We start from the raw sequence: 242549 nt of genomic DNA, 5'->3' as shown, positions 1-242549 counted from the left end.
TACAGGTCTAATGGAAAAATGCTTAATTGTTATATGTGTGTCAAATAATTTTTGTAAAGATCATTTTCCTCGCAGAACCATGTCATTGTTAAACTGAAGCATGCATGAGATATCTTTGTTTAACCAACATTAATACCTGATTTGATTTTCATTTTTGATATTTTGGGATCTTCAAAACAGCAGACATAAAATGCTCAGAAAACTATCTTTTTCATTTAAAACAGTGATATTGCATATGTGGGAATATGGTGAACTGAAGAGAGATCCACAAAAGCAGAGCAACTGCTTTATAAGTGTAATAAAAATAATAATAAGTTGGAAGGGACCTTGGAAGTCATCTAGTCCAAACCCCCGCTCCAAACCCTATACCATTTCAGACAAATGGCTGTCCAGTCTCTTCTTAAAAACGCCCAGTGTTGGAGCATTCACCACTTCTGGAGGCAGGTTGTTCCACTGGTTAATTGTTTTAACTGTCAGGAAGTTTCTCCTTAGTTCTAGGTTGCTTCTCTCCTTGACTAGTTTCCATCCGTTGCTTCTTGTCCTGCCTTTGGGTGCTTTGCAGAATAGCTTGACTCCCTCTTCTTTGTGGCAGCCCCTGAGATATTGGAACACTGCTATCATGCCACCTCTCGCCCTTCTCTTTGTTAAACTACACATACCCAATTCCAGCAACTGTTCCCTATATGTTTTAGCCTCCAGTCCCCCAATCATCTTTGTTGCTCTTCTCTGTACCCTTTCTAGAGTCTCGACATCTTTTTTACATCGTGGTGACCAAAACTGGATGCAGTATTCCAGGTGTGGCCTTACCAAAGCATTGTAAAGTGGTATTAGTACTTCACTTGATCTTGATTCTATCCCTCTGTTAATGCAGCCTAGCACTGTGTTGGCTTTTTTGGCAGGTGCAGCACACTGCTGGCTCATATTTAAGTGATTGTCCACTCCGAGATCCCTCTCATAGTTACTACTATTGAGCAAGGTACCACCTATACTATACCTGTGCATTTGATTTTTTCCTGCCTAAATGTAAAACCTTACTTTTTTCACCATTGACTTCCATTTTGTTAGCTAGCGCCCAGTGTTCAAGTCTGTCCAGATCATCCTGTATCTTAAGCCTATCTTCTGGAGTATTGGCTATTCCTTCCAGCTTGGTGTTGTCTGCAAATTTGATGAGTTCCCCATCTATCCCCTCATCCAAATCATTGATGAAGATGTTGAAGAGCACTGGACCCTGAACAGAGCCCTGAGGCACCCCACTACACACTTCCTTCCATGTAGATGCAGTTCCATTGAGGACCACACGCTGAGTACAGCCTGTCAGCCAGCTACGAATCCATCTGGTGGTGATGCTATCTAACCCACATTTTTCTATCTTATCAAGTAGTAGGTTGTGATCTACTTTATCAATTATATCTACAGCATTCCTCTGGTCCACTAATTTGTCACTTGATCAAAGAATGCAATAAGATTTGTCTGGCATGATCTGTTTTTGACAAACCCATGTTGGTTTTTAGTGATAACTTTGTTTGCATCAAGGTGTTCACTGATTTGTTGTTTGATTATCTTTTCCAGAATCTTCCCAGGTATTGAGGTCAGACTGATAGGTCTGTAGTTTCCTGGATCTATTTTTTTCCCTTTTTTGAAGATGGGAACTACATCAGCTCTCTTCCAGTCCTCTGGCAGTTCCCCAGTGCTCCAGAATCTTTGAAAAATATAGTTCAGTGGTTCTGAGATCACGTCTGCCAGTTCCTTTAGGACCTTGGGGTATAATCCATCTGGTCCTGATGATCTGAACTCATCTAGGCTGGACAGGTGCTCACTTACCATTTTCTTACCTATCTTAACTTGCGTTTCTATTCTGTTTTTTATGGCACTGTTTTTGGTAGGTTGGACTGTTTTTTCCCTTTGTGTAAAGACAGATGCAAAAAACGAGTTAAATAGTTCTGCTTTCTCCCTGTTGCTTGTCACCTTCTTGCCACTTTCCCCCACTAATGGACCAATCATTTCCTTAATATTTTTCTTGTTTTTTATATGTTGAAAGAAGGGTTTTTTTTTGTTATTTTTGACTTTGGTCACTGTTAAGGTTGGGTTCCGGAATCAGAGATGATACAGGTTCAGGAGCTAAGTTGTTTTATTGAGGAACATGGCCAAACTGGGGAACAAAGGTTTTCAGCCCTCATTTATACCTGGCCAGGTAACTGCCTGGCCAATGGGTTAAAATCCAAGCATCCTGCCGGCTGGCCAGCCAATCCCTTTAAATCCAGCTCTCCCACCGAACTCTGTCTCTTTGTTCTGGCTTCCCGCCGAATGCTGTTCCTGCTTGCTGTTCCTGCACGGAGCTGTCCAGCTCCACGCCTCCTTAATTCACTGACCCACACGTGTATGCAAAACCTGCATACACTACAGTCACAAACCTTAGTTCATTTTGAGCCTTAGCTTCCCTCACTTCATCTTTGCAGGCATGGGCTGTTTGCTGATATTCTGCCTTAGTTATGTGCCCCTCTTTCCACTTCTTATATTTGTCCTTTTTATCTTTCAATTTATCAGAGAGTTCTTTATGCAGCTATGCTGGTTTCTTTTGAGAGCTGTTATTTTTCTGCTTTGTTGGTATTGTGTTAAACTGGGTCTTTATTATCTCACTTTTCAAAATTTCCCAAGCTTCTTGAGTTGTTTTCCCCTTTAGGATTCTCATCCATGGAATTCTTCCCATGATCTCTGTAAGTTTATTGAAATTAGCTCTTTTAAAGTCCAAGACTCTAGTTTGACTGTGTTCTTTCTATTACTTATGCTTCCAGAATGTTGAACTCCAATATTGCATGATCACTTCCACCCAAGGTTCCTGTGGCTTCGACACCTTCTATCATTTCATCTCTGTTAGTGAGAATTAAATCCAATATGGCTAATCCCCTAGTTCCCTTCTCTACTTTTTGGGAGAGAAAGTTGTCTGCTAGGTTTGTCAGGAATCTGTTAGATCTTCCACTTGTGCAGAGTTTTTCTCCCAGTTGATATCAGGGTATTTAAAGTCCCCCATTACTATTGTGATGCGCTTCCTACATACCTTAGTTAGCTGACTAGCAAAAAGTTCATCTATTTCCTCTGCTTGGTTGGGCGGCCTATAGTATACACCTATGGCAATGTCATTTCCCCCCCCCCTTTTATATTGTAATAATTTAAAGAATCTGAAATAAACAGGAAACTATTTTGTTCTGATAAAGGAATACATAGGCTAAGGGTCCAGATAAAATTGGAATATTGAAACTTTTAGAATAAGATTATGGAATTACAAAATGCAAACAGTTTCTCATGGAAAATTGATTCCGTTTAGGTTTTTACCAACACATAGGTAAAGAATTTTATGATTTGAAAAACTGGACACTAAGGGAGACTAAAGATTTTAGGTAGAAGAAAGATATGCAAGATGGTGCAAATTGTAATGACAATAAAACTACTAGAAGAGACTTTTGAAGAATTGAATCAAACAATAATACCCATAATATCAACAAAGAATAATGGTGTCTTCTTCATGGATACGCTATATTTAAAATATATCATTGAAGAAAAGTCAGATGTAGAACAAAAGTTATATGACAAGATAGAGATGATATTGAAAGTAGATATATACCTCATAGGCCAAGATAATGATTTTAAAAAGGATATTTCACTGGGTCTAGAATAAAAATTGCTTTTGGATTTACAAAAGAGGCTTGTTTAGAAGATTATGCAATGGGACAAAGAAGAATTGAAGTCCAATCTTAAAGCAATATTTGAATAAACTAAAAATTAAGACTATTAGAAATAAAAGGAAGCAATATAAAGTTGGTACATCTGATCAAGGATAAAATATGTTGTTACTTTTAGCAACCCTTATAAATAAAAGGAAGGAATATAAAGTTGGTATACAGAGCAAGGATAAAATAAGATATGTTGTTACTTCTAGCAACTCTTTATGAATCTATAAAGGGTTGCTAGAAATAACAAGATATTTTATTTTATCCTTGAGATAGACCAGGACTAAAAGGACGATGCTTTATGGATTTATTTATAGAAAAGTTGGACTTTGAGATGAAGAGATAAATGTAACTTTGGAGAGAGAGAAGAATTTATACTTGTCAAAATAAAGGTTGCAAGTCACTTTTTAATATATTTCTTTAGTATATTACCTTTCTTTTTCTTCTTTCTTCTTTTTCCTTTATTTTTTACTCCTACCTGTTTTCTTTTCTTTCTTTAAGTTTAGTTTGTATTAGATTTTAATATTATAATGACTATAGCATTTCAGATAATATATGTTCTCTGTCATGTTTTATGCAATACGTTTTTATCAAGGTAGGATTCTCTTTGTGGAAGACAAATTGACGCATGTTTTGCTTTTCATTCAAACTATATTTCAGTGTATCCATCATAATATATAGTCCTTTTTGTTTTCCCCATTTTTCAATGTAATATCTTTGTTTCTATATTTTTATGGGGGGAAATTCTTTATACTATAAGTTTATATACAGAGGAATACAGTATATGATATGTCCATAGTATACCATAGGTAAAGGTAAAGGTTCCCCCGCACATGCGTGCTAGTCGTTTCCGACGCTAGGGGCTGGTGCTCATCTCCGTTTCAAAGCTGAAGAGCCAGCGCTTGTCTGAGGACATCTCCGTGGTCATGTGGCCGGCATGACTAGATGCCAAAGGTGCACGGAACGCTGTTACCTTCCCACTGGAGTGGTCCCTATTTTTCTACTTGCATTTTTACGTGCTTTTGAACTGCTAGGTTGGCAGAAGCTGGGACGAGTAACAGGCGCTCACTCTGCTACGCGGCACTCGGGATTTGACCCGCCAAACTGCCGACCTTCTGATCGACAAGCTCAGCGTCCTAACCCACTGAGCCACCGCGTACCTTATAGTATACCATACAATTATTTATACATTTATTTTTTATTTATTACGTTCCTATGCTGCCTGTCTCACTGATACAGTGATTCGGGGTGGCTTATAATATAATTACAAGTAAAAAAAAAGTACTAGAAAATAAAATAAAAATTAAATCAAAAGGCTAAAAACCAAGATGATGGACCTTCTGAAGACGGAGATTTTTACCTGGTTAACCACATCAGAAAAGGCTCTTCTCCTGGACCCCACCAGCTAGAACTCTTTGGTCTATGGCAGAGGTAGGCAACCTTGGCTCTTTTATGACTCATGGACTTCAACTCCCAGAATTCCTGAGCCAGCTATGCTGGCTCAGGAATTCTGGGAGTTGAAGTCCATGAGTCATAAAAAAGCCGAGGTTGCCTACCCCTGGTCTATGGGATTCAAAATAGGCCCTTTCTGCTGGCATGAGTGGAGTAGGTTAGCCACATTGGAGTGAGATGGTCCTCAGATACCTTCAACCCACGCCATAAAGGGCTTTAAAGTTGCTGAGAGGTCAAAAAGATCAAGGATGAATGCACTACCCCAACCTGTTACCACCAAAGAGATCATCCACAAGTACGACCAATGCCATCTGTGTCCCATAACTGGGCCTAGAACCTGACTGAAAGGGGTCCAGATAATCTGTTTCATCCAGGGCCCTCTGCAACTGCAACACAACCACTTTTCCTCCACCTTCCCTGAAACTGGATGGAAATGGTCCAGGCAGGTGGGATCCAGTGAAGATTTCTTAAGGAGGGGACAGACCAAGGATTCCTAAAATGGTCCTGGAAATATTCCCTCTTGCAGTGATATATTAATTACTGCCTGGACCCACCTGCAAGTCCTGGTGGTTTTAGCAACCAGGTGGGGCAATGATCTAATAAACAAGTAGTTGCAATAACAGCCCAAAGGACCCTGTCCACTTCCTCAGATCCAACCGAGTCAAATTGCTCCCAGATAACTGGGTAAATCTGTTCCCTGGGCACCTCTAATGGACCCACTCCACACTTGGATTCCAGGCCGAGACAAAGATGGATACAAGTAAACAGAGTCCATACAGTAGTTCTAATTGGGAGTGGACTGTGATACATTCAATCCTTTGCATTAATAAACATACTAGACTGTGATGTGCTGTTCTTGATGAAAAAGTGTTGTGTGTCTGTCTCTTTAGGAACTCTGCATAATCTTGTAGTAATAACAAAATCATTGTGAATCAAATCAACTTTGGAACTACGATTGTACTGTAAGTCACAGAACTGGCAGATATTACAGATGGTTAACATCAAAGATGATTGTTCCCCCCCCCAAAGCCCATGGATGAGTGGCCAAATGCATTTTAAATCTGAAAGTAATTAAATTAAGAACGTCTTAGTTATAGAGTTTAAACCTTCAGATAATGCACTTACATGTTAATATTGTTTTTAAATCCGAAAGGGGCAACACTTGGTTTTTAGCTTTTCTATTTAATTCCTCTAATTTTAATTGTCTTGTAGGACTTTTTTTTAAAAACTTTTTATCATATTGTAAGATGCTGCATCAATGAGATGAGCAGCACAAAAATTAAATAAATAAAACAAAATAAAATAAAACACTCTGTAAGAGCCACTAGGACTTGATGAAATTGCTCACGCAGGGTCCGCAGTTGTCAAGATATAGTCTAATCAAATTTCAAAGTCTTTTTTAAAAACTAATTTGAAGCATGTACTGGTCTGAGTGAATATTCTGCCTGTTTGTTTTTAAAAATGTTGTATAATAAATCACAGCTCCGACTTTCCAGGTTGCCAACAATTAGATGATGCTACAGCTACTGTTAACTGAATGAACTTGAACATGACTTGGTGAGGTGGTTCTCTCTCTCTCTCTCTTTGTGTATGTGTGTATTCGTGTATTTCAAATATACTTTATTTCTGGGAAAGGGACAAATCTAATCTGACCTCAGCAGCAACATGGGGACACTGTGCTAGGGTGGATTTTACATTTTGATTCTAAAAAAAGTAAAATCTATTTGAATTAATAACTCAGCGTTTCTGAACAGCCTGTTTTCCATGGAAGACTTGATATTCCTTCTATAGAGACCAATTAACTGAGGCACTGTTTTCCTCTAATAGCCAATTATATTAATTACCAATAAAACAATGTGTTTGCTTTGCTTGAATCCAACCAGTTGGCTTTGTCAAATGCTTTGCATTTCAAACTATGAAAGTCTACAGTAACAACTATCTAGAATCAGCAAATGAAACAAAATTCCCCTGTGAATGTAAAGGGTCATATGCTGGCACTGGATCAGGCAATTAAAATAGCTTTTTCCTCTTGCTGCTTCCCTTGTTCTATTTCTAGTCCTCATTAATTTCTTACACTTGAGTGGACCTGTTAATGGAGATGCATTGCACAGAGATAGATTCTTTCTTTCTTTCTTTCTTTCTTTCTTTCTTTCTTTCTTTCTTTCTTTCTTTCTTTCTTTCTTTTTTTCTTTCTTTCTTTCTTTCTTTCTTTCTTTCTTTCTTTCTTTCTTTCTTTCTTTCTTTCTTTCTTTCTTTCTCTTTCTTTCTTTCTTTCTCTTTCTTTCTTTCTTTCTTTCTTTCCTTCTCTTTCTTTCTTCTTTTTCTTCCTTCCTTCCTTCCTCCCTCCCTCCCTCCCTCCCTCCCTCCCTCCCTCCCTCCCTCCCTCTCTCCCTCCCTCTCTGGCTCCCACACTTTTGCCAGCTAATAGGCACCAACCCAACAAGTGAATCCTGCTGCAGTGACTTTATGTTCTGAAAAGCTGAATCTGTTGCATTTTTTATACCTAAGCAAGATATGAAAAACATGAATTTACTCAAGCAAATATAAACTGGGCTGCAATTAGTATCTTTCTTCACTCAGAGATAGTCTATATTTTTAACAGTAGCAATCATTGAGAAATTCTCTCGGGGAGAACTATAGCATGGAAAATTGCATCTTTTAAACTACCTACCAGTCACCTTCAACATCTAGCCAAAAACGTTGGTGCCTGATGCAGTTTGTTGTGGAAGAGAGTTGATATATAAACAGAAAAGAGAAATGGACTTTAATAAGATCTTTATTTTCCTCTTTAGTAAGGAAACGGGCCTTTTTCTTCAAGCCCAACAACCTCTTGGTGCATTTCTTCCAGCAATAAAACCTTATGATGGAGATGCTTGTATGGCACTGGCTCTAATTATACTCTCTAGCCCCATTTCACTGGCATGTTGCATTCACATACTGATTTGCACCAAATCTGATCAGTAGCGGACTCTGCCATTAAGTGGCCAAGGAAGGCTGTTGTAGACAGCCGAGATGAAAAGGGAGCAGGTGTTTGTAGGCAGAACAATGTCAACTAAATGCCCTGACTAGCCTGGAGAACAGTTTCTCATAGCTAATGTCAAAATCAGATTTAAGTGCCTGTCCATTCAGCTTCAATCCACCCTTGTCCTCTTTTGGTCAGACCCATTCTGCTTAAAATGTATGCAGAGAACTCTCTTATTTTGATGGACTCTCCTTGTCTTCCCTCTGTGAAATATAAGATCAGGTTTCTCACCCGTACTCTATAGAGAATTGTCAACACTCCCTACACACCTTCACTTTGTTTTCCATTGATGTGTCTTCCTCACTACTATTCTGGCATCTCAGATGGTTCTCCCCGACCCGCAGCTGTCAATGAATTCATGGCTGCTCCCTGGCTCCCTTCTGCAGAATCTGCTCATTATGGTGAAATAGGAAAGATCAGAGTTCACGTTCAGCCTTCTGTATCGCGTGTAGGGGTGTCTTAATTGTGCTTCTTGTGTTCAGTGATGCTTAACAGGCAAAAAAAAGAAGCTCAGAGAAAAGGAGAATATGAGAAGGATGAACTTGCAATAAAAAAAATCCCCCAAAAGATATCCCTTTCCTATCCCCCTCAAAAAAGTTTCTAATATAACAGTTAGTTATATTAGTCTGCTACAGCAAAACAGCAGAGAGATTTGATTATGACGCATTTTTTACAGCTCTTAAAGAATAAATCTTAAGAATAAAGTGTTGGGGGAAGAAAAGGGTGGAATAAAGGTTAGAAACTGACATCTATTGTCTCTTACAGCCAAACAGACCTATGGTATAACAAAGAGAATCTTACATTCATCTGTTTAACAAAGGTAGGAAATCTTACTGCCTTTCTGGTTATCAGAGTTAACTATATCAATATAAGGAGTCCACAGATAACTTCTGGTGGTGTCATTGATTCTGTATTGTCATTGACCTAGGTCTGATGTAATCCATGATATTATTATATTTCAGCTCTAATCCATTATTTTGCTGAAGAATAGTTTTACAAAGGGATGAGAATATCTTTTGACACTGATTTGTGGCCTTGTTGGCTTGTGTCTACTGTTTTGAAAGCTCTAATCATGTGAACAGATAATAACATTCCCTGTACTGAATATTCTGTTTTGGACCATTCTCAGTACAAAATGTTGCACATCTGGACAAGTGGTTTATGATTCACAACATGTATTGTTGCCCCAATAAGCTTTAATCTTGAGGGTTTCATGGTTTTCATTATATTTTTCATTGCAGTGCAACCCCTCAATGGAGCATGTAAACTGTCCATTGAGTGAGTGATGGGATGGGATTCCCAGCCTAGTGTATTTTTCAAGGCTGACTATGAAGACATTTTAAAACTTTGCATTGTATTAACCTCTGGATTCTGAGACACTTAAGCATTTGGTACAGCTCATGAGTTTAACTGCTAGCCTGCAGTTTGTGTAGCTTATAAAACAGTGATACGAATTGTTTAATTTCTGAATCTAAACATTTATATCTATATTAATCTCCACAGCACATAAAACTTGGAGGAAACAATTTTTTTTTTATGTTTAGCTTGTTTATTTGCAAAGCCAACAATCCCCTGGGACCTGGATCATAGTCTTGTCATATCTCTGCTTGAGTGCATATGTATAAGCGTTGTCACCTAGAACAGCAAAAATATTGCCAAAAATGGTTTTCCTCTTAGGAGCACTAGGTGGCACTGTGGAGCAGTATTTCTGTCAGCAGGACAGCCTTGAGCTTCCAGCCTTTCACACTTTTCTGCAACTGTATTCTGAAGAGACACATGCACAGTCATCCTCTTTCATTTGGTGTCATTATTGCAAAATTTTCTGCGACAAAATTACCTTTTGGGATGCTTAAACCTGATTGCTCCTTTGCTAGGTTGCTGGCGAAGGCAGTTTGCATTTGATCCAAATCCATAAATACAGGCAATCTTCGTTTACCAATTGCCTTATTTAATGATTGTTTGCAGTTACTATGGCGATAAATTGTGATCAGCTCTTGCATTTGCAACCTTTGCAGGTTTGAAAAGCAGAGGAAAGCTGAAGGAAGGTCATAAGCATAGCCATGGTTTCAATTAGTGATTGCTTTGCTTTACAACCAAGTTGCACGTCTCAGTTGTGGTCACTAAGTGAGGATTACATATAGCTTTTTTTTAAAAAAAAATAGTAACCTTGGGTTTCATTTCATCATGGTTGCCCTTTTCACTACTAAGATAAACATCTACTCCTACACCCAAATATACACATAGACATGTGGACATTTTTCATCAGAATGTATTTCTGGTGGTTTTACACATTTTCCTCTTCATATCTTCTTCTTTTCATATGAGAAATTGATCAGTTTCCAAAATGTGTAGGTCTACTTATGGAAAGGAGGATAAAATTCCCAAATGGTATCAGATGCTTTGCTTATTGTCTTCTGAACTACATTAAGGTTCTACACGTGGGCAGCTTTAGGAAATGACTAGCTTCTTGATATATAGGGACACGGTGGCTCAGTGGGTTAGGACGCTGAGCTTGTCAATCAGGTCGGCAGTTTGGCGGGTTGAATCCCGAGTGCCGCGTAACAGACTGAGTGCCTGTTACTCGTCCCTGCTTCTGCCAACCTAGCAGTTCGAAAGCATGCAAAAATGCAAGTAGAAAAATAGGGACCACTACGGTGGGAAGGTAACAGCGTTCCGTGTGCCTTTGGCGTCTAGTCATGCCGGCCACATGACCACGGAGTCGTCCTCGGACAAGCGCTGGCTCTTTCGGCTTTGAAACGGAGATGAGCACCTGCCCCTAGAGTTGGAAACGACTAGCACGCATGTGAGGGGGAAGCTTTACCTTTAGCTTCTTGATAGTGAAAGAAACTGATTTAAAATCTGACTGCATCTCACTGTAGCCTTGGAACAATATGATTGGACAACATTCAAGAAAAGCTATAAAGATCCGGTACTTTGAATTGCATCCCTCTCGGAGTTACACTGTATCTACAAACTCTATTAATCATTCAAGAGAACACTAAAAAAATGAATAAACTAGCCACACCAAACAGAGAAAAAGAAAATAAGCTCCGACATCGGATATTAATCAGTTAACAATTTTGAACAGTGCCACATTAAGCTGCATTGGCACTGTAGTTTTAATTCAAAGTGTTTGTAACAAATTATCTATTTTTTAAAAGACATTCTGGCTGATTTTTGGGGGGTGGGGTGGGTGTTTCGACATAGATTAAGCAAAAGAGACTCAGGGAAGATATAAAGAACATCATTAAATTAGAAGTGCAGGTGATTGCTGACAGCAGTGGTTTCTCAATCTCAACAACTTTTAAGACTTGCGGACATCAATTCCCAGAATTCTGGGAGTTGAAGTCCACAACTCTTAAATTTGTGGAGGTTGAAGAACCTTGATCCAGAGCTTTGGAAGAGATTCTGCGGAGCCACCTCAGCTGATGGATGAGATTGACGGATGCAGAGGTGAAAAGGAAAACGAGCAATCCTACAGGAAGCGTGGAGCGATAAATTTCTCTCCTACCATGAAAGAAAGAAAGTGTAATTTTTCCACCACGGGGAGTCCTAAGATGGCGATTTCTCACAGGGTAACAATTATTTCCCCCTCCTTTCTTCGTGCTTACTAGAGAAAATATATATCAGACCCACTAATTACTTTTACTGGCACTGAATACAGCACATTCCTGGGTGAGCAGCCCCTCTCCTAAATTCTGCAACTTAGCTGATTTATGTTTCCTCGCCTTCTTTAAATTACTGGAATAGGGGGGAAAAATGGTGAAGGAGTAATTTACGGGGGAAGCATTAGCTAACGGTAAATAAACAAGCCAGCATAAGGCTCTGTGCTGTAATGTACAATGCCTGGGAACCGTGGCGACAGAGGAAGAATTGTTGCTGCCAATTGGTGGAGATTCCTCACTGCAGGTAGATGGTTCTTGCTGTCAGCCACTGTCTTCGAAGCTGCCACTGTTGCTGCAGGAAGGAAATCTCAGGGTACTCATGGGATCCGACACGTAACCTGTGGAAAACAAAAAGAAGCTCAGGTGCTTGTCGCAAATGTCGTTCAGCCTAGCTGCTGCACCTTGTCTCTCTTCTTCCTACGTTTGCCAAGCCTCTGTGTACAGAAAGCAAGCACAGAGGGCTTCCCTCGTAGCAGAAATGCACAGATTTGCTGCCCAATAATAATAATAAAAAAGATGCTGCTGCTTTGGCTACATCTTTTATGGCCCGAAATAAGCGCATTCAAAGTAATTTCTTTTCAGGAAAAAATGACAGAGGGTGGGATCTAACAGGCAGACGGGATGCAGTTCGTGTTCACAGTCTCCTTAGCCATTTAAGATGATGGCCGATAGGAAAGTGGGAAATGCGAATATCCTCTCACGCTTCTGTTTGATTTTTAAATATACATATCTTGACCCTGAATGGAAGATTCAGTGGTTAACAATAAGCTGTCTGCCAGAAATAATTATGTCCTTAATCCTGCATTATTACTGTTAACAATAGCTTATTCTACAAGCACCTGTTTGCTTGTCAGAGTATTTATCATCTGGGCCATTGGTTAAATGTCATTACTTCAATTCTTCCTTTTGGGGAATATATGCCAGTTTAACCTAGTCACGAAATCTCTGAACTAAGACCATCATGGGTGAAGATCACTTATAATATAAACGTGTGTTTGTGTGTGTGTGTGTGTGTGTGTGTGTGTGTGTGTGAGAGAGAGAGAGAGAGAGAGAGAGAGAGAGAGAGAAATATGGAGGGAGGGAGGAGGGGAGAGGAAGCCCAGTAACCAAAAAAACCCCCAAACTCTCCCTAATGGCATAAGGCAAGAGCCCAATTCTCACATCAGGGTAGAATTAATAGTCACTTCAGTATCATATACCATTCAATATCACATCCAACAACCCCCCCCCAAAAAAAAACCACAAGCATCGTTTATTACAGTGGATATTTTCATTTTATTTCTTTACATTTTAACCCCTTCTTTTTGTTTTAATTTTGTACCCTCAGGATCATGTCTGTAATCTTTCAAAACAAAGAATGAAAAAGAAATGCTGAAATAAGTGGACATGCTGATAGGTCTAAGTTTTCAAGTTGTGATAACAATCCTGGCAATATTCTGAAAGGATCTCACACAACTTTCCTGAATTTTTGGAACTTACTATAACCTTTCCAGACAGGATCAGTAGTAGAACCTGGGCCTGTGGTGTCATTTGGTAGATTCAACTTGGCTCTGATCACTGAAAGGATCCGCTATGAAGTGTGCCTTGTTGATTTGATAAAGTAAGGGATTCCTCTCGCTTTATCCAAACAAGACAGGCCACTCCATTTCTTCTGGCCCCTTTATCTAAAACCCTGGTGGAAGGGTCTCGTTTGTGTATGGACCCAGCATGCAAAGACCTTCAAGTAGGTTTGCCACAAGCTCCATATGCAAGAAATATTTGAACAAATATAGTGGTTAATTATTAAAAATGCTACTTTTTTTCTTGCTTAATACCAGAAATATCACTCGTTTAATTCATGAGGACAGTGCCTTACTTTGGAACTGATTCCTTTGACAACTAGCAGTGCTGTGTCAAGCCTCTGATAAGTCCTGGGCATTAGTCTGCAGAGCGGCCTCAGAGGTGTACAGGCCTACTTGTTTAGCGACTGCCTCAGATAGTGACCATTCACAATTATGACTGGTGAAAAAGTAACCTTATTTAGCATAACAAAAGACTTTAAGTGAAACTGATCAAGGTCTGTTGGCCAGAAGGTTCTAATCAACTAATTAAGGTCACAGAGCTGACCTTGCAGTTAGCACTTTCTAGGTAAGTACTACACTGCAGAGAAAAGCAGGTCAGGAGAAGATCACTTATTAAAGGAATCTCTCTGGTCTGCAAAGAGGAGAAAAAAACAACAACAGATGAGGCACAGGACACTGTAGGAAAGAACTTTACTTGAATGATATCGTGGTCTTTGCAATCCCCCCCCCCCCGTGTCACAGGTTCACTTAGCGATAGTGTCATTTACCAACGATTCCACAGAAACTAATTTAATCACTAAATGAGAATTACCTGTACTTAGTTTGACCTTAATTAAAGTTAAGCCACTTGAAGGTCTTGCACAGCTCAAGGAGAAACATCTGAGCCATGATAACACAGTGGTTAGAATGCAATATTGCAGGCTAATTCAGCTCACTGCCAGGAGTTCGATCCTCGGTGGCTCAAGGTTGACTCAGCCTTCCATCCTTCCGAGGCTGATAAAATGAGGACCTCAATTCTTAGGGGCAATGTGCTGACTTTGTAAACTGCTTAGAGAGGGCTGTAAATATTGTGAAGCGGTATATAAGTCTAAGTGCTATTGTTATTGCTACAGTATCTCCTATTACCAAGGTTGCTGATTTTTTATTTCTGGGTGCTATAAATTTGGAGGATCAATTTTATTACAAACTAAACATTATCAGTCCATGCATACAGTTCATTATTATTGAAGAGGATCTGTATTTTACCATTTTGGTCAATAGGTGGGCATTGAAAATTTCTTCTCATCTCTTCCAAAGAAAGGCCTTGAGAAGAGTGCTGACCAGCGCTGTAAATGGTAGAAGAGAGAAATGGTGAACAAGAGTACTTTTTCAAAACTTGCTCCAAAACCACTATGATTTAAAAATAATCTACCCTCATTCAAAATATAGAAATGCCTTTTACAATGGAAGAACTACACTGGAATAAGAGGAGGAGGAAGAGGAGGAGGACGAGGAGGACGAGGAGATGGATATACAGAGAAACATTTCTGGAATAGCTTGTTTCTGATCTTGAGCTTTGCCTCAAAGTCTGGACTACTTTCAACATTATTAGCAATCTGAGGTGACAGATCCAGCACACTATAAATATTTTATTTACATCTGTACTATCAGGTTTGTGCATGCTAATTTCTTTGCTAAACAGAACATTCCTCTTTGGAAGCAAATCCCAATATTATTCCCTGTAAATACATTCCTTTATTCTTGGAAGTGTTCAGACAGCGCCAGCCTTTGCCAGCTGCTCTCATTTGAAGGGCAACTATCATTATCAAGTATTCCGTCTGAATGAAAAAAAAGCTGCCCAACTGGCCATTAATAGCCGGGTAATTTGTACAACACATCTGCGCTAGCCCAAAGTGAGGAATTATTTGAAGTAATTTCAAAGAACAGTGTTTTCAAAGAACCTTTTGTGAAGTTGTGGCTGAAAGAACAAAGATTCAAGATTATTTCCAGCCATGCCTCATCCGTGGTGATTTTGATCACGATAACTTCACATTGATGGCCGGTAAGACTTCTGTAACTTCAATGGCTAGTTTCACACTATCGGATACATTTCTTAATTGTTTATTCTAAAGATACTTTTCTGGAAATAAGTCCCATTGAAACAGAAGGGACTTAATAACAAATAAACCATAGATATCTGTAGGAACCTTTACACTTTATAAGGCTATTTTTCATAAGATTCATATTGCTCTTCTTCTTGCTAAAATGTGCCTGCTTTCCAGAAATGAAAATATAAGGTAGCTTAATAATACATCTCTGCTTAATAACAAGTTCCATGTAAGTCTCATTGAAACAGATTTCTTTGCAACTCAGTTTGTGTTGCCTTGGTGTTAATATTTCCAATTATTGGTCTGTATATAATTTTTCTCTTACATATTGTTTATCTCTCTGTCCATCCATACAGATGTCTCTTTTCTGATAATAATACCAGTGCTGAAAAATAAAGGATGAATAATTGTTTACTCTCATACCATATTTAATTAGGCTCAGATGCCAAGGCTAAACTTGTTGTTTATAAAGAATTCTATCCATCCTGTGGAAATATTTGAAAACTTTTGGTAAATGTTCTTGAGAGTATTAAAAACTACTTGCTGACTTGCAAAAGGGACTCTGCTCTTTCTTTTCTTGTTGGAACCAAAATATGAAGCTCTCTTGAGCTCAGCAGGTCACGTAGTTTTTAGCTTTGCCTGATCTACTTTTTTTTTGTTATACGGGTGGATTTTAAATTTATTATATTGAGCATATTTGAACTTTTTTGTTTGTTTACCACCCGGTATTTTAGAATGAAATATAGGCTAAATCACCTTTAATACTTGAATATGCAAATAACACACGAACCTTTAGTATAATATTAAAACCAATTTAATAATATTTGCTAATAAATATTCAGCCATTTCAGAGTAAAGACTATCCTGAAAGAAGTAATTCTTCTTAATACCACCATTGTCCAGATTAGCTATACTGTTTCAATATCAATCTTTATTGTGCTAAAACTAAATATGCATACAATGGAATATGACTCATTAGTTGAAGCCCATCCATATACTGAATTTCTTGCACTTCTACTCTGTGGGTAGTAGAAGAATGAATTCATGTCATTAGCATTGCAAGGTCTCTACCGAATTGAAATGGTTTGTTCATTTATTTACTTAATTCAATCTATTTATTCTTTCTTGCTATTAGAGAAGCCATACTTTGTCTATGTCACTAATCTGACTTCACATTTACCTAAATTAAAACTAATGTATAGTTACGAAAGTGTGCCCAGGCAACAGAATCTAATGAGTGTCAAGGTCAAATGCAAAACTCAGAGTCACAAATATTACTCAAAATAGCTCTCACAGAGTTGACATTGCCTTGGACTCTAAAAACACACTTTCCACAACTTTCAGAGAAGACTATTTCTTAGAGGAGAGATATTATTTGATAACCTAACTTGAGTCATCAGCTTAGATTTTTTTTTTTTAATCAAAAGAGAAGATAAGACTTGGCTTCAGAAAAATGGTTCAAATCCATGGCCCAGGTTAGTTACTCAGTTATAGATGTACTAACACATCTATGGTATGGTAGTCTGGAAAACGTTTTGGTGTTCTCTAAGCTTGGTTGTTGTTGGGTTTTTTTAATTTTTTTATTTTTTTGCAGACGTTTCATTATCAAACTAGGTAACATCTATCACATACAATGCACATATATTCAGACAAGTAAATAAGCTTGCATCTTAGCATTTCTAAAATACATTATGAACAAGTCATAATCCCAGTGCAATTGCTCACTGCCAGATATTTCAGCCTTAAGAAGGCAAATATGTTCTCAGAGTTATGCAACTTCATCAAGGTGTTTGGTTAACGTATTGGGAATATTACTGAGGGAAATGCAAATAATTTGTTCAGAACATGTTCAGTAACAAAAGGTGGAAGATTGGAATGTGTTCAGGAATAAGAGGGTGATGTTGGCTTCTTTTGAAATGAGACTTCTGGACATATTCGATCTAATTAGGCTAAATAAATAAATTGGAATGTATTGATTTGGGTTCCTGATGATATTGTCAGAGCATTATGTAACAAGAGCCAATTCATATTTCAGAAGTGGGAAAAACAAGTATGAAATAAAACCGTCATTGCCTTGGTGTTTTTACTTTATTTATCAAAGGTGGATTCCATTTAGTAAACATCTGAACAGAATTTGTCATTTCCAGATTCTGGAAGTCAAGTATTTCTCCTTTAGCTAGTAGACCCCCCACTTAAGCTACTTCTATCCCCTTTAAAATATTTTGCTTCAGAATTATTAAAAATGGTGTCTTAGTTTCCAATAAGAGAGGCCATAAAACCATGTAATTAGTTACCAATCTTTTTAATCAAAACCAATGAAGCCCTTCATATCAAAGCCTCAATAACTGAAATAGCTTTATAAAATATTTCTTTTAAGACCTGTAATCAGAATTAGACTCCTTCATTCAAAAGTTATCAAATTGTATTGTCAATCATACTGGAAAAAAATCTACAGAGGCATATTACTAGATGCTGACTGTTGCCTTTCAAACACATTTTCCTATGGAAAGTTTTATAAATTACAACTGCTATAAAAACCTTCCATATCATGGTGGATGGATGACATAAAGAAGGACAGATGTTACTGCTCTAAGAATATTGGAGATTGGGCTTTTTAAATAATTATTTCTCCTGAACAAATATTAACAGTCATATGATATTCATTTAATTAAAAAGAAATTAACTACATAAATAATATTTTTCATTTTTCTTCTCTCTATCATGTCATAAAGTAATCAAAGAAAACCATGTAAGAATTGCACTTTTGGAAAGCAAAACAATGCATAAACATCTGTCAGGCTTGAAATAGCAGTTCATGTGTGAAGGTTCAATTTAACTGATTCATTGCTAAAAGCCTATGCACAGGAATGTTCTCAATTAAAGATCAGTACTGGTTAAAATTAGATAAGGGTCAGTGACAATCAACGGGGGCTGGACTAGTTCCTTTGTGGTTACATAAAGATTCTAAACTGAATCCTCTTTTTAGTCCACTCCCTGGCTTTGCCATTCCTCCTCCTACACTGTCTGAAGACTTGTGTGGTAGCTCATAGGACTATCAGAAAGTCACTGTAGCCTTCTGGTTTTGCATCGTGGTAAGACAAGACAAAGAAAGGCAGAGCTCTGCCTTCTGTGCCCGATTTCGCCCTGCTGGGGCTCCTGAAAAAGGCCTAAAGTCACTCCAAAGAGGCGATGAAGAAGGAGGGGTGCCTTGTTGATCAAGGAGAGCCAGAAATCTCTCCGTTCAATCCAAGGAAAGCCCTCTAAACTGGCAGGGGAAAGACCAGCCACACCTCTATGGCCAACCATTAGCTACTGACAACTGAAGAAGAAAAGCTTTAATTAGCACACCATAAACAGCATGTTTATTGTTATTGTTACTTCTATAATATTAGTGAAATATGATGAAGATGTTTATACCTAATTTTGTATATATCAATAGTATTAAGAATTGTAATTGTTTAATGAGGGGAAAAGGGAAAAAATATGGGGAAGAAAGGAAGATCAAGGAAGAAATACTGGATTGTGCAGTACTGAATAGATTTATATTGAAGAAGTTAATGTTAAATAGCGTTGTTTACCAAGCTTTAAAGATTGTAATTTTTAAAAATTAATAAATCCTATAAAAAAAAGCAAGAAAGTCACTGTAGATCAGCTTTTCCCAAATTGGCAGCTTCTAAAAGTACATCCAGAGAAGACAGTAAGTCTCGAAATTCTCAAGATAGCCAAAATGAGTTCTTCCAATTACATTTTACTAAAACATTTTTCCAAACATCTTTATGAAAAAGAAGTTCCTCAAAATTATTTCAAAGAAGAACAGAACTTTAAAAGATTTTGATGAAGTCATTCTAACTGATGTTCAGGCCTTTAGGTAGTTATGAAATGCTGAGAGGTAAAAATACATGTTCTGACTTTCAATGTACTGCCATCCCTCCACCAATATGCAGCTCGCTGCTTTCCCATGTTTCATTAACCCCCCACCCCCAAAATATCCTACACAAAGTTTCCATTGACATGTATGTATATATGCACAGTATGTATGTATGCACACTACTATTTATTGCCAACAAGGGAGATCACAGAAAATTTCTTCCTCTTTTAGAGAAGAGCCTTGGTGGAGCAGTGGGCTAATGCCTCCTTAAGTAACACCAGCTGCCTGCAATTATTGCAGGTTCGCATCCCACCAGGCTCAAGGTTGACTCAGCCTTCCATCCTTCCGAGGTAGGTAAAATGAGGACCCAGATTGTTGGGGGCAATAAGCTGACTTTGTAATAATGCCGCTTGGGGGGGGGAAAGCCCTAATAAGCAGGCATATACATAGAATGAAGGCTATTGCTAAGCACATTTGATTTGTGCTTAGATTGTAAGCCGCCCTGAGTCTACGGAGAAGGGCGGGATATAAATGGGATTAAAATAAATAAATAAATTAAATAAATCCAAATAAACAATTCATCCAATTTCTCTGGATGAATTGAGTGGACAAAGTCATAGACACAGTCAAATTCAAGATTATTTAGGAGAGAAAGGAAACTAAAAGTACGTAGGACATTAAAAAACATGTTAGTGTTGCATCTATACTATGCACAAATATTATGTGAACATTCAAGATATGAGTTAATGTGAAGTAATATATAAAGAATTCAAACCACTGCATGTAGATTGTGACCTAACATTTATTTATGATAAAAACATCTGCTATTACATTACCCAGTGCTTTTTTTGTAAAAGAAAAAGGTGCCAGAACTCACACATGTCATACAACCCACCTTGCCTACCCTACAAGGTTCCATTCAAAAAAGGTGCCGGAACTCCGTTCTGAGCGTTCTATGAGAAAAAAAAAGCCCTGACATTACCAGTTCTATTCTAGAGCTACTGCAACTCTCTGTTGTTCCTCTTTGTGTTTTGTTTGGAAAAGACAATGGACTAGAACATTCTAGTTATCTTTTCGTGCACATTGTTTTATAAGCTGTGCAAAAGTAAAGAAATACAGTACTTGCTGAGTGGTAAAACTGTATTTAACATTGAAAAAACTGGACCCAAACTCAAAACATTTCAGGGAAAAAGTTCACACCTGCATATCCATCTGGAAAAGATGCTGAGATGCATATCTTGGGGGATTAATTAATGATCTCAACTCAAGGCTAAACCTGGTTCTACAATCTTTTTACTCTCAAGCATTAAAGGTCTAGTCATTTCCCCCCCCCCCCCATTCACTGGGATTGAAAATGACAGATCACATTCACTTTATATAAAGTTTATGCAATTTTATCATCGTTATTCAGTCAAAACTGTTAGGAAAGTATATTCATTCCCTAGACCAGGAATGGGGAACTAGGGCAGTTTTATCAGTTGTGGACTTCAACTCCGAGAGTTCCTGAGCCAGCATGGAACTTCCAATTCTGGAAGTTGAAGTCCACAAATCATAAAGGTGCCATAGTTCTCTACCTCTGCCATATATGACAAGGTCATCTTAGAATTGAGAAATGGGGATTTCCATGTGGAAGCACCTAAATGCAATCCCTGTTATGCTTCTTCAAAAGGAATAGATCGCAGGTGCTGTGAAAAGCTTTGTTGGAAATCCAGGACAATAAACAGAAATTCCCAAGACAATAAGCAGATTAAAAAGTCCTTCCTGATATTGGTCATGCATATTTTATGTCTTATCCTTACACCAAAAATAGAAGACTGCCTAGTTCTCTATGTTATTTGGTTTTTCATATGTTGAGGCCTATGCGTGATAAGACCTACATGTAGGTCCTGCTGTTTGACTGAAGCATTGGCAAGGGAGCATCAGCATAATGTCTCCAGAACCTCTAATCCATTGATTCTCAACCTTTTTTTTTCACCATGGACCCCCTTTAAATACCTTTTGTGGCCATGGACCACCAAGACTTAACTCATGTTTTAAGCCACAACATTTCTTCAAGCCTTTGGGGCCCTCTGTGATGACATCGCACTCCCCCCCAAGGGGTCCATGGACCACAGATTGAGAATCACTGCATCTATGTCCATGTCTGTAGACAGGAAATCATAAGGTCACAAAAGATGCTGCATTGGATATACAGAGGAAACCAGCTGATGTATTCTCTATTGAGAATTTGATAACAGATTGGGGTAAACAGTCTACAATCACCCCCTTCCTATTCTATGCTTCAATAATGCAATAGGTGAGTTCTGGCATATGCAAATAACAAGTCAAAAGAGTGAACTAGATAACTTTCCTACTCTGGACTTACAAAAGAGATTTGTTAAACCTTGGAAGAATTCTATGAGAAGAGACAAAGAGAAAATAGAAGGAAATCAAGTTCCAGGACATTGTTTGGATGGATTAAAGATCAAGATAGTTAAAAGTAAAGGGAAGGGATATAAAGATTTATTTGATCAAGGTTAAAATAGATTTGTTATCTGTGTTACCCCTTAATGGACTTTTGTTGATCAGGAATTGAATAGCTTTGAGGATTTATTTATAGATAAGAAGAACAGATCATTTGTTTTATTTTTAAGAGGGGGTCATAAGTTACTAAACATTAATTTATACTTGTGATGAAGGGGAGGGGGGTCATTTCTTCATATATTTTTCTTTTTCTTTCCTATATATTCTTATGTCTTCTTTGTTTCTTATTTTTATTTCTCTTTTTTTCCTTTTCTGAATTTTCTATTTTTTTTTCTTTTTGTCCTTTTTTGTTAGTTTATATTAAGTTTTTACCCTTTTAATGATAATTTTTTAAAATAAAATTATTAAATTAAAAAAGGAAATAATAAAGCCACAGTGTAGGTATAGTTAGAAAAATACAATTCAGTCTCCGGTGTTCTCAAAGTACACCCTAAAGTGTAGGTGAAATATAACTGAAAGGAAACTCTAGCTGGGGAATAGGTAATCCAATATGCCAAAGGGTTCCCATAGGAACGTCGCATCTTTTATTTATATCTGCTTGGAAGAGCTGCCTCATTTGGAGACTGACTTGTTCAATGTGCAGGCGGCATCTCCTGAAGTGGGGCTGCTGGAAACTTGTCTCCTGCTGCTAAACTACTACTTGGTGCTCTGAGCCTACTGTCATTCAGTGGTTACTGGCTTCTCATGGTTCATTACAAACCTTCATGCAACATTTTTAAGGCTCGACATAAAAAAGCATCTGCTGAGAAACATACTTCCCTGCCTCTAGTCCTTGTAAAGCTACAGACAAGTGCCTCGGTTGACTTGAAGGAATGGCAGGGTTGCTGCAAAACCCAGAAATGCTGCCTTTCTAAATATTGTACCTTCCTGTCAAGGTTTCTGGGCTCGGAGTCAGAAACGTAATGATGTGACCATTCCCAGATTATTCTCATGAGAGTGGAGCCATTGGGCGTGATCCCTAGATTTGAAGGATCAAGAGGGTTAGTGATCTTGTCATGTTTTCCCCTGGGGAAGCCAGGTGAGAGAGGCCTGGTTTGCTTTTCTAAAGTCTACCTGTGCAAATTTCGGAGAACATCTTTCAGCCCCACTCTTTGGTTTAAGGCATTGCCGTTTGAAGGACACAACAAATGCAACACACACACACACACAATGTATCATGCACTTACTGAATGTTTAATGCTTTTGCAAGAATTGGAAATTGGAAGATGCATCCAATTTGAAGAAAGCATCTTGGGTCCCACCTCCTCCAGAATGATTCCACAATCTGGAAACACTTATCAAATTTCTTGTACAACAAGCTTGTTTTATGAAAAATATTGATGTCTGTACATATGACAGCATAGAACAACTCGTAGAATCATGAGCTTGGAGACCATTCAGCCATGAGAAGAGGTCAGGCAAGAAGAAACAGGGACAGGTTATCAAAATGGAGAGGAAAGCATGAATCATGAGCTGCAGCCTATAGGGAAGGCTTATCACCCTCTATTTGGGGGAAGAGAAGTACAGTAACCCCATTTCATATTTCTGACATCTGAATAACTTTGGCAAACCATTACATCAAATGTCAGTGTTTTTAGTGTTGAGTCGCTTAAGTTGCAAACTTACAGTTTCCTGGAATTGAGCCCTATTGAATTCAATGGGGTTCATTCTAGAGCATAGACTGCCCGAGTTAAGAATAAGATGCAGGTGCTAAAAAGGTGAATGACATTTTAGTCTGTACTAATAGAATAATCCTTTGCAAAGCACAAGGAAATAAATTCTGCAGTAGGCAAAATTACAGCAGGCATAATTTAAATTCTGTATCTAGCTGTGAATACTTTGAATGTAAACAAATTGGAATGACCCATACAAGAAGAGGTACAGAATGGAGGCAGGACAGCTGATCTGTGGGGTGGGAAAGGAGAAAGAAAAAGTTGGAAGAGCAGGATCACTGAAGAAAACATTCGGATAAACATTTTAATCATCTGAATTTAATCATCTTGACGGCCAGTAGATTGGTATCTTCAAAAGAATCTGGATAGTACCTATTGAGAATTTGATAACAGATTGGGGTAAGCAGCCTACAACCCACCCACCCGCTTCCTAATCTAGGATTCAATCATGCAATAGGCGAGTTCAGATTTTACTTCTCTGTGTAAAGCTTAGATGGTGAGTCAGTTGCTTGTATTGTAACCATCTATAGTGGATTATTCTGATTCTTAGCAATATGTAAAATGTCCTTTCATATAATATAAATTTTCACCTAATAATTTATTCCATGAAAATAAAACTATAAACAGGAACTGACATTATTCATGTCTCTGTGTATATGTGTTTATGTGCATATCCTTCCCCCTTTACTCACAGCCTGCCTGTAAGTCAAGTGACAGCTCACAACTTACTTTCTTCCTTAAATATCAGTAAGTTCACAAACCTGGCAGAATATTTCTTCTTGTGCTTGAACTCCTCAAAAGCATTAATGCCAAGCTACATTTATTAGACCAAAGTGGGTACTTAATGGACAGGATAAAAAATGGTTGTTGGATTTTCAATGTTTCAGAAAAATCTCAGTTGAGTTCTGTAACTCAGAAAACATTTTTTTCCTCATTTAGTTTACCTTCAGTAAATTGGTTTGTATAAACGTTGAAATGTTAGATTAAAAAAACCCTTTCATTATTAGCTAATGACTGATACTCTTTTTAAAAAAAGGTGCATTAGTGAACATAACTTTACGGAAAATTAAGTAATTATTGTGTATATTATTTCCTCCCTGTTTCCTATTTCCCTATTTCCTCTGGAGAAAACAATGGATTTTCACCAATGCAGATACAGTAAATCCTATAGATGCATTTTACTGTTGCTAGGGTCATTTTTTTAATTAGAAAAATACTCTCAAGATCTTTTTGGGGTGGAACTTGACAGGATAATAGAATTAGATTTGTTGAATTCCACTAAACTGTAAAGTAACGCATCATCAGCTTCACTTACTTTTCAAATATTTCTCTGTAGTGGAGCTCATCCATCTACCTCTGCTCGCACATAAAACCATGAAAGCAAAAGGCCAAGTCAATCAATCATCTAAGAGACAGAATGTTATGCATTTAGCAACGATTACAGACTATGGCCAGTTCTTCTGGGTGGAACGCAGACTGTCTGGGCAAAGGACCATGTTCCCCCCACCAATCTGGGTCTAAATATTATTCCAAGATTCTTTTATGCCTGCTAACCTGACAAGGTTCCATTTAAAGCAGTAATGCCCAACACGAACAAATTTCCCATTCCGCTCCCATTCTGCTTGGGTGAAGCCAGTTCCACCAATCTGCACCCACAAGCTCTCTTTTGAAGACCTTTGCATTTACAATAATGTTTTCTTCAACAGCATTAATCCACCATTCCTGAGTGCCCAGGAGTCTCATCTTTCCCCTCTTCTAAACACATCCATATGCTAAAACCAAACAGCGAAGTTGCCAGATGTGCCACTTTCTCAGCTGATGGGTTCTTGTGGGGGCTGGGAAATTAGAGGAATCTGGATGGTTGCACTGGACTAGACAATCTTTGTGTGTTCTATCTTGCCCCTTTCAAAAAAAGAGAGGCCAATTGTAGAATCTTTCAGATTGGTGCTGGGATCTCTTTTTCACCTGTGTCTCTTATTCTGGAATTGTCACTTGTTTACAGTCATTTAGAAAGTGTTCGAAGTTACATCAGCACTGAAAAAAGCGATGGCCATTTTTCACACTTACAATTGTGGCAGCGTCCCCCTGGTCACATGATCAAGATTCAGACACTTGGCAACTGGCATGTATTTACGACAGTTGCAGTGTCCCGGGGGCATGTGATCACCTTTTGCGACCTTCTGACAGGTAAAGCCAATGGGCAAGCCAGATTCACTTAACGACCATGTTATTAACTTAACAGCTGCACTGATTAACTTAACAGCTGACTCAAGAAAGGTTGTAAAATGGGGCAAAATTCACTTAACAACTGTCTCACTTTGCAACAGAATTTTGGCCTCAACTGTGGACGTAAATTGACAACCTGTACTGATGAGGCAGCACAGCAGGAAGAAAAGGACTTCTGAAGTCACATGCAGAGAAAGAGGCAAGATTGCAACCAGATTGTCAGCAAGCTTCCTCAGGAGAAGGAACCAAGGCCCACTAAGTTCAAATTATGGTTCGGATAAATATCCCTAGAATTTCAATCCAAGTAAGGGAGCATTACCATTCCTACATGACAGCCCTCACTTCAAACAGATAGCTTCTTCCCCCTTCTCTCATTCTCTGGCCTTTTATTCTGGAGGCTTGAAAGAAATCGTCTTATCCACTACAAAAGCCCCAATCATTATTGCCTCTTTAAAAGTCCAAATGTATCATCTGGACATCTTCCCACCAAACCTACTTTTGGGAATGTAAATCCTTCCTATCTACTTCTAACCAAATGAACAGGCCAAGGATCAAAACAAGAGATTTTCTCAGAAGCATAAGGACAGGGACTGGTGGGTTTCTTCACCTTTGTCCCTCACCTCCCACCAAATGTCTACAACTGGCAGGAAGACAGCTACAATCGTCCCTCTTAAACTGGCCTGAGCTGGGGAGAGAAGCAAAGTTTGACAGACATCTTAACAGGCAGATAACTGGGACACTGTTGATGTTACCTAGTTCGGTAGTGAGACGTCTGCAAGAAAACTATCAACCTCAAGAGAACCAGGGACTCTAGATATTAACAATCTGTCCAGGCTTGTTCTGGTTTGGGGCTAGTGTTTTTATTTTTATTTATCAAATTTAGACACCACACATCTCCCTCACAAAGCGACTTTGGGTGGTATACAGATAAATTATTAAAAGCATAAAAATGAATAAAAAATTTAAAATAGAGGCTGGATAGTTAAAATAGTTTTACCCAAGGGCCTTCAAAAAACAATGTTATTTTGGAATAGTGTAATCCCAGTAACAGTACTATTAGTACTGTTACTATTAGTAGTACTAATAATACACTAATAATAATAATAGTGCTAATAGAACAGTACTATTCCAGTAATAGTATTAGTCTTATCACTGTTAATACTAATAATGTACTACTATTACTAATACTACTAATATTATTAGTGTACTATAGTAGTACTAATAGTAGTATTCCAGAATGGCACCATTCCAGAATAATGTCTAAGAAAGGTCTCCTGATTAGCTGATATCAGCTGATTGTTGGGCAGTTTTTGAACTCAACCATGCAACGCATTTGTACCATACTTGAGCAAGAGTTTAGAGCTTTCCTGAAGAGCACTAACTTAATGTTCAAAAACAGCCCAAACCACTTTGAAGTAACAGAGAGAAAGCCAGCTTTTTATATTCCAGCGTGCAACGTCCTGCAGCCATCACTGGACTTATCTCGTTCAGGCTGCCTAGGTCTCCAAGCCAAGGATAAGCTTAGAGATCTGGCTGGAACAAGAAAGAGCCTTGACCCTGGAAGCAGAACAGAAAAGGGGAGAGGGAAAAGGCTGCACTACTCTAAAGCAACCTACAGATGGCAGGCTGATCCCACTCCCTAAGGACCACCTGTTGTTACACCAACTCAGTGGCCCTTGAAACACATTGGATTGCACCCATGGCAAAACTGTTGTGGCTTGTGGGCCTGCTTAAACCCAAAACTCTATTTGGACAGAGATTGATATTAATCTGCATCAGTTGTGTATTGGGGTAAGATGAAGGCAACGTCTGGGAAAGAAATATATATATATCCAACAGCGTCGTCCACACACTGCCCAACTCTCAAGGCTGGAGTAGTATTAATAACATCATCATAAAATTGGGATATGTGGATAAGTGTATATGGACATGTGTCCTAGTACATTTGACAGAAAGATACAAACTGGGATGCATTTGCATTTTGCATATGCTCAGTCTATCAGTCAATTTCTCTCTTGCCACATCCCAAGGAGAGGCTCACGTGCTACTGGGCCACTGTAACTTTGCTAATAAAATGGACCATATTTACAGAAGGATGAAGTAAGTAATTTCACACCTCCTTAACTCTGTATGTGGGTTTTAGGCACACAGCTCGGCAAACATCCTTCGTCATTGTGTGCAGCCTTGTAGTTTGTGCAGCTCAGATGAGCTCGGAGAGGCAAAGGCTGTAACAATGTACTGCAATAGTTGTGAGCACACAGCACTGAGTCACTCCTGCTCCCAATTTGTATGTTTTTTAAAAATTAAAGCCTCGAGAAACCATTGTCATTCGAAAGCTAGGTCATTAATCTTCTCAGTATGTCGTATAATTGGGGGAGGGGAAACCCACTGAATCGGCAGAAACCATCTTCATTTTAGTTTATATTTTGCCTCTGGGTAACTCTTTCAATGTTTTATTTTATAGGACTGGAGTTAGTTAATTTGTATTGCATAGAATTTGAAGGGGGAAGTCTTCTGCAACCCTTTGGGTTCTGCAGGAACCCATTTCAACCAGCTAATAAGCTTGGGTGGCGTACTGTTGTGAACATTAAATTACAGTAGCAGGGAAGCTGCTGTGATAACTACTTTCTTCACCCTCTTGGGCATCTGTAGTATAACCTAAATGTGTCACTTGCTTATTCTTTCATGCAAATCTATTACATGCTGCAGCATGAAAGGGGAATTAATATAAAATCCTCTAATACGCCCTGAATCTTGTTGCTTTCCTCACAAATTCGTTGTTGTTCCAGCCCCTTGCAAGTTATCTAAAAGAGATCCTCCCGCCAACCTGCATTTCTTCACATATGGATCATGGTTTTGGATTTGTTTAAAATCAAATATTATGCAATGATATTTTTAGATATCGACGTCTGTCTCAAGCTCGTTTTGACACTGTAGTACTAGCACATGGATTAAGTGAATGAAATGGTTTGGGCTCATCTCCGGAAAAAGGATGGGAGATGATTCCTTCAAGAAGACTAAATTAGATGTCTACCTGGGATCTTCATTGCTAGGTACTCCAATAGTATCAATACAGTACTTATGGGCTACAGAAACTCCCTTGTTGCCATGTTGAGACTCTAGAAAGGGTACAGAGAAGAGCAACAAAGATGATTAGGGGACTGGAGGCTAAAACATATAAGGAACGGTCGCTGGAATTGGGTATGTGTAGTTTAACGAAGAGAAGGGTGAGGGGTGACATGATAGCAGTGTTCCAATATCTCAGGGGCTGCCACAAAGAAGAGGGAGTCAAGCTATTCTCCAAAGCACCTGAAGGCAGGACAAGAAGCAACGGATGGAAACTAGTCAAGGAGAGAAGCAACCTAGAACTAAGGAGAAACTTCCTGACAGTTAGAACAATTAACCAGTGGAACAACCTGCCTCCAGAAGTGGTAAATACTCCAACACTGGAAGTTTTTAAGAAGAGACTGGACAGCCATTTGTCTGAAATGGAATAGGGTTTCCTGCCTGAGCAGGGGGTTGGACTAGATGACCTCCAAGGTCCCTTCCAACTTTATTATTATTATTATTATTATTATTATTATTATTATTATTATTATTATTAACAACAACAACAACAACAACAACAACAATAATAATAATAATAATAATAATAATAATAATAATAATAATAATAATAATAATAATAATATCACTATCACTTTCTTCTAGCCCAGGAAATGAAAATTATGGCATTAACATCTCCCAAAGTCCACAATGTTATGCAACAAGATGTTTCAGCAGTTAGAATCTCTGAAGCACAGTGATATTCCTCCCTGCTTTTACTCAATTCAGATTGAGCTAAATATTGGTTTGTCTAGATCAGGGGTGGGGAACGATGGCCCTTTTGTAACTTGTGGACTGCTGGCTCAGGAATTCTGGGAACTGAAGAAGTGCACAGGTCACAAAGGGGGCATCTTTCGCCACCTCTGGTCTAGAGTGATGTGAGACACAAAAGCCCATCCGTTCCTTTTCTAATGCAAGTTAGAAATGTTATATAGAATTCTGTAGTCATTCCTCTCCATGGCCACTACATAGCAGGCCTTCTAGATCTAACATGGAAAAAAGTAGATTAGTTCCACTGCTGTTGTGATATCAAACCTAAAAGCACAGTTACATTTTTTTAAAGAACTTTAAAGAACTGCTTTCAGGAATAGATTGAGGCCATTGGAATTGGTGGGGCAAAAGCAGGATGATAAATGGCAAGTGAAGCTAGAAATTATTTTCCTATTTGAGACTTAGCGTTTTCTAGAGTCATTCAACTATTGAGGCTTCAAAGTAACGAGAGAAAAGAGTAATGAGAAAAAGCTTTGTATCATTCCAGCAAGAGAAGGATGACGCTATGAAGATGCTTTTAATTCACTATTGGGAAAATGCCCAGTCTATGGTAGGTATAGCATCTTAATTCTGGTTGTGCCTTTCAGCCTTTTCTTCAGACACAAAGAATACTTAGTAAACAGCTTTAGCAAGTTATAACAATGGGACATAATAATAATAATAATAATAATAATAATAATAATAATAATAATAATAATAATAATAATAATAATAATAATAATAATAATAATAGGAAGAAGAAGAAGAAGAAGAAGAAGAAGAAGAAGAAGAAGAAGAAGAAGAAGAAGAAGAAGAAGAAGAAGTAGAAGTAGAAATTGGAAGGGACCTTGGAGGTCATCTAGTCCAACCCCCTGCTAAGGCAGGAAACCATATACCATTTCAGACAAATGGCTGGCCAGTCTCTTCTTAAAAACTTCCAGTGTTGGAGCATTCACCACTTCTGGAGGCAGGTTGTTCCACTGGTTAATTGTTCTAACTGTCAGGAAGTTTCTCCTTAGTTCTAGGTTGCTTCTCTCCTTGATTAGTTTCCATCCGTTGCTTCTTGTCCTGCCTTCAGGTGCTTTGGAGAATAGCTTGGCTCCCTCTTCTTTGTGGCAGCCCCTGAGATATTGGAACACTGCTATCATGTCACCCCTCACCCTTCTCTTCCTTAAAGTACACATACCCAATTCCAGCAACCATTCCCTATATGTTTTAGCCTCCAGTCCCCCAATCATCTTTGTTGCTCTTCTCTGTACTCTTTCTAGAGTCCCGACATCTTTTTTACATCGTGGTGACTAAACAAAGGTTAACATCATATGAAAGCCAGTTTGGTGTAATAGTTAAGGTGCTGACCTAGAAACCAGGAGACTGTGAATTCTAGTTCTGCTTTAGGCTTGAAAAACCAGCTGTATGACTTCAGGCCAGTCACTTGCTGTTAGCACAACTTACCTCACAGGGTTATTGTTGTGGGGAAAATATGAGGAGGAGGGAATATTATTCATGTTCACTCTTAGAGTTATTTATAAAAAAAGTAACGGCGGGATAAAAATCTAATAAATGGTTATTTATTAGATTTTTATCCCGCCGTTACTTAACTACTACACCAAACTATACAAAACTCTGCACTGATCTATCTGAAACCGCCTCTTCAAAGAGGTAAAGCAACAATTATTAGCAAATTCTCCAGTTCTGCCAAAAAGTAAAAGAAGTTACCAGCTTTCCTTAAAAAAAAAGTAAATAAAGCCTACTTGCTTTGCCCACTAAATTCCCTGAAAACTGATTCCTGTCCTCAATGATGATGGCAAATTTCAAATAATACAATCTCTCTCCCAAAAACTTATATTGTACTAATTTCTTGATTTCTGGAGTTAATTCTTCCATTTTCTCAACCACTTTCTATTTCAGGTCCTATTCAGCTGCGTGATTTGATTTTCAGTGAGTTTCCTTCCTTTTGCTATAGCTTTCTCCCTACTTCCTGCCAGCCCCTTTCCTTGACTTTCCAGAAAAAAGGAAGAGCGATTTCTTATACAGAGTTGGGGAAGCAAGAGAAAAATGAAATGTTGTGCATACAATTGAATTATGGGAATGCCAAAACAAGCAAGTATATAAGAACTGACTGCTTATGCAGAAGACCTGGGAAGGAAGTCTGAACAGAGAAACCAAGGTGGCATTTAGAAGTTCTCCAAATTTAAGCTGGTTTGTTGATAGATTTTTTTTTGACCTTCTAGTTTACAAAGAAAAACTAGTATTGTGCGTGTTGATTCTGTGGCCCTTTCAAACATTTTATTCTTTAATGAGGTGCTAAGAGCAATTTGAATAGTCAAGAATAGGTCAGGCAGTTCTTTGAATCCTACAGGTTAAGGAAGGTATCCATGTGGTCTTTGTGCTTACCTTTGGGACCATGTCCCATGAGCTCTTGAATTCAAGGCGTATTCCAGTTCAAAACGAGTACGCAAAGCAGCAACATGGCTGCGTCCGGGGCATCCCCGAGGGACTAGGCAGTCTGATGAGGAGGATGGTGACAAGGAACCACTGCTGTTGCTGGAGGCTGGTGACATCAGCTGGAGATAAAAAAGAGGACATTATCAGTATCTATTTATGACAACCCAAAAGTCTTATTAGAAAGGCCGATATCCCTCCTGTGTGTCACAAATGCTTTTGATAATGTCCACAGTTATTTCCACTTATGGTGTCGTGCTAGTTTTTGATTGTCCTATGGAGGAGAGCCATGGTAATCTATGGCTGTGGAAAACTTTTTGCTGCATTTTTTTTTGTCCAAGGATTTAAGTCCTTTCTCTTATTACAGATATAGAGTGTAAATCAGTCTTCTTTCATTGGCTATTAAAAATGTATAGTTTCTTTATGATGGATCTAACAGTATTGCCATATTTATTACTGCAATGAGATCATTTTCTATATCATCTTACAGCAATATATTTAAAAACAATGTCTTCCATTTGTTGTATAGTTGGAAAGTGTATGGTGTTTGCATCACAGAATAGGCAATACCAAATGTGGGTAAATAAGTAAAATAATAGAGCTGCAACTTTCTAATGCTCAAGGCTAATAGTAGCATATCATGTGAAGTTTTTTTCTGTTGGAATGAGAAAATGTAATTATTTTTTTAAAAAATTCTGCAATCTACCAACTCAATTTCATGTAAAGTTAATCAGAGATGAAAGAAACTCTCAATTTAACAGAATAATGGAATGGGTGTCTGTTAAATCTAAATGTACGATAAATTGGAAGGGAACTAGTTCTATGTGTAAAATGGTGTTAATGCATGGTAAAGTGTGAAATGGGATTTTATACAAGGATAAAATGGCTTTATGTATGTAGAAAGTAGCAAATGGAATTTTATGCATGTATAAAACAACATTCGACATGTGCATTACCCCTGAGAAAAGCAATTCTCTAGATAGTATAGTACTAAAGTGAGGAAGGTGTGAATATGGGTGTGCATAACATTTACTTATTACTCATATCTTAAAGAATAAGAAGGAAAAAGAGCACACAAAAGGGAAAACACGGTTAATATAGAAATTCAATATCAACAAGTAGATTAAGAAATTAATGAGATTGTATAGTTAGAGCTCAGTAATGATTGATGAGAAATTAACAACCCCCCCAAAGTATATTAAATTATTTTAACAATGTGTGAAAGGGTTTGTATCTCTGAGTTGAGTTCCAAAATCTCTACTCTTTGTTATTTAAAATGTAGAAAGAAAGAAAGAAAGAACTAAAACATTATAAACATTAGTTTCCAAATTCCCCTTTGCTATAGTCTGACAGGAGAAAGGAATTAATTGCATAGAATATGCCCTGCATAGTTTCCCCACTTTCAGCCAGATAATTAGTAGACAGGAGAGATTAGAATGCTTCTGTGCTGCACAACAGCCTAGTTTAAGAGAGCCAAGGTTATAGTCACCATTAAATAAGAGGAATCAAAGTAATTTTATTGAATGTTATTTTACTGATTGATCTTATTTCTTCATTACTTTTTATTTATTATATATTATTTATTATATAAATTCTTATAAATAAGAATTCATTTTTTATTATTTATTTATAATAATAAGGTGGTGCAGTGGATAGAATGCAGTATTGAAGGCTAACTCTGCTCACAGCCTGGTGTTCGATCCTAATAGGCTCAAGATTGACTTGTTTTCCATCCTTCCAAGGTTGGTAAATCAAAGACCCAGATTCTTGGGGACAATATGCTGATTCTGTAAACCACTCACACAGAACTAGAAAGCACTATGGGGCGGTATATATAGCTAAGTGCTATTTATTGGATGTTATTTGGCTGGTTGTTTGAAGACCTATAGTACTTTGGAATGTGAGTTGTTCCTAGGCAAGATGCATCCTCTGTAGAGCACTTGAAGGAATCTCATGCTGATACATGGAAGCAAGATGTCGTAATATTAATTATACAAATTGTATGTGATCCCAAACCATACTTCTTGATTACAATCACTATTTACAAGACATGATTGCCCATCTAACACATGCAGATTTTGGGATAGCTGTTCATTGTTTGTTCTGGAACTATATTTTGCTTCCTGTTCACTCCAAAACCAGTCATTTCCACCTCCCATTGATGGGATTTAAGGAGATATTTAAGTGAATACAAGGCAACCTGTAACCCTTTGGGTCTTCCTTTGAGAGATATTTCCTTACTTTATCAGAGAAACCAAATGACCATGGGGAAAAAATGCAGCAAAGAACCATGGGGGAAAAAGGGGGGGAGTGGGTGACTTTTCACTTCCAGCTTATGTTGCTCTGGGAAGCTGATGCGGAGTATCAGAAATCCGTCCTTCTTTTTGGCTGAGCCACAGAACTGCCTGCCACTTTGTTGGGGGTGTGGGGACAGTCAGGGACTGCAAGTAAAACAGTACCCCGACTCCCCATCCTGGCATGTCTCCAAGAGGAGGATGTAGGGAGGTTGCTGTACAAGTTGTGAAGGGTGCACAGAATGCATGAGAGATGTCACATGGTTCAAGGAGGGCACATGGGGTGCAGCATGGGTTGGGAAGGTGGGCAGGCAGTGGTGGGATTCAGCCAGTTTGCACCAGTTCGGCAGAACCGGTAGCTAATTTTTTTGTTGCCCAGGATGGACTTCCGGAAGCAGCATCCAACTAGAAAACCGGTTGTTCACATATTTGAATCCCACCACTGTGGGCAGGGTATGCCTATGTGAGCAAGAGCTGTCAGAAAGATCGGGAAGGATGTACAGGTCAGGAAGAATGCATGGGGTATACCTAGGCATATGAAAGGTGCTCAGCTGGTTGGGGAGGATGTGTGTGTGGGGGGGTGGCATGGGTCGGTGAGAGCTTAGAGGTTTACGGCATTGGTCAGGAATGGTGTGCAGGGGTATGTAAGTGGCTGGTATGGCACGAGCACAGAGGGGATGGGGGATGTTGCACAGGTGGAGGGAGCCTTACCTGACCAACTTGATAGTTTCTCTGATGTCTTCCCCTTTGCCGACACTCCCTGCTAGCTTTCCACAAGGAAGCTAGCTTCCCCACTGACTTGTGGGAAGCTGGCAGAGAGTGTTGGAAATGATGATCATGTGACTGTGGCTGACTATGGCAGTGCTGAAGTAGCAACAGCATAGTGGCAACGAACAGCTTTCCTAAGTGTTATTACCATGGGAGTAACATGTGCCCCTGAATTCTCTAAGTTAGTTCATTTAAACTACCTTGGTTCAAACATTGTTGCCTTATGATGCACTGTTTCACCTAATTGAAGGTTACAGACAGATAGACAAAACAGTTTTAGTTGTATATTGATTTAGTCTAGATAACACATACTTGATTATAAATGTCCAGATAATTACACTACAGCATGAGTAGAGCAATTTTCTCTTCATTGGATCTGATATCATTTACTATCCCATCCACTGGGCAGAGTTGAGAATTTGTACATCTTATTAAACGGATCATTTCTTAGTGAAAACCTGTTTATTTATTTTTATTCTACTTAATGCAGGGGTGTCAAACTCAATTTCATTGAGGGCCGCATCAGCATTGCGGTTGCCCTCAGGGGGCCGGGTGGGCGTGGCCTGGGTGGGCGTGGACTACTGGGTGGGCGTGGCCAGCTCTACATCATTCGCATCAAGGGTGCCTATGGGGGCCTGGGCAGGAGTGGGACAGATCTGAGGGTCTCTGGCAGGAGGAGGGTCTCTGGGCCAGGGCCAAGGCAGTGGGGGCCATTCCCTCACTGTTTCCAGGATGGCTTCGTGGGCCGCATGAAACCACTTCGCGGGCCGGATCTGGCCCCCAGGCCTTGTGTTTGACATGTCTGACTTAATGTGAAAGACACCACTCCCTAAGTAAGAAAATCATTGAATGTAGCCTCTTTCCTACATTAATAAACAGATTCTGTAAAGCGGCAATAATGGATAATTTAATTTTTTATGCTTGTATATCAGAAGGAACTTTTTCAGACAACAAACATGTCCAAGAAGTAACATAAAACTGCTACGCTATGACACAGCATTTCTTTTTTTCTTTCTTTTTTTTTAGAACCAATATCAAAAAGCACATTTCATTTCCGGAAAAGAAAAGGGAGGCACAAATCCAAAGAATCTTCATGCCTCAGTCCACATGACTGACTAAGATTCTGCTTAACACTCCCCTTATGTGACATTGGAACTCCATCTTGCATTCTTTTGTTAACATAATGCCTGGCTAGCTAAATATTGCTCTTCTATTGCTTTGAAATGTATACAAGTTCCCCTCCTGGATTGGAATTCAGATGAATGGTTGTCAGCGTATTAGAATAGCGAGCTCTTTTTTTTATTTTATTGAAAAGTTTTAAAAATACAGTTTTCCTTTAAAAAACCCCCTTCCCCCTCCCTCCTCCCCTCCCTACCTCCCCCCTTCCCCCCCTCCCCCCCTCCCTCCTCCCCCCCCACCTCCCCCCAACCCCCCTCCCCCCCGGACTTCCCAGAGCTAAATACAAGGTATATATATATAAAAAAGCAATCATAAACAACCATATACTAACAACTATAAATTCTAAAATCCATCACTCTCTAACTTATATAGGATCAAACAAAACTTAGCATTATTAAATATATATAGAAGACAAAATAGAAAAAGAAAAAAGAAAACGAAAGAAGACTTATTCAAATGCTAGATAAAACTTCTTGACCCTATACTTGTTCTGGATAAACTCAATCCATTTTCTCCATTCCATAATATAATGTTCTTGCGAGTAATCTTTCAAATAGGCCGAAATCTTCGCCATCTCTGCCAAGTCGGAAACCTTTAAAATCCACTCTTGTATAGTCGGCAGTTCCTCTTTCTTCCAATATTGACCTATCAAAAGTCTTGCTGCCGTAACTAAATTCAACATCAACTTAGAGTCCACAACTGTAGCGTCAACAATTATTCCCAACAAAAAAAATTGCGGACAAAACTTTATCCTCCGTTTAAAAATCTTCTGCATATTCCACCAGACTTTTATCCAAAAAGCCTTGAACTTTTTACATGTCCACCATATGTGAAAATATGTTGCCTCTTCATCACCACACCTCCAACATTTAGGCTGATAATTCGGATACATACTTGCAAGCTTTTTAGGATCTAGATGCCATCTATAAAACATTTTATAAAAGTTCTCTCTTAGACTTTGAGCTTGAGTGAATTTTACATTCCTCACCCAGATCTTTTCCCACGTGTCCATTGTAATAACTTCCTGAATGTTTTGGGCCCATTTTATCATACAATCCTTAACAAGCTCTGTTTCTGAATCGATCTCTATCAATGCAAGATATATCCGTTTAATATGTGCTGGTCCTTGATTTCTAATTTGCTTTATCAAATTTTCATCAGTCGTTGCAAATCCATTTTTTTGGTCTTCTTTCCACCTGGCCTGTAACTGAATATATTGAAACCAAGTCTGAACAACCTTCTCTTCTCGCAAGAAGCTATATGATTTCAAGCACCAAATATTCCTTTCCAAACTTAAAATTTCCTTGTAAGTAGTCTCATCATGTTTGAAACCAGCATGTATATTTTCTATTGCGTGTTTTGGGATTGCCCACAATGGTATCTTGCTGCTTAACTTATGTCTATACTTCTTCCAGACTCTCAGCAGTGCCTGTCTTAAAATATGCATCCTAAACACAGTATCTACCTTCTTATCATACAACAAATATGCATGCCAGCCAAACAACAAATCATGGCCCTCAAGATTTAATAACCTCGATTGTGTCAAATTAATCCAATCATTTATTCCTACTAGTGCAGCAGCTTCATAATATAATTTAAAATTAGGCATTTTAAGGCCACCTCTCTCACGAGTATCCTGCATAATCTTAAGTTTAACTCGTGGCTTTTTCCCTGCCCAGACAAATTTATTGATACCACGCTGCCATTCCTCCAAGTTAGAGTCTTTCTTAAGAATCAGTATCATTTGAAATAAGAATAAAAATTTGGGCAGGACATTCATTTTCACTGCTGCAATCCGTCCCAACAAAGACAATTGCAATTTTTCCCAACTCTCCAGTTCTTTTTGAATTTCCCCCCATAACTTTTCATAATTATTTTTATATAGCTTTGTATTAGAGGGCGACAAAATCACCCCCAAATATTTAACCCTTTTAACAATCTCAAATCCAGTTAATCCTTCTAGGAGAGCCTTCTGCGAAACTGTCATATTTCTAGCCAAAATTTTAGTTTTCTGTATATTTACTTTAAATCCAGAAACCTTCCCATATTGTGTTATTATCTCCATCAGGTCCACAACAGCGTTCTCTGACTGGGTCACTGTAACAACCAGATCATCTGCAAATGCTCTCAATCTGTAATCCTGATCTCCAACTTGTATCCCCTTAATTTTTTCCGAATTCCGAATCTTAACCAATAATATCTCTAATGTTAACACAAATAACAAGGGCGATAGCGGACACCCTTGCCTTGTGCCCTTCTCAATATTACATACTGTTGTCAAACTATTGTTAACTATAATTCGTGCAGTTTGTTTTTGGTATAATGCCCTAATCGGTTGTAAAAATTTTCCCCCAAAATCCATTTTGTCTAAAACTTTCAACAAAAATTGCCAGTTCAATTGATCAAAAGCCTTTTCAGCATCTAAAAAGATTAGCACAGCAGAGATCTGGTTGTGCCTTTCCAAAAACTCTAACACATCAACTATATGTCTCACATTAGTTTTCATTTGTCTTCCACTAATAAACCCCGTTTGGTCCCCATGAATCACCTGTTGCAGAACCCTCATCAGTCTATTAGCCAAAACCTTAGCAAATATCTTATAATCTGTATTTAAAAGCGATATCGGTCTGTAATTTTTAACTAAAGTAGCATCCTGGTCTTCCTTCGGAATCAAAGAGATAAAAGCTGTTCTCCAAGACGGGGGCACCTTTCCCCCCCTCTGGATTGTCTGGAACAGTTCCTTTAACGGTTTTATCATCTCTAATTGTAAGTTTTTATAATAGGCCGCAGTCAAGCCATCAGTGCCTGGTGCTTTATCCACCTTCAGTTCCTTAATAGCTGTAAAAATTTCTTCTTCTGTAATCAGTTGGTTAATCCCCTCTTTTTGTACTTGCGTAAGAACCGGGATGCTAGCCTTCTCCAAATACGTATCAATATCTTTTGCATTAATGTCCTCTTTAGTATATAATTTCGAGTAAAAATCCACAAAGGCATCCTTAATAAGATTCTGTTGATACACAACCCTTCCTTTATACTCAATCTTATCTATATTAGATGCCCTTTGTTTTTTCCTCAGTCTATAAGCTAACCATCTGCCTGGTTTATTAGCATTGCAAAAAGTATTATGCCTAGCAAACCGCAGATTGGTCGCCACTTGATCAGCCATTAATTTATCAAATTGTCCTCTTAACAGTCTAATAGCCTCCTTGATCTTCACCTCCTCTGGGTTCAAAATCAAAGCCTTTTCTTTTTCCTTTATTTCATTCTCCAGTTCTTTCCTTCTAGTTTCCACTGCACGTCTATGTCTATTATTCATATATATCAACACCCCTCTCATATAGGCCTTGCTAGCATCCCAAACCATATCCATAGAGGTACCCTTATTCATATTCATCTCAAAAAAATCCTTTATCCGCTGTTTGCATTCTTCCACATTTCTCTGATTTCTAAACAAATTCTCATTTACGCGCCATGAGCGTCTATCTCCTCTTTCCTTATCAATCTCCAACCACACTGGACTGTGATCAGAGATAGTTCTTGCGCAGATTTTCACCTTTTTAGTTCTCAAAAGAAAATCATTAGTCAACAAAATAAAATCAATCCTAGAAAAAGATTGGTGTCTATCAGAATAAAATGTATAATCCTTCTCCTGCAAATGTCTCTCACGCCAAATATCTCGCAATTCCAGGTCATCCTTCATTTCAAAAAAAGATTTAGGCAGTCTAGCGTGACTTGGAATGCGCTTAAAGGCTCCAGCCTTATCCAACTGTACATCCATAACTCCATTCCAGTCCCCCATAAAAATAAAGGATTTATAATCCAACTGGGTAAGCTTTATATGAAGTAAACTAAAAAAGTCAGCTTGTTGTTGATTTGGTGCATATAATCCAACTAAAAGCGTCTTTTTACCTTCAAACAACAACTCGATCATAACATATCTTCCATGCTTATCTGCTTCAATTAGGTCCGCTGTTAAGGCACTTTTAACATAAACAACCACTCCATTTTTCTTATTCTCTGCAGAAGCAACAAATTGCGTACCCAGCCTCGAGTTCAATAAGTACTTTTGATCCAAAACTCTAATATGCGTTTCTTGCAGGCATATAACATCTATCTTAAATTGTTTTAAATATTGAAAAACTTTCTTCCTCTTCTGCGGTGAGTTTAGTCCATTAACATTCCAGGTTAAAAATTTAGTTGCCATGTATATCCCCGAAAAGCTCTTGGACCACAGCTTTGATAGGACTGGTTACTTTAGGCCGTGCTCCTCCCACAGCTTGGCTATGAATGCGTTGTGAAGAATCTGAAGACTTTTGCTGATCTTGTTCTTTTATTTTCTTTGCTCGTTTTAAAGCAGCACGCCTCACTCTTTGCTCTCTAGGATCATCCAAAGAGATTGTAGCTTGATCTCCTCCAGCACCATTTTCCTCTGTTTCCTCCTCTTGTTGTTCTTCTCCAGATCCCTTTCCAGCTTCCAGGAGCGTTAATGGGGTTGCTTTTAAGACATTATTGTAGAAATCACGTGCTTGTTTCACAGTAATCAGCCTATACCTTTTACCTTCATACATCACCATCAGCCCATCTGGAATCTCCCATCTGAACCTTATATCTCTTTGCTTGAGCTCTTGCACAAGAAATGTATAGTCCTTTCTTCCCCTTAAAATCCTTGGAGGAATTTCTTTTAAAACCAAGACTTCTTGTTCAGCAATCACAACCTTAGCATCATAGGCAGCTTGTATAACTTGATCTCTAATTTCTCTTTTTGCAAAATAAACCACCACATCTCTAGGCAACTTTCTCTGTCTGGCAATCCATGAATTCACCCGAAACACTTTATCCATAGCTGCTCTTATTTCAGATGCTGGCTGGTTCAATACCCCTTCGAGAGCCTCAGAGATCAGCTGCTTTAAATCTTCTTTAACATTCTCTTTTAAGCCTCTAATTCTGACAGCAAACTGCATCTGGTAATATTGGGCAAGGCTTAACTCCCTTTCCAACTTGCCTCTTACAATTTCATTCTCCCGTGCTTTTACTTCTAGTATAGCATTCCTTTGAGCCAAATCATCCACTTTTTCATCTAAATCTTCCACACATTCCGCCACTTTATGCACTGAAGTCAAAATGTCTACCTTCATCACGCTGTACTTCTGTTCCATCCTCTCTTCCATTCTTTCCTCAAATTTCTCCAATTTCTCCTCCATCTGTGCAAATTTATCAGCAATTGATTGATTAATTGATTCCAAAAGTACCTGGGCATGTTTATCCAGGGCATCTCGCAAATCCTTCGATGTCAGCACTTCAGGAGGGTGCAATGCCTGTAGTGATGATTGTTGCACCGGCGAGGATCCTCCACTCCGAAGAGTTTTAGAGGGAGGTTTAGCCGCCATCTTTTAATCCTCAATTATGACGCACTTTCAATTAAAGTTTAAAAAGTCCAACAAGTTCGAGAGTATAGTAAAATAGTCCTCTTCACCTTTTCCTCTTGTACCGCTCTGCCTGCTCCTTTAAATCATAGTCCTTTCTTCAGGCAGGGATGGTTCGCAGACGCCTGGCTCTGCTCCAGGAAGTTCGGAGCAGAGACGACGGCCAGCTGGGAGCAACCCAGGCTTCGGGGGAGTTCGATCCTTCAGCCGCCCAAGCTCCAAGCTCAGGCGGCCTCGGAGAACTCTACCCCTACCTGGGGCCTCACCCCCTCCTCTTCTCCCGAGGAGGGGGCTTCAATTTCGCCCGAACAGCTGATCGGCGCTGTTTCGGGCGAAAAAACAAACAGCTGAGCCGCGGGCAGCCAGGGGAGGCTGTCTTCGGCGCGGCGCCGCCACCGGAAGTCAGAATAGCGAGCTCTTTTTGAGATGGCAGTTAAAAGCGAAATATTGCTTCACTTTGCTGCATCCAAGAAATATGCATAGTGAGTCCTCTCAAAAGTATTTCCAACCTCACATAATATGACCTGGGCATTTTACAGTATCCAGACCGCATCTGGCCCTTTGGCTATCTCTGTCCAGCCCATGTGAGGTCAGTTAGATATCAAAAGTAAATTAATGTACTGCAGGAGCAGGAGAAGAAGCCAAGTTAGGTCTAGCTTTGTGTTGTTGCCAACTGCTCTTTCAGTTGGCTGGTGGCCACAGGACGGTGAGGAAAGAAAGTGCTTTTCTGTACCCACACAGTGCTGGCTTCTCATCTGGAGCAGCAGGAGAAGATAAAAGCATGTGAGGGGACCTGGGCTTGGCTTGGCTTGGCTTCGGTCAAAGCAGGGCCTTGCAGGTGAGCCCAGCCAGGAGCTATGAGTTCAGTCCTCCACAAAAGTCCTAGTAGCTCATGTGGTTCCTTGAGAAAATTAATTGTCTACCCCTGTATTATCACCTGCTGCTGCTGGAACCTGGAAAGTAAAATAGATGATGGGAGCCAGCACCCTGACCCTTCCACTTAAGGGTGGTGAAATACCTTGGAAGCTTTCCTAATACACATACACAGGTGGTATTTCTAGGAACTGGTTGCTAAAATCGAACATACTTACAATGTACCAATATTTATCATCCATACAGTGAAGTTAAGCTTGGCCAGCTCAACCATTTATTTTAGAAAATACTTGATCCATTTTTTTCCTTCCCTTTGCCCTGGTGAAAGTTATCCTTTTCCCCAATGAAACATGAAAGCTTGGGTCAAACTAGGGCTTAGTTCTAGAACCTGTTTTCAAAATCAAGAATAATAGTAATAGCGCTTAGGCTTATATATGACTTTGCAGTGCTTTACAGTCCTCTCTAAATGGTTTACAGAGTCAGCATATTGTCCCCAACGGTCTGGGTTCTCATTTTATCGACCTTGGAAAGAGGGAAGGCTGAGTCAACCGTGAGCTGGTGAGAATTGAACTGCTGGCAGTCAGCAGAATTAGCCTACAATACTGCATTCTAACCACTGGGCCACCATGAAGCTATTGTAAGGCCTTGGAAGGGAGCAAATTTGGTGTAGTGGTTAAAGGCACCAGGATATAAATGGGAAGGTCATGAATTCTAGCCTTGACTTACGCAAGAAGATATGGTCTCAGTTTTATATATCTGAAACTAAGAAGTTAGGGAGCTGATGTCAGGCTCCAAAAAGCAAGAAAGATACACATAGTTAATTTTGAGCCATTTCTTTTATTGTTCCTCACCCATAGACAGAAATCTTGTCCAACGAAAGCAACAATTGTTAAAGACATACTCTGAGAATTCTAGAGAGGAGCTAACTTGACCCTCTTTCTCCCAACCAAACCATCTAAACTTTGCTGTCTCTTGCTCCTCTGGAATGCAACCCCTCTGCCCTGGGAATCCAGATTACATTCAACCACACCCTAGATCAGGGGTGTCAAACTCAATTTCATTGAGGGCCGCATCAGCATTGCGGTTGCCCTCAGGGGGCCGGGTGGGCGTGGCCTGGGTGGGCGTGGCCTACTGGGTGGGCGTGGCCAGCTCTACATCATTCGCATCAAGGGTGCCTATGGGGGCCTGGGCAGGAGTGGGACAGATCTGAGGGTCTCTGGCAGGAGGAGGGTCTCTGGGCCAGGGCCAAGGCAGTGGGGGCCATTCCCTCACTGTTTCCAGGATGGCTTCGTGGGCCGCATGAAACCACTTCGCAGGCCGGATCTGGCCCCCGGGCCTTGTGTTTGACATGTCTGCCCTAGATAGAACATTAAACATACAGAACTTTCAAATACAGCAGGTGTTTTTTTAAGCTTACTGTGCTTCTTATATCATTAAGTGATATAGTAAGTAACTTTTGCTACTTCCATGCTTAAAAAAGGTAAAGGTTCCCCTGCACATGCGTGCTAGTCGTTTCCGACTCTAGGGGCCGGTGCTCATCTCCGTTTCAAAGCCAAAGAGCCAGCGCTTGTCCGAGGATGTCTCCGTGGTCATGTGGCCGGCATGACTAGACGCCAAAGGCACACGGAACGCTGTTACCTTCCCACCGTAGTGGTCCCTATTTTTCTATTTGCATTTTTACATGCTTTCGAACTGCTAGGTTGACAGAAGCTGGGACGAGTAACAGGCGCTCACTCTTCCATGCTTAGGACTTCTCCTTTATGATCTGCAATTCTGATAATATTCCAGTGGTGTGGAAGAAGTGACTGTGGCACCACAGTGCATGGCACTTTGATGGTATTGCTGATTATTTCTAGTTCATTAACTCTAATATTTGGATTCTTTCATAGTATAACCCTGAAAGCAACATAATTAAGATACTGCAAACAATATTTTAAAAACTGAAATACTTTGAATTAAATTGCCTGTAAGCTCTCCTAAAGAGATGCAAATATACCTTGCTTGTGCTAATTAAATTACATTAATCACATTTGTTTAATTTGCTTATTTAGCAAGGAGCTTTGCTTATATATCAAGGAGCTTTGGTGTGGAAAAACCTTTTGCTCATGTACTCATGTCCACGCTGCAATATTAATCCAAACCTCTATCTCTTGGATCACTTTAGTGGTTATAAGGATGAAGACTGAGGTAAATGTTTTGACATCATGTTGTAGCATAAATTATATATTTGTCTATTCTATTTCTTGAGACTTCAGTATAGAATGATTTTCTACAGAAAGTTGAAGTCAAAGGAGAAATTTGATCTTTACTTGGTCTAATTATTTTAATATGCTTCTCCTGTAAAGTTGTTGTTGAAGAGAGGGGAGAAACGTAAATACGTATAAGATGCATGAGTTAGATATTTTTCTTACCGTGTTTCCACCCAAATAAGACTGGATCTTATATTACTTTTTGCTCCAAAAGACACATTAGGGCTTATTTTCTGGTTAGGCCTTATTTTCAGGGAAATACAGTGCTAAATGTGTCTATCTGGCTGAAGATCTTAACTGGGGCTTATTTTGGGGGTGGAGCTACATTATGAGTGTCCTGAAAAATCATGCTAGAGCTTATTTTCTGGTTGAGTCTTATTTTCGGGGAAACACAGAGGTAGATTATAGCTAGATTTTATTACATCAGTCTTGGGACAGTTATCATTACTCTGGCTGCCTGTTGATTTTTTGGGATGTCACCAGAAAGGGGGTTCTGTCCATTTGTTGAGCATTTTGAGGCTCATAGAGAACCTCCTTACTATATCTGGTCTTCCATGTTTGCTTCTCTTTTCCTATGTTGCTGTCACTAGGTTTTTTTTTGTTGTTGTTTTTGCTAATAGGGAACATTCATTTGCAGCAGCAAGTGACACAACAGGACTGATGGCATTGTATAATATGACTATTATGACTATTATACAATGGAGACAAAGATTCAGCTTCTCTCACCTGGTCTTCCCGTCTGATGGCTGTGACAGACTGAGTGAAGAGGCATTCGGTAAATAAAGAATTGTCTTGTCTTATAGAGATATGGCACAAAATGGATAAATAAGACTCCAATTTGCTTTTTTTAAAAAGCTTGTTTTGGTGGGGAAAACTTTTTTTTAAGTAAAATTGAAGAGTGCACTGCTGGCCAGTAGCTGATCACTTATTGGCCAGATCAGCAGAAAAATCAAATATTGGCCAAGAAGAGTTCATTCTAGTTGGCTGTTTTTTCCCCCAGGTTAAAAAACAATATTGTTATAGTCAGCGGGGAAAATATACAATATAGATGCCTGGGGTGTATGCACTCATTTTCCTAATTGTTGCAGTTAAAAAGTTATATAGGTTTTAACCATGCTTCAGAAACCTGAAAGAAATGTTTATACAAAAGTGACAAAGGGATTTTAAAAATAAGATTGTTGTTTACACTAGAGAAAATGATTTTTTTCCAAACCACCTTCAATTTTCAGAGTTACTCCTTGTTTTCAGCCAAGAAAAATAATGAGGGTTTTAGACATTTCCAATTATAATGGCCTAGCTTTTTTCCTTTGTTATAACATTTATTATACTTTTTTCATCAAATTGCTTAGTTTGCAAAGAAAACAAATAGCTTAGGTTCTAAAGAAAACAGAGTAGAATTTCTCAAAAGATAGCTGATTTTTTTCAATAAGTAATCAATTAATCATTGCTTATTGTTCAAAATTAGCCATCCATATTTAATAAGAAACAGATTTTGTTCTTACCTCTATGTTGCACAGACATTCTTCTAATTTGGACACTACTTCAGAAAACTCGGGTCTTCCCTATAAATGCAGCAAGACAATAACAATATGAATGTTGTGACAATGCCTTTCACATTTTGCAAGCAGATATGGAGAAAAGGAAGGCTTTACCAGTGGCGTAGCGTGGGGGGTACAGGGGGGCCTGGCCGCACCGGGCGCAACATCTGGGGGGGTGCGCTCGCACTGAGCTGCTCAGGGAGCCCCAAGGGCTGCACAGAGTCGGCTTGGCTCCGCTCTCGAGCTGCTCTTTCTTGCAAAGCAAAACGAGTCCGGCAGGTGAGATGGGCAGCCACATAAACTGAATAAAATAAATAGAAGCGCCCAACTCTTCGCCCAGGCTCAGGCCAACCGCAAGCACCCTGCAGGCGCCCCGGCAGGCTTGGCCGAGCGAAGATGGACCCGCCGGCTGGCCGGCCTAGCTTCATGCGCATGCATGGCTTTATTTAGCGGGGCTCACGTGCAAGCTTGAATGCAGCGGCTCTTGCAGGTCGGAGCCCCGCCCAGCCGCCCTCGAGAGGGACCCGGAAGCATCCCGCATGCGCGCGGCTCTTCTTGGAAAGTCTACGCCACTGCGGGGCGCGTCTTTTCAGCGGTGCCGTGACGTCACTTGCCTTGCCCTGGGTGCTGACAACCCGCGCTACGCCACTGGGCTTTACATCTGGGCAGGAAAAAACAAAGCTATAAGTGCAGATTAGGAGAAATCTGGCTCGAAAACAGTAATTGTGAGAGGGATCTTGGAGTCCTAGTGGATAATCACTTAAACAAGAGTCAGCAGTGTGCAGCCGCCGCCAAAAAAGCTAATGCAATTCTTGGTTGTATAAACAGAGGCATGTAATCAAAATCATGTGAAATATTAGTACCACTTTATAAAGCCTTAGTAAGACCACACCTAGAATACTGCATCCAGTTTTAGTCACCACATTACAAAAAAAGATGTTGAGACTTTGGAAAAAGTACAGAGAAAAGCACCTAAGATGATTAAAGGCCTGGAGACTAAAACATATTAAGAACAACAGTTGCAGGATTTGGGTTTGGCTAGTCTAGAGAAAAGAAGGACTACGATGACATGATAGCAGTATTCCAGTAGTTGAGAGGTCACCGCAAAGAGGAGGGGGTCAACCTATTTAGCAAAGCACCTGTAGGCAGGACAAGAAACAATGGATGGAAACTAATCAAGGAGAGAAGCAACCTGGAATTAAGGAGAAACCTCCTAATAGTGAGGACAATTAACCAGTGGAACAGCTTGCCTTCAGCCATTGTTGATGCTTCTTCATCACTGGATATTTTAAAGAAGAGACTGAATAGTCAGTTGTACAAAATGGTATAGGGCAGGGGTGTCAAACTGCTGACCCATGGGCCGGACATGTCATCAGGAAACCGCACCCACTCCATTGCCAGAAATGGAGAAAAAGCTCTGATAAGTTGCACAATGTCACATGATGTCGCAAGTTTGACATGGCTGGTATAGGGTCTCCTGCTTGAGCAGGGGGTTGGATTGGAAGACCTCCAGGGTCCCTTCCAGCTCCATTCTGATTCTGATTATAGTTTGAAGACTACTTGCTTGGATTATCTATAAAGAAAGATTAAAGTGTTATGTTTGAAAATTCAACAATTACTTTTGAGATAGGGATAGGAAAAAGGGTTAAAAATTATGTATTGTATGAAAAAAGGATGGAGAAATTGTGTCCCTGCTTTTATAATACTAACATTGGGCATCGTCTAATAAAATGGACTGGTAGTAGGTTCGGGGAAGACAAAACAAAACAGTTGTATATATTTTTGTATGTGGATTTCATAAACATAACATGATTGTTGGCGTAATTGATTTTAAAACAAAACAGACAAGTACCATTTGGCCAAATAGATAGAGAAGCTTTCAGTATGTGACGTAGAAGTCCTACAGTAGCTGTAGGTTTTGCCTTCACCCTAAACTAGTCTCAGTTTTTGAGAAGCAGCTATATTTAAGGAAAAGAAGTTGGAATAAATAAACCCATGGGCTTATCAAACAGTTTTTTCCCTTATGTTCTTAGCTATTTGCTCAGTTTTTCAAAGGTCTGCTTGAATCTGTGCATAATATTCCTCCTTTATGAATAAATAGGATTTTTTTCATTGTTTAAATTATTTTTCAGTCTAAAATTTGATAGCACCTTAAAGAATGTTAAAACCACCTAGAATCACTTGGACATGAGATAAGCGGCATAGAAATTCATTAAATAAAAATAATTTAAATAAAATATGCTTTATTAAATCCTTTTTTTCAGCTCCTGAAGCGTATGTTAGCTATCATATTGCTTCTCTTAATGCCAAATAGGTGCATATCCAACAATAAGGGAAAGAACGTTTCACATATTCATAGTTCAAAGCTCACATAAATGGAAATCTGATAGGTTCATGTCTAGAATTTGACTCCATTTTCTATTGTTTAATCTGGTTGTCATTTAAGATACCCCAAATGGGTAAAAAAAATGTTGTGATTAATTTTCTTCATAGTAGAGCTGCAGCGATATAATGATCAGAATGATGAAGATGTCAGCGCCACAATATTTTTATATGATCTTTCTGTTTCCTTTCTAGGTGCCCTGCTCATTCTACTTGCTATGCTGATTCACTTAATAGCGCCATGCCCCTCTTCATGCATGGTATGCTCTGAAGAAGTTACTCTGTGCCAAGGGTTAACATATATACTAGGTAACCAAGTCAGACACTTTGAAGAGAACTCATATTTATTCTGTACTGTAAGTTCACCCAGCCCAGCTGTAATTGTATTGACTGCTTCTTATGCCTGCTGCTGAGAGGTAAATTTTCAGAGAGCTAGCCTTTCACATTTTGACTGAAGAGTGATAGCATTGTTTCATTTCTCTTTGCCTTGGGGCCTTATCCAAACTATTCCAAGCCCTTCAGAGGTAATTGAAAACCTTTGTTACCGAGAACAGTCATTTCACTCAGCCAAACGCTTTAAGAAAAACAAAATAGATCATTTTAATAAGTTTTGTCCACATTTTGTGCAAAGTTCAAGCTGTCCGCTGGCTGAATGAGCTATCAATTGCCTTATAACCCTGCCAAGGAATCTTTCAGCATTAGCAAGATTAAGTGATGTAGCACTGATACAGATTAGCATCATAAAGTGCATTATAATTCTGAAAGAATGTCTTTCTCCTCTCCTCCCACCTCTTGATGCTAAATGATCTGTAGAAATGCTAACAAGATACAGTGGCTGTGTTCATTACTACTGCTTGCCTAAGTCAACAATTTAATCAGACACCTGATTAACAAATTTAAAGTAGGGCTTAGTTTGCTAGTGATTCTTAGGGAAAAAATAGCAGTAAAAATGTCACTTAATAATGGCTAAAATAGTAGTTAATTTAATAATGCCTGTCTCTTATTGCCTGCCATTATGTATTTATTTTTATGGTTTAGATTTCTCCCACTCTCCCCACAAAGCATTCAGGGAGATCATAGAGCTCTCTTTTTGCCTATAATGTTAAATATAAACGTAGTAATACCAATGAAGGAGAATATTTGTACCATGTTTTCCCCCAAAATAAGACCCACTTTCTTTTCTTGCCTCCAAAAGATGCACCAGGTCTTATTTTTTGGGTGTGTGTGTGTGTCTTTTCCATTCACCTTGAGGCAGCAGCATCGACAGCTCCACCCAGCCAGCCCACTTCTTCAGGGGCTGAAGGAGCAACTTCTTTCTGCAACTGAGAATGGAGCTCCGGCCTGCATTTTGCAGTCAGAGGCCTTTCTGGAAGGCCTCTACAACCGAAAACCGTGCTATGGATTGAATCTATAACTCAGTTCTTAGCTGTAGAGGCCTTCCGGAAAGGCCTTTGAGACTGTGAAATGCAGGGGATGCAGAAGAAGTGGGCTGGCAAGGAGAGGCAGGTGTTGATTCATGGGAGGCCTGGTAAGTAGGTGCGGGGCACATGGGGCAACTCCACTCCCCACCCTTGCCCTAGCTTGATTTTTAGGCATGTGCCTCCCCCAAAAAAACTAGGGCTTATTTTTGAGGTAGGGTTTATATTAAGGTAAAGGTAAAGGTTCCCCCGCACATGCGCGCTAGTCGTTTCCGACTCTAGGGGCCGGTGCTCATCTCCGTTTCAAAGCCGAAGAGCCAGCGCTTGTCCGAGGACGTCTCCGTGGTCATGTGGCCGGCATGACTAGACGCCAAAGGCGCACGGAACGCTGTTACCTTCCCACCGGAGTGGTCCCTATTTTTCTACTTGCATTTTTACGTGCTTTCGAACTGCTAGGTGGGCAGAAGCTGGGACGAGTAACAGGCGCTCACTCTGCTACGTGGCACTCGGGATTCGACCCGCCAAACTGCCGACCTTCTGATCGACAAGCTCAGCGTCCTAACCCACTGAGCCACCGTGTCCCTTAGGGCTTATATTAGGCCCGCCCCCCCAAAAAATCAAGCTAGGGCTTATTTTCGGGGTAGGTCTTACTTTCGGGGAAACACAGTAGCTCAGGCTTGAAATGAGGGGTCCTTGGTGCTCTCTGAGCTTGCTTGTTTTCTTGCAGACATTTCATTACCCTAACTAGGTAACATCATCACTGCCAGTATGGGAATGCTGTTTGCTGTCAGTTTATATTCCGGTGTCTTGCCTGCCTGGGTGGGTGGGGGCTGTCTTAGGGTTTCTTTGGTTGGGCTGTTTACTAATGGCTCTTTGGCAGTTTCTTGATTGGGGTATTGCTTACCTGATCGGTGGTCTGAAGTTGACCTTGAAAGTGGATCAGTTAATCTATGCTGATCTGAGTGCTGTATACTGATTAAACTTAGTAATAGACGGAATTCTGAAATGCTCTATTTGGTCTCTCCTTTTCATTATAAAGTTGCCAGTGAAATCCCGACAAGCAATTCATGGCAAAAGGACAAAACAGAAATATTCCATTAGATTTGCTCCTCAGCATCCTGATTTTTGCTTTTATTTTGATCAGCTGTTTTCCTCAGGGTTTGCTGTTACCATATATCCATATTGTCTTAGTTTTTTGTTCACAGGTCTATTCCAGATGTTTTGTTTTGGAGCTCCCACTTCATTCAGAAAGATCAGGTATTTGACCCAAGATCCAATTATTGAAATAGCACTGTAAAGTGATCTTAAAGAAAAGCATCGAAAAGATAGCACTGCATCTTTGTATGCAAAAGTGCTTCTCAATAAATTTGTATGCAAGAAAAAAAAAGCTACATTATAAATTAGGCATGTGAGATGTGGGCTACAAAAATCTGGATGTCCACTAGATCGCAGCAAGCATATACAGAGGATTAATTCTTTGTTCCACTATTAACAGTTTAACAACCACCTCATAAAATATACCATAGAAAATATAAGCAAGATCCTGGACATGGCAATGATAGGATCTGCATATCATTAGATTTTCATCATCATCATGATCATCATGATCAACAACAACAACAACAACATCTTTGAGATTAGGTTCTCTCCTAAGAAGAGGAAATTACCATGTAAAGACTAGCCTTTAGGAAAAATGTCCTCTTTTCAAATGGAAACGAAATGGCAAAGCTTTCAGGATAAACAGGGAAAAGGGGAGATCCTGCCCTAGAAACATCAAAATAAAATCATAACTGAGTATTGGAGAAGTGCTGTTTATGTTCTGTAGATTGGAACAATGGGGATGTTGTGACAAACCTCCAACAGCAAAACTGAATTCATTGTAGAAAGGGAATTGATGCAGAAAGTCAACTACTGAAGTTTTTGTATATGGGATCTATTAGAATCAAATGTTGTCCAGAAGGAATCTAAGTTGTCTGTAACACTTACATAATTAATTTAAGGTATATATGGCATTCAGGTCATGTTGACATCTGAGAGGCAGAAAGATGAAAGAATCGGGCATATCGATTATAAAAAACATTCTCTGTTAATGGGCAATCCTTATAAATGATTCAATAAGCCAAGGCAACATTGCTGGACAGGTATAATTTACATTCTTTAGGTCCTCCATGCAGAGCGCATAGGTGTACAATTTGTACAAAATATATTCAATATGTGTCCTTTAAGATGGAATCCATTAAAAAGGATTATTTCACTAGAAAAGCACTAAGAGAGAAAAAAAATGCAGGTTTCCATGCCAGTCTGAGAATTGATCAGAATAACTGAGGTCTTGTACAGAAAGCCTCTTTTATTAAAAATTTATTATACAACTGATTTGTTTTATATCTAACATATGATGACAAATGTCTAATACTAGGGCCACAAAGAAGCAGAAACAGTTCTTGTGTCTGTAAAGATTTACCTGCTATATAAGATCATGTTTTCTACTTGAGTCATTCTATACATCTGTAGAATTAGCATGGCAGTAATCAATGGCGTAGGGGGCCATTGGCGTGTTAATTTCTTGAAATAGAAACAAATCTCCTTTAAGCATGTTGAGCATTCAAGGAACACTTATAGAAGACAAGGCCTTACCCATGGCCACCATTGTGTTTGCTTTAGTCTTAATGAAAAGCTAATTTGGCTGTGAAGATGGAAGGACCCAATGATTTTAAGCACTAATCAAAATCAATACAAATTAAATTTCCACTTTCTAAGATGAATTCCCTGACTTTGAGAGTTGTACGTGGAAGAATTGATACCAGTTTAATTAAACCACACTGTAATTGAAAGCTGTGTGAAAGTCACTGGTTTCCAGGGAATAATGTAAAAATTTTCTGTACCTGCTCTTAACACTTGTGAGTTCTCATTCAAGATTGTGCTTGAAAGGCAATTCAAAGCAACGTTAAAAGTATTCTATATCATTTTGATTGGTCATGCCAAGAAGCATGCAAAATTGTTATTGCTTTTTTCCCCCTCCAGGATTGCTACATAAAATCAGAGATTTCTAGAAAACTTTCTGAGTATGGATGAGAATAACTTCTAGACTACACTCAATAGCTAAATAGTACAGCCAATTTGTTCTAATAGTTAAAGCACCCAGCTAGAAACTGGAACAGCATGAATTCTTAAGTAACACCAGCTGCCTGCAATTAGTGCAGGTTCGCATCCCACCAGGCTCAAGGTTGACTCAGCCTTCCATCCTTCCGAGGTAGGTAAAATGAGGACCCAGATTGTTGGGGGCAATTAAGCTGACTTTGTAATAATGCCGCTTGGGGGGTGTATGAAAGCCCTAATAAGCAGGCATATACATAGAATGAAGGCTACTGCTAAGCTTGTAAGCCGCCCTGAGTCTTCGGAGAAGGGCGGGATATAAATGGAATTAAAATAAAAAATAAATAAATTCTAGTCCCCTCAAAGGCACAAAAACCAGCTGAGTGACCAGTCACACACATACTCTCTTTCTCTCAGCCCTAAGAAGCAGACAATGGCAAACCATTGCAAAAAATATTGTCAAGAAAACTATAGGGACATGTCTAGGCTATTACTGGAGTCAACATTAACATGAATTGACATCCCTAACCCCCCAACAATTGTGTGCACCTTTCACAGCAGAACATATATATGTCTGCAAAAGTGAACAGCATCTTGTACAACTGTGCTGAACAAAATATTAGATTTAGAAATATGGTTCAAGACTAAGAACAATTGCAAGATGGAAAATGCTATTGTGACCACAGAGCAAGGCTAGGTCAGAATGAAAGGTGAGACATTAAATAGAATAGATAACAATAAAATATGAAACAGACGTACCAGATAATATGAAAGGAAGACATGGCAAAAGGGAGAAGAATATGCTGTAAGAGGAGTGATTCATTCCACTTTAAAAAAAACACCAACACTATAACAAATAGGTGTATATGCACAAAATGTAAACAGACTCTACACTCCCAGCCCTGCCAACTTAGTTTCTTAGTTTTCTTTATCCCATCTTTAATAACACACACACACACACACACACACACACACACACTATCCCATCTTTAATAAAGGTAAAGGTTCCCCCACACATGCGTGCTAGTCGTTTCCAACTCTAGGGGCCGGTGCTCAACTCCGTTTCAAAGCCAAAGAGCCAGCGTTTGTCCGAGGACGTCTCCGTGGTCATGTGGCCGGCATGACTAGATGCCAAAGGCGCACAGAACGCTGTTACCTTCCCACCGTAGTGGTCCCTATTTTTCTACTTGCATTTTTACGTGCTTTCGAACTGCTAGGGTGGCAGAAGCTGGGATGAGTAACAGGCGCTCACTCTGTTACGCGGCACTCAGGATTCGATCCGCCAAACTGCCAGTCATCTGATCGACAAGCTCAGCATCCTAACCCACTGAGCCACCGAGTCCCTTCCCATCTTTAATTAAGGACTTTAATATCCCATCTTTAACCCAGGACTTTTGGCTTCTTGTTAGAATTGTTTCATTTCACCAGCATGCAATCTCCTTGGAGGCTTTGCTCCTGTGTGTCCTTTTACTACTTCCAAGTTCTGTTTCACAAGTTGTTGGATGGGTAGGTGTATTATACTTGGCCGCAAAAGAATTCATATAATCACTAGATCAGGGGTGTCAAACTATCACGTCATGAGGAAACTGCGCCCACCTCATTGCCGGTAATGGGGAAACAGTTCCGATATGTCATGCAATGTCATGTGCGTCACGTGTTTGACATGTCTGCACTAGATCAAGAGGGTGGTGAGCTACAGATGGCCTTGGATGAAATGGATTATCTGGACCATTTTTTAATCAGGATTCAGGCCAGACTATAGTACTGAGACAGTATTTGTCACATTTGTGGATAATTTTGGAGGGCTTGTTTAAATGAACAACCAGCTGTATTGTGTAGCTTGGTTTCTTATGTAGTCTGATTTCTTATACAATGCTTTTGTCACAAATAATAGTTAACTAGTAATAACTCATCACCATCATTTTAGCCATTGTCTATCCACTGCAAGATGAAGGCCTCTTCTTCATGTTTCCAACCGATACAGTAATAACTAATAGCTGTTAGTTAATTAGTCTTTTTTCTAAAGGCTTTGCTTCAAGCTTTAGGGCTGGACTGTATATTATATTAGGTAACACCACTCATCTAACAAATACTGTAATCAAATGTTGCAGCCTAATTCATCAACATGCTGGAATTCAAGGCCTTGCATCAGCAATCAATCAAATTATTTTCATTTTCAGGTGGGCCAGGTATTCTGCTAATACTTCTATAGTATTAAAGAATTCTGTTTCTTTAAATCCTGTAATACTTGGATTGTGGAAAAGAGGATCACCTTATCTGTTCTAAGAAACAATTGGCAGTTGTAAGAGAGGCTTAGTTTTACTCCAAGTTTCCTTCATGCTTCTGTAGATTTTAGAGTCCAAACTTGGTTGTATGATAAAGGGACATCACAAAAAACAGTGCTGTTAACTCACTGTAAAAACCACTGTTCGGCTTGCTAAAATGGTTACTCATTCAACAGTAGCACTCTAGTCATCCATCCATCATGCTTGCGCTTGCGTGATACGCAGGCTAAAACTCGGCTAATCTATCCTCCAGAGGACATGATTGAAAGCAATACACATCCCAGCAAGTAACCATTCTCTAATGCATTAATGAGAAACCCAGGGGAAATCCTTCAAGGCATCAATAAGCAAACAGCATGCCTCGCCCTCCGTCAAGTTTATTACTTTTTACCTGAGATAAATAAAATCCACATTGTGAAGGGGAAAACAGCACATGGCCTCCCAGCACAGATAAACATTAGCAGCAGTGAATTGGTGGGGGAGCTCAAATGCCATTTCTACACAGGAGAGGAGGCTCTGGGAATACTTGAGAGCTTTAGGTCAGGATCGAGATGGGGGTCATCAAACAGCATGTGGGAAGCTTGTATGGTGCCTGCTTGTCCTCTGCTTGAATGAAAGCACCAATGGTTTCTCACATCCACAAGAAAAGGGGGATTTTTAAAAAAATAGTGGGGCCTGTCACCCCCTCCACCAAATGATTGTAATAAACAATGAAATAAATTGTGATGCCTGGTGGAACAGATGGCTTTCTGTTTTCTGAACAAATAGGTCAAGTCGAAATGCAGTGAAAAAAATTATGAATACATGGCTAAAGAATGAATGTTGCATGAAGGTTTTGATGAATCTAAGGCAGGGTCTGAACAACTAGGAAGCCGAAAGAGGACTGGTGGTGGCTCAATCCTGAAAGGAAAGGAGATTGATCGTGTTATTCAGCCTAGAGAGGTCAAATGAAGAGTTGCCATTGGTATAGAAGAGTGAGACCACACTGATTAAGAAATTGGTCTATTCTAGCCATCATATTTGTCTGCCCTGGATGTTTTATGGTAATGTTGAGGGCTATTTTATTACAACATTCTCCCATGGGTATGAAAATATATCTTCCTGCATGAAGGCGTTATTATCCCAGATAGCTATGCTCTTTTTGGGCCTGCCATTTATTTATAGGAAAGTCTAGAACTGTGTAATCAACTCATGAAGGCAACAAAGGCCTTAGCCAAATTTGTTCCACAGCCAAACTGAAAGATCATAAGACATTCTAGATATTATGTCCATAATACCTTTCTGCTTGTAATAGGTTGTATAAACCAAAGATACAAGAAAGAATAAAAGTCATCACTTACCCCTTTCTATAAAATACTGTAAGGTCAATTATAATCCCACCTTAAGGGGAAATGGGAAACTCATAATGGATATCCATCCAGAATATGTTCTCAAATGCTCTGCCAGTAATGTTAGATGCACAGTAAAATCATTAACAAGAAATACGCCTGTACAATATCCTGATTTTAGACATCTGTCTCAATAACTGGATAGTGGAAACATTATTTATGAAAAGAAAATCCACTTTTCTAACATCTACACATCAGAACTCTCATTCCTGATGCAAACATATTTTGGTATGAGGCTGTAAAACTGAAAATATATTCTAATTTCAACTAGTTCTATGCCAGCACTTCTTAACATAGATTAAAACACTGCTTTTCTGCAAATAGTTGAAATTCAAATGGCAATTCCAAACACACTGAATATAAAATTTTATTATTTAGCAAGGCTCTTACTTTGTGATCAAGGCCCCTCTATAATGTCATTTCATCAGTATTATTTATTTCAGTAATGTCCTTTCAAATATTCACTGAAACCTATTGTTCCTTCTTGTTGATTTGGGTACATTATAAATAATCTTTCATTCATCATTTGAACAGCTTTCATAGTTGTCTCAATGTCATTTTTTCTACCCATGAGTTGAGGATAACTAAAAATTACCTTGCATTTTTCCTTTTTAAAATAATGTGAAAAGGAGTTATAAAATGGTTATTTGATTTGAAAAATTTATTATTTATGTAATCTATTTTACTGTGTTTTATTGGCCTCCATAAACTGTTCAGATTACATAGCAAATACAAATTTTGGACTTCATTTTATTAATCCTTTAATTCTGGGTACTTTTTACATTTTTATACTACATTTCCAAAAAGGTATAAGGCCTAGAAATACCATGTTCTAAAACACACAGCATTTTTATAATTATGGCATACTAGCATGCTGAATGTTGATAGTAACATATTTGACTATTTTGCTCGTTTGTATATGGTAAAGTAGGTATTTACTCATAAGTTATTCCAAACCTGACCTAAATCTCAAATTCCATATTTCTTTACTTCTCAGTTCTGCTATTACCATTTCCTTGACTTCCTTTAACTTGCAAGAAATGACTAGTATTAAAGCAGAGGATGTGAATTACAAATGTGTAGATATATAGAAATATAACTATGCTTCTCTTCTTTTGTCGCAGCTGCTCCTGTATCTACTCAGGCTTTGATTATTACTGATGGAAGTATCAGTTCAGTAGAAGGGTTTAACCTCTCCTTCCTACTTAACACAACTTTCCTAAGCCTCAGTACTAATGGGATTAAAGCAATTAATGATGATGCCTTCCTTGGACTTAGAACACTGGAGACTTTATTGCTTGACCAGAACCAAATACCAAGCTTTTCTATCACATACAGCACATTTCATGAACTTCAGAAGCTTCAGGTGCTGGTGCTAAGCAACAATGTTTTAAGTACCATTCATGGCACCTGGTTCAAGAACACGAAGGCTCTTATTAGACTCCATTTAAATGGAAATCAGCTTACCAGCATCAATGCTGACAGCTTTGAGATGGCAAATCTTGGCAACCTCAGAATCCTGGATTTATCAAGCAATTTCATTAATTCTATTGAAAAGAGAGCCTTCCATGGCCTGCCTCAACTGATAGAAATAGACCTTTCTAAAAACAGGCTAGCTCTTATCCCTGACACATTTTCTCCACTTGGTCAATTAAAACTTCTTAGCTTGGACCAGAATTGGTGGAACTGCACATGCAAACTTTATGATTTAGCTTCCTTTCTAAGACAATATGTGAATTCATCAAAAATACTCAGAAATCCTGAAAACATGAACTGCACAGCTTCTGAAAACCCATCAGTAACAAATATGCTTCAACTCACAAAGATCAACTGCAAGTCTTCACTGAAACAACCATCCAGAATTGTTAAAAAAGGAAGAAAGAAATATGGACGAGACGTTGTATTGGTAGCGCTCTTCTCCTTTGTAGGTAATGAATCTCTTAATAAGGTGTTGCTTGGTCAGTCCCTAGTTTGTTTTATGTTTATATTGGCATTCCTCACTGTTTATGAAATAAAGTTACAGAGAGAGACATAGAATCTGAGTCATACAGTATGACATAACAACAATCATGATCAATCATCCCTAACCTGATTTTCATCCAGATGTGTTGTGACCACAACTGCCAAAAGCCAAAGCAACCTTTGCACAATCTTTTTCTATTTACGGCAGGCATGTCAAACTCGTGACGTTACGTGACGTCGTGTGATGTATCGCGACTTTTCCCCCATTGCCGTCAATGGGGTGGGCCTGGTTTCGGCATGGTGCATCCAGCTTGCGGGCCGGCAGTTTGACATGCCTGATGTAGGGAATTTTGATGAGAGGACTTGCCCATTCCGGAAATGGTGGTTCAGGGTTGGAGGGAATAATTAATCTCGTAACATGAATTTGCAAGGAAACTACCTGCCATTTCTAGAGTTCCCTTTCCCACACAGTGTTCTAAATTATGTTTGTTTTTTTGTGGACGTGTAGAGATACTTGTAAAAAAAGCACCCTGCTGCAACTGGCTATAATTGTATTGTCCAAGAAAACCTAGGAGGCCCATAGGGAGATAGCTTTTGCCTTTGACTGCAAAGGCAGCCTTGCTATTTTGACATTTTGGAGACCTTCCCCCTCCCCCTAGTCACTGCTGCTGAGGCTACAAGCTGTCTGCAGCCAGTATTGGTTTATTCTGTGTAGTTTCTCTCCCATCCAATATTTCTGTGTTCCCTTTGTAAGGAGTATTTATGTCCTACTAGTGCAGTTTAATTTAAGAGGTTTCCAAATGTCCACTGAAAAAGCTCCATGCAAATTAATTATTCTTAAAGTTTTGTCGGGAGCCCATATATATGTATATGTATATGTATATGTATATATGTATGTATGTATGTATATATGTATATATGTATATATGTATGTATGTATATATGTATATATGATGTATATATGTATATATGTATATATGTATATATGTATATATATATGTATATGTATGTATATGTGTTTAAATATATATATACATATATATGTATATATGTATGTATATATGTGTGTGTGTGTGTGTTATTTGATGAAGTCAACCCAGTGCATTTGTTCTGCTGCTCTTCTGAGTTACAATTTCTCATTTCATAAGCTGAACAGGAGAGTTCACACTCTGATCTTGTGTTACGCTGTTCACATTACAGTATTCATGTAGCCTACTTGCCTGAACAAGATATTTGCAACTGTTGGTTTCCAACATGCTACACAGGAACCGACTCTCATATGCTTATTGAGCAGTGCCCTCTCCTGTACCTGATATAGGATATATTTCCTTCTTTTCGAATGGTGGATAAGTTGCTTCTTTGATATGACCCTCAGCACTGCTCAGCTGACAATACAACAATCTCTGTCCTTAAAAAAAAACTTCTAAAAAATATCTATATTTTGGAATTGAAATGCTTGCCTGAAGCTATATCATTGCCTGAAGCCATACCATCTTAGGCTCTGATCTTATTTCATTTCACAAACTAAGAAATATTAAGCACACGTCATGTGTGGAAGAGAGATGGCCAAGATAAAAAAAATGCTCTGAGGATGCTGAATGAATTAATAAATGATATTTTTCTCCCTTCTGGAGTCAAATAAAATTGATCGTTTAGTAGCTCTATTTAAAATAACAAACCATCTAAATTCATAAAAAACCTGAAGTTCCATAGACATTTAAATTCATCCTGGGTTTTTCTCTTTTTTTGCTTACATTATTTACTTCACAATCTTACTTGTACATTATTGGAACCTATAGATGAGTTCAAATTAATTGGAATGCTTAAAAAAAGTTGTATAAAATTAGCAGGGTGGGGGACTGTTCCCTTGCCAAGTAGTTTATAGATTTCATTTAATTCTTGAAAAATATTCTATGCAAAATCATTGACATATATAGAAGTAAAAATATGATGGGATTTAATTGGCTTCCTATGCAACTCTCCTCTTCTGCTACATACAATAATCTCATATTGCAGGATAATCAAATTAGTTATGTTGTTTTATTACAGCTGTATTTCAATGTCTATTGAGAACATTTTTACTTATCTTACTGTAAAACTTTGATAAACTTTCCATTTGTTACAGGAGGTGCTGGTCTCACTTGGCTAGCTTTAGCCTTCTTTAACAGGAAACTTCAGCCTGGCAAAGCAAATGGACACCCATCAGAAAATTGCTGTTGTCGAGTCCTAGATGGATCTCATTGTGATCATGAGCCAAGAAATTACCTCACTAAGGGACACTGTAACTGCCACTTAACTTGGGAAAATGAAATAAAAGTTATGTCGAGGTTGGGTGCTGCTGAGGAAATGCCACATTTACGGAAAAATAGTTATCAAGAAACAATAAAGCCAGAGTGTAAGTGCACAGGCCTAAAAATCCCATTTGGAAGCATTCAAAGTAAGAGTGAACTAATGAAAAACAAGCATTTCTTATGCTATAAATGTAAACTGCTTCAATCTTTTCCTCAAAAAGCTTCCCAGAATATAGAAGTACCTAATAAAACAGAGTTACCACTCCAAAAATATTTCCGAAGAACTCAACATTCAGAAAACTCTGGGCAAATTGTGGAAGATTCATTAAACGCAAGATTAAAAGATGATTCAAATTTCAATCAAGGTAAGTAGTCTTCCAGAGGGAGAAAATGAAACAAAACAAAACAAAACTCTTCACTGAATATTGTTCTAGTTGATATCCTAGACATAACATATAGTAACATAGAAATGAAAGTGGAGTCTATGGATCCTGGATCCAAGAATATTTGAACAAGAGAACAAGAGAAGTTAATCGGAAAAGTAATTAACTCCCATGCCAATATACCCTACATGCAACAGAACAATGATTTTGATGTGTGGGACTAAATACATGGTTAGTAGCTACACAGATATAAAATGAAGTTTACTACAGAGATGAGGAATATAGTAAAAACATATAATGTACCAATTCAGCCATTTACTTTGAGTTTGGATCTCTGATAACAATACCACAAAGGTAGTGATAGTTTGATGAAGAGGGTGGATTCCTGGCATAGAAAGTTTGAGATGAGATCAGAGGAAGAAAGAAAGGCACATTCAGTTGCAGTAATAGCTCTCAGTCACACCAATGAAGGTGATGATTGATAATTGAATTGCTTTGCGATGAAATGGGTGGCAAACAAATTTAATAAAATAAATAAATAATGACTGAATGGGAAGGACAAAACCCAATAAATCACTGGCAGTAATTGGTGTAAGAAGGGAACAGTGAAAAATTGGACATGGTTGATTGAAGTAAGAAAGAGAGAGGGAGGGAAAATGCTCGGATATATACAAGAGAAGCAAAATATATGATGGGTAGGAGAATGGAGTGGAGAACAGAGAGTTCAGATGCTTGTTTGACTTTGGCCATCATAATACTCAATGAATAACAACGAACAAGGTACATCTTTCATATCCAGAAGTTACCATATTGTTATCTTACATAACCTATACATCAGAGTTCCCCAACCTTTTCAGCTTTGCGGACAGGCAGGAGGGGGAGAGGGGATGGTTCCGCACACATGGGGGGCAAGCATGTGCAAGTGTGCACAGCTCCATTTGTTTGAGTGGTGGGGACCTCGCTTGCTGCTCATGCAAATAAAGCACATGTGCCCTCGTTGCCTGTTGCTCGCACAAGTGGGGATGTGTGTATGAGTGGGATGTGCATGAGTGCACACATTTGGCTGCCACTTCTGCGGCCCAGTTCCAAAAGGCTCAAGGTTTAGTAGTGGGCTGTGGGCTGGGGTTGGGGAACCCTGCTATACATGTTAATTACTTCTGGTCAAGGTCAATTTTTTTAAAAAATTCCAAGCATTCACTTCAGATGTTAAAGAACTGTTCCCTTTGAATGAATGTGTAAGACAGCACTTTTTGAGATGACTATATTTTGCAGAGGAAGAGAGAAATGAGCCAGTTGTTCCAGAGAAGATATTTTTGTGGGGGGCGGGCATCATTGGCGAAGGTGTTCCAAACATCTGCTTAACCAGTGTATGAAAACTCCCTCTACATGTGTTAAGTTTCAACATTTGCTATTTAGCAGGAATCAGAAGTGACAAACAGCAAGGAGGACGTTCAAGGCCTGTCTGTGCTTTGGTACAGGAGAAGCTCGGGGAACATTTAGCAAATGAATTGTGTCAGTCTCTTTCTCAAACTGAGTATGATGACTGCTTCAAGCCTTACAAACAAAGGCATCTAATTACGGCCTTGTCACCAGCAACAGATACACTAGAAGAGTCCAAGGAACACTGTGTGCGAGCAGCATTAGAACACCATCCATCACAATATGAATTCTTAGCAAAGAGCAGAAACATTTCTCCCCAGCTCGACCACTTCCTTATCTCTAAACACATACACTGTGATAAAAATCAAGATTGCCCAAAAGTAACGGAAGAGAACCACGGCAAAATCCTAAGATTGGAGGCAGAGCAGAGTGAAGATAAGGGCACAAGATCAGCTGGCTGCTGTATGAATATTGGAAATATACCATTATCACCAGCAGTCAAGAAAACTAAGAAGCCCAAGCGGGTTAGTTTTTACATACCTGAACTCGCAACCGTAAAGAGGGCAAATGTGACAACCGGTGGTTTAAGTGGAAAAAGATTTCCTCAGAACAAACAATGGCACGAGCAGATTCAAGGAAACCAATCTCCTACTTGGGCAAAATTGCTTGGTGATTCAGAAGCAGAAATTAAAGAAAGGCAACTATCTTCTTCCCCTCTTGTGGGTCCTCCTAGGGAAAAAGAGAATGAACTGATTCAAAGGTATAAAATAAACACGAAAAGCCCAAATTCATTAACTGTACAATTAAATTTACATCTTTTTAGGAAAGGGAAAATCCAGCCGAAAGAACTTCTTCATCAAAAAAGCTTAGAGCAACCCTCAACCTCTCAACCTTTGAGATTGCTACCTACTTCCCAGATGGAAGAGAAGAAGAAGAAGAAGAAAAGAAAAAAGAGTTCAGAATATTCAGCTCAAGAGAGGTTAGAAAATGGCAAAGATGGCATTGACAATAAAGCAGGAGTGGAGGAAGTGCCTGAAGAAAATGGCAAGGATGGAGAAATAGCCACTTCTGCTTCTTCTCACAGTATACCTGCCTTGAATATTGGCAAGGCTTCCTCATCAAACAAGCATTTAAAACCTCCAACTACTTCACCTACATTCTCAGCAAATAGAACTTCAAGAAGGACAGTTCCCATTATCTCCCCTCCATCTGGCCACTCACCAAATATTGCACCAAATAAAACAAATCATATTTCTACATCATTGAGTTCTAAAAAGCTTAAGAGGGGCACTTCAGATGCTGAAGTCTTGTCCTTTCATCAGAATATTCCACAAAAGAAATCAAAAGAAAAACACTATTGCCTTTCTTCAGCTCCTTTTAGCCAAGCAGACGGCCTTGACGTTCAGAAACCCAGCAATGGAGATTACATGCACTCTCAGCAAATAATGGAAAATAAAATGCATAGTGTGAGTACAGATCAATTCAGAGACGAACTTTTAAAAGGGCAGAATGGAAATTTCACCAAGAAAGATGAACTGGAAGGGCAGGAAAAGGTTAGTCAATCTGAATTTGTGCAAGAAAATCTATCCAGTACCGAGTCTCAAAATGTAGTGGAAATACCACCATCGAATGAACACCAAATTATCTCAAAAAAGAAAACAGATAGACTCATCTCGCCAGTTCATTTGAGTAGTATGTTGCCTGACTGTCAAACCCTGAAAGAAGAGCTACAAATTAACACCGGAGAGGAAGATGAAACCTTAACACAACAACTGAGGCCAGATTTTAAAACAGAAAGCAACAGTGAGTTGATTCCAAATGTACCATTGGACTCACCAGGTCTGAAAGAGGAAGCAGCACAATCTGGGGATGAATGGGACAATAACAAATCCAATGCACTGCATAAAAATATTGTCAAGGTGGCCATTATCTCTAATACATCCAGCATTCCAAGTTCTTCTGAAAATGGAAGCTTATATCTAAATAGAAACGTGGATCCTCAAAAGAACCATAATGTGCATGTGGATAATGACCACAATTTGCAAAAAAATCTGGATAATCCATTTGATGAAGACAGCACAAAACATAAAGAAGGTAAAATGCCACTAGCTACACATCAAGAGCCTCTTTTGTTAGCGGAGTTTAAAGACGTCAATTATGAGCAACGAAATGAGACATCTTCACTATCTTGCAATATAAATAAAGCAGAAATCTCAGTTCCCATGCCTACACTGTCTCCCACATCTATTGATTATAAAGAAGAATTTCCTTTGCAAGTGGAACAAAGCAAAGCAAATCTTTCATAACACTTGCATTCTTCCTTAGTCCTCTTCAAAGACAAAACCACCTTTCAGTATGAAAATCCATACTTACTGGATCAGAAATTTCAAATGTTAGTGCAATATTTTATGGAAAACAAAGAGCTGGTAAAAGATCAGAACTGAAAATGAAGTGATATGCAGTAAGTTTTAGAACTGTGGCCATAAATTAGGGATGATAAGACACAAAATATTTATTTTTAAATTTTCATGTCATCAAATAATATATGATCAAGTTATATATAAGAGATATAGGACTGACAGAGGTAACTGAATGTTAACTGATCTTTATTTAAAGTAGGATGTTGAAAATTAATGGAGGTCTAGTCCAACACATACAAAAAAGGGAAAGTTATTCAGACTTGGGAACTCAAATTCTCTGCTTTCTCCAAGGAAACATTGCTGTTGGAGAGTTTAGATTGTTTCCAAATGCTATACCTGAAGAAAATGTTAGAAATTCTCTTTTTCCCCTCATCAACCCACCCACAGATTCATAGCAAAATTTCCCTGAAAAAGAATCTGTTAAGAAGACTTTTATACATCCTGTTTTGAGATACTATATTTCTCCATCAAACATTCCAAACATTAAAAAATATTCTGCAGAATGAAGGAAGCTGCATGGTTCCTCTTAATAATATATATGATTGTATGTACACTATACAATAGTGAAGGCCTCTGTATTGAAGTTGGCTGTCTTCTTCCTTTTCTTTGAAAAAGGTTATCATCTGTTAACTCAGGTATCTGCCGAATTTAGAGGATCATTGCATTGTTTTCTGCACTGTTCTATTTTCCCCCAACTCAGTTGTGATTGTATTGCTCTGTAACACACACTTGACACACACTATGTTATGCTGAATTTTTTAAAAAAAAGCCGCCAAGAGGCAAGTTTTCAGGGGGAAAAAAGTATAATGAAATGCTTAGAACATTTTCACTGATGAATCTCAGGGTACTGCTACAATCTTGGAGGCATTTAACTGTGGTTCCAGGGAACATGGAGACTTGGCCAAATAGCAACCTTCAACCTTCTTCTTCTCTGACAGAACAGGGGAGAAAAGGAAGTCTATCTGCCACTTTGAACGTAGGCTGGTTGGTCAATACCATGAAGAAGTGGAATAAGTATAAGAATAAGGGAAGCCGTATCTTCTCCAGTTGCATAGAATGGTGATGGGAAGAAAGTGAATAGTTTCTTAGCTTGCCTTCCATTGTGGATGTGAAAGTTCAGCTATGCTTTTGAAACCAACTTAGCTGAATTTAGGAAGGTAGAGATCCTGTAGAGCCCGTGTCTTTAGGACACATCAGAGACATCCTGTTTCTTTTCTTTCCTTCATTAAGGACAAACAACATTTGGAGCAACGAAAACCAGAGCAGCTTATAATTTCAGGAACTGCATACACTGCTACACACAACACAGAGAGATCTGTACAGTCCAAAATCTCATGCACCGCATGTTAAATATTCGGTTCTTGAGGCATTAAGCGAGATGAAGTGTTGAAACAGCAACAAGTTTATTTTAACTCAGAACAGAAGCAGCCCTAATGGCTGCTGCACAGCTATTTATAAGGTTTGCCTCTAGGTAGCAACCAATAGGTTTAAAATAAAATTTTCCTGCCCAAAAACTAATTATCAGCCTGGAGACAGCAAGTCTGGCTCAGTAACAGCAACCGTTACATAACAGAAATCTAGGTCAGAGATTCCAGCAAGTGATCAGACATTAAGCAAGTGATTAACAGCAATTGTGGCCAATACATTACACCGCACATCCCTCTGTGTTGTAGATATATTATTCAAAATAAACACATCCTCAGTTCAATCCAATAGGCTCTTCTATTGGGAAGATTTTTAACACCCACCCCCGCCACCGTTATGCACCATTAGTTGTTTCAGTTTTAAATTAGACATTTCCACCTTTCTTGACACAAAGGTTGGCTTGCATAAAATCTATGTCACCTCATGCATAATCTGATGATGACAATGAAGTTGAGGTCTGCTACCTGCTGAACTTGTATTGGCAGCTCACCTCCCCTCTCCTCCAGTCACTCAACACTGCTTTTCATGGCTGAAGGAGAAATTGGACACCTTGTTTGTGTGGATGCATCAGCCCATGTAACACTTCACAAGGCATAATTCAGGCAATGCTGAGACTTCTGATAAACACTGTACAAACACTGGTATTGTAGTATTCTGGAAGATCATAAGGTCTAATATTCAACACGTTGTTCAGTAGACAAGTAAACCATGTATAAAGGGAAGGGAGGATAATGGTGGTGATGGGACACTACCAATCAATTTAAAGGGGGAAAGAAATGTATTTCATGTATTGCTGGTTCTTAAACCCAACTTAATGCATTAAAGATGTTGTGCTGCTTCTGCTACAAAGATTTTTGTATGGCTTCTCTTTCTATTGTTTTATTACTTTAAGCAATATCATTTTGTCCACTCTATTGCCATTTTATTTATTTATTTATTTATTTATTTATTTTATTTTATTTAATTAAATTTTTATACCGCCCTATTCCCGAAGGACTCAGGGCGGTTTACAGGGCAGCATAAAATATAATATAAAAATAGTATAAATTAAAATAGATTAAATTACATAAGCCCAACAATTAAAACAATATTAAAAGCTAAAACCCTTTCAGTCCAGGCCTGATAGATCAAAAAACCAGGTTTTCAGATCCCAGCGAAATGAACGCAGATCGGGGGCGGTCCAAAGTTCCACCGGTAAATCATTCCAAAGGGCAGGCGCGCCCACAGAGAATGCCCTCCCCCTGGGGATCACCCGCCGGCATTCCTTAACCGCCGGCACCCTGAGAAGGTCCTCCCTGTGGGAGTGCACAGGACGATGGGAAGTTGATGCCGGCAGCAGGTGTTCCCTTAGATAATCCGGACCCAAGCCATTTAAAGCTTTATAGGTCATTACCAGCACCTTGAATCTCACCCGGAGGGCAACCAGAAGCCAATGCAGCTCACGGAGAAGAGGTGTTACACGGGAGTATCGGGAAACTCCCATAACAACTCACGCAGCTGCATTCTGCACCAGTTGAAGCCTCTGCGTGGTCCTCAAGGGCAGCCCCATGTAGAGAGCGTTGCAGTAGTCTAGCTGGGAGGTCACGAGCGCATGGGTGACTGTGCGTAGGGCATCTCGGTCCAGATAGGGCCGCAACTGGCGCACCAGATGAAGCTGGGCAAAAGCCCCCCTGGTCACGGCTCCTATATGGTCTTCAAAATTGAGCCGTGAATCCAAGAGGACGCCCAAGTTGCGAGCCCTATCGACGGGGGGTAACACCTCACCCCCCATCATTAGTGATGGAACAACCTGGTTAACCCGAGATGCCAGTATGTACAGCCACTCAGTCTTGGCAGGATTGAGATGAAGCCTGTTTCTCCCCATCCAAACCCGGACCACCTCCAGGCAACGGGACATCACGTCGAGTGCATCACTGGGTTGGTTCGGGCATATAGTATGGATTACTTGTAGATGCTGCTGTCTGCAAATACTCATTATCAGAATTTATCTAGTCTGGGATATTTGGGAGTTGGGAGCAGACTGAGAAATGTTTATTTATTAATTTATTATTTATTTATTAATTTAATTTATATACCGCCCTTCTCTCAAGAGACTCAGGGCGGTGAACAGGGCAATACATAAAAGTTAAATACAAAAATTAAAATTAAAATTATTAAAACATGATTAAACAATGCCCATAAATGATACAAATTTAAAATGGAAGTTATTAATAAAAATCCCAACCCGTCCCATCAGGCCAGGCCCGCTTGTTTAAAAAGATGGGTTTTAAGGTCGCGCCGGAAGGAGCGGAGATCGGGCGCCATCCGGAGCTCAACCGGAAGATGGTTCCATAAATCCGGTGCACCCACAGAGAATGCTCTCCCCCTGGGGGCCACCAGTCGGCATTCTTTGACCGGCGGCACCCTGAGGAGGCCCTCTCTGTGGGAGCGTACTGGGCGGAGGGAAGTTGACGCCGGCTGCAGGTGCTCCCCAAGGTATTCTGGACCCATGCCATGAAGGGCTTTGTAGGTCATTACCAACACCTTGAACCTCACCCGGAAGACAACTGGTAACCAATGCAGCTCGCGGAGCAAAGGTGTAACACGGGAGTATCGGGAAACTCCCAATACAACTCTCGCGGCTGCATTCTGTACCAGTTGGAGCCTCCGAGTGGTCTTCAAGGGTAGCCCCATGTAGAGAGCGTTGCAGTAATCAAGACGAGAGGTCACGAGCGCATGAGTGACCATGCGCAAGGCATCCCGGTCTAGATAGGGCCGCAACTGGCGCACCAGGCGAACCTGGGCGAACGCCCCCCTAGTCACAGCTACAATATGATCTTCTAAGGAGAGTTGTGAATCTAGGAGGACTCCCAAGTTGTGAGCCCTATCTACAGGAGATGACTCACCCCCCATAATGAGGGGTGGGATATCCTGAATGTCCCGAGATGCCGGTATGCACAGCCACTCCGTCTTGTCAGGGTTGAGACGAAGCCTGTTCCTCCCCATCCAGACCCGGACCGCCTCCAGGCACCAGGACATCACGTCGAGGGCATCACTGGGGTGGTTTGGGGTCGAAATGAATAGTTGGGTATCATCAGCATACTGATGATACCCAACTCCAAAACCACGAATGATCTCACCCAGCGGTTTCATGTAGATGTTAAACAGAAGGGGCGAGAGGACCGACCCCTGAGGGACTCCACAAGCGAGAGGCCTCGCGGTCGACCTCTGCCCCCCTGCCAACACCGACTGCGAGCGTCCCAGGAGATAGGAGGAGAACCACTGAAAAACCGTGCCTCCCACTCCCAATCCCCTGAGACGCCGCAGCAAGATACCATGGTCGATGGTATCGAAAGCCGCTGAGAGGTCTAATAGGACTAGAACAGAGGAGTATCCTCTGTCCCGAGCCCTCCAGAGATCATTCACCAGCGCGACCAATGCCGTCTCCGTGCTGTACCCGGGTCTGAAGCCCGATTGGTACGGGTCTAGATAATCCGCTTCATCCAGGACCAGAGGGAGCTGATGTGCCACCACACTCTCAACAACCTTCGCAAGAAAGCGAAGGTTGGAGACCGGACGAAAGTTATTCAAAACAGCCGGGTCCAAGGCAGGCTTCTTGAGGAGAGGTCTCACCACCGCCTTTTTCAAGGCGGCGGGAAAACTACCCTCACTCAAAGAAGCAGCTATAACCGCCTGGAACCAGCCTCGTGTCCCCTCCCGGGCTGCATAAACCAGCCAGGAAGGGCACGGGTCCAATAAACATGTGGTGGAGCTCAGCCTCCCCATGATCCTGTCCACTTCCTCCAGAGTCACAGGATCGAACTCCTCCCAGGTGACACTGACAAGATCGCTCGTGTCCTGATCGTCCGATACTGCCCAGTCGGAGTCCAAACCGGTCCGAATCCGAGCGATTTTGTCCGACAGATGTTGACTAAATTCCTCGGCACGCCCCTACAAGGGTTCCTCACTAACCTCCTGGTTAAGGAGGGAGCGGGTCACCCTAAACAGGGCGGCCGGGCGATTATCTGCGGACGCGATGAGGGCAGCGTAATAGTTAGATCTCGCTACCCTCATCGCTGCGAGATAAGACCTAATATGGGTTCTTAGTCGCAATCGGTCAGATTCAGATCGGCTGGACCTCCAAACGCTCTCTAGGCCCCGTCTCCGACGCTTCATCTCCCGGAGCTCCGCGGAGAACCATGGAGCCCATTGGGATCTGCGCCGGGTCAGGGGCCACAGGGGTACAACTCGGTCAAGTGCCTCCGTGGCCGTCCTTTCCCAGGCTTCCACTAAGGCATCTGCCGAGCTGTGAGCTGAGGAGGCAGGTGGGGACCCCAGCGCTGCCTGAAACCTCTCAGGGTCCATTAAGCGCCTGGGGCGGAACCATCTAATTGGCTCAGCAACCCCACGGTGGGGAGTGGCAAAACGGAAGACCGGAAGAAGAGGAAGTTCATCCAGCTTCCTCTTCTAGCCCAAGCAACTGGAAAACCAACAAACCTCTCAAACTTGGCACCAATCCCAGTAAATCTCTATGCAAAAATATCTCAGGATAGGTGGGAAAAGATAGGAGGGTGGCTTGAGATGAAGGAGCCCATTGAATGCACCTTGAGAGTTTTTCATGTTTCCTCTTGCATTGTTCCTCTGTCCACTGACCATCCAGCTGGGCTTTTTGGAACAGAGGTCTATTGGTCTTCTAGAAGAGGAGTAGACCCATATTCAGGATACCTCATGTGACAAGTCATTTGGTGACCAGGCCATTTGACAAGTAGCTGAAGCCTCCAATCTCGGCATCTGACCGCACTTGCCCAAGTCTGCCCATCACATTTTAAGGAAACAAGGTGTAATTGTTTTTTTTCCCCCTGGCAGCTGACATTAGGTGAGATGGGAATATAAGCACTGCCCTTAAATTGTCATGCAATGAGTTATTTTTTAAAATTTAGCTTTTAGATTTTTTTTGTCCTACCTTCTTTACTTTATAAATACTTCCAGATGGTGAACATACCTAATATTCCTTCCTTCTCCTATTTGCCCAACAACAACAAAACAACAACAACAACAACAACAACAACAACCTTGCACTGGCATTCATGCCTAAGGTGGAACTAGAAGTCACATCTCCTGGTTTCTTGCTTAGTGCCTTAAGCACAGCCTGGGCTCTTAAGCACAACCATGCTGGCTCAGGAATTCTGGGAGTTGAAGTCCACAGGTCACAAAAGAGCCAAGGTTGCCTACCCCTGCACTAGACCAAACTGGTTTGTTGTTAGGGCAGGGTAGATTACAGCTTGGCGATTGGGGTGCTGCAAATTTTGTTAGCATATTTTTCTGCTGACCCAAGGGCTGGAAAAATGTACAAGAACATGGCTGAGAGAAAAGGACCCTAAGATTCAAATTTGGTTTGTGGAATATATTAAAAGGCAAACTGAAGGAGCAAAGTATCTTGGACTAGTTCTGTTGCCTGTTTCTAGATGTGATGAATTGACTTCTCATGGATAGTTTATCATTTCTATTATTAAAATTGTTATAAAGGAAGCATGAAAATGCAAGATGGAGGAAACAGAGAAGAATATGCCTCATTATGTAGTGTTTTGTAGAGAAACTGTAAAAAAATTAACCAGTAGATGGCGCTATCTATTCTTGTCCCTCATAATCTGAAAATATTTAACCGAAGTATTGAAATAATTTCTCACAAGTGAAGGCTTTAAACTAACTTAAGGTTTTGAGAAATAAATATTATACTATCAGTTTAACAACATCGGATCTCTTGAGCAACACCAGATATAACATGGGTTTAGCCTTCCTTCCTTCCTTCCTTCCTTCCTTCCTTCCTTCCTTCCTTCCTTCCTTCCTTCCTTCCTTCCTTCCTTCCTTCCTTCCTTCCCTCTGTCCTGAGATGAAGCAATAGGAAGGATATGACTGTAGTATTTCCAGAATATAAAGAAAAGAAAATCAAATTGGCAATTTTCTTAATCTTCCTGATTTCCTGCTAAGCATTCAAGGAGGTTAGGGGGTATGAGGAACAGTGACTCCTTATGCATTTTATACACAGATGCAGAAATTTAGCTATAAAGCTTTTCCTTATATCATACAAAGAAAACTCCACTTAGTGTTAAATGCAGCTTTTGAAGGGCATAGAAGGAGAAAGGCCCCCAAACAATAACAGGTTCCTATTGTCTTTTTCAGTAAATATTATCAGTATGAATTGTCAGATTTTAAAAAATCTCTATTTTTTCATTGTTTAATTCTCTTTAAAAGCTGGGATTTCCTTGGGCCACCCACTACTTCCTTCTTGTATAACGAAGCTGATTTTACTGTAAAAAGATCAACTCTTGGTGAATTTGCTATTTCTATTCAGACATCAATTCTGAAATATAATGCTAAACTTATTGTTCTAACCAATTAAAAATGTATGCAACTTTGAAACATGTTGTATATTCACTTATTAATGTCTTAAAGGAAACGAAGAGGCAATTTCCAGCTATCTTTCTCAGTTTTTCATTCCTGAAAGCTTTTTCTTCACACCATGTTATTCAGAGTGAGGTTGGATGGCCACCCAAGGCTATTACAGGCCAGTGAAGTAGTAGGAGTTTTGACTGTATTTTATGTAGGAAAAAACGCCAATTAACCTCTATCAGCATAGGGAAAAATCTGTTGCAGATTATAGCCCTACATTTTCCCCCCCTTCCATTCAATTGTGTCTGATTCTCAGAGACTGTCTGGACAGGTCTCTGCAGTTACATTGGGAAGGTTTATCAGAAGTGATTCGCCATTGCCTCCTTCCTAGGGCAGTGGTCACCCAGCTGGCTTTATGCCTAAGGCGGGATTAGAACTCAGTCCTCGGTTTTCTCTCCTCATGCCTTAATGCAGTGATAGTGAACCTAGGTCATGTGTGTCAAAGGTGACCCGCCATGATGTTTTGAGTGACACACCAGCATTGAACAACACTCAACAACAACTAATATTCAAAGCATGCCCAGTTCTCCTGCAATATTTGGAGGTTGTGGAAGCCGTGTGAGAATGGGGTGTGCTCTTCTGTGGCTGCTGGACCCTTTGGAGGTTGCGCAAGAGGTCCCTGCTCTTCTGTGGCCTCCTTAGACTCCAAAAATTGCAGGAGAACAGGGCATGCTTTCACGAGGCTGCAGAGGCCGCACAAGAGCTTTCTCTGAAATGGCTTCAGGAATGAAGATCTTGTATGAGTCGGAGAAGCCTCCGGTAGGTCGCAGGGTCTGTCAACAGAGAGAGGACAGCAGCTGAAGGTTAGTGGTATGCAGCAGATCCTGGGAAACACTGGGCCACAGGGGCAATTGTGCCCCTCCCCAAGGGTTACGTTCCTTGGGGAAATGCTGGGGGCAGCCATTTTGAATGGCAGCTGTGGCAGCATGGATAAATGTAAGGCTCAGGCTGTTGCTGATTGCCACTGTTCAGGGTGGCCTAGAGATAGAAAATTGTTTCTCTTTTGTTTGGGGAGGGAGGGGACGGAGGGTGTGTGTGTGGAGGGGGGGGAGACATGCCAGCAGACTCAAATTAGGCATTTTTCAAATGTTTGAAACGCTGAGCCATTACTGTCTTAGCCACTACACTAAGCTGGCTCTCCAACTTTAATCAAGAGATGGAAAAATCTGCTGCTGCAGATTGTAGCCTCACATCGTACAATATGGTTGTCACAAAGGCCGAGCTCAAGAGAAGTAAGCAGACAGACTCATTTAGTACACAGATGAGAGACTATCAGGAAATTGTCACTGCATTAACACCATTCACTATTCTTCTTCCTAGCTTTTCTCCTTGCCAACAATCCTTGCTTCCACTACATCTAATAACCACTTTATACATTTCCCTTTGTTTATTTAAATTTCTCACCTTGATTTTTGAATGAACTCATTCATTCTATCCAACCATTATTTTCTCCCTCTCCCTGCCTCTGAATACATTTGTTCTTCTATCATATATTTGTTTTGCTCTTCAAGCCTTATTCACTCACTGTGCATGATGAAACCATTCCAGATACTTCTTTTTTTTACTAGTCGCTCACTTTTGCATTCAATTCACATTCATTCAGCATCCATAATCCATGCTTGACTCCATCGCTCTTTGACATACCGGATGCATTTTCTAAGTATTCCAGTGCACTTTCTACATTTTTCTTGATGCAGGAAAGAGTAACAACATTCTTCCAATTATCAGGTGCAGATGCAGTCTTCACACACAAATTAAGCAAGATGTACAGCAATTGCACAAGGAAACCATATGAATGTTTTTAACATTTCTCAACTTATGTACTCTATACCTCCCAGCCTTAGTATTTTTCAATACTCTGACAACATTCATGATTTTCTTTCCATTCATTTTTTGTCTTAAACATTAACATTTTTTGTCTTAGACATTAACATTGTCTTAGACATGAACATTAACAGAATAGAGTTTATTTCAATTGCATTATTTGACAGTCTCTCTCATTCCCATGCAAACCTTTACAATTCTCTTTCCAGTCTCCCATCCTTTTATGCTAGTTTCCTCCAGTTTGTTACTTTTATTTTTAATCCATTCTGTCAAAGGATCTTTATTCAGATTTTTCTTCCAGTTTGAAAACAATATTTTATTTCTATTAAAATTGCACTGCAATTTCTGTGGTTCCTTTAATCCTAATTGGCATTTACTCTTTTTCTCTGCATAAACATTCTACAATATCTTTCTATCATTCTCATTTTTGCATCATTTTGCACCATTCTCACCTTTGTAGTGTTAATACCACTTTATAATGCCTTGATAAGACCACACTTGGAATATTGTATCCAGTTTTGGTCTCCATCATATATAAAAGATGTTGAGACTTTAGAAAGAGAAGAGCAACAAAGATGACTAAGGGACTGGAGGCTAAAACATATGAAGAATGGTTGCAGGAATTAGGAATGTCTAATTTAATGAAAAGGAGAATTAGGGGTGTCATTATAGCAATGTTCCAATATCTATGGGGCTGCCACAAAGAAGAGAGGGTCAACCTATTCTTCAAAGCAGCTGAAGGCAGAACAAGAAGCAATGGATGGAAACTAATCAAAGAGACAGCCAACCAAGAAACAAGAAAAAAATTCCTGACAGAACAATTAGTCAGTGGAATGGCTTGTGTTCAGAAGTTGCGGGTGCTTTATCAGTGGAGATTTTAAAGAAAAGATTGGGAAAAAAACATGTGTTTGAAATGGTGTAGGGAGGTTGGACTAGAAGACCTCCAAAGTCCCTTCCAACTCTATTATTCTGTTATTTTGTATTGATGGTTATATTATTTCTTACTTCATTCTTTAGCATATCTTCTTTCAATACATTTCTTTTGCATTTCAATTTTTAAACTTCCTTGCACCATGATCATCACCAGACAGACCAATAAATATTTACTTCTGCTACCAATCATGACTATGATCAGTTGGGACTTTCACACAATAGTTTAAAAATTATTTTAATAAGATAGAGGAGGTTACCAGCACATCAATGCCACATGCAGCATTCGCTGTTAACAGTAAGGCAAATAAGGTCTACTTCACATATTTTGGATATTATGTCACAAGAATCATCAAAACTCAGTTTAACTCCCAATGTGCTCATACTGTTTTAATTAATCTAGGGTCTAGAGAATATATCACAAACTAAGATAACTGTTGCCTGCATCCCAGCAAATAGGAAGTACATGTAGAGCAGGGGTCTTCAAATTTGGCCCTTTTATGACTTGTGGACTTCAACTCCCAGAATTCCTCAGCCAGTGTGCCTGGCTGAGGAATTCTGGGAGTTGAATCCAGAAGTCATAAAAGGGCCAAGTTTGAAGACCCCTGATGTAGAGTATTGGTCCATGCTGAAATACAAGCAACAGATTCATTGATCTGCCATTTCTCCTCCAGAGAGAAACTATGGCCATGACTTGGAGGGGACCTACTTACCTCAGGACATGCATTCCAGCCCCTCATTAGTAAAGAGGAGATTGGCTTGGGAATTGAATAGCCGATTGGAGGTCTGATGTGATGATAGGCCATATCAGCTGCTGCAGCGGCTGTAAATAAGAACATGATGAGGCTGAACTATTGATTATCCCCAAAAGCAGACTCAGGATGCGAAGCCAACTTTTAAAGGTTAGTGAACTGAAATTATTTTAGCCTTCCAAAGGTTTAATATACCCAACCAGTCTCTGTTTTGTGTTGAGAATTTGGATAGAGTATAATAGTGAACGGTCTGTTTCTCTTTCATTAGGGATATTCCTTTTTACAATTCTTAATATTTCAGAATAAAAGTCTTTTCTAAGATAGAATCACAAATCAAATTAATTAGGAGGCGAGAGAATGACATGATGAAATAATGCCCTGACCATATTCATAGAATGGTTTTCTATCCTGGGATATTTATTCTAATGATTCATGACTTTTATAATGTAATCTTTGCTCATTTGGGAATAAATAGCATTATATGATTTCAGTGGGACTTACTCCCTTGAAATAATTAGAGATGATCCCTAACAATTTTTATACTGGATCTCCAACTCAATACAATACGTCTTCAAGACAAAGAAAATCCAGTTGCCTTTTGAAAAAGCACCTTTGGGACAACCATGACCTGGATGACTGAGAATCTCCATAGATATTTAACACAATAGAGTTCTGAATATAAAAGCTGTAATACCATTAAAATTGTTTGTAATCTGATGATTGTCATAGGAAGAGTAAATAATACAATTGGATGCTACATGACTTGCATTTACTGTAGATGGATCAACTTGTATATGTTCAGAAATCTATACTTTTTTTTTACATATGATACTCAAAGCATAAGAGCAATGGTAGTGCAGTGGTTAGAATTCAGTATTGCAGGCTAATTCTGCTGACTGCAGTTTGAATCTCACCGGCTCCAGGTTGTTTCAGCCTTCCATCCTTCTGAGGTTGGTAAAATGAGGACCCAGATTCTTGGGGGCCATATGCTGACTCTGTAAACTGCTTAGAAAGGGCTGCAAAGCACTGTGAAGCGGTATATAGGTATAAATCCTATTGCTATAAAGATATATAAAGTGTCATGCATGCAGGCCATATTCCCAAACCCTTCCTGGGCTGGATTTTAAAGACATGACTTATTAAAGATGTGTTATTATAAATAACTGAAGCAAAGCTTTATATGTATCCTGTAATGTGCAATCAGTGCAATTGTTAAGTTTTACCATTTTTAAAAAACCAGAGTCTTTACTGTTAAAATTAAGTAGGTTGTCATCTTTTCTTAAAATTAATACAAAAATGGGAGGTGTTAAATGTAGGTAGTTCGAGCTAATATACGATTTATATTCTAATTGAGAAATGGAAGGAGATACCATTATACTATGTCTTTTTCTTTCACCATCCTCCCATTATAATATATTCCACTTACAGTGGTTTGTGCTATATTTAATGTGGGAGAACTGCCTTCTGTCCCCATGTTATGATAGAAGTGTATAGGCTGTAGTTTAGTCTCTGGTCATTTCTTAATTAATCATGGTGAATTGCAACAAGTCAGCCTTAATGGGTAAATTTGCAACGGCCTAGAAATAAATTTCACAATTACCTTCTGGGGTTGAATAAAGACCCTGAACATTAATTGATGTACAAATCTGAGCAGCAGAATTGTCTCCTGAAACTGAACTCCACCTTCAATTTCAATTGGAATCCATTTTTATTAATCTTCATACGCCTGCTCCTCTCATTAATACCCCAGTGGCTTTTCCTAAGCAACCACTGCAGATAATGTTGTGTTGTGTTGTGTATACTTCAAAGGTTTAGGAACAACAGTAGTTATGAGGTAAAACCGCTGACAGTGCTCTGACAGATCGGACGCACATGCGGCAACCTGACAGCTGTCAGCTATCAAAGCTGCCGCCAGCTGATCACACACGCGCGGCAGCCAGTTGACAGCTCGGAGCTGTCAAGAGCCGCCGACAGCCGATTGGTCAGAGTTTCTGCGGCGGGAGAATATGCCGCAGGGATTGGTCAAGGGTTTGACAGCTCATGTATAAAAGGGCGACTATAACCCACTGTCACCGCCGGGATTCCCTCCAGAATAAACATCTCTTCAACTAAGTGCCAGCTGTCTCTCGTGGTCCTTAACCAGCCGATATAATACAGACAATATAACAAAATGAGACAAAGATCTCCATATTTGCATACCCAGAGCAACATAGTTTATGCTTCTCTGGACTTGACTCAGTATGACCTCTTATACACACATAGTAAAAGGAAGCTACTACAACAGCCCTAAATGGTTTATTCAGTGTAATTCTTCTTCACAAGGACCTTTTGCTCAACATCCCAGCCTAATTGATAAACACCATTGCAGAAGGTTTAATTGGTTGGCAGTTATGGCCTATGTAATGGCTTGTTACCTTTCTATTTTTATTATGCTTGTATTATAAAGCCGAAGCAGTTTTTCCACACACTGCCAATCTTTCATTCTTTTTAAAATGCTTGCCTCCCACCTTTCTGTATGATTCCCTGTATTATTTAGCCTTATTTTAAAACTCATCATAGATTAATAGTCAGCCAATTGCCTGGCTTTCCCAAAAAGAGTTAAAAGACTGGGGTCAGAAAGTGTTCAGTAAGCAGTGTTTGTGTTTTGTCATCTCTTTTTTCCTAACAAAGAGGAAAACACATTTCTTCCTTGCTTCTAGAAATCTTTGTAAGGGACGTGACCCTAGTGGAGAATATGGAATAGCTTGCAAGCTTTTAACAACTAGAATTATACCTCTTAGAAAAAGAGAGTTCCAAAGAAGACAGCCAAATGGAAATAAAGAGCTGAAGGGAAAGTTATGTATTAATGGCCACATGAAATAAAAGTTCCTTTTCTGAGTGTTATCCACTTGATTCTTACTATTTACAGAGCTTGGACTTAGTCAGCGGTCATTCTGACTTTGGCACAGTAATGCATGTGTCTCAAAATATCCTGGGCTGGGACAAAGACCTACTTTTCTTAATCTGAATGCTTTGTTTCTTGCATTCTCCATCTACTATGACTAGATTATTCCTAGGGAGTTATGAAATCCATTGAAGCACTTGTTCCAATGTAGTGAATTGAGCTAATAGGACTGAGCCAGCCTTTATTAATATAGACTCTAACCTCAGTTCTGTCATAATGACTGAAGAGTCACTCTGGATAATTAGATGGGTAGCTTATAAATCTAATAAATAAATGTTTTATAAATAAGACAGCATTGAAGGGAACTTCCTTTCTCACTGAAATATATGACACTGCATAACATATCAATCTGACAACACTATTGATGGGAGGACCGAAAGCCACACAGATCCTTACTAAAATTAGCTGCGTTCACATAACATGTGTCACTAAGGCAGAGATGCCTATCAAATGCATTTGTATCAAATGCATTTGTACAGCAGGATCAATTCTGATTAGTGTTAACATTGTTTAGGTCTTCTTTACCTTGATATATGTTTCACACAACACATTTAACCTGAATTAATCCATTTTTCTGGGTTCATAACATGCTAAACCATAGACTAATGTGGCTAGGGTTGGGGCTGGGGTTAGCCTATGGTTTAGCATATTGTGAACTCAGAATTAGGATACAGGTTAAATATGTTGTGTGAAACCAGCCAACATGTTCGGAAATATATTAGATCAAACTGGGGAAATAATTTTATTTATATTTTGTGGCAGAATCTGAATGATAATATGTACTAACTTAACTTTAAGAAAGACACAAACTTAGTTGTATGGAGAATTAAGAAAACCTTGTGAGATCCAAAATGGACCAAAGCAAGAATATCCTTTATCTCTGCTTTTATTCATTCTAGCTCTTGAAGTATTGAGGCAGGATGAGAGAATTGTGAAGAAAAGGACATATGAGTGAAAGAAAAGGCAATATGCTGATGGTATGGTGATAATTCTGAAAGAATTCACTGAATAGAGATTTTAATGGAAAAATTAAAAATATTTTGATATGCTAGCTGGTTTTAAAATTAATAGTCAAAAGATAAAATGTTTGTTGTTGTTAGTTGTGAAGTCGTGTCCAACCCATCGCAACCCCATGGACAACGTTCCTCCAGTCCTTCCTGTCCTCTACCATCTTCTGGAGTCCATTTAGGCTCATGCCTACTGCTTCAGTGACTCCATCCAGCCATCTCATTCTCTGTCGTCCCCTTCTTCTCTTGCCCTCAACCTTTCCCAGCATTAGGCTCTTCTCCAGTGAGTCCTTCCTTCTCATAAGATGGCCAAAGTATTTGAGTTTCAACTTCAGGATCTGGCCTTCTAAAGAGCAGTCAGGGTTGATCTCCTCTAGGACTGACCGGTTTGATCACCTTGCAGTCCAAGGGACTCACAGGAGTCTTCTCCAGCACCATAGTTCAAAGGCCTCAATTCTTTGGCGTTCGGCCTTTCTTATGGTCCAACTTTCACAGCCATACATTGCAACTGGGAAGAACATAGCCTTGACTATACGCACTTTTGTTGGCATGGTGATGTCTCTGCTTTTTAGTGTGCTGTCTAGGTTTGCCATGGCTTTCCTCCCCAGGAGCAAACGTCTTTTAATTTCTTGGCTGCACTCCCCATTTGTGGTGATCTTGGAGCCCAGGAAAATAAAATCTATCACTATCTCCATTTCTTCCCCATCTATTTGCCAGGAATTGAGAGGGCCGGATGCCATGATCTTGGTTTTCTTAATGTTTCGTTTCAACCCAAGTTTTGCACTCTCCTTCTTCACTTGTAACAAGAGGCTCTTTAGTTCCTCTTCACTTTCTGCCATTAGAGTGGTATCATCTGCATATCTTAGGTTGTTCATATTTCTTCCGGAAATCTTAATTCCAACTTTTGATTCATCTAGCCCTGCCTTTCTCATGATGTGCTCTGCATATAAGTTAAATAGGAAAGGTGACAGTATACAGCCTTGCCGGATTCCTTTCCCAATTTTGAACCAGTCAGTGGTTCCGTGTCCAGTTCTCACTGTTGCTTCTTGACCCGCATATAGGTTTCTTAAGAGACAAATAAGATGGTCTGGTACTCCCATCTCTTTAAGAACTGCCACAGTTTGTTGTAATCCACACAATCAAATGCTTTAGCATAGTCAATGAAGCCGAAGTAGATGTTTTTCTGGAACTCCCTAGCTTTCTCCATGATCCAGCATATGTTGGCAATTTGATCTCTAGTTCCTCTGCCTCTTCGAAATCCTGCCTGTACTTCTGGTAGTTCTCAGTCCACATAGTGCTGGAGCCTAGCTTGTAGGATTTTAAGCATAACTTTACTAGCATGTGAAATGAGTGCAATGGTGCAATATTTTATTTATTTTTACTTTATTTTATTAGACTTATATACCACCCTTCTCCCGTAGGACTCAGGATGGTTAACAAGGTTTTTTAAAAACAATACAACAAATTACAAAAATTAACAATAATTAAAATGATTACATTAACCTTGAAATAAAACCCCAATTACAATTAAAATACAATTAAAACCCCAGTTAATACTCTCAGTCCAGGCCAGAAAGCTCGAAGAGCCAGGGCTTCAAAATACAAAGTTAAAAGAGAATTAAAAGATTAAATTATCCCTGAAAATAAAACCCCAGTTAAAATTCTCAGCCTGGGTCAGAGAGCTCAAAGAGCCAAGTCTTCAGGTCCCGGTGGAATGAGCGTAGGTCAGGGGCAGTCCTGAGCTCTACGGGCAGCTGGTTCCAGAGGGCAGGCGCACCCACAGAAAAGGCCGTCTCCCTGGGTGTTATCCACCGGCAATCTTTTACTGGCGGCACCCTGAGAAGACCGTCCCTCTGCGAGCGCACAGGACGAAGGGAGCTTGATGCCGGCAGCAGGTGTTCCCTCAGATATCCCGGACCCAAGCCATTTAGGGCTTTATAGGTCATCACCAGCACCTTGAATCTCACCTGGAGGGCAACCGGAAGCCAATGCAGCTCGCAGAGTAGAGGTGTTACATGGGAGTATCGGGCAAAGATACTGGATTGCCATTTCCTTCTCCAGTGGATCATGTTTTGTCAGAACTCTCTGCTATGACCTGTCCACCTTGGGTGGCCCTGCATGGCATAGCTCATAGCTTCATTGAATTACGCAAGCTCCTTCACCACATCAAGGCAGTAATCCATGAAGGGGGATAAAATGTCAACCCCCTCCAAAAAAAGTAGCAAATGGCAGACCAAATATAATGGATGGAAAAAACTGGTTTTAATATTGGAAAAAAGGGGAAAAGGATTCGACTGTTAGAAAGAGTAAAATATGAAAAGAAAACACCATGATGTATCTTGAAAGAGAGAGAATAAAATATAAATACATTTATGAATGCTATAAAGAATCCTGGAAACCACTTCTTTCTTTCTTTTCTTTCTTGTTTATTACTTTTCTTTTACTTTACTTTTATATTCCCTTCTCTTTAATTTCATATTGTTTTTATTCTGTTAAACAATTTCTTTAATAAAACTTTATTTAAAAGAGTAAACCTAGTTGGAAAGCTACTTCAATGGCTCTCCATACTCTACATCAAAACCTCATTCCTTTACTTGAGTAGATTTAACAAATTAATACCAGCAAAGCCATCAATTAAAAAATAATAATTTGTTTTGCTGAAAAAGGAAAAGAGAGAAGGAGAAAAAAAGAAGAAGAATAGACTAAGGATAATAATAATTCCATAAAAGTCAGAAGAAATGTAAATCTGGACTTCATAAGCTCTCAGAAGGAGGAGTAATAAAGGAATCTTCTTCAGTTTTCACCAACAAAATATAAGAACAGAAGTTCAATAAATATGTAACTCTAAATGCTTTTGAGGAATAATGGTGCTGAAAAGCTCAGCAATGGAGAAATGGGATGGAGAGCTTTTATACAAGACAAGTGAAGCTAATTAGTGAGAAAACACACATGTTAAAACAGGAAGATTCAGGGGAATTCTTCAAACTGCAAAGCTTCTTGGTTTTTACTATGAAAGCATTTGGCTGTTAATAGCCATAAGGAGAAACCTGGAAAAAAATCAGTGGGAAGAGGCCTGTCTATGACAATTCACCGTGGCTAACTTGCCACAGCCAACTCACTGCAGGACAAGAGTTACACTAATATCTAAGAAACAGTGGAATAGAATTCTTAAAGAAAGGATGCAAAAGGAGGTACAGAACGAAATGTGAGTGGCAAAAATTAACATTTTTTTAAAAAAATTATTTCAAATAATTAAATAGAATTGTTAAATTATCCAGCACCAAGTTGGCCGTGGTGAGTTGGCTACAGCGAGTTGGCTGTGGCAAGTTGTCCCATTCCGGGGAGAGGCAGCTGGGAAGAAGGAAAGAGAAGACATTGCTGTTTTTCCACAGAGATGGTCCTTTTTGTGCCCCATCCTTTTTTTGTTCTTATACTTCTTAAATCACATAACCTATTTACAGTATAGATCTTCTTTGGTTACCACAGTAAACTGACTTCTTCAGAAACCTCTTCAGTTTAAGCTGTGTTTGGTATCAGCCACCAGTATTTGGATCCAAATGAAGTTAGTGAAATGCACATGGTTTCCTTTTATCTCTATTTTTTTAAAAAAAGAATTAGGTTCCACCAAATCCATAGGAGATCACTGAACATTCTCCTTCCACCCCCAAATCTTGAAAAGAAAATTCAAATATCTTCTTGAATTGGCAAACGTTATGCATCCAGATATAAATCCTGAGGTGAAGAGGAGTCAGCTAGAATGATTTCCAAGGTCCCTTTGAAACTACACAATGCTAAAATGCAATAATTGACACTAGATTAATTCATTTAATGCACAGTTTTAGCTTTCAGGTTTCCCCAGCACATGTGTCTGGCTGTGATGCAGGTACTTTTCTGCTTCTGTTTTATAGTATCTTTTCATCAACATATGATTATCTTTTAGGCACCAATCCCTGTAGCAAAAGAATATAAAATTCTAGTAAGCCTGAGCCAAGCATCTGATAAGAACAGTTTGGAGGAAGTACCTAAGGGCTAAATGTTATTATCAGCTCTTCAGTTGCCTATATGATTCTTTTCTTTTTTCTTTTCTTTTCTTTTTTTTAAAAAAATGAGGTTCTGATTTCAATGAGTACTGTGGCTTGATTGCAATACCCTGGCTCTACAACTTTTATGTAAAACCTGAAACCTCATAATATTAAACAGAACAAATAAATAAGCAAGCATTCCTCTAAAACCTCTAAAACTATTCACATGCAGAACATTGTTTTATTGTGCAACATGCCTGATGTTAAACTGGCTCAGAGTCTTACCTGGCTTCAGGTGAGCAAATGGAATTTCTCCTGTTAACAGTTCCCAGAGACACAAGGCATAGCTGAAAACATCAGCTTTTATGGTGTACCGTGTACACTGTGTGAATACTTCAGGGGCCATCCAGCGCAGATTCTATATATCAAGACAACATCAATAATGCAATAACTGTATGTTTTCTTTCTTCACAAGGGAGCCCATCTCTTCTCTATTTTATTTCTGTTTGCTTTCTGGCACTATGCTAACAAAATAATTCCATGAATGAAAGAATAGCGATTGGGTTGTTTCCATATTAAAACTAATTCATGCAGCAAAGACATTATAGATTGCATTATGAGATTCACGGCCTGCAAAACACCAGAATAATTTTCCTTGTACATGTTTCCATTCTGAAATACAATTTTACTGAAGACTGTCTGAAATCAGTTTTGCAATATGTCTGTGTACAGGAGGAGCAAGATGTATCCTGCGACAAATGTAGCGTACTAATAAATGCTAATTTAAGCTGTTGCAGCGTCCCCATGGACGTGGGATAAAAATTTGGGTGCTTGGCAGTCTTCCACATTTATGACCATAGCGTGCCTCCAACTCTCACCACCCACCTTTCTCCTGCTCATCTGTGCTTTTTTTTTTTTGGCTGCCTTGCACTCCACCACCATCTCTGTCACAAAACCCAACTGACTTTGCCATCTTCTTTGTCCTATGCTGATGAGGCATGCCCAGACAAGGCAGCTACTGGTGTTTTGGGATATATTCAGGAGGCCTCTATGAGACTATGGAAGGCTGTGCAAGGGCCTTGTGAAGGACCAGTGGCTGCCTCAGTTGGGTAGCCCTCAGCAGCAGTAGGAGAAAAGGATAGCAGACATCAGCTGTAGGCAGCTAGGAGCTGGGATTGGTGCGGGTGGAAGAATGCACAGTGGCCAAAACAGCATAGATTGAGAGGGAAAGGTGAAGGGGAGGTGAGCATGGCAGGTCAGGAGAAGCATGAAGTGGTCACCTAGCAATGGCATGGTCCTGGCCAAATGATCACAATCTGGACTTCTGAAACTGCTATCAATAAGCAGTGATGTGATGTGATGTTTTGCCTAATGACAGGCTTCACTTAGTGACCAAAACTCGAGTCCAGTTAAGATCACCTGTAATGGCGAAGATTATAATTCTTCAGATTTGAAAAAAGACCTACTAAGATATTTATATAGTGATAGAAATAAGGAAAGTTTAGAGAGTTATGGTTTAGTGAATTGGGCTAGAACATTCTGGAAGTAATGCCCATAGTGGCAATCAGGATGCTTAGGGACATCTTCACTAAGGTTAATCTGTGGGATTCTACCAGCTACAACTCAGCTCTCCCCTCTTGGACAATTGTTTCCCACTCTGCTTTGCAAAGACAATTTGAGAAAAGGGACTTTCTAAAACTGGCACCAAATCTGCAAGCTCTCCTTGAGAATTCTCAGTACATAACTCAACTTTTGACTCAGTAGTTTTTTTTCATGAAAGCTTGGAAAGGATAAAACAATTAGGATGTAAGTAGGAGTGGGCGGAAATCTAGTCCACCAACAGTTACAATTTCATTCTGAACTAAAGTTGCTAATATAAGCTAATATTAGGCTACTTACTGAAGCAGACTAGAGCCCATTGCTGCATGCAAAGCAGAAAGAACATTTTTTTTGCTCAATAATCTTTGTCCTCTTGAGCAATTTACCGAAATTAATGTGGACAAGAAACAATGGAACACACTATCAATATACTGTAACACACACACACACACACACACACACACACACACACACACACACAGTATATATATATATACAGTATATATATATATACAGTATATACATATACAGTATATATATATATATATAGAACACACACACACACACAAATCTTCAAGAGAAAAAAAGGCAAACCCCAGGTTGCTTTGTCATATTGTCTTCATCCAGAGACTGCAAAAATCTTGATTCTAAGATTTAAAATTAAAACAAAAACAAAAGGAGGAGGGTATTTAAATCGACATCACTTAGTTCAGATAAGCAAGTGGGAAAAAGAGAAAGCAGGTATATGAAAACAAAACAGAAATGCAGTAATATCATAGCTGAGTATCCAAGTGATCGGTTTTGTGAAGCATAACAATAATTTTCATTGAATATTTTAGCAATGAAGACTTCAGCATGCTGCCAAAGACTAAAAATAGGTGCTTCAATCCAAATTCCTTAACAATGCTGCATATGGTAACTTCTAATGCACAAAATCCTGTACAGGCTCTTCTTAGTTTTGCATTTTTAGAGGCTTTTTACTTTAAGCGCAGTGCCCTTTTACACAAACACCTACAATTAAGAGTTGCTAGATGGAAATATTGTATGTTTGCAATCATGAGCCAACCACTGGACAAAGAAGCGGTGACATTTTGCAGACCTGGCTTTTGCAGAAATAACATTTGTTCCAACCTGTCTTGTAACCAGACTGGACGTCAAGGGTTGGAGGTACATAAGGGTGGATGCTTCTGCAAAATATGTCCTGCTGTTCAAATGAGAACCCCCTGCTTCCAATCAAAAAATATTAAAGTCCAGAACAGAGTACCTGAGTACTTTTTTAATGTGTGTATTTCAACTCCCAGAATAGTTGTTAATAGCTACTTGTCTTCTTGGACCTGCAATATTAAGAATATGTGTGGAACGGTAAAATATAACTGAAAACTCTAGGCTTGCCAAAAAAAAAAAGGCGCTCTGTGCAGTTTTCACATATGTGCATATAATCTTGAAAACAGCATGGAGTCATGTAATGCCTTAGAAATTAAAGATAAAAATCATTATCAGGTTTTCTACTGAAAGAATCGTGCTTTTTCTTTTTCAATAGAACCCAAAGCAGGGCAGTTCCTCTTCCTTACTGCAACCCTCTTTTACACATCTACATTACTGTTGGAGGGTGGGAAGTTTTTTCCAGCAATGGAGCAACAATGGGTTTGATGAGGTAAGAGAATGACAATTTTGACAATCATATACAAATTGCGCAGTGAGAATTCTGGGGGCTGAAACCCACATATTTAGGAAATGCCAAAGCTAAAAGCCATCTTGAAGCTGCTGGCGGGCTTGTCAAATACAAAAATATCTTACAAATAGTTTTTATGCATGTTTCTAGAAATAATAAAACTTTGTGTGATGAAAATGGGATCTGTGTCAGATTGAGGCGGGCATCTGGATCATATAAAGCAGAGTTCTCCCACCTTTTCAGCTTTGAGGAATGATGGGGGGGAGAGGAGATGGTACTACGCAAGCAGTGGGCAAGTATGCACGCACATCTCCATTTGCGTGAGCAGCAGGCATGCTCACCCATTACTTGCGCAAATAGAGCGTGTATGCTTGCCCATTGCTTGTGCAAGTGGGGATGCCCGCCTGCTCGCCTTCTACTTCTGCAGCCCAGTTCCAAACAGCTCAAGGCCCATTTGTGGGCCATGGGCCGGAGGTTGGGAACCCCTGATGTAAGCTATTCCATGGGATCTACAAGTCTTCCCAACACTGAAGAACCCTCACTTCTCCAGCTGATTGGTGCTGGAAACAGCCAAGGATGAGTACATTATGTAGACCTGTATTTGGCAATTTGAAGGTTTTCGCGGGTGTTTGTATGTGGATCTTTGGTTATTCGGGTTTTTCCCCGCGTAGAACTAAAGGTGTAGGGGCGACGTTTCGACGGAATCCCATCCGTCATCATCAGGCTGGTGGCTTCTGCTTCCTTCTTCTGGGAGAAAGGAAGAAGAAGGAAGCAGAAGCCCAGAAGAAGGAAGCAGAAGCCACCAGCCTGATGATGACGGATGGGATTCCGTCGAAACGTCGCCCCTACACCTTTAGTTCTACGTGGGAAAAAACCCGAATAACCAAAGATTCATATATATATATATATATATATATATATATATATATATATATATATATATATATATATATATATGGTTTTCGCGGGTGTTTGTGTGTGGATCTTTGGTCATTCGGGTTTTTCCCCGCGTAGAATTGAAGGTGTAGGAGCAACGTTTCGACGGAATCCCATCTTCTCCCAGAAGAAGGAAGCTGAAGCCACCAGCCTGAGGATGACGGATTAGCCCAGGTTCGAATCTCAGAAGGGTATAGCTGGCTGAGGACGACTAAGGAGTCAGAAATGCATCTCAGTTTCCCTTTAATTCTTTGTTAGTAATTTACACACACACACACACACACACACACACACACACACACACACACACACACACACATATATATATATATATATATATATATATATATATATATATATATATATATACATGTATGTATATATGTATATATATATATGTAAATATTACCATTAAGTGTGAGAACATGTTTTTCTATTTTTGATCTAGATTATTTTGCATGTGCATCATAAATAAAAAAATATGCAGAAATACAGAGTATCTTGAAAATATTTTCCTATAGGTAATTTTAACTAAGTCTTTCTTTAAAAGATAACTTGAATAATAGAGCCGGCAAAATGGAGGCTATTTGTTTCATGGACCTACTTGGAACCCCATTTATGATCTCCAGCATCCCCCAAGAAATCTGCTGAATCACAAAATGTAGCATGGAAGAGAGTTTTCATGTTTCATGAAGGGAACATGTTCTGAGGTCCACAGTGAGGGGGTCCCTCTTGGTACTTGCCACAGTCACCTTGAATAGCAAGAAGTGTTCTGAGATAGCTGTAAAAAAAACCTCCTCTGCAAACTCACATTAGGCAAATGGGTTTTTAATGATTCACCAAAGCCAATTATTTACAAGTGACCTGTGACATGTACTCAAAATTCAAAAGTGTCCACCCGTGCAAAGTAATTATGTCAACTTTTTTTTCTCTACAGCATGGAAAAAAGTACTGTGATTTTTTTAAAAAATCCATTTTTTTACCTCCAAAATCAGCAACAACAGCATGACCATCTTCATACAGGAGAATATTGTGACTGTAGAGAAAAAATATTTATATATATGTTTGATTAGACATAGAGAAATATAGTAATAATCTGTGCAAGAGATTATGTCATGCTCTCATGTATTATGTCTAAGCAGTGTCTTTTTTTTCTTTTTATCAAGTAGCCCCTAGGATCTTGCTAATAGTTATTACTGGAAAATACCCATACACAAACACACATAAAACATCGTGTGTTTCTGTATCTGTGTATATACACCCACACATACACATATATGAAAGGTTGTCAGCTTAGTAAGTCCAAATGTCAGAGTAATTCTTTAATTAGTAAGTAGAACAAGTATATTGCCTAATTAGTGGAAGATCATCTGTAACAGTTTTATTAATTATGTGACAGCATTACCTAGAAGGAATGGAGATGCTGACATTTGGGGACTGAACTCAGTGATAACATTTCAATAAAATCAGAAGACCTGATTATCCTCTCGGTTAAGTTCCACTCAGCTAAAATGGGCCACTCCTAATTTACAATGGCATAAATGAGTGCAAGAAAAAAAAAGTGCAGAATCCAGCTGTGAGCAGACTACTGCCAACACCTATAAAAGCTTCTTAAGGAGAGAAGGCTACTTAGAGCTGTTTTCAAAAGGCTAAATTCTCTTTGAAAACTTGACTTAATTTCACAGACTCTCACACATTCCTGGTATCCTCCCCCCACACAAACACACCTCCTCTTTGTATAAAGAACTATGAAGGATTTACATGGATCTTACCTCTTCATGACAAGGTAATCTTTAAAATCATTACAGCTTCCTACACCGGGGAGAATAGCCTTCAGAAGGCCTCTGGTTTGTAACAATGGAACCTTCTCCAAAACATGCAGAAATATTTTTTTTTTAGCTCTGAAATGGCTTGATTGCATTGGCAGATGATAGCAAGAGAGCTTAATGAGTATTGTGCACCTGCCTGCTAGATTTCTTTCACTATGCGCAATGTTCTCCATTGTGAGAGAATATCAAAATCTCAATTGTGTGGGGGAAAAAGAAATATCCGTGTCAAAACTAAATCTGCAATAGATCAGTATGTCGTAGGGGTGGGGGGATTCAAACTGGCAGGATGTTTGAAACATTTGCAAATGAGGGGGGAAAAAAACCAGGGTTTTTTGCTAGTAGACTGCAGCCCCACCAAAACATGAAAACAGCAGCATAACATGTTCATAAGATGGATAAGCAGTGAGAGTCTAAGGTTACCCAGAATTAATGCAATTACATCAGTGAGATTCAAGGAATGAACCAGTCTATTTGCATTTATTTCTTCTCAGATGTTTTATTCTCATATATTAAGATACAATTACTTAGCTGAACAGAAGAATAAATCCCTACAATATCCTTATCTCCACAAAGCTGAAAGTCTACAGGGCTGTGGTTATCCCTTCTCTTCTATATGGATGTGACTCCTGGATTCTGTGCCAAAGACACATCAAACAACTGGAGAAATTTCACATGGGTTCTCTCTGTTCTATCTTCAGCATTGGTTGGCACAACCAGCATTGGGTTCCTGATTATCAGATGAGATGGGTTTGAAACATCATCAGAATGGATGACTGCCATATGCCTCACCAGTTGCTCTATAGTGTGATGGAATCTGGGAACAGAACCCCATAGTCAACCAGCAAACACCACAAAACCTGGGGAAGAAACCCCAATGACACTGTGGCATCCACCCAAGGGAACTAGAAGCTGCAGCTGCTGACAAAACTCACTGGTGAGCTCCGTGCTATGGAGCTTCTACCAGCTTTGAAGACAGGCACTACCACAGAATAACACCCACAGTTATTATAACAATGAATTTTCAGTGTCCCCATTGTGCTAGACCAGGGGTCAGCAACCTGAAACAGTGAAAGAGCCACTCGGAACCGGTTCCCTCACAAAAGGAAAAACGGAGCCACAAAAAATGTGTGTGCATATGCGTACATGCACAGAACAGGGTTTGACTGAAGAGTGGAGCCAAGGAGAGATATGCACCTACCCTGCATATTTGAATTGATTGGTTGAACTTTTTAGTCCCAATTTTTTTTTTGGACTGCACATGGCAGAGGACTGGGAGCCGCAGGAGACGGCTGAAAGAGCCGCATGCGGCTCCGGAGCCGTGGGTTGCAGACCTATGTGCTAGACTCTGCCCTTCCACACTGGGACTATAGACCCACCCTCATGTCTACAGATGAACTGCACAACAGTGTATCTTCTTCAAACCCAAAAGACTACCATATAATAAGGTGCGGACCCATCACATTTTTCAGGAACGTTTGTCTATCCATAGTTACTCTGAGATGAACAAAGTTTGACAGTTAAATAAATTTAAAACGTATTTTTTTAATATGTTGAGTTCTGTCTTCAGCATATCCCAAAGCAAATCTTTCGGATATATTGTGAATCTTGCTCTGTCTGTTTTACTCACCTCTTTCTGCTGAAACCTAAAATGGCATTTTTGCCACCATCTATGTGATGGTTCAGATATTTGACAAATTTTGCCTTCCTCATTACTTTCAATTCCTAGCTATGTTTACTTCAAATGAATCTCCCTTTTTCTATTTTAAATGTATGGCTGTTTTTGAATGCTGTCCCTCAAATGTTTCTGACTTCAGATCTTCCCTTGTCCTTGATCACACATGCTGTTTACTCTCCTTCCTATTAATTGGCCAGCTTGACAGGGCACAGATACTTAATATTAGCTGAGATTCAAGCTTCTAGTTTTGATAGGGCTTTGGTAGCCAAGGAGACTGCATTCCGACTGGATGCATATGTTAGCTGCAGTATTGTAGAGACAGAAGGCCCCAAACAGTGACTTGTAAAACAACTCCCACCCTACTTTACAATTGCTGAAAAGATACTGAAATGAAGCAAATAAACAGAAGATGTGAACTATGGCAGATCTCGCTAACATGGATGCTTTCATAGATAAACTTAATCATCACAATCCAATTTAGGAGAGGCACAGCTTATTGTGGCTTCCCCCTGATTAAATTTAGGCTATTTTTCTAATGCTTCAACAAAGGTTGTTTTTTTTTTCCTTTTCCTGCCAAGTTATTCTTCCCCTCATTTTCAGTGTCTGTACTCCCCATTTCTTTTCCCTTCTTGTTGAGCTTCACTTCTTAAGAGTTGTTTTTTTTAAAAAAAAAAACTCTTCTAGAAAGAAAGGAAAATGTGAGTATATGTACATGGGTACTTGGGTGTGAAAGTGCCTTCTGTGACAAAATGGTTGCTATATGCAGATGGGGATATATAGCTTTTGCCTGATGTGCATATACACACACACACAAGTATCTTTCCCACACAAATACATAGAACTAACAGAAGGAATATGCAGTATTTAGTTTCATCTAGTGTTGACAGTCCCAAATTGACAAGCTTGGAAAACTGAGCAACACACAAGAGCTGTGTCTATACTTAAAATACTTTTGAGGGACAACTGCCTTAAATTTGGAGGTTTCTTTCTCTTGGATAAACAATTCTCTGTTGCCCATTGGACATCTGTTGCGGTTAAGCCTTTTTACAAAGATTATTTTTTAAAAGGTAAAGTTTTGTCATTGATTCCAGCTTCTTCCTTTTACATAATTCTTTCCCCCCCCAAATAATTGAGAAAATTAGTTATCAAATGAAGTTGAATCACTTTATGAGGCACTACTGAAAGCGAATAACCTGTATGAGTGAAGAGGCATAGCCCCTGGCACATCTCTTTGTACATTTTAGCTCTGCATTTAACACAATTCTTCCATACACACTGGTGTCTAAACTTGTCAGCCTCGGTCTTTCACATTCAATCTGCCTTTGGATTATGAACTTTCTGTCTGGCTGCTCTCAGAGGGTTAGATTAGGCAACTATATTTCTTCAGCCCTTATTCTTAATATTGGCTCCCCACAGGGCTGTGTGCTGAGCCCCCTACTTTATACCCCCTACACTAATGACTGCACCCCCACTCATCCCGGCAATATTATTGTTAAATTTGCAGATGATACAAGAGTGGTGGGGCTTATCTACAAGGGGGATGAGTCTGCCTCCTGGGATAAAGTGGAGCGGTTGCCCTTGTGGTGCAGAGACAATAATTTGGTTCTCAACACCGCTAAGACCAAGGAACTTATAACAGATTATAGGAGGAATAGATCAGACATTCAGCCTCTGCTCATCAGTGGAGACCGTGTGGAGCGGGTGGCCAGCTTTAAGTTTCTGGGTGTTACCACAAAGGAGGACCTGACCTGGAGTGCCCATGTTATAGCACGGGTTAAGAAGGTCCAGCAGAGAGGATATTTCTTGAGACCTCTCAGGAAACAACAATTGAATGAAAAACTGCTGATGACCTTCAACCGTTGTTCCATAGAGAGCATTCTAACCTATTGCATTTGTGCGTGGTTTGCTAACTGCTAGTAGTAGATAAGAAATCACTCCAGAGGGTCGTTACCATCACCCAGAGGATTATTGGCTGCCCTCTTCTCCCCACCTGGATGAACTGTACAGTTCCCATTGTTTTAGGAAAGCTCAAAATATTCTTAAAGACTCATCTCATCCCAGACATTCTTTTTTGAACTATCACCATCTGGCAGACGGTATAGGATAATAAAAACAAAGGCAAATAGGCTGAAAAATAGTTTTTATCCCAGAGCTGTAACCATATTAAATACTACTGTATAGTACCTCACTGAAGTGTGATATTAGTGAACAGAATGTGAAGGATGTGTGTATATAATGTATGTTTTTATTTGTGGCTTTTACTTGTGTGTAGTGTGTACTGTGGACAGCACTTAATTTTGTTGTGAGTTACACAATGACAATAAAGATATTCTATTCTATTCTATTAGGAAACCTCCACAGGTTAATAATTCTGCAAAAATTAGATTTGATTTTTAATTTCATCACATCATTAAAACATTAGTTATGAACACATTTGCCCGACATGAGCTCAAAAACAACTGAAATCCAGGAGAAGCTGTGTCAAGCATTAGGAAATCTATCATCCACTTGAAATTCATTGTTGGCAGTCAACACATGGAGGAAGCAATATATAAGTGCTCTTTCACCCAATTGTGTGGAAATTATGCAAGGGAGAGAGGGTACAGTTTTGCTAAAAAAAACCCCAAAAAACTGCAATGGTTCTGGCCTCCAGTTATACTCTATTGCAATATTCATCATTAACCATGCTGTCTGTAAATTATGGAAGCAGCAGACACAATTTTGGGGCATGCCAATGCTAAATTAGAACGTATTAGCAAATATGACAGATAACTTTTCATGCTAGAAAAGTTGACTGTCATATCGGGTGTGCCTGTAGGGGTGTGAAACACTATGCTGGGTTTGGCAAATGTGGGCTTTCAGGGGCAATATTTGGGAAAGGGCTTTCTTTAGGTGGAGAGGGGGTACGAATTTAGCTGTTTGAGTGAAATGGACACTCTCAAACTTTTCTATTGCTGCTAGAGACTGACAGTGCGGAACATGTTTTGATAATGTTTGCAAGAGCTATTCTCAGTGATATCTACAAGGAGGGCCAAAATAAGCAAGATGGCAGCATCCTTGCACTAGAAAGGGGTGGGGTTTCCATCATGATGCCATGTCTGCCACCTTGCACCTTCTTCCTTGCCTATGAGGCTGCTGACTATTATTGGCAACTAATCCTACCCTAAATAGCATCTCTATATTTCAAATCTATGAATCTTATAATAAAGCATTACATGAAAATAAATTGCTCTTGTCCGCTTTGATTTTTGCCACATTTCTACCCTGTATTGCTAGCTAACCATACAAGAGAGATAGAAAGTGGAAAGACAGAATTAACTTCTTTTTGCAATATTCTTTATACTGTTTATAATTTCATAAAATTTTCATTCCATCCATTAACATCCTATTCCATTTTCATTTCAAAAAGTGCTTCTATCTCTAATATGATTGCTTTTTTACTGTATATGTTCCAATATCTCTATATTTAGCAAGGTTTTATTACAGATCATCCTTTCTGACAGTAAAGTAATAGGACTTCATTGCGCTTACACAGGTTTTTATTTTATTTTTTAAAAAATGCACGTACGTGTCACCTTGTCCTATTTATCATCTTTCCCACCATCAAAATTTCACTTGAAATCTCCAAACGTATTGTAAATAGCATGAGTGGAAGCAAATGCATTAACCATACAGAGTGAGTAAAAACAAAATTGATTTCAATTAAATCTTCGAAACCATAGCAACAAGAAGCTCCTAAAAGCTAAAGAATAAGAGAGCCCAAACTTTTGGTACACCTGTCAGTGCAGGTGTATTTAAGGCTTATGGCTAAATCTAGTGGATTTCTCCTGTAACCACTGGGACTGAAGAGGTGAATTAGGACATTTGTTTTGTGGTTAAAGCTATTTATTGAGGGTAATATGAACACAAATGTTTTCCTCTTTGCTTTCAGTTTACTGAACACTGGGGAATGCAAAAGAGGAACTTATAATGTCCAGAAATAAATTTCAACTCTACTAGATAATAGCATATCTCCAAAGAGACTCATAAGTCTTGGGAAATGAGCTATGGAGAGCCTTCTCACAACAGTCTTGGGCCTTCTTGGAATATTGAGTTAAGAAGAGTACACATACAATGAACATAAATTTTGTACTATTTTAATAATCATAGCTACCTTCAAAAATCCCAACAACTGTGGTTGAATGAAGATCTTCAACAAGCGTTCTAGAATTTGAAGTACCTCGCTTCCTTTGGATGCAGGAGCAAAGGCCTCTTTACACTGACATGCACAGCAAATCATGGTACCAAAATGGACACACATGGGCAGTTATATTATGCAAATGCAGTTATCACAAATTTGCATCCCAATGTCTGATGCAAGTACATAATTCATGGCATTTGGATGACTTATGAGTTGCTTGCATTTGCACATATTTCATGGTTTGGCCCCCTTCTCGCTCTGCTGGCAAATGTCCTGCCTCTTTATAGATCCAGATTAGGGGTGGGCAACCATGGCAATTTTACGATTTGTGGACTTCAAATCCCAGAATTCCTGAATTAGCCACGCTCAGGAATTCTGGGAGTTGGTTCACACTATATATTACCCAAGAGCTCACTTTATGGCTAAATGTATCACCAAACACTAGGTAAAATCACAAATGTAAGGATTCTCTCCAGTATCCTTGGATTTATCCATCTACTTTCCAGGACAATAAATGAAAACAGACAATACATACAGGTTCACATATCAGATGGAGTTTTGTGTGTGTGTATGTGCTGTGTGCTGTTATAAAAATAAAATGGGGAAGGTAGGCACGCTACCTGAAATAACACCTAAATTTGGAAGTAATCCTGTTTTCCCTCAGGTGAATATTTCAGAGTTGTGCAAACTTTCTGTAGGCTGCTGCTTTTCTTAATCCAGGCCAGCTCTGAAAAATAATGTCGGGCATTTTGAAAGAAAGAAAAGCGTCAAAACCCTCTTCACCCTCACAATGGGACCCTTCAAGCATGAGAGTGGCAAATTGTTAATGCATCTTCTGAAATGACAAAATCCAATGTGTAAGATGAAATTACTTCATTAAGATTCAGATGCCCCTCATTTATTATTACAACTGGATTTGCATTTATTTATATGCATTAAGGCACACAACTGTTACAAAGGTTATAGTCCTGTCCATGGGTCAATTCTTAGCCTTCGTTTCTATTTATTGGTTTTATTTATTGATACTAAAAATAATAAAAAAGAAACTTTGAGGATGTGAAACACTTCTCCTTAATCACAAGAAAGTAGAAATATTCAGCAAAGAGGATGAAGTGAAAAGAACGACTTATTTATGTTTATGCCTCATTCACTTCCATAAGATTTTTTTTTCTTTCCATTCTATCACTATCACATTATCTGAGTTCAGAGATCAGGTTTTGTCTATTCTCATTAATTAAACCTATTTAAAAAAATAACCTATCCCCCTACCTCTTCCATAGTTATATAGTTTCAAGCAGTTTAAGTTATGGATCTGCTGTTGTTATGTCAAGCTTCGGCAGTAAGGGTCAGTAAATGAATGCTATACATTTTAAAATAAATTGGCTTTTTGTTTTGGCTGCAATTTCCTCACTAGTTATTAGCTGTGTAATTTGCATCTGGGTATATGTATGTCAAGAGGTAGCACTGAAATGTCTAGCTCAAACTACATAAATTTGATCAAGCATCATTAATGTCCGGTGAGTTTGCTTTTAGGTTTCATGTGGCATTTCAGGTCAGAAATGGGTCTTTAAATGGTTCTGATTCTGTGCCAGTGTTTACTTGCTGTGGTACCTAGTTAGTTTTTCAGCTTTACAAAACAAAACCTGTCAGCAAAACTTAAGAAGAAGAAAATAAACTGTGTTTCCAGTTACTTATTTATCTGGGCCATCTTATGCCACTTAAACTTCCAAGGCCAGCATTGTGAATGTCATAACAATCAGTCATATCTGATGCGACAGACAAGACAAGAGTGAGTTTGGGCAAAAAGGGAGAAATGAGAGTAAGTAAAGCAAAGGCAAAAGGTCTAGAGAGGTTAAAAATATAGAAATGGGGGGATTCAGCTATACAGACTTTTTTTGTTGAAAAGACACAAAGGAGTCAGGAGGCTTCGGCATCAAATAGAAGAACGTTCCACCTGCAGAGCTGTTGCTGTATGAGAAGCTTTTATTTACCCAGAACAAGCCTTGATGTATTTCATCACGTCAGCCTCTTCAGTCGGCAACTTTGCAACACAAAACTGGGCTCACCCTATCTCTACCAAACAGAAGCTTCAAGGATGCATCTCATGAGCCTCCAACCGTCTAAACCGATTTGTATCTGAGGATGCATTGAAAACTGGTGCTTAAAAGAAGAAGGAAAAAGTTCAAAGGAAATCACCAGCCGCTTAGAGATATTTGTTTCTCTCATCCTTATGGGCCGAAATGTACACTCTCTTTTCATATATGCATAGCACCCTCACAAAATGAACTCCTGCTGCAGAGTTTGGAACAATTGAACTAACTTTCTATTTACATTTCTGTTGTATACTGACATTCTCCTGGCCGCAGAAGAACAAGGAAACTCCTCGCGGCCACACTTTGACAGTTGACAGCTGTCAAAAGACCGCCGGAACCAAACACGCACGCACGCCAACAGCCGTGGACACTGACAGCTGTCAGAAGGCCGCGCAGGTGCATTACCAACAGACTGACAGCCGCGAGGTGTCAGAATGCCGGCTGGGGAAGCACGCGCCACTCAGCCGGTGTGCCAGCCAGCTGACGGATTCCCCCTGGCTGAGCTGCGCATGCGCTATCACCAGGGAGCTGTCAAAGCTGCCAGCTGGCCATTGGACGCGGGTCTCGCAGCGGGAGAATACAAGTTCCTGATTTGTTGTTGATGTTTACAGTTTACTATATAAAGGCATGTTTTGCCACTTGTCAGCTCGTCCGGAGCTGAAGCGAATAAATCGTTGAACCCAAGCCGGCTCTCTCCGATTATTGTCTGAGATATTGCAATTTCAGGTAATGAACAGATCTGAAAACACGCCGGAAGTTTCCAGTGTTCCTTGACTATAGGATGGTGTAGCTAATGAAGAGCTGAAGGGTTATGCGTTTTCCCAGCTCAAAGGCAACACCTTATGCTTTGCATTTTCATCTTTGTTCTCTGGATAAGAGGCAGCTTTTCACCCTCAAATTTTAGAGCTTTTTGAACTTTCACTTACGATGACATTTATTAAAGAATTACAGACTCATATGTATATATTACAGGCTGGGATAAAGCCAAACAAGAATGACAAGAAAAGAAATGCAATTGATTTATACAGGGAAGTGTAATTATCAGTAATTATTTAATAATGTATTAAAAATGAAAAAAGGATCTGCATTATATAAAATTAGCACTTCTGATGAGTGAAATAAGTTCTGTTATTAAATGGGCATCATTTTCATGGTAAAAGGCATGTTTATATTGTCTTTAGAAGATGCTTTAGGGCAAAAGTATATCACTGTAATCTTTCTATGGAGAAATATTGAAAACTGTATGATACTGCTATGGGTTCTACTTTGAACATTAGGATACATCTCGAATATCTCTGAATTTCTAAATCATAATGCAGAATGATTTACTTTGTAGTGATGATAATAAATATCAAGATATGAAAGCAGGTAATATATACATCTACCTATTCTCAGCCAAGAGTTTACTATCGGACTATACCTGTTACACTGTCTTATTCGTATCTAAGATTTTAATAAACATAGAATTTCCTAATGACTCAGGAAGTCATCAAATTTTAACAGAGCTAATTATAATGAGATATATTTTTATGGGTGCAGAGATATATCTGCTTGAAGGCCATCACAGCCTTGGTAGGGATGGAAGGCTAGAATTCCTCTTTCTAGAAATCTGATCTCAAGGGGCAGATCTCCTGATTCTCAAGACTATATGTCAACTTGTACTTAATTTGCTGTGCTTGAATTTCCAATTCTCTCTTCTTCAGAGGAAGCCAAATGTGGAAAGAACTATTTCTGGGATTCCTTATCCTTCCATAAAATAGAATGCATAAGCCTGTGTAAAGCATCACTTTGCCCTGCTTTGTTGTCAGCTTGAATAATTTACCTATAGATTTTTTAAAAAACCACACGTGGTGATTCATACATGGAAGAAAAATGGAAATATTTTTATTAGCAAACCTCCATATGCTTATGCTCAATATCCTCCCTAATTTAAAGTAAAGGTAAAGGTTCCCCCACACATGCATGCTAGTCGTTTCCGACTCTAGGGGCAGGTGCTCATCTCCGTTTCAAAGCTGAAGAGCCAGCACTTGTCTGAGGACGTCTCCGTGGTCATGTGGCCGGCATGACTAGATGCCAAAGGCGCACGGAACGTTGTTACCTTCCCACCGTAGTGGTCCCTATTTTTCTACTTGCATTTTTACGTGCTTTCGAACTGCTAGGTTGGCAGAAGCTGGGACGAGTAACAGGCGCTCACTCTGTTACGCGGCACTCGGGATTCGACCCACCAAACTGCCGACCTTCTGATCGACAAGCTCAGCATCCTAACCCACTGAGCCACCGCATCCCTTTTACTAATTTAATTCTGATAAATTAGATGCATTGAGGGAGGCCTGCAAAAAACACAGTATGTATACATTGTTTCTTGGTATGATTAGATAGTGTCATTGATGCAATGAATATGAATTTGGACAAACTCCAGGAAACAATGGAGAACAGGGACCCCTGTGGGGTAGTGTTTCATGGGATCACAAGGAGTCAGACACAACCTAGTGACAGTACAACAAATACAAATGGTTCTTCACACAAAACCTTTACCAGCTAGAACTGATTAGTAGCTTTGAGAAGGGTTCAGTAATGAAGTAATTTTTGGGTTTCCTGATTAGATATGTGTTATCAGATATGGAATGTATTTCTTAATTGGACAATAATCAACCTTCCTTAAGAGGATACCTTTCACTTTCCGGAAGATTCTTTAAGATAGACTGTAACTCAGTGGTGAGAGTGAACCAGTTTGCACCACTTCAGCAGAACCAGTAGCTAATTTTTTGTTGCCCAGGCCCAGAATGGACTTCTGGAAGTGGCATCCACACAGAGAACCAGTTGTTCACATATTTGAATCCCACCACTGCTGTAACTCCCAAGAGAGGGGGAAAAATGTAAGAAGAAGAAAAAGCCCTCCACCTAACCTAATGGGAATTCTATCTTAAATAATCCTATCCACAATTCTGTGTGTATTCTGGAGCCCAAATCCTACTTCTGCAAATAATATGTAGCTTATTTACATAGACTGGTTTGCCTGATTTTTCTTATAATTCTATGTGGGATCACTGATTTCCTTTAGCATCTTATATTGTTCTGTTTTTATACTTAGAGATTGGGCTGTATTGTTTACAAAAGAAATTTCTCATTAAACCTGTTCTGATATGCAGGATTTTGTGATTCTTCTTTTAGGATTCTGGACCCAGAGTAGAAAGGAATCAGAATCAGAATAGAACTGGAAGGGACCTTGGAGGTCTTCTAGTCCAACCCCTCCTATCCTATACCATTTCAGACAGGTGGCTGTCCAGTCTTTTCTTAAAAACCTCCAGTGATGAAACACCTAGAACTTCCGAAGGCAATCTGTTCCACTGGTTAATTGTCCTCACTGTTTGGAAGTTTCTCTTTAATTCCAGGTTGCTTGTCTGCTTCCTTAGTTTCCATCCATTGTTTCTTGTTTTGACAGGTGCTTTTGGTAAATAAGTTGAGCCCCTCTTCTTTGTGGCAGCCCCTCAAATACTGGAATATTGCTATCATGTCACCCCTAGTCCTTCTTTTCTCTAGACTAGCCATACCTAATTCCAAATTCCAAATTTGGATTCCAAATGCAATTCCAAAAGGAAATTCCAAAGAATTGAACTGAGAGGAATAGTTCTTGATGGGAAGGTTTACAGCCCCCTAGCTGGAGTATGTGCATCAAAACTGACTGCAGGCAACCTATAAGAATTACTTTCTGTCTGAAGAACTGAATCTCCTTGGATGTTATGATTGAGCTGCGTGTTGTTAGGGAGAACAAGTAGATCTTTAAATCCCTTCGTAGGCTTTCTAGAGGTAATTGTGTCAAATGATTAGATCAACTTATGCCATTCAGTGAATTTCAGCCCCTATCTTGTTGTTCATTGCAAAGGACATGCTCCATTAATTCATGAAAAGTACAAGGTTCCTTTAAAGGCTAATTGCAATTAGATACCAAACTTTGCCTAGAAGACTGATTCATCTGCATTGTGGCCATTGATTCTGTGAGTGCATTTGGGCATGATACATACTTTCATATAAAAGATGCAAAAAGAAGGAAAAAAGCATCACGGGATAGTTTTACCTTGCAAAATGCTATGCTAAATAACGACATGCATACCTTGTTCAGGGAAACACTACAATATTCCCTTTTTTTCACAGAGGTCCAACCATTACAGCTATTAACTGCAAGCGAATCTTTCAGTATAGTAAACATTTGTAATATTCTCCACATGGTTTGGCCCTGAAAGAGGCTTAGACTGGAATGTTAGACTGGCATGATCTGAAAGGAAATGAAATATTGTATTTCCACATCAAAAACTAAATAAACATAGTTTCATTATAGCATATATCTTCTGGACCCCTTCTCTGATGAAGCTTTCCTTTGCAGTACTCATGATCTACACAGTATTTGCACAGATCCTTCTGAGCCCCAAAAAGTATGTACTTGGGCTTGGGCTTCCATTGTCCCCCCAAAAAAACATGTATCTTAATTCCTTAGCAGTGGATATACACTGTATTTGCTTTTCCAAAAACTTAAGATTTTTCCCCCAAAAAAATGTTAGGCAGTAAGGAAGAACCCTCGCAAAACTGAGTGGCTCAGGTGGCAGTTGTGATTAGAAGAGCATTTGTGCAGCTTTGTGTTATGCCCCAGTCACTCATGACCTGATTACCTCCAGAATGCACTCTACTTGGGGCTGTAATGCTCTCTACTTGGGGCTGCCTTTGACAGCATCCGGAAGCTTCAGTTGGTTCAGAATGGGATTGATTGGACAGTTATGTGTGCCCCTAAGATGGCACATGTTACATCTCTACTTGGTGAGCTGCATTGACTGCTAGTTGGCTTCTGGGTGCAATTCGAGATGCTGGTTTTGACCTTTAAAGCTCTCAGGTTATCAGATTTCATGAGGGGCCAGGTTTTCCCAGCTACATCTACCCTCCCATAAGGGTATGCTCTGAGTCCTGTCTAAGTCCCATTTTAGATGGGAATTACAGGGTTTCATCTGCCAGGACCGGGGTGACATGTCTTTTCTGATGTGGCCCCTCTTCTCTGGAGCATCACTCCTCTCAGGCAAGTTAGTTCCTTCCCAGCTAGCCTTCCAGAAATCCCTGAAACTATGCTTACTCCATTAACCTTGTGGATCCCATGGCAAGCCTGCAAGGTGCCTGAATCAGGTTAAGTGAAACTGTGCTCTGCAAGCTTGTGGTTTTTCATGTTTTTATTTTTATTTATATTGAAGTCTCATCTAATTAGCAGCAGTTTCCGCAGTGAACCATCTCTCTTAACCTTTCTCTTTCTCTTTTTTTGCCTCCCCCCAATCTTGAAGAAACAGGGGAAGGAATAAGTGGAGAAATTTGGACACCAAAATAACATTTTAGCTCTTGGCCACCATCTAAAGCACCTGCGGGCGGCGTCAACTTCCCTCCGCCCAGTACGCTCCCACAGAGAGGGCCTCCTCAGGGTGCCACCGGTCAAAGAATGCCAACTGGTGGCCCCCAGGGGGAGGGCGTTCTCTGTGGGCGCGCCGGATTTATGGAACCATCTTCCAGCCGAGCTCCGGATGGCGCCTGACCTCCGCTCCTTCCGGCGCGATCTCAAAACCTACCTTTTTGAACAAGCTGGCCTGGCCTGATGGGATGGGGTTGGGTTTTATAAATCAGTTTTAACTTTTAATGTGTACTAATTTATTCATGGGCATTGTTGTTTAATCACTTTTAATTTTTGTATCTTGTTTTTAATATGTATTGCCCTGTTCACCGCCCTGAGTCCTTCGGGAGAAGGGCGGTATACAAATTAAATTAATAATAATAATAATAATAATAATAATAATAATAATAATAATAATAATAATAATAATAATAATAATAATTTAATAAAGGATATTTAGGTTTCTTAAATCTACAGTAGATGAAAGGCTTGCCTTGAGGCCTAGCAAGAATGTACTTCCTGCCCCACTGTGTCCAATTATTCTGGCTCAAAATACACGGGGGATATAATATAAGCTGGCAATGTCTAATGCTCTTGGATGGTAAATACCAAATTGGGTGAAGATGAATCCCCATGTTCTGTAGAAGCCATACAGTATATCTAAATTCTGCTGTTGAGAAGACAGCATAAGGGAAATTATCTTGTAGTACAGAGGTATGAAGAAAACTTGCTATTAGATAAAAAGAAAGAAGCCAGAGTGAAAAAGTTGAGTTGGAGTTAGTATTACAACAGAAATTTGCTTTGTGCAGCAAAATATCTTGAGAGCATTTTCTTTTTCTCCTTTTTCTAAAGTAATTTCCAAGTTTATTATTGTCATCATCAAAATAATTGCACCTAATCTTGAGTTTCAAATAACATTTCCAGCATTTCCATTCCATATATTCTTATTTGTAACCACAAACGAGCCCTCCATCTAAATAATAATTTCATATCCTGACTTTTCCATGCACGTGAATGCGTAACATTATAACATTATGCCAGTAACGTTCCCTGAAATGCTTCTCTATAGAATTAGAAATTTAAACAAGAAATTTATAAAGCAACAATTTCCATAAGGAATAGAGAAATACCTTATTACTGGTAGTCAAATTACTAGCATCACCTTCCTATGCTATAAACTACGGTAGTGAGATGACAGAAGAAACGAAAGGAATATTAGCCAACCTGAAAAAAATATCTCTGATCCGTAAAAATAATATTGTATGCTATTCATCAAAAGCTGATTTTTGTTAGACCTCTGTAGGCTCATTTGGAAAAGCAACTAAATTTGGCTGACTGCTGTTTATTAGGTATCAGCTTAGAAAAAAGCAAGACATTCTACCATTTCTGATAACTTCTGCCTGGTCTTCTGAATTCAGAATTCTCCCTGAACTAATCTCCTTTCAACGAAACCGTGTCAGGGTGTACTTGATGTGCAGTTCCAGCACTGCAATCACATTCCCAAACGGGTTTCTTTTTGAGCTGTGATAGGGAAGAGAGCATGAAAAACACGCGACCACTGAACCATTGCTAAATTTATATCCCGGTCTAAAATACACAACTGCCATGTTTCCAATTAATTTAATGACATTTTAACCACCATTCCTGCCTTTGTGTTCACCTCATGAGTGTTCGAGCAGTCAAACAATTTATGGAATATAAATTGCTTCATAGACTATAAGTGCCTCCTGTTGTTAATGGGCAATTCAATATTAATACTAGGTGTTGCGAAATGGACTGTATTACATATGGGTTCAACTATTAATATGTCTTACCCAGAAAAAGGCAACTCTGGTTTCAAGTATAATTGGAACATAAACATTCAAAATTAATTAGATATGACATAGATCAAATCAGGCTGGTGAAACAATTTTGTCTTGTTTTTCCACTGGCCCCATCCAATATGAATACAGTGTGACAAAGAATTGTTGGCAGTTTTACTGATATGTAAGAAAAGCTGCATTTCTTTGCTGCAATGGCTAGTTGACTGATTTTTTTTGCAATTATAGTAATTCTACTCTATGCAATCAGGTTTATTGAAGATGAGACAAGTGGGGGGGGTGAGGCAAAGGAAGCCCAGTGGCCCCCTTCTGTCTGTAGGCCCTAGGACCATATGCCTCTCCTGCCTTTATATTCTGATTGGGTTTGTCTTTCAGTTTGTCCATAGAGTAATTAATTATTCAGTTGAAAGATGAATGCGTTAATGTGTAAGCATTAACAAGCCTTGGTTGACATCTTGTCTAGTGCCTTAATATGACAGACACCAGCCAGAGGGAATCTGTCTAGCAAAGCTGTGTTTTCTCAATGGTGCTGTTTCTTGTGGGAACTGCATGGAGTTTACTCCATATGGTCTGACTCTGTCTGTAGATTCAAAATTATGAGTACAGACTATACAGAGAAAGACAATTATCAATGTCAGTCAAGAAGAGCCAATATATCCCAATTTCTTCTTGAATATTTTGCCGACTGCCATCGATTAAGGCTAACAATACAAAGGCAGATCAGAAAGGAAATCCTGGTTCAACAATTCACTAATCTAGATAATATCACTAGGCAAATCTCATTTTTCTAGAATTTAAGCAATGCAGTATCAATGCAAAACATAGTCATATATAACTGTCCATATATTATAGTCCCCCCCAAATATAGAGACTCTTTAATTCAAATATTTGCAGAGACGGTAAAGCTGAGTGAGCCATAATATATATTCTTTTACATCTTTCACATTTATGTAAATTTTAGAAGGTCTGCAGTATTATAATCAACCCAGAAGTGATGTTTATTTATATCCCTCCCGTGAGTAGCACTATGTCTACAATACTTAGGGAATTGTATTTAAAAGCTCTTTCTCTCCTTGATTAGGAAGGTTTAAATATAGTACATTGACTTTACTAGTCTTTTTAAGCCTCATGTTCTTGAACTGTGTTGAGACTCCAATTCTCCAAATCTCTAGGCAACAAAGGTAGTATGAATTTCTAAGATTTTGAATCCCAGCACAGCTAGAGGCTACCGGACTCTACTGTAGCTGGACTATGATCAGGTGATCTATTTCATTTTGTTATTATTTGAAATCTGAAGCACAGACTTTTACACAAAGGACCAATAAAATTAGGGATGTGGAAGGGAACAAAGTCCCTGGTTGCATTATATTTAAGAGTTGACAAGTAGGAATGCGGAGAAATAACCAACATAATTGTCAGGGCTGATGACTATCTCTTTATGTTCTACTGCTTTGATTTTGCTATTTGTTTTCCTGATTTTAATTTTAAGTTGTTAATTTGAAGCCACTGAATTATCACTCAACTGTAAACCATTCGGAAATGGATTGGTTTATAACCTGAATGAATAAATGAATGAAAGAAGTTGAATCCATGTGTGTTCTTTTAACATATTTTCCATTTGCCCTACAGCTGTAGAGGACGGCAGCAGGATCCTGGAAAACTGAAACTCCTTCTTCCAAAGTGCTGCACAGCCCAAGGAAACACTCACAAGTTTAGATAATTAATATGTAGCTGATCATATATAGAAAAATTAACTGAATTTCATTTGAGAAGCTAGCTAATAGTACCACTAAAAGAACACTTTAATGTTCCAGTGTTGTTGCCTACTTTGAAGGAATTCAGGTTACGCTGATCTCCCTTTTCCACATAGTTCTCAAATATAGAACAAAATTATTTATTTCTCATCCATGTGATTCCCCACTCCCATGGATTTTAGTCAGGATCTTCTTTCTGCAATCATAAAATTTAAAAAAGTGTTCCAACAATATGAGCTCAAACTTGTCCTGACCTAAGAGACTATTACAGCAATATCACTTATATACCTTTTCATAGTGCTTTACAGCCTTCTCTAAGCCTATTGCCCCCAACAATCTGGGTCCTCATTTTACCGACCTCAGAAGGATGGAAGACTGAGTCAGCCTTGAGCCGGTGAGGATCAAACCCCTGGTAATCAGCAGTATTAGCCTGCAATTACTGCTTTCTAACCACTTGCACCACTACGGATAAGGAGAATAGAATAGAATAGAATAGAATAGAATAGAATAGAATAGAATAGAATAGAATAGAATAGAATAGAATAGAATAGAATAGAATAGAGGAGAGGAGAGGAGGGGAGAGAAGAGAAGAGAAGAGAAAAGAAGAGAAAAGAAGAGAAAAGAAGAGAAGAGAAGAGAAGAGAAGAGAAGAGAAGAGAAGAGAAGAGAAGAGAAGAGAAGAGAAGAGCTGTTATGCTCTAACAAATCAGCAAAGAGACCAAAGTGCTTATGGATTCATACATACATACTTGCTCAGCCTTAGTCTGCAACTATCAGTATTATGTATTTACAAAAGATGTAGAGGAGGTGAAATATGGGAAATACTGCATATATATTTATAAGATTCAGTTCATAACACTGAATTTGATTTAAAACTGTTTTAATTAATATTCTCACCTCTACCACTACCAAAACTCTTCCTTGCCTCAACATCCATTTGGAAGACTTTCTTTGTTGGCTGTGTCATTTTAAGGGCACTGCATCCCTGCAATGAATATTTGAGAGAATTGCCCACTTGAAGCTGCTCTGCAAAGCAATTCTTCTCCCCTCCCTTCTGAGTGTAAAATGAAAATCTTGCTTCATTCTTTTCCATACATAAAAAGAGGATTGAAAAGTGCCTAAAGAGTTTTTTAAAATAAAAAATAAAAAACTAATACAAATTAATATGTAGTAAAAAAGGGAAAAAAATCAAAGAGATAATAAAAAGTGCAAGAAAGAAAAAAATAAGATAAAAATAAAAATAAAGAAGACACAAAGAAATAGCTTCCAACTTTCTTTACAGCAGTTATAAGTACAATTATAACTTTACCTCTATGGTTAGAAGATACTTCCCTTCTTTCTATAACTCATTCTACCTAATTATCACAAAGTTCATTTTTTCTGTTTCATGCAAAAAAGTCTATAAGGGATTTCCAGTCAGCAATAAATGTAGATATCATCTTCTTGCTAATAAAAGCAGTCTTTTGTCTAACTCAGCAAGTTCCATCATTTTTACCAGCCTTTCCTCCAGGAAAAGTGTTTTGCTGAGCAAACCACATTGACTTTTTATCTCAGATAAGGCAAACAGGGTCACCTTTGCAGCACCTGGTACTTTGTTGATCAAAGTCACTTGATTGGAGAGCAAGTATATCACAAGAATTCAAATTTCTATACAAATATCATAATCAGATGTTGCAATTCCATGTTAAATTATACAAACAGAATAGAAAACCTGAAGTATTTTGAACAATGCTGCTTTTACTCTGTAACATTAGGCTGCAAATAAATGAATATTCTCTTTATCCCTTTAATAGATTTTCTGAGATTGCCGAATCACAAACTTATTATCCAAGACCTTAAAGTTTAATTAGATTGGATCAGGGCTCCTCCTTGTACTCACTGAATTTACAAGTTCAACAAACTTGTAAATTAAAAAATAACACGACTTAAATTTAGTCAGAGCAATATTCTTTGGAAAGATTACAGGTGGACTTCTCTGCCATTATGTGATAAAGAATTGTGCAAACAATTACAACAGTGAAGCTACGAAGAAAGAAAATGTTGATAAGTATCTTAAGAAAATTTGCAAGCCTGCATAAGTGAATTTTTTTTGGAATTGTTCATTAAAGCATACATGAATTGTAGTACAGAAATAACAGTCCAAGGTCGTAAATGTTGACCTTAAGATCAAAACCCTACATTTTTATAATATGCAAAATTGCTCAAAATCAAACAATTAAAAAATCTCACTGCATAGAGATTATCAATAGCTATTAACTAATAGCAGATAGGCAATTTATATTCTCAAAGCAAACTTCTCCTTAGCTACTTATCCATGCTATATTCAATTGACCTAATTTTTGGGCTTTGTGTGACACATTGACTCATATACTAACTGTGTTAGAGACTGGGGATATAGATTAGCTATATTTTAAGGACGTAGACTAGCTATACCTTTCAATTATATTTATGAGCTTAATTGAACATATTTATTCTAGAAAGATACTACAATACTAAGATGTGGTGGTTAAGAAGAACAAACAGTAGCAGGTTGGAGAACTGCCCAGGTAGATAATAACACTACCTTTTATATACCTTATTTTATCTTAAACAGCATTATTATTTCTTCAGCATTTTAAAAAGAGAACATATTGGCAGACACTTCTGACATTGGCTTTCTGAACTGCAAGCTTAACTGGAAGTGTATGCTCAGTAGGATAACTGCAATTTCTTTTTCTTTTTTTTAATAAAAAGTCCTTTAATTTTCAAAATGTAGGAAGAAAATGTAAGAATCTTTTAGTTTGACAGTCTCTTAATCCTCACAGAATGCTAGTGACCCTTGAGTGAAATCAATCTCTTTGACTCTCTTGGCTACATCTCTCAAAGACAGACACAAACTGAGATCACTTAGAGATATTGAGAGCAATGCAATACTTAAGTGGGGTTAAGGAACCTAAAAAAATATCTTCATAAGATCTGGATTTGCCTTATAATACAACCCTATTCTGTCCTTTAAAAGTACTAGGAAACTTATACTATTTCTATCATTTGTCTTCAACATGATGCTTTCTTACTGCAGGGGAGAAAAAAGAGAGAAAGTGGTTACAGAACATGACCATGTTCATTCCATCTTAAATTTCTTTCAGGAGGTTCAGAATCTTGTAGATTAATAATAGAAGACACAGCAGTAGATTCAATTTTCTGTCAATTGAGCTGACAATAGGCTGGGAATAAAGGTTAGCAGCTAGCCTTTAGTAGTAATATCATTTTTATATTACTTCTAAAATTAGCCTGCTGATATTCAGCATATTACAAGGGAGCAGAATGTCTTATTGAGGGTGGGGGAAGAAGGGAAATGTCCCATTTATATGTTGTCATTTATGTGGAGAAGAAAATGAAGAGGCTGAACCCAAATGGCTATATTCCATCTGTATTTTACAGGGGACTATACAGAAATTGCTATATAAAATGCTGGGATTTACTTTGTGGAAGACAGAAACCAGTGATGAACAAATTCTAGCCTTAGGCCACATGCAGCCTTCTGACCAATATCAAAAAGGTCTTTGAAACATACAATATGAAGTTGGGCAAGCAACCTGTCTTTTTTCTGGCAGGTTCCCTGCTGTATGAGGAAAAACAGAGAGAGAGAAAAAAGAGCATCAAGAAGGGAGAACATTGGCTGAGTATAGAAAACATTTTGACATTATGACTTCTGTGGAAACCTGTGACTTCTACCCAACCTTGTACTTGTAGATAATGCCAGAAAAGAGATTGTCAAGTTAATATACTGTATGTAACGCAAAGCATAAAAAATAGGTGAAGGTTAAGGTAAGAGTGTTCCGTGGGCCTTTGGTATATAGTCATGTTGGCCAGATGACCAAGGAAATTATCTTCAGACAACACGGACTCCTCGATTAAGAAATGAAGATGAACACTGTGCCATAGAGTCGGACATGATTGATAGGGGAAACCTTTACCTTTAGTTCCACCCTCTCACTTATTCAGTGTTTAATATATATGCATTATCTGAATATAAAAAACCCCACTGATAACAGCTTACTACTTAATATTATGCTTCTTTATGATGTATACTGTAGATGCGTTGCATGCTTTGTGTTTTTGCTCTGTGCAATCTAAGACATTTTGTTCCTTTGCTCAGAACAAGATAGAATGCTGTTGGCCGTGAGGGTAGTTGGGGTCTACATATAAGACAATTTTATTTAATTTCAGAAATTTTGGAAGTGAAGGATTAATCTTATAAATAAATTATATAGATGGTGAAAATTCAGAAGGAACTCAACAGGTGTTCTCTTTAATTTATAAAGCTTTTCCCCCATAAATTAAAACAGTACTGGATAATCACAATTTTTAAGATTTAGTAATAATTTATATTGTTATAATTGTTTTTATAAGGAACTTCCTTAAAGACAATTATAATTAACGTTAACCCAATTATGCTGTTGTAAACCACCCAGAGTCACTTGAGTGGGTGGTGTAGAATTTAATAAAGGAATCTCTTAATAACTAAAAACCTCTGATTGTGAGGGTTCTTATACACATGGATCCTAATGGATCATGAAAAGCAACATGTTCCCCTAGTTCAATAAAATAAATGCTCCTAACTGTATCATCCCATCATTGTTTATTTTGTTTATTATAAAGCTGCCCATATTTTCTGGCAAAAAACCAGAGGTAATCTGTGGTTTGGTAGTGGAAGGTGAGAGGGCCTTTTAACTTGATCTTCAAATTGAAAAGAAAGATCACTTTTACGGTATTGGAGGCTAAAACACATGAAGAATGGTTGCAGAAATTGAGTATGTCTAGTTTAATGAAAAGGTGGATTAGGGTGTGACATGATAGCAGTGTTCCAATATCTAACGGGCTACCATAAAGGAGATAGGGTCAACCTATTCTCCAAAGTACCTGAAGGCAAGACAAGAAGCAAAGGGTGGAAACTAGTCAAGGAGAATACCAGGAGAAGTTTCCTGACAGAACAATGAATCAGTGGAAGGACTTGCCTCCAGAAGTTGTGGGTGCTCCAACACTGGAGGTTTTAAAGAAGAGATTGAACAATCATTTGTCTGAAATGGTCTAGGGTAATGGTAGCAAACCTATGGCACACTTGCCAGAGGTGGCACTCAGAGCCCTGTCTGTGGGCACGCGTGCCATCACCCCAGCCCTGCCTCCCCCTATGGTCCCGTAACCAGCAGCCCCCCCTAGAGGAGAGTCAACCCCCAGTGCAGCCCATGCGGAGCAGTGCAGCCAAGCACATGGCACCTGGGACAAGACTCCACCCTTCCACCCCATCACACGCAGAAGCTGTTGGACATGGGTGGAGGGCGTGACCATGGCGCTGCAGGGCTGCCTAGGCAATCTGCTACGGCAGGCCGTGGAGGTGGTGGGTGGCCCTGTGGGAGGGCAGAGCAGTGGCAGAAGGGGTGGAGCAGGGGCGGGGCAGGTTTTGGGCATTTGGTCTCTAAAAGGTTTGCTAACACTGGTCTATGGTTTCCTACTCGAGCAGAAGGTTGGACTAGAAGACCTCCAATGTCCCTTCCAACTCTGTTATTTTGTTAATTCTTTAAGTGCCTTTTTATGTGTAATCATTCATTCATTCATTCATGACTGGGGACAGGGAAAGCTAGAAGTGACTTAAGTAGATCTTTCACAGGGCCTGTTTATAGCCACAACTTGGACAATATCAATATTCATACAGGAAAGTTGACAATTCTGAGTAACTGTTATAAATATCCAAATTTACATTTTTATACACACACATAGGCAATCACATTTAGATAACTCTCCCTATTCACTGGTAACTTCATCATTTTCTGTTATAACATTTGACTGAAATGAATGACAATACCTACTAGATTTCAGACATCCATTGGGACGCAAAGATGGTTCCCCCCCACTTTTTTAGCATTACATTTGCCTAGTGCAACGTATCGCAAATTGGATAACTGGAATAACTGCACAACCAGAAGGTTATCTCATATTTCTTTCGTTTTATTCATAAAATCCATCCTATTTCACATCTTCTTTATCTCGGCTGAGCATGTATGCTTAGATATACCCTGTTAAAACATTTTCCTTTTTGCCATAACTGGCTCCTTGTTTCACTTCATCACAGTTGATACAGATCTCTGGTTGGCAACAAAGCCTGTTAAAAATGATTGTGTGTGCCTTTTGGAAAGGAAAGAGAAAGGTCTCATCTCAAAATGTTATATACTCCTTTTTTGCAGATACCTGATAAATAGAACGAGGAGGTTTATATGAAAAGAAATAGAGGGAGACTAAGGTATACAGATTTTGGAGGAAGAGAGGACTATTCTACCTTGATATCAAAGCTGTATTTGTACTATAGGGAGACATCGCCTGTAAATACTCTTTTTCTTGAATTTCATCCTTTGAGTCAGAGATGTATAATATCCATGGAAGCTGAAACAAGCCCTGTTGCAAAAGGACATCAAAATAAAAAGAAATGTTTAACGTATGTGATGCCTTAGACTTGGTAGAGCTGCTTCTAGGATATGGTTTCATTTTTTGTAAATTATATAAAAAGAATTTAATTGGCCAAAGAATTAACTCATATTTAGCGTTAATCTAAAGTTCAGCAACACTTCTAATATTTTATTAAATATATAAAGAAAATGATGAAACAGGTAGTCAAATAATTTCTCCTTCTTGCTCTGTTTGAGGAAAGGCTTCTTACTGACAACGTGATCAGTTACTGTTGTGTGATCAATGTGGAAGAAAAGAGAAACGTTTAGCCTGCCCATTCTTGAAATTTTGATGGAGACATTTTCAAGAAAGTAACAATAATTGGTCATCAACAAGGTCTCCTTCTCACTGCATAAGTTTTTCCAACTCAGAGACAATTACAAAAAAAAACTTCCATGAATGCTGGAGCCCCAATTCTGCTCAGCATTAATTTATAATCTGTTTGCAGTTGAAGTATACTTTGCACTGAATAATGCAGTAGTTAATCATAGCTGATGGCCAACATAGTAAGTGGTTACATTTCCCAAGTAGCTTGGACTTAATAGCTTATTTCATTATAAAGACCACTGTATATCAGAAAGGTTCCTATTGGTTTTGTCAATATTTGAAGTACATTCTGTATAATATTGACGTTACTGCAGAGCTATGCATGTGAGGGCAGAACAACCTTTTTAAGAAGTTTCCAAAAATAAATTTATAGCATCACAGGATTGGAAAAGACTTTAGAATCTCCTAGACTTGCCCAGTGTAGGAATCCTCATAACCTCAGAGACAAATTGCTGTCCAATCTTTTCTTGAAAATATCCACTGATGAAACACCCCCAACTCCAGGAGGCAAACTGTTCTATTGCTTAAGGGCTCTCACAGATAGGAAATTCCTCCTTATTTCAACTTTAGATCTGTCACTGTAAAGCTTTCACCCTTTGGTTGTGTCTTACCCTTTTGTCTTATTTTCTCTGAGGAATATATCTAAACTTTCTGCCCTGTGAAATACCCCTTCACGTATTGGAAGACTGCTAGCATGTCTCCCCTTAGCTTTCTCCTTTTAAGCTAAATACACCAGGTTCCTTGAACTTCTTTTTGCAGGATTTAGCCTCCTAGCTCACCGGACACCTGGTAAATAATCTCCTCTACATCCCAAACTAAATAAGAAATTAATACTGATGCTTTTCACGAAAGCATCTGTAGAAGCACAAAAAAGAGTCACATCATCATACTGCAAACCCTGATCCTTTGCTACTTAGAAGAATTGAAGAAATGTGCATTAGATCTAGTCAAAAACTGGATGTTTGGAAACATTTTATCCATCTCAAAGAGAACCAGGGTTCCTTTCAAAGTGATCAGAAGTGAATTTAGCCCTTTCTTAAACCTCAGCTGGTGTTTTGGTGTCTGAAAAAAGGCAGTCAGTAAATCTGCCCCCCTCTGCTTTTCTTTAGTGAAGAAATGCATGATAAGCAAAACAGAGCAATTTGCTAGAACCTCCCAGGAACCCTTGATGGTGAATTCAGTGACGTGGGAGAAAGAATTGCTTTTGGAGTCCAAGTAGCTGCATACAAGAAATAAAATACTGTTGAGTTTTGGAGAAGCAGCAATGCAATAAAGAAAAAAAGCAGCAATAAATGGCTCCTCCAAGGCTATATGGGATATTTCTGTTTGTCTGGCACTCCTGGTGTTTGTCCCTCCTTTGCAATGAGATCTTTCCTCCAAATTCACAGTTTCAATTGGCAACAAGGCACAATGTTGAGTTCAAGAGTCAATCAAAATGAGAATGAGTTGTGCTTTCATTAGCCACCCCATTTGAGGGATTTCCCATTTGTTCTTATGTATAAATTCTGAAGAAGAAGTCATTTTCAGCCAGTGAGAAGATGTTATATATGTTGGTTTTTGAATGGACTTAAGGACAATGTGATGGCTGGACTAAGATCCAATTTCATTTGGTTGAAGCACTGAATTAAGAGAAGCCAATTGAAAAGGCACTTCCAGTTTTGTGCTGTAGTGCTTGGCCAAGGGACTGCAGAGCTCCACACCCCACATCTGGTTTCACCCTGCCAGGGGACCCTAAATGGGTCTAAGTTGCCCTGGAGAGGCAACAAAGAAGGAGGGGCTCCCTGTGGGTCACGGAAAGATGGCAGTCAATCCGTTTGATTCAGGGGAAGCCCTACAACCTGACAGGGGAAAGGCTAGCTGCACACTAGTGTCTAGACCAAGCTACCAGCAGCTGAAACCCAAAAGCACTAACCAGAACAACCGTGAAGAGTGTGCTTGGAAGTGAGTGAGAATATTGATCTTCTCTCTTCTATTTTGTAACTGAAAAGATTCCCAAGAAGCAAAAAGAGGGGTGCTACAAATGAAGAGGGGTGCTACAAATGAAGAGAACTACAGTCTAATACAAACAAAAGAAAACTTGCAAGATTTTCCCACAACAATGGAAATGGAAAAGATATTTTATTTTTCAGAACTTCAAAATAAACTTGACAATAGGCAAGAAGATATAACAAATTGGATTACAGAGCAGCCAGGAGAATTATTAGAGTTTGGGAGATAAAAAAAAGCATATTCTACCTAACTTGTCTTTTCTATTCCCAACAACATTCACAAAGATACAGGAAGAATCCCCTGGCAAGCTGAATACACTGACTTGGAAAACTACTTCGCAAAAGAAGAAGGCTAGAGTTAGAGTCAACAGATTTGATTTACCGTACCAGATGGAGTAGTATATGATTAAACACGTGTTTGAATATGGTTAAAAGAATAGATAAATCATGGATATAAAGGGGCCCTACAGTAAAAGGGATAAGATATATAAGTAGTATAGTATTCTTTATAATATATGAAATATAAAAATATTGGAATGGTGTACGTGAATGAAACGTTTGGATATTTAAAGGTAACATTGAGAAAAATAAGACTGACAAGAATGGTTTGAATATAGAGGGGAAATTAAGCTTAAATAAGACTCTTGAAAACAGCATATACAGTGACTTAATAAGATGACTTTTATGAATATAACAAACATAAATGTATCAGAAAAGATGTTATATGCTGATGTAACTGATACTTGCATAAACACAAGAAAAATATTAATATTCAACATTGTATATATTGAAAGTATTGAGAACTATATTTGCTTAATGTTGACAAAAGGAGAAAACTACTGGAAGAAGAGAAGATCAGAGAAGTATATCATTAATTAATAAGTTGATTATGGAATTATAGAAATTATTATTGTTTTTTGAATATAGGAACCCAGACAACACACTGTTTACTAAGCACTAAAGATTGTGATTGTAAAAAAATCAATAAAATATATTTTAAAAAAAAACCCCAGAAACCAACTGACACTCTTAATGAGATCAGAAAGGGAGAATATGTGAAAAAGGCAAACCCTTCCATTCCTTTCCATTCAATTTTACCTTCCAGTTAAGATGGGTAGCAAATAAATAAATAATAATAATAGAATAAAATATAATAAAATAAAATAGTTCCAGGCCACTACCAAGCTATTTCCAATTTACTGAGCAACCTATAATTTTTATGAGACTTAACCAGAGAACCCCTTGCACCTTATATCCCCTAATGTGGTCGCTTCACAGCATAGATTTGCTTTCCGATATCGCAGAATTTTACCACCACATGATAGGAGAAAGCAATTGTTATGTTCAATACTATAAATATATTTCTTGCATAAAGCATCTGAATTTATCCACCTGATAGCTGGCATGTTTTATTTCCCATAATGCAACCAAGCTGGGAAGGCCCTGGGAAACGATTACATGGAGACTGTCACCCATTTTTATTTGGATGGTGTAGGCTCTACTGGTTATATTTTATGAGTGCCCAGTTCGATGATTAATTGTTTCATGGAAAGACTGTTGACACAGTTCCAAGGACTTCACTTCTGTGAGCAACCGTGCCAGAGAAACCATTTGTTATCAGGAAATGTGAGCCAAGGGACAGGGAAACAGGAATGAACAGCTGAAATGTCCATGGGGAGAACTCTAATAGAGACTGGCTGTTGTTCACATGTCTGTAGATAAGTTATCCTCATCTTAGCTTTGGGTGAAAGGGTGAGCTAATAAGGAGATATTACTGATTGCCAAAGCTTCTCTTGTTATTTGCAGAGGGGAGATAGCATTTAAAGAGACATGCCTCTGGGAAGATTTAACACAGCTGAGTACCATTTCAAAGCATGGATCCCGTTATGCAAGCTGTTGCTAACCTAGTCTTTTCTTTAACAGACAGTCATCAAATATGCATATAATTCATTCAGCAAATTCTTTCACCCAAGGAAGAGTACATTTTCTCTCTCCCTCTCCCAATTTCTTGTCCTATATTCCAGATGAAGTTGTTAAGCTTGAGAGAAATAGTAAAAAAAAGCTTTTAAACTTTTTTTTAACCTTTGTAATTCTTAACTTTCAGCGTTTGCACTCTGCTTTTTAACTGTGTCGCTTTTTGCAATTTTTATTTGCAGAGTCACAGTGCTCAGAGTCATGTAGGTAAGATAGGAGTTGTAGAAATGGGATAAGTAATATTTATTGTGATATTGGTTTATTTTGTATATACATTTGATTTGCATTATATTAACCTGTACTACACTGAGTTATAAACACCCATGAAATAAAACCAATAATTGCCTACTCTGTGAATAGTATTCAGTGTTGGTAGTTTAATTTCAATAAATTTCAATAAAATTGCCCCTCAGCCTGCAAGGAGGAGTGCTGGGTCAACACAACCAATATAGAAGGACAAAGCCAGACCATTTGCTGTCTCTCACTGGGGAGATGATAGAGAAGCCAGAGAAAGATCTGGCAAGGCCCCCATAAAGGCTTAGTGTCTCCATGGTGACTCAGATAAGCCAGCCAGGCAATTGAAGAGAAAAAAGGACCTCCTATGACAACAATACACTTGCAAAAGGTTTTGAAAACAGCTCAGTTGTTCTCTTTGCCTATATTTTCTACCTTCCCTGGCTACCACTTTTAGTGAAAAGCCTTTCATTGAAACCAGGGTTGGTGTATGAAACTGCTTCCAACCTGTAGCAGGGATGTCAAACTGCCGGCCCGCAGGCTGGACGCGTCACATGGAAGCCGCACACCCCCCCATTGCCAGCAATGGTAAAACAGTCCCAATACATCGCGCGATGTCACGTGACATCACGAGTTTGACATGTCTGCTGTAGAGCATTTGCTTTCTCCTTGTTCATCTATTCCCTCTACTTCTTCTAGTGCAGGTGTGTGCAACTATGGCCACTTTACAACCCGTGGACTTCAACTCCCAAAAATCCTAAATCAGCATGACTGGCTCAGGAATTCTGGGAGTTGAAGTCCAAAGGTCATAAAGGGGCCATAGTTGCACAACCCTGTTCTAATGTCATTTGTTCTGTGTTTTTAAGCTAAGAGCGTGGTGGCACAGTGGTTAGAATGCAGTAATTGCAGGCTAATTCTGCTGACTGCCAGGGGTTCAATCCTCACTGGCTTAAGATTGGCTCAGCCTTGAAACCTTCCAAGATCAAATGAGAACCTAGATTGTTGGGAGCAATATGCTGACTCTGTAAACCACTTAGAGAGGACTATTAAGTATTGTACAGTGGTATATAAGTCTAAGTGTTATTGCTATTTAAGCTCTTTTTAAGATCTTTCTTGGAGTCTCATTATTCAGATTGCCATACAAATGAATCTGCAGGACAATATATATATATCATCAGATAACTGATACCTTACAAATTACCAGTAACATTTGTTGAAAATCTCTTATTTCACCAGACTATTGCATAAAAATAATTACAGAAAATTTCAGCAATATGTGGAGAACTTTATCCAACCTCACATTTTCGGTGCCTCTAATTCCCAGTTATAATGGCCATTTGTATCAGTTTGGGGAGTACGATAGAATGATAAAGGCTGTTTTGGGCTATGTTTATAAGTGATATTGAAATAATACTAAAAATAATGCCTTCAGCTGAATATTACGGTTGCAGAAGAAGCTACAAATATAGAGCACTTTTTTCATTCCACAAAATTCGAAGAACTGATTCACATTGATCTGTGAGCATCCTCACTATTGTTGTATGCAAAATGACACACCCTCTGGATAAGCTGATCAATCCTCTTTGCAGCCTGGTTTGCCATCTTCATCTTTGTTCTTAGGTCCACCAGTATTTGTTTTTATGTCTGTTTACAAAGGCATTGCTGTGGGGGCAGTGCAAAATTTTTCTTTATTTAAAAGCAGTGTGAAACAGTAGTGTCACAACACAATTTTTTTGACCTCAACAGGGAAGTGGTGGGGAATGGAATGAAATAAATCTTTTCTACCAGGGAGAAACTGCCTGCCTCCAAGCTCCAGTGTTAACACCATAAAACTATATTCCCAGGAATTCCCCCTGTGACACACACAACTGCTTGCGTGATGATACTCTGAGAATGGCATTGCTCCCCATAATACACGTTTTTGTTGGTAGCTTTGACTAATGTCCAGATTTCCAATTCATTTTCCTAGTAGCTACTAGTTCATCCATTTTTGTAAAGACAATATAAAGACAATATACAATACCGTGTTACTAGTACATTGTCCTCTAAAATTTGGAGAAAATGCAAACCTTAATTAAATTTCAGCTTATGTATTAGTTTAATAATGTAAATTGGATGAATTTGCATTCAAAGGTAAAGAAAATAATTTCCCCCAGTTCTTACATTGAAGGAGTTGTCATTACTGTTAGTTTCATTCTTTATCCTTATGCTCTATGAAATTCAAGGGAGCCATGACACTAGTCCTAAGATTGTAGGAAGTTTGTAATTGCTAAGTATCTCCTATTATTTTCCATCTTGCCAAATCTAATTTATAAATTGTAATCATACTTAATGCTATAGTACTTGTTTTGCATACAGAAACTTGTGTCAAACCACCGTCTGCATCAAGAAGCACACAGCAGTCAGCAAGAACGGCTGACAAACCAAAAGTCACTTTATTCAGCTTCAAAGGGAAATAAAGTCAGTGTTGGCAGCACATCGCTCCCAACGCGTATAAATAGCCAGCAGGCACAAAAGCTCCACCCCCACATCACAAGCCAACATCCGCCCACATAGCTATATATACATTTCCCCTCCCCTTCAGTTCCTTTCTGCGTCTCTACGTGCGTGCGTTAGTCCGCCTTTCCCCTCTCCAGCATGCTGCTCTCCATAATGTAAGTACTCCCAGGTAACCCCCACCCTGAACCCCATACATCCAACCCCACCACATCTGGCCACACCAGGTATCCCACACTCTGAATTAACCCCCACGACCCCCAAAGCGTCCGGAACCTCCTGGGCCTCACCACCAAACTGTCACTGCATTTTTCTGTTTTGTCAGCTCAGCACGTCTCACTCTGTTTTTCTGCCAGCTGTATTCTACTCTTATCATTGTAACCAAGGTGATTGTCACATGTCCAGCCATGTTTTGGTTTCATGTCTGGATCTACTATGATGTTCAGACACAAACTTTACTTCTCTCTTTCTCTTTGTGCTGTCTGGTGAGATAGACATGTAGTCATGAGCCTCTTCTTGTTTTTACAAGTTTCTTTGTAATTAAAGGTTTTATAGTAGAATATATGCTTCGGGGTTTCTTTATTTTTACCTGATGTTCATCATGCATCAAATGAACCATGGTTCATCACCCTCTGATAGGGTTTTTTTGATTTACTCCCTGACACAAAAATCTGTCCAACGGCCAACCGGCTAGGAGGACCCAGGTGTTCAGCCACATCTGCCTGGGTCCTGGAAAGCCATCCGCTGGCAACGGGAGCCCCAGACATCATCTGACAGCTGACAAGCTCAGCTGGTGGGTCCGTTCGCGTGTCCGCAGCTGCCAGCACACCCGGGACCAGCTGGCGAGCGACCAAGGGTGACAGGACCAGCTGGGAATCCCCAGGTCCAGCTGGAGAACCTGTCTGCGCAGGCACAGCGACTAGCTGGCAAGCGGAAAAGGATGGCAAGACCAGCTGGGAGTTGGCAGGCCCGGCCGGAAGGCCTGTCTGTGCAGGCGTGGCCACCGGAGGCGACTGGAGGCCAACCGGCACACAGAGGCATCCGGGAAGGCCTGCAGCAGCAAGAAGGTCAGGCCGGTGATGTGACGGGTCGGAGGCAGGGCGCAGGCCACCTGAGGCCCATTGGGTGGCAGACACAGGGCCGATACATGTAGTGGTCCCCCCCATGAAGTGTCGGGCCCACGGGGCTTGACAACTTGACAGATACAGTTTCTGGCATCTGCAGGTTTGGCTACAAAACTCAACCTGAAGGCCCAAGTAGCAACTTTAGCCCAGGATTTTAATTAAGATGGGACTAAATAGTCAAATCAACAATAGTCAAATCAGTAGTATCATCAGTAGAATCCTTCAAGTTTCTGGGTTCTATAATCTTCCAGGATTTGAAATGGACATCTAACAATAGAACCATCATTAAAAAGGCACAGCAAAGAATGCTCTTCCTGCATCAACTCAAAAAGTTCAGACTGCCCCAGGAGCTGTTGTTACATTTCTACAGACGAATGATTGAGTCTGTCATTTGTGCTTCTATAACTGTCTGGTTTAGTACATCAAATAAACAGGACAGGTACAGACTCCAATGGATAGTTAGGATTGCAGAAAAAAAAAACACATTGCAACCAGCCTGCCTTCCACAGAAAACCTGTATATTGTGTGGATCAGAAGGAGGGCTGAGAAAATAACTACAGACCCCTCACATCCAGGGCGTAAACCGTTTTAACTCCTCGCTTCAGGATGCCAAAACATCTAGACACAGGAACAGTTTTTTTCCCTTGAGCCATCACTCTGCTGAACACCTAAACCTCACAGTACTGTCACGTCTAAGTACATTCATCCATGTTGTATGGCTGTATGATTATTGTTAATCTGTTGCTTTGCATGTACACTGAGACCTTCTGCACCAGAGACAAATTCCTTAGGTGTCTAATCATACTTGGCCAAAGAAAGCATTCTAATACTTATACTAATTCTAAATGGTATGATACAACAGGGACAATTTCCTATGACAGAAAGGACAATTCTCAGAGCAACAGCTTATACCACTGAAAACAAATTCAACATCATCTCCATTGGTAGATGAGACAATCTGCAACAGTGCACCTATCTTAGTTTCACATGAATGGTCTTCATCTCATTGTTGATTGTAAGTACTAGTTTAGCACCACCACTGCACTGCCTATCATAAAAACTAGGTCACTTAATTAACACGGCTGCCACACTGCCATATCATTCTCTGGCTCTTTTTCAGTCCTTTTCACTCTATTAATTGTATTTCTTTCATCACGCGCTCTATTGGCAGGTACTCAGAAATGAATGTGTTTATAGCTGATCCTCGGACACCTCATTTCATTGGCCTTTTGTGAAAGATAGGCGTCTAAATATTATTTACTGCCTGAGAAAATAGAATCCCGGTGGTCCAGTTTGCCCTGCAACATCTCTATTGTTGGCAGTGATTTAATGCTGAGTTTGTACAGATGGAATGAAAGTCAAACAGCAACATATTTTAACTCTCCTGGGCAGTGCATCAGTTTGAGGCCCAGTGAAATGCAATTGCATTGTGAGCCACACTTTGTCATCTATTCAGTCAGAGACAGGCCCATTTTAAAACACCTTAAGGTAGAGCAAAGTGTTAAAAGGGGAAATCATCTGAAAAATGCCTTCATGGAAGGTAATGCTTTCTTTTCTTCTGCTTTTGGGGTATAGAAATGGAATTAATGATTTTGTGGAGCTACATTTTTAAAAAAATATATATGGAGAGAGAGGTTGACTGGATAAGGAACAAATAGGCAAATTTGATCATAAATACTCATTAGCTTGGTTACAGGAAGCAGTGAATGGAAATGGTTTTGGGATGAACTTGTTCATCATAACAGCACCATTACTGCAACATTTTGTGGTATTATGAAGAACCATTATTTCACTTGGGATGTTGTGATTCAATTTTGATATACACTTTATATACACTATTTTGTTCTGGTTTAAGAAAAAACAAACATATTCCTCTCAACCTTTCTTCATCATTGCATGAATGAATCAAATGGGACTCCAAATTTTACTAATAATTGCAAAACCTGGTTAGAGTTATTATGAATAGAATTGTCTCTCGACTTATATTGTAGCACCCATCGCAAGTGTCCCTTGTCTCCTTTAATTTTCAAATGTGGTTTCTGAACCATCAGCTTCCTCTGTTTGAGAGTTTTATGATACTGAATAAATTCTTATATATTAAAGATATTATGATTATTTTTATTAAGAATATTATCACTATATATGGATAGCTGCAATTTCAAAAGTTATAAATCAATGTTAAAACTTCCATTATCTCTTTGGGGCAAAATTAATATTATCGAAATGACTCTTACATTGAGATTAATGTATGTTTTAAGTGGGATTCCAGTGTTAATCCCTATTAGTTGTTTTACAGAGATGAATAAGTTAATGAGAAAATTTTTATTGTAGGTTAAAACAATACCTTCGGCCAAAGTAAGGTTTCTGTATAATAATGGTGGCCTCAGCCTATCAGTTTTTCAACTAAATCACTGAGTTTTTACTTTGATGTTTTACTTTGATATTTCATAATGTAGTCAATGAAGCAGTACAGGAAGATAAGGTAGGCAACTGCCCCTAGTTTAGATTGCTATATGATGGCTCTCAAATAGCTGTCAGTAAAATGTATTAATGAAAAATGCTCGGCCAGCATCTATTGGTCTACTTCATTGTGTGCACTTGATTAGATAAGATATGAGGTGCAATGATCATTAGCACATAACACAAAGTCCTCTTATATAGGCATGAAATATTATGCCTAAGAACCTCCTCACTGTCATAGACAATCTCAATTTTCCATTTTTCAAGTGCTCTGTTTGCTGGTAGAACACAGCAAAGAATCCAACAGTTTGGTATTGTCTAAGAGTCTTCTTTGTTCCAGTGAAGGTTGACTTCAAAGTCATCCAGGCAGCAGCTTTTGAAATCCATTCTTGCTGCACTGAGATTTAGTGAGAAGTGTTTTCACTTGCTTAAACCAAAATAAAAAAGCATGCTAGTGTGACTATCTTCAGCTGTAGTAGGATCACTATATATGAATCTTATGCAGCCCTCTCAACTTGAAAATCTGGTTCTAATCCAGCCACAGATTGTTGGATTCTAATGTGTGGATTACATTAAATGAAACAATCAGCACTTCTGGCAACACACAATACCTTATTTTTCCTATTCCAAAGAGCATTCCTGAAATTTGGTGGCAAGATCACTGATTTTCAGTGATATAAATTTTCCTCAATCTCTTTTAGCAATGTTTAATATACTGTAAAGTTTAATATACTTTTATTCACTATTTGTCCTCTCTGTGATGCTCCCAGATTAAAAAAAAACATCTTTGCTCACCGTACCCCTTGGTAGAGACAAAAAAAAGTACATCCAAACTAAAATGCAGCTCTCAAGCACTAAAAAGTTCTTTGCCTCTGTGGTAAATGAATGCTAAATCTTAAATATTGTGTTGTTTTATTTTGTAAAATGTGCAATAGTGTAAAGAATAACTATGGATTACACAAATAAAATACTACTGAAATTATAACAATTTACTCTTAATACAATTACTAATGATAACCGTAGAACAAAACAGGATTTAAAGGATGCTTATTTTGCCAGTTTTTCTATTAGTAAATATGTACAATGCTAAAAATTAGATACGTTTTGCACTTCCAAGTGATATTTCTAGATATCTAAGACTATCCACATATAAACATATTTAGACTAAAAATAAAATATTGTCCTGCCAATTATAATTTTTGGAGCTAAAGTTTGAGGAAATGACATGACTTACAACAGTTCATTTAATGACCATGCAAAGTTACAATGGCACTGGAAAAAGTGACTTATGACCATTTTTCACATTTATAACCATTTGCAGCATCCCCATGGTCACATGATTTATAGTCGGATGCTTGACAACTGACTCACATTTATGACGGTGATATTTTGAGTGCCCAGTTCATGTGAACTTCTTTTGCGACTTTCGTCAGATCAAAGTCAATGGGGAAAAAAGATTCACTTAACAACTATGTTACTAATTTGAGAACTTACCAGGGAGACAGCTACGGAGAAACGAAACTGGAGAACACCTCGAGATGCGCACCAACTGTGCCAGTTACCCAAACATCGTACCACCTGTGGATTGGCTGGATTTCAAATGGACACTATGACTTTGGTGGGAGGAGGAAGATTGCTAGTTTAACTACACTGTTTAAGCGGGCTTTTCCCTGGATCTCGCCTTGACCTCCATACTTTCACTAATCCCTAATAGAAGTTCCTTTTGAGACAATGCCTGTTTCAAGAGTTCTGCTTTCTTGGATGGTTAGCTGAGGTGGGTCCTTACATAAGGCAAGATCTGCATAGTACTCAACCTGGAGAAGCTGCTGCTCTGCTGGGGGAGTCGCAACTGAATTCCACATGGAGGAGTTCCAGGCAGAGAAACGGGCTGAAGGTCTCCTCTGTTTGAAACCCGATGAGAGCCTCTCCAGGGATCTGGAAGAAGCTGGGCCTTCTGGTGAAGAAGATTGAGACAGATGGTCACTCAGGGTTGGGGAAAAAGAAGGATTGGAAGAAAAAGCCCCCAAAGTCATCCTTACTCGAGGTGGAGGGAAGAAAAAGGTGAAGAAGAAAAATCCAGAACCTGCTCCTCCTGATAAAGATAGAGAAAAGGAAGAATCAAAGTCAGAGACAATGGAAGTGGTGATGGAGTATGTGAAAAAGACCCTCAATGAATTCAAGGTGCAGCTGAAAGAACGCCCTGAATCAGAGGAAGAGTCGGAGAGCGAATTGAAGGAAGAGGAAGTCTGCGAGACCACAGCAGCTGGAGCCCCAGTGGCAGCAGCATGGCGAGGCTGTCCGTCTCAAGGAACCAGAGGCAGACCACCAAAACTGGCCGAGGTGAAGCTGATTCCAATTGGAGTGAAATTTGATGGGGATCCGAAGTGACTAGAGTATTTCCTGACACAAGTGTTCACCTACATGCAAATCTATGGGAGAACCAGTGCTTTTTTTGTAAGAAAACAGGTGCCGGAACTCACATCTTGTTAATCTTTTGTTTACTGTTTGCACATAGTCATGTCAGACCCATACACATCACTTGTGTAATGAAACATAATGGTCGCCACCCACAGTAAGAAATCAGCACTCAGTCACATGACCAATCACAAGCCGAGCAGTGCCACAAACTGAGCAATGCCATCACAACCAGTGCGGATGAAGTATGCATGCATCAGACTCGACACACAAGCAGTCTGCATGTACTGTTTTAATGATTTTGCTGCCAACCTGCTATGCTTGACAGGGTGATTCAAGTACACATGGACCAAACATCAATTTTTCAAAAGTTACTGGCTTCCGGTTTGCGCGCACAGCGCTTCTAGACGTACAGGAAGAGTCCGCTCCTTGCCGTCCGATCTTTCTTTTTTGGAGGACCCTGAAAAGGGTCGAAAGTCGCCCTGGAGGGGCGACTACCACGAGGAGGCTCTCCCTGTGATCTTGGAAGGGCGGCAGCCCTCCGCTTGAATCCAGAGTAGCTCCTTTGGCCTGAAGAAGAAACCGGCCATGAAGATGGCCGATCATTAAGCCGCTCCTTGCCAAAAGCCAAAAGCACTACCTAGCACTAAGAAGCAATCTGAAGAATCTGGGTGAGACTTTACCTTTCTTATTCCCCTAACCATCTTCCTGTGTGACTTTTCTGAAAATTTCCTCCGCCATTTTTTGAAAGAACGGTGATTATTTACTTGGGAAACAAATTTTAAAGCCTTAAAAGAAAATCAAGTAATTCAGCAAAGAAATTAAGCAATTTTATCTGTATTTACTAAAAAGCTCCTGTTTTTTTGTGGGGATCTAGTACCCTATTTTCTCTTTAAGCTGTGAATTAAGGAAAAAAATATGGACTAATGCTATAAAAGTTTTATATTAATTTGGGGAAAAAATTTTTTACATCGCATTCTATATGCTATTGATGACATCCTGTGGTGAAACTTGGTACAGCAAGTAATTTTTTTTCTACAGTGAGAGCTGACTGAATAACAGAGCTGTCCTTGACATCACTTTTAAAGATAAGTGTGGGAACACCTGGCACTGAAAACAACTCTTTTGGAGGTGGATAATCTTTGACTCTTATTACAATAGCCTCCATGGAAGATTTAGCTGCAAACAACAATGAAATGGATGAATATATCCCATCACTTAACTACAAACTGATACCGGACACGATTTTGGCAACGACCGAGCAAATTAAAGCCAAACTGCAAGAAAAATCTGACAGTTTAAAGCCACCAAATCAAACTATGACCTTAAATGAGGAACTGACAATCCAAAAGCAAATAGAAGTGGAAACTAACACTAAAATAGGAGATTTCAAAGAACAAAAAATGCAACATACAGAGAACCTTAAAGTCCAAATTTCAATGTCAACTACAAAACTAACAACTCGAAAAGCAATAGCACCTGAAGAAAGCAACATTAAGAGTGAAGACATTAAAGGCCTTCAAATACACTATATTGAGAATTCAGATAATCAAATGACAACCATAACACCAGCTACTACTTTCTACCTAACCCAGATGGAATTGGAAGAAGAAAAAGACTTGACTGATCTAATGACAACTATATTACATCAATCATCAAAAACTGAACTATTAAAGCAAAACTTCAATGGTTACAAAGGGGACACTTTCTTTGCAAAACTGACATTTGGATGCTCTCCCTGGATTCAAATAAGGGGTATAGGAAGAAAGGGAGATACATTTGAGAATTTAAAGATGCCAAAAGGGAAGCCTGATTGGCACAAAAGGAAGGCAAGAGTTAGATTTAAAAAAATGAACTTGTTTCTTTGGGATTTCCAAGGATAGAGTTTAAAAATATCTTTTAATGGATTAAGGGAAATCTCTAAACATATAACTGATTTTACTTTTAGGTTTTAGATCTGTAAGAGAAAACAAAATTAAGCTTCTAGAATATAATTCTGAATTATATTATAGAATTTGGAATGAGATAATGAAAGATAGTATTTTAACAATTTATGAACGGTTAAGACGACATATAGAATATATTAGTTGTAATGATATAGACAGAAACTCATCTTGTATTTAACTTTTAAAGGAAAGTTGGTTATTAGAATCGATATATATTATAGAATTTGGAAAGATATAACATATTTTGCTATAAGTGGTGAATTGTTAAGATAATAAATAGACATTAGTGGAAAAAATAAGAATGTTTTGAAATGAACAATGTAAGTTTTGTAGACAGGATAATTACTCTTTATTGAAATAGGGAAATGTGGGTTACCCAAAAAGTAAGCTTTCTTCCATTTATTATAGGCTACTCTAGATTATTTTATTGCAATTAGGTAAAACCTAAAAGCAGGATATTGATATGTATTAGTGAAAATATATTGAAAATTCTTTTAATTGACTAGGTCACAATTAGAAATGTATTAATTTGATTAATTTGACTATGTTATAACTAAGGGAAACAGAGAGGAAATTTTTGTTGATGTAACCTGAGCTATGGACAAATAACTTGTTATTTGATTTTTTTTTACTTTTGATTACCCAACCACCATATTGCTTACAAATATTTGAATGTAAATAGTATAAAATTAATAAAACTTATAATATTTTTTTTTCAAAAGTTACTTTTAAAACTTGGAAAATCCATTGAAAAAAAGGTGCTGGAACTCTGTTCTGCTGCATTCTATGACAAAAAAAATCACTGGGGAGAATTCTGCCTGCCGATGTAGAAAAGGTTTGGGTAGTTACTTTGGAAGGTGGAGCAGCTGATTGGATGGTGACCCTGTACAACTGCAACACATCTAAATTGAGAAATTGCAACTGCTTTATGGCTGCTCTCCACAGATGTTTCAAAGACCAGCTGGCAGACAAGAAAGTCTAAACTGGCCGGAAGACATCCTGGTAAGCTCTTTTCAAGATGGGCTCAACAAAGAGTTGTACAATGCCTGCATAGCTTGTGGAGCCCTGGAACAATTGTACAATTGGTGCTTGCTAGCTGAGAAAGTGGAGATCGATCAATGCAAGCACCTACACCACCCAGTGAGACCAAGCTTCAGACCGCAGCCAGAGAAGCGAAGGGAGACCACTCGAGCTTTGCCTGCCCCGCCTCGCACCACTGCCTGCTTCAAATGTGGTAAAGAAGGGCATTGAGCAGTGGACTGCTGCAGCAAGACACCTACCAAGAAGGGGGATCATCTACTGGCTGGAAGACCCCAAGAACCTCACCGCAGCCCAGGGAGACTGTGATGAGATTTGAAGAGGTCATAGAGCTCTTCTGTGGTCACGACAGAGAGCGTGGAGCTCTGACGCGATGCTATGATGACCCAGAAGGGACAGAAAATGACTACGAAAACAACCCATTGGCAAGTGGGCCAATTGGCCCCATAACAGTGCCCCTTGAACTTTCCATACCCAGCACTGGGAGGACAGTATAATTAGCAGCCTTGCTGGATTTGGGGTGTACCCGATGCATGATCAGCTCAGAACTAGTGGGGAAAATGGGGATATCCCTCAGGAGACTAAAAACTCCAATTACTTTTTGCCAACTGGACAGCTTGGTATATATATATACAGTATATATACAGTATATATACAGTATATATACAGTATATATACAGTATATATACAGTATATATACAGTATATATATATATACAGTATATATATATATACAGTATATATATATATATATATATATATATATATATATATATATATATATATATATATATATATATATATATATATATATATATATATATATATATATATATATATATATATATATCCTGGGCTACCTCTCCTGCCACTGGACTTTCCTATACTTCCTTTTTAATAAGACAACCAGTGCTCTATTTCACCATTTCTTTAATGACTTTATGTACATGTCCAGTGAGAGGAGAAATGTTGAAGTGCTGTATCTGTCAGCTGTTTTTGAAAAGTCAAGTTTTGAACCAGCCATGTTCAATATGCCAGACAAGTGTTATAATAACTTTGCTATTATACCACATTGTTAAGAGCAGCTCTGGAGGATAGTGGAGACCACAGCAACCACTGAAACATCTGAGAAGTGTTCCTTTTCCTTTGATGTGGTTGATCAAAGTGCAGGGGTAGACCAAGAAGAAGAAAAAATATGCCCCAGGCATATTTTGAGGTACATGAAGCAGGAAAACAGGACTTTGAAAGTACAGCGGGAAAATCCATGTGGAAGTCATGGGGATGAGGAATGCATAGAAGATGTGGTCATCCAGTCCTCCCATCCAGAAGTGGTTCCTGATCTGTACCAGGTTCCTGCATAGGCCAGGAATCACTTTTGGATGGCAGGATTGGATTATATCATTTTCTACTCATTCTATGCGGAAGTGCAGAAAACCTCAGGCACTTTCCATATTTATTAAACCAACATGGCTTTTCTCTCTCTCTCTCTCTCTCTCTCACACACACACACACACATGCACCTACATTTAAATAGCTGAGAGTTTCAAACAATATTTCCCTAAAACCAGAAGGATTCGGGGACCCAAGATTGTGACATAAAATTCAGTAAATGATGCCGTAAACTTTTTGACCACGTTATAATTCTACAGGGATCAAAATACAGTTTTAAGTTATGCAACATACATTTATGTTATGAAAAGGTTTATGTATCCCCTTACTGTATTGTGGGTTCAAGTTATATGGACTGTGAAGGCAAAGCACATTATAAAATAAAGTAGCATGAATGTATACACAGCAATTCTCATACATTTGTCAAAAATATTGCCCAACCCAAAAAGATTTAAAGGTGAGAAAAGTACCGGTATTTTAAAATAAAGAAATGAAGTAGTTGGCAGGAGGATTTTTGATGAAGGGGAAATGCAAAGCACATCAATAGCCTTTTTCAAAACACACATTTCCTGTATACTACTCAGACTACAAAGAACAATATTCAGCTTGGGAATTCATTTTCCTTTTTTCTTTTTCCTTAAAATCAGGAGTTCCAGAAATGAGTAGTTTCAAGATTTCTTCATCATATTAAGCAAACCCACAGAATATGATAAACCTAACAGTAAAAACTTTTAGTGGCTTCATGCAATACATAATGCTTTCAGTTTCCAATAAATCCAATTTAGGCTTCCTATCTGTTTTTTATCAAAATCTTTAGACAATTTGAATATGACAAGTTGAATAATTTTGACCCACGCATACGCTCATTGGTCAAGAGAGAATATTAAGTTTTAATTACAATTTTAAAAGTTAAAAATATTCAGAGTACTACAGTATGGTTTTTCACTGATGTTCCAAGTGCTAATTCACTTTTTCTCTTGTTTCCAAAAGGAAAGGCTGTGAGATAAAAGAGGAATGTTAACCATTTTGGTAAGATCTTTAAAACATTTGTTGGTAAAGATCTTTTTACCTTTTGTTGGTAAAGATTTCTCACAATTCCTGCTCTGGATATACATTTCTTTGCTTCATCTGGAGCAGGATATGACATGGTGATAAAAAAAATATTGTTATGAGATACCTTATTAGTTTGTGGAGTAATCTCTGTGAGAAGTTTATTTTGTTCTGGTCTTCTTTAATATAGCCACATGAATCTTTCTGGACTCTATATGTTTGAGGACCAGTCTCATCAATTATTGCAAAGACATATTTATTTCTCATAAATATATTTCGGTCAGCTACTTTCATCTGTATTGCATCTCCATCTCCACATTTTTTTATCACTCACATTCCTATCTAGCAAGAAAATAGCCACCCAAACCAATAGAAACAGCTAGTAAGAAGCCTCTCTAATACCACTATAGCTTTGATGCAATAAGCTTCGGGAAAAAAATGCAGAGGAAAGTAGCTTCTCCATTCAGGAAAGATAAGGGAGAAAAAAAAAATCAGCAGAGCCCAGACAGGGGTTAATAAGGAGTACATCAGATTCAATATGAAATGGTCTTGTTCTTCAAGCCATCTCATGGGTCAAGATGGGTCAAGAATACCCTTTCCCATTATTTCTATGAAAACAGTGGAAAGGGGGAAAAAAGAATTAGAAAAAGAATTAGAAGACGCATGTAATCAATCTTGTCCTTTACAAAATCCAGTAGTTCTTCCATCTGCCAGATACTGCATCTTTCAGGGCAAGAGACAGGCAATGCCTATTAAATGTGCTTTTCTTCTCCAAAGAAATGGGGTCAGTGAAGGATCCTTCTAACCTTAATACACTAAAGCTTTAATGAAAGGCAACTGCTATTTTAAGATTTTATGAGAGGATTTTTTTTGTAAGTATAACAAAGAGTTGCAGACACCTGTACCCATTACTACAGAGTTGCCACAGGCTCTTTTTATCTGAATCTCCAAGCCAGTTCTTACAAACTTTTACAAATCGTTAGACCCATAAATGAGGCTTAGTCATGAAGAAAGCTAGGTCTTGACATACTCAACTGTTATGCTTTAAAATAAAACTGAATTGCTATGGTGTCTTTTTTTATTATGGTGCTTTCATTACTTCATGTTTTCTTGACAAAGGAGGAATTTTCTCAAAAGTTGATACAGATCAACAGCGTTTGTTAGCTTTCAACTCGTATAATATCAAGACCACAAAATTACACTAGAGTCGTTTCTTAAACATGAATGTATACATGCAGAAGCCTATTTAATTCAGTCCATGAACACTGTCCGATTGGCAAATTTCATCAAGTATAATGTAAGGAACAATGTTTTTTCAATAATCTGAATAATAATTGCCTATAATTATATTCTTCTTCATTGATAGGAAGGGGAAAATGCTTATCATTAGACTCTTTTGACAGAGCTGTACAATTTTGTTGGTACCACAGACCACAACTTGTCTGTCAAATGGCTCATCCTCTAAAAAGTAGGTGGGGCCAGAATAAAAATTAAAGTTTATTTAACTGAAATACATATTTAAAATTAATCCAAGATATCAGTTTGATTATTGACATAATTTTCATATATATTTAATGATTTCTCTCTTCCATTACATTAAAAAATACAGTTTGGTTAACCATAAGTTGCATAATGGTACAATATAGAATGTTGGAATATTCATATGGTACAGTGCTTTTGCAGATGGATTGCATATGCAAAGATCCATGAACTTTGTTAAAGTGATCCTTGCTATATCATTATTCAGTTGCACAGCAACTTTTTCTCAAAAGATAAGAAAATAATCTTTATTGTCATTTTTTTACTGTGGGCACATTGGCACATATTAAAAATGAAATTTAGTTGCTTGCTCTGTAAAGTGAACACATACATAACACACATTTAAACATGCTATATACAACATATATATAAACCTTCACCCTTATGTATAAATAGCATGTAAATATTAATCACTGACATCTTGAAGATCTTATGGATAGAGGACGCTTTAGAGTTCACAAGGTTAACACTGTATGGAACGAAACTATGGCTGAATCTGGATGTTCTGCTTCGGATACCACGAAGCCTCCTTCCAGAAGGTAACAAGGAAAACAGTTTGTGAAGAGGATGTGTAGTGTCCCAGACAATCTTGTGGACCCTATTCAAGCAACGCTTATATGCTATGTCCTGGATGGAAGAGAGGGAACTGCCAACAATCTTTTTTGCCATCTTCACCACTCTCTGCACTGCCTTCCTGTCTGAAGCAGTAATGCTTCCAAACCAGACTGTAATGCCATATGACAGGATGCTCTTGATCGTCCCTCTGTAGAAAGTGGTAAGGACAAGGGAAGGAAGATGTGCTTTTCTCATGGGATGCAGAAAATGCATCAAGACTACTTTATGGTGTTGTGGAAGGTGCACATGAAGGCAAACAATGGCTGGTTCCCTCTCATGACTTTGAAATCCAAGTATCAATGCAACAACTTCAGAGGAGCCAATATATCTATCTATCAAGTACTGTGTGATTTTGTCTTCTCTGTTCAATGCAAAAATTGCCTGATTGCTCCCCTTTATGGTATATTTAATGATGGATTTGACAAATTAGTATATTTCTAGATTAAGATGACAATTGAATACTTTCAATATTTGTGCATCACTCACTGAGAAGTTGTAGTTTGATTTGGTCATCCTACTTGAAGTTCTTCAAATCCTCCCATTTCTGAAAACTATCTCCTGTGTATAGGATATGAATCACCATCATATCTTGCATGCTCATTGAATAGCTTTGGATTCCTCTTATTGCATGTACAATTCTTCTAACATGATGAATTTCTGCTGCAATACAGACCATGGATCAGCATCAGTTTATACAGCTCTGGATCTTTATTTGGGCATGCTTCAACATGCACAAATGTATCATAATCCTGTGGTTTTGGTTTGGATACTTCATGAAGCTACAGAAGACAGTGCAAGTGAGGCCCAAGAATGATCTCCAAACTGAGGTCTTTATGGTTTCCACACCTATAGACAGAATCTTGCCAGATTAAGCATTCCACTATCTGCATATACCATATTCTTTGAGAACTATTAGGGAGGGCCTGTCTTCACCCTCTTTCTCTCACATAAAATAGCTGGATTTAACTGTCACTTATTCCATTGGAATGTACCTCTTCCCTCCTGGGAATTCAGCCAACCACATTCGGTCACATAGCCCCTGCTTTTGATACTTAGCACATAAGCCATACACCTACCAAAGAGACTATGTTTTCCAGTAAGGTACTTTGTGAACATTCATCTTCAAGTTGAAGGCTCTTGTGTTTAAATCTGACTGATCATTTGCCTGATGATTAAAAAAAAGATGCTGTCACATTTTTGGCCATGGATTTGGATTGCCTGCTATCATAATGAAAAATGAAGCATTGCCCTACTTCCATTTAAACATCATGGCATCTGGACAAAGTTTCATCACATAACTTGGTTCACCAACAAATGTTAAAGAGAGGATGATGCACTATCTGATGTTTCTAAAATCATCAGTTTCATTCAATGCATCAGTTAGGCCTTTGCATGTTGTTGATCTAAAGGTCATTCAGTCATTCAGCTGAAACTCAGTCTCTTGCATTCAATCTTAGAACTCACATCAACTACATATTGTTGGAAAATATACCCTCCCCTTAAAAGGTTATTTAGTTCATTCTTGTGATGAATTATTTGATATGCATTAAATGTATATGGCGTGTCTCAAATTTGTTCTTTTGCAAGTCAAAGGAACACAATGTATCGGTTTCATTCTGTTGTAGTATTTCCCCAATAATTAAAAAAATCTCATATTAAATTCTATCATTGTGGAGTATACCCATTCTTCTACTCTATCTTGAGGAACCATGCAGTAAATTTGAGTAAGTTTGGTTTGCTGGTTGGGGTCTAGCATTAAATATCCAATCTGTTACTCATTGAAAGGACTTCTTTGGCACCAAAGGATGTTCTTTGGAAGAGGCGATTGTATTGTATGATGTTCTTTCTGAATTTGTTTGCAATAGGTTCATCATTATTATATAAATTAAGAAGTTCATTAGGTAGAAGTTGCAAATTGTCTCTCATGACTTTTCCTTTTATACAAATGAACTTGGTGGTATCTCTAGGGAATAGGAACACATGACAGTGAGGGCAGACTTAGGCCACGGCACCAACATCAACAGAAATATTACATTGTGCAAGTTGTGCGTTTTGACTTGCACTTTCTCTGTTGAGGTTTTGTTGTTGAAGGAAGTTGTTGTTGTGTTGAAGAACCTTCCCAGTAATTTGTGTTTGTCACAGTCTCAGGTTGATTTTCCCTTTCTTCCTCCATCTTTTCTTGTCATTTCATTAGGTACCTTTCCTTGTAATTCCAGAGCTGTGTAGCCCTTTTCATAGTCTGTAGTACTGATGATATTTTTTTACTTTATTTTAACTTTTGCCGCAATGTTGTATATTACCCTTCTTGCCTCAGAACAATTTGAAATCTCTGCTGGCTTTTCCACTGAGTTGTAGGAAGCCATCAGAGACAGTATAAAAATAGAATGAGGTTACCTCCTGAGGGCTAGGGCAGTACCAGTCTATTTGATCTCTTGTGGTGAAAGGAGGATCCAGTCTGTACTCAGTTTCAGAGTAGGATGTGGTTGATAAATGAAGCAGGATAGGCAAGGACTAAAGTATAGTTGCTCATGTATTTGACTGACACCAGATAGATCCAGTTTGTATAGCATCTGTGGCCATAGCAGCCCTATTGGTGACTTTCAGCCCAACCTACCTCACAGATTGTTGTGAAGAAATATAGAGGATAGAGTACTATTTTCTGATCAAAGATGGGATAAAACATGTGAATGTTTGGTGCCTTAGAACAGGGGTCCCCAACCCCTGGTCCATGGACCAGTACTGGTCTGTGGCATGCCAGCAACCGGTCTGCACAAACAAGCAAAGCCCCATCCATGGGGATGCAGGCAGCACACAAAACCACACACTGTCCAGTCCATGGAAAAATCTTTCTCCATGAAACTGGTCCCTGGTGCCAAAAGGTCGGGGACTTCTGCCTTAGAAGGGGCATTTAAAGCAATAAAAATACCCAGGTCTTTCTTCATGTACTTTAAAATTATTGCTTCTTGTAGAGCCACATGATGAGTCAATTTCTTGCAATGATGTTGGGGAGGAAGCATTACAAGAGTGGCTGGGAACAGTCATGGAACATTGAAAAGGAAGATCACATCATAGAAAGAACTGCCCAGCAGTGAAGCAGCAGCCAATAGCATTGAAGCAGCCACAACCTCCCCAAATTTCATTCCTTTGGGAATCATGGATCCCAGATTTTGGACACATTCTGTAAGTTAGACCATCTGAAGTACCTTTGTTCAAAAATTATTGCCCTATGATGCACCATTTTGCCTACATAAGTCATGACGATCTAGTGGTAGATCAATAAATCAACTTGATATGCAGATGTTAAGAGATCACTTGATTAAAGAATTCGAGGTTCCTATATTGACTAGACATCGAGAGAGTGTCTTAATTTCTATAGCCAGAATATGAATTAAGAGCAGTGACTTATAGAACAGAAAATAATATGCCCTGGTGGGAAAAAAATAAAAATAACATTTAGAATTTATTGGATTCTACTATATTTGTATGGACAAGGGCTATCTAGGGCAGCACTTTGTTGAAGATGTAGTAAGGACAAACTTTTTTTTAAAAAAACACACATATACTTTTCAGTTTAAAGGAGTCAGTATTGAAGCAAGAAACTAATCATCACTTTCATTATTGTCTGACTCATTACTGTTTCTTGTTAAGAAAATCTGAGGATCTGACAGGCAAGTTTAAGGGTAATGGCACATTCTTTTAAGTCTTGTAAGAACTTTGCAGGTAGCATCCGCTGCTTTTTTTTATACTGCAATAAATACTTAACACACTTCTTATTTTCGCTGCCTGTCAGGTGCAGGAAGTCTAGTTATGAATTGTTGAGAAATGGTTATTCAAAAGCTTAATGACAGGGTTTCCACTTTATTTGATTAATGAACTATAATTAGTTACAAAAGGCTGTTCTTGGGAATGAAGATTTGGGTCTCCTGACACTGATCCTCCTCTACTGCACCCGCCATTAGTTATATTTGAAGTTCAGGCTGCTATTTTTCAGAATACTGCCATTAGTATTCCTCTAAATATTATAGCCATATTTATTAAGTATTCCTCTAAAAAGAGTGGTGGCATCCCTCCTTTCTCTGAGACTAGTTTTATTCAGTGCTGGTATGGTGGGGGAGAGGTCTAGTTCTAGGCTCCTTCTTCTATATAGGGTGCCTCTGGGCTTTACACCACTCCTATTTTACACATATATTTTATAATATATCAAGAACATTTAACATGAAACCAATGGGTGAGGTGATCTATTAGTACAAAGTGAAATATTAGAATGCTGATGATATTCAGTTATACCTATCCACCCTTGGCTGGACAAGTGATGCTACCTAAATTCTTACTTGGCTCCAGCAGTGTGAAGGTCTGGATGGGGATAAATAAGCTGTAACACAGTTTTAGTAAGACTGAGTGTGTTTTGAGTACCCTAGATTGGGGTCCCCAACCCCCAGGCCGTAGCTGGTACCAGGCCGCGCAAGTGTGGGACAAGTGCGTGAGCACATAAAACTGCATTTGTGCAAGCAGCATGCTCAAACCATCTTGTCTCACCCTGACACCACCACCACCAGTCCACAAAGCCAGAAAGTTTGGGGATCATTACCATAGATGTTTAATCTTTAACTCTCAATGGAAAATATTCCTCCAGAAAGAGGGGCTGCACAATTCTGGAGTCTTCAAAAAGCAGGTGACAGTTATGGCTGGTGGGGCTTTGGCGCAAATCCTAAGTACCTGCTCCGAAACTGGGAGACTATGATCACCGTCACCCTCCAATGGAATTACTGCATTGTGCTCTATGTGAGGATGTCCTCAAAAATAGTGGAAGGTTTAACCAACTCGGAATGCAATAACACCTATAGTTTTAGACTTGCCCAGTTTATTTGGATTACACTGCTGTTGTGCAAATGGCATTTGGTTCCAATATGCTTCTGGATACAATTCAAGGTTTTGGTTATTGCCTTCAAAGCCCTGCAGTCCAGGTTACTTGGAGGAACACCTATCTCCAAAGGTCTCTGCTTGTCCCATTAGATTTGACACATAGGTGTGCACGAGGTCCCTCCATTAAACAAAGTTATCTTGAGGAATATAGAGTCATGTCTTCTCTGCATGGTACTAGGCTGATCCTGTGGAATAGCCTCCTCCCTGAGACCCTCACTATCCTGGTCTTCCAGAAGACTTTGAAGACTTGACTTTTCATCTAGGTCCTGGATAAGGATATTAAATAAGCCCCAAACAGATACATTTGTGTATCTGGGTATGTTATATGGTGCCTTAGATGCTTTATTCTGGTTTTTGGCTTGATTTGTAAAGGTTATATTAAATTGTTTTTAATAAACACTTTTAGCCTCCCAGACTTCATATGAAAATTGGCAACCATATAAATTTTCTTAAATCAACAAAGAAGTCAGCAAGCCTAGATTTAAGGTGTTCTCTTGGTGGATATAAATATGCTAGTAGGAATCAATATATGACTCAATAATACTGTGTAGCCCACTAACATGAATAGGAGAAGCATGGTTATTGTGCTCACTATTATACCTGCAATATCCTAAAATTTACTCTACCTGCATATCTGAGTGTTTATATGAACATCAATAGAAGCTTGTGATGGACCACTTCATTTAATGCAGAGAAGATGGAGACATATTAAGTGAGGCTAGCACACATATCTTTCACTAGTATTAATTATAGACACTCTTTTGTTTGTCATGGCCGTGAGGCCCAGGGGGGCAGTAAGGCTGTATCTGCTTGCTGACACCCAGGAAGCACAGGTAATTTAAGGGATGCTACAGATGTAGGTGATTTTGTATAAAATTAGGTGGATTGTGTGTATATGTTTATTTCTCTTTGTCATGTTCTGAACCAATGCTAAATAATAAATAATAACTAGTATTAAGATATTCAGGCAAAATAGCAAAATAAAGCAATTGTGTGCCAAGTAAGCCTTCGTTTTGCAATTTGTTCTAAATTTCGGAACCATGAGACATGTGTAAGTAAAAAAGTTAATAACCCTGCATACACCATGACAGCATTCTGTCTTCTATGCAACTATACAGACATGATGATTATTTTTATCATCCATAGAGTGCTGGCTTTCCATTTTTGTTCTCCTATCTTGCGAGAAGTGCTGGCATACATACAACAGATTTTAGCTAAAAACAGAATGGAAGTGTCATATTGATCTTAACATGTAATGAAATACACTATACCATTCTTAATACTCTGTGGATATAGGAAACTGAACAGCTATTGTCAGCCACTGCCTCTACTACACAGCCTAGAAATGCAAGAGATTTCTGTTTCTGCACAAAGCTTTAAGAGATAAATCCCATTTCATTCCCTGACAAAGGAGCTACTAGCCCTGGAATATATCCGTGCAGCTAAACTTATTGCAAAGCTTTGAGCTTGCTACAGATTAATAGTCAAAGATGACAGGCTGTTGAAAGGGGGGAGAGGTCTTATAATGCCATTTTGTTTATTATTTATCTCAACCAGTGAATTTGTTCGAAGCAATATTCTTCCTCATATCCACATGGCAAGCAGATATAAGTTTGAGTTTAATATCAAATATCAATAGTAGATGTATACAGCCATAATTTAAAATACTGTGAACTTTCCTATGGAGCTTTCACTGAGTTCATCTCTAGACATGAGATAAAAATGTACACAAAATAATTATTCTAATGTCATGACAAAGGTGGTAGTTCTATAATCCTGTACATGCCTGACAAAATGTATACACATTTGTATATAATACAAAATACAGGCCACAACTCATCTATTTAGTTTATATATGATGGCAGTCCTAAGAGTGATATAAGGAGAAGAAGGGCTACAAAAGTGGATTTCTCTGTGCTTTACTCAGAAAAATCTAGCCTGATGTTGTGGATGTGTTCCTGAATGAATTAGATTATGAATCAGATTCCTCTCCAATTTGTCCTATCCCATCCCACCCCTGAAAGCATAGGTAGTCCTTAAATTATGACAATTAAACCCCAGATTTATGCTGCTAGGTGAGAAATTTGTTAAGTGAGTTTTGCTCCATTTTACGACTTTTCTTGCCTCATTTATTAAGTGAATCACTGCAGTTGTTACATTAATATCATGGTTGTTAAGTAAATCTAATTTCCCCATTGGCTTTGCTTGTCAGAAGGTGATCACATGACTCCAGGATACTGCAACCATCATAAATGGGAGTTAGTTGTCAAGCATCCGAATGTAAATCACATGACCCTGGGGAATGCCAAAATGGTCGTAAGTGTGAAAAATGGTCATAAGTCACTTTTTTCTGTGCCATTTGTAACTTTGAACAGTCACTAACCAAACTGTTGTAAGTCAAGGACTACCTGTATTTTCTGATATTGCTGGGAACTTCTGCAAGTATGAGTAACTCTTTGATTGTGGAGAGCATCTTATTCTTTTAATTATGTTTGTTTGACCTTATTGATTCAAGATGAGGTAACCTGAAGGGGGGGAAAGTATTTTTAATTTTGGGGAAAAATGTACTTTTGAAAGTGAAAAATGTTATTTTTAAAATGTTAAAATGAGTATCAGTAAAACATAAGAATCTAAACTTTTGTTTCTTTGCAAAGTGTACATTTTGGTTTTCTTACATATCAGATTCAAGTAAATGTCTACAATACAGAGCAGGTTGGTAGGCTGTTCTAATAATAATCACCTGCATTCCCACTGAGTTAATAAATCAGGATGGATGAATTAATTACTTCCAAAATTATCTCAGGCATGAGAATGAGTTGATGTCTTTCAAATTAGGAATTAATTATTACAATGAAACTCAAAAGTTGCAGGCGGTTTTAAGAAATGAGCTAGGGAAGATTACTTCCAAGTCAGTGGGCTACTTCATCTCCCCTGATATAATTGGCAGAGCCTGGCATCAAGAAAGGATAAGAGACATCAAAAGTATTTATAAAACTATTAAATGCCAAGCAAAAGACTTCTCCATCAAAAACTAAGGGACAGGCTTGGTCTGCTTCAAGAAGTTTCAATGGATCAATTATCTCCCTATACTGAGCGAGTTATATCTCAATAGGAGATAAACAGATTTAATTTTTTCCCCTCCAACCTTTATACATTCTTCCTACAAATTGTTGGCTTTCTATTGCTACCTGCCTTCTGTTCCTAGTCACATACGCTCAGAGACATGTAGTTAATAGACTATTTATATCACATTTTCTCCCTGGTAGTTTTATCCTATACTTTTTGGTAAAGGAATCATGGCTATGAAACAAAATATAATGAGGCAGAACTACTCCTCTGACCTGAAGGCCAACAAGGCAGAACTGAGGAGAGATACCTAAGTATATTTTCATCCTTTTTCGTTTCTAAAGAGTTTCTTTTGTGCAGAATGTGAAAGAATACAACGAGACCGGTTTGTTTGGTGTTTTGGCCTCCTCAGTGCTACTCAAGTCACTTCTTTCAATCTTTGATGCAAAAAATCATAAAGGGTGGCAGAAAAAGAGGATTCCATGTTGGGTTTTTCTGCAAAGATGCTAAGCCAAAGTTTAATATCAGAGGGAATAGAAATAATCCTATGGATGTTGTCCATGGGCCTATATAGGACTATGGATTACATATATATAACGTTCAGTTTTTTGTTTTGGAATTCTTAGAATTGACATATTCACCAAAAAAACAGCCAGAGCTGTGGTCTTTATTTTATTTTAAGGAAAAATTGAAATATGGAAGGTTGGTAGTCCTCATTTTTTTTGTAGGAGATGGCCAGGGAAGGGGTCAAATGTGTCATGGGTTCCTGCACACCCATAAGAGATCTAAGTCCAGCCCACCTTGAATGCCTTCTTATTCCAGCTCATTTTCCTTGACTGTTAGTAGGTCAGATTTTTATAGAAATCTTAAGCTTGCAGTAAATCTTTATACCCATTTGAACTGCCTGAATCTGATTTCTCTGGTGATTGAAATTTTTAAAATTCACCTGAACATGCATTTTCAGGTACTCCTTAACTCTGTTCAGGCCACTGTTATCAAATTGTCCTTTTTCTGAGCACAATTTTGGTCAGTTTATGAAAGCATTATGATATTGCCATCATACATACATACATACATTTCAGAATTATGGTTAATGATTTGAGCTTCATCAACTGCAATGTACCTGTTTAAGTCACGATGTATAATTGGCTGGGTAAGATTGTGAAGATACTCCATACCTTTAGCAACATCTACTGCAATGATTAATTTGGATTGCAAGTCAAGGTTTCTGCAATGAAAAGAATAGAAAAAAGACTTGTCTTCATCAAATTAGAGACAGGTGAAATGAATTTGTCAGACCTCATGATTAGTAAGTAAATTGACAACTAGTATTTGTCATAAGCAAATCAATTTGTCTCTCTAAGCAATTTAAAATGAGAAATTATCTCTAATTTGAAATAGGTTTGCTTTTAATTAGAACTTAGATAAGATATTCATTTACCTACTATTCTAATTCCTCTTCTAATAACTTCCAATCATAGATTTGATAGTCCAATAATGTTTAGAAAAACATGGGGGAAAAGAGCAGGTAGAACATGCCTCACAATGAGCATGAGCATTCATTACTACTAGGACATCAAAATGATGACTGGTGTATTGTGAAAAGGATGCAATTATGTCATTTGCGCTAGTCAAGGCATAATATCTGATGCAAGGATATAAGTAGCATCATTTGTGAAATGATATCATGATCTCATTATTTGCCCACCTTGCTCCACAAGAACAATTCATGTTGTTCCTGGAAATTATGCTCATGCCTTACTAATCTCATGCTAAATGGAAGCTCCCCTGAGGCAGGTGTAAAAGGAATAGATTTGTTATTTTCATGGAGGAAGCCTAAACCCAATCGTTACGCATAATCCTTTCCTGTACTTATTAGTGTATTGCAAATTGCAATGTTTCTGAGACAGATGGCAAACATATCTATTAATCAATATGGAGAGAATAGATGGGCAAATGTAGAAACACATTTGCCTAAGATTCTTTATGGTGCAGCTACTGTTTCCTACATAACAATCATAAATAACTTGTGCTGACTTTCAGCCATATTTTCAAAATACCATTGGTATACTTGTAACCAACTCTATTTAAACCCTGGGATGGAGAAAATGATCCAATCAAGAAGGGAAATATTTGTTGATTTAGTGTTTTCATTTTTGGATTTTTAAAAAAAATCTCCAGTATGATCCTTTGAATCATAATGAGTAAATCAATTCAACCAGGCACTCCAATGGAGAACGTGGCCTATGGATAATAATGACGGTAGTGGCCTTAAGTGAAATTTCAGCATGCATAGTAGTCCATAGGAGAGCAAGGGGCAAAACACTTTCATGCAATGTTGTTGTTGTTAGTTGCGAAGTCATGTCCGACCCATCGCGACCCCATGGACAATGTTTCCCCAGGCCTTCCTGTCCTCTACCATCTTCTGGAGTCCATTTAAGCTCACGCCTACTGCTTCAGTGACTCCATCCAGCTACCTCATTCTCTGTCATTCTCTTCTTCTCTTGCCCTCAATCTTTCCCAGCATTAGGCTCTTCTCCAGTGAGCCCTTCCTTCTCATTAGGTGGCCAAAGCATTTGAGTTTTAGCTTTAGGATCTGGCCTTCTAAAGAGCAGTCAGGGTTGATCTCCTCTAGGACTGACCGGTTTGATCGCCTTGCAGTCCAAGGGACTCGCAGGAGTCTTCTCCAGCACCAGAGTTCAAAGGCTTCAATTCTTTGGCGCTCAGCCTTTTTTATGGTCCAACTTTCACTGCCATACATTGCAATTCATGCAATATTGCAACATAAATAAAAGAAAAGGGACCATGTGTTATGATGTCAAGATGGACATCATGATTAAGGAAGAATTTTCTGAAATACAATTAATCAGTGGAACAACTTCCTTCCAAACGTTGTGGGTGCGCCAACGCTGGAGGTTTTTAAGAAGAGATTGGATAGCCCATTTGTCTGAAATGGGATAGGGTTTCCTGCTTCAGCAGGAGATTGAACTGGAAATACCTCCAAGGTCTCTTCCAGTTCTGTTATTCTGTTATTCTGACATCAGATTAGTTTCCTTGTGATAAGGCAGGGGTGTCAAACTGGCAACCTGCAGGCTGGATGTGTCATGTGCAAGCCACACCAACCCCAGCTCCATAAAGGCAAAAAATGTCGTAAAACGTCATGATATGCCAGGTACATCACCGAGTTTAACACCCATGTGATAAGGGAAGGATGCCTGTATCAGCATCTCTTATTTAAAATCATGTCTATAGAAAGTGAGTTGACTTATGCCAGGAAGTCTCCTGAACCAACACCTGCCAGAATGAAATTTAGACATGGATTATTTTTCCAACTGGTTATCTCCATCGATGAATTTGTGTCAATATAACTGAGAAAAGTTCAATATTTTCCCCCAAAGCTAATTGCCACAGCCTCCCCATGGAAAGGTATATGAAATAATCTGTGACTAAAAGAAAAAGAAAAACTCTACATCAGACGAATGATCGCTACAGTTTATTAAATCAGTTAACTGGATTTTTAGTAACAAAGCAACTGCTTTTGTGTACCTTGTCTTATATTGGAAGAATATATAGGTAAGGTATATAATTCATCTCTATAAATATTCTTGGAATCAGAAAGATATTACCAACAGTAATTATTTGGTAGTGGCCGTCATTTGCTGGGAACTTGAAACTATAGCTTAGATTTGAAGCAGAAATTTTTGCTGGTTCTATAAATTCATGAACCCTGCTTGACGACGTCACTGCCTCTAAGGAACTTCACCCTCTCTGTTTTATACATCTCTGTTGTAATATGCAACCTACTCATGCTCTTGACTTACTCTACTTTCCAAGCTGCTAGTTCTGCTTATATTTTTGCATTGTACACTTTACTTTTTTCTCACTTTCTTTCATACCAGTGTCACATCACCTTTTTTTCCTCCTTCTGCAGTCCTTCCTCTTGCCTCATCCCCTTTCTTCATCTTTCCTTTTAGATTGAATCACTAAGGAGTTCTCTCTACTTTGATCATCTTCTCTCTTCCGGCTAACTATAGATAGGGTCATTGTGGGCTTTGGACAAGTTCATGGAATCCATGCAAGAAGCTCTCCTTGAGTGCTGACCTCTGGCCAATCCCCTCTGCCTTAACATGGTTGGGAGTAGCTACTTACTTGATGTAGGTCCAATTACCTTTTTTGTTCATGCAGCAGTGAAAAGAGAGAACCTCCAGATATATATTGAGTGACTATGGCAAATTGACTTGGATCGTCCAAGCAAGCACCAACAAATTGAATAACACAAGGATGATTGAGTCGGCACAGAATGGAAACTTCACGGCAAAACATATCGACATCTGATTTAGAGCAATAGGTATTGGCTCGGTAACTGATAAAGAAAAAAAAAGAATATTATACACACACACACACACATATGTGTGTGTGTGCAACTTCAAAATTGTAATTAATTAATAAAATAAGTGAAGATGCTATTAATGTTACCGTTTGATTGCAACTATTTTATTTCTGCACCTTCCTTTGTACACCTTTCCAAATGATCCTGCAACAAATTAAGAACACACCGATAAGTATATGTGTGCATATGCTAAAATGAACATATTTTTCCACTTATCTTTACCTGAGCCTATTATTTCATGGAACTCTATTTCTGAAAGCTGAAGGTGAAAATGGGATGGCAAGCCAGCACGAAGTAGGAGAACATCTGCCTTTTCTGTAAAGCAAAAAAATGTGTACTAAAAGCCTTGAATTTAGCAGCAAATAAATAAATTACATACCATAAAACAAATTTTCATGCTATGAAACAAATAAATAAATTGCCATCTTTTTTATTATTATACATTGGTTGGCTAGTATCTCAGCTCCTCTTTGTTTTACTACCTTACAATGAGTGCACATAATAAACAGATTTTCAACATCCTATCCATCTTAGAGCTTTTTGGGTTTAGAAGCTTATCACTAAAAGAACAGTGCTTCAGTTCGTGTGCATATTCTATCTGCATCATGTAATGGCTGCAGAAAATCCTTTATACAAGGAATTAGTTCCTTTTCTGTCTAACAGAAGCTGTTTCTATTGCCAGCTGTTACAAAGCTGTTTCTATTGCCATTGGGATCTACTGACTCTTGGAACTAGATTTGAAACACAACTTAATTTGCAGACTAATGTATTAATGCGCATGCTCTGCTGTAAGAGGTCTATCCAAACATTTCTCAAAGAAGCATTTGAATATGTCTTCTAATCACATGGGCAGGGTAAAACTCTTATAGAATCCAGAGCTTTTATTTGGAAAGAAAATTAAGAAAGGAAATGAATCAAGAGAATGATTGACTTGTTTTAGCTTTAAACATGCACATAATAAGGATTCTCTTAAAATTAAGGTGCATTAAATTAAGTGAAACATACTTATGTTATTATCATCACTAATTTTGGAATCTATAAAAAACTAATCTCAGTAAGAATGATGTCTCAGTGACATAGGAAGTATTGCAATAATGTCAGTGAATATTTCATGCTCTATGCACTACTTCTCTCAGTTACAGTTCTTACTGAATTTAAGCCAAACCGTCCAAATCACTGACACTCCTTTTTAAGGTATTTCCACAAAGAACCTCTCCCCAATTTCCCTACAAAGAGACCTGAGAATGTCCCAATGACAACGATAGTTCGTGATGAGGTCATTTTGAATTTCATGGCTCAGCTGACAATGGTTTCCTTCACCTGACAATGCACGAGCCCACAAATCAAACACCAGCTTGAGTCACAGGCTTGTGCAATCCTCATGGTCCTCTCTTTGCTACTGCATCAATATAACAAAAATAAAACCATTCTCATTTTAAAGATGATGGTGTTGCACCAAAACATGTGAACTGTAGTATAGGAAGGCGGCATGAGAAGTCAGGGGATGGGAAAGGCAGAATTTCCTGCCAGTGGACAACGGCCTCTATTCACTTCAAAGGTTCTCTTTCCACCCTCATTCCTTTAGCTCAGCAGGAGAAACTTCAGTGAATCTTCTTTTCTGTCCAGCATCGATAATGGCATGTGAGCATGAAGCTTCACAATTAACTTGGAAGTAGTGGACATGTTGCATGAGTAGTGGCTCTTAAGTAGCTATGTTAAACTCTGCTCTGTCATGGGTCCGATAGATGAAACCCATCGAAAGAACTTCAAGGCAAAATTCTTCCTTAAAAAACGTTTCATTCGGGAAACAAAATATCAGCACTACATAGTTGGACCCAAAAACTAAATTCCTTTCCCCCAGATACAAAATAACAAAGTACAATTCCCACCTTCAGTGAACTGTCATAAATCACATTCCCCTATTAGAGAAAAGCACTGGCTTTCTCCCCAGTTCCTCAGCCCACCAAAACGTTATCAGCTTGTCCTTGGGTTCCCACAGCAGTGTTATCCTTATGACTAGCTGAGCTTTCATTCCAACCCCCCTCCCTGCTGCACCTAATTCCTAAAAGCAAGAAAAAGCATAGAAAAGGAGAAGAGAAAATGACTGCATTTTCATCAGTTGTCAAAGCGGGAACATCCAATGTTAGCACAATTTTAATACACAATACTCTTAAAAACCGTAACTACTAAGCATAGCCTATCATAAAGCAGACTTTGCAATTTGCTGGGACATTCTTATATATACCCTGCCATACCTTATTATGATTTGCCTCATCTATACTTTCCTCTCTCTTACGGAAATTAGTCCAGGATGGAATTAGGCAAGAAAATCTTATCTACAGGTGTGGAAAATGGTTTGGATACAGATGTTTCAAGTGAGTCATATACAGAACAAAAAACCTGGTACTTGATGGTGGTATTTTCTTTTGAGTTTACACCAAAATACGACTGATTTGCATATGAAGAATATTAAGTATTTTGTTCTGTTTTAGGTCATGTAATAGTTTTTCCCTTGCCTCTTGTAATTGGACTGTTATCTTCTGAATTCTCCTGCCTAGACTGGTGCAGCAGAAAGGGCTATCATAACTCTAGGGTTACTGGTTAAACTGTAAGTGGGAGCTGGGTGCAGTTTTGGAGTGAACCAGCAGGAATTTAAAGAACAATTGTCACAGTGAACCATTCAGGATCTAACTGCCACTGAAGAGAAACTGAAGGAAGGATTGTTTGACCACACCATGCTAATTGTGTCTGATCAAAGAGAAAGGGCATAATCTATTGAAGTTAGATAATCCCTCAGATGAGCAGGCCTATGCCACAAAGGGTTTATAGGTGATAAACCAGCACTTGCATGGCACCTGGAAGTTATCTTATAAACCAAAAGTGTCACACAGGTAAGAGAAAGGAAAACCATCCTAGCACATTATGCTCCTTTCCTAACTATCATAGGTAGTTCATTCTGCCTAAATTTCAATTTAGATTTAATTTAATGGAGCGGGTGATAGTTTTAATTAGACAGAGAGAGGATGAAAGATGTTTTATCCATGTCTTCACTTTCTTGCTTTTCAAAGCCTTCTATTAATATAAAAGAGCATTCTCATCTCCTAAAAATCCACTGACCCCCCTCAGTAAGCCGTTTTCTTATTTGGAGAAATAAGAAATCAATTCTTCCAATTATTATTATTTTTGTCTGTGTGGTAGTGCTGCTAACAATGGTAGATATTCATGCACTTAACATTTAACAGAGACCTTTCTTTTTCTGCTTATTTTTAGATTTGCCATAAGACTTTCTCTGTTAGCCTTCTACTCCGGTTTGTGTTTCCATTTAATAATATTTATTCCCTGCCCCAATCAAGAAAACGTTGGGGTGGGATATTGAAAAGTCACAAAGAAAACAAAAATATGACATATGCCTTGTTATCCTCTGTCCCCAAAGAAGTATTCCATAGGAGCCTCAATTTTATAACTATTCTAAGGGTCAAATGTCTATTTAAATAGCACTCCTCTGGCCCTGATTAGTCTGAAGCATGCCTGCCAGAAGACCTGATTGATCATTCCCCGGCTTCTTGCCCTTTCCATCTGTGCAAAGCTAACTGTCATAAAAAACTGTTTGGAGCAATTGTTTTGGGTATACCAGTCTTGAGAATTGGACTGATTGTAGCCAGAAAAATGACTATTGTTGTGTATGCACATTATATTGTCTGAGTAACAAGCTGAAGCAAGAAATAGGGTCACTTGACTGTTTCCACTGCAAACTAGAAATCGACCATTTTGGCTGGAATGCTCTTGTTCTAACTGCTGCATACAAGACATACCGGTAATTGAAACTCTCTGAAAATTAGCTTCAGTTCCAACCTTAAAACTAAATGAAGGACTTTTGGTAATTCTGCACTGCTGCCTAAGCTGCTTTTCTGCCACGCTGCTTCCATCTGTTTCTTAAGCCAACTTCAGAAAGCTCAGCCTGGATTGAGTCGGTTGGCAACAGAGTCCAAGAGAGCTGATTGACAATTCCTTTGCTTCTCGCCTTCCCATCCACGCAAGGAAGGCAAGTCTCACTGATCAGCTGTGTAGACTGGAGCACCAACACTGCCTTTTCCCTTGAGAGATTGTTCCTCTTCACTATTCCCCTTGCTTTGCCTCTCCTTTCAAGTATTTACACACATGGATGCCGTCTGCCTTCCAATATTATCACTTTTAATACTAACATAACCCTTTCCTTTTTTTCATTTTTCCATCCCCTTTGTGATACTGTGATGCTACTATAATCAAAGCAACATGAAACAGATTCTTATTTCATTCCTTACTGATAATTCAGTTTCACGGATGTAATGTAGCAATGCTTCTCCATTTCAACACACATGCATATGTGCACACACACACACACACACACACACACACACACACACACACAGTAAAAATGAGGAAGGGAAGAGAAGAGAAGCTTTGCACAACTCTGATGAGGGGATAGGAAAGGAAGCAGATAACGTTTCATTCAGCCTGGGCAGATATGGAAAGGAAGCTCACGGGAAGATGTAAGGGTTGAATGGAGCAGGAGGATTTAGGGGTGAGAATAGTTTTATTAAAGGGCCATTGCTAAAACAACTTCAAGATTATATGTTTTTTGAAAGTAACTGTTGACCATCAGAGAACATAACAGATGAGAAACCCAGGATGAATGGCTGCATAAGGTGGCAACCACTTATAGCAATGATGGTGAACCTTTTAGAGACCAAGTGCCAAAACTGCGGCCCAAAACCCACTTATCGGGTGCCAGGTGGGTGTGGCCTATTGGGTGGGTGTAGCCAATTGGGTGAGCATGGCCCATTAGGTGGGTGTGGCTGCGGTGGTAATGGCAGACTGGATGGGACTAAAAAGTTCAATCAATTAATTCCAACTTTGCGAGATCTTTTTCCCCCCCACAAGAAGTTGAAATTGATTGATTGAACCTTTTTTTTGCACATGGCGGCAGAGGCCTAAAGGGAAAAGGTTTTATAAAAGCCAGCTGAAGGCTAGGACTGGGGCAACGGAGAGCAGAGGGCTCTGCATGCCACTTGTGGCACGCATCCCATAGGTTAGGCACCATGGACTTAGGGTTAGGGTTAGATCACCATGAACTCGGAGAGCAAAATGGACATCACCAACAAAGTCGGAGTGCTTGGGTATGGTTAGGAGGGCACTTACTTTTCTAGGCTGCCCTATCTATGTTTCCTGGTAAAATACATGGGAAAATCCCATTGGAGGAAAATTTCACTTAGGGTTAGGGTTAGCTCACCATGAACTCACAGAGCAAAATGGACATCGCCAACAAAGTCAGAGTGCTTGGGTATGGTTAGGAGGGCACTTACTTTTCTAGGCTGCCCTATCTATGTTTCCTGGTAAAATACATGGGAAAATCCCATTGGAGGAAAATTCCACTTAGGGTTAGGGTTAGGTCACCATGAACTCATAGAGCAAAATGGAAATCATCATTTATTTATTTTTTGCACACGGTGGCAGAGGCCGAAAGTGAAAAGGTTTTATAAAACCCAGTTGAAGGCCTAGGACTGGGGCAACAGCGTGCGTGCCAACAGAGAGGGCTCTGCATGCCACCTATGGTACACATGCCATAGGTTCGCCACCACGGACCTATAGGAAGGGAATATTACATGTCAAATAGTGCAGCTACATCGAGCTGGGGCTTGTACTGGAATGGAACAAATTGCTGAAGACCATCCACTGTGAACATCTTATGAAGCGATGGTGGAAAACCAGGCATAAGTTATGTTTTCAATGGGCTAAGAGTGGGAGGAAGAGGACTTTTTCTGTCCTGCACTCAGAAAATGATGACCGGAATACATTGGGGATGAGCCAAGCAGAAAGTATAGATTCAGTCCTGTGTTTGATTTCAACAAAACTCAAAATATCTGAGTCAGTTTTATTTCGGAAAGTTGTGTAAAATAACCTCTTAATGACTTGACTGGAATGTCATACTTTATGCCAGGATCAGCTCTGGAATAGTTTCTTGATCTGAAAGGGTTGTATCTTGTATGAGAGATCAGAACTGCAGAGTTCAATTAATACCACACCCCAAAGCAAATTATTAAACTGCAGGTAGTCCTCAACTTACAACCATTCATTTAACAACCGTTCAAATTTATTATGGTGCTTAAAAAAGGGACTTATGACCGGTCCTCACACTTAAAACTGTCATAGCATTCCCATGGTCATATGATCGTGATCTGGGTGTTGGCAACCATCTCACATTAACAATAGTTGCAGAATCCCGGAGTGAACATGATCATCATTTGTGATCTTCCCAGCTGACTTTCAACAAGCAAAGCAATGGGAAAGTTGACAGGGAAAGCTGCAAATTGTGATCACATGATGTCATCTAAATGACTTGACAAAAAGGGTCATAAAATCAGGTATGGCCATGTAATGCCTCAGTTAAGACCATACATTTTTGAGTCCCAATTGTGGTCATAAGTCGAGGACTGCCTGTTAAGATATTTACTAGCTGGAACAGTGAAGTGGATAATGGACCAGAACACAATGGGTAGTTTGATTCATTGGGGAATGCTGTCTCCTGCATGGGATAATCTATGTTATCATTGGATGCTGGGTATAAAAAGGGGTGTTTTCTTTTTTCCGCCTTTTTCTTCTATGTTCTCTATATGCTGTTCTGTGATTTACCTGGTGATTTACCTCATGATGTAGTGATGTGCTTGACTATCTTGCTTGGTGTATATATAGATGTAAAATATATTTATTTATATAAAACTAAGTATGTGTCAGCATCTATGACTTCATATGGACACTGCTGCAAAATTTCGACACCGCCTGTGTTCTGAATTTGAGGGAGACCAGGCTATTTACCCTATCTGAGCCACAAACATGGTGGCAACAAAGAGATGCTACTTTGGGGGTCTCCTTGTTGCTATGTAGCAAGCCTCCAGAGTTTTGCCTTCCAGGACGGTTTTGAGTCTTCACTATTTCTTGAAATTATTTGAAGTTTTGTGTCAACACAACACAGAACAGCCAAATTTGACTTTTTTACCATCAAAACTTGCCCAAATCAAATTCAACAAAATTGTAATAAAATACATTTTCCATTTTGGCCTCATCTCTGGTGTTACCAATTTTCAATATCGCTGAGCTTTAGTTGCTTAGGTTTCCTGGCTTATTTTTGATAGCATTTTTGTATCTTAATAGCTTCCTTATTGGGGGGGATTGTAGAAAAAAATGGCAGCTGAATTTTTCCCCCTGTTATGGAGCTGTGGCCAAGACTCTGCCTGTTAAATTTCTTGCAAGCTCTCAAATACAGGGAAGATCTGAATGAAAAAGCTGGCAAGCCTCACTTAAGGAACAGATTGTGTCAATAGTATCCCATCCAAGATAAAAATGCTCAGTAATTCCTTCACTGATTTAAGTATGCCTGTGGACATGTTGGATGAAACTTGTAGCCTTAATAAAACTTCAGCATGAAAAAAAGCTATAAAGATTAATAAGCCAGCTTCTCAAATATTTACCCTACCTACAATAGAAGTATTTTTGGTAAGATATTAAAAATAAAATACTTAGTAATCAAAATACCTTTGGTCATACTTTTAATCTTCCCTAGAGGAGAAGGAACTGACACATATGATCCGTCTGAAATTTTAAAAAGAAAATAAAAGTTACAAGCGTTAACAAAACATGTATAATATTTTACATAATTTTATTTTAACAAATTAAACCATACAGTAATTATTTACTCATGCTTTGAAAAGACATGATGTCAGTCAAAAAAATCAAAAGATATATGCAACCCAAAGATTTAGTGTTCTACAAAAGCAAACTTTTAGTCCTATGTTCATGTTGATGTTACATAGAAATATTTTGAGATTCGCCAAATGAACCCTAATTTATATTTTAGATGATCAAGATTTGGTTTTAATGAGATTTAGATAATACAGATGACCTATTAACAAGATTCAAAGGGCTGGTTTTAGCCATTTTAGATAGCAAACACTGAAAAAAAAGTTGACTGTATTCTAAGTTTATATTAATTGTAATCAAAAGTACAGATGATCCCAAGAAATAATCATATGTAGTTTGAAGAAGAAAGGCATTTCAATCTGTCTGCTTGAATTACTTGATGTATTACATCAGGTAAAGGAAACCTTCTAGACCAGACATGTCAAACACAAGGCCCAGGGGCCAGTTCCGGCCCGCAAAGTGGTTTCATGTGGCCCACGAAGCCATCCTAGAAACAATGAGGGAACGGCTCCCATTGCCTTGACCCTGGCCCAGAGACCCTCCTTCTGCCAGAGACCTTCAGATCTGTCCCACTCCTGCCCAGGCCCCCATAGGCACCCTTGATGCGAATGATGTAGAGCTGGCCATGCCCACCCAGTAGGCCATACGCACTCTAGCCACGCTCACCCAGTAGGCCATATGCACTCTAGCCACTCCCACCCAGTAGGCCACGCCCACCCTGGCCATACCCACCCGGCCCCTTGAGGGCAACCGCAATGCTGATGCGGCCCTCAATGAAATTGAGTTTGACACCCCTGTTCTAGACAGTGTCAGTGACAGAAAAGTATTATAGGCCCTGAACAGCTCCCTCACTCTGATTACTTCAGAAGAAAATCTCATGTCATACCACTAATTTGAGAGGTTTCAAGATTACAATCACTCTCTAATGAGAAGAAAAATAGTAATTTTACTGGGTGCTTTTTCATTAACTGATTTACAAGAAAGCACCTGACATTACAGCAAAAAAAACAAAACAAAACAAAAACAATCTACAGGATAGCAGTGTTCCAATATCTCAGGTGTTGCCACAAAGAAGAGGGAGTCAAGCTATTCTCCAAAGCCTCTGAAGGCAGGAGAAGAAGTAATGGATGGAGACTAATCAAGAAAAGAAGCAGCCTAGAACTAAGGAGAAATTTCCTGAGAGGTAGAACAATTGATGAGTGGAACCACTTGTCTCCAGAAGTTGTGGATGCTCCAATACTGGAAGTTTTTAAGAAGACATTGGACAACCATTTGTCTGAAATGGTATAGAGCTTCCTGCCTGAACAGGGAGTTGGACTAGAAGATCTCCAAGGTCCCTTCTAACTCTATTATTCTGTTATTATTTAGTAATGAAGGTTGTTCCCAGAACACTTGGGTGAGTCTCATTAATCATTCATTTAAAGTAGGATTTTATGAACCACACTTCTTGTAATCATTATTTACAAGACAGGGTTATCTATCTAATAGATTCAGAGTCTGTGAAGGACATTCATTGGCTAATTTTCAATATACTACAACTGGCTCTGTTAAAATCAATTTTAGAATAATCCACTGATTACTTCAGAATTAAGACTGGATTAGCTATTGTTCCTGCATTAGATATTTTCTTAGTAAAGTTTATAATTTGAGCTTGGTATAATGGAAATTAATTTGTTTTAAGCAAAGGTTTCCTGGCTAATACTTTGTACTTTATAAGTCTCTCGTATAGCTTAAAGCACTAAATTTCTTCATACTGTGTGTGGAGAAATCTGCTTGGTCAGAAAGAAATAATAATAAAAAAATAGATATTTGAAACCAAATAAAAATGTCTACATCTGAATTCTAGTCACTCTTACGCTGCTTGTGATGGGAAACTAGAATGCCAGTGCGAGAAACACGAAAGAATAAAATCTAGTTGGATTGCACGGCTTAGGAATCCAAAATGGAGCAGGCACTTGACTAATCAATTTCAGCCACTCCAATGTCTCTTAATGGTAACATTATCTTCAAACAACCAAAATGATGCCTTTATACTTGGACATCACCGCACGGAGTATATAGAAATCACATTGGCTATATTAGTACTAAAAGGAGCTGGAGGACTTCAATTATAACATCAAAGAAATGGACAGGTGTTGACTGTGGAACAGGCCATGAACTGCTCATGTGAAATCTCTTAGTTAAGCTAAAGAAGAAAAAGACAACCAGTCAAGTTCCACAATATGATCTTGAACATATATCCATCCATTTCAAAGAGAGCATCAGGGATCTCTTTGAAGTTCTAAACTTTATTGATAGAGAAACAGAGGGATTGTGGAATGAACTTAAACAGGTTGCTAAGGATGAATGTGAAAAGAGATTGCCAAAATTTAAGAAAGATAAGAAAGCAAACTGGAATGTCAGAGCAAACTGCAGAAATTCTGTCTATACTATGGCTTCCTGACCTCTATATAATTTTATTATGAGGACAATGAGATGTTCTGGGATTCCTGTTTTTGTGCAGGCCATTGAATTCCATTGAACACTATGAAATGAAGGTTGGAGTTTAAAGAAGCAGGATAGGATAGGAAGAATATTTCTATTCTAATATTCTAAGAAAATTAGAGCCTCCTGCGAATACCATGGACAGCCAAGAAACAAACCAATGGATCATTGAACAAATCAGCCCAGAGCTCTCACTTGAGGCACACATGATCAGGCTCAAATTATCCTACATTGGACATATTATACAAAGACCCAGCTCTCTGAGAAAGGCTCTAATCTGGGGAAAGGTAGAAGAGAAGAAGAATATGATCAGATGCCAAGTGGACGAACTCGGTTACAGTGGCAATGAGTTGAAAGACTTGAAAGAACAAGTTGGAGACAAATCATTATGGAGGAAGTCTATCTATGTAGTCACTAGGAGTTGAAATTGATGAGGGCATATAATCAATCAATAAATCATATCATTGTTTATGATATATTCATCATTGGTTGCTGTTGAACAAACTTCAAATAATGGGCTGAAGCCAACAGTCATTACATGCAATACCCTTGAATTTTGAAATGCATAACAGGAAAAAAAAATCAGTCACAAAATGAATTTTCTCTTTTGGAATGGAACAATGGTTTACTTACAGTTAACCTTGATTCAGAGTTACTCAAGTTTATTGTCTGTTTCATATAGACTATGACATATAATGTCAATGGGACATGGTGAGACCTATTAGATCAGTGACTAAGCTCTGCTACATATACTGCTCAAAAATAAATAAAGGGAACACTTAAACAACACAATGTACTGTATTTAATAGTAGGATGTCTTATTTTCTGTTCTCTTTATTTTTTTGAGCAGTATATAATTGACAATTTACCTACAATTACTATAAGGGCATAATGCAATCAGAGCAGTCTCACCTTTTTTTGCTTATTGAAAGCAAAAGTCTATAATTGCTCATTTTCTGTTTAGTCATTGTAGGAGGGAGGGTAGTCAAATCTTACAGTGTACCTGACTGATTTTTTTACATCATTTATAGCTTCCATTTTCTTAGTTTTTCCTAGAATTTCCTTACCTTATGAACTATTGGCAATCCTATTTTTATTCACTTAGGACCTCGTTTCCTGAGCTTCTCTTATCCTCTCAGCCTACGGCCATCTGTAAAGCCCCTGGATTTCCTCTTCTGCCTTGCTATACTCTTATATTTCTCTAGCCTTTCCTCTCTTTCTCACTGTCTTGCTTGTTCTCCAGCTGTATTAAAATAGTCTCCTGCTAAGGGCCTGATCGCATCCTTCTCTCCTACCTTATTATTCCATCTGGCCCATAGGAAACTGATTAGGTTCTGCAGTCAGCAATGATGGCTGCTTATGCTATTAACTCTTGCTGCATTGTTTTGAGGCTGTTCACATTCACTGGCCTCACAGCTATCTAGATTTTTTTTGGGTGGTGGTGGTGGGGGAAACAAAGCAGCTATTAAGGTTATTTTTAGCCATGCAAAGTGAACAGTTTAACAACACCACACCTCCTCCAGGTAGAGAGTATTCATTACAAGGAGATTCATCCTGGGGTCTTTTGTAATGTTTCAAAAGGGTGACAATAGCATCGTGTCCTGAAAAATAGCAATTGCCATTAGAAGTACACAGAAGTACCACATTGCCAACAAAGAATCTGAGAAGGCAGTTCAAAAGTACATCATGAACTATCAAACAGTATTGCTGTTGAATAAAATGTTATCTTAGAATTTAAAGGCACTATAAAACATCTTATATTCTTGGATACATAACACATACTATTGCAGTGACCTAATTCATTCATAGTCACATACAGCTGGTCCTTGACTTGCAACAGTTCATTCAGTGACCGTTCAAAGTTACGACGGCATTGGAAAAAGTGAGTTATGACCGTTTTTCACACTTATGACCATTGCATCTTCCCCATGATCATGTGATCAAAATTCAGACACTTGGCAACTGACTTGTATTTATGATGGTTGCAGGTCAGGTTTTGCCACCTTCTGACAAGCATAGTCAATGGAGAAGCCAGATTCACTTAACAACCATGTTACCAACTTAACAACTGCAGTGATTCACTTAACAACTGTAGTAAGAAAGATCGTAAAATGGGGCAAAATTCACTTAACAAATGTCTCACTTAGCAACAGAAATCTCAAATGTGGTCAGAAGTTGAGGATTTCCTATAACTCTGAGAGAAAACACACATGCATATACAAACACACACTCTCATATTGTAAGGCATTACATTCTTTTAGGATAGACATGTCAAACTCACAATATCACATGATGTCGCATGACGTATCGGAGCTTTTTCCCTATTGACAGCAATAGGGTAGGCACAGTTTCATCGTTACGCGTCCGGCCCATGGGCCAGCAGTTTGACACCCTTGTTTTAGGATGTCTTCTTTATAAGATTTTTTTTAAAAAAAGTAACATTTTTTCCCAAAAAATATATATATTGAATGTTTTAAATATTATAATTTTGTTTAACCTGACTGAAATCTTGCTGAGAGAATATGTAAATTAGTCAAGTGATAAGAAACTGGCAGTTCATTAAAAAAATCATAAAAAAGGTTATTTCTAATGTAGTATAAAGCTAAATGATCATGGGCTGAAATGCATTTATAAGCAACCTAGGGTTCACTCCAAATGACATGAGATTACAATCTCAGATTTATAACCTCTAAAAATGTCACACTCAAGAATGGCTGTTGATGACTTCAAACTGAATAGAAGCTTATGTGAATTTGGGCACATTTTCATGTCAAAATATATTTTGGCTCAGCGATGCATAAGCATGAAGGAAACAGCTTCCAGAACTCGACAATTTTTTAGATGAGTTTGGAGGAAAAAGAGAAGTAGAAATGAGGCATTATCAGACAAGACTTGCAAAATCTGTAATATGCAGCCTTTTTGCAGGATTTCTGCAGGAAATCAAGGATAGCTCTGTCTGCTTCTGTCCTTTGCAATAGAACCAAAGTTTCTTTCCACATAAAATCAATAGTAGTCCTTGACTTCGTAATGAACTTCATAGATAACTGTACTGTAATGCTATCTGTGAAAACCTTGTTGAGTGATAATAGAGAAAAAAAAAGACTTAAAAAGCCTTGTCTATACTTTACAGATAGATATTGCCTTTTCTGAACTCAGGCATACAATTATGGATTTTTGGATTTTTATTTTATAGGTGTTGAGAAAGGTCAAAATTGAATTGGCGTGGAATTCAAGCTTTGGCTACCAGGTTAGCATTTCTAAGAGCATAAATCCAATACTTGGTGTTGTGCATTCTCTTAATGTCAGAAGGACATGCATATGGACAGCCGTTTTCAAAAGATTACTAAATTGTTCTGCTTTTCTGATTTGTAATGCCTTCTTGTTAATGCACAAAGAAGAGTACCCAAATAATACTACCTTTTTCATAGGCCCACATCAAACAGGTCTGTTCATCTTTCTCACCGCTGGACCTGCTGGAATCAGAGGCTACTAGATTCATATCAGCTCCATTGTCCAGTAAAAATTGGACAAGGCGGATATGGCCATGATAGCAAGCAGAATGTAGCCCTGGAAGACGAGCAGGAAGAGGATAAAAAAGCATTGTTATAAGAAAGATTTTCATAACAATATAAAGGGCTACAGAATAACAAAATGGATTTAAAGGGTGTAAGAAAGAGGAGTAGGCTTGTTTTAGCTGAGCTTGATTTCAGTTCATTATGTAGATAGGTGCTACTACCACAGTGTCTTTTGAACTTCCCAGCCTAGTCTACTCTCCTGGAGAAGATTGATTTAAGCCTGGAATGGACTTCAGCATCACTGCCTGTCAGGGAATGTATGCATCTATTGTTCAGGGACAGTTGCATAGCTTTTGCATTCATACTTCTGTGAATGTTAATTTTCTGGAGTAATTATTGGCTGGTCTATCACAGAATAGTTCTTATAATCATTGCTTTAGATCACATACATTTTCTTTCCTTAGTTTTTGCACAGACGTAATACAAACTGATTCTTAGTAATTTACCTGTATGTCCATCTCTGCCCTGATGATTGAGACTCATTACATTCTGATCAAGAAGAAACTTCACCAGTTCTATGTTCTTGCCATAGGTACATGCACTGAATGAATTAGAATATTCAAAAAACCAAAACAAAATCAAATCAGTTATTGAGAATATTTAGTCAATAACGTATAAGAAATATAAATATATAAGAAATAATAAATTTACATTAAAGAAATGAATCCTTACTCCCAAATCCCTCTATTTAGCCATGTATACAAAAAGATTGATTGAAATAAGCAATTCTTTGAAGAAAAAACTAGCTTCTGATTTTTGCATAGTTTTACCCATAGATTTCTACTGCATTTTAATATACACCAGTAAACTCTAAAAAAGGTAATCATATAAAGTTTTAAAAAATACAAATATCTTCAGAGCGTCTGCGTATATTGCTGATGCAATTCTAATATTGTGAAAACCTGTTGCTTTTCATCTGCTTTGTAAAAATTACTTCTGGTTTTTGTTTTTAAGTTCTGGGTATTGTCCTTGTGTTATTTCATTGCTTTATAGCTTTGGCCATCTAGAATTTTTCCTAATGCTACTTGCTACAAATATGACACTCATCAAATGTGTTTTGTAGCAGATGCATTTTGCAGCATGGATACAATAAATAAGACTGCAGAAATGAAAGCTTGGGAATGAGACCTGGTGAGTATCCCAGGAAAAGGAGATAAAATTGGGTTTTCAGTAACATTTTGAGTAGCCAATCAAATATCTCACAGACAGAATGATTCGGTAATTTTTTGACGTGGAGAAAGGGGAAAAAAATAAAAAATAAAAGAGAATACCTATGAAAGGCAGTTTCACTAAATATATTTTCCTTCGTGAGACTTTCTGTTCCTGAAAGTTGGATTAACTCCTTTACAACTTCAAATTTTCCATTGTAGCAAGCCCTAGAGAGAGAGAAAAAATTATCAAGACACTGTTTTAGTAAAGAAAAGTGGAAATTAGTGCACACTAAGGGGGAAAACAAAGCTATGGATCATTTGTTACTCACAAATGTAGTGGTGTGTCCCCATAAATGTTAACCACATGGGATTGGACTTCAAAATTACTTTGGAGCAAGAACTTGACAATATCCTGATGTCCAAATCGAGAGCAGAAGTGGAGAGGAACATGGTCTTCATTGTCTTGAGCATTCACTACCATTCAATCAAAGGAGGAAGAAAAATTGGTAGCTATAATTAAAGCAAGCTTTTTCATGGATCATGGATGTGATGTATAGATTATGAAATTTCATTGGAAAGGAACAGAATCGGACAAACTCAAGTGGCCTTCAATCAATTTGACCCCATAAGGTAGAAATACACGTCCACTGATTCCTCACATATTTTTGTTCAATCCATATGAAAACTCACCCAAAGATCAGCAAATAAAAGAACACAACTTTTAATGCAGTTAAAAGACCAGTGAACTAACCATAAAAATATAATGGAAAGCAAGCACATACACGACCAAATTAAAATCATGAGCAATCTGTGCATTTAAATGAAAGCGTTCTAAATCAAGACAGTTGATTTAGAACAGTTAAGCAAAACTAATTTATCTGAGAGAGAATTTCCTCTTTGGGTAAAAAGGAAATATTATCTGACCCAAAACCATGATAGGAAGTTCTCTCTCTAGCTGCTGATCCAGAAGAGGGAAATCTTCAACCCAATTGAGCTACAACAGAGCAACCACATAGAAACCTGAAGCTGTCCTTCAAAGATCCATCCAACTTAGTGAAGTTGTTTGGAACTTCAGGGGACTGCACCTCTCTTTCTATTTTTCCATTTTCTTTTCCATTAGTAGGAACAATTTATTGCCATTTAGTGTCCATAATGATACTTCATGAGATGCAAAGGGCTCTGTGACAGTTTCATACAGCTGGTTTGGGACTGAAATATAAAAATAGAACAGAAACAATGCTCTGTTCCCAGGCTTGGGTTTAACTGTGATTGTAATATATTGGTGGGGCATCTTTTGTAGTTTTATATTATTTATGGTTGCAGCTGTTTTAGTCTGCATTGCCTATTTATGTGGGTTTAAACTGTTTTAATTGTTTTTACTTTTTTTGTAAGCCACTCAGATTCTTCTGGGCATAACACATCTAATATATTAAATTTAATTAAATTTAAACCCAGAAAAGCTATCCTGTATTGGCCTTCTCTTATCTGTGTTGGGAAGGAGTATCCATTGGTTAAGCTGCCATAAAAGATGATAGAAAACAGATTGGAGACTCTGTTTTCCTGCAAGCCCAACAACAGGAATATTCATAGATTATAATCTCAAAATTAAAAATGGCAGATACGATAGTGTGATCAAGGATCCACCTGTATTTTTTGTTGTTATGTGTGATACACATACAAACCAGACACGGCTTCAATCACATTGTTGGGGCCACCATCTGGACTTTTTTTTGTTTTAACCATACACTGTAAACCCCCTACCTAGCCATACACTGTTTCTCAAATATCATGATTGACTGATAAAGGATTTGTACCCTACAGCTGACCTTTTATGCCTTTTTCCTGTAATTGCTTAGAAACCTGAGACCCTACTGTAATCAATTATTGCTGTAGTTATATTTGCTGAGTATTATTGTGGGGTTTTCAGTCAAGGAAAATAAAAAGGCTTCACTGAGTTAATGACCTTTTCACAGAAATCCTGCTACCTTACATATTAAGCACGTAGAGAGAAATTATGACCCAAAAGGCAAGTGTTAAAGGAAACAAGTACTCAAGTTATTACAAGAAGAATGAGAAACCAACATTATTCAGCATAAGGAAACAATGTTCTGTGGCCTGGAAAATTTGTATTTTATTTAAAATACATTAATGCTCATGCTGCAAATCAGCAATACTGAAACCTATGTCAAAGATGTATTCAAATCAGGAAAGGTAAATGTAAACATATGTATGATGATAAGTATGTTAGAGTAAGAGTTGAAAGTCCAAAATAAGTATATATATATATTTCTCTTTGCTTACCAAAAAGAGTACTCTTTTCTATCTTATGTGATCTATAATAACAAACAAAACATCATTCATAATAATATTGACTTTGGTGTAGACATGTTGCTTTTATCTGTCTTTATCTGTCGTTATCATTCTGTTTACTGAGCTCTTACATGTTTTTTACTGTTTTTTAAAACCAGGACATTATTTTTAATTTGAGCTGATGTACCTCAGAAACAGCACTGCTGTTAAACAGCTGTTTGTATTTTAAAACTGGCTTCGGTGTTACTTTGTGTACTCAATTTACTAGAAAAGCACTGAGATGGAATCAGGGGAGCAAAAATGTGAGAATCACAGAAATGTCCATCACTCTCAATGCCTCTGGAATTTGTAAATTCAAAGTTTGTTCCAGCTGACATGCAAGAAGTAGAATTTCACAATTTCTATCAAGAGGTATCATTGGTGTGACACCTCATAAGAAAGATTAGATTCATCTCCTATGGGAATTTAATCTAGTTAACTATTTATAAAGAATATTCAGGAAACAACATGCTCTTCTTTTTGGCAGAAATTCTCCAATTCTTGGCTTGCAGTGATGAGTTTTTCACTTCTCATAAATGCAATGAAATTGATGTACAGAGGTCAGAAATGCTTCTGAAAGACATTATTTCTGCTAAAAAGTAGTGCTTAGAACATGTATTTCATTTCCAATCAATATTTTGCATCTCTGCCCCCTACCCCACATTGTTTGAGACACTGAAGTTAATTCAGTGAAAGTTTATCAGATTTCAAAAGTTTATAATTACATAGACAGGACTTTATCCAAATTGTAAAACAGTATCCAAACCACATGTTGGGAAAAGTGCTGCTTTTATCGTTCTGACTTACATTGGTAAGAAAAGTATATTGGCATGGAATCCAGTTATCTTGCCAAAACTAAAATGGATGCATTACTTATTAGCCATGTTAAGAGCTCATAAAACTATACAATACTTCCTTCACATATTCTTTTACTTATATAATGGAATAAATTTCAAAAATGTTTTAGAAAGCATTTTAAATAAAAAAAATTCTCATAAAATTAGTTTTTTTTTAAAAAAAATAATACAAGTGTCAACGCTGCTAACACCGAATGTTTTTTTGCATGGACAACAGATGGAAATGTAGCCATTGTTCCCTTTCACTTTTAGAGTTAGATGATGTTGGGAGGGGGGATGTGAATGAGAGTCCAGCTAGAGATAACAACACTAAAACCTAGTGTGAGAACCAAGGTTATTGGACTCAGAGCTGATAAAGAATTGATGGGATGGAGAGCTGGAGAGGAAGCCCCTGCTTCAAGCTAATTGGGGAATGTGATTTATGACTGTTAATTGGAGGAGGGAATTGTGCTTTGATACTATGTGCCCAGGGGAGGGGAATTCAGGTTTTGGCTGACGCAGTGGCTCAGTGGGTTAGGATGCTGAGCCTGTCGATCAGAAGGTCAGTAGTTTGGCGGGTCGAATCCTGAGTGCCGCATAACAGAGTATGGGCCTGTTACTCGTCCCAGCTTCTGCCAACCTAGCAGTTCGAAAGCACGTAAAAATGCAAGTAGAAAAGGTAACAGCATTCCGTGTGCCTTTGGCGTCTAGTCATGCCAGCCACATGACCACGGAGACGTCCTCGGACAAAGTCTGGCTCTTCGGCTTTGAAACGGAGATGAACACCGGCCCCTAGTCAGAAACGACTAGCACACATGTGCGGGGGAACCTTTACCTTTATGTAAGTGCCAATATTATGCTACTTGAATAAAAGATCCTTTAAGGTAAATAATGCTTCGAAGTTCTTTTGAAGAGTTTCATCTGTCGGAACCATGACAACAAGTACAGAATGAGAAAGGAACAAGCATCATAAAACTGAATTTAGTTAAAATATTTCTTTAAAACAACCATCCATAGAAAATGTTCAGTTCAAATAATAGCACTTAAAAAGAAGTGGTAAGAAAGCAACAACCACAATAAAAATATATCAACATCTGTGCTGTTCATCTGGCAATAAGTGTACATCAAAGGATTTGGAAATTTGCCCATGATCCTTTGCTGGATTCATGCCGTATTTTAGTTGGCAGTCAAAATCCCAGGTGCAGTTTTGAATACCTTCCATCTCTGACATATTTGCTTATATGAAAAATGGAGCAATATATATAACTTATAATGGATCCCCATTTCAGCAGAATATTCTAGATAATATGCCTACTGTAAATGTCATCTGGAAGCAAGCAAGCAAGGGATATGAGACAGAAATTCTCATCTTGCATGCTATCTGATTGCCTAAAGGAAATCGTAACTCAGGTCCATAATATGAATGTGAAAATTGAAAATATGGGCCAGCTAGGAGAGAATAAAGGGATGTGTAGAGCCTGGAGAACAGTCCATTTGTTCAAAGGGATTTAGTAAAAAATAGCCCAGCATTGATTTATTAGGACTGCATAATTTGGGCTGCAAAACTCTTGAGGACCACTACAAGACAGAAAAAGATATGAACAATCTTAATATTTTGCTGGCCTTGATTTTTCAGTGTAGTTCTAGAAATACTAGATTTATATTACTTAATTTCAGATTGGGAGGTGATAGGAAGCTGTGAACATTTCTGCCCCAAATTCTCTCTGTCATAATTTTTTGTCATTGCTATATCTAAAAGAGATAATTAAGTGATGCATAACAAGTATACTATTCAGATTGATTAATTAATTGAAAATATTTAGCAACAAACTTTCTTGTCGCTAAACAGTGGCTTATAGTTTCTGAACATTATGCATGGTTATATTTAGTGATTGTGTGTGGACGAGTCAGCTGAAGCCTATAGATACAGGACTGAAAAAAGAACAATGAACTAAACCCAAGAGGAGAGGAGATTCCTATCAATAGTAGAATGTACTTTAACTGTAAAATTTTGGATTTTATTTTTTACTACCTTGGTGATTTGGTGAAAAGACGGAAAGTGGCATGTTAGAGCATCGTACAACTGGAGAAGGCTCTTTAGGCCACTGAGCCCAAGTTAACCATAGGAGCCAGGGTGATGCAGTAGTTAGAATGCAGTATTGCAGGCTAACTCTGCCCACTGCCAGAAGTTCAATCCTGACAGGTTCAAGGTTGACTCAGCCTTCCATTCTTCCTTGGTTGGTAAAATGAGGACCCAGATTGTTGGGGGCAATATGCTGACTCTGTAAACCATTGAATGCTGTAAAGCACTATGGTGCAATATATAAAACCTAAGTGCTATTGCTATTAACACTCTCCCAACACATGATATCAAGACCTTGCATGAACATATACAATGAAAGGAAGCTGTCATGCTGTCTTAGATAACTATTTCCACCATCAATCTGTCTTATAGCTATGATTTTTCCTTTAACATTTAATCAGAAAATTACCTTGCTGTAACTTACATTTATTGTTCTGCCCCAAGTTGTTTATTTCCAATAATATAAAAATTAGTGTATAGACAATTAATGTGATTAATTTTATGAACCAATGCTTGTTTTATTTTCAATTGAGTGCTTAATATGCCTGGTTATAGCAACACATCCACTTCCTTTTAGTTTTTACTTGAGATTCTTCTTTAAAGATTTTCATCTCCAATTTGTTCACAGCCTTTTTGATCAAGCTTACCATGTACCATTTCAATCTGCTTTTGTTAGGTGCTGTCAATTTTTTATTAGCAATTCATCATTTAGAAAAGTGAGATCATGGTTCTAGAAATCTGTCTTACCACTCCCATTATTTACGAAGCTAATCATTCGCTTGTAATGCTCTTTCTCCTAGTCTTTTTCTATGCATTAGAAGAATCTGGCTGCCAAAGTGCTTAAGTGTCCTTCTTAAGTGTTAAAAAGTCATCTTGTAAGTGCTCCTGGCAATATCATTTTTTGCTATATGTATTATCAGAAAGGTTAATTGATAGTAGGCCTGATAATTGGCCCTGAATCTGTTCTATGGTATCCCCAATCCTTACCCTGGCAGTCAACACCCTTCATGAGCCACGTTGACATATGCCCTTGTTAATAGTAAATCATCCACTACTGTAAAATTTATTTGTCTTCTTTCCAGAACAGGTGCATCTTCTCTGATCTTTAGGAATCAATCTTTTTATTCAACAATGTGTTTTTCCCCCTCCTCTTTCTTTTGTAAAGGCCTCAGATTAGTTTCTAAGTTGCCATGGTGCATTGTTTTGGTTGCCATTCTTGTCTATTGAGATGTTCCTTAGATTCACGTCCCTTATGATTTCCTTCATACGTCCATACTTGTTTGGTTTAATCAATCTTTCTCCTTTCTTAGGAGTTGATGTGTGGCTGTTGCTCTAATCATTTTATATTTTCTTCCAACATCACCGGACCCTTGCAGTTGCTGCCAAATACGCCATACTGTTTTCAGGCAGGCACACAAACATGCTACATACATGGCAGATCATAACTGCAGGGTGATGTTAATTCATCTTTCCTTCATTCTCTGGCCCAGGCTGAGAATTTTAATTTTAATGTTAACTGGGGTTTTTATTTGTTCAGGGATTGATATAATTTTTTAAATTGTTTTTAACTTTTGTATTTTTCGTTTTAATCACCCTGTAAACCGCCCTGAGTCCTTCGGGAAAGGGCGGTATATAAATATAATAAAATAAATAAATAAATAAATTGTTGTAGAGAACATCCATTGAAAAGATTGAAGAGACAGTCTTCTGATATTTGGATCTCAAATTAAAGGGAGAACATGCTGTCTATTATGGGAGAAAAAAAATAGAGATTTTCTATTCAATTTATCTTGCTAGGTCTCCTGCACATCCTTATTTGTTTGCTGTGGGTACACATTCCTGGAAACTAAATACATTATCTATGTTCTGTAATGTCACTGATTTATGTTTCTCAAAATATTTATTGACTTAATATTGGGTAGACTTAGAATAGTAGAATATCCAGCAAAAATTTACATTAAAAGTGTGTAAATGAGGAAAACAGTGTGTGCATTATGCTGTATATTTAAATGCTTAATTTGATACAATGATTGAATACATGTATTCTGACACTGATGAGATATAGGTCGATCTGTATCTTTCTTGCAGTTAGGATGCTGTGGCAGTTTGACTAGATTGGTTCCCAATAAGAATGCTGCAATACTCTGCATGTGGATAATTACCTTGAATCCACATTTCTCTGATTCCATCATATTTACTTTCTATTAAAAATATATTGGTAACTAAACATGCAAGCACTTTTGCAAGCTAAATGGGAAGTTAAAATGGTGATGTATGCCTGAATGCATATCCTATTGAAAGAAGCTGATAGCATCTGAATTTTGATACACATTTAATTTAAGCCTACAATACTTAAAAGTAAAGATTTGCCTGACATTCCATAGAGCATGGATTTCCATGACATAAAAATGAAAATGCAAAACTCTATGACAATGACAAGATAGGCTTTATACATTCCTAGCTATGCTTCCAATCTTTTTTTTTAAATCTGATAAAAACAATCACAGACTTTCATAACCTGAAAGTTATATTACAGGAAAATATTCTATGGGAGGCTGCTCCAGTGCTTAACCAGTCCTGTTTTTTCAGGAATCTTCAAAATAATTAAAAATTATTTCTGTGACTTTGATGCTGATTCTTAGAGTCTTCTATATCAAACTTGATGTACAGGTTTTTAACCTTCAACAACTTTTATAAATTGAGTCCAGGTATATAAAACAGCAGGCTCATTAATTTATCTTTGAGATCTTTTGAGATTCCAGAATACATACCATGTTTCCCTGAAAATAAGACCTAACTGGAAAATAAATGCTAGCATGATTTTTCAGGATGCTCTTAATATAAGCCCTACCCCCCAAAATAATCCCTAGTCAAGATCGTCAGCCAGTACCATATTTTCTTGAATATAAGCCCTAACCGGAAAATAAACCCTAATGCAGGGGTGTCAAACTCAATTTTATTGAGGGCCGCATCAGCATTGCCGTTGCCCTCAAGAGGCCGGGTGGGTATGGCTAGGGTGGGCGTGGCCTACTGGGTGGGCGTGGCTAGAGTGCGTATGGCCTACTGGGTGGGCATGGCCAGCTCTACATCGTTCGCATCAAGGGTGCCTATGGGGGCCTGGGCTGGAGTGGGACAGATCTGAGGGTCTCTGGCAGAAGGAGGGTCTCTGGGCCAGGGCCAAGGCAGTGGGGTCCATTCCCTCACTGTTTCCAGGATGGCTTCGTGGGCCACATGAAACCACTTTGCGGGCCGGATCCGGCCCCCGGGCCTTGTGTTTGACATGTCTGCCCTAATGCATCTTTTGGAGCAAAAATAAATATAAGACCCAGTCTTATTTTTAGGGAAACACCATAGTACAGGTAGTCCTCAACATATAAACATAGTGGAGCCTGCCCATTATGATTGTATTTTGTGACAATCCATTTTGTAATCTTTTCTGTAGCAGTCATTAGAGGAAATGTGATGGTTGTAAAGCAAATACCACAACTGCTTTACAGTCGTTAAGTGCATGTCACAGTTGTTAAGAAAACTCTTAATTTTCTATGGGAATGGTTTTGCAGAAAACTAGAAATGCTGGTTTTTGACAAATTATCATAAAATATGATCACTTGATTGTGGGATGCTGCAAACTGTGGCTCTGTTGCTGACCACTTGAAGTTTGGTCATGTGACCATGGAGGTGGCCCAACCATTGGAACATTGAACCTGGTCAAAAGTCCCCTTTTTCAGGATGGCTGTAACCAGTGCTTTTTTTGTAAAAGAAAAAGGTGCTGGAACTCACACATGTCATACAACCCGCCTTGCCTACCCTACAAGGTTCCATCCAAAAAAAGGTGCCAGAACTCCGTTCTGAGTGTTCTATGTCAAAAAAAAGCCCTGGTTGTAAGCGGTCATAATTTGAGGGCTACTTGTATTCCCTAAATAAGAATATATAGTATTAGTGTTAGAATATATAGTAGAATATAAATTACAATATAAGCAATCCCTAAATTAAAATCATTCTTTCATATAGAGATTAAGTTTTGGAGCTTGCTTTGCAGTTATAGCAGAATATATAGAGATTCAGCATTATCAGAATTGGAAAAAATGGATTCAGCTGGAACTGCTAGTAACCTGTATGCAAGAACATTTTGACAGAGATCTCCACAGCAGAGGTCCCCAACCTTTTTGGCACCAGGGACCAGTTCCGTGGAGAAAGGTTTTTTCCATGGACTGGAGAGTGTGTGATTTTGTGTGCTGCCTGCATCCCATGGATGTGGCTTTGCTTGTTTGTATGGACTGGTTGCTGGCATGCCGCGGCCCGGTATCGGTCCACGGACCAGGGGATGGGAACCCTTGCTCGACCGAGTCTATGCAAGACATTCAGCCTGTGGGTTCGGCAGTTGGGTCGGACGACTCAGAGGAGGAGGAGGGGGGTGTTGAAGAGCTTGCTGAGGGGATTGGACAGCTTGATGAGAGCCCCCAGCAAGGCCCCTCTCATCTGGTCACGATGCAGACCCAGCTGTGTGAGCCTGACAGCGTGGATGAAGATGACCCACAGCTGGCCCTGTTCAAGGACACCCGACGCAGGAGGCAGTCAGTCAGGAGTAAACAGAGGAAGGCAATGGGGCACCTCAGAAGGAGGCACAGAGAGGCCACGCCCTGAAGTGTATTTAAGGGGAATGTGTGGGAGGGCTGGTTTGTTGAAGGCAACCGCTTGGATTGTTCCTGCTTCTTAGCTCGTGTTTTATGGTTGGTGTCTTGTCTTGCTCTGTTTTATGTGAATAAATTTGGCAGGCGTAATTCCAGCCTCTTGCCGTTTGTAGAGGGGTTGTCCCTGCCTTTTCTGCAGGGCCGGTAGCAGGCTGGTACAGAACACTCTCATATGTATTTTCTTAGAAGTAATTTCCACTGAGTTGGATGAGATTCTTCAAGTAAGTGAATATAATTGGATAATAATGCTAGCGGAAGGGGAAAAAATCAAACTATGTCTGGCAGCTTACCTTGCCGTTAACTATATTCAGAAACTGAAGCCACAGAAACAGGGTCAGGTGGACATATTGAGTTTGATACAAAAGAGGACTTTCATGATTTAAATCATTGGGTAGAAGGGAGTATTTGAAATTAGAGTGAGAGAGGTTCTGTTCACACTTAGGCACAGACACTTTATACATTAAGATATTAAAAAAAATCTTGGAAATATATTCCATTTCTTCAAAAACTTCTTTTGTGGACTTCTGTACATAGGCAGTCCTCAACTTATAAACATTTGTTAGTGAATGATCTAAGTTTAACGACACTGGAAAAAGTGACTTATGACCATTTTTTACACAACTGTTGCAGCATCCCCATGGTCATGTGATCAAAATTCGGACATTTTGTAACTGGCATGTATTTAAGACAGTTGCAGTGTCCTGGGGTCATGTGATTATCTTCCGTGAACTTCTGAAGTGGAAAATCAATGGGGAAGCCAGATTCACTTAACAACCATGTTATTAACTTAACAACTGCAGTGTTTCACTTAACAACTATGGCAAATAAGGTTGTAAAATGGGACAAAACTCACTTAACAACTGCCTGGCCTAGCAACAGAAATGTTGAGCTCAACTGTGGTCATACATCGAGGATTTCCTGTACATTGTGTAGTCAATGTATGGCAACTAATGAAGGAGCTTAGTAAGGAGATACATCCTCTACAGTAGAGTTCTCCAACCTCTCTGGCTTTGTGGACTGTCGGGGGTGGGGAGAGGGGATGGTTCCTTGTGAGCGGCAGGCAAGCACACATGTCCATGCCGCTTCATTTCCATGAGCGGCAGGCATGCGCACCCACCACTCATGCAAATGGAGCGTGCATGCCTGCACTTGATCACTGCTCATGCAAATGGAGCGGGCAGGCCCACGCTTACCTGAGGTTTGCACAAGTGGGGGTGTGCATGTGCGCGCAGTCATCCGCCATTTCCACAGCCTGGTTCCAAAGGGCTTAAGGCCCAGTAGTGGGCTGTGGCCTGGAGGTTTGGGACCCCTGTTCTACAGCAGATGAAGTTTGCACACAGTACAATAGAACATGGGCTAAACGTTTTGAATAGCCCATTTTTATAAGAATACATGGAGGATTCAATGCAGAAATATTGAAAAACTCTAAGAACCATATTTTTCCTGCCATTGTTGTAACTTAGCTATGTAGATGGGTATAGCCTCAGGACAAGAGGAAAACATGTTGACTCACTTAGTTCTTTTCTGACACTGACAGGATGACTCCAAGCACCTCTGGGATAGATAATGGTGCCAAGGTACAAGTTTCATGTGCCCAAGAATATGCAGAACACAAAATATCAGAAAAAAACATCTTTCCAGAAACATTCCAATTTACTCTTGGACTCCCCACATGGGTAAAGATTTTAAACATGAAACAGCACTGGCAGCATTTGACCTTAACTTGAGAGAGTTCCTATTGTGTATGAATAAGACAGCCTGCTGTTGTATAATGGATTTCGCAAAATCCAATATTGAACTAAACAGTGACATTATACTGCACTCCACTTATAACATATGGGGTTACAAGAAACAGCTGCTTGTAACGAGTAAGAACAATCAAATGTGTCACAGATAAAAATTAATAAAGGCCTGCTTCTTCTGATCACCACAGGCAAGCTGAATTTAACACTACTGCAAATTTAAGAGGCAAAATAGGGGCACTATTTCATAGGAATAAGCTCCATAGTTCACAGCTGCACAATACCTTTATTAGAAGTGACCAGAAGTCTGTGCAAGCTTTCAAGATTTTAAAAAGAATAGAAAGAAAATGCATTCTATGTATTTCAAATATTGATGTGTTCATATTGTGAATGCCTATATGTTCACATGCATGATTAAGTATAACATATGAGATATTGAAATATATATTGAAAAATTCATTTACTTAATTGTTCACTTAACAACTATTATTGGATATAATGTTGCTTTGATATCTTTATTATGCTGTGTTCTGTCTGATTCCCATGGAATTTTGAAAACAAATGTAGCCAAATTTGGGCACGTGTTGATAATATTAAGAGTAAACAAAACCAATTCAGAATAGCGTTTGTTGATTTATACTATCTTCCCTTTGAACTTAGGAATTTCATACTTAATATAGTGCTATATCGACCTGATGTTGCTAATCATCATATTATAGTAATATATTTAAATCAGAACTGACTGTAAGTAATAATGTAACTGAAGCATCAACTGAAAAAGCCTAGGATGTTTTACATTCATATAAAAATAAAAATTTCAGCACAATATACTGGAAACTTGATAACATACAGGGCATATTAAGCAACCAAAATGGTTAAAGAGTTGGACTACATTTGGAAGACCAGGTTCAAGTTGAACCTTAATCCTGGAAACTCACTGGGTGACTTCAGGCTTGATTCTTTCTCAACTCTTATAGGATTAACATTATGGCAAAAAAGAACCTGCCTTGAATTTTTGGAAGGTGAGGTATAAATCTAACCAATAAGAATCTTAGCAAAAGGCCTCTGAAGAGGGTTAGATTAAACCCTGCCAGATCAGATCAACTGGGCAGATACTATGGAAGATAGGAGATCCACAAGTAACTAGGCTCTATGCCATGTCAGGTTTTGTAGGTAATGACAGACACCTTGAATTGTAGCCAGAAGCAAACTCACACTCCATGCAGCTTGCAAAACAGAGGTGTTACGTGGGCATAATGACACATTCCCATCTCTGCCCACACCACTATATTCTGGACCAGTTGAAGATCCAAGTCAAATGCCCTTAATGTATCTGCACCTGAACTTTCTTCCTTCTTTCTCAATATCAGACTTTGAAGCACTCTTGATAGAGTAATTTTTTAGTTAAAAATCCCAAATATCATACGAAAATGGGTGGCCAAGGATCCTTAGGATTCTTTCCCAAGAGGAAAAAGAGAATGAAACCCTTGACATTGCTTTTCATTCAGACAGTGTCTAGCCCTGGCTGAATGGCAACATTTGGACTTTTTTGTTCTGCCTCAATAGCAATTGGTCCTATTCTTCAGCTTCCTGGATCTGAAAGCCTGGTCTTAAATGGCTGTTATACTGGATAGGTCAAAGTATTGAAGCAATGTGTGTGTGAATTTCAAAGGCTAATTGTAAATAATGAATTATTTTCCTTCACTTAAGGCTTGCAATTTTGTCCTCAGTTGCCATGGAGATCTGAAGTTTCAGATGTGATGCTTTGAGAATGCAACATTTTCATCTTCTAGGTTCCTAGCTTCATTCTCCCTTTTTTCTTTTAAAATATATCATCTGTAAAAACGTTCTGATTTCTTCTCTTTAGGAATACATTAACAAACTGGTAACAAGACCTTTTTTTTTTAAAAAAAGGGTATGGTGGGTGAACATATCTTCTCTTCTTCCAGTCCTCGCCCATCTCCTGGTATTATAATTATACTGGTTCAGTGCACACACATCAAGCTTTAAATATCAAGAGCTCTTGGTGGAAAAAAAAGAATAACTTACAAATCTGAGTCATGCTGCTCCTACCATTTTTAATGAAGGAGTAGGTGGTATGTAATGTATTCATAACTCACAGAGAATATGTTAAATTCACACCAGTGACACTATGGAGTAGGAAGAGAGGATAACAATGACTAACATAGCAGAAACAAGGAGAAAGGAGAACGGGAAGACCAAAGCTTCTGGGTGATCTGTGAAAAATTGGAAAAGTATTTTAAGAAAATTTAAAGAACCATCTAAGCAAGGCCAAGTGTGGTTAGTACTTGGATAGGAGACCTTCACAAAATTCTATGGTTGCAGACTGTACTGAACAGTTATAAACAGCTGAATGTCTGTGGAGATTCTGAGTCGTCCTAGTCATAATTGTCTCAAAGATACTTTTTCAAAAGGCAGCTGGACTTGAAGAAGAAGAAAGAGGTCACTTTTTGAAGACAGCAAAGTCCACATTCTGGATAGAGAGGACCATTGGTTTGAAAGAGAGGTAAGAGAGGCCATTTATGTTAACACCAAGCAGTCCTCTCTCAACAGAAGAGGAAGGATAAGACACCACCTACTTTCTGTCTACAATGCAGTTTCTAGAAGATTCCACCCCTCTTTGTACTCTGGTACAGGTGACCCTGAGGGCACAGATGAACCCACAAGTGACCTCAAGAGCTCTCAGAGGGAGTGTTAATGACCAGATGACTGCAAAGAAATGTGATCCTTACACACACACACACACACACACATCCTGTCAGAAATAATCCTTCCATAATCCTCCTTCCCCATCCTACTAGAACTGATGAAGCTTCTTGGATGAGAAGCAAAACATCTTCTTCTTCCTCAAGGAAAACAACAACAACACAGTCCAACCCCCCCCCCTTTGAGTTAAAAACGGCTGGAAGAAAGCAACAAGAAACCATTTTTTTGTATTGTTACCATGAAAATTACATGGAGGTTGGTTCTACAGGAATCTTTATCTTTATAAGATATGAGTCAGCGTATTTATTATAAAAAGGGCGCTTACTAACAATTAGCTATGTAAGTTACAAAATTCTCTATGGAGCAAGTGGTTGAAGTGGTTTTTTTTAGTCGCACAGCTGCTGCTTTTTCAACAGCTGCAAAAACTAGCATAGCTTCAAGGAGCAGAGGCAACTGCATCTGATTAATGTCTGAAGTGCAAATTTACATCTTACTTTTTATTTCTGCAAAAAAAATTATACAAGAACAGAAGATCATCAGCCCCACCGTCTTCCTATTTAAAGATTGCTGCCAATTCTCCAGTAATCCTTTTGTGTCCGGAGCTATTACATCTCAAGAAACCTATCTGTGAATCACTATTCTCTTGTCCTGCAAATTGTCTTGTCATGGTTCTGATAAATGAAACAGTTCAAACAAAATGCAACCATTGTTTATCTAAAAAGTCTTAATAATGAAATGAAACATCGGCACTCATGGAGGGATGCCAGAATCTGAAATCTCCTCCCCCCAAACCCATTGTAACACACACACAATCCCCACCCTTATCTACACATCATAAATCACATTATCCAATTAGTTTTACATATGAGGTCTCACCTCCCATTCTGTACACGGGCTTTTCTAATCTTCTCAAAATAGTCTTAGAAAATTCCCTCCATTCAAGATTCAAAGCGAAGCAGTTTAAACAAAAGGCTGTCTCTTATATTGTCAGTGCAAAAACATGTCAGTGTTTGAAGCATTGACAGGTCTCTGAAGAGCCAACTTTTCTATGACCCCTTTGGTTAAACCATCTTTAATGCAGTCTCCCAAGGGACACAATTAAAGCTCTCTTTCCCCCATTTTCTCCGTCTTCACACCAAATTAAATCCAACATCAGTTGAGCCACTCCAACCATCTGACATAGTCAGCTGTAAATACACCAAAACGTACACCTTTTAATAAAATAGGTCAGTCTGAAAAAGGTGCTACCAGACTCCTCCTGACTTTTGGCCCCTCCAGAGAAGAGATTATAGCATAGTTCAGGGATACAGCTTATGTTTTCTTTACAGAGGATTCCTGGTCAATCCAGGTGAAAAGGATCTTAAACTTAGGATGTAAACCTTAGTATGAGACTGCGGAACCAACCAAAATAGATAACACTGGGCTGATGGACCAATGGCCTGATCTGATATTGTATTCAGTTAGAATTTTTTGTGTTGCTTTCATTTTTGTAGCCCAGATCTGGAAGCCCTAAATATCTTCTAAATAAGTTATTTAGAAGAATTGGATTGTATGTTTTGAATTTATTTATTAATCAATCTAATATGCATCTCTTCCCATGTATATATATGTATATATACTGCTCAAAAAATAAAGGGAACACTTTAACAACACAATGTACTGTATTTAACAGTAGGACGTCTTATGTTGTGTTCCTTTTATTTTTTGAGCAGTATATATATGTATGTATATATATGTGTGTGTGTGTGTGTATATATATATATATATATATATATATATATATATATATATATATATATATAGAGAGAGAGAGAGAGAGAGAGAGAGAGAGATAACAATTGTAAAAATATAAAGTCAGCTTAATTGCCCCCAACAATCTGGGTCCTCATTTTACCTACCTCGGAAGGATGGAAGGCTGAGTCAACCTTGAGCCTGGTGGGACTCGAACCTGCACTAATTGAAGGCAGCTGGTGTTACTTAAGGAGGCATTAGCCCACTGCTCCACCAAGGCGACAGAAAGAATGAAGCGACTGGGCCAAAGCCGAAAGGACGCTCAGCTGTGGATGTATCTAGTGGTGAAAGAAAAGTCCGATGCTGTAAAGATTTTTTCTCCATAGGAACCTGGAATGTAAGATCCATGAATCAAGGCAAGCTGGATGTGGTCAAACAAGAGATGACAAGATTGAACATCGACATCTTAGGAATCAGTGAACTAAAATGGACAGGAATGGGTGAATTTAATTCAGATGACCATCAGGTATACTACTGCGGGCAAGAATCCCTCAGAAGAAATGGAGTAGCCTTCATAGTCAATAAAAGAGTAGGAAAAGCAATACTGGGATACAATCCCGCAAATGACAGAATGATCTCAGTTCGAATCCAAGGCAAACCATTCAATATCATAGTAGTCCAAGTCTATGCCCCAACCACCGGTGCTGAAGAGGATGAAATTGACTGGTTCTATGAAGCCCTACAGCACCTTATAGAACTAACACCAAAAAATGATGTCCTTATCATCATGGGGGATTGGAATGCTAAAGTAGGAAGCCAAAAGATAATTGGAATAACAGGCAAGTTTGGCCTTGGAGTACAAAATGAAGCAGGGCATAGGCTGATAGAATTTTGTCAAGAGAATACGATGGTCATAGCAAATACTCTTTTCCAACAACCCAAGAGAAGACTCTACACATGGACATCTCCAGACGGTCAACACAGGAATCAGATTGACTATGTGCTCTGCAGCCAAAGATGGAGAAGCTCTATATAGTCAGTAAAAACAAGACCAGGAGCTGACTGTGGCTCAGACCACGAGCTTCTCATTGCAAAATTTAGGTTTAAACTGAAGAAAGTAGGGAAAAGCACTAGGCCACTCAGGTATGAACTAAATCATATCCCTGATGAATATATAGTAGAGGTGACAAATAGATTTAAGGAATTAGATCTGATAGAGTGCCTGAAGAACTATGGACAGAGGTTCGCAACATTGTACAAGAAGTAGCAACTAAAACCATCCCAAAGAAAAAGAAATGCAAGAAAGCAAAATGGCTGTCTGAGGAAGCTTTGCAAATAACTGAGGACAGGAGGGAAGCGAAAGGCAAGGGAGAAAAAGAAAGATACAGCCAACTGAATGCAGAATTCCAGAGAATAGCTAGAAGAGATAAGAATGCCTTCTTAAATGAACAGTGCAAAGAAATAGAAGAAAACAATAGAATAGGGAGGACCAGAGATCTCTTCAAGAAAATTGGAGAGATGAAGGGAACGTTTCATGCAAAAATGGGCATGATAAAGGACCAAAATGGCAGGGACCTAACAGAGGCAGAAGAGATTAAGAAGAGGTGGCAAAATTATACAGAAGAACTATACAACAATGAGCTTAACGTCCCAGATAACCACGATGAGGTGGTCACTGGCCTCGAGCTGTACATCCTAGAATGTGAAGTGAAATGGGCCTTAGGAAAGCTGAACAACAACAAAGCTAGTGGAGGTGACAGTATTCCAGCTGAGCTATTCAAAATTTTAAAAAACAATGCAGTGCTACATTCAATTTGCCAGCAAATTTGGAAAACTCAACAGTGGCCACAGGATTGGAAAAGATCAGTTTACATTCAAATTCCAAAGAAAGGCAGTGCCAAAGAATGTTCAAACTATCGCACCATTGCACTCATTTCTCATGCTAGTAAAGTTATGCTTAAAATCCTACAAGCTAGACTCCAGCAGTATGTGGATCGAGAACTACCAAAAGTACAGGCAGGATTTTGAAGAGGCAGAGGAACTAGAGATCAAATTGCCAACATACGCTTGATCATGGAGAAAGCTAGGGAGTTCCAGAAAAACATCTACTTCTGCTTCATGGTCTATGCTAAAGCATTTGATTGTGTGGATCACAACAAACTGTGGCAAGTTCTTAAAGAGATCTTATTTGTCTCTTGAGAAACCTATATGCAGGTCAAGAAGCAACAGTGAGAACTGGATACAGAACCACTGACTGGTTCAAAATTGGGAAAGGAGTCTGGCCAGGCTGTATACTGTCACCCTGCCTTTTTAACTTATATGCAGAGCACATCATGAGAAAGGCAGGGTTAGATGAATCAAAAGTGGGAATTAAGATTGCCGGGAGAAATATCAACAACCTAAGATATGCAGATGATACCACTCTAATGGCAGAAAGTGAAAAGGAACTAAAGAGCCTCTTGTTGCGAGTGAAGAAGGAGAGTGCAAATGTTGGGTTGAAACTGAACATTAAGAAAACCAAGATCATGGCATCCGGCCCTCTCAATTCCTGGCAAATAGATGGGGAAGAAATGGAGGTAGTGACAGATTTTATTTTCCTGGGCTCCAAGATCACCACAGACAGGGACTGCAGCCAAGAAATTAAAAGATGCTTGCTCCTTGGAAGGAAAGCCATGGCAAACCTAGACAGCACACTAAAAAGCAGAGACATCACCCTGTCAACAAAAGAATTGAAGCCTTTGAACTATGGTGCTGGAGAAGACTCCTGCGAGTTCCTTGGACTGCAAGGCGATCAAACCGGTCAGTGCTAGAGGAGATCAACCCTGACTGCTCTTTAGAAGGCCATATCCTGAAGTTGAAACTCAAATACTTTGGCCACCTAATGAGAAGGAAGGACTCACTGGAGAAGAGCTTAATGCTGGGAAAGATTGAGGACAAGAGAAGAATGGGACGACAGAGAATGAGGTGGCTGGATGGAGTCACTGAAGCATTAGGCGTAAGCCTAAATGGACTCCAGAAGATGGTAGAGGACAGGAAGGCCTGGAGGAACATTGTCCATGGGGTCATGATGGGTCGGACACTACTTCGCAACGAACAACAATAACAAAGTCAATAAAGCAGAATAATTCAATCCCAAATATTTAATATCCCAAGGATGTTTGGTGATGGTGATATAGTTGTCCTGGTGGTCACTGAGGTTTGGTGATGGTGATACAGTATTCCAGGGTGTCACTGAGAACTGGTATTAGTTGAGTTAGTTTGATTTAGCACTTGCCAAAATCCAGAAAAGCACTAGATGGCAGCAAAGAGGAACAGATAAATCCAATGTGGCAGCATATTATGCTTCTCTGAATCTCTGAATCTCAGATACAATGACCCTAGTCTGGTCTAAACTTTTTGACAGTGTGGTTCAATTTTCAGAAAGAACAAGGCAGATAGAACTTAATGCAATAATCCCATCAGCAGAATGTCAAAAAAAGAATGGAAGAAAGTCAAGAAACTTTGAAAAGAAAAGGACAACAGGAAAGAAGTATATGGCCAGAACCTTTAGTGAATGGAAATATTGCAATTCACATATAAGTTTAAGTAGTCAGATACATTATGAATTGGAGATAGCTAAAGGCCAACATCAGGGTTATATTTCTAATAACTTACCATCTGCTTTGGTGCCCTCCTCCATCAAAAGCTTTGCAATATTGAGGAAACCTTTGGCGGAAGCTAAATGAAGAGGTCTATCTCCAACTTCTCCACTCACGTTCACATCAGCACCACATTTTAACAAGAGTCGGGTTACCTGATAAAATTTTATTAGTCAGCATGACATTTTAAAGCTACATTTTAAGCCACATTTTCATGTTCCATGAAATCAAAGGTAAATATATTATGACAAGCCCTCCTATTAGGGATCGTTGTTTTCTATAACATCAAAATGAGGTTATAATGTATTTAACATCAAAATGAGGTTATAGTGTATTTAACCATTATGGTGAGAATCAAGATTGGTAGTCTTGAGTTATAACTGAAATTGCACGTTGACAGACTTTTAGGTGGAGTTCCCATTCCTTTTAAAAAGTGACAACGTTAGTAAGAGCTGTCAACAGCTTATTAGTTTGCTTACTGATATAAATAGCAAAATAAAATAAACTGCCCAGAATTTAGCTATAGTTTACATTCCAAAGCCAAAATTCCTATCATGAAAGCACCATATGCATTTTAGCATAATTTCACCAACTGTGACTATTTGTTCCAAAGCCACTTATACCAAAACAAAGTAAGTCACCCTCAAAGTCTTACACATAAAGATCTTTCTGCTGTAACTGGATGAGAAGCATTCCAGAAAAGCCAATATTGCACATACCATCACTGTAACTGAATATATGATTAGATTCTTTGTTGGTTTCACTTTTCAAATTACTCCTCTGTTGTTGTTTTAATCTAGGCAGTATTGTAGTACCACAGGAAATATACTGTGCCTAAAGAACAGGCTTGAATAGACAAACAAGGTTTTGGGGTATTTTTTTTTATTACATTTATATCCCGCCCTTCTCCGAAGACTCAGGGCGGCTTACAAGCTTAGCAGTAGCCTTCATTCTATGTATATGCCTGCTTGTTAGGGCTTTCACACACACCCCAAGCGGCATTATTACAAAGTCAGCTTATTTCCCCCAACAATCTGGGTCCTCATTTTACCTACCTCGGAAGGATGGAAGGCTGAGTCAACCTTGAGCCTGGTGGGATGCGAACCTGCACTAATTGCAGGCAGCTGGTGTTACTTAAGGAGGCATCAGCCCACTGCTCCACCAAGGCTCTTAAGTACCATATTAAGTACCATATTCTTCTTCTAGCATAAACACAGATCATAGAAAGTCAAACAGCAGCAGTAACAAGAGCAATGAGCAGTGGCTGTCACTTACTATCTATGCTCTATTGTAGGAGGGGACACTACCTCTTATTTCCAATATTATGGGGTGCCATCTCCTATTAACGGAGAGCAGCTCTTTATGACAATATTTTAGGAGTTATCAGTGGAATCCAATCTCAGAACTCCAGGAGATAAGTCCCAGCATCTCTTGAGCTATTTCAACTAATGCTGAAAATTGATTATTTCAAATGAAACTATTTGGAATGCATGTGTGGGAAAAACCACAGGGCCACATCACTTTCTCTTTTTTATTAAACCTACTGTACGTAAAATTTCCCATTTGTGAGCAAGGGTGACAATCTTTCACATACCTGTTCATGACCATAATATGCTGCAATATGTAAAGGGGTAAAAAAGACTGCATCTTGAACATTAACATAAGCGCCATGTTGTAGAAGTATATCAACAGCCTAGGAGGAAAAAGAAATATTTTAGTCAGAAAACCTAAATAACTGCATTTGTGGAATGTTACTTTTTTGAATGCTATATTTGTATTAAATGAATATTCTACATTGCACCATAAATACATTTTTAGTTGAGAGGAATTTTTTCACAAATTTCTTAAACCACATAGCCATCTTCTATTCTTCCATTTGTTGAGATTAGAAGACCAATATTCAGTCAAGGCATCTTTAAACTCTGCTTGTTAAAAATGATAAAAAAACATGGAGTAAAGAGAGTGCACTGGAATATTTGCCAAATTGTATCATATCTCTGATACTGAGAGATAAATAATATTTTATAATCACTAACTGTCAATGCAATGTATAAAACACTAGTTTTATATAGGTCCATTAATTTCACATCAAGTTAAATGTTCAGAACGTTCATTGGATTGTACATAAAATAGACTATAATGTGGGCTTCAGGAACTTTCATTCCTGTATGCCAAGACAAGTGGCTTGATCCTACATCTTTTTGAAACACACTATAAATAAAATTCCCTATTTATGATCAAACTTATCGTAGTAAAATAGTGAACCACAGTTAAGTAAGTTTAGTTGAAATAAGTTCAGGTTCATAGCAATAGCAGATTGCTTTCAATAGTCACAAAATCCTCCCAGTCTAGAAATCCTACGGCATCCTCCAAGGGGGTCCCCATCAGCTCTCCTTCACAAACTATCTTTCCCAGTTTGGAAGTTCATTGGCAATCTGGAGAGGAATGTTCTTCTCAGCCTTCTCCCATAGCAAGAACATAACAAGACAAAATTCAGAAGCAAACAAAGTGAAGCAGTTGTTTCACTTTCAGAGGAGATTGTGTTATTTCACCAAGCAGCTTTCAGAGGTTCCTTTGTCCCAACAGGCTCATATTTAAGCGATTGTCAGCTATGACTCTGATATCCCTCTCGCAGTTGCTCAATAGTAGTAACTGCGAGAGAGATCTCAGAGTCCTACTTGACAATTACTTAAAAATGAGTCAGCAGTGTGCTGCACCTGCCAAAAAAGCCAACACAGTGCTAGGCTGCATTAACAGAGGGATAGAATCAAGATCATGTGAAGTATTAATACCACTTTACAATGCCTTGGTAAGGCCACCCTTGGAATACTGCATCCAGTTTTGGTCACCACAATGTAAAAATGATGTTGAGACTCTAGAAAGAGTACAGAGAAGAGCAACAAAGATGATTAGGGGACTGGAGGCTAAAACATATAAGGAACAGTTGCTGGAATTGGGTATGTCTAGTTTAATGAAGAGAAGGAGGAGGGGTGACATGATAGCAGTGTTCCAATATCTCAGGGGTTGCCACAAAGAAGGAGTCAAGCTATTCTACAAAGCACCTGAAGGCAGGACAAGAAGCAATGGATGGAAACTAACCAAAGAGAGAAGCAACCTAGAACTAAGGAGAAATTTCCTGACAGTTAGAACAATTAATCAGTGGAACAACCTGCCTCCCGAAGCAGTGAATGCTCCAACACTGGACGTTTTTAAGAAGAGACTGGACAGCCATTTGTCTGAAATGATATAGGATTTCCTGCCTGAGCAGGGGGTTGGACTAGATGACCTCCAAAGGATCTTCCAACTGTTGTTGTTGTTATCAGCTGATTGTGCAGAGCTGAACATAGAGAAGTTGGAAGCTATTTCATATCCTTCCCAGGATATGTTTCAATGTGACATCAATGAACAAGTATCATTTATCAGAGCTGCACATTTAACTTCAGAAGGGTGCCTTCTCATATACTTGAGCTAGAACTGTATCAGCTGAAACTTGATACTTTCAGATTTTCAACTCATGTGGAACCTGGCTTGGGTCCGGGATATCTGAGGGAACACCTGCTGCCAGCATCAAGCTCCCTTCGTCCAGTGCGCTCCCACAGGGAGGGTCTTCTCAGGGTGCCACCGGTAAGAGATTGCCGGCAGACGACACCCAGGGATAGGGCCTTCTCAGTGGGTGCGCCTGCCCTTTAGAACCAGCTGCCAGTGGAGATGAGGACTGCCCCTGACCTCCGTTCATTCCGCCAGGACCTGAAGACCTGGCTCTTCGAGCTCTCTGGCCCAGGCTGAGAGTTTTAATTTTAGTTTTAATTTTAATTTTAACTGGGGTTTTACTTATGCAGGGACGAATATAATTTTTTTTAATCTGTTTTTAACTTTTGTATCTTTGTTTTTAATCACCCTGTAAACCGCCCTGAGTCCTTCGGGAAAGGGTGGTATATAAATGTAATAAAATAAATAAATAAATAAATAAACCTTTGTTATATATATTAACACTTTCTACTGCAGGCAATCTTACTGTGCTTATGAACAACTCTTCAGTAGCATCACCAGAAAGCCTTGGAGAAAGAGAAAGCCATTCAGTCATCCTTAAATGTGAAATGTTAGGCTCTACAGACATTTCCAACATTGCAATTTTATGCATATACTTTTCTTCATAATATTATTTTAAGTTGTGTAGTTCAGCTGAGAAATTACAGTACTTCTGAAGCTGATCTTATCTCAGTCATGAAGTGGTAAAAAGAGTCACCTTCTAATCTAGACACAGTCTTAAAAGAGTTATTGGAGGAGACAGTAGGTTTAGGATGAGCTTGACTATACTACTTGGTTTGTGCATTTCAAAATATCAGGGTATGCTGTGCCAAGGGATTAAGCAATTTGCTTGTATTTAATCAGGATTTGTATGGCTTTTCCCATTACAGGATAATATTGTAAGTCTCATCTACAAAGAAGAAATTTTCTTGGAAGTTCTGGTTGATACATCTATAAATATGGTAATAATTTAAACGGATGAGACAAAAGAGCATAGTATTTGTAAATCTTTCTTAGTGAAACAACCTGAAGTGAACTTCCCCAGCTCAAAATTCCTTTCAACAATTACTGAAGAAACATAGCAATACAGCCAAATTCAAATTATAATATATTGACAAAACAAGCAATTGAGAATGTAATAAAGATATCTGGAATGCAGTTAAGGGATCAGGATTCAGAAGATACAGCTCAGACATTTTTCTCTACAAAACAGAGAAAGAGCTTTTATTGGCTGGATGAATGAAGCAGAATATATTTGTTAAGTAATGACATCTGAATATAGCCATTTTTAAGTGTTAACCTGCCTATTTTTTTGGAACAAAATGATAGTGTTTGTACCCAACAAGAACGTGGTATGAGAATTAACTAACATTAAATTGTAAAATCAGATTCCTAAAAACCCTGGGCCACCCATATATTCAGAATGATAGATATGTATTTTCAGAATATCTAAAAGATAATAGTACATATAAGAGTTAAAAATCCTTCTGAAGTTGCTTTTCTCCCATAAATCTATTGACCAGAGTCACTATGTTAGATGAGTGGCTGTACTAATATGATAAACAAAATATAAATTAATATTCTTAATCTGTCCTACACTGAAAGGCTGACAAAGCCTATTATTTTTATTTTTATTTAGAAAATAATTAAATATGTGATAGCATACTCTAGCCAAGTTAATTCTATTTATTTATTTAAACTGGTAGTTAAGCATAAAGACTATGACTTGGCAAAGTCCCCACCACTACCGCCTTTCTTTGCCTTGAGTCAGTGTTGACTCCTGGTGACTGCCTGGACAAGTCCCTGCAGTTTTCTAGGCAAGGTTTTGGAATTGGGTTTGCCATTACTTGCTTCCTAAGGCTGAGAGAGTAACTGGCTCAATATCACTCAGTTGGTACTGGTAGCACTAGTTTACAATTTTCCTGGTTTCAGGCCTGAGACCTTAACCACTAGACCAGGGGTGGGGAACCTTGGCTCTTTTATGACTTGTGGACTTCAACTCCCAGAATTCCTGAGCCAGCTGGCTCAGGAATTTTGGGAGTTGAAGTCCACAAGTCATAAAAGAGCCAAAGTTCCCCACCCTTGCATTAGACCAAACTGGCTCTCAAAACCCTATTATGTATTTGAAAATAAATAAATAAATAAATATCAGCTTGATCTACCAAAGGTAGAAATTTAAAATTGACTTTGACTTGCCTGGCTGCAATTGGTGTGACTTTAAAATGTTCCTTTTTGGCTAGATCATATTCAGAAAACCTGTCTTCAGCACATTAACACTCTCATTTCTGTTTATTTATTTATATTGGTCCTTAAGCACAGTTTAAGTAATGTTAGAGCAAAGTAATGGCTCCGAAAAGAAAAGGTCGTACATAATGGGACTATCACATTAATTAGAAATTAGCTCAGAAACTAGCTATATTTCAGTTTCTCTTCACCTAACTAACCAATTAATTTTATTAGCAATGTAACCTTTGTCCCTTTCTCATTCCTGCTTTGTTAACTGACTCCACAGAAAATGATATCAAAAGTCTTTGAGCCAAATTAAGTCCAGTTCCACAAGAGATCATCAATTAAGGTTTTATTTAAGGGTTAGAGGGTCTTGTCCGCAAATGCTACTACATAGGATAAACTACACTTTTTCTTTCTTGGACAAGGGTAACAGAAAGCTTTCTAAAACAATCTGATCAATTATTATTGCCTTTTTTGAAAGCAAAATTTAAAAAAAAGAAAGATAACAATTAAGACCTTAAAACTTCTGTATGTCTGTTACAACACTGAAAAATATGGGATTGTTTTCCTGAATATTATCATTTTCTTTTAATTAAGCCATCCAAACCAAAATATGATGAATTTTTAATACTGCCCCAATTATTTCCAATTTAATATACCCTAATACAAGCAGTTATGTCCTCTAGGCACAATTTATTCAACTCTAAGTTGCTTTGTAAGTGGCTAGCTAACAGATACAAGATATATCAAGAGATCGTACTTTTGGAATTCTAATAAAATATTGTATATATTTTTTCTTGTATACAAAGTCCCAGATATAGTGCTATAAATACACATAGTTACAAGTGCTGTTAATACATACAATTAGATAATGATTACGTTCAATACTAAAACATGTAAACATTTTAAATATTCCAAAATATGATGTTTTCCCAATTTGTACATCTGAATGAGTTTGCTAATATAATTAATCCTTGTAATGTCTAATTACAATTTGCTTAATGGAGAAAATATCACTATATATATATATATATATATATATATATATATATATATATATATATATATATATATATATATATATATATATATATATATATAATATATCTTTCAGCTCTCTTGATTTCCATAACATTTCTGACATATACATTATGTCTAATAGTCTTTTTAATTTTGCTTATTAGTGCATTGCTGAATTATAGGTTTAGTCACAATGGTAATTTGTGTATAATGTTATCTCTGTATCTTGTTTTCATGCTGGTGTTCCAGTAATTCCAACCAGGGCATTCAATTTAACTTAAACTCAGTTGGACATCTGGAGTTAGATAATGCTCTAATTTTCTAAACCAAAAAGAGTACTGGAATCCAGCTGAAAGTATTTGGAAAATATGCAAAAAAGGGGGAAGATAACAATGATATTATGCTGGGGTATGATTAAAGGCTGCCAAAGCAACCAGACAATCTGGATAATGACCTCCTGGATCTGATTATAACATTGTTCAGGAAAAAAGACATGTTGATAATGAGATATTTTAACTTCCCAGACATCCATTTTTCTAAGACCTGCATTAAATGGCGGAACAGACTGCCTCTAGAGGTGGACTGGAGGTGTTTAAAAAGGAGCATGTTTGTCAGGGATATTGTGGAAATGATTTCCTGTTCTGGTTCGGAGTGAATCAAATACTTTTCAAGGTCTCTTTCAATACTTTCATTCTAAGGTTCTGTGAAAAAAAGAGCAAACAAACAAACTTCTCCTCCCAAACCATCAATTTGTCACTTTTCCACTTCGTTGAGAATGTCCTTATGATAATGTCAGTATAACTTGTTTATGAAATACTGTGTTATCGTCATGACAGTAAAAAAAAAATCTTCACGTTGGTCTCTTTTTCTTCCCATGTTAGCTAATTTTGCTTGAAATTTGGACCCCAAGCTGTTCAAGGTTGCTTCTTGTCAATTTTGCAGCTTTCCTTAACAAATGAAATGAAAGTGAATAGTCTTTCTATTTCTCTTTTTTTATTGTTACCATAACTATATTATACTGAGTTGCTATTAAACTTGCTCAGTCTTTGTTAGGTTGCTATTGCTATATGTTGTTGTTGTTTTCCTCTCTCTCTGAGAGTTGTACTTTTGCTTGACCATACTGATATCTCCCTCTTTGCCTGGCCCAATTCTATAGCACTTGCTACCTCAGCTTGCTATTAGAATAATTTATCCGTAATTTATATGGATGAATGTAAATGTTATGGATAATTATATCCATAAGAAATAAAATAAAAAAACTGAACCTAGGAAGAGTGACTGTTTGTTTTTTTTTGAAGGGAAGAATAGAAAACCAGAAAATGTTCACATCTTAAAATATATGATATCTTCTATATACCCGTCTTATATATCAGTTAATGTAAATTTGTACAAGGACTACTAAAGAATCTCCCAGGCTGGATATATGCTATGGAAAATCCCACAGCTCGCATTGGAGGTATCCATCCCAAAGTGCCTATGAAAGATCTCCAAAGCTTTATGATAGGGAATCTTTTTTACAAAAGAGGGCAATTTTGGTGCAAGTGATAAGCAGACCAATTTCATACACCAGCAACACCAGACATGTTAGGCTATGGATTTTTAGTAATGGGCTTTAAATGGGTTCCTTATTAGTGAATGAAGAGAGGTGTCTATTTTATTTCTTTGAACTAATAGAATGCTTGTGCAAAAGAGAATATTTTCAGTGTGACTACAAAAGAAATTATGTTGTGTTATTTTGTGCAGGCTTTTAACCTCTGTTGTCTAATAGAAATAAGTATCTTCATTGATTTTTTTTTCAGAAGACACAGGTGATACAACATGAGGTAATCTGCCAGTCAGCTCCAATTTGAGACTGATATATTTCCCTTCCCTTCTCTAGACCCTTCTATTTCTTCATAATCTTTTAGATTCCATTTTAGTCAAGCTGCAAAATAAATGATTCTGTTCAGGACAATTTTAAAAACAAAAAGCTATCTTATGCTATCAGACTGGTTCTCAAGTCTAGCATTATCTGTACAAATTATCCCTTCTGGGTGGGATTCGTAGAGTTGGGGGTTTTACCATAAGTTGTAAGCACTATGATTGAGCCAGTTTAGCCTAGTTTTTAAGGTGCTTGCCTAGAAACCAGGAGACTGTGAGTTCTAGTCCTACCTTAGTCATGAAAGCCAGCTGTGTAACTTTGGGCCGGTCATTGTCCCTCAGCCCAACCCATTTTGCAAGGTTGTTGCTGTGGGGAAAATAGGAGGAGGGAGAGTATTAGATTGCCTTGAGTTACTTATGAAGTAATTAAGGGGGAGGGTAGAAATCTAATAAATAATAATGATTGTTATCCTGTACTGAGAACAATTTCCCCAATGCACTTAGTTCTCAGGAAAAGTGATTTTCAAACCAGAGACATTATTATAGCTACTTACCCTACATAATCATCAATATTAGAATTTTCATAACAGTTGGTTGAGCAGAAGGTAAATGATGGTTTTGTGATTTTTTTTAAAAAAAATGTGCAGGGTCTATACCTGAAGATTATACTCCTTGTGCAGACAGCTGAAAGAAGATTTTTTAAAGGCAAGAGAAGGGAGGGAAAGAAAGGAAGGCCAAAAGGGCAAAATTGTAAAATGATTTTTTTTCTTTCTATACCATGTTAAGAACATACTGCAATTTAATTGCTTTCATTAAAAAGCCTAGAAGCAAAAAGATATATTAGATTTCAACTTGTTATATTTTTAATGAAACATGAGGTTTAATTGGGTCATTTTCTCCCCTGCAAGTCCTCATTTTGCAATTAAAAATTAAACCTGAAACTTGTATATTGTCAAATCTTTTCAGAATCTGGAAATTACCAATAAATTGGCTTAGTTATCCCACATCAAAAATCATTAGCAAAACTCACATACGTTCACAAATTATCATTTAGGAAAAGTGATATTATGGAAATGGGCTATATTTTTGGAGTAGATTTGATGGCAAGATGCAAATGTCAATCTGAATCTAAAGTAATATAAATCTGTAAATTAAAGCTAATAGTTTGCACTTTATTTAGTACAACTGGTTGCTCATCTTGTGAATTCCTTCAGGAATTATCTGACTTCCCAGAGGAGGCTAGTTAGGCCTTGTGTGTATGAAGATAATAATAACAACAACAACAACAACAACAACAACAACAACAACAATAATAATAATAATAATAATAATAATAATAATAATAATAATAATAATAATAATAATATAATTTTTATACCGCCCTTCTCCCGAAGGACTCAGGGCGGTGTACAGGGCAGTACAATAAAATACAATATATAAAAATTAAAAGAAATATTAAATACAGTAGCCCAATTAAATAGATTAATACAAAATGTTAAAATACCCCTAACCCATCAGACCAGGCCGGCTTGTTCAAATAAATATGTTTTTAGGTCACGTCGGAAGGAGCGAAGGTCGGGAGCCCTCCGGAGCTCCACCGGTAAACGGTTCCAAAGGTCTGGCGCGCCCACAGAGAACGCCCTCCCCCTGGGGGCCGCCAGTTGACACTCTTTGACCGACGGCACCCTAAGGAGGCCCTCTCTGTGGGAGCGCACTGGACGAAGGGAAGTTGATGCCGGCAGCAGATGCTCCCGTAAGTAACCCAGACCCCTGCCATTTAGGGCTTTATAGGTTGTAACCAGCACCTTGAATCTTACCCGGAGGACAACCGGAAGCCAATGCAGCTCACGGAGTAGAGGTGTTACATGGGAGTATCGGGAAGCCCCCACCACCACTCGCGCGGCTGCATTCTGCACCAGCTGGAGCCTCCGAGTAGTCCTCAAGGGCAGCCCCATGTAGAGAGCATTGCAGTAGTCCAAACGGGAGGTCACGAGTGCATGAGTGACTGTGCGCAAGGCATCCCGGTCTAGATGATGGACAGTGTAGGACCCTTCTGATATACAGGGCTGAATGCATCAAATCAATTTCTACAATGCATTAAAATAATTTTTTAAAAGGTTTTACAAGTAACATAAAAACTAAAACAAAACTAATAAAGAATAAAAGCAGTAAAAGAGAGAAGAAAGAGTGTGCAGAAAGAAAGAATAAAAAGAAATAGAAGTTTCCAATGTTCTTTGCTGCAGATATAAATACAAATACAAAATTATTTCTTATTCTGATTACAAAAAAAAGCTCACTCTTTGTATTATCCATTTTTGTAACCCTTAAAACCACAAATCATAAGTGCATTTTTCCCCATTTCAGGCATAAAGTCTATAAGGAGTTTCCATAAATATTGGTGGCGTTTTTTTCTCTTAAAAAAAAAAGTCAATGTAGCCATCATCTTCGCCAATCATTCCTCCAAACTGACTTCTACAATTCTAACAATTTTGAATGTTATCAAAAGCGGTGCTTATGCATCTCTAAATAAATAGAAGAACTTGCGATTTTCAAATATGAATAACTTACACTATATTAGCAATGAAATCTTCCATGTGGCATATAAAAAGATTAAAACAAAATAATTTCAGAACAATTAGAAATTAATTTTGTAAATTCCACAAAATGATCCATGTTTTTTATATTTCCTTTGCTATTCTTATAAAGTGGCAGCTGCTGTAATTCTTTTTTCCATTACCTTTTTAAAAATAATTTTATTTCGCTTTTTTGTAATTAAAAAGATTGTGTTTTTTTTAAAAGATAACATAACTTTAAACTATTCTGCTCCTGATCAACCTTCGGAAACTGCTTTTCTCCATAGATTCTTCTATATTAAGAGAATTATATTTTTTTCCTATTTATAAAATATAACAATGTCAGTGCAGAAACCCAGAAGCTTCTTACATTCTAGCACTTAAAAATGAATATAGTCTTTTGTAACAAGGGTTACAAAAAATTCAGATTACCAGTAGATGACAGTATAGAGGTGCAAAATCTCAATTCTTTGCTCCCATCTAGATTTTTGCCAGATTTTTGCAATCCTGATCTGGTAACTGTCATTTCAGACTTGTTTCACTTATGAATCATCCTAACAAAAGTAACAAGGACCTATAGAGGTTAATCTAGATATAATTTCTATAAATTAAATTAATTTCAAAGGATCTTATCATAATAAGGACATTTTAATGTTTTGAAATAACTGTTAGGACTTCTTTAACAGTTCTCTAGAGGCTTACATTTCATGAATAACTTTTCTTTAATCTTTAAGAAAAAGACAGAAAATAAACTGGATAATTTTAGGTTTAGGTTTTAGGTTTTATTTAATTTATATACCGCCCTTCTCCCTGGTAGGGACTCAGGGCGGTTCACAGGGCATATATAAATAACAATACAAAAATTAAAAAAGATTAAACCAATGCCCAGTTAAAAACAATAATACAATTCTAAAACAACAATTTAAAACCCATAATCCCCCGTCAGGCCAGACCAGCTAATTCAAATAAGTGGGTCTTCAGGCCACGACGGAAAGTTCGGAGGTCTGATGCCATCCGGAGCTCCACCGGCAGTTGGTTCCATAATGCCGGAGCGCCCACAGAGAAGGCTCTCCCCCTGGGGGTCACCAGTCGGCATTCCCTGACTGGAGGCACCCTGAGGAGGCCCTCTCTGTGGGAACGCACAGGGCGGAGGGGAGTTGACGCCGGCAGCAGGTGGTCCCCGAGGTAACCCGGACCCATGCCATGTAAGGACTTAAAGATCATAACCAAAACCTTGAACCTCACCCGGAAGACAACTGGTAACCAATGCAGCTCGCGGAGCAAAGGTGTAACATGGGAGTACCGGGAAACTCCCAAGACAACTCTCGCGGCCGCATTCTGTACCAGTTGGAGCCTCCGAGTGGTCTTCAAGGGAAGCCCCATGTAGAGAGCATTACAGTAGTCAAGGCGAGAGGTCACGAGCGCATGAGTGACCGTACACAGGGCATCCCGGTCCAGATAGGGCCGCAACTGGCGCACCAGGCGAACCTGGGCGAAAGCAAGTATGGGACTCTTTCATGGAGAAATATCTTCACTAAAATAGGCCATCACCATGACTTGAAGAAATCTCCAATCTAATCCAATCCAGTCTAATCCAATCTTTTATTACAGTAATTGACTATCCTCTCTCCCCCACTGATTAAAATCATAAGATACAAATAGAGACTGAGACAAGAAAAGAGAAATACAAATATGTAGATGAGTACATAAAAATGCAAATAAAAAGGCTAAAAATAAAGTGAGTACAGACAGTATATTAGGAAAAAAATAAAAGCAGTACTGAGCTGCTATTAAAATATACTTAATGAAATGCCAAAACACGAAAAATATTAGAATGCTATTTAAAATATTGCACTATAAACTGATAATCTCTTAATACATTTTATGGCAAAGTTACTGGAGTTTCATAGAATCAGTAAAAGTTCAAGAAAATAAAATGGCTTCAGATATTCTACATCTTGCATTCTTTCATACAACAGTACATTACAGGTCACCTAGTACAAACAAGGTAGGAATTAAATTATGCTCAACTGTCGTCACCATTTGACATGAAAACTAATCTCAGTGTTGTTTCCCTTGGACTCTACATGCCAAATTTTGCCACAGTTTGTGTGACAGAATTATTTTTGTTTGAAAGAAGTAAAGAAGTGTAAAATTTCTCTGAATGGTGTGGAAATTGCAGCAAAAGAGGTGTGGTGTACTTGATGCTGCATTCTCTGTAGTGGTACAGGATAATAAAACATGCACAATATTTTCTATCAGTCCTAATTCACAAGGTCAGATATACTCTTGTTTAGAATATTCCCACATGTCCCCATAACACCTGAGCCTTGGTGGAGCAGTGGGCTAATGCCTCCTTAAGTAACACCAGCTGCCTGCAATTAGTGCAGGTTCGCATCCCACCAGGCTCAAGGTTGACTCAGCCTTCCATCCTTCCGAGGTAGGTAAAATGAGGACCCAGATTGTTGGGGGCAATTAAGCTGACTATTGTAATAATGCCGCTTGGGGTGTGTGTGAAAGCCCTAATAAGCAGGCATATACATAGAATGAAGGCTACTGCTAAGCTTGTAAGCCACCCTGAGTCTTCGGAGAAGGGCGGGATATAAATGGAATTAAAATAAAATAAAAAATAAATAAAATAAACTTGTCACAATTAGGCAATTTAGGAAAAAAGAAAAGAAATAGGGGAAGAAAAGGGCTAAAAAAGGATAAAAGAATAAAAGGGCAAATGATTAAACAAGAGTTTACAAATGTCATAGAGATAACAATTATCCACTATGTCCTTAATTAATTGTGAATGACTGACTATATTATTTCTAAAAAGCTTGAACATTGCTATGAAGCTCTAAGCATGTTGAGAAGTTATTATTTTTTCTTCCTTAAGATTCCCTTTGTTTCACTCAGCTTTTTTTCCCTTAATAAATCTACCAGTGCTCTATTGTATTGTTTTTTTTTCAGTCACTTGAGAGATTCTCCAGAATTTCTAGTACCTACAAAAATGATGAACTGGGACACCAGTGGACTTACTAACGAAAAAAAAGAGAAAAAAAAAATCCGGAAGAAGAGTAGGCAGCTCAGGCAAAGCAAAAAGATTCCACTAAGTCTGAATTGGAGAAATGTTGCACATCAGACAAATGTACTGTGGTTTTTAAGTGTTTTAAACATTTGTATTGTTTCTAGGATTGTTTTATTATTTGTTTTTGTTTTGGTACCACTTATGTTTTAATTGGAAACTGCACAGAGTCATGAATGTGAGATGGGTGGCTATATAAGTGGAATACATGGTGTACATATATACATAAAAAAAAGTTACAAGCACTGAACTGCTTTATTATTTGTTTTTGTTTTGGTACTACCTACGTTTTAGCTGTACAGAATCATGACTGAGATGGCTGGCTACATAAATGCATGCCATACATACATATGCACATACATACATACTGCATATACAACACACATATAAAAATAGTTACAAGCACTGAACTGCTGAGAAATAACTGAAGCAGGCGTTGTTGTTTTTTAATTTGCCTCTGTGCAGTAGCCAATAAAATGCAGGAGTCTGCCTAGAAGAAAGTGCAGCAAGCAAACTGGGCATCAGTGAGGCGGCACTGAGACCAGTTTGATTGAGTGAAAAGTACCAGACTAGAAACCAGGAGACTATGAGTTCTAATCCTACCTTAGGCATGAAAGCCAGCTGGCTGACTTTGGGCCAGTCATTCTCTGTCAGCCCAGCCCACCTCACCGAGTTGCTGTTGTGAGGAAAATAGAAGGAAAAGGGAATATTGGGTATTATTTTCTGCCTATGTTATTTATAAAAGTAATAAAAATGGGAAATAAATAAATAAAATTCGTGATGGGCTGGATTCAAATAAAAGAAGAGAATGTTCACTCCTGGCCTTTATTACTAAATGAGAAGTCTGACAGTGCCAACATCCCTAAAGACTAACCTTTTTATGCTAGTATATTGCTAATACCAGAGCTGCTTCTGCTAGTGAAATCAAGCTGATGCGATTTGTTAGACAAACATCCTTGTTGTCTAAGAATAAGCTAGGACTGTGGTGTTGAACCTATGTCACGCGTGCCACAGGTGGCACGCAGAGCCCTCTCTGTGGGCACACGCACCGTCGCCCCAGTCCTAGGCCTTCAGCTGGGTTTTATAAAACCTTTTCACTTTAGGCCTCCACCATCGTGTGAAAAAAAAGGTTCAATCAATCAATTTCAACTTCTGGGGGGGGGGGAAAGATCTCGTAAAGTTGGAATTTTATTGATTGAACTTTTCAGTCCCACTCAGTCTGCCGTTACGACTGCAGCCGTGCCCACCCAATGGGCCACACCCACCCAGTGGGCTACACCCACTCAATGGGCCATACCCACCTGGCACCTGACGATACATAAGTGGGATTTTGGTTGCAGTTTGGGCACTCAGTCTCTAAAAGGTTCGCCATCACTGAGCTAGGACTTTACACATTTCAAGTTAACTATTTTGTTTGAGCACATATCAAGAAAACAGGGCAGAGTTCAGTTGGCATCACCCTAATTTTTAACTCATGATTTTAAACAGGTAGAGCCATAATATTCAACTTGGAGTCAAAATGTGTATACCATCCATGGTCATCATAATATGATTCTGCATAGATGGGAAACCTGGCTGTTGATTTACTGTATTTCTTCACCTCCTATCACTTGGGCTTTACATTCTTTTTATTAGTGGCCTGTAATAAATAAATTAGTGGCCTGCTTCCTTCTTCCTTCTAGAACCACAGAAAACTCATTCATCATTTCCCTCTCCTTACCCCCGTTTTTATTTGTCATCAAAATTTTACAGAATGCAATAAACCTAAAATATACATAAAAAATTAGCACACACCTATTTTTTTTAAATAAATTGAGTACTTAACCTGTGAGCAATACCAACATTTACTGATGTTTCCCCCCCTCCTTCCCCCCCCTAAAGCACTGTTTTACTGTACATTCCTTTAGTACAACTGTGGAGCCCTTTTCTCCAGCTTTTCAATTACTTTGTATGCAGCCAAAGCTTAAATTAGAAAGAGGGGAGAAAAATCACTTGGCTCAGTTAATTCTTATAACAGTCTGACAGATGTAGATTCTTTATATAAGGTTCATAATGCTTATTGTTCTTCTTGTAATTCCAGTTGGCAGCTCATTATTTACCACATGATGTTGCTGCTGAAAGAGTGCAGTTCACTCTGTTTTCAAAATTAAGCATAGGTGGTTAAGCATTTCTATAGGTAAAGGTAAAGGTTCCCCCGCATGTGCGTGCTAGTTGTTTCCGACTCTAGGGGCCGGTGCTCATCTCCGTTTCAAAGCCGAAGAGCCAGCGCTTGTCCGAGGACATCTCCGTGGTCATGTGGCCGGCATGACTGGACGCCAAAGGCGCACGGAATGCTGTTACCTTCCCACCGTAGTGGTCCCTATTTTTCTACTTGCATTTTTACGTGCTTTCGAACTGCTAGGTTGGCAGAAGCTGGGACGAGTAACAGGCGCTCACTCTGTTACGCGGCACTCGGGATTCGACCCGCCAAACTGCCGACCATCTGATCGACAAGCTCAGCGTCCTAACCCACTGAGCCACCGCGTCCCTATAAGTGTTAGGCAAAATCCAGTCTACATGAAGTGGCAATTGCTATGCTGGAATGTATCCTGAAGCACAACTAAATGCTTGGAGAAAATTAGAAAACAATTGCTGTACTTGCATAGAATGATTTCATAGTAGAATGGATATGAGCTTTCTTGAGTGGCAAGATACTCCTCCTCCTCCTCCTCCTCAAATGTCCTTTGAAACACAGATCATACTAATTTCATTTAAAATTGAAGCAGATCCTTGGAAGAAAGTTATACAAAGCTAAACTATTTTTTTTAAAAAATGTTAAAGTTCTAATTCTTTCTTGTTCGGGATTGAAGAAGAAATTCTTAACCCAAATAATGTGTCTCCATAGTAGTACGTTTACAGGAATAGGCTGTTTGGTGGCCAATTTTTCTGCATAAGAGCAGTTGGGTGCACTTGGAGCTGAAACAGATTATCCGGTTTTCCCACAATGTCCTCGAATCGAGCTATTTCAAGTGTACTTTGGGAAATTAAAGACAATGATGATGAACTGAATCTAGATCATCCACCTGACATCAGGATAGGATCGCCTGCATCAGAGCTTCTTAACAGCGCTTACACAGGTAGTGGTGGACTTATAGCCATTGATCTGGCAACTGTTCAAATTTACAACATTGCTGAAGAAGGTGACTTATGACATGTCCTTGCAATTACGAATATCATAGTATCCCCTTGGTCATATGGGCACTTGGCAACCAGGCAGGCATTTACAATGGCTGCAACCTCCCAAGGTCATGTCATCACCATGTACGACTTTCCCAGCCAGTTTCCACCAAGCAAAGTGAGTGGGGAGAAAGTCAGATTCAGTTAATGACCATGTGATTCACTCAACAACTGCAGTGATTATTAATATTTTAGCAACAGAAATTCTGGCCCAGTAGTGATCATACGTCAAGGACTACCTGTACTAAGGAATTATAGGACAAACTACATTATAGTATCTCTTATGGTTTAGACAAGCAACAAAGTTTATATTGTTCTGTTGAAATTTTACTTACATTTAATGATGCTGTCTGATTCCCTTGAATATAAGTTTTGCCTTTTTAAGTTGTATGCTGAGTTTTGTTTTACTTTATTGATACTTTTTTCCTGAATTTTATTTGTTTGTTTGTTTGTTTGTTTAATTAATTAAGTAAGTAATAGCAACAACGCTTTTATGTAATCGTCAATATTCATGTGAACAGATTTTGAACAGATAACTATGATGGTTGCCCATTAGGAAGAGGTTGTAGCACCATGAAAGTGACTGAAGAAAAGTTTAAAACCAGACATTATTCCAGGGAGGTCACTGTTAGGCATATGGTGTTAGCCTACAATGTTGGGTTGAAAATATATTAACCATAATGCTATGTCTTTAAGTTGTTAATTGGCCAATGGGTGTGTAAGTGTTCTCATGGCCATAAGAGGAAGCTAGGAACGTAGCTTCTCTCTCTCTCTGAATTCACTGATCTCTACTACTACTGTTTTTGCTCTGCTGTTGGTTTACTACTGTTGTAAACCTGAACTGTGTATTGACCTCTGGACCGGTAAGAAGACTTTGTGTTTGGATTACTCCTTGGACTGTTGCTATTGTTTATGACCTGGACTGTTTATTTTTGACTGTGCATTTTTGTTTTTAAACCACCTCAAAAGTAAAATACTTTTTGCTTTTACAACTTGTGTTTTACAACTTTTACAACTTTTACAACTTGTATTCTTGTGTGACTCTTGCTGCTCTCAGTACCCTTCCTTGTCTGTGCAACTCTTTGGTAGCACAAGGAGACCTCTGCACAACAAATTCCTTAACACTGGTTATGGGCCCAGGCCTGTACTGAGAGTTAGTACACACAGTATTCCTAGCTGAGTTTGTGTTAGCTATTTGGTGTAAAATGGCACAAGAACAGTTGACAGGCATCTCCTGGATAACCCAGTTGGATGGGACAAACTATGTTTCCTGGTCCACGAAATGCTGCTTGCTTTTGCGCAAGGAAGGACTATGGACTGTTGTAAATACCCCACCAGATACTACTGCTTGGGATCCAGATGACGAAGAGGATGCAAAGAAGATAGACAACTTTAAACGTAGCAATGAGAAAGCTCTTTGCATTATTGGACTAACACTGAATGACCAGCAGCTTGTCCATATTCGTGGTGAGGAGTCTGCTGCTAGGTGTTGGGGCATTTTGCGAAGGCTTTATGTTCGATACAGTGTGGGTGCACATATACACCTTACACGTAAGCTGTTTAGGGCTCGTTTGCAGAAGAATGGAGATATGCTGACCCATTTAAACTACATGAAGGCAACTTTTCAAGAGCTTCATTAAAAGGAGCTGATTTTTTCAGAGTTGCATCAGGTCTACATTATTCTGTCCTCTTTGGAGGAGAGTTATGATGGGTATGTTTCTTCTTTGGAAGTCCTGACCAGAGAGGAACTGACATTGACTAACATTACTGGGAGACTGCTGGAAGAGTCCAGGAGAAGGTGTGACAGAAACCAGTTGAGAGAGACACAGCTACAAGAGGAGCAGCCATTTACCACTGCTTACAATGTCAAGAAATGTTATTCTTGTGGGGCTAGAGGGCATATAGCCAAATTCTGTAGAAAGGGAAGAAAACAGAATGTGAATAGCAGTGGGAAGGCAAAAAAGAGCATTGGTTTGGCTGTTTCTGGTAAACCAACATCCAGAAATAATGAATTGTGGGTTGTTGATAGTGGGGCTTCACAATGCATTACTAAAGTGAAAAAGAGGTTTGTTAATATGAAAAACAGCAACCAATATGTTTCACTGGCAAACGGTTGGAGGATGAAGGCCTCTGGTGAAGGTAATTCCTATTGTCCATGCATTAATGAACAGTTACCAATGTTATATATACCTAAACTAAGATTCAACCTGTTATCTGTAAGGGAATTGGTTAAAGTTGGGTTTCTGGTAACATTCAGAGGGGAGCAATGCACTATTGAGAGGAATGGAACCTGTCTAACTGCTAATTTGAAAGATGGTTTATTCGTTCTCACAAGTAACCAGGTTAGTACAGTTAAAGCTAACTCAATATGTGAGAACAAGAAGCCACATGACGAGTGTATACATTTATTGCATAGGCGGTTAGGACATGTAAACTTTAACTCACTACGTAAAACAGTTGAGTTAGTAGAAGGAATTAAACTGAAACCATGTAGTAAATATTTGAATTGCAATGCCTGTAATCAGGAAAAGAGTAAGGCAACTCCTGCAAACAGGTTAAACAGCTTCAAAACAACTGTTCCTTTGGAAGTTGTGTTTGCTGATTTAATTGGACCCATGAAGCCAAGTTTAGGATGGTCATGTTATATTTTAAGTATATTGGACCACTACTCTCGTTATGGTTTTTGTTATCTGCTTAAGTCAAAGGCAGACACTTTCCAACAATTTGCAAACTGGCTGAAGTTTGTGGAGAGAAAAACAAAGAGAAAGGTTCAGTGCATAATTACTGATAATGGTACTGAATTTACAAACAAGCGCTTTGTTGATATGTTAGAATCTGCTGGCATTGAGCATAAACGTTCAGCCCCTTATAGGCCTCAACATAATTCATTTGTTGAGAGACGTGGGCAAACGTTACAAGCCATGATGAGAACCATGTTAAGAGATTCTGGCTTAACAGATAGATTGTGGGGGGAGGCAGCAAAATGTGCAAACCATGTTCTGAATATAGTTGTTAATACTTCTACTGGTAAAATACCATATACAATATGGCATGGTAGATGACCAAACCTTGATTACCTGCACACGTTTGGCACCCCAGCTTGGGTCCACATTCCTGCACAACTCAGGAGTAAAGGCCAACATAGGGCTAGGCAATTATACTTTGTAGGTTACGAAGCTAACCATAGATCCTATCGTTTCTGGGAACAAGGCACAACTAATGTATATAACAGTACAAGTGCAAAATTCCTTGAGCACGTTGGTTGGGATAGGTTAGAGCAAGGGACTGTTAATACTGATCCTCTAGTGTTTGAGGACTCCTCTGATAGCGTAACTAGTAATGATAATACATCTCCTGTAAATATAAAAGATGAAGAGGAGATAGGGGAGATAAAAGATGAATCAGAGTCAGAGGAAGGAAAGGAGTCAGAAATTCAAAGCCCTGTAATTCCTTGGCGTTCAACGCGCATCACACATCCACCTGATTGCTATGAAGCAAGTGTAATATGTCAAGTTAGTTCAGTACCTTCTAACTATGATGAGATCAGGATGTATCCTGAAAAGGAACAGGCATCATGGAAAGCTGCAATGAACAGGGAGTTGAAGTCTTTGCAGGATCTTAAGGTCTATGAGAAAGCAAAACTGCCACCTGGTGAGCAAGCTATAGGTTGTAAATGGATATATAAAATAAAGAAGGGTGTAGATGGGACCGTAACCCATAAGGCACGTTTGGTTGCACAAGGTTTTGCCCAAACTACTGAGGATTATGATGAAGTGTTTGCACCCAGTCTGAGGGCAACTACTTTAAGAGCAGCTTTAGTACGGGCGGCTAAAAACCAATATATAGTTAACCATGTAGATGTTGAAACTGCATATTTACATGCTCCATTGCAACATACTATTTATTTAAGAATACCACCAGGATTGACCAGTGATAGAGACCATGATTGTTGGGAGTTAAAGAAAAGCCTCTATGGATTGAAACAATCAGGCTATGAGTGGAACAAATGTATAGTTAAAGAGTTGATTGCAATAGGTTTTGTAGCCAGTAATGCTGATCCTTGTTTGTTTAGAAGAGAACACAATGTAGTGTTATGTTTTCTTTTATTATTCACAGATGATATTGCAATTATAACAAAAACTGAGTTAGAAGCACAAACTATCATTTCAAGATTGGAAAATAAATTCACGATTAGAAATCTTGGGGAAATAAGCCACTATTTGGGGTTAGATATTGTGAAAACAAATAGGGGTTTTAAGATTTCACAAGCCAGTAAAATATCTCAGTTATTAAAGAGATACAATATGGAAATGTGTAAACCAGCAAAAACTCCGATGGCTATGGATTTTAAGGACACTAATGTTGAGAGTCCTGTATTTGATAAGGCTATGTACCAATCTTTGATAGGAAGTCTTATGTATCTGAGTAATTGGACTAGACCTGATATTTCTTACTGTGTAAACCAATTAGCTAGGTACAACAATAATCCAACTGTTAGACACTGGCAATCAGCTAAACCGGTATTAAGGTATTTGAGGCAGACTATTCACTACTCGTTATATTTAGAGCCAAATCGTGAGTTAATCCTTACTGCATATGAAGATGCGAGTTTTGCCTCTGATACAAGCACTCGTAAATCTACCTCAGGGTTGGCTGTAATGTTGGGTGATTCTTTGATTGGATGGAAGTCCATTAGACAAAAACACATAAGCTTGTCTACAATGGAGGCTGAATTTTCATGTCTATCAGTGTTATGTACAGAACTGCTAGTGTACAAACAATTTTTGTTAGATATGGGTTTAAATGTAAATGATCCATTCATTGTATATGAGGACAATCAGGCTGCAATAAAGATGGCAAACAATGCTGCAGTAAGAACAAGATCTAAACATACTGATCTTCGTTATTTAAATGTCAGACAATGTATCAAAGATAAATTAATACAGCTAGAGTATTGTTCAACTGATGTAAATATTGCTGACCATTTTACGAAGGTACAAAGTGATGTGAAACACAATGCTAATTGTGAAAGAATGTGCATAAGATTGTAAGAGTTATATATTATTCTACCCAAAGGGGAGAATGTTAGGCATATGGTGTTAGCCTACAATGAAAATATATTAACCATAATGCTATGTCTTTAAGTTGTTAATTGGCCAATGGGTGTGTAAGTGTTCTCATGGCCATAAGAGGAAGCTAGGAACGTAGCTTCTCTCTCTCTGAATTCACTGATCTCTACTACTACTGTTTTTGCTCTGCTGTTGGTTTACTACTGTTGTAAACCTGAACTGTGTATTGACCTCTGGACCGGTAAGAAGACTTTGTGTTTGGATTACTCCTTGGACTGTTGCTATTGTTTATGACCTGGACTGTTTATTTTTGACTGTGCATTTTTGTTTTTAAACCACCTCAAAAGTAAAATACTTTTTGCTTTTACAACTCAGTGTATTCTTGTGTGACTCTTGCTGCTCTCAGTACCCTTCCTTGTCTGTGCAACTCTTTGGTAGCACAAGGAGACCTCTGCACAACAAATTCCTTAACAGTCACAATAATATTTGCACACTATACTGTTTATGCATTTGTATACATGTTGTGATATTCACTGTATTTTCTCTATATGCCTTTCCAGCAGTACTAATTTTAATGCTGTGAAAAGAACTGTATCATTACTGTATATTATGGTGTTTAGACTTATTCTTACAGATAACTCAAGGCTATGAACATTACCTATTAATCCTTCCTCCTCCTGTTTTTCCCACAGTTCTGAGAAGTGGGTTTGCTGAGAAAAAGTGACTGGCTTAAAGTCACCCAGCTGGCTTTCATGCCTAAGATAGGACTAGAACTCACAGTCTCCCATTTTCTAGCCTGGTACCTTAACTAGACCAAAGTGGCTTTTTGGTGCTTTTTTTTTTTAATCAGAAGACAGATAATTTTTCTCAAGATACTGACAGTGCCTCTGACTTCACCCAACTGCTCTTCCATATTGTCGGAGCCTTCATTTGATCACAGAGTATCAAATGTGCTATGTAGTTCTATACAAAATGCTGCTTGACAGTTGCAATCGAACTAAATTGAGTTGGAATCAAGGTGGCGGATGGCAATGTGATACAAATTTCAATTTCAGTTTGATTTTTTTAACAAAGCAGAAGAGGTTCATGTCCTAGGCCAGGGGTCAGCAACCTGAAACAGTGAAAGAGCCACTCGGAACCAGTTCCCTCACAAAAGGAAAAACTGGGAGCCGCAAAAAATGTGTGTGCATGCGTGTACATGTGCGCATGCGCAGAACAGGGTTTGACTGAAGAGTGGAGCCAAGGCGAGATATGCACCTACCCTGCATATTTGAATTGATTGGTTGAACATTTTTAGTCCCACTTTTTTTTTTGGACTGCACATGGCAGAGGACTAGGAGCTGCAGGAGCCGCGGGTTGCAGACCTGTGTCCTAGGCCAATAGACATCACATGGCTGAGAACTGTTTGCTCTCTGCAGCATCTGTAAGTAACCATGATAATATCAAAATGATGACATAGAAATGATATTGTAATCACACACATTCTGCAAATGGTGTGTGTATGTGTGTGTGTGTATAAAATGATTTTTGATGCAATTATACAAGTTGTAGCATTTGTGTGATGATGTCATCAGACTCATGTCATTAATTGCTTCCTTGCAAACCTCCTGTGACACTCCTATCTGCACATAATGTATATTCTGCTACACTATAATGTTGTATCCCTCTTTTCATCCTGAATCATCCCATTCTTTTAATATGGGTGTAAACTGTAGAAAACGCCCATATGCAATACCCCAGTATTTTAATGAACACATATAAACATATTTATCAGCATGCAGATTTGATTTCTCTTTCTAATAAGATGTGAATGTGGAAAGAATAATTAATTCTGGGTTAAATGTAGTTCCATTTGGTTGGGCTTGGTTTTTGTATAAAATACAAGCAGAAATACTAAGCATATTAATTATGCACTGGATGGATTTCATCTCATTATTTCATCCAAACCTGCCAACACGCCAGAGCTGCAGCTGTTACTAAATTTATGATAGCATAAGGTTCTTACACAGTGAATGATTTCATTCCCAGGTAGCACACAACTGACTACAAGAGATGAGGAAAATTAAATAATCCCAGAAATTAACTAGATTTTAATGAACATGCAGTAGTCCAGGATTTGAGATTAAGAGATAGTCACAATGAAACAAAAAGAATTTTAAATTAATGGAATGTTTCAGTAAAACTTCCCTGTTAATAATAAAAGTGCCACTGTGGCTTAGGAAGCACTTTATCTTAACTGTAAGAATATCATATATAAACAGAAATGTAAGTTATGCTGTGACATTACATCTTTGTTGATATATGAATACTAAATATGAATGATATCCTCCTAGTCAACCTTGGCTCTAGCTAGCAACTGAATAAATTGCTTCTTGCATTTCTTAATTCAGAAAGAACACATGCCAAATTTTATGTGTGTGCAGCTTTCATACTTGATATAACAAACATGAATATATTATGCTTAGATATTGTATGTGCCTTCTGTCTATATATTACTATAAAGATAGAAAAAAGAGCCATCTTTTGCTAAGAAAGACTACTAAATCTGTAGTCCTAAACTCATTTATCTGGATCTAAGTTCCGTTAAACTTAGTGAGGCTGCGTTCTGAGTAAATATGCATAGGATTGTCCTCTGAATGTCAAGCTGACATTCAGATGAAGAAAGGATATATTTCTCAGACAAAAAAAAAGATTATTTCAGATACTTGAGGGACAGCACACACTGACCTCATACGTTTTCAGTGCTGACCTGAATTTGTTTTTTCCTTACTATATAACTAAATCTTGAGAATAAGAAATAATATGCAATATATGTTATAATCTATGAACAAAAATATAACATATGGACATCTTAATATAGAACCAAGAGTTTTAATATAAGTGATTCAAACTAATCTTAAAGTTGGATAATTTGATTAGTTAATCTACATATAACAACCTAAAGGTGGAGAAGAAAGTAAAACTACCTTTTTCCAGTTCTTAGATGCATTTCTAATCATTATCAAGTGGTAGAACAGTTTATCACACTGACATCATTTTTGATCCTGATCTATCCAATTCCACCTAGGTATGAAATAGGGAACATGGCACATCAATAACAATAATTTACAACAGTCTATAAAGTCTATAAAGTCACATTTACTGTCAATAAGAAAACAGCATTTATATATATAGTATATAGGTAAATATACTGTATATATAGAGGTATGTAGGTCTTGGCGTATTTGGGTCTTTTCCCATGTAAGATTGAGAGTGTCTTGGCAACGTTTCGACAAGGTCCCACTCGTCATCTTCAGGCTGGTGTCTTCGGCTTCTCAATCTTACACGGGAAAAGACCCGAATACGCCAAGACCTACAGATAGATAGATAGATAGATAGATAGATAGATAGATAGATAGATAGATAGATAGATAGATACACACACACACATGTATATGTAAATATACACATAAGCTTAAAAGATAGCGACAAGGTGCTCGCTTTTGTGAGAGTGACAAGGAGAGCTCTTTAGATAAACATTTTTTTCCTCTCTTCCTTTCAAAAGGGAACGACAATTAGATTGTGTTTAAAACACATCCTTCTCATTGCCTAGAAACGAAGGAAGGTATAATATGTGAAAATACATTTTCATATATTTCAAAGCAAAACTAGAATGTTCCACTGAAGACATTATTGATTAATGTAAGTTTGCAAATAATGTTAGCAGAACATTTGGCTGATTTGCTGTTATTAAATATTTCCACCAGGAATTTTATAATAGGGATTGTTTTGTGTGATCCCTGTTTTGGGAAGACTTGGACAAATGGATCACGGTAGGTATATTTATAAACATTTTCCTGTTGTAATGGTTTTTAATTTTTCTATATCAGGAACCACCTTTTGCAATGGAGAGAGATTTCTCCCCTGCCCCTCCTTGTGAGTGACACAAGGTTTCATTCCCTCCTTTTCAACATCTATATGAAACTACTGGCAGAGGTCATCTACTGGTCTAGAATATATATCTTTTGATTTTGAACCATTCTATCTGCTGAAGAGTTCTAGGAAAATGAAATACTTTCTATTATCTCTCTATGGAGATTCTCAGTCAACCAGGTCATAGTTATCCCAAAGGTGCTTTTTAACAAGGGAACTGGACTTTCTTATTTTTGACTAAAGACATTGCACTTCTCATCCAAGAAGCTTCTTCAGCTCAGAGCTGAAGAAGCTTTTTAGATGAGAGGTGAAACATCTTGAAAGAAAAACAGGAAAGTCAGTTATCATACAACTCCAGATGGCTTAAGAAAAGTACTGCTTTTGGACTTTTATTATTATGTGTGCCATCTTAGTGATACATTATTTCTTCTTTTTATCAAGCAATATCGAAGGAGATATGTGTCTGTGTGTACAAAATGTCAAGATGGAAATGGTAACAACACAATCAAAACCTAACCTTGATCTTAACCCTTTTGTGAGTGTGACATTGTCGCATACTAAAGGGTGAGACTTCAGTCACACTGCTTCAGTCACCTTCTTGACATTTTTAGGCTTCCTGTGGACACCACTGTTTTTACAAATGAAATTTCATTTGCGTATGCCCTTAAGTTTTTATTCTTCCTTCTGATTTCATGAAAAGATTTCCATGAGTACAGTTTGAGGTATATATGTTAACTTTTTACTAAAAAAATATTTTGTTTATGACAGTTCAGAAGTACAGGTAGTCCTCAACCTGAGACCACAATTGAGCCCAAAATTTATGATTCTAAGTGAGAAATTTGTTAAGTGACTTTCCCGTTTTACGACTTTTCTTCCTACATTTGTTAAGTGAATCTGTGCAGTTGTTCAGTTAGTCACATGGTTTTTAAGTGAATCAGGCTTCCCTATTGACTTTGCTTGTCAGAAGGTCACAGAAGGGGATCACATGACTCTGGGACACTGCAACTCTCATAAATGTGAGTCAGTTGTCAAGCATATGAATCACCTGACTATGGGGATGGTGCAACGGTCATAAGTGTGGAAAATGGTCATAAGCCACTTTTTCCAATGCCATCGTAACATTGAACAGTCACTAAATGAACTGTTGTAAGTTGAGTACTATCTGTACTAAAAAAGAATATATTGGAACATTTACAAGGCAACGATTAAAAAGATACACAGTAAATAATATGTGTGGCACTATAAAGTTTGTATTGCTATAAGATTTTGGATTGGTTCACTGAAAAAAAAAATATTAGGAGGGTCACAAGAGTCCTCCAAGAGAACATAGGTCCAAACTCCATCTGGATTACTCCAGGAAGGAATTCAGGAGAGTTCAGAATTAGCTGTAAAATACATTTTCAAACGATAACAACTTTCTAGTTACTACAGCAGCCTTTGATTTACCCTCAGAGGTTATAACTCAGTATGTAATCATAAGAGAAAGACTACAGTACTTTCACAACACCACTTGTTTACAGCTGTAAACAAAAATACAATATGTGAAGCTGAGCAATAGATTGTTTTGGCAGAAATGTTTATCTTTTCTGACTGATCAGGCTTTAGATCAAGCTGAGACTGAAGAAAGAGTGTTACAAATCCATTTATATATTACCATCTGTGCTACAAACTGAACTTGTGGAAACATTTTGCTTATGATTTTAGAGGCCTGCAGCAAGTTCTCATCTATCATCTGTCTGTTATCTGTTTCACCTGCACTGTACTTGGATCACAGATAAATTAACAATTTCCACAGTATATTTTCTAACTGAAAACTGAAGTTCTACTGATAAATGTAACAGAGTAATAGGATAACTGTGTTGGGAATATATGCTCACCATAGTTTATAGATTGTTGTGAAGACAAGTAGTTGTATGAGCTGGCATCTTCCTGCAGCCAGGCAGAGCTTCCCAATGGCCATTGCTGGCTGGTTTTAGATTTGTTTTGTGGTTGTGATGTTATCTGCTTGTAACTTCTACCCTCTGTTAGAGACCTTCTAGTTAGATTAGAGATTTTGGCAGATGAGACAAAAATCCAAAAATGGTAGTTGGCAAGCTGTGCAGGCCTGACAAAGCCAGAGAAAGGAGCTACATGTGCAGTCAACTGTATCCATGATAGGCCCATAAACCATAGTGAGCATATCATCTGAATCAGTCCAATGTGTAGTTAATGGCCCATCCACACTGTTGTTTCCACTCCCTGCTTGAAGTTGATGCACAGCTTGGCATTCTGAGAATATAACAGACTGTTCTCTCTAACAGGCCAATCAGAGTGTGCTAAAAGGGGCATTCAGTCAGTGATTCATATACTTCAGATATGCCCTGATCTGGTTGGCTGAAACACTCTTGGCCACTTGATCATGGTAAGACTGAGTCAGAGACAGCTTTTTCTCATCCAAGACTATATACAGTCTCCAGGCACTCATAGATATTTTAGGTCATATGTATCTTAATTTTGCAGCAGAAAATTATATAAAAACATTTATGCATCAGACATTTGCAGATGGCATTTCTGTTTAGAAAACAGCAATTATTTTTAAGGTGATTTAGACCTTTATGTTTCTAAAATTCTGTTTTAGAAATTTAAAAACATTTCTAAATTCTTTTCTTGAAACATACTCTCAGTAATGTTTAGCAGCACAGAACCATCCCTAAATGAAAGGTAAGTCTACTTAATCAATAGGAAGTCTGCTCAAATGCATGGAGCACTTTTAGATCACCATCAAAATGGCAGATACCATTGGATAATTGAAGCCCCACTCCTTTTAATGTGTGATACCTGTTCAAAAGGGTTGGGCTTCCAGCACTTAGTCACAGATATCATTTTGATGTGGTTGACCATCACTGTGCCCAATTCATTGTATATCTATCTTGTTTTTAATCCTAATTATTATTACAAAACATATACATGTAAAGAAGCGTACCTCGTGGTGACCAGCTATTGTAGCAATATGAAGAGCAGTAAGCGCTCCATAACCAACTTGTTGGACATCAGCTCCACTGTGCAGTAAAGCTGTCAAAAGTTCTACATTGTCCTGAAATTTGGAAAAGTACATAATTATTTAGAAAAATCTTATGGGAAGTTTAATGGTAGAGCACATGTTTTGTTTGCAGAAGGTTCCAAGCATCTCCAGTAGGTCTGATAAAGGGACTCCTAAGACAACCTGGAAAACTACAGCTATTGAATAGATATTGCTGTTTTCCAAACAAGTATATTGATAGTAGAATTTTCTACACTAGCTGACAATCATGAGAGCTGAAGTCACAAACATCCAGAGAACAGATTGGCAAAGGCTAGTAAAGATCATGCTGAGCTAGATGGATCAATAATGTGATATTGTCTTAGGTGCCATATTTTTGTTATCACACTAATGGAAATTGCCCTTGATTAAAGTTTATCATGGAATGATAACTGAGAAAAATATCCTCCAGGAAACATGAGAATCAAGCTCATTTGAAATCAGATACAGTTAATTAATGTAATCCTGTTTACCTTGTAAGCTGCTAAATGCAGAGCTGTAAATCCATTTCTTGTCAGCCTAGAGGGACGCAGCCCTTTTAGCATAAGGGTCCGAATATGTGTTTTATGTCCTGTGAAATAAATATTGGCCACAGAAGTAACTTAAATATATCAGATACAAGCAGATAAAAGTGCCTATCCTTCAGATTAGTACCGATAATACATTTAAATTTAGAAGTCTAATGAAATTACTTGGATACTTCCCTTAAATGCTACATTGGAAAATAAGCTATATCAATTAAACAATACTTGGAATGAAGTTCATTGTGCCTTTTGACTAATAAAATGATATATTCCCATGCAATAGATTGTCTATACCCCTTGTAGCTCTTCTGATATGCTCTGGAGGATTAAGTGATTCAGAATAGATTCTGCATGTACATATACAACACTCTTGTGTGGAAGACCAAAGATGATGAAAAAGATCATAACATTTATAAGACATTCTGTCATACATCATTGGATCAGTTCTTCACTACTGATATTATAAAATCTGTAACCTATTATTTCTTTATTAAAATTAATACAGTATCAACCCATTTTTATATTAGTAGAAAACTAATATAATGGTTGCTTCTTCTCTATGGTTCTGTTAATTTTGTCCCTGTCCCTGTTCTAATTTGTAACTGAGTTTAATGCATCGGGCCCCAAAAATGGCTCTTCTAGATATCATCATCATCATCATCATCATCATTATCATCATCATCATCATCATCATCATCATCATCATCATCATCATCATCATTATCATCATCTACCACCAGTAATACTCTCTATTTTGATATTGTCACCTGATCGCTGTGCACAATTAGGTCACTTTAGTGCTGAAAATTAACAAATAGTAAATAGTTTTGCTGTGATTTGTTAAGAACAAGTAAAATATTTAAGCATGGCAACAAGGATGATACTGGCTGAAATACTGTACTTACCATTGCAAATACAACACAGATGCAAAAGAGATAGCCCATTTTCTGTGCGGTAATTTAAATTCACTTTGCTGAAAGCTTCATCAGAACTGCAAGTAAAAAAAAGATTTCATAGATAACTCTAGTTATCATGTTTTCATTTATTGGGAAATTTCTAAAAGAGGAGAAAATATGTCATAATTTCTTAAGATATGGGAAACAACATTTTGATTATTTATGATTTTTGCACCCTAGTTTAGTGTACCCTAGCTTAGTGCATAGCTTTAGGATTTTGGGATAGTTTCCTATTTAAGTACTAAATGGGTTCAATCCTAGGTAGTCTTTTCAAGATCAAACAAGCTTAGGCTGCCACTATGACACTGTCAAAGTAGCGTGTGCTAAATTCAGTTTCCTCACTTCTGCTGGCTATTACACATACCTCATTCTGAAAATTCTAGAAATCCATCACATTCCATTTCCCCCAACTTTCTGTTCAAACCTTTCAAGCAATAGAATAAAAGACTGATAAATTCTGAGAATTGTTTGTATATCCTGTCACTCTCTTCTTGTCAGAAAAAGACTGCTTTTTTACAGGAAAACAAAATCTTTCTGTAGAAAGCTGGTATGGTAAGGAGGAAACGTTGGCCTAATGCCAACCCTCCTGAATCTGGGGAAGCATCAAGAAAGACCATGGTTCAGTTTACACATGTTGTAAGACGGATTTCCATGCAGATCCATCCAGATGGGCAATAGTAATGAAATACTAGGTGTAAAATCAACATTTGAAGGGGCACAGATTGTTTTCCCCTAGATTATTTTTTGTATATAATTTTGATCTACCAAAAATTCCAAATTTTGGTATATAATTTTTTTTAAATTCTATTTATATCCTGCCCTTCTCCGAAGACTCAGGGCGGCTTACAAGCTTAGCAGTAGCCTTCATTCTATGTATATGCCTGCTTATTAGGGCTTTCACACACACCCCCAAGCGGCATTATTACAAAGTCAGCTTATTGCCCCCAACAATCTGGGTCCTCATTTTACCTACCTCGGAAGGATGGAAGGCTGAGTCAACCTTGAGCCTGGTGGGATGCGAACCTGCACTAATTGCAGGCTTAAGGAGGCATTAGCCCACTGCTCCACCAAGGCTCTTTTTAAAATAATGTTTATTATTTTTTTTAAAAGATAAAAATGAAAAATCTAATATATACAGGGAGTGCAGAATTATTAGGCAAATGAGTATTTTGACCACATCATCCTCTTTATGCATGTTGTCTTACTCCAAGCTGTATAGGCTCGAAAGCCTACTACCAATTAAGCATATTAGGTGATGTGCATCTCTGTAATGAGAAGGGGTGTGGTCTAATGACATCAACACCCTGTATCAGGTGTGCATAATTATTAGGCAACTTCCTTTCCTTTGGCAAAATGGGTCAAAAGAAGGACTTGACAGGCTCAGAAAAGTCAAAAATAGTGAGATATCTTGCAGAGGGATGCAGCACTCTTAAAATTGCAAAGCTTCTGAAGCGTGATCATCGAACAATCAAGCGTTTCATTCAAAATAGTCAACAGGGTCGCAAGAAGCATGTGGAGAAACCAAGGCGCAAAATAACTGCCCATGAACTGAGAAAAGTCAAGCGTGCAGCTGCCAAGATGCCACTTGCCACCAGTTTGGCCATATTTCAGAGCTGCAACATCACTGGAGTGCCCAAAAGCACAAGGTGTGCAATACTCAGAGACATGGCTAAGGTAAGAAAGGCTGAAAGACGACCACCACTGAACAAGACACACAAGCTGAAATGTCAAGACTGGGCCAAGAAATATCTCAAGACTGATTTTTCTAAGGTTTTATGGACTGATGAAATGAGAGTGAGTCTTGATGGGCCAGATGGATGGGCCCGTGGCTGGATTGGTAAAGGGCAGAGAGCTCCAGTCCGACTGAGACGCCAGCAAGGTGGAGGTGGAGTACTGGTTTGGGCTGGTATCATCAAAGATGAGCTTGTGGGGCCTTTTCGGGTTGAGGATGGAGTCAAGCTCAACTCCCAGTCCTACTGCCAGTTTCTGGAAGACACCTTCTTCAAGCAGTGGTACAGGAAGAAGTCTGCATCCTTCAAGAAAAACATGATTTTCATGCAGGACAATGCTCCATCACACACGTCCAAGTACTCCACAGCGTGGCTGGCAAGAAAGGGTATAAAAGAAGAAAAGCTAATGACATGGCCTCCTTGTTCACCTGATCTGAACCCCATTGAGAACCTGTGGTCCATCATCAAATGTGAGATTTACAAGGAGGGAAAACAGTACACCTCTCTGAACAGTGTCTGGGAGGCTGTGGTTGCTGCTGCACGCAATGTTGATGGTGAACAGATCAAAACACTGACAGAATCCATGGATGGCAGGCTTTTGAGTGTCCTTGCAAAGAAAGGTGGCTATATTGGTCACTGATTTGTTTTTGTTATGTTTTTGAATGTCAGAAATGTATATTTGTGAATGTTGAGATGTTATATTGGTTTCACTGGTAAAAATAAATAATTGAAATGGGTATATATTTGTTTTTTGTTAAGTTGCCTAATAATTATGCACAGTAATAGTCACCTGCACACACAGATATCCCCCTAAAATAGCTATAACTAAAAACAAACTAAAAACTACTTCCAAAAATATTCAGCTTTGATATTAATGAGTTTTTTGGGTTCATTGAGAACATGGTTGTTGTTCAATACTAAAATTAATCCTCAAAAATACAACTTGCCTAATAATTCTGCACTCCCTGTAATATCAGGTAAGGGAGAAAAAGAAAAAAAATCAAAGAAAAAGGAAAAGGTGTAACAAGCTGAAGAAAAAAGTTGAAAAAAAAGAAATGAAAGAAAAAGGATATAAAGGAATGGCTTCTAATATTCTTCACAGCAGTTAAAAGTACAAATATATTTAACCTCTCTCTACAAAGCTACCTCATATTACTCTTCTTTCTATAATCTATCCCAGAGTTTCTCATCCTCAGCAAATTTAAGCTGTGTGAACTTGAACTCCCAGAATTGGAATGGAGTTGAAATCCACAAACTTAAACCTGCTGAGGTTGAGAAACACTGATCTACAGTATACTGTCTAATCATCAAAACTATAAATTAAAGTTCTTTTTTATTTTTACGCAAGAGGCTAAAACATAGATAGTTTTTTTTCTGTCTGCTCCTAGTTTAAAGTGAGTTCTATACACTTTCCCTGGCCAGTTTTCCTTCCGTACTTTGGGAGGAGAAATTACCAAGCATTGCTTTTCACTGTCACATAACTGTTTGCCATGTCATTTCAATAAACAAACTGATTAAGATCATGCTTCATGAAAAGTTTTTGTGCTTTCTGGAGCTGGGTTCCTAGAAACCATAGTTGCTATTGACTACCTTTGCTTGGCAGACAGTATGCCTAAAGTTAGAAAAGTAGAAGATGGCCATGGCCACACAAGTTTAGCATGACCTCTAACCAGAGTTTAACAAGTAAAATGACAGCAAGAGTTTTCACATTCCTCTTAGAGAAGGCTAGAGGACAGATGGGAAGATGTGATCCAAGGTTTATTCATGTGGATCTTCTTTTTGCTAACTATTGTTTAAAATCATAGAAGCAGAGAATACTACTACAGGCCACTAGGTCCTACCCCTTGCTCATCACAAGGATTTGATTTAAAGTAGACTTACCCTTTATCTGAAAAACATTGAACGTGGGGGAATCCATCACCTCTCTCAATAATTGGTTTCACTGTCAATGGCTGTTATTGTTACGAAGCCTTTTTCTTTTAACATTTAATACACCACTCCCTTCTTGTAAAATCATTATTCTTTGTCCTAGGCTCTGGAAATAGAGGGACCAGGTCTTGACCAACATCCTTTCAGGTATTTGAAGACTCCTATCATAGCCTGTTCTCCCTGCATCATTTTTTTGAAAGTTAAAACATATTTACCTCCTTCACTCTCTCTTCATAGGACCTATTTCCTAGTTACCCAATTATCCTGGTTGGCCTTCTCTGAGCTTATCCCAGTTTCTCTGAATCCTTCTTAAAATCTTGTGCCCAGAACACGACATAGGACTTGAGGGGGGGACAGTCCAAAACAGGATAAATAGCAAGTTTCTTCCACTGATTTGTAAAATATGCTTCTTCGTCATAAAACTCCATTCTTTTGTTGTGGGGTTTGCCTTCAATTCCTGGTGCCAGGAACCCTGACCCCCATGTTTCCGAGGGAAGAAAAGCAATGATCCGATGAAATCCTGAGACACACCTTTGCCCAATCTGCAATTTTTCCCATAGATGGGCTTCCTTCCTTTTTACATTGTGAAGTGCTTCTTTTTTTCCTTCTGGGAGGCTAACCCATTTTACTGCTTGACTGCCTTAAAACTGCCTGCAATTAGTGCAGGTTCGCATCCCACCAGGCTCAAGGTTGACTCAGCCTTCCATCCTTCCGAGGTAGGTAAAATGAGGACCCAGATTGTTGGGGGCAATAAGCTGACTTTGTAATAATGCCGCTGTGGTGTGTGTGAAAGCCCTAATAAGCAGGCATATACATAGAATGAAGGCTACTGCTAAGCTTGTAAGCCGCCCTGAGTCTTTGGAGAAGGGCGGGATATAAATGTAATAAAAAAAATACCCCAAAACCTTGTTTGCCCCACCTTCAGGCCGCTCTGAACAGTGGCAATCTGTGAAGCACCTAGGATGAGACTGAATAGCAATAGCAACAGCACTTATACTTATACACCATATAGGGAACGGTTGCTGGAATTGGGTATGTGTAGTTTAACAAAGAGAAGGGTGAGGGGTGACATGATAGCAGTGTTCCAATATCTCAGGGGCTGCCACAAAGAAGAGGGAGTCAAGCTATTCTCCAAAGCACCTGAAGGCAGAACAAGAAGCAACGGCTGGAAACTAGTCAAGGAGAGAAGCAACCTAGAACTAAGGAGAAACTTCCTGACAGTTAGAACAATTAACCAGTGGAACAACCTGCCTCCAGAAGTGGTGAATGCTCCAACACTGGAAGTTTTTAAGAAGAGACTGGCCAGCCACTTGTCTGAAATGGTATAGAGTTTCCTGCCTGAGCAGGGGGTTTGACTAGATGACCTCCAAGGTCCCTTCCAATTATTATTATTATTATTATTATTATTATTATTATTATTATTATTATTATTATTATTATTATTATTATTATTATTACATTGTGCTTTACAGCCCTCTCTAAGGAGTTTACAGAGTCAGAATATTGACCCCAACAATCTGGGTCATCATTTTACCAACCTCAGAAGGAGGGAAGGAAGAGTCAACCTTGAGCTGGTCAGAATCTAACTGCTGGCAGTCGGCAGAATTAGGTTGCAATACTGCATTCTAACCACTGCGTCACCACTGAAAAAAAGAAGGCCTCGACTTCAGCCATAGCATCATTGCTATCATCAGAAAAGCTACCTTGTGCTGTTCCTCAAGGTAGGAAGCAGTACTGGCAGTTTATTATAGCAGGGGTCGGAAACTATGGCAACTTTACGATCTGTAGACTTCAATTCCCAGAATTCCTGAGCCAGCATGGAACCAGCACTCAGAACCCCTCTCTGAGGGAGATAGGCGGTTAAGAAGTGTGAAATATAAATTTTAAAAAAACATTACATAAGGGACATTGCTACTAACTAAAAAGGTAAAGGTTCCCCCGCACATGCGTGCTAGTCGTTTCCAACTCTAGGTGCCAGTGCTCATCTCTGTTTTAAAGCCGAAGAGCCAGCGCTTGTCCGAGGACGTCTCCGTGGTCATATGGCTGACATGACTAGACGCCAAAGGCGCACAGAATACTGTTACCTTCCCACTGTAGTGGTCCCTATTTTTCTACTTGCATTTTTACGTGCTTTCGAACTGCTAGGTTGGCAGAAGCTGGGATGAGTAACAGGCGCTCATTCTGTTACGCGGCACTCAGGATTCGACCCGCCAAACTGCCGACCTTGTGATCGACAAGCTCAGCATCCTAACCCACTGAGCCACTGTGTCCCTTTGCTACTAACTATAACAACCTAAAAAACAATCACAAGCAAAATATGCTGTGCTTCATACTAGGTGCAAGGTCCAATTCTAAGAACTGGCAGCCCTGTCAAACTATTCTGTGCTACTATACCAGGGGTAGGCAACCTTGGCTCTTTTATGACTTGTGGACTTCAACTCCCAGAATTCCTGAGTCAGGAATTGCCTACCCCTGTACTATACAGAGTGATTATCCAATTTTATAAGTTTTCCTACAACTTTAACTGAAAGGAGGAGAGTTTGAAAATTAACAAAGCATGAATCCCAGCTTTATACCACATTAATTTTAATAGCCCTTAGCTAAGCAAAACAAATCTGCAGCAGCCTCACTAGAAAGAGCACCTAGAAGTATCTATGTTCCTTCCTTCCTTCCTTCCTCAAATAATGAGGGATGGAGCCACATGATGGTATGGGATGACAATGGAATCCATGCGTTTACAGACAATTTAATAGAAAAGGAATAATGATAGAATTGCTCTGTGAAGGCTTTTTATTCTAAAAGGTGACTTAGAGTTCACTAATAAATAAAGTGAAATTCTGGATAATGTCCACCCAGCACTTCCTACTTGGCAAGAAAAGGTCTGTGCCCTTGCCCTTAGATGTCATCCTTTATTACTAAAGTTATAGCCTAGATTACTTTACTCATCCAGTTCTGTTGTGATGGCTACCTCATTTCTTCACCCTCACTCCCCCCCCCCCCTGTGCACAATAAACTTGTAGCAACCAGGAAAACACAATGAGAAACGATGAGGTTGTGAAACATTCAGATTTTTATTCAAACTAAAGACAAACATTTGCTTTTGCTTCTGTTGGACACTGTCCTTATATCTTAAGAAAAGCTTGGCATAGAAAAATGGGTTGGAAACAAATGAGATTGTTTAGTACGACAGTTCTGGAGCCAGTGTCACTATGACTAACATGCTAAAATGATTGTTTGGCTGCATTTGCTAAATGGAAACTTTTCTTGTACATTATTGTGCTATAAACCCATATATTATAGTGAGTTAAAAAAAACTTTACAGATTTTATTCTCCGCTGCCTTTTTTCTACAAAAATATTGTTCAACATGCATAGAAAATTTCATTTTTCATTCATGTATAGATTTAATTTTTTCAGGCTCATCTTGATTAATATTGATTAAATATTTACCCCCTCTAGCTATTACTTGAGTTTTCTTAAAATAAACAACAGCACTGAAGGTTGAAGGTGTATTTAAATGATTCCCACTTTACCAGTAAAGTCATTGGCAAATGGACTAGATGGAGTGAATTGATATTGTCAAAAGATAATTAATAGTTATGATTCTGTTTTCATCACCATCACCATCATTATCATCATATCGCATCTTTGCATCCTCAGATTCTCAAAATTAGAATTACTATTCAAATTCTCAGGGGTCTCAGTCTGAAGGGAGTAGCACAGAAATCTTAGTAATAAATAATAAATACAAATGAACGATACTCAGTTTGGCCCTGATTTCTCTTTGTAATGAAAGTGGCATGTTTTTCTTTTATTTTGTAACATATAAGTAAGCTAGTTATAGTAAAGTATCTTCAGTCAGCTTTCATTCTTTAAATATATTTCTCAATCTGGATTTAGGGAAAATTGCTTCGGAGATGTCAAACCTGGTTTCAGATTCAGTTACAAATGTTTTCTTTGATCGCTGAATTCTGTTCTTTTAGGATTCAGGGAAAAAAAATCAAGCTGTATGTTGGATGGAGGTATTTGCATACATTGTGCAAATTATATGGCTATCTGCAAGGGATAGTGGTGGAAAATGATCAAATATGCACAATGACATCATCATGCAATTTCTGTCTTGTGTCAGACATAGAATGGAAATACCTAAGCATAAAATCTACACAATATGGGACATGAGGCACATTTATCATTTTGGCCTCATTACAGTTGTTGCCATTTTGTACAGGGCCAATTTTTTTCTTTCATAAACACACATTTGCTCATTCAAGATTCTTTTTCCTTTCTGCTTTCAGGATTAAGATTAGTTACCTTACACATGTTCCCTCTCTACCCTTGAAACATGCATCTTTCAACGAAGTTAACGCCCTAATCTCTGGCCTTAATTGAACATATTTCAAATAATTGAGATCCTGCCACTGGCCACAATGAGATCACAGCATAAACTTAGCTATGTCGATACTAAGCCCCCTGAGTTCAACAAAACTTAATCCAAGTCAGTGCATATAAGTTCCACTTAGCACTATGTAGCTCCTTAAAAGAATAACAGAGTTGGAAGGGACTTTGGAGGTCTTCTACTCCAACCCCCTACTCAAGCAGGAAATCCTATACCAGGGGTAGGCAACCTTGGCTCTTTTATGACTCATGGACTTCAACTCCCAGAATTCCTGAGCCAGCATGGCTCAGCTTGGAAACCTCTCCCTTTCCCCTCAGCATGGCTGGCTCAGGAATTCTGGGAGTTGAAATCCACGAGTCATAAAAGAGCCAAGGTTGCCTACCCCTGCCCTATACCATTTCAGACAAATGATTGTCCAATCTCTTCTTAAAAACCTCCACTGTTGGAGCATCCACAACTTCTGGAAGCAAGTCGTTTCATGGATTAATTGTTCTAACTGTCAGGAAATTTCTCTTTAGTTCTAGATTGGTTCTTTCTTTGATTAGAGTCTATCTATTGCTTCTTGTTTTGTAATCAGGTACCTTGGAGAATGCATTGACCCCCTCTTCTTTGTGGCAACCCCTTAAATCAGGCATGTCAAACTCGCGACGTCATATGACGTCGCGCGACGTATTGGAACTTTTTCCCATTGCCGAAAATGGGATGGGCGCGGTTTCTCTGTGATGCTCCGGCCCGCGGGCTGGCAGTTTGACACCCCTGCCTTAGATATTGGAACACTGCTATCATGTCACTTATGATTATGTCACATCCAATATATAATATATGATATATAAAAGATGTCATACTTTCATTTAAATTCATTCCAATAATGTGCTTCCAAATACACAAACACATTGCAAAGATGGAAGATGCTACTCAGAGACTGATTGTAAACGGAGTCCAATATTTGTCTTCCTGAACTCAAACATTCCTTTCATGCACAGAAGAAGGCTAAACTATGCTCCATTCTGTCTTCTTTCCTGCACAACACTGTCATTTTATAGAAACATGTTGATCCTTTCTATAGAGCTACAAACAAGAATGTCCACATTTAGCAGCCAGTTTTCTGACATCCAAGTAGCATCTTTACTGTAAAGCAATGAAGACAATGTTTAAGACAAACATTCAGTCTTTTTAATGCCTTTTATTGTTTCAGTCGTTACCCTTATGCACATAATACAGGGAGTCCTCAACGTACAACAGTTTGTTTAGTAACAGTCCAAACTTATAATGACCCTGAAAAAGTGACTTATGACCATTTTTCACACCTATGACCGTTGCAGCACACCTAAGGTCACATGATTAAAAGTCAGATACCTGGCAACTGACTCATATTTATGACCGTTGCAGTGTCCTGAGGTCATGTGATCCCTTTTTGTGACTTTCTAGACTAGCAAAGTCAATGGAGAAGATAAATTCACTTAACAACCACGTTACTATTTTAAAAACCATTGTGATTCACTTAACAACTGGGGCAAGAAATGTCATAAAATGGGCCAAAATTCACTTAACAAGTGTCTCACTTAGTAGCAGAATTTTTGGGCTCAATTGTGATCATAAGTCAAGGACTACCTGTACAGTTTCAGGAACAGCAAAAGAAAATGAGGGGGGGGGCATGAGGCTCAACCGCGCAACGACTCTGCTCCCCAAAATATTGTGGGCCCAGGTTGAAAGGCACATGAACATATAAATTAAGCTTCACAATTATTAAACAATGTTTTGAAAGACTACACTGGAAGTTACTGCTACTACCCAGCACATCCAATAATTTCCTGCTGATGAGTTAGCATAGATTTCCTGCCAAAAATAATCCACAAATACACACAATGAAGACAGCTCAGGTCATAGCAAAAGTCAAACTAATTAATTTTCTCTCTGAGGTCCCTTCCTTTTCAATATGCAGCATTTAGCTATATAGCGAAGCCTCATGTTTTGTGGACTTGCATGTAAATACACTGCATTTTTTTTAAAAAAATGCTCAAATCCACAAATAAATCATCAACCAAAACTTGAATAAAACATAAATGGCAAACAATATGAAAAGCGGGTTTCCTATTTTGAGGAAAATGGAAAAGAGAAAACTCAAGATGCCTTGTAGTTATAACTGGAGGGAAACGTATATGATCTGAAGAGGAACCAGCTAAAATTATTATTCTGCGCAGAACTTTTAACCCCTTAACCTTAGATGAGCCATGTCCATCTAGGTCAGGGGTCTTCAAACTTGGTCCTTTATGACTTGTGGACTTCAACTTCCAGAATTCCTCAGCCAGCATGCCTGGCTGAGGAATTCTGGGAGTTGAAGTCCACAAATGATAAAGGTAAAAAGGTAAAGTTTGCCCCGCACATGCGTGCTAGTCGTTTCCGACTCTAGGGGCTGGTGCTCATCTCCGTTTCAAAGCCGAAGAGCCAGCACTTGTCCAAGGATGTCTCCGTGATTATGTGGCCGGCATGACTAGACACCAAAGGCACACGGAACGCTGTTACCTTCCCACCGTAGTGGTCCTTATTTTTCTACTTGCATTTTTACGTGCTTTCAAACTGCTAGGTTGGCAGAAGCTGGGACGAGTAACAGGCGCTCACTCTGCTACACAGCACTCGGGATTCGACCCACCAAACTGCCGACCATCTGGTCGACAAGCTCAGCGTCCTAACCCACTGAGCCACCGTGTCCCCAAATAATAAAAGGGCCAAGTTTGAAGACCCCTGATCTAGGTGGACAAGCTCTTTGGAAACAAAACTAACGGTATGGCTTCTCACCAGCTACTATGATGTCTATGAAATTTCTAAAAGCCAAAGAAATTACAGTAAATTGATTAATACAGTAATAAGCCTGTGCAGTCCCAGATCTCAAATCTGCATATACATCACCATGCAAGGACATTTAATAAACAAATGAAATAAAAACAAATGTTTGAGAGAGAAGTATCTGTGTGAAGGAGGAGGAGAGAAAGTCTATTTGGTGAGTACATATCAATTCTTGCTTATTACAGAATGTCCTCGACTTATGACCATTTAAATGACCATTTGAAATTACAACAAACTTGACTAGGGCTACTTACAACCCAGATTCAAAGTTCCAATGGCTGCTCCACCCAGAGGTCCCGTGATTACATTATGGGTGTTTGGCAACTGGCCCACATTTATGGCCTTTGCAGGGTCCCATGGTCACATGACCATGTTTTACATTTTTTTCTGGAAAGTGGCATTTACTTCCGGTTTCCAGCAAAAACATCCATTGTGGAAAATAAATTTGTTTAACAACTGTGGCATTTGCTTAATGCTCACAGTGATTCACTTACCAACCACTGCCAAAAGGAAGTCAAATTTGTTGAGGTTACGTAATAAATTGCTTAATGACCGGCACAATTTACAACCATAATTCTGGGCTCAATTACAGTGATTACCTGATGACAGTCGTGGGATTCAGCCAGTTCGCACCAGTTCGGCAGAACCGGTAGCTAATTTTTTGTTGCCCAGGCCCAGAACGGACTTCCCGAAGTGGCATCTACACAGAGAACCGGTTGTTCACATATTTGAATCTCACCACAGGTTGAGGACTGTGATATGGTATTATATAGTATGAGGTACAATTAAACAAAACAAGCATCAGATCCTAATTTCTTTATCTAGTTTAGCTTTCTAAGAGTAATTTAATACATGACTATGGAAGTTAAAAACAAATCTGATTCACTGTTGTTCTTATACAATTTAATAAGCAACTTTCAGAGAATTGTTTACCTGAAAACATGCCTTAGCTCTGTAAGCTCCTTTTCTTTGATTAACAGGTCATCTTCTAATCTTTCAATGATTATAGCATATGCTTCACTAATTTTTTTCTTCCACTCATCTATAGTTAAAAAGAGAAAGGCATACAAATCTTGACTGAAATACCTTCGGTTATCTGAAATCACAATTTTATGTCAAAAATCCCTGATTGATCTCCTTTAAACGTATCACAGTTTTCTCTACCAGGTCAAGAAATATGTATCCATATTTATTTACTCAAATAATTGCATTTGAGAAATAAATCATTTAATTATGTAATAACAGATCATTATAAGTTTATATAAATACCGAAAGCCCAAAGCATAGATTTTTTAAAAGTTGTACTGTTTTGTACTGCTTGACATTTATAAAATCTCAGCTAAACCAGTATCATCCTGACTCTGCTATCCTTTCAGCTGAAAGGAAAGTCTTATTTCTGAGTCATGCCATTCTTCACTTAGACTATCAACAATAAATACCTGGCATTTGAACCAAGGAGCAAATTAAACTGAATGATTGATAATACAATCTTTTTTTAAAAAAAAAAAGCAAAAGAAATTACCAGTACAAGTTTGCGTTGGTCTAGATTTATAATTTCCCATTTCTCCGATGTCTCTTCTTTGTTTCAAGAACGTTCTTGTGCTAAGTAATGTGACTCCTTTTCAAGATCACTGACAATCCCACTAAGGGTGGGGGTGGGGGGGAAAGAAAGCACTTTGATAGTCTTGTGCCTAAAAATAAACCCAGTGCCAAACACAATGTCCTGCTACAATGGGCCAGAGGAAAGGAGGGACTACGCTATCAAGTATCAAACAAAACAATAAAAAGGTATTTATGTGTGCTGATAAAATAAACTGCTCCGCTGAAATTACTATCTTTATGCCTCTATTAAATGCATACATCTGCCAATATGAATCAGCTTCTAATCAGAAATGGAAATGTATGGCTAAACAGCTTCCACAACCTCAGTACATAAGGTAAGCCAGGAGGAGATAAATTTCAGGCTTGATGATTCTAACTTTTTTTTTAATGAGTTTTCTAAAATTTAGCAAAGGAAGTCAAGTGCAAAGCAAAGGCTTCAGTGGAGAGAAACATACACTCATCTTTGAACAATAAAGTACTCGCTCAACAATAAAGTATTTGCTGATCTTATGAAATAATGTAATAACGGTTATAACTAATCCACGCATGGGTTTTCTCCTACCGTTGTTTTTCAACCACCTCATTTCAAGGACAAAGGTTTTAATTGTTTCTGTCCTCACGTGGTTTGGAGTCAGAAAACCTTATTCTACTGAGAATTTCCAAGAGATGTATCAGTACAGTAAAGCTAATTTCTTCTTAACCTGATGTAAACACTCTTGATGGTAACATTATGAATGTGGATAAGGGTGTTTGCAGGGAGTGTTTAAAAAAATGAAAATGACAGCCATAATAACGAGATCAAAGCTCCAACTTTTTTTTAGGAAAAAAAAATCTGTGTCGATCACACAGATTGTGTCCTGGGCACCAGCTTCACTTTTTTTTTAAACCACACCTGAATAAGGATGCTTTCATGAAATCATCAAATGTGAGCATATTCCTCCAGTCTTCTAAACATCACATTTCTAAGAGAAAATTAACCTTTCAACTTCCTCTGTCTGGTAAGAAGATTCAGCAAATCTTGATCAGACTTGATGCATCTTGTGAATATAAGACCTTGTAGGTTGCCTGGCCAGGTTCAAAGTAGACTAGATGTGGGTAGACTGTGATGGAATTTAGAGGAGAAAAAGAATCAATTTTACTAACTTTGTAGCTAATTTTTTCAGGCATCGCATTATGTTTTTACTGAGAAACAGAGAGAGTCCTCTTACCTAATTACCTTCCAACAAGATGTCCAGCTAGGAAGAATGTCAAGGTATGGAAAGTTTAATGTATTGGGCCTTGTTTTACTGAATGTACCATGTGGGGTTTGAATGCTGGAAGGTTGCTTAAGCAGGGAGCTGGCTAACGGCTCCCAGCTCCTCAGACAACCCGTCTCCAGCGCTGCCATTGGCTGCCTCTAGGGCGGCAATAGGTTGCTTTAAACCTATTGGCCGCCACCTAGAGGCCATGGTATAAATAGCTGCATTCGCGGCCCTGTTCCCCAGTTCAGTTCCTGCAAGCAAATAAAGAATGTTCCTAACTCAATCGCCTCGTCTCTTCTCTCAAGCAACGAACCCAGTACACAACACTGGCGATGAAGGTGGGATCCTGCTCCTTCCACAGAGTGCGCCTGGTGGGAAAGCAATTTTCTCCCCCTACAGTCAGCCTAGCACAGCCACGCTAGCAACCACGAGCCCTGTGGATCAGTCCCTGGGCATATGGAGGAGCAGGACAAGAAGACAATGAGCCCCAGCCACGAAGACCTCTTGAGATGGCGAAGGTCAGAATGCTGGAAGAATTTGATGTAACTTACCCAGAAAGATGGTCTTTGTATATTTCCAGGGTCGAGAACTACCTCCGAGCCAATCAAGTTGCCGAAGACAGCCTGAAGGCCACAACGCTCCTGTGTGTTTGCAGCCCAGCCACATTTGACATCACAGAGAATTTGTTCGCCCCAACTCAGCTGGAGTCCATAATGTTCACAGACTTGAAGAAATGACTTGGTGACTATTTCCAGCCCAAGTTCTCAGTAATAGCTTGGCAGCATGCATTCAAACAGAGGGTCCAGCAGCCGGGTGAATCAGCTTCCAAATTTTTCACAGCTTTGAGGCAGGCTGCATGCCTGTGCCAGTTCTCTGATGTAGAAGATAGACTTAGGGACTGGCTCATCTATGGCCTCTGAAATCGAGAACTGCAACAGAAGCTCTTCACCAAAGAGACTTTATCATTCCCAGATGCGTTAAAAGAGATCATGGCGGATGAAGCCTCCAGCAGGCCATAAAAACCATGCGGCCTGCCAAAAGTGCACAGCACAAGGAGGCTGTCCACCACGAGGATGGCGAACATGACGAAGACTCCGACAGCAGCCAAGAAGTGGACAAACTTCAACGGCATGGCGATCAGCCATGTCACAGCGACAATCAACATGGAACAACTTACAAGGCAAGTCCCTTTTTTAGGTGCCCGGGTTGAGGCGGCCACCACCAATGCATGGACTGCAGGTTCTGGACAGCCACGTGCCGGGCCTGCAGGAAAACCAGCCACATCGCATCTGTCTGCAGAGGTTGCCAGAAGGACCACCAATCGAACCACCAATTGGACATTCCAATCAGAAGAGGTACCAGAGCCCTAGGGCAATTTAGCATAGGGTTTTGCTCCAGCTGATGCAGTGTTTGCCACACAGGAGCTCACCACCCCAGTAAGCTGAAATTTTGACTTCAGGTCGAGCTGCAAGGAGTCCCTTGCAAGATGGAACTGGACACAGGGTCAGCCATGTCCATCATATTGCTTGATACATTCAGGTTCGTCTGCAACCGCAGCAAGAGATGGGCCAAGTTTAGGCCATCCAACATTATCCTGACTGACTTTCAGAATGCTAGAGTTGCCGTTAAGGGCGAGGCCACATTGGCCGTCAAATTCAAGGGGTTTTTTGGGCACCTGGACATTGTTGTAGTAGAGGGTCACAGAATGAGCCTGATATGGATTGATTGGTTTGATGCATTAGGTATCCAAGTTACTGGTATCAACCAGACACAAGCCGTAAACTTAGCATCAGTATGCGAGGAGTTTGCAGATGTTTTTGACACAAGTCTGGGAACATACAAAGGCCCTCCGATAGCATTTAAACTTGATCCTGCTGTAATGCCTGTCAGGATTAAGCCCCGTAGAGTACTATTTGCTCTTAAACAAAAAATAGATGCTGAATTGGACAAGGTAGTTGAACAGTGGGTACTACAGCCCATAGATGGGGGTGAATGGGAAACTCCAATCATCACACCACTAAAAGCAAATGGAGAGGTCAGGATTTGTGCTGACTACAAGTGCACTATTAAGCAGCACGCATACCTGGTGCCAGTTGTGAGCCACATCCTGGCATTGCTGCAAGGGGGTACAGTTTTCGCAAAGTTAGATTTGACACAGGCCTACCAACAGCTACCTGTGGACGAGGCCACAGCTGCATCACAGACTATTGTAATGCACAGAGGGGCATTTAAAGTAAAACACCTCCAATTCAGGGTTAGTGTAGCCCCTGGCATATTTCAAAGCATTATGTAGCGTACGCTCCAGGGCATTCCGGGGGTCTGCCCCTACTTTGTATCAGCCCCCGTCCGTCGAATCACCAGAAAGAATGAGTCCGGAATGAGAGCTGGTTCTCCTGAGCCATGTTTATTTGCTTCATAAACAGTCACTCGAAGACAGATGAAGTCAGTGTTGATTCCACAGCACAATCAACACTGCTAAATAGCCGGCAAGGCCGACACCCACCACCACACCCTTAATTGCCTAATCACCCCCTCACCCTACTTAACCACCACCCCCCTTGGCCCCTGCCCTTTGGCACCCGCCCCCAGGTACGTATCCTCCCCGTCCCGGTCCCACCACCATTGCAGCCGGTAAGCCACCCCCCAGCCCAGACCACCCCCCTTTTCCCCTCGGGCCCGCACACCCTCGCCACCCCCCACAGGTCCCCAGACCGCCGCGAACTGCGCTGCTTGGGCCATTCGCCGTTGGTGCTTGCCATGCAGTCCCTCGGCAGGCAAAGAGGCCGGCAGGGCTTCGTAGCGAGCCGTCTGCGGCGACGGGTTTCCAGGGGAACGCTGTGCTGGTGCAAGTCCTTGGCCCCTCCCTGTTCTGCCGGAAGGTCCTGCTGCCTCCTGGACTGCCCTGGCACTCTTCCTCGGCCTGCTGCATCGGCGCTGGGTGACGACGGCCAGCTGCACGTTTCTACAGTTGCTCCCCGGCCTGCCGGAGGGCCCCTGTGGCTGCTGGGGCATTGAGGGAAGCGCGGGTGGCTACTGGGCCATCCCGGCGGCCACGCTCTTCCCCGGCTCATTGGAAGGCCGCAGACGCTGGCAGCTGGTCACAGGGCCCGGTGAGTCACTCCGCGGCCTCACCAGGTGTCGGGCGTGTCGAGCCCGACATGCCGCCCCCCCAACCAAGGGTCCTCCTGCAGGTGTAGAAGACAAAGACACACAGTCACTCAGCTAGCATGTTTGCAAATGTCTATGGAGATTCTCAATCATCCAAGTCATGATTGTCCCCAAAGTGTTTTTTTCAAAAGGCAACTAGACTTTGTTTTTCCTTGAGGACATGACTGAATGGTGAGGATAGAAGGATTTATATTCCTTGTAATCATCTGCTCATTAGCATTTTTTCTGAGAGTCATTGAGGCCACAAGAAGGTTTATCTGTGCCCTCAAGATCACCTGAATTATGCAAATGGGTGTCATTAAGAGGTCAGAGGTGAAGAAGCTTCTTGGATGAGAAGTGAAATGTCCTCAAGGAAAAATGAAGTCCAGTTGCCTTTTGAAACAGCACTTTTGGGACATGTTTGCAAAGTTACCAAGACTGAGAAACATTGGTAATTGCTCCATAGGATGTTGTGTGATTTTTTTCCCCTGAAATTCTTTTCTCTGCAGAGCCTGAGAATCCAGCCCATATTCAAATTCCATGGTATTTTTTTTGCCAGCTTGCTTGCATTCCCCCACCCCAAACACACATACACTAAATTCTGTTGTGTTGTTTGCAATATTGCTCTTCTAATGAATAGTAAAGGTAAAGGTAAAGGTTCCCCCGCACATGCGTGCTAGTCGTTTCCAACTCTAGGGGCCGGTGCTCATCTCCGTTTCAAAGCCGAAGAGCCAGCGCTTGTCCGAGGACGTCTCTGTGGTCATGTGGCCAGCATGACTAGACACCAAAGGCGCACGGAACGCTGTTACCTTCCCACCGTAGTGGTCCCTATTTTTCTACTTGCATTTTTACAGGCAGACAATTCCAAGCCCCTTTTCCTCATTTCCACTGTTAGTCAGACAAAGATTAGTCCTGCTTTCCAGAGTTAAGTACAATAGAATTATTACATGAACATTAAAAAAAACCCAAAACATGTTGTATGATCAAGCATGGGTCTCTCAGGAAAGAAGCCTTTTAAAGGTTAAACAAACCTCTTGTGTTTAAAAAAGGTAGTACAATCCCCAATAACACATTTCTGAGAGGAAAGAAAGGATAAATGCTAGCTTATTCTTCTTGTGAATAGCATTTGTCTTGCTGTAGTCTCCCTGGGATAAAAACGCAAGATGCACTCTGACAAATATTTAGCCTTCTAACATTTGTTTAAATATCAAAACAGAAGCTACAACCTACCCTTCCTCCCCTGTAATTCAAGGGATCAGTACTGTAAGAAGAACAATTCATTTTTTTTCTTTATCCAAAGTTGTTTAAAAAGGGTTTTGAATAACACAAAGAGAAGAGAGAAGAGAAGACAAGAGTTCCCAATTGAGAATTAATCTTTGTTATGGCTTTACATGACTATAATTATGTAGGTAATCAACTAAACAGATTGCCCAGATTAGAATCATCCATCCTATTGGATTATTTCATAATGAATATCTTCTTTTTAAAGAACTGTTCTTTTTCATTTTTCCTCAATCTATTCTAATATGAAATACCCCTTGGTCACACTTCCTATCTCTTCTCATCTCTTAATTTTGTATATTACTTCGACTATCTCGTCTGGACTACTGCAACGCTCTCTACATGGGGCTGCCCTTGAGGACCACCCGGAGGCTCCAACTGGTACAGAATGCAGCCGCGAGAGTTGTGTTGGGAGTCTCCCGATACTCCCATGTTACACCTCTGCTCTGTGAGCTGCATTGGTTACCAGTTGTCTTCCGGGTGAGATTCAAGGTACTAGTAATGGTGTTTAAAGCCCTACATGGCAGGGGTCCGGAGTACCTTAGGGAACACCTGCTACCAGCATCAACTTCCCTTCGCCCTGTGCGTTCCCACAGAGAGGGCCTCCTCAGGGTGCCACCGATCAGAGAATGTCGATTGGTGGCCCCCAGGGGGAGATCCTTCTCTGTGGGCGCCCCGGAGCTATGGAATCAGTTACTGGTTGAGCTCCGGATGGCGCCCGATCTTCGCTCCTTTCGCCGCGAGCTAAAAACATACTTGTTCGAACAAGCCGGCCTGGCCTGATGGGGGATTGGTGGGGTTTTTTATTGTCATTTTACTGGGGTTTTAATATGTATTGTTTGTTTTAGTGGGCATGTATTTAATTCTTTTTTAATTTTTGTAATTCTGTATTTTATTCTTGCCCTGTTCACCGTCCTGAGTCATTCGGGAGAAGGGCGGTATAGAAATATTAATAAACTAAACTAAACTAAAACTATTTGAAAAACTTCATACGATGTAATTCAAAATACCCCAAAAAGGGGGAAAAAGAAATTAGGGAAATAACTTGTATATATTTAATCAATTTCTATAGCTACACTACTTGGCACATGATTCAAGTGGTATATATTATCAAGAACAGAATAATCAATTAAAAACACAGGATTAAAAAATTGTTAAAAGGGCAATCTCAAAAACCAACACAATCTTATTGCTATTTTATGATTAGCCAAATCATGGAAGTATTGCAAATTTTTAAATCTTTGTCAAAATATAGCAGATAATATAGAGACCTACCAACTCATTCTATATTACCTTTAGATGATTTTAATAAAAAAACAAAGTCAGTATATCATTATTTTCGCATTGTTTTTATAAAATTTTACTATAAGCCCACCATATGTAGCCATGGTTCTAAATTAGGTTAATGTAGTTATTTCTTATTATTATTATTTTAATCCCATTTATATCCCGCCCTTCTCCGAAGACTCAGGGCGGCTTACAAGCTAAGCACAAATTAAATGTGCTTAGCAATTTTGGTACTAAAGATGAATGCTATGTAATGAATTTTGTGCACCATATAACATGAGCAATACTTTGGCTACCTCTAAATGCTAGGAAAAAGAATGAATTATAAGGAAGATTTTAAAAGTTAAGGATATATTATTTTTTCATGTATGTGGATATCCTGTCAACCTTTAATCTTCTCTTCCTATATGTGTGTTTAGCCATTTTTTATTCTAATATTTTATTCACTCATTTATGAATTTTTCCTATAGCTATTTCTTATTTCATGCTAGAATATATATATAGATTAAATATTTAGAATGACAGGGTTAGAAAGCATTAACCTTGATAGTACCTTGGCATAAAAATGTTCACCTCAGAAAGACCAACCATGAAAACATTAGTTTAAAACATTATACCACTGCCAATTAAAAAAAGCCTACACTCTTTAATAGCAAATATTTCACAAAATAAGCAAACCAGCATTTTAGTCAATCACTGCCCATAAACCAAGAGTAACATGTATTTTTTTATTATCCTTGCATAATAGCTGCTTTCTAAACATTTGAGAGGATGATAGAATGGGAGAAGAAATGTAACATAACACTGGTCTGTGTTGCTAGGCAACTCGAAGAACTATGAATTTAGCATCCAATGCTGGTCTGTTCTCACTGATTGTATTAGCTTAATCAACAGATTAAAGTGTATTTGCATTGATACAACTGTTGTTAAGGCTAAGACCGTTGCCCTGGCAACTGTTCCATTTTGCAATTCAGACCCCTGAGAAGATCACTAGTCATTAAACTTTTATGGTGGGTTTTTTTCCAACAGGATATTTATTGACAAGTAAAATATGTATTGTCTATATTCAGTTATTCAGAAGCTTTCAGCCTTTGATCCAAAGCTTTTTATACCATTGATTTGCATTATCTTTCAACAGGTATTTCTTTATTGAGCTCAACATAACTCTATAGCAAGATCCACAGCATATCTTTCTGATCTCACTGCTAATTATTATTACTGAAATAAGTACGACACTCTGAAGTTGAATATGCTGTCAAGCTTCCAACCAGCTAGAAAACAATAACTATTGACTATAGTAAAAATCTTCAATTTTCTTGGATGAATATTAACACCAAACAACTACCTTTCTATGCTATCCAAAAAACCAAACAAACAAACCACAAACCCCCCCCCCAAAAAAAAATATTCTAGGTCTGGGATCATCAAATGATATAGCAATAGCACTTAGACTTATATACCACTTCATAGTGCTTTACAGCCCTCTCTAAGTGGCTTACAGAGTCAGCCTATTGCCCCCAACAATCTGGGTCCTCATTTTACCATCTTGGAAGGATGGAAGGCTGAGTCAACCTTGAGTTGTTGAGAATCGAACTCCTGGAGTGAGCAGTCAGATAGCCTTCAGTACTGCATTCTAACCACTGTGCCACCACGGCTCAGTGCAGACCTAATATAAATATTTGTTCAAACAATACACCATTAATTTAACATTTAATGTAATACTCTGTTATTAAGTTGCGATTATGGTAATCAGATAAAGATGTGAGCATGGCAACCACGTTTTTTCTTTTAAGGATTATTTATATTTATCAAGGATAGAATTTATCCACAATAAGGAAAATCATATCTAAAATCAGAACATTTTTTATTCTGCCCCCATATCTGCATCTTTCATCACATGTTTTTCCCAACTTCTCATTAGTCACAGCTGGATAATGACTGATAAACCAGAGGGGTTTGGTCTACTTTGACAATGAAAGTGACATAATTATTTTGGATATATTCACAGCAGATTTGCAAGCGGTCCTTTTGCCTATTCTTGAAAATCTTCTCAATAATCATTTAATGCACTTTAATTAAAAATAGGCAAAGTATTATTTGGTATGATTGTATCTTCAAAAAGGAGCTCAGATACACTTCTTTGATAATTTTTTAAAAGTTTCACTGGTTGCTGAAAATATATAGCTGGGAGATCTAATTTTATACACAAGCCAAATTTAAAATCTTTTTTCAATTTTCATTCCAAGTAATGCTTAACACAGCTTTAGCCAAAGTTGGGAGATAATTGGGCTTTTTAGCATTGACACTGTCTTTATCAGTCATATGTAAAGGATATGACATTTTCCTTTATTTTCAGGTTATCCTCATTACAATCTAATATATCAAGGATCATAATACTGAAATATATTTTAAATACAAGAGATTAAGACATTGTATAACTAAACAGGTGTTTGCCTTGTCAAGGTGATGGAAGATAAAAATAAATATGCAAAATCCCCTTCTGTTATTTGTGTTACTACTCTATAAGAATGGCATTTGCAAGAGATTTGTCTTCCACATGACATTCACCATGCTAATAAAATTCTACTGATGTTGAAAAAAGGAGAATAGAACAAGAAGCTATTTTGTTGTTATATTTATATTTAAATATTCAAATCGTTTACGTTTACGTTTACGTTTACGTTTTATTTAATTTATATACCGCCCTTCTCCCTGGGGACTCAGGGCGGTTCACAGGGCATATAAATAAAAATACAATACTATACAAAAGTTAAAACAGAGATTAAATCAATGCCCAATTAAAAAACAATAATACTATCTAAAATAACAATTTAAAACCCAGCTCCCCCATCAGGCCAGACCAGCCAATTCAAACAAATGGGTCTTCAGACCACGACGGAAAGTTCGGAGGTCCGATGCCATCCGGAGCTCCACCGGCAGTTGGTTGCACAAAGCCGGGGCACCCACAGAGAAGGCTCTCCCCCTGGGGGCCGCCAGTCGGCATTCCCTGACCGGAGGCACCCTGAGGAGGCCCTCTCTGTGGGAACGCACAGGGCGGAGGGGAGTTGAAGCCGGCAGCAGGTGGTCCCCGAGGTAACCCGGACCCATGCCATGTAGGGACTTAAAGATCATAACCAAGACCTTGAACCTCACCCGGAAGACAACTGGTAACCAATGCAGCTCGCGGAGCAAAGGTGTAACATGGGAGTACCGGGAAACTCCCAAGACAACTCTCGCGGCCGCATTCTGTACCAGTTGGAGCCTCCAAGTGGTCTTCAAGGGAAGCCCCATGTAGAGAGCATTACAGTAGTCAAGGCGAGAGGTCACGAGCGCATGAGTGACCGTGCACAGGGCATCCCGGTCCAGATAGGGCCGCAACTGGCGCACCAGGCGAACCTGGGCAAAAGCCCCCCTAGTCACGGCCACTACATGATCTTCTAGGGTAAGCCGTGAATCTAGGAGGACTCCCAAGTTGCGAGCCCTATCCACGGGGGGTAAGAGCTCACCCCCCATAGAAAGAGATGGAACATTTTGAATGTCCCGGGATGCCGGAATGCACAGCCACTCAGTCTTGTCAGGGTTGAGCTGAAGTCTGTTCCTCCCCATCCAGACCCGAACCGCCTCCAGGCAACGGGACATCACAGCGAGGGCATCACTGGGGTGGTTTGGGGTCGAAAAGAAAAGTTGGGTATCATCGGCATATTGATGATACCCAACTCCAAAACCACGAATGATCTCACCCAGCGGTTTCATGTAGATGTTGAACAGGAGAGGCGAGAGAACCGACCCCTGAGGAACTCCACAAACGAGAGACCTAGGGGCCGATCTCTGCCCCCCTGCCAACACCGACTGCGAACGTCCCAGGAGATAGGAGGAGAACCACCGAAGAACCGTGCCTCCCACTCCCAATCCCCTGAGACGCCGCAGCAAGATACCATGGTCGATGGTATCGAAAGCCGCCGAGAGGTCTAATAGGACTAGGACAGAGGAAAATCCCCTGTCTCGAGCCCTCCAGAGATCATTCACCAGAGCGACCAATGCCGTCTCCGTGCTGTATCCGGGCCTGAAACCCGATTGGTAGGGGTCCAGATAATCCGCTTCATCCAGGACCAGAGGGAGCTGATGCGCCACCACACTCTCAACAACCTTCGCAAGAAAGCGAAGGTTGGAGACTGGACGAAAGTTGTTCAATACAGCTGGGTCCAAGGCAGGCTTCTTGAGGAGAGGTCTCACCACCGCCTCCTTCAAGACGGTGGGGAAATAACCCTCACTCAAAGAAGCAGATATAACCGCCTGGAGCCAGCCTCGTGTCCTCTCCCTAGCTGCATAAACCAGCCAGGAAGGGCACGGATCCAACAAACATGTGGAGGAGCTCAGCCTCCCCATAATCCTGTCCACTTCATCAGGGGTCACAGAATCAAACTCTTCCCAGATAACATTGACAAGACCGTCCGTGTCCTGATCGCCTGACTCTGCCCAGCTGGAGTCCAAACCGGTCCGAATCCGAGCGATTTTATCCGACAGATGTTGACTAAATTCCTCAGCACGACCCTGCAAGGGATCCTCCCTCACCTCCTGATTAAGGAGCGAGCGAGTCACCCTAAACAGGGCGGCCGGGCGATTATCTGCGGACGCAATGAGGGTAGAGAAGTAATTACACCTCGCCACCCTCATCGCTGCGAGATAAGACCTAATATAGGTTCTTAACCGCAACCGGTCGGGTTTGGATCGGCTCGACCTCCAGCAGCTCTCTAGGCCCCGTTTCCGACGCTTCATCTCCCGGAGCTCTGCGGAGAACCATGGAGCTCGCTGGGATCTGCGCCGGGTCAGGGGCCGCAAGGGTACAACCCGGTCAAGTGCCTCAGTGGCTGCCCTTTCCCAGGTTTCCACTAAGGCATCCGCCGAGCTGTGAGCAATGGAGGCAGGTGGGGACCCCAGCGCCACTTGGAATCTATCAGGATCCATTAAGCGTCTGGGACGGTACCATCTAATTGGTTCCGTATCCCCACGGCGGGGGGTGGCAAAACGGAAGACCATCCGCAGGAGATGATGATCGGTCCATGACAGGGGCATAATAAATGGAGAGCCCCCACCAAGATCATCCAACCACCGTCTAGATAAAAAAATCAGGTCAAGAGTGTGGCCTCCCTCATGAGTTGGTTCAGAAATTACTTGCGTCAGGTCCATGGCCGTCATGGAAGCCATGAACTCCCGAGCTAGCTCAGATGAGCCTCCCAGGGATGGTAGATTGAAGTCTCCCAAAACTATAAGTTTGGGAAACTCAACCACCAACCCTGAGAGGATATCAAGCAGCTCGGGCAGGGCTGCCGCTGCACGACTAGGCGAAATGTACGTCAGCAGCAAACCCAACTGCGCCCCAGAACCAAATCTCACAAAGAGAGACTCACACCCGACTATCTGAGAAACGGTGGTCTCCCGCGGACATAAGGTCTCCCTAATAATAACCGCCACTCCCCCACCCCTACCTAATATTTCAACTAATCAACTAATATTTATAATCAAATTATTTTCACCTTTTCCAATAAGCAGCTTAAGTTCTCCTCAGCTTCCTTAATAACTCTACTTATAGTCTGTTTTTCTCTTCTTCTAATACACCTTCATAATTCCCAATTTCTTCTTAAAGAGTTTACTAGAGCAAGTTAAATCTTTTCTCCAACTATGCACAATTAAATTCCAGCATGCCTAAATGTCTGTTTCTTAGAGCATGTTCTAAAAACCATTGAAGAAAATCCATTTTTATTTCATGACACATCTAAAGTTATTAAATAAAGGAATCTGGGATGAATACAACATTCAGTTTGACTTTATGTAAATCTGAAATCATCTATATAATAATGAATAATGCTTCATTAAAAATATAACCAATCTTCTATATGTATCTTCTGAATGTAAATGTAAATACCCAAGGAATCAAATCATTACTTTTTGAGGAAGGCAATCATGACAAAATATATTTCCTAATGTTATCGTTAGTTTGACTGCATAATCTGATTTTTATACTAATAATGGAACAAAGTGATAGCTGGTTCACATATGCCAGTTTCTTCATTAATTGGAGAGCAGTATGAACAGATTTTTCTGAAAAAAATGTATCGTACACAAGCTCAAATTATTTTATAACAGCTTTCTGTTGCTTTAGTGGCTAGCAGCACCTGTTCAACATTGACTTATTAAAAAAAAAAAGTAAGTAGGACTTGGACCTGGTTAGTAATTGAACAGGAGATCATGAGGGTATTCCAGGGGTCTACGCAAACCTGGTTACTTAAAGATCTCAGAAATCATTAGTGATAAATCACGTAGGTACTTTGGCCATGAAAACTACATGAATATGTTCATGTGCTCACCAAGAGGTGGAATCAATTCAATTTACCACATCTGCATAGTATTAGGCAGCAGTGAATTTGTTAACTCAACACTGGAAAAACTTAATTCATCTTGTTGACAAGAGTAAGCGCTAAGGCAGAAACAACCTGCCATTGCTAGCAACAACCAACAGAGAGTCCAAAGGATGGATCAATGGGGTGGCATCTTTAGAAGTGGTACCTTTAGAAGATGTTACAGATGTGCTATTTTGCAGCCGAATCCTAACAAAACGCTTGTCTCAACACTTTTACCATACAAAATATATCAACAAAACCCTCCTCCCTCTTGCCCTAAATATTTGCATTTTTTATAGACATCAATATTCACCTTGTAAAATTAACTAGTGGGGGGGCAGAACTACTGTGTGAATTAAAGAGGCATAAAGGAAATTCAAAGGTGGGATGAGCCTTTAACCCTGATGTGCGATTTAAGAAACATCCTCTGGCTATATAAAGCTGCTGTGTTTACAAAATGTCTGTACTGCAGAGAAGCATGTTAAATGCTCAGAGTGGAAATAATGTTGAACACAGCAAAAGTACTTGCAAACACTTTTAACCCATTCCATAACTTTGTGCATAGCCCAAAACAGCTAAAACAACAGTAAGGGACCATAGATGTATCTACAGCAGCTGTTGCTACCACAGAAATAGTTCCAAATATATCCTGGTGGATATGGAATTAGATAAGTAGTATGGAGTTAGATAATTAGTATCAAAACATTTGTGAGTAAAATCTCATGCATTGTTCTACAAATTCAGTTAGAGTTTTTACGAAAGAATTCATTGTAAAATGGTGACCTGATTGTTGGGGTGGAAGGAGGAGAATGCTTGGATTAATTCTGAATATGTCTGAGACGCTCTTGATTGTTTTGAAATGCTATTGAAAACAAATATTTAAATGAAAGTTGTTGCTAGGTATGAAGAGTGAAAAAAATAAGTCGAATAAAATGTCAACCAGGAAAAAATAGATTAATCTGGTAGAAGTGATGTGCTGTTTGAGTTTGCCTATCGCCAACCTAAATATTTGGAAAGAACACATGTAGTCCAAAATTTTTTTTAGGGATTCTGTAATCTTTTGTTTCAAATGAAACAGGTAGATGCTACTCCCTACCCTCCTCGTTTTGTGCTGCTTATGGAAGTTGGACCATGAAACAACATTAATTTTTAATATCAGCATTCATCATCAGCTATCTTTCCAGGTTTTATCAACTTATCTCAACATTTTATGTAATAGCAATGAATGTGCATGGAATGATGTGTTTGATTTCAGTTTTTAAATTCTATATAAAAAGCACTGTAACTCCTGCTTTCCTTTCTTGGTTTATGTAATTATCTAACTGCCTCTGAATGTTAGTCAGACAGAAATATCCAAAGAATAAAACCATGGGACATGATGAAGGAAGGAAGGTTTAAACCTTTGAATGACACATGATAAAAGGTTAAGGACATTTTGGGCAATAAATATTGTTGGTGTGACATTACATTATATTACAGTTAACACCAAAGAATATCAGGAGGATGTTTAGGAAAAAAAATTAACTGTAAGAATTTATTATCTAGACATGTCACATTCAGTCATAGATTTATACCAGGAAGTATTTGTTCACCATCCTCAATATTAGTATACATTATAATCAATGTGTACTAACAGTTCTTCCACTATTGTAAGACATGCTTTAATGGCCTGGTTCACACATGCATAAAGCTTAATGGTTGCATCCAGAGTAAACCATAACAACAACAAAAAAATAACATTCTGGGCTAGTATGTTGTTTCAATTTGGTTATTTATGATGTACAGTTAGTAATCAGCACTTGAGTTATGGCAGGGGTCTTCAAACTTGGCCCTTTTATGACTTGTGGACTTCAACTCCCAGAATTCCTCAGCAAGCATGCCTGGCTGAGGAATTCTGGGAGTTGAACTCCACAAGTCATAAAAGGGCCAAGTTTGAAGACCCCTGAGTTATGGAGAATCTCAAAGCTCCATTTTATCCCTTATGCTTTTTAACATTTTCATGAAGTTGCTGGGAGTGGTCATCCACGGATGTTGGCTGAGGTGCAGATGATACCCACCTTTCCTTTTCCTTTTCATCTAATACAACTATACTCACTGGTTTTCCAAACTTGTGCTTGAGCAGGGTGATGGATCGGGTAAGAGTCAATAAACTGGATGAATCATGTCCTGCCTGTCCTGGAAGGGCTGCATTTACCTTAAAGGAACAACTTTGTACTTTGGGATGATCTTGGATGTATCATTGCTGAGCAATATATTATTGCTCAACAATAATATATCAACATCCAGCTCGAGAATCCAAATAAAATTCCAGGTTCATCCCGTTTCCAAAAAGCATACTGTTTATTAAATACACTGCATGGTTTTGTTGAAGTAAAACTAACTCCGAGATTCCAACACAGACTTAATACTTTCCCCAGCCAAACCACCAACAACTTATGTAATCCATATCAACAAGTTATGGGAACTATTTGCTTCAAATCCACACCTGTTCTGGTGTCCTTGACAAGGCCTCAAGCTTTTATTATCTTCAACTGAATCGAGGAAGTTTCGTTTCTCCATTTAACCCACTTGAAAGTAACATCTCTCCCCACTTAATCTAAAGGCTCGTTGATACGCAGAGACACGTAGCTGCCAACGTTTCATCCTTGACAGAATGGGTCAGAGTGGTTAGAGTGAGCAAGTGCTACTGTGTTTTTACAAGCCAGACATGAACCACATTAGGAATGGACTGTGAGCTGGCCATGCTGGGATGCTTGTTGCTGAAGGAGCTGACTGAAAGCCATGCCAGAGAAATGGGCCAGGGGAAAAGATGTGGATCGCTTTTCAGACCGGCTGTGTGTCACCTCTATTATGCTGTGGGCCTGGTGTTGCATGGAAAAGCAGTTGGGATGTGTGTCTTGTGTCTGCTGTATTTCTAACCTTTCACTGCATTTTCTTCTTTTTGCTACCAGCATCCTTTATCCTGCAGACTCTACTTTCCATCTAGATAGATCAGCAAGTCTTTGGGGCAGTGGAGTTGAAGAACCTTAGGGTGCTTGGCTTCCCCTGTCTGGGATGGATGAATTCACCACTATGGGAAGTTCTGGGCCTTGGAAATTGAGAGGGGTGGATGGAGGAAGATGCAGCCTTAGGGAGGAAAAGGCAGATCATAGCATTAGGTGGTGACATGCATAGGGAGATGTGGCAGGAATGGACCACATCAGGGAATATGGGGCCGGTGATTGTAATTGTCGGATAAGCAAATAATTTATCTGATAACTACCGCAAATAGGCTGCAGTATCAAATTAATAAATATGTAACCCAGAGAAACAAAAATAAATCTATACATTTATCAGCAAATAATTTAACTGATATGAATTAGGAACTAATCAGAGGTAACTGGAAACATAACAAGTTATCTTTATTTATATCCTATGATTGCCCCCCAAATGGATTGATAGAGAGTAAAATAAAAGCTTTTAAATAAGTAACTAAACAGTGTTTAACAGGATTGTGCTTTCATTAAAATAATGAAGTTTTGACTCATTAAAGTTACTGCAACCCTAAAAAACAAATTCTTTTAGACTTTCATAGAAATCTGGAAAAAAATTGGCTTAGTGTACAACAGAAAAATGCTGTGTTGTGGTCCAAGAGTTCTTCCACATCTTATGCTTTCATTACGCTTGCAGACAAAACGAGCAAGAGGAAGAAATGAAATCCAGCAATAAAATTAGAAAGTGACCAATGATAAATGTGGCAGTTATTCAGAGATAGAAAACAGACAAGAG

The 242549-nt window shown here is 38.8% G+C and overlaps 2 protein-coding genes across 2 annotated transcripts; one reads left to right on the top strand and one right to left on the bottom strand.

Annotated features, from left to right (window-relative positions):
- Positions 1–12125: 12125 nt before the first annotated feature.
- Positions 12126–225387, bottom strand: LOC310639069 (serine/threonine-protein kinase TNNI3K; the record flags this gene model as incomplete). Its single annotated transcript, XM_083360468.1, has 25 exons — positions 12126–12202; positions 14672–14751; positions 32032–32201; positions 46368–46427; positions 76727–76836; positions 85024–85156; positions 86932–86984; positions 89929–89981; positions 143902–144006; positions 146947–147141; positions 147255–147312; positions 147391–147483; positions 154738–154794; positions 158901–158987; positions 160804–160953; positions 161408–161502; positions 162233–162337; positions 162442–162586; positions 181926–182064; positions 183504–183602; positions 211352–211462; positions 211921–212018; positions 212877–212962; positions 224759–224867; positions 225348–225387. The coding sequence occupies 25 exons, from the start codon at positions 225385–225387 to the stop codon at positions 12126–12128; spliced, it is 2508 nt and encodes an 835-aa protein (XP_083216594.1).
- Positions 54906–65291, top strand: LRRC53 (leucine rich repeat containing 53; the record flags this gene model as incomplete). Its single annotated transcript, XM_083358144.1, has 5 exons — positions 54906–54984; positions 58094–58897; positions 61057–61326; positions 61444–61587; positions 63025–65291. 5 exons carry the CDS (start codon positions 54906–54908, stop codon positions 65289–65291), a joined length of 3564 nt encoding a protein of 1187 aa, XP_083214270.1.
- Positions 225388–242549: the final 17162 nt, after the last annotated feature.

This window comes from Vipera ursinii (genome assembly GCF_947247035.1).
Source record: "Vipera ursinii genome assembly, chromosome: 3".
Lineage (NCBI taxonomy): Eukaryota > Metazoa > Chordata > Lepidosauria > Squamata > Viperidae > Vipera > Vipera ursinii.
Note: the sequence above shows the minus strand (reverse complement) of the source record. Positions and strands in the feature narration are given on the sequence as shown.